At 47.9% G+C, this 205,470-nt stretch overlaps 7 protein-coding genes and 1 long non-coding RNA gene across 12 annotated transcripts; 3 read left to right on the plus strand and 5 right to left on the minus strand.

Moving 5' to 3' along the window:
- Positions 1–3,535: 3,535 nt before the first annotated feature.
- IL4I1 (interleukin 4 induced 1) lies at positions 3,536–33,882 on the minus strand. The gene is made up of 8 exons (XM_029584505.1): positions 33,865–33,882; positions 30,777–30,789; positions 29,290–29,504; positions 27,381–27,493; positions 26,272–26,473; positions 7,785–7,859; positions 5,659–5,795; positions 3,536–5,217 (listed from the first exon to the last, which is right to left on the minus strand). Exons 1-8 carry the CDS (start codon positions 33,880–33,882, stop codon positions 4,464–4,466), a joined length of 1,527 nt encoding a protein of 508 aa, XP_029440365.1. The 3' UTR covers positions 3,536–4,463.
- A 9,899-nt stretch (positions 33,883–43,781) lies between these two features.
- On the plus strand, positions 43,782–53,020 carry LOC115080485. Its single transcript, XR_003853570.1, has 2 exons — positions 43,782–44,055; positions 52,573–53,020. It is a non-coding gene; the product is annotated as an uncharacterized LOC115080485 (long non-coding RNA).
- LOC115080478 (CD9 antigen-like) lies at positions 46,749–48,882 on the plus strand. Its single transcript, XM_029584675.1, has one exon. The coding sequence runs from the start codon at positions 46,907–46,909 to the stop codon at positions 47,591–47,593; it is 687 nt and encodes a 228-aa protein (XP_029440535.1). The 5' UTR covers positions 46,749–46,906; the 3' UTR covers positions 47,594–48,882.
- Positions 53,021–58,409: 5,389 nt separating the features above from the next.
- Positions 58,410–70,178, minus strand: CHMP2A (charged multivesicular body protein 2A). 3 transcript variants are annotated; one of them, XM_029584677.1, is made up of 8 exons: positions 69,988–70,178; positions 65,109–65,148; positions 64,330–64,426; positions 63,975–64,157; positions 62,314–62,493; positions 61,573–61,703; positions 61,210–61,271; positions 58,410–60,445 (listed from the first exon to the last, which is right to left on the minus strand). In XM_029584677.1, the coding sequence occupies exons 4-8, from the start codon at positions 64,140–64,142 to the stop codon at positions 60,324–60,326; spliced, it is 663 nt and encodes a 220-aa protein (XP_029440537.1). In that variant the 5' UTR covers positions 64,143–64,157; positions 64,330–64,426; positions 65,109–65,148; positions 69,988–70,178; the 3' UTR covers positions 58,410–60,323. The 3 variants fall into 3 exon arrangements, with proteins under 3 accessions (XP_029440537.1, XP_029440538.1, XP_029440536.1); XM_029584678.1 differs by lacking the exon at positions 64,330–64,426 and having other exon boundaries at positions 63,975–64,165; XM_029584676.1 differs by lacking the exon at positions 64,330–64,426 and having other exon boundaries at positions 69,988–70,150.
- Positions 70,179–72,468: 2,290 nt separating this feature from the next.
- Positions 72,469–91,070, minus strand: UBE2M (ubiquitin conjugating enzyme E2 M). The gene is made up of 6 exons (XM_029584679.1): positions 90,715–91,070; positions 88,449–88,543; positions 82,273–82,311; positions 79,368–79,471; positions 74,845–74,908; positions 72,469–74,558 (listed from the first exon to the last, which is right to left on the minus strand). Exons 1-6 carry the CDS (start codon positions 90,821–90,823, stop codon positions 74,418–74,420), a joined length of 552 nt encoding a protein of 183 aa, XP_029440539.1. The 5' UTR covers positions 90,824–91,070; the 3' UTR covers positions 72,469–74,417.
- Positions 91,071–102,524: 11,454 nt separating this feature from the next.
- On the minus strand, positions 102,525–171,385 carry TRIM28 (tripartite motif containing 28). The gene is made up of 17 exons (XM_029584606.1): positions 170,875–171,385; positions 161,686–161,804; positions 151,613–151,745; positions 141,119–141,254; positions 140,658–140,774; positions 140,125–140,239; positions 139,863–140,009; positions 139,544–139,658; positions 135,431–135,582; positions 134,769–134,808; positions 131,063–131,105; positions 130,411–130,603; positions 130,026–130,321; positions 126,053–126,170; positions 120,094–120,168; positions 112,678–112,812; positions 102,525–104,188 (listed from the first exon to the last, which is right to left on the minus strand). Exons 1-17 carry the CDS (start codon positions 171,116–171,118, stop codon positions 103,967–103,969), a joined length of 2,400 nt encoding a protein of 799 aa, XP_029440466.1. The 5' UTR covers positions 171,119–171,385; the 3' UTR covers positions 102,525–103,966.
- Positions 171,386–177,006: 5,621 nt separating this feature from the next.
- Positions 177,007–185,266, minus strand: THAP7 (THAP domain containing 7). Of its 2 annotated transcripts, XM_029584656.1 has the most exons (5): positions 185,220–185,266; positions 182,666–182,745; positions 180,659–180,814; positions 178,787–178,918; positions 177,007–178,217 (listed from the first exon to the last, which is right to left on the minus strand). In XM_029584656.1, the coding sequence occupies exons 2-5, from the start codon at positions 182,743–182,745 to the stop codon at positions 177,563–177,565; spliced, it is 1,023 nt and encodes a 340-aa protein (XP_029440516.1). In that variant the 5' UTR covers positions 185,220–185,266; the 3' UTR covers positions 177,007–177,562. The 2 variants fall into 2 exon arrangements, with proteins under 2 accessions (XP_029440516.1, XP_029440515.1); XM_029584655.1 differs by lacking the exon at positions 185,220–185,266 and having other exon boundaries at positions 182,666–182,874.
- A 692-nt stretch (positions 185,267–185,958) lies between these two features.
- ZBTB45 (zinc finger and BTB domain containing 45) lies at positions 185,959–193,493 on the plus strand. 2 transcript variants are annotated; one of them, XM_029584618.1, is made up of 3 exons: positions 185,959–186,003; positions 189,752–191,379; positions 191,632–193,493. In XM_029584618.1, the coding sequence occupies exons 2-3, from the start codon at positions 189,825–189,827 to the stop codon at positions 191,883–191,885; spliced, it is 1,809 nt and encodes a 602-aa protein (XP_029440478.1). In that variant the 5' UTR covers positions 185,959–186,003; positions 189,752–189,824; the 3' UTR covers positions 191,886–193,493. The 2 variants fall into 2 exon arrangements, with proteins under 2 accessions (XP_029440478.1, XP_029440477.1); XM_029584617.1 differs by lacking the exon at positions 185,959–186,003 and adding an exon at positions 186,241–186,322.
- Positions 193,494–205,470: the final 11,977 nt, after the last annotated feature.

Below are 205,470 nucleotides of genomic sequence, written 5' to 3' on the forward strand. Positions count from 1 at the left end.
GTTTTTCAGGCGTAGAAATCCCCTGTGCTATCCGCCCTGAAGTGAAAGAGCCAAGTAGCAAGGACGATGGAGAAGTTTCTTCCCTGCTTGCTGGCCTTTTCACTTCAGGCTGGTTCCGACCTTACATGCCCACGAAAAAAAACTAAAACCTCATCCGAAGGTGCAAAGAATGACTTGCATGCAGGATCCAAGCAACAATCCTTTGAGCTCTAGTACGAACTGGTAGGGCAGACTCCCCTTACGCACACGGATGAAATCTCATGAATCATCAACAAATCATTTCTATTTTAATTCTGTAATTACTTTCTGCATTGCTTTTTTGGACCTCTTTACTGTTGGTCCTAATAATCAAGCCAATGCAATATCGGCGCCCGCTAAATGGGCGCTCCCGATTGAGCGCCCGTTCCCTTAAGGCACGCCGATCCGCCTCTCCTGGTAAAAAGGAGGCGCTGGGGGAAATTGTGCCCCTCCCTAGCGCCTTCTCGGCAGCGGGCGCCCAGGAGAGGTGGAGGCCAGGTTAGGAAAAGGGACGCTCAATTTGATGAGCGTCCCTTTTCCTAACCTGATCACCTGGTTCACGCACAAAAGAAAAAGTTCAAAAAGAGTGGGGCACGGGCGGGCTGAGTCTGTAACATGGAGTCTGCGTGTAAGTACTTCCATGCACGAGCACGCGCAGGGTTCCCCTACTGCGTAACTTGACTTCTGCTATGGATGGCTTGTGAGTAGTAAACTGATAAAAACTAGGCTGGTCAGCGGGGCTTTAATGGTCGGGGCTGATAGGGTAAAGTTATCAAGGGGGTTTAGGAGGTCCTCTCCTTTACTGGAGCAAACTGGGAATGAAGTGGGGAAACAGGTAATTGCGTCGGTGTGCGTATCTACTAACCCCCCCCCCCCCACACACACACACACACACACACACACACACACACGCAATCAAGGCAGCACGCACACGTCAATATAAAGTTGTGCACACTTTTATGTACGTTACACAATTTTATAGCAGACATGCGTACGTTATAAAATCGCAGCGTCCATGTGCGCGAGCTGGCACACGTGCACAGGTGTTAAAATTCACCTCTAAGGAAACGCATTCGTCTTCAAAAGAATGATAATCCAAAGCAATCGTCTCACCCGGAAACAAATGCACAATCCTCCCTGAAAATCCCCCCAGGTTTTTTGGTTCATCTCTTTTGGAAAATAAGGAGTGCTATTTGCAAAACAGTAGGCGCTAATTTCCAAAACAAATAAAGGAAAAAAAAAAAAGACCATATAATGAAAAATGAATGAGCTGAGAATGAATAAAATGAACCAAAATGGAGAAAAAAAAAACCAAAGCTAAACTTCCTTGTGCATCCCTGCTGCAGACTATAGCCTGAAATTTCAAAGCAGTTATATGCACAAAAGTCCCCTGTAAATATTTGCTGGTTTGCAAGGTCCATGCATGGACCTTAACTGGACAAAGTTCCTTCTCCCGAGCAGGTGTGCATATGTTTGGAAAGTGAGAGAATGCATGCAATTCTTTTCCTTACCTCCCCACCTCACCCCCTCAATAGTTGGTAACCCTAGCTAGAGGTGAGCTCTTGGACTTCAGGAGGAAGCTTGTTGAATGAAGAAAACCCAAACATGAGAGGTAGCTAACTGGAGACATAGGATGCACAACGCAGCCCAGTATGTGACATGGAGATAATGAGATGGTGCATCGAAGCAGGCAAGTACATAGAGAAGGAGAAGAAAGACCTTGAATACATCTGTGAGTGAACAAAAGGAACTTGAATAATGTTTGAACTTCATCGGGAATTATGATCAGCAATAGAAAAGAGGCGGAGTGAGGGCACTGGAGAGGAAGGCATGCTACAGACTGCTGGAGATGCTGGAATCCTGCATGGCAGAGCATTACCGATTCCGAACAGCCTGCCAGCCCATTATCAAGAATCGAAGAAGAGCAAGGAAGGGGCTACGCGAATCAAGCACAACAAAGTTCTGGAAAACACTTCACCAGATATGAAGAAATCAAAATGGAACCTATTAGCAAGCAATCACTAGAGGACCACAAAGTCCATTAAATGATCAATTCACAAAAACAAATGCCATTGCATCCACTTTGTTAAAGATATCTTTCAAGTTAGTTGCATGAATCAGATTTGACAGGAGTCAGGTGGCACTTTCTAGACTAAAAACTTAGCGAGGCATGAGCTTTTGAGGATAGAGTCCACTTCATCAGATGCATCTGACAAAGTGGACTCTGTCCTTGAAAGCTCATGCCTCAGTAAACTGGTCAGTCTATAAGGTGCCACCCGAATCCTGTCAACGGTGCTACACCAGAATAACAGGGCTACCCCTCTGAAGATTAATAACCAGATGCATTCATTTCTGGTGAAGTGTTTTCCAGAGGTCTGTGTAGCCCATATCCATGAGCAATGGTGAGAATGCATTCTCCTAACTCTATGAAACATGTGGCTAATAATGTAATCATTTTGTTGATTCCCTACACGAGTAACTTTCAGTACCTTGCAGCAACCTCCCCGTGTCTCTAATAGAGAAGATCATGAAAAGAACGGTTAATGCAGCAAAAAAAGGGATCATTAAACTGTAAACACTGAATCAGAAATAAATAACCCTACCGGCAGCTTTCTCTGGCAGCGTTTTGCATCACCACTGAAGGCGCATACAGTAGGTTAAGCATCTTATGGGTACATTTCCACCTCCCTCTGAGGAATCCTGACATCAACCGAGTCTCACTGAAGCCAATTAACGTTTACCCATGAGAGAGGACAGGGCAGCAGGTGGTTAATTCAATCACCGAGGGAGGGCGGCGGGTGCATCGGGCCCTACTGCTCGCATCCTCTCCCAAAAGAAAAGTCAGGTCCGGAAGGGCTCCAGAGAGTCGAGGAGATCTGATTGCACTTACAGAACTTTCCAAATGTTACCAAGATTTCATAAAAAGTGCCGGGGTTCGCAACAACTGTTTGCAGCATTGAGACCTTTCCAAGAAGCATCAGGCAGAAAGCAACAGAGATTGTTGCATCACCTTAAAAAGAGGCTTCTTTAATGGACACTCCTGCTCCCCACATGAACAGTAATATCGTGTCCGCCCTGCCCCAGGTCCCCAACACCTGCCCCCTTCTAGCATTCCTCAGGAAACGGAAGTGGTAAGGATCCTAAAGCTGGAGGTATGGATGAGCAGCTGCCATCATGCTTCTACGTCCAAGTTCAACACAAACGCTCACTTGTATATGCGTAAACATGTAACATACACATTCATTCAAACATGACACATAATGTAAACTCCAAAAAGTAGAAGGAGGAAAAGGGGAAGGGGAAAAATTCACAAGTACTTAACCCCCGATAGCCAAAAGAAATCCACCCCACAGTACCTCCTTGCCTGCAGGTTCATGGATTGCGACTGAATTTAAACAAAAGTTAACAGGGGAAAAGAAAAAAAAAACTCAGTTCTCATCCCTTAGCATATTGTACTCTAGAACATTATTTAAAACATTTTGCCCATAAAACTTGAGCAGTGTCTGTTTCCCTTAAGTGAGGTTTATTCATTGCACTTTCCTTTAGTCAGCAAACTCTGTCTTCATCGGTACGCAGTGTAACATGTACAATGCATAATGACAGAGAACCACAAACAGTAAACAATTATCGAACATCAGAGCTCTAAAAGTAGACCTTTTAAAAGGAAAAAAAAAAGCATTGCTCCTTTCAAGCCCCTTTCATAGTCCAGTAGACTATCTTGGGCCTCCCGTATTTTGTTCCCACCATGTGGAATTTGCCATTAGTGTTCATTTGCATTTTATGACATTAAGATGATTCTATTTTTTACTGCTTTAAGGATTAAGGTACAAATGGAAAGAAAAATGAACCTATATAAATTCCAAAAAAAAAAAAGGCTTTTGAATGAAGACACACAATGATCACCACTGCCAAAGGGGAGAAGATTCATAGAGGTTCTCTACTTTTATATATGTCTGCTCATTAGCCTGATTGAACTAATTAAATTATTACACTTTATAAAGGAAAACGTGGAGGAGGGTTGACTCAGAGCCCACATGACGTTATTGAGCATGCGGTAAAGGCTGAGAAACGCTGGTTAGCGGAACATGACACATGATAACATTTGTGATAGAAATAGTTACTGGCCTCGGAGACTTCAGAACTAAGGCCCAGAACCCAGAGCAGAGAGCTAGCCCTTTACAGACCGAATGAAAAATTGATCTCAGCAAGGCCTCACCCCATTTGGCCCCTACATTATACTCTCTACAGCAGCATCTCATGTGCAAAGGGTGACCATCTGGCCCCGTTTCTTCAGAACAAGCCCCCTGTTGTATGCATGGACTTGTAACTCGCAATGTCACATAAGAAAGTCAGGACAAGTCTGTGCAAGGACTGAAGCTAAAACGAGGGAGCTGCATCAGGCTGAACTGACAAATGAAAAGCTTAGAACCAGCTGGGGACCCTCCCTATGCTTTGTGGATGTTCCTTGCTGCTCTCAGAGCTGATTTCATGGATGTTTCCACCCAGCCATGAGGCAGGGCCGTATGCTCCCCAGCAAAGTGGACCCGTCCCTCACTTCGGAACAACTCAAGAGCAAAATCTTTTGTCTGGTAGGGCGTGAAGGCAGCAAATGCCCCCTGGCTGTGAGGGTCCAGGCTCCACTTCTTCACCAGTCCTGTCCCATCCCAAAGGGCCCGGACTCGGTCTCCGTGAATAAGAGCCAGGTCGTCCAGCGCCACCTGCAAGCAGTCCTGGTCGCTGAGCCCCAGGAAGAGCTTAGAGTCATCAGACCAGGTGTAGGAAGCTAAGAGCACCCCTCCGCTGGCATTTGGAAAGCTGTGGGTGGGGTAGTAGATAAGTCTGGAGGGGCGGTCAGTGATGGACTTCCCGCCCTGGATCCACTCATCCTCCCAGAAACGCTGATGGAAACCCAGGAAGATCTTGGTGGAACTGGAATAGTGAACAGAACGCAAGGCATGGGTCTTGGCTGGGGACAGCGGCGGGTGGAACTCAACCATGCAGGCTGCCTTGGCTGTGGTGGTGAGAAGGAGATGGTCTCCGCTGATGCTGAGAAGCTGGCCCTTATGGTGGTAGAAAAGTGTTACGTTCCTTGCCGTCTGCTCGATCCTCAGTGCTTGGGAGCGTAGCTGGACAGGGCCGTGCAGCTCCTGGTAGAAGGCCCGGGGGAGGCTGTCCATGCCACCCGCAATCTCGAAGTACCTGGCAGAGGAGGGCAAATGGGTTGACATCAAGCAGCAGCACTAGCAAGAAGATTCAGTATGTGGTGAATATGTAGAGAAAAGTTAATTTCCAGACAGCCGATCTATGTGGACAAAATATGTTTTGCCTGCTTTACATGGCTTTTTGAAAAATGGTTCTCCCATTTCATAAATATTTGTGTGCATGGACCCTGCAATCAGTAGCCATAAGAGGCTGTGATTTTAGAAATCAAGGAGAGCAAGATGGGAAGCATAAAGAGAGAGAGGCCAAGCATGTTCCCTGATGAGCTCAAGATGGAGACCGTGCATGATAGAGCCCTGATGAAAGCCATTGGGAAGGCATAACAAGCGAGGTCAGACAGAGGAGAGAAAACCCATTAAGCACATAATTAGTATTTCAAGAAAGAAATGGAAGCCAATGACTCTCCATGAGATTCTCTACCTAACATTATCTCTGATGTCATTTTGGATTCGCAGCATCTCTGTGAAAGAGATGAAAAAGAAGGTCTCTGCGTTCATCAGGTCTCCGATCATCCGAACCGCTTCCCGGCTCAGGTTTGACTCCTTCATGAAATATTCCTGGTCGAAAGAACATAAACAGAGAGCCATCAGGACCTGGTGTACAACTAGCTGAGCATAGCATTGAACTCAGAAAACCACAAACGTTCACCATGGGGTCAGCAGCCAGTGAGCTAACATCACTTCCATGCATGAGAGGAACTCATACATGGCTTATAAATCCTAGAATACTCTTCATACACATACATGCACAAGCGCACACACACTACCTAGCACCATAGAGAGACACTGGTGAAGTAAGAAAATGTTTCAAGATTATAGTTCTTAAATGCCAAGAAGCTGGAGATATTTCCCACCCCACTGTCTCGATTTTATTTACACTAAAGCCTCCGCTGTCAAGGAACAATCTACAACTGGAACTGGGCTCTACTGACCCAAGGCAGTGACAGACTTCCTCATGATATCCTGAAACAGGACAGGATCGTCCCTGTTCTCTCTGCTCCTCCCTAGTGGCAATTAAGGAACGCCAAAGCAAAAAGAGAAATTTGTCACTGCAGAAAATATCCTTTGTTGACAGGAGTTTCCTTGCAAAATGAAATAAAAAAGATATAGTTGCCCTGGAAAAAGTACAGAAAAGGATGATGAAAGTAATTAGTGGCATGTAACGGCTGCCCTATGAGGAAAGACTAAAGAGGTTAGGACTTTTCAGCTTGGAGATGAGACGGCTGAGGGGGGATATGATAGAGGTCTATAAAATAATGAGAAGTCTAGAACGGGTAAATGCGAATCGGTTATTTACTGAAATAATAGGACTGGGGGGCACACAATGTTAGCAAGTAGCACATTTAAAACAAATTGGAGAAAATTATTTTTCATTCAATGCACAATTAAGCTCTGGAATTCATTGCCAGAGGATGTGGTTAAGGCAGTTAGTGTAGCTGGGTTTAAAAAAAGGTTGGACAAGTGTCTGGAGAAGTCCATAAACTTTTATTAATCAAGTTGACTTAGGGAATAGCCACTGCTATTGCTGGCATTAGTAGCATGGGATCTTCTTAGTGTTTGGGTAATTGCCAGGTTCTTATGGCCTGGATTGGCCTCTGTTGGAAACAGAATGCTGGGCTTGATGGACCCTCGGTCTGACCCGGTATGGCAACTTCTTATGTTCTTATAAACCGCACTCGTCACAAAAGGTTTGAGGCAGCTAATGAATCAAACGTATAATAAAACAAAACCTCCTCTAGTGGTGAAAGAGAATTGCATCTGAGAAAAGATAACCAAGCTTCTATAGCTCAACTGAAAGGAAGCTTCCTTTTATCCAAGTTGCTACTAGACCAGAAACTTCCTGAGATGTTTCTTCACATAAATCAAATGGTGTCAGCCCAAAGAAGAGTCAAAAAAATAAAAAAAGAGAAGCCTGGTACATAAAATAAAATGCAGACAAAAATCTGCTGAAAAGTATCCATAATGTCCAATATTTAGGCCTAACAACTTGATGACGGTCCAGATCATTAGGACTGAAACACTGGCCATTATTGGCACATGTGCCATACAGTGAATTTTATTTCAAATGTCAGGTTTCTGCTCGCCTTCCAATGACATCACTTCCTGTTTTGGGATTTTGTGTGTTGACTTGCTGATTCAGAGCTCGTCTAAGATGCCTCTCAAAGACTGAGATATCACTCAGGACTAGGCAGCACACAAACCCAGAAATGCAGAGTTACTCTATTCCTAGAGGGAGACTTTTGAGCAGGTCCTGTTTTGGGTTTTTTTTTAACTCATATCACAGTGCCTTGTGGGATTTGTATTCTCTGCTTTTTTTCCATTTGACATAAAAATGGCAGGTCCCAGAATGCACCAGGAGAGAGTGTTAAAAAACAACCCCAGGACAGAGGAAGTGTCCATTCGGAACCTGGGTTCCCCCAACAGCTCTGCCCTCATGCCACCATTAAAAGAGGAAATACCCTGAGCAACCTGGACAGAATCTCTTGTGGTTATCTCTTAATATAGATACAGATATAAACAAGAATCATGAAGGAAGTTGACCATCACCATTACAGAATAGGAGTCATATTTCTCCAGAACTTTCTGGCAGCTGTAGTTAGAGACTTTCAGATCTTCTATAACCTGTAAACACAAAAAAGTCATTTTAGTGATCAAATCAGTAAAGAAAATTCAATCTGTGTATATGTGTGCGTACCTCAGAGGCAGGGAACCTCTCCCACAGTGATAAACTATTTCCAGAATCAGAACCTGGGGCAGTGTGTGCATGTATTTGGATCTTGTCTCGCACTCACATTTCCAGAATCAGAGCCTGGGGCAGTGTGTGCATGTATTTGGATCTTGTCTCGCACTCACATTTCCAGTATCAGAGCCTGGGGCAGTGTGTGCATGTATTTGGATCTTGTCTCGCACTCACATTTCCAGTATCAGAGCCTGGGGCAGTGTGTGCATGTATTTGGATCTTGTCTCGCACTCACATTTCCAGTATCAGAGCCTGGGGCAGTGTGTGCATGTATTTGGATCTTGTCTCGCACTCACATTTCCAGTATCAGAGCCTGGGGCAGTGTGTGCATGTATTTGGATCTTGTCTCGCACTCACATTTCCAGTATCAGAGCCTGGGGCAGTGTGTGCATGTATTTGGATCTTGTCTCGCACTCACATTTCCAGAATCAGAACCTGGGGCAGTGTGTGCATGTATTTGGATCTTGTCTCGCACTCACATTTCCAGTATCAGAGCCTGGGGCAGTGTGTGCATGTATTTGGATCTTGTCTCGCACTCACATTTCCAGTATCAGAGCCTGGGGCAGTGTGTGCATGTATTTGGATCTTGTCTCGCACTCACATTTCCAGTATCAGAGCCTGGGGCAGTGTGTGCATGTATTTGGATCTTGTCTCGCACTCACATTTCCAGTATCAGAGCCTGGGGCAGTGTGTGCATGTATTTGGATCTTGTCTCGCACTCACATTTCCAGTATCAGAGCCTGGGGCAGTGTGTGCATGTATTTGGATCTTGTCTCGCACTCACATTTCCAGTATCAGAGCCTGGGGCAGTGTGTGCATGTATTTGGATCTTGTCTCGCACTCACATTTCCAGAATCAGAACCTGGGGCAGTGTGTGCATGTATTTGGATCTTGTCTCGCACTCACATTTCCAGTATCAGAGCCTGGGGCAGTGTGTGCATGTATTTGGATCTTGTCTCGCACTCACATTTCCAGTATCAGAGCCTGGGGCAGTGTGTGCATGTATTTGGATCTTGTCTCGCACTCACATTTCCAGTATCAGAGCCTGGGGCAGTGTGTGCATGTATTTGGATCTTGTCTCGCACTCACATTTCCAGTATCAGAGCCTGGGGCAGTGTGTGCATGTATTTGGATCTTGTCTCGCACTCACATTTCCAGTATCAGAGCCTGGGGCAGTGTGTGCATGTATTTGGATCTTGTCTCGCACTCACATTTCCAGTATCAGAGCCTGGGGCAGTGTGTGCATGTATTTGGATCTTGTCTCGCACTCACATTTCCAGTATCAGAGCCTGGGGCAGTGTGTGCATGTATTTGGATCTTGTCTCGCACTCACATTTCCAGAATCAGAGCCTGGGGCAGTGTGTGCATGTATTTGGATCTTGTCTCGCACTCACATTTCCAGAATCAGAACCTGGGGCAGTGTGTGCATGTATTTGGATCTTGTCTCGCACTCACATTTCCAGAATCAGAACCTGGGGCAGTGTGTGCATGTATTTGGATCTTGTCTCGCACTCACATTTCCAGAATCAGAACCTGGGGCAGTGTGTGCATGTATTTGGATCTTGTCTCGCACTCACATTTCCAGAATCAGAACCTGGGGCAGTGTGTGCATGTATTTGGATCTTGTCTCGCACTCACATTTCCAGTATCAGAGCCTGGGGCAGTGTGTGCATGTATTTGGATCTTGTCTCGCACTCACATTTCCAGTATCAGAGCCTGGGGCAGTGTGTGCATGTATTTGGATCTTGTCTCGCACTCACATTTCCAGAATCAGAGCCTGGGGCAGTGTGTGCATGTATTTGGATCTTGTCTCGCACTCACATTTCCAGTATCAGAGCCTGGGCAGTGTGTGCATGTATTTGGATCTTGTCTCGCACTCACATTTCCAGTATCAGAGCCTGGGGCAGTGTGTGCATGTATTTGGATCTTGTCTCGCACTCACATTTCCAGAATCAGAGCCTGGGGCAGTGTGTGCATGTATTTGGATCTTGTCTCGCACTCACATTTCCAGAATCAGAACCTGGGGCAGTGTGTGCATGTATTTGGATCTTGTCTCGCACTCACATTTCCAGAATCAGAACCTGGGGCAGTGTGTGCATGTATTTGGATCTTGTCTCGCACTCACATTTCCAGAATCAGAACCTGGGGCAGTGTGTGCATGTATTTGGATCTTGTCTCGCACTCACATTTCCAGTATCAGAGCCTGGGGCAGTGTGTGCATGTATTTGGATCTTGTCTCGCACTCACATTTCCAGTATCAGAGCCTGGGGCAGTGTGTGCATGTATTTGGATCTTGTCTCGCACTCACATTTCCAGTATCAGAGCCTGGGGCAGTGTGTGCATGTATTTGGATCTTGTCTCGCACTCACATTTCCAGTATCAGAGCCTGGGGCAGTGTGGTGCATGTATTTGGATCTTGTCTCGCACTCACATTTCCAGTATCAGAGCCTGGGGCAGTGTGTGCATGTATTTGGATCTTGTCTCGCACTCACATTTCCAGTATCAGAGCCTGGGGCAGTGTGTGCATGTATTTGGATCTTGTCTCGCACTCACATTTCCAGTATCAGAGCCTGGGGCAGTGTGTGCATGTATTTGGATCTTGTCTCGCACTCACATTTCCAGTATCAGAGCCTGGGGCAGTGTGTGCATGTATTTGGATCTTGTCTCGCACTCACATTTCCAGTATCAGAGCCTGGGGCAGTGTGTGCATGTATTTGGATCTTGTCTCGCACTCACATTTCCAGTATCAGAGCCTGGGGCAGTGTGTGCATGTATTTGGATCTTGTCTCGCACTCACATTTCCAGTATCAGAGCCTGGGGCAGTGTGTGCATGTATTTGGATCTTGTCTCGCACTCACATTTCCAGTATCAGAGCCTGGGGCAGTGTGTGCATGTATTTGGATCTTGTCTCGCACTCACATTTCCAGTATCAGAGCCTGGGGCAGTGTGTGCATGTATTTGGATCTTGTCTCGCACTCACATTTCCAGTATCAGAGCCTGGGGCAGTGTGTGCATGTATTTGGATCTTGTCTCGCACTCACATTTCCAGTATCAGAGCCTGGGGCAGTGTGTGCATGTATTTGGATCTTGTCTCGCACTCACATTTCCAGTATCAGAGCCTGGGGCAGTGTGTGCATGTATTTGGATCTTGTCTCGCACTCACATTTCCAGTATCAGAGCCTGGGGCAGTGTGTGCATGTATTTGGATCTTGTCTCGCACTCACATTTCCAGTATCAGAGCCTGGGGCAGTGTGTGCATGTATTTGGATCTTGTCTCGCACTCACATTTCCAGTATCAGAGCCTGGGGCAGTGTGTGCATGTATTTGGATCTTGTCTCGCACTCACATTTCCAGAATCAGAACCTGGGGCAGTGTGTGCATGTATTTGGATCTTGTCTCGCACTCACATTTCCAGTATCAGAGCCTGGGGCAGTGTGTGCATGTATTTGGATCTTGTCTCGCACTCACATTTCCAGTATCAGAGCCTGGGGCAGTGTGTGCATGTATTTGGATCTTGTCTCGCACTCACATTTCCAGTATCAGAGCCTGGGGCAGTGTGTGCATGTATTTGGATCTTGTCTCGCACTCACATTTCCAGTATCAGAGCCTGGGGCAGTGTGTGCATGTATTTGGATCTTGTCTCGCACTCACATTTCCAGTATCAGAGCCTGGGGCAGTGTGTGCATGTATTTGGATCTTGTCTCGCACTCACATTTCCAGTATCAGAGCCTGGGGCAGTGTGTGCATGTATTTGGATCTTGTCTCGCACTCACATTTCCAGAATCAGAACCTGGGGCAGTGTGTGCATGTATTTGGATCTTGTCTCGCACTCACATTTCCAGTATCAGAGCCTGGGGCAGTGTGTGCATGTATTTGGATCTTGTCTCGCACTCACATTTCCAGTATCAGAGCCTGGGGCAGTGTGTGCATGTATTTGGATCTTGTCTCGCACTCACATTTCCAGTATCAGAGCCTGGGCAGTGGTGTGCATGTATTTGGATCTTGTCTCGCACTCACATTTCCAGTATCAGAGCCTGGGGCAGTGTGTGCATGTATTTGGATCTTGTCTCGCACTCACATTTCCAGTATCAGAGCCTGGGGCAGTGTGTGCATGTATTTGGATCTTGTCTCGCACTCACATTTCCAGTATCAGAGCCTGGGGCAGTGTGTGCATGTATTTGGATCTTGTCTCGCACTCACATTCACAGTATCAGAAGCCTGGGGCAGTGTGTGCATGTATTTGGATCTTGTCTCGCACTCACATTTCCAGAATCAGAGCCTGGGGCAGTGTGTGCATGTATTTGGATCTTGTCTCGCACTCACATTTCCAGAATCAGAACCTGGGGCAGTGTGTGCATGTATTTGGATCTTGTCTCGCACTCACATTTCCAGAATCAGAACCTGGGGCAGTGTGTGCATGTATTTGGATCTTGTCTCGCACTCACATTTCCAGAATCAGAACCTGGGGCAGTGTGTGCATGTATTTGGATCTTGTCTCGCACTCACATTTCCAGAATCAGAACCTGGGGCAGTGTGTGCATGTATTTGGATCTTGTCTCGCACTCACATTTCCAGTATCAGAGCCTGGGGCAGTGTGTGCATGTATTTGGATCTTGTCTCGCACTCACATTTCCAGTATCAGAGCCTGGGGCAGTGTGTGCATGTATTTGGATCTTGTTCTCGCACTCACATTTCCAGAATCAGAGCCTGGGGCAGTGTGTGCATGTATTTGGATCTTGTCTCGCACTCACATTTCCAGTATCAGAGCCTGGGGCAGTGTGTGCATGTATTTGGATCTTGTCTCGCACTCACATTTCCAGTATCAGAGCCTGGGGCAGTGTGGTGCATGTATTGGATCTTGTCTCGCACTCACATTTCCAGAATCAGAGCCTGGGGCAGTGTGTGCATGTATTTGGATCTTGTCTCGCACTCACATTTCCAGAATCAGAACCTGGGGCAGTGTGTGCATGTATTTGGATCTTGTCTCGCACTCACATTTCCAGAATTCAGAACCTGGGGGCAGTGTGTGCATGTATTTGGATCTTGTCTCGCACTCACATTTCCAGAATCAGAACCTGGGGCAGTGTGTGCATGTATTTGGGATCTTGTCTCGCATCACATTTCCAGTATCAGAGCCTGGGGCAGTGTGTGCATGTATTTGGATCTTGTCTCGCACTCACATTTCCAGTATCAGAGGCCTGGGGCAGTGTGTGCATGTATTTGGATCTTGTCTCGCACGGGGTCACATTCCAGTATCAGAGCCTGGGGCAGTGTGATGCATGTATTTGGATCTTGTCTCGCACTCACATTTCCAGTATCAGAGCCTGGGGCAGTGTGTGCATGTATTTGGATCTTGTCTCGCACTCACATTTCCAGTATCAGAGCCTGGGCAGTGTGTGCATGTATTTGGATCTTGTCTCGCACTCACATTTCCAGTATCAGAGCCTGGGGCAGTGTGTGCATGTATTTGGATCTTGTCTCGCACTCACATTTCCAGTATCAGAGCCTGGGGCAGTGTGTGCATGTATTTGGATCTTGTCCTCGCCACTCACATTTCCAGTATCAGAGCCTGGGGCAGTGTGTGCATGTATTTGGATCTTGTCTCGCACTCACATTTCCAGTATCAGAGCCTGGGGCAGTGTGTGCATGTATTTGGATCTTGTCTCGCACTCACATTTCCAGTATCAGAGCCTGGGGCAGTGTGTGCAGGTATTTGGATCTTGTCTCGCACTCACAATTTCCAGTATCAGAGCCTGGGGCAGTGTGTGCATGTATTTGGATCTTGTCTCGCACTCACATTTCCAGTATCAGAGCCTGGGGCAGTGTGTGCATGTATTTGGATCTTGTCTCGCACTCACATTTCCAGTATCAGAGCCTGGGGCAGTGTGTGCATGTATTTGGATCTTGTCTCGCACTCACATTTCCAGTATCAGAGCCTGGGGCAGTGTGTGCATGTATTTGGATCTTGTCTCGCACTCACATTTCCAGTATCAGAGCCTGGGGCAGTGTGTGCATGTATTTGGATCTTGTCTCGCACTCACAGTTTCCAGTATCAGAGCCTGGGGCAGTGTGTGCATGTATTTGGATCTTGTCTCGCACTCACATTTCCAGTATCAGAGCCTGGGGCAGTGTGTGCATGTATTTGGATCTTGTCTCGCACTCACATTTCCAGTATCAGAGCCTGGGGCAGTGTGTGCATGTATTTGGATCTTGTCTCGCACTCACATTTCCAGTAATCAGAAGCCTGGGGCAGTGTGTGCATGTATTTGGATCTTGTCTCGCACTCACATTTCCAGTATCAGAGCCTGGGGCAGTGTGTGCATGTATTTGGATCTTGTCTCGCACTCACATTTCCAGTATCAGAGCCTGGGGCAGTGTGTGCATGTATTTGGATCTTGTCTCGCACTCACATTTCCAGTATCAGAGCCTGGGGCAGTGTGTGCATGTATTTGGATCTTGTCTCGCACTCACATTTCCAGTATCAGAGCCTGGGGCAGTGTGTGCATGTATTTGGATCTTGTCTCGCACTCACATTTCCAGTATCAGAGCCTGGGGCAGTGTGTGCATGTATTTGGATCTTGTCTCGCACTCACATTTCCAGTATCAGAGCCTGGGGCAGTGTGTGCATGTATTTGGATCTTGTCTCGCACTCACATTTCCAGTAATCAGAAGCCTGGGGCAGTGTGTGCATGTATTTGGATCTTGTCTCGCACTCACATTTCCAGTATCAGAGCCTGGGGCAGTGTGTGCATGTATTTGGATCTTGTCTCGCACTCACATTTCCAGTATCAGAGCCTGGGGCAGTGTGTGCATGTATTTGGATCTTGTCTCGCACTCACATTTCCAGTATCAGAGCCTGGGGCAGTGTGTGCATGTATTTGGATCTTGTCTCGCACTCACATTTCCAGTATCAGAGCCTGGGGCAGTGTGTGCATGTATTTGGATCTTGTCTCGCACTCACATTTCCAGTATCAGAGCCTGGGGCAGTGTGTGCATGTATTTGGATCTTGTCTCGCACTCACATTTCCAGTATCAGAGCCTGGGGCAGTGTGTGCATGTATTGGATCTTGTCTCGCACTCACATTTTCCAGTATCAGAGCCTGGGGCAGTGTGTGCATGTATTTGGATCTTGTCTCGCACTCACATTTCCAGTATCAGAGCCTGGGGCAGTGTGTGCATGTATTTGGATCTTGTCTCGCACTCACATTTCCAGAATCAGAGCCTGGGGCAGTGTGTGCATGTATTTGGATCTTGTCTCGCACTCACATTTCCAGAATCAGAACCTGGGCAGTGTGTGCATGTATTTGGATCTTGTCTCGCACTCACATTTCCAGAATCAGAACCTGGGGCAGTGTGTGCATGTATTTGGATCTTGTCTCGCACTCACATTTCCAGAATCACGAACCTGGGGCCAGTGTGTGCATGTATTTGGATCTTGTCTCGCACTCACATTTCCAGTATCAGAACCTGGGGCAGTGTGTGTATGTATTTGGATCTTGTCTCGCACTCACATTTCCAGTATCAGAGCCTGGGGCAGTGTGTGCATGTATTTGGATCTTGTCTCGCACTCACATTTCCAGAATCAAGCCTGGGGCAGTGTGTGCATGTATTTGGATCTTGTCTCGCACTCACATTTCCAGTATCAGAGCCTGGGGCAGTGTGTGCATGTATTTGGATCTTGTCTCGCACTCACATTTCCAGTATCAGAGCCTGGGCAGTGTGTGCATGTATTTGGATCTTGTCTCGCACTCACATTTCCAGAATCAGAGCCTGGGGCAGTGTGTGCATGTATTTGGATCTTGTCTCGCACTCACATTTTCCAGAATCAGAACCTGGGGCAGTGTGTGCATGTATTGGATCTTGTCTCGCACTCACATTTCCAGAATCAGAACCTGGGGCAGTGTGTGCATGTATTTGGATCTTGTCTCGCACTCACATTTCCAGAATCAGAACCTGGGGCAGTGTGTGCATGTATTTGGATCTTGTCTCGCACTCACATTTCCAGTATCAGAGCCTGGGGCAGTGTGTGGCATGTATTTGGATCTTGTCTCGCACTCCACATTTCCAGTATCAGAGCCTGGGGCAGTGTGTGCATGTATTTGGATCTTGTCTCGCACTCACATTTCCAGTATCAGAGCCTGGGGCAGTGTGTGCATGTATTTGGATCTTGTCCTCGCACTCACATTTCAGTATCAGAGCCTGGGGCAGTGTGGTGCATGTATTTGGATCTTGTCTCGCACTCACATTTCCAGTATCAGAGCCTGGGGCAGTGTGTGCATGTATTTGGATCTTGTCTCGCACTCACATTTCCAGTATCAGAGCCTGGGGCAGTGTGTGCATGTATTTGGATCTTGTCTCGCACTCACATTTCCAGTATCAGAGCCTGGGGCAGTGTGTGCATGTATTTGGATCTTGTCTCGCACTCACATTTCCAGTATCAGAGCCTGGGGCAGTGTGTGCATGTATTTGGATCTTGTCTCGCACTCACATTTCCAGTATCAGAGCCTGGGGCAGTGTGTGCATGTATTTGGATCTTGTCTCGCACTCACATTTCCAGTATCAGAGCCTGGGGCAGTGTGTGCATGTATTTGGATCTTGTCTCGCACTCACATTTCCAGTATCAGAGCCTGGGGCAGTGCGTGCATGTATTTGGATCTTGTCTCGCACTCACATTTCCAGTATCAGCCTGGGGCAGTGTGTGCATGTATTTGGATCTCTCGCACTCACATTTCCAGTATCAGAGCCTGGGGCAGTGGTGCATGTATTTGGATCTTGTCTCGCACTCACAGTTCCAGTATCAGAGCCTGGGGCAGTGTGTGCATGTATTTGGATCTTGTTCGCACTCACATTTCCAGTATCAGAGCCTGGGGCAGTGTGTGCATGTATTTGGATCTTGTCTCGCACTCACATTCCAGTATCAGAGCCTGGGCAGTTGTGATGTATTTGGATCTTGTCTCGCACTCACATTTCCAGTACAGAGCCTGGGGCAGTGTGCATGTATTTTGGATCTTTGTCTCGCACTCACATTTCCAGTATCAGAGCCTGGGGCAGTGTGTGCATGTATTTGGATCTTGTCTCGCACTCCATTTCAGTATCAGAGCCTGGGGCAGTGGTGCATGTATTTGGATCTTGTCTCGCACTCACATTTCCAGTATCAAGCTGGGGCAGTGTGTGCATGTATTTGGATCTTGTCTCGCACCACATTTCCAGTATCAGAGAGCCTGGGGCAGTGGTGCATGTATTTGGATCTTGTCTCGCACTCACATTTCCAGTATCAGAGCCGGGGCAGTGTGTGCATGTATTTGGATCTTGTCTCGCACTCACATTTCCAGTATCAGAGCCTGGGGCAGTGTGTGCATGTATTGGATCTTGTCTCGCACTCACATTCCAGTATCAGAGCCTGGGGCAGTGTGTGCATGTATTTGGATCTTGTCTCGCACTCACATTTCCAGTATCAGAGCCTGGGGCAGTGTGTGCATGTATTTGGATCTTGTCTCGCACTCCACATTTCCAGTATCAGAGCCCTGGGGCAGTGTGTGCATGTATTTGGATCTTGTCTCGCACTCACATTCCCAGTATCAGAGCCTGGGGCAGTGTGTGCATGTATTTGGATCTTGTCTCGCACTCACATTTCCAGTATCAGAGCCTGGGGCAGTGTGTGCATGTATTTGGATCTTGTCTCGCACTCACATTTCCAGTAATCAGAGCCTGGGGCAGTGTGTGCATGTATTTGGATCTATGTCTCGTCTCGCACTCACATTTCCAGTATCAGAGCCTGGGGCAGTGTGTGCATGTATTGGATCTTGTCTCTCACTCACATTTCCAGTATCAAGCCTGGGGCAGTGTGTGCATGTATTTGGATCTTGTCTCGCACATTTCCAGAATCAGAGCCTGGGGCAGTGTGTGCATGTATTGGATCTTGTCTCGCACTCACATTTCCAGTATCAGAGCCTGGGGCAGTGTGTGCATGTATTTGGATCTTGTCTCGCACTCACATTTCCAGTATCAGAGCCTGGGGCAGTGTGTGCATGTATTTGGATTGTCTCGCAACACATTTCCAGTATCAGAGCCTGGGGCAGTGTGTGCATGTATTTGGATCTTGTCTCGCACTCACATTTCCAGTATCAGAGCCTGGGGCAGTGTGTGCATGTATTTGGATCTTGTCTCGCACTCACATTTCCAGTATCAGAGCCTGGGGCAGTGTGTGCATGATTTGGATCTTGTCTCGCACTCACATTTCCAGTATCAGAGCCTGGGGCAGTGTGTGCATGTATTTGGATCTTGTCTCGCACTCACATTTCCAGTATCAGAGCCTGGGGCAGTGTGTGCATGTATTTGGATCTTGTCTCGCACTCACATTTCCAGTATCAGAGCCTGGGCAGTGTGTGCATGTATTTGGATCTTGTCTCGCACTCACATTTCCAGTATCAGAGCCTGGGGCAGTGTGTGCATGTATTTGGATCTTGTCTCGCACTCACATTTCCAGTAATCAGAACCTGGGGCAGTGTGTGCATGTATTTGGATCTTGTCTCGCACTCACATTTCCAGTATCAGAGCCTGGGGCAGTGTGTGCATGTATTTGGATCTTGTCTCGCACTCACATTTCCAGTATCAGAGCCTGGGGCATGTGGTGCATGTATTTGGATCTTGTCTCGCACTCACATTTCCAGTATCAGAGCCTGGGGCAGTGTGTGCATGTATTTGGATCTTGTCTCGCACTCACATTTCCAGTATCAGAGCCTGGGGCAGTGTGTGCATGTATTTGGGGATCTTGTCTCGCCACTCACATTTCCAGTAATCAGACCTTGGGGCAGTGTGTGCATGTATTTGGATCTTGTCTCGCACTCACATTTCCAGTATCAGAGCCTGGGGCAGTGTGTGCATGTATTTGGATCTTGTCTCGCACTAACATTTCCAGTATCAGAGCCTGGGGCAGTGTGTGCATGTATTTGGATCTTGTCTCGCACTCACATTTCCAGTAATCAGCGCCTGGGGCAGTGGTGCATGTATTTGGATCTTGTCTCGCACTCACATTTCCAGTATCAGAGCCTGGGCAGTGTGTGCATGTATTTGGATCTTGTCTCGCACTCACATTTCCAGTATCAAGAGCCTGGGGCAAGTGTGTGCATGTATTTGGATCTTGGTCTCGCACTCACATTTCCAGTAATCAGAGCCTGGGGCAGTGTGTGCATGTATTTGGATCTTGTCTCGCACTCACATTTCCAGTATCAGAGCCTGGGGCAGTGTGTGCATGTATTTGGATCTTGTCTCGCACTCACATTTCCAGAATCAGAGCCTGGGGCAGTGTGTGCATGTATTTGGATCTTGTCTCGCACTCACATTTCCAGAATCAGAGACCTGGGGCAGTGTGTGCATGTATTTGGATCTTGTCTCGCACTCACATTTCCAGAATCAGAACCTGGGGCAGTGTGTGCATGTATTTGGATCTTGTCTCGCACTCACATTTCCAGAATCAGAACCTGGGGCAGTGTGTGCATGTATTTGGATCTTGTCTCGCACTCACATTTCCAGAATCAGAACCTGGGGCAGTGTGTGCATGTATTTGGATCTTGTCTCGCACTCACATTTCCAGTAATCAGAGCCTGGGGCAGTGTGTGCATGTATTTGGATCTTGTCTCGCACTCACATTTCCAGTATCAGAGCCTGGGGCAGTGTGTGCATGTATTTGGATCTTGTCTCGCACTCACATTTCCAGTATCAGAGCCTGGGGCAGTGTGTGCATGTATTTGGATCTTGTCTCGCACTCACATTTCCAGTATCAGAGCCTGGGGCAGTGTGTGCATGTATTTGGATTCTTGTCTCGCACTCACATTTCCAGTATCAGAGCCTGGGGCAGTGTGTGCATGTATTTGGATCTTGTCTCGCACTCACATTTCCAGATATCAGAGCCTGGGGCAGTGTGTGCATGTATTTGGATCTTGTCTCGCACTCACATTTCCAGAATCAGAAGCCTGGGGGCAGTGTGTGCATGTATTTGGATCTTGTCTCGCACTCACATTTCCAGAATCAGAACCTGGGGCAGTGTGTGCATGTATTTGGATCTTGTCTCGCACTCACATTTCCAGAATCAGAACCTGGGGCAGTGTGTGCATGTATTTGGATCTTGTCTCGCACTCACATTTCCAGTATCAGAGCCTGGGGCAGTGTGTGCATGTATTTGGATCTTGTCTCGCACTCACATTTCCAGTATCAGAGCCTGGGGCAGTGTGTGCATGTATTTGGATCTTGTCTCGCACTCACATTTCCAGTATCAGAGCCTGGGGCAGTGTGTGCATGTATTTGGATCTTGTCTCGCACTCACATTTCCAGTATCAGAGCCTGGGGCAGTGTGTGCATGTATTGGATCTTGTCTCGCACTCACATTTCCAGTATCAGAGCCTGGGGCAGTGTGTGCATGTATTTGGATCTTGTCTCGCACTCACATTTCCAGTATCAGAGCCTGGGGCAGTGTGTGCATGTATTTGGATCTTGTCTCGCACTCACATTTCCAGTATCAGAGCCTGGGGCAGTGTGTGCATGTATTTGGATCTTGTCTCGCACTCACATTTCCAGTATCAGAGCCTGGGGCAGTGTGTGCATGTATTTGGATCTTGTCTCGCACTCACATTTCCAGTATCAGAGCCTGGGGCAGTGTGTGCATGTATTTGGATCTTGTCTCGCACTCACATTTCCAGTATCAGAGCCTGGGGCAGTGTGTGCATGTATTTGGATCTTGTCTCGCACTCACATTTCCAGTATCAGAGCCTGGGGCAGTGTGTGCATGTATTTGGATCTTGTCTCGCACTCACATTTCCAGTATCAGAGCCTGGGGCAGTGTGTGCATGTATTTGGATCTTGTCTCGCACTCACATTTCCAGTATCAGAGCCTGGGGCAGTGTGTGCATGTATTTGGATCTTGTCTCGCACTCACATTTCCAGTATCAGAGCCTGGGGCAGTGTGTGCATGTATTTGGATCTTGTCTCGCACTCACATTTCCAGTATCAGAGCCTGGGGCAGTGTGTGCATGTATTTGGATCTTGTCTCGCACTCACATTTCCAGTATCAGAGCCTGGGCAGTGTGTGCATGTATTTGGATCTTGTCTCGCACTCACATTTCCAGTATCAGAGCCTGGGGCAGTGTGTGCATGTATTTGGATCTTGTCTCGCACTCACATTTCCAGTATCAGAGCCTGGGGCAGTGTGTGCATGTATTTGGATCTTGTCTCGCACTCACATTTCCAGTATCAGAGCCTGGGGCAGTGTGTGCATGTATTTGGATCTTGTCTCGCACTCACATTTCCAGTATCAGAGCCTGGGGCAGTGTGTGCATGTATTTGGATCTTGTCTCGCACTCACATTTCCAGTATCAGAGCCTGGGGCAGTGTGTGCATGTATTTGGATCTTGTCTCGCACTCACATTTCCAGTATCAGAGCCTGGGGCAGTGTGTGCATGTATTTGGATCTTGTCTCGCACTCACATTTCCAGTATCAGAGCCTGGGGCAGTGTGTGCATGTATTTGGATCTTGTCTCGCACTCACATTTCCAGTATCAGAGCCTGGGGCAGTGTGTGCATGTATTTGGATCTTGTCTCGCACTCACATTTCCAGTATCAGAGCCTGGGGCAGTGTGTGCATGTATTTGGATCTTGTCTCGCACTCACATTTCCAGAATCAGAACCTGGGGCAGTGTGTGCATGTATTTGGATCTTGTCTCGCACTCACATTTCCAGTATCAGAGCCTGGGGCAGTGTGTGCATGTATTTGGATCTTGTCTCGCACTCACATTTCCAGTATCAGAGCCTGGGCAGTGTGTGCATGTATTTGGATCTTGTCTCGCACTCACATTTCCAGTATCAGAGCCTGGGGCAGTGTGTGCATGTATTTGGATCTTGTCTCGCACTCACATTTCCAGTATCAGAGCCTGGGGCAGTGTGTGCATGTATTTGGATCTTGTCTCGCACTCACATTTCCAGTATCAGAGCCTGGGGCAGTGTGTGCATGTATTTGGATCTTGTCTCGCACTCACATTTCCAGAATCAGAGCCTGGGGCAGTGTGTGCATGTATTTGGATCTTGTCTCGCACTCACATTTCCAGTATCAGAGCCTGGGGCAGTGTGTGCATGTATTTGGATCTTGTCTCGCACTCACATTTCCAGTATCAGAGCCTGGGGCAGTGTGTGCATGTATTTGGATCTTGTCTCGCACTCACATTCCAGTATCAGAGCCTGGGGCAGTGTGTGCATGTATTTGGATCTTGTCTCGCACTCACATTTCCAGTATCAGAGCCTGGGGCAGTGTGTGCATGTATTTGGATCTTGTCTCGCACTCACATTTCCAGTATCAGAGCCTGGGGCAGTGTGTGCATGTATTTGGATCTTGTCTCGCACTCACATTTCCAGTATCAGAGCCTGGGGCAGTGTGTGCATGTATTTGGATCTTGTCTCGCACTCACATTTCCAGTATCAGAGCCTGGGGCAGTGTGTGCATGTATTTGGATCTTGTCTCGCACTCACATTTCCAGTATCAGAGCCTGGGGCAGTGTGTGCATGTATTTGGATCTTGTCTCGCACTCACATTTCCAGTATCAGAGCCTGGGGCAGTGTGTGCATGTATTTGGATCTTGTCTCGCACTCACATTTCCAGAATCAGAACCTGGGGCAGTGTGTGCATGTATTTGGATCTTGTCTCGCACTCACATTTCCAGTATCAGAGCCTGGGGCAGTGTGTGCATGTATTTGGATCTTGTCTCGCACTCACATTTCCAGTATCAGAGCCTGGGGCAGTGTGTGCATGTATTTGGATCTTGTCTCGCACTCACATTTCCAGTATCAGAGCCTGGGGCAGTGTGTGCATGTATTTGGATCTTGTCTCGCACTCACATTTCCAGTATCAGAGCCTGGGGCAGTGTGTGCATGTATTTGGATCTTGTCTCGCACTCACATTTCCAGTATCAGAGCCTGGGCAGTGTGTGCATGTATTTGGATCTTGTCTCGCACTCACATTTCCAGTATCAGAGCCTGGGGCAGTGTGTGCATGTATTTGGATCTTGTCTCGCACTCACATTTCCAGTATCAGAGCCTGGGGCAGTGTGTGCATGTATTTGGATCTTGTCTCGCACTCACATTTCCAGTATCAGAGCCTGGGGCAGTGTGTGCATGTATTTGGATCTTGTCTCGCACTCACATTTCCAGTATCAGAGCCTGGGGCAGTGTGTGCATGTATTTGGATCTTGTCTCGCACTCACATTTCCAGTATCAGAGCCTGGGGCAGTGTGTGCATGTATTTGGATCTTGTCTCGCACTCACATTTCCAGTATCAGAGCCTGGGGCAGTGTGTGCATGTATTTGGATCTTGTCTCGCACTCACATTTCCAGAATCAGAACCTGGGGCAGTGTGTGCATGTATTTGGATCTTGTCTCGCACTCACATTTCCAGTATCAGAGCCTGGGGCAGTGTGTGCATGTATTTGGATCTTGTTTCGCACTCACATTTCCAGTATCAGAGCCTGGGGCAGTGTGTGCATGTATTTGGATCTTGTCTCGCACTCACATTTCCAGTATCAGAGCCTGGGGCAGTGTGTGCATGTATTTGGATCTTGTCTCGCACTCACATTTCCAGTATCAGAGCCTGGGGCAGTGTGTGCATGTATTTGGATCTTGTCTCGCACTCACATTTCCAGTATCAGAGCCTGGGGCAGTGTGTGCATGTATTTGGATCTTGTCTCGCACTCACATTTCCAGTATCAGAGCCTGGGGCAGTGTGTGCATGTATTTGGATCTTGTCTCGCACTCACATTTCCAGTATCAGAGCCTGGGGCAGTGTGTGCATGTATTTGGATCTTGTCTCGCACTCACATTTCCAGTATCAGAGCCTGGGGCAGTGTGTGCATGTATTTGGATCTTGTCTCGCACTCACATTTCCAGTATCAGAGCCTGGGGCAGTGTGTGCATGTATTTGGATCTTGTCTCGCACTCACATTTCCAGAATCAGAGCCTGGGGCAGTGTGTGCATGTATTTGGATCTTGTCTCGCACTCACATTTCCAGTATCAGAGCCTGGGGCAGTGTGTGCATGTATTTGGATCTTGTCTCGCACTCACATTTCCAGAATCAGAACCTGGGGCAGTGTGTGCATGTATTTGGATCTTGTCTCGCACTCACATTTCCAGTATCAGAGCCTGGGGCAGTGTGTGCATGTATTTGGATCTTGTCTCGCACTCACATTTCCAGAATCAGAGCCTGGGGCAGTGTGTGCATGTATTTGGATCTTGTCTCGCACTCACATTTCCAGAATCAGAGCCTGGGGCAGTGTGTGCATGTATTTGGATCTTGTCTCGCACTCACATTTCCAGTATCAGAGCCTGGGGCAGTGTGTGCATGTATTTGGATCTTGTCTCGCACTCACATTTCCAGTATCAGAGCCTGGGGCAGTGTGTGCATGTATTTGGATCTTGTCTCGCACTCACATTTCCAGTATCAGAGCCTGGGGCAGTGTGTGCATGTATTTGGATCTTGTCTCGCACTCACATTTCCAGTATCAGAGCCTGGGGCAGTGTGTGCATGTATTTGGATCTTGTCTCGCACTCACATTTCCAGTATCAGAGCCTGGGGCAGTGTGTGCATGTATTTGGATCTTGTCTCGCACTCACATTTCCAGTATCAGAGCCTGGGACAGTGTGTGCATGTATTTGGATCTTGTCTCGCACTCACATTTCCAGTATCAGAGCCTGGGGCAGTGTGTGCATGTATTTGGATCTTGTCTCGCACTCACATTTCCAGTATCAGAGCCTGGGGCAGTGTGTGCATGTATTTGGATCTTGTCTCGCACTCACATTTCCAGAATCAGAGCCTGGGGCAGTGTGTGCATGTATTTGGATCTTGTCTCGCACTCACATTTCCAGAATCAGAACCTGGGGCAGTGTGTGCATGTATTTGGATCTTGTCTCGCACTCACATTTCCAGAATCAGAACCTGGGGCAGTGTGTGCATGTATTTGGATCTTGTCTCGCACTCACATTTCCAGAATCAGAGCCTGGGGCAGTGTGTGCATGTATTTGGATCTTGTCTCGCACTCACATTTCCAGTATCAGAGCCTGGGGCAGTGTGTGCATGTATTTGGATCTTGTCTCGCACTCACATTTCCAGTATCAGAGCCTGGGGCAGTGTGTGCATGTATTTGGATCTTGTCTCGCACTCACATTTCCAGTATCAGAGCCTGGGGCAGTGTGTGCATGTATTTGGATCTTGTCTCGCACTCACATTTCCAGTATCAGAGCCTGGGGCAGTGTGTGCATGTATTTGGATCTTGTCTCGCACTCACATTTCCAGTATCAGAGCCTGGGGCAGTGTGTGCATGTATTTGGATCTTGTCTCGCACTCACATTTCCAGTATCAGAGCCTGGGGCAGTGTGTGCATGTATTTGGATCTTGTCTCGCACTCACATTTCCAGTATCAGAGCCTGGGGCAGTGTGTGCATGTATTTGGATCTTGTCTCGCACTCACATTTCCAGTATCAGAGCCTGGGGCAGTGTGTGCATGTATTTGGATCTTGTCTCGCACTCACATTTCCAGAATCAGAGCCTGGGGCAGTGTGTGCATGTATTTGGATCTTGTCTCGCACTCACATTTCCAGTATCAGAGCCTGGGGCAGTGTGTGCATGTATTTGGATCTTGTCTCGCACTCACATTTCCAGAATCAGAACCTGGGGCAGTGTGTGCATGTATTTGGATCTTGTCTCGCACTCACATTTCCAGAATCAGAGCCTGGGGCAGTGTGTGCATGTATTTGGATCTTGTCTCGCACTCACATTTCCAGTATCGGAGCCTGGGGCAGTGTGTGCATGTATTTGGATCTTGTCTCGCACTCACATTTCCAGTATCGGAGCCTGGGGCAGTGTGTGCATGTATTTGGATCTTGTCTCGCACTCACATTTCCAGTATCGGAGCCTGGGGCAGTGTGTGCATGTATTTGGATCTTGTCTCGCACTCACATTTCCAGTATCGGAGCCTGGGGCAGTGTGTGCATGTATTTGGATCTTGTCTCGCACTCACATTTCCAGTATCAGAGCCTGGGGCAGTGTGTGCATGTATTTGGATCTTGTCTCGCACTCACATTTCCAGTATCAGAGCCTGGGGCAGTGTGTCTGCACACCTTAGAGACAGGGAGCTTCTCTCTCACATACTGACTGGGCACAGTCAGCTGGGGCTCTCTCATAACCTTGGTCTCTGTGAGGTGACCAGCAGTTCGTAACCTGATAAACAAATGTTACCCAAACCATTTTCTGGGGACAGTACCTTGGCCAGGGACTCCTGGAAGAGCCGATCGGCACTCTTTCCTCTTTCTCTGGCACTGACTTTGTACTGCAACACGTCTGGGTTATCACGCACGGCATAGGTTCTCTCCAGAACCCCATTCACCGCATACCACGTGTTCAGGTTGTACTCGATAAATTCAGAGCGTTGAAGACCAAGCTTTTTAACGTAGGTCTGAACTATCCTGGGAAATAAGCAGAGTGTTAGGCAATATGCATGCAAAGGAAGAGGAAGTGTCCAAATGGACACTTCCTCTTCCTCTGTCCTGGCAGTGTTGTTAAACCTCAGGCAGAAGATTTAAATTAATAAAGCCAAGAGAAATACTTATTCAAATTTATAAACAGTTTGGAATGACCTTGGCAAACACGTCTGGCATATAGATTTTGTACCGGCAAGACAACGGAGAATGCAAGTAGAGTAGAGATTGGGCATGAAGCAATCAATACAGGATTCCCGACCCATTGCTCTAGGCCCCTCCCATGAAGTGTAAAGCTTTCATGATAACAATGGCGTGCAGTAGTAAATAGAATGTTGGGTGCCAGCCAATCAGAATACAGGATTCTAGTCCCCACACCCTCCATCCTTGAAGTTTGGAACCAGTAATGTGCTTGATGCAAGTTATCACCAAAGACTCTTCTCCCCATCTTGTGCTGCAGGTCATCGAAACTCACCCACCCAGGTCCAGCGTCCCAGATCCAGTGCATGGAAACTTTGTAGAGCTGCCTACTGGTTCTGTTTTCCAAGATAAAGCTAATCCACATTCCTAGTTTTGCTTCCTGCTAGTCAAATACCACTACGACTGCTTCAACATGCTGCTGCAAGACTTTTAACAGGAGCTAAGAAGTATGATCATATCTCACCAATATTAATGGAACTACACTGACTACCTATCCAGTCACTAATACACTGTAAAGTATTAACAATAATACTCAACATCAGAAACCCTAGTCCCAGCCGTGGCCAACTCCAGTTGCTCTGGTCTACATGACCAGAGCAACTGTAAATTTGAGCTGCTTTAGAGTCCCCTCTCTCTCACTTGAAAGGAGAGCATAGCAGCTGCAAGGGAATCTTCCAGACCCCGAAGGACTTACCGGTGGAAACTAGGCAGCCGCATGGCCCCCAGCTCCACGTGCCACCCGGCGCTCTCGTTGCGGAAAGTCCGCATCCTCCCGCCGACACGGTTGCTTGCTTCCAACAGATAGATCTGTGAGAGGGGGGGGAAAAAGAAAGCCTTCCTTTAAAATGCGCCACCGCAGGTCATCTTCAGAGAGGCAGTATGGAAATCGGGTGGGTGAAGCGGAGATGCCCAAGGAGAAAAACAAGGGACGTGGGCAGCGGGGGGGGGGGGGGGGGGGAAGAAGAGCTCATGTGCCACGGCACTTTCCCACTGGTCCTCGTGACGGTCCGAGACAAGGCATCACAGCCTGCAGAGAACCCAGCCAAACCTTTCCACCTGATGAGCACCACCACCTGGCTCCGTTCTCTTTGATGATGGCCGATGTTTACTCAACATCATTGGTGGTCAGTGGACCTGCTATTCCCGCACCTTGGAAGCTACCACATATTTCGGTCTAACGATGCAACAAGAAGGGTTGCAGCTGGTAAATAATGCTTCAGCGGAGGTAAACCACCCTGTCCGAGGACCTCCCCCCCCCCCCGAGGGACCGATGCAATGTCCTGTGCGGTAAAACGGGCGCGCGCATTGAGCGCCCGTTTCCCTTAACACGCACGCAGCCACCTCTCCTGAGCGCCCGATGCAGCACTAAAATGCGCTGCTGCGGTAACAAGGACGCGCTAGGGAGGAACTTGCGCGTTCCTAGCGCTTGAACGCATCGGGCGCCCAGGAGACGTGGCTGTTTGCCGCGGGCGCTTAAGGCCATTGCTGCGAGCCGTCTTGTTTCCGGCGGGTCTTGGCTAGACGACCACCTTTTCCACTCAGGCAGCAAAAGACGTTTTTAGCCATGAGCAGTGTGGCCCTCAGGCTGGCAGGATTCGATTTTCTGTCTTCTCCACCGGAGCCGGAGTCTGCAGTCGTAGGCTCCGCAGATCAACTGGGCCTTGCCGTGGTAAATACCTCTGGGTAAAGGCCGTGCGGAATGACTTAACACCAGCTCCGGGACTAGCGTTACGTTTGACGAGAGTGGGTTGGGTGCCGGGGGATTTTCTGCACTGGGGGGTAATGGCTAATAGAAGTTACGTGTGATAAGTGCTGTTGGCTATGCATTCGTTTGGACACGCTAATGCCCTTACTCAATCGGGTGTTAGTCTAGCGCGTCCAAAACGCGCTTCCAACTGCGCATTGACCTGTGCACTAGGCTGGGTGCCCTTTATTGCATCAGCTCCCAAGAGTGGCCACAGTTCGCCCAGAAAACAGGAACTCTTTAGGCGCGTCCAGGTCAGAGGAGCTTGCGTGCATGACGTTTCCAAAAGTGCAGGCGCTATTGGACCCTCCCCCCCAAATAAAAGAACAGGCCGGAGGTTGAAGTGTGTACAGTTTACCCAATTTCTTTTTTTATAGAAAAAGTAACTGTGGGATTGATTCCTTGAAAATTTGGGGAAATTAAGCAGGTTAGAAGCACCTTCTATACCCTTATTCCGACCCCATGCTGCCACCCAAAATATTCTTTCATTTTCCCCTAGGGAAAATCAACATGTATTATCTTCCTGCGCATTGAGTTTGGAGATTTGTTACTGATATTGAGACTGCCCAGCAATCAATAAAGCATAATATCCAAGTGAGGGAAAACGTCACAGCAACCAACGTTTCCTGCTGCTCTCCCGGGGCCCCCTCGGGTTATGCAAGCTAAGCTTCCGCACAGGGCTGATCAAGTGTCTTGCCCAAGATCACCAGGCAGGCCTTCCGGGATTGGGAAGGAGAAGGTGGGGAACAAGAACCAGAGCAAGGCCGTGAACAACCCCAGCAACCAGCTCACTCCTGCTCTCCTACGGGCCACGCAGCTCTGCTGCCTGGAGAGAAGGAGCTGTCCACCTTCACCTCACCTCGTGGCCAGCGTCCTGCAGAACTTTGGCTGCTGTAAGCCCAGCGATGCCAGCTCCAACAATCACCACCCGCTTGGGTTTGGTTGTGCGCCCCAGACCGTGAGCCGCGATGCCCAGCAGCTCCTTGTAGTCGGGATCCTGAAAGCATCGATCGAGTGGATCGTCCGAGGCATCCGAAGGAAAGAGGGCCAGAATCAGAGAGCTGAGGGCAATCCCTGATGGAAGAAAGAGAGACTGTAACGGCCTGACTAACTTCCACCTTCCTTTGTCCTATGGCACAGCTGTGTGTGTGTGAGTGAGAGAGAGGGAGAGAGAGATGGGTGGTGCTGCAGGGCACCTCAGTACTGGAATAGCAGAGGGTGCTGCAGGCCGGGAGTGAGGTGCATTGGCAGAACTGTGTGGAGCATCTCAGTACTGGAATAGCAGAGGGGACCACTTGGCAGAAGTGGAATTCATTGATAGCTGTGTGGGAGCAGGAGGATTTCTCAGTCCTAGAAGAGCAGCTGTAGGGAAGGAGTGAGGTGCATTGGCAGAGCTGTGTGTGAGGGTCTCAGCACTGGAATAGCAGGGGGTGCTGCAGGGCAGGAGTGAGGTGCATTGGTAGAGCTGTGTGTGAGGGTCTCAGTACTGGAATAGCAGGGGGTGCTGCAGGACAGGAGTGAGGTGCATTGGCAGAGCTGTGTGTGAGGGTCTCAGTACTGGAATAGCAGGGGGTGCTGCAGGACAGGAGTGAGGTGCATTGGTAGAGCTGTGTGTGAGGGTCTCAGTACTGGAATAGCAGGGGGTGCTGCAGGGCAGGAGTGAGGTGCATTGGCAGAGCTGTGTGTGAGGGTCTCAGTACTGGAACAGCAGGGGGTGCTGCAGGGCAGGAGTGAGGTGCATTGGCAGAGCTGTGGTTGTGTGAGGGTCTCAGTACTGGAATAGCAGGGGGTGCTGCAGGACAGGAGTGAGGTGCATTGGTAGAGCTGTGTGTGAGGGTCTCAGTACTGGAATAGCAGGAGGTGCTGCAGAGCAGGAGTGAGGTGCATTGGTAGAGCTGTGTGTGAGGGTCTCAGTACTGGAATAGCAGGGGCTGCTGCAGGGCAGGAGTGAGCTGCATTGGCAGAGCTGTGTGTCAGGGTCTCAGTACTGGAATAGCAGGGGGTGCTGCAGGGCAGGAGTGAGGTGCATTGGCAGAGCTGTGTGTGAGGGTCTCAGGACTGGAATAGCAGGAGGTGCTGCAGGGCAGGAGTGAGGTGCATTGGGAGAGCTGTGGTTGTGTGAGGGTCTCAGTACTGGAATATCAGGACTGGGGTGCCCTGGCAAGGGATGTATGGATGTATGTGTGTGTGTCTGGTGAGGGGGGCGCATCCTGCTTTAATCTCTACTAGATGTGTAAGAGAAACCTCCACAATGTCACCAAGGAGCTTCGCAACCAAAACGTACAGTGCAGTTTCATTTTCTCCCCCTCTCTCGATCTTCCTGTTGACAGATCTCTGGCAGCTCACCCAGGCACAAATCCTGCCACAAAAAAAAAAGGAACACAGAAAAGGCTCTCAGCATGTGTGTGTGGGGGGGGGGGGGGGGAGCTCTTTTCATGCCACGTTCCGTGGGCACGTCGGGCTGCCGCTGGCCCGTCCCAGTCTTGGGTTTCTAACCACACTGCTATCTTTGGACTTCCCTAGAGCAGGGGCTCCCAGCCAGTGCACTTTCAGAACCCATACAGGCGAGCCACGGAAAAGCCACCACTGCTCCTGGACCCCAGGGGTGGCCCTTAAACGAGCGCCTTTCTGAGAACATCTGTCATCGTGCACAGCTTCTTCTTTCTAGCGACGGCTTGAAAAATCTGAGCCGGAAGGCGGACCCTGTATCCAGTGCAATACCAGAGAAATAGAAACCAAAAGGGTTTCCCCCCTCTGCTGGGCAGCATACAGAAGGCATGGAAGATGCACATTTCCCAAAGCTGCCAGAGAAGGTCAAAGACTTGCCACAAAAGAATGAAATGAAAGCTGACCAGTGATTAGAGAGACTTTCTACAAGCTGTAACTTTACTATTGTTATTTTGTCGTGTCTTCTCTTCTAATCATGCTTTGTGTTTCTTGGGGATCGCTTGTAAAATTGCCAATAAAGTTATCGGCATCTAAATGACAGCTCAAGACTTGGCAGAGCCATGCACTGACCTGGGATCCCAAGTTGAAGACCTGCTGACCTTAGGCTGGGCCCCTCACACCAGGCCAGGTCTCTCCACACCCTCTAAACCCACACACACACACCCCTAGCTCCTCCTCTATATCACACCACTACCCACTATAAGGTGCATTTTTAGACCCGCGCGTGGGCGTGCACGTGTGCGCAGTTCCCGGCACATGCACATGGAGGCGCTGATTTTCTAACATGCGTGCATGCACGTGCACACCCAGTTTGATATCGCTGCACACATGTGTGTGCGAGTTCTGACTCGTGCATGCAAGTGGGGAGATTTTGGGCCAAGCGGGCGGCAACGCGATAGGGCCTTTCCCCCAGTCCCCTCCCAGTCTGCTCCAATAAAGGAGAAAACTGGGAGGGAACTTCCTAAGCCCCTACCTTCCCTGCCTGCCTTTTCCCCTATCCTCCCCGACCCTTAAAACCCTTCCATTTATTGTTTCACAATTTCCCTGCTCTCCCGAGCAGTAGTAAGTTGCACAAGCCGGCTGGCTGCCAGCATGTGCTTCAGCGGGACAGCGCCTAATGGCACTGTCCCAGCCCACCCACGCCCTGCCCCTGGATCGCCCCGGCCCACCCCTTTATACTTTGCCGGCTGTTCTACCGGGAGATACGCGTGTAGCTGCAGGCCTTTGAAAATGGCCACGCGCGTATCTCCCAATATTGGCACACACTGGCCTTTTAAAATTAGGCCATATGTCTACTACCTCCTAAGCTCATCCTTCAAGAATGGCCCCCACCGCCTAACCTCATTCACTCTCTTCTAACCCATCTACCTCCCCAACCACTAATTCATTTCTCACCCACTTATCTAATCTCTCACCCCCCCCCCCCCACTATCATCTTCCCCTACCTACCTAACCCCCCACCCACCTTGTTTTGCCCCACTTACTTATGTGCTCCTCTCTAACTCACTATCCTACCCCAGCTGATGAGTGAGGGTTAGGTGGATGGAGTAGGTGAATGATGGGTTGGTGGAGTTGCCTGATCCTGGGACATAGCACCTATGGCTAGGTGCTATGGCTTATTGGTAGCTGTTACTGGAATGTAGTGATACCCTGGAGTGGTGATGATAACACCATATTCAACAATGCATATATATCAACCACTATATGGTTGTGTATATACATTGTGTATGTGTGGTGAGGAATATAGTGGTTGATATATATGCATTGTTGAATATGGTGTTATCATCAGAAATATGTGTGTATTACAATGTTAAACATGTATTCAATTGTTATAAAATGTAATTTAATAACATGTTCATGTGAGATGTATAATAAAGTATATGAAGATTCTTGAATTGTGATATATACTGAAAATTCATGGTTACATTTTTTGGGATTCCCTAAAATGTGTTGGACCTCATATACTTAAACCATCATATCCCCAAATTATGGCCCATGGTGGCTCACAATAAGATTAAAACAAAAATATTGACACATAAACGCTACCAAATCCCCTACAATAGTTACCAACAAATACCATAAAATTAAAATATACAATTACATAAACAATCAGAAAATCAAAACCATATATAGAGAGAGAGAACTTAATAATAAATGATTGTATCTAACTCTCCAACTTTCAGATGGCCAAATGCAAAGAATGTTTCCAAATGAAAGCTTTGGACATTGCAAACCTACATTTCTTAGTCTAATAAAGTTACTAGTTCTTGGTTAGGTTTCTTTTGCCATATTGTAAGTGGGGTAAGCACTTCAAACTTTTCATTAAAAAAAAAAACCAAACAGAATTCCTAGTGACATCATAGAATCTAGACGGGCGAGGTTTTTAAGAACGTACGGCAAGTTTTATACGTGAATTCGTTCTTTTCTAGCTGTAGCACATGACACACTTACTTTCTTGATCTTTCTTGTCTACTTTGAATGTCCAAACACCACAAAGACTGGTGTTTAGGGGCATTTGGAACCACTTCTCGGATCTGTTTAGAAATTCCCGTCTATTAAAACAGAAGTGCCCCAAGATTTAGAAAGGGAATTTATGGTCTGTGGCAGGCAAGAGACTTTAGCTGTCATCTGGGATTTCACCCTGACTCTGGGTCAGAAAGAAAAGTTGAGGTACCATTTTGTCGCTAAAGTTTGAAGCCTCAGCACAGCATTGTGTAACTAAATTAACAAGACGCCTGGTACTGAAGGATATCTTCCGGTGTCATGTGGGTGTGCCAAAGAGGCAATTGCTTTCCACAGTCTGAAGTCGAAACTTTTTGCATCAGGGATAGGAGATGAGCAAAACTACTCAAGGTCATAGAAAAACACACAATGTAAACTGGCTCCTTCAACTTGGCAACACAAAATTAAAAATTCACGAAAACTCTTTGATTTTGCCATTTTCTTTGTCCATAGTGTTTAGTGGGCAAATCAAGATTAAAGTTACCTTTTCAGGACCCCTCATGTCCCCTTTTGAAAGAAAAAGTCAAAATGCCAGAGAACACTTGGAGAGAAACCAAGATGGCGCCCTGAGCGGGAGCACTGGCGTTAGCTCCGGACCACAGATTTTCTGAAAATAAGCAACAAGCGCAAATACCTCAAAGATGCCTCACAAAAGGAAGGGCAAGGTCCGGGTCTATCCACCCGACCAGGACACTGCTGCCGGACAACGTTTGATTTCAGAGTTCGCCGTGGTCACATCGGAATTGAGGGCGGTTAGCCCTATTGGAGAGTCGGCGGAAGGAGAGCTGTACTCTCCCGGGGAAACATCACTAAGCCCTCCGGACCCTAGAACGCCGGCACGAGCTTTGCCCCCAACGGTCGCTGGAGAAGCTGATTTGCAAACCGAGGAGGTTCGATGCAATCAGCTGAGTGGATCAGAAGGCGCCCGGACGGCTGGAGAGTCAGGAGGGATCCTGCAACCCCGTGCAGCTGAGACGCCAGGGAGAGTAGAGGAAATGGCGGCGGCTGTCCCCAGTACATCGGGAGAGCTGGAGAAGAGCATTGGACACGGGGTAAGAAAATCGCTCACCCAGCAATTTACTAAACCGGCGATAATAACCCTAGACAATATCTGGGATCTCATGACGAGGATGTCTACTAAGCTAGACAATCAGTCCTTACAACTTGATGAAATTTCAGCCAAAGTGGGGACACTTGAAAAAGACACGAGTCAGAAATTTATAGAACAAGATAATTCCATAAAACAAATAAATGAAGAAATAAAAAGCCTCCAAGCTACAAACGCTTCAATTGTAGCAGAAAGAATTTCAACATTAAGGAGGTTGGAGTCCATAGAAAATCATATGAGACACTTGAACTTGAGACTTTTGAATTTCCCGATTTTAATGGGAGAAATCCCACTTTTTTCATTTAAGAAATATGTAATGGAAGCTTTAAAAATCCCTCAGCAAGAGATTCCACCAGTTAAGAAATTGTTCTTTCTACCAAAGAAAACTAGCACTCCTTCAGTTGTTCCCCAACAAGGGCCAGATTTGCAAAATCTGACCGATTACCTTGAAAATTCTAATGTAGAAATAATAGATCGTGCAGTTCTCTTTGTTTCTTTCTTTGATGAAAATGCTATTTCTAAGATTATGAGGAATTATTTCAAAAATATCACTGAATTGTTTTGTGGGGGTCTTATTCGAATTTACCCAGACTTGGCAAAGTCTACGCAACAGCGTAGAAAAGAATTTCTCCAGATGAGACCTGAGACCCTAGCATTGGGGGGTAGTTTTAAGCTACGCTACCCATGTAAATGCATCATAAAACTGGCCAGGAATACATATATCTTTTTTATACCAGATCAACTGAAGGCCTTCTTGTCTGGCAGGAGAATCCCCGATGAGAATATAGGGACGATAGAGAATTAGATGTGACAAGGGCACCTTATTGTATTTGATTTCCTTGTAAACTCCTTTAAATATTTCCTTTCTCTCCATATTTCCTATGAAACAAGAGTGTTCTAAATATTATGTTATTTTTGGATGTTAAAAGCCTGCAGAGGAACAAGACTCTACAGACAGACTATTTGTTATCTTCTGTATCTCTGTTTTTTCTGATACAAATTTTATTTGTATATTTGTTAAAAGATTATAAATAAAGAATAAAAAAAAAAAAAAATGCCAGAGAACTGAGAAATTGCAGCATATTCCACCTTTTAGGCGCTGAAATTCTCCTCTTGCATTCCATAGTGGAGGATTTTGGGCACAAATTTTGTGGCATGTTTGGGGGGGGGGGGGGGGGGATTCAGCAGGGAATATGGGGTCGAAGGTGACTTGCACTTCCCTGAGGTTCCTTGCATTGTTTTAACCTAATGCAGATCACAGCTGCTCTTCCTTGATTGGTGTTGATAAGAACTTTTGAGTTTCCCTCACCCTAGAGATTGGTGTTCTCCTTCATTCTGGTTTTTTTTACTTTTCATTCTTCTGTTCTCATGTTTCCTGCTTCTTGTATTTTTTTTCTCCTGTTGTTTTACATTTCTATGTAATAACGCCTTCTCTCCTATCTATCTATCTATGTATATATTAGGGATATGCAGCTATATTTTTTTTTCAGTTTGGTTAATTTCATTTGTATTCGGGGTGGTTTTTGCCTGAATTGTATTTCATGGCATTATTTTGACTTTTAGGAGTTTGTTTTTTTTTGTTTGTTTCTTCAAAATAGCACGATACTGTTTACAAATAGCATGCACTATTCCAGATTGCATGTGCTTTTGCAAATAGTGTGCACTGTTTTCCAAAAATGAAAACCCTCCAAAACTGGGGGTAAAATGAATGAAAATGAAAATTGCCATTTTGGTTCAGGTTACCATTTGTTTTGAAATAAAGGCACATCCCTAATATACATATATACAGATCTAGCTGGCTAGCTAGTAGATAGATATATAGATAGATATACAAACCTCCCATATCCCATCCAATCCATCCTGTTTTTCATAGCACATATTATCTGTTATTTATATCACGCTTTTCCAACTGGAGAGTTCACAGCATGTTAGGGCTACATTGGGCATAGAGAGGCTGAATGGGTACATAGTGGATGCTGGTATGGCAGTTAAGAAACAGCAGGGTGCTCTGTTTAATTAAGTGCTAGTCAACTGGAAGGAGTTTTGAATAATGAAAGAAACTGGAGCAGATCTGAGCAGATGAGTTTAAAACAGGGATCATGCATCTTAGTTTTGCAACATGGGGTATGTATGGGGAAGGGGGGAACAGGGAAGGAACACGTCATTCTTTAAAGATATTTCAATCCCATGCCTTTGGATCTAAGTTTAAGCAGCAGCAATCAGGAAACCACACTTACTTTTCCCCGGGCTCTGTTCTGGTGGCCGGCGATGTACGGCTGCCACCTGCCAGCCTGGCTCGGATCTTTTGCTAGACAGAAGCTGCAGATGCATGCTTTCCTTGGGGCGTCTGCCTCTTCTTTTATAGACTCTGCTGGGACCTCTGCCTTACTCAAAATGAAACCAAATCTGAGTATTCTCTAGAACCCTGTGAGTAACCACAGATAAAGTCATCGAACAATGATATCAACCCTGGGATTTTCCCACTGCAAGCAGATGAATTCCAGGCAACCATATACAATTCAAACAGGCTAATTTTAAATCGAGCATGCATGCACCCATACAAGTGCATATCCGTGGGCGAGCGGAGTTCAGCTGGAATTTTAAAACATGCATGCGCTTGTGCATATATGATTTAAAATATGCCTACCATGCATAAGTGGGCTCCTAATTTTAAGAGGCTGCAGAAGCAAACGCACTTCACGTATCTCCCATAGGACTTTGGTGGCTTTAAAATAGTAGCATACATAACAACATAGTAATGACTGCAGCATAGGACCAGATGGCCCATCCAGTCTGCCCAGCAAGCTTCTTATGGTAGTATCTGCCACTCCATGCAGGATACTCCCTTGTCTGGGATACTGGTACGCAGACATAAGGGAGAAAGCACAGGACTGCTTCGACGGCCAAGTCCTACAGGAAACGAAGAAAGCGTGCATGGGGGTAACTTGCTGGTGCGGTGGTTACTACCCTAAACCTTGATACTGTTGATGCAACGCCAACATTGCTGTCTGCTTCAGCAGCAGGGGAAAAGGGGAATTGGATTTAGACAGCAACTATCAAGAGCCCCAGCTTTTACGGTCTGCGGAACTGATGAGTAAGGGGGTAGCTAGAATAGTGCATTGTGCAATGGTTACTACCCTTAATAGAAGCACGGGATTACTACCCAATAAGCCTTGATGCTTTTGATGCCACTGCAACATTGTTCTCTGCTTCGAAGGAGGAGGGTGGGGGCTGAAAGGAAAGAGGAATTTGGATTCAGAGGCGACCAACACGAGCCCTGACTTTATTACAGTCTGGGGCACTGATACTCAGATATTAAGGGGAAAAAACAACACAGGACTGCTTCTAGGGCCAAGTCCATAAGCGAAGCAGGGCAAGCAGCACTGACCGATGCATGGGGGTAACCTGCACGGCGCGGCAGACATTAGCAGGGGAAGCTTGCTGGGCAGACTGCACGGACCATCGTAGTAACTGCCACTCTGTGGTAAGGGTAGTAATCTTTACAATCAATCAAAACTAAGCTACTGTCAAGCCCATAAATTACTGCTAGCAACACTTTTACTGGATAAGGAGCCTTCTTGCTAATTCAGACGGTGCTGCTTGGGGTTCTTTGCTTTGGATAACACGAGTTTGTAAGCGGATTTTCAAAAATGCCCGTGCGAGGGACATTCCCCGTTTTTCCAGTTAATCCACCAGTTTGCCCAGTCGATCTCGAGGTCATCCAGACCCCTCTGGTTCTTCATTCTGCAGGGCCTCTCAGTTGACCCGGACCCCCCTCACCCTGTCGTGTGAGCCCTAAAAACATGAGAGCTGCAGACTTGCTCCTCCATCAGGAGCGGCGGTAAAGTTACGCAGCTTAACAAGCCGCCGCGCGCTGCGACCTCCGGTTTTAAATAGCCGAGCGTTGCAGAATGTGAATTCAGAAATGATTTGAAATCTCCATCCCGATTATGCAGTGGCTAATGTCATCCCCCTATACGCACCCAGTTCAAACTCCCCGCGGACCGATCCAGTCCTGATTTTTACCCCATTGCTTTCCGCTTTTCTTCTGGACGTTGGAACTACATCTCTGTGCATGCAATTCGGATCAGCCTCTACCTGAGTCTTCGCCTGGGTTATCGAGTGCGCCCTCCAACCTTTGCGTCTTTGTGTCTGACCTGGGAGTTTGGCTGCGTGGTCCTCTTCACTACTACTCCTACCATTTGCCCCCAAATCTTTCCATACCCTCTGCACCCATCATTTACAGGCGAACAGTGCAAAGGCATGAAAGGTGGGGGTTCGCTTTCCTGCTAAGTCCCTCAAACAATGTCTTTTACAGGCACAGATTAAGGAGCAGGAGACCTCAGCACCTGCAGCTGGAGCTCCCCTGTTCCTGAGTCTACGAAATGTCATTAGCAACAGGAGGTGACCCCTCTCGCTGAAGGCTGCTGAGATCATCCTTCTTTTGGATGAGGTGTTGGACTGAAGGAGGGGCTTTTAGCTGCAGAAATGACAATGAAACCAGCAGGAGGGGTCACAGGGCAAGAAGGGAAGTCCTAGAGCTGGCATAAACCTGCATACCCCCCCCCCGGTTCCATTCATTCCCCTCATCCCACCATCTACCGAGCACCATGTGAACTTCCCAGCAGCTTAACCCTCCTGGCCTCCCACTCAGATCGTAAGCCCTCTGGGCTTGTGGCTTGATTCTGTGTACAGTGGAAAGGCTCCCATTCAGATCGTAAGCCCTCTGGGCGTGTGGCTTTATTCTGTGTACAGTGGGAAGGCTCCCATTCAGATCGTAAGCCCTCTGGGCGTGTGGCTTTATTCTGTGTACAGTGGGAAGGCTCCCACTCAGATCGTAAGCCCTCTGGGCTTGTGGCTTTATTCTGTGTACAGTGGGAAGGCTCCCACTCAGATCGTAAGCCCTCTGGGCGTGTGGCTTTATTCTGTGTACAGTGGAAAGGCTCCCACTCAGATCGTAAGCCCTCTGGGCGTGTGGCTTTATTCTGTGTACAGTGGGAAGGCTCCCACTCAGATCGTAAGCCCTCTGGGCTTGTGGCTTTATTCTGTGTACAGTGGGAAGGCTCCCACTCAGATCGTAAGCCCTCTGGGCTTGTGGCTTTATTCTGTGTACAGTGGGAAGGCTCCCATTCAGATCGTAAGCCCTCTGGGCTTGTGGCTTTATTCTGTGTACAGTGGGAAGGCTCCCACTCAGATCGTAAGCCCTCTGGGCTTGTGGCTTTATTCTGTGTACAGTGGGAAGGCTCCCACTCAGATCGTAAGCCCTCTGGGCTTGTGGCTTGATTCTGTGTACAGTGGGAAGGCTCGCTATAAGCACACACACACATCCCCAGATAAATGAAGTCGTGCAGTCCCCTTTGGGGTGCAGAATTGGTGTCTGCTGTTTGAAGCCAGTTCAGCAGGAAAGACTGCGCTCCCGACCACGGGCTGGCTGTAAGAAAGGACAGATGTGTTTGTTTGGGGGGCATTTTTATTTTCTTTGAGAGAATGTCATCTAAACGCACGTTTAAACACGAAGAAGGCTCGTATTCCGCGTCACTTGGCCAGATATGTTCTGACTTTTCCAGCTCAGTGTCGCATTTTAAATATTTTTGGCCACAGTCAGCGACTGCCACTTAAGCTGTTAAGTAGCGGGAGGGGAATGGGCGTAACGGGGAGGAACCTATCCGGCTAACTCTGGTGGCCCTGTTGACCTGTCCTATAGTCAGCCAAAGACGCTTATCCAGCCAAATTTAAGACAGCTGGATATAACCAGTGGTGCGGCTGTGCTGAATATGGACCTCAGAAAGCGATAAGGGAATAAAGACTGAAGCTGCTTGTCTCCGATCAGCAAACACGTCCTGTTTTTTTGTGGCCACGCGCACACACGCAGACACACGCAGACACATGCACGTATGCACACGTGTCTACAAAGCAATGCAGACTTCAAGCATGCATGAGACAGGCAGAAAGGGGGGAACGTGAAGACCACAGATCGCCAACAGAGTAAGGATTTCATTCAGTGTACAATTTCTATGCTGCTTTTCGTGGCTGGTCAGACACTTCAAAGTGGATCACAGGGGTTAGGCCAGCTGAAACGTATTACATGCACAGAGAAGTCCAGCCGGGCGAGCTGGGATTATATACACACATGTACACACACCATTCGCACAGAGAAGCATTTACAGACGCGCGTATGTGCACCCACAAAGAGGGCGGCGGCTTCAACTGCCCCAGCAGTGAACTGAGGAGTGAAACGAGGGGGGGGCTGCCGGAGAGTCTGAGTCAGCTGCCGTCTGCTCGGGAAATGGAAACTGGAAGCAGCTTGCCAAGAAAACACAGGAGGAGGAACTGGAAACTGCCACCTCCTGTGTCCCCTCCCCCCCCCCCCCTTCTCCCAAGCGTGGGTGGTTTTTTTGGCTTCCAAGTTAAAAAAAAAAAATGCTGCCGTGCTGCTGGTGCTAATCCAACCCCTTTGCTCAAAGGTTGCTGTCTGCCCCAGATATAAGTGCAGATGTTTCCTCGCTGTCTCTCAGACACAGGGCACTGTTTGTTGGCCCTGAGACATTCGGGGGTGACTTTTCCTTGCCGGGTTTAGGATGCCTCTTTCTCCTCCTCTGAAATCACTGTTCAGCTGTCTGTGCTGTCTTTAAGCTTTGGGTGTTTAAGGGTTGCTGCCACTATCTCCCCACCCCTGCCATCGCGCTCCAGTTGTTTGTGCTGTATTCATACGTTAGGTGTCTCCTCCCCTGAGATCTCTCTTCAGCTTTCAATGCTGTATTCAGACTTTGGGTGTCTCACGGTGATAGCGTCTCCTCCTCTGGGTCTCTCTTCAGCAGGTCATGCTCCAGCTGTCTCCTACCCCAGGGTGGTCTCTGCAGCCGTCTGTGCTGTATTCATACCTTGGAGCTTCTTAATCACTAATGAGCAGGCCTGGTCGAATTTATTAATCGGGGTTTCCAAGCCAGCTCAGTTCTAAGAAGTTATCCCCTTCTCAGCTGCAGCCGTGTCCTCTGGGCTATGAGATACCCAACTGCCCTGAGGCAATGTTTCCTAATCAGAAGCAGCTCCTCTTGGCACAGACCCTGCAAAATGAATCATGTAGTTCGCTGCTGCTGCTGCTGCTGCCTCTCTCCATTTGGCAAGCTGGCTCCTTCCTTAAGGCTATTCCGTGCTCATGCTTTTGGGGTCTCTTGCTTGCTCTTCCCCTGAAGTCTCTTTTCACCTTGTTTGTGCTGTAGATTGCAGATTTTGGTTGCATCAGGGCACTGCTGTCCCCTCCCCTGAGGTCTCGCTGCAGTCGTTTGTGCTGTAGTTTCCCTGTCCCTTCCCCACCAAGTCTCTTTTCAGATCTTTGTAATGTAGTCATAGCTCGGGCATATTTATTGCCCAGTGTCTAAGCCTACTATCATTTGCAGGATTGCAGTGAATGGCTTTTAATTGAACTAGCAATGTATGTCTTGGCTAGCAATGGGAATACTCTCTCTCTCTCTCTACATATCCTGACCTGAGGTAGAGAGCATTCCCTCCCAAACGTTAGTCAATAAATACAAATGTCAGTCCAGTGAAAAGGTGTCACCTTATATATTTTGGGGATTTTGTTTTCGTTTTTTTTATCTTTTATTTATTTTTTTTTTTTTGTATCCTATGATTTGATCGGAATTTGCAAGGCGCATTGGGTTCTACGAAGTCAATCGCAGCGTTTCCTGTTTCCTGGCGCAGCTGGAATTTCTGGGCTATTAGAGACCCAGAGAAGTATTTCCTAAAGAGAAGGGGGGAAAACCCCAACCTGCCAATTTTCCCAGTACGATGTAAAGAATCCCACAGCTTCTGAATGGAAGAAGTGGGATTGGGGGGGTTGTTTTGGGTTGTTTTTTAGCACAGTGGCGGCTAGGCCCCACTGCGCCAAACAAGTGGTTTAAAAACACTTAAGGCAACCGGTAAGGGAGGGGAGGAGGGGGGTAAAAAAATGACTGCGAGGATAATTACTGCTGTTAAAAAAACAAAAATTTAATTATGGCGGCTGAAAACCTTTTGCACGCCAGTTATCAGCCCTGCCTGGCTGACACGGGGCCCTGCTAGGCTGAAATCAAATGCTGTTGAGGGGAGGCTGATCCTTTTGTGGAGGAATAAACAAAGTACAAAGTCAGACAGGTTATGTGATCTATGACAGTGGGTCTCAAACCTGGGCTACCCCCAGCCCAGCCCGGGTGGGTTTTCACCTTGAGTCGGCCTAGATCCGTCCTCCAGAAGGATAGAGACAGTGGAGGCGGTCCGGAGAAGGCAGTGTGGGGTCTGCATCAGAAGCTTGAGAGCTGCCGTGAAGAAAGCTTGACAGAGAGAGAGATCGAAACAAGCCTTCTCCACAGCAGCGGCGTTCAAACCTCGGGTCAGGACCCAGCGTCCCCTGCACTGCCTCAATCTTTTTATTTTTTTTTTTATGTGCCAGAGCTTGGCTTTTTTCCTGCCCCCGAGACCCCCGGTGCCAGTGAAGGATTTGGGTAGCTCCTGTCCCGCTATGCAGGCCTCCAAGCCATGGGGGCCCGGCGCCCTCACACCGCAGGGAAGGCTGTGACTTGTGAGCGCAGACCTAGTCTGAAAGGGCTGGCAGGGGTGGAGTTGGAACAGTGGCAGCTCAGGACCCATAACCAGGCCCAGATGTAGGGCATAGGCTGCGTAGGCCAATGCCTAAGCTGCCACATTTTGAAGCCATCCAGATTTCCAAGGCCGAAAAAGGATCCTGCTCCTGCTTGTTTTAGGGCAAAGCTTCAAAGGGGCACTGCCATGGCACTTTGCCCATGGGCACCAATATCTTAAATTCAGCCATGTGCATAACTCCTGCACTATTTATTCTCACAACCTTTTGTGAGAAGCACAGAAATATGCTCAGCACTTTCAGAGAACTGGCCACGCAGGAGAGCAGAGCCAAAGGGCAGGAGTAAGGGAGGGATGGGGGATCAGTGGTGCTAGAGTGAACAGGGAGACAGTGTGATTGTGGTGGTGGGGGACAGGATGAGAAAAGGCAAGCTATGTGGGGGGGGGTGGGAGCAGGCTACAAACTGTACGCGAGGGGGACAGTGAGCAGTGGGGAGGACTGTGGGGATGAGAGAGTGAGAAATGGAGGCTGGAGAAGGGTAGGAATGTGCAACGAACAAGATTGCTGGGGTGGAGCAAGGAACCAATTCCCTCTCATGCTAATTTCAGCAGCCCCTATCGTGGGCAATCAGCAGGTTTCTGCAGCAGGCTAGGTTGCATAGCTGTGCGTTATCTCTGCTCAACTTATTACATATCTGAACCAGCCAAGGTCTCCCCCTCCCTCCCTTCACCTTGCCTCCAGCCAAAGTGACAGAAAACTTCTCTCAGTCCAGAGGACAGGAGGCATGTGAGACGCACACAGGCACACCCAACCAGCAAGAGAGGGAAGAAGGGGAATAGAGAGAAGGGGAGGCAGCCACACAGAGTCAGACAGGAAGACACCCACGACATGTCCGACAGCCCAAGCGAGAGAACCAGGCAGGATCCCAAGGGGCACGGTCCTGCTGAGGCCGAGACCGCCTGTGTGGAAATTAAAGCAGCCATGGAGAAATGGTGAGTGCTCCATCCCCCTCCCATCCAATGCCCTTTGAACTATTCTGGCAGGTTAGAGCTGCAGGCCTCCCGAGGGTAAGAGAAGAGAGAGTAGCGAGGAAACGCACAAGGAGCCAGCAGTGGCCTGGGGTTGTGAGGGTTCATGGAGCAGCCTGGGGGTTAGGATATACCAGACTACCTGGGTGTGATGATTGTAGAGGAAAGAACTTTCTGTCGGAAGCCAACTAGAGCTAAAATGAGCTCTTCTACTCTATCCAAGACTCCCTGGTCTATAGTGCTTAATGAGCTGGTCTACCATGTTCAAAGCTCTCTAGTCTATGGCACTTTATGAAGAGCTGTTATAGTTTCTCCAAATAGTGGATTGTAGCCCACAATTTGATTGGCCCACTTCAGCATGAATTTAACATTTGCAACCCTCTTATCAGCAACAGTAGCTTGTGTGTATTTCTGTGTGTAAAGATACACATACTTTTTCAACCACTGTGTAATTGCAGACTATGATAAATAGTCTCATAAATATCATTGGTTAAAGTTCACTAGAAATTTCTGCAGGGACTGGGCAGTTACTTTGATAAGAGACGGAGGTTAGGGCTAGCCTGTGGTGGAGGGGCGTGATCCAATGCAATTCCATAGGTGGACGCACTTTTACGGGAGGTTTGCTGTGCACTTAGGCCATAATTGTGAGCAGAAGGCAGGAGCAAACTAACTTGTGTAATCAAAATAAAACCATTGAATGTTTACTTCAAGATTCCACGTTAAGCTGCCATACAGAATCCAGTTAAGCTGGAGGAAGCCATCTTGTTTACCTATGATGCCATTGATCACATACACTATGTTTCCTCTCTGTAACCCAGTGAGGATGATACACAAGCAAGAACGAAGCGTGAAAGGCCAATTGTTCAGTGGGCTTACTCTTGCGTGAGACCCAATGGATGTCATCTTTGTCTTCACGGATCCCTCCATATCTGGGTGGATTGTATATTTAAACTCTTGCATTAGATGCCTTTTTTGAGGGTAGGGGAGTGGTGCTAATTGCATACTATCACAACCCCAACAGACAGTAGTCACTCCACTTTTTACCTTGAGATTGGTTGGTAGCATGAAAATGTCCTTCCACCAGGTGCCATGATCTGTCTTTCCTAGCCCACAAAATGGATACCTCTCCTAGTTGATCACAAGCTCTGTTCCTTAGATATAAAATAGTATTTATTTATTTTAGTGGTATATCTTTTTCTATAAGGAGCCTGTGTTTAATTGGATATAGAAGCTGAGGAGTTCTGGCATGAAGGACCGAGAGGGCTAGGGTCAATTAATAGCTCCATGTTTCCAAACATGTTTGTAAACAGTTTGATTGGCAATTTCTTCTGTTTTAATATTCCATGTACCCTACTTCCAACTATCCACTACACTCATGTCATGGCTCTCCTTTTCACCTGGGATTCAGGCAAAAACTAGGCGTTTGCCTTAATCTGGCTTTCCTGGTCCAGAAGCTTAAAATAAATGAATGATGTCAAAAACGGGTTGAGCCCATCCCGGCTTTGCTCTTGTGGAGGTCTATGGACTTGCAGTTCAAATTATTCTGATGGAAAGTGGGAGCTACAAGTCCCAGGGGATGCCATGGGTGCAAAGTCAGCACAGGCTCAGCCTGTCCCCAGGACTGCCAGGAACCCCGAGGGACGGATCAGTTTTTGGGGTGGGAGGTGCAAGACCACAACCGGATTAGCCTCTAAGGAATCTCTCGGCACCCGTCCAGCTGTTTCTTCTTGTTCTTCACCTGCAGCGTGGGGATTAAGATGCAGGAATCTGTTCTGGGTAAGAAATCAGCTCTGAGTAATCCGGGATCTCATCTCCCCACTTGCTGCAGGCCCCTGCAGGACTCCAGGCGTAGGAATATCTCCTCACCGCAGGTCAACCCAGTCTGGAATTTGACCTGTTGTGGATTTGTCGTTCTGATTTTTCCCCTTCAGTTACCTAGGGAAAAACAGATCTATTTTAGATGGACCCTACTGCAGCTGCCTGGTGGTGTAGGAGCAGTCATTTACAATAATTTAGTCCTGAAAAGGGAATTTAAGAAAAGAACTGTAATAACATGACAACAAATAAAAAATGAGATATATTGCACAGGGAGAATTAGACATTCAACTTAAAATATAATCTGGAGGGAGAGGAGCTGAACAGAGCGCAGCATTCAGGCATCCACCGAGCCAGTAAACACCGCTCCATAGTGCTCTGCTTGGAGGTGGGAACGCACCAGCACCCAGAACAGGGCTTCCCAATCCATGCCTGTCCAAGAGCTGCCTCTTGCCCTTCTAGATGACCATCTTCGCGACAGCCAGGAAGAGATTGACCACAAGTTTAGTTTTACAGAACCTTCTCAACAGGAGAAATGTTGATGGTCATTTGATAATGAATCTGTAAATACTTTTTTTCCCTCGGAATCCTATATGTAGTATTTTAATTCCTATATTTTATGATTTGGGCTTTTGTACTGAAATAAAAGCATTTTCAAAGGCAAAGCCTCTCCGACTTTCTAGCTCTCAGTTCAATCCTGACACGCTGCCAAAGTATGGCTTCAACGTCCCAGCGAGCTGAACTCTCGGGGCCTGGGAGAAAACAAAACTCAGAGGGGTCTTTTCTATTTCTCACATCTGTAAAAAAAAAAAAGAAAAAGCTGCGTGTGCAAAAGAGCCAGATGTGGAGAAGCAGAGCAGCGCTTTCCTGCCTCTTCTGTGGAAAAGCCTTCGAGAAAGGGATCTCCCGGGACGGAAAAGGGGGAGATTTTGTGGAAAGCTAAGAAGGGACATTTGCAGAAAGGAAAATATCCCTCTCGCCCCCCTACAACATCACCAGCATGGCTGTCCGAGGAGGAATCGCATGCATCCGAATGTTCCTGATGGTCTTTAATTCCCTCCTGTGTCTCTGCGGACTGATGCTCCTGATTTTTGGCTTCTGGCTGTGTATCGACAGCTGGCAGATGGAAGACTCGGAGCTGGAGCCAAGCAGCACCTCCTTTTCCTTTGGCCTCGCCGTGTTTTTCCTGATGGCGGTCGGGGCATTCGTGATGTTCCTGGGGGCCGTAGGGTGCTTTGGTGCGGGCCTCGAAGCGCTGAACGTGCTGGAAATGTACTTCGCCCTCCTGCTGAGTGCCCTGGTGGTCGAGCTAATCGTGGCCGTGGTGAGCATCGTCGAGCAGGACTGGGTGGTGGCCACGCTGCAGGATCTGCACGCCCACGTCTACATCAAGTTTCTGAAGACAGAGAAGACGTCGCTGGGATTGACCCTGATGGTGCTTCACCACGCATTGGACTGCTGTGGCTCCAGGGGGCTCGTGGATCAGCTCGTCGCACACACCTGCCCCGCCCGGTCGGGGCTGGCGGTTTTTACGCTGCAGTCCTGCTCCTCCACCATCACCGCCCTCTTCGAGCAGCAGGGTCACGTCGTCTACGCGGCGTGGATTGGGCTGATCATGGTGACCATCCTGGCCATGGTCTTCTCTGTGGTGCTCTGGGCCAGGATCCGCCGGAGTGGGAAGCGCTAGAATGCCGAGCCCCCTCCCCCCCCCCACCATTGTCATGGCTCTCACCTGGCAGAGGCCACGCCAGCAGCAGCACATCCCACCGTTTGTCCAACCCGTACCCATGCTCGCATGGCAAACCTCACCCCTTTTTTTTTTTTTTACTACTGTGTTTCCATCTTCAAGGTCACAGTCACAAAATACGGTGCCCCTTGGCAGGTTTGTTGACCACTTTGTCAGATTTTGTGCTACTTTGCATTTGTCTTCTGAGACCAAGACAACCCCAGAATTGGCAGAGGAAGGAGACTGGCACCAGCTAGAAAGTTTGGGACCTGGAGTGGATTCCCAGGCCGCTGTAATTTCTAACCATAGCTCATGCTCCAGGACAAAGCTGGGAGCTCTACTCTGTGACTTTGAATTCTTAGAAATAACATTGTATTATTAACCTTACCTAGTCCAGATTTGGAGAGCGTCTGTCTGTGGTCTGCATATATTAGCAAGGTGAAAAGTGGCCCTTGGATCCTTTTCTGCCATCAGATTTTCAGGGCCATTTAACTAGCTAAATGGCCCCATTTGAATATCTGGCTGCAATTAGCAGCTGAGATAGCACCGGCTAACTCTATATCCAGCTAGCGAGGGGGCAACACCTGTCCAGCTGGGTAAGCACCGATATTCAGTGTTATCTGGCCGAATAGGTATAGGGCTGCTATTTGGTTGTCCTGCAAGTAGCCGAGTATGTTCAGTGCTGCAGCTGCATCCCTGAATACCTCCGCTAACCCAGGCAGCCGCATAAGAGCTGAATGTCGGGCCCTGCTAGGATGCATCTTCTGTGCAGGGAGCTGGAGTAGTCTGGCATGTTTGGATTTCCCGGTAGGCAGCGTTTTGCTATTCTCACGCCTATTGGGATACTGGTAGTTCTACCCCGGTGCCCTCTTCTTTTCTCTTCTCCTCCCCTTGTACCTCTCTGTCCTCCCTTCCTCAAGCCCAGCCTCTGCTTTCCTCCACCTATTCCTCAGGTGCTCCAGTTGCAAAGCGTAAACATGAGGAACATTCTCACTGTGCCCCTCCCCCCAGAACTCAATCCCACTACTGACCCTCATCAGACTCCTACCACCACCTTCTCCCCCTGGCCCTTGTACTCACCTAGCATCCCGGCCAGGATTTGCTTATCCCGCCTACTATTTTTGTCTCTACGCCACCCAAGATTTGGGGGCCAGCACCACACACACACCTCACTGCATTGTCGGTAAACTCCATGTGTTAATAAAAGAGCTTTAGCTAAATCTCGAGCTTTCGGTCCTGATTTCTGAACTGCACTGGGGCAGGTCACCATGACTTCCTCCTCTTTCAGCTGCTGCCCGCTGCCGGGGCTCTCTTGCCAGACCTGTGCGGGTTATCCCAGCCGATGGCTCTTATCGCTTCCCTGCCCTGCATAGGAAGATGATCAGGAGCTTCTTCTAGCAAGTTCAACACAGGAAATGTAATTTTGCTTTTTTTTTTTCATTCTACTTTTTGGGAACTTTTACCCTTTGTTTCCGGTATGTCCTTCCCCTCCCTTTGTGTCTCTGCTTTTCTCATTATCCTGTCCCCTGTGTGTCTCTGATCTTCCCTATATATCCCCCCCCACTGTGTGTTTCTGATCTTCTCTTTCCCCTTCTCTCCCATGTGTCTCTTCCTTCTGTTTCTACCTTCCTTCCCTGTATATCGCTCTTCCCCCTCTCCCTCATGTCTGCTCTTCTCTCCCCATTCCCTTGTGTGTTTCCTCTCTCCCTTCCTTGTCTCTGCTCTTCTCCCTCCCTCCCGCCCTGTATTTCTCTCATGTGTCTTTGTGCATTCTCCCCTCCACTCTCTCCCTGTGTGTCTTTTTTCTCTCTCTCTCTCCCTCCCCTGTGTGTCTCTCTTCCCCTCTCCCCTGCATTTCTGTCTGCACACTTCTCTCTCCCTTCCTTCCTTGTATATAACTGATCTTCTGTCTCCTCTCACTCCCTGTGTTTTATTTTTCAATGCTGCCCCTGTGCCCCAGATAAGAGGCTGAAACTGAGCAGTCTAGGAGTGAGATGTAAATGGAGTTCATTATGAAAAAGGGAAGGTGAGAAGTAGATTATGCCAGTTCTAGTCAATACTTTTGAGAGTGATATTGCAGCATGGTTAGAAGTTTGTCTTTTAGTGAACGACACTAAGATCTACCACAGAGTGGACACTCCTGAAGAAGTAATCAGAATGAGAAGTGATTTACGAAAATCTGTGGAAGCTCCGCAGCCCTGGCCGATTTAATGGGGGCAGGGTGACGCAGGAAGGTAGGCCCATCCCCAGACTGGGTTATGTTTGTGGTAGAAGTGGCAGTCAAGGAGCCTGGGAAAGCCCTGGCTGGGCAGGCCTGGGCCCCGGTTTCAATTGCAGAGGGCAAGAGGGCATTTATAGGGCCATGGGAAGTCCTTTTTTAAAAAAAAATCTGTTCTTTTTTGTTTTGTTTTGGGAGGAGTTTTTTTGTAGTTTTTTTTGGGGTTTTTTTCGGTTCAGCAAACAAACCGAATTGGAAAAAAAACATTAAACAAACTGAAAACTTTTTTAAAAGCCCCCAAAATTTAAAAAAAAATGAAAATTTTGGGGCTGTACATCCTTACTTTTTATTTTATTTACCAAACTTTTTATACCGGTATTTGGAGCAAGCCAGTTTACAATAAATACAATTAACTAAAATTCTACTACAGTCAGATAAATAATATAAAACTATTGACCAGATCGATGCTGTCGATTGATGGAGGTGGGGCACAGTCTGGAAAGGCCATGGGAACCTAGGAAATAGGATGTGCAGATCAGATCCCCAGTGGTGTTGGTGGCTGCATGGATTACTGTGGGACCCTGTGGTATAAAATGGGAGTGGTAGGGTGTTATACATTGTATGCATACTCGGCCACCCAGGAGGGCGCAGTACAATTTAATTAGCCACCTTTCCAAATGCCAGGTTAAGGAAAGTTACAAATTCAGGTACAGTTAGTAGGTCCCTGCCCCAGAGGTCTGGTTTGTACGTGAGGCAACGGAAGATAAAGTGACTTGCTCAAGGTTACAAGAAGAGTGACTGCAAGAAGCAGGAATTGAGCCCTGGTTCTTAAACCTGCTGTGACAGCCACTGGGCCACTCCTCCTCTCCATACAAACACATAATACTCACCGCCCCTCCCCATGCCCAGTGTGCTCATGTTACACTCCCTATACTTACAAACCTCTGCCCCAACGCACAATCACCACCTGCCCAGTACTCTCATTTCCACACTGCCCTCCTCGGAGATCTCTCCCCATAAACCCCTGCCTAGTGCTCTCAACCCTCTCTCCCCCTACCCAATGCTCTTACCTGACATTCTCTCTACTCCGTGCTCTCACGCCACTCCACTCCTGCCCAAGTCTCTCACTCAACAATCCTACCCAGGGCTCTCACCCTCCAAACCTCTCAGCCCAGTGTTCTCACTCCCCACTGCCCAGGGCTTTCATTCCACTCTTCCCTGCTGTGCTCGGCTGAGCACACGACTCTGCAGGTGCTTGGATATGCATCTTGGATGCATCCAAAACACACGTCCAAATAAGCATGAGGCTAATAGTGCTCATCACATGTAAGCTCATGTTGATGAGGCTATTTAGCTAGTACTCCCGATATTTGTACTGGGTGAAGAGACAAAAGCAGACACCGTCCTCGGAACATTTCATGGAAACGTAATAATGGTCTGTTCTGGAATCAGACCGTCTTGCTTTGCAAACTGAAATTGTCTTTGGAAAACATCTTTAGGCTGCCACAAGAGACTCGCATGCCCGGTTAAGGCGCTCCAGCGGGGTTTGAAGTTTGCCATCTTCCCAACCCTCAGCACTCCAAGCCCCTGGGCTGATTCCTTATACCTCGCTTGAGCTTACTTCATTGAAACCCTCCCATCATCATTTTTTCCACCCTCCCCATCCGGGTTGTCAAGGCAAACCAGAGTAGATTTCCCGCACCTAGAAATTTCTAACCACATGTCATGATGCCACGCCACAAAGACTTGACACGCTAAAATGGAGCGTTTATCCTGTTGGACTCTATGCCATCATGGACATAAAGCGCCACACCTCCTCCCGAGTGCTCCTCTCTGTCATTGCGATATAATTTGTACCCCGGTATAGCACTGTCCCATTGGTTATCCTCTTTCCACCATGTCTCTGAGATGCCAATTAAGTCTATGTCATCATTCACTGCTATACATTCTAATTCTCCCATCTTACTTCTTAGACTTCTGGCATTAGCATACAAACATTTCAAAGTGTGTTTTTTGTTTGTATTAGCATTCTGCTTTTTAATTGATAGGGATAAGTTAGACTTTTTTAACTTCTGTTTATTCTCTGCCTTACTATTAAAAGCACAAACACACTAAATAATATTCCCCAATAGTTAACTTCGCCCCACTACTTTTGAAAAAGAAAATTTTCCAAGCAAAACTTACTGATTCCTTTCAGCCACCAGCAAGGTGATCCTCTCCTCTCAGTGCTCCCACTGGCTTGTCTGCGTATTTCCTCCTACTCCTTCAGCCAGCCTTCTTGCTCAGAAGCCGTCTCTCTTCAGATTATCCCTAGATCTGTGTCAGCGCCTCCTGTGGCTCTCGCTCCGCAAAGTTATTAAGGGTGGCTACTTCTCCAGTAAAACTGGCTATGATTACATCGGAGCAGAGGAAAAGGGGATAGTGTCAGAGAGGCAGGCCTTAAAGGTGAAGGGAAAGCACAAAGCCCAGGGTTAATTAAAGCAAATATTTCTCACTGTCACATGTGAACAATTATTTGTCATGTAACAGGATAGGCAGCACATGGTTAGAGGGAATTAAAAATCCCTTTATCAAATAATGTCTAATCTAGGGAGGTTAGATGAACTGATGAAGGTGGAATGAGGGCTACAGCCGAGGTCTGCAATGTTCCCCCCACCTCCTCCACTCTGCCTGGTTTAAGCAGCGTCTTCTCTTAACTCTAACCCCACCCCTTCTTTTGCAGTGTGACGGAAAAGGGTGAAAAAAGCTGCCAGGAAGCCATCGAGGCCTACCAAGCCTGCCTGAAGTCCCTGGGGATCAAAGAATGACAGCAAGCCTCTCCCCCCTCCCCTCGGTGAGCCATTCCGTGACAGCAAGTGCCCTGTCTATCTGTTCTGCACCTCCCAAGTCCTCGTTGGGGGGGGGCGGGCGTTTGCCAGATACTTTCAAACCAATGGGACAGGCCAAGCTTGTCCATGACCATCCACAGCCATCTGGTAACCCTGTCCAGCTCCTCAGATTCCTACAGGTGGCCTTCGTCAACTCCGAAATGGCAGAACAAAAAATATCTTCTTGCTCTCAAACAAAAAAACAGCCCCACGCATGCTATCAGTGGCTCGTGATATACCTGTCTAAAAATACCTAATAAAATTATTCTCTGACTTGGGGAAAATAAAAATGATCATGGCCTATATTTGGGGGGAAACCCCCCACTGAGCCTCATTACCTGTGCTATAATGTGGACATTTCCAGCAATTGGAGACTCTATGGGGGTAGTACAGGGATAGGCAACTCCAGCCCTAGAATGCCACAGCCAGGACTGGACATGAAGATATCCATAAAATATATATATATATGCATGAGGCACATTTGCATGCACTGTCTCCATTGTAAGCAAATGTGCCTCATGCGTATTCATCGTGGAGGTCCTGGAAGGCAGGACCTCTTTGCAGAAACTCAGGCCCTACAGGGTGGGTCCATGAGGCACTAGAGGAAGGCACCATCCACGGCGGCCGGGGCTCCAACTCAGCAGCCTCTGGGAGAAGGCAGGACCTGTTCCCTGAAGGAGTTCAGATGGGCAGTGGGGTACAGAAGACCGGGCCGGGAAACTGCCGCACCAGCCAGGTCATTTCTAGCGGGAAGAGAGAGCCGAGCACGGTCTCACGTTGGCAACTAGACAAGCAGGACTGCAGCGGCCTGGTGGGAAGGGTAAGAGCAGTCCAACCGTTCCTATGACTTCAGTCAAGGGGCAGGAGAGAAATGCGATGGGTTTTGTTCCCTTTGCTTAGTGAAATTCCAGCGAGCTGGGTGGGGTGGGGTGGGGTGGGGGGGTTTCTATATTTTTATAGATCTGTACTATTGCTTTACTTGCTTTTTCTTTTCAAACAGCCAGTGGGTGGAGATGTTTATGCAGAGACGATGAGTGGGATGCTCTTAGGTCTTGCGGCCTCTGCTGCCACCCGCTGGCGAATCCCAATGCTGGCACATCGAACGGGGAAAAGAGTTACATAAGAATCACGGCTCAAGAGAGCCCGAATATCTTACAAACAGTGTCCAAAACCCACTTCAGGGTTTTATTTGTGGCAGGCAAAGCAGAGGGTTTGGTTTACCTAGCTTTACTATTTGAAAAACATCTTTTGTACGCTTGAGAGAAATGTGGAAGTGTCGAAACCAATAGCATAGTATGGAAAAGGAGCTGGAGCAGCAGTCCGATTATTCAGGATGGAGGGCTGCCCGAGGGGAATAAAGGGCTGGATTGCAGGGCATGAATGGAGCATCGCTGAGTGCAACTCCTCCATGAACTCCCACAGCCCTCATCTCCCACCAAAATGTTCTTGGGCAGAGTCAGCGCCACTAAATCAAAGCAAAACACGTCCCTCCTTCTAGACTTCTCTACTATTCGCACCATGTCCCACCTCAACCCAATTCTCTCCTCCCACTTCTAGCAAGAGCCATTCCCTTGCCTTCTGCCCTCTCCGTTCCATATTCCTTATACTTTCCATGCACCCTCCCTCACGTTCTCCCTCTTAGGCTGCTTCCCCGCTTCTCTTCTCTCTTCCAGGTCAGTTTATCACACAGGGCATTTGCCCTCAGTTCTCCATGTTCCCGTCATTCTTGGTTCCTCTCCCTGCTGGAACCATTTCCCCATGCATGGCAGTGAGGGGTATGGGAAATCACACCCTGTACTCTGAAGGGCAGCAGCCGGGATCTTTTGGCCTTTTTCCCCGCTGTAGAAATGATGATACCACACAAGCATGAACTAGGAGCGATGGTTGCTCTGCCAGGGATGTCAAAACCAGCTGTTGAAATAAAACTATTTTATGATGGTCTGCTATTCTTTATGAGCCAAGATAACGCCATGTCCCACTCGCTTAGGCTTCGTTTGGCATACTCCAACACCAGAGATGCAGGCCTGTTTTTCTATGAGAAACTGAACTTTACTGTCATAGAGACAATGGGTCTAAACAGCCTCAGCTCCCTAGGGAGCCTAGACTGCCAGCACAACTCCCCTCAACCCAACTTGACCCACCCATTTACACTAAGACCACGGTTCCCACACCTATCCTGGAGGATCCCCAGCCACTCACGTTAGCAGGATATCCACCAGGAATATGCATGAGACGTTTGCATGCACTGCCTCCATCGCATGCCCATTTTATCATTGCAGATATCCTGAAAACCGGACTGGAAGGGGGGGAAAGGTGGTCTCCAGGGCAGGTTGGGGAACCTCTGCATGAAGACCAGCAGAACTACACATTCTATCCAAAAACAGGGCTGGAGCAGTTGCCCTGGACTGATGTAGCAACCCAAAGGGATCCTAATCTTCAGCTTAGCACCACTGACCAGTCTCTAAAGGCTGGCACTGAACCCCCTTAAACCTCTTGTATAACCCCATCTAGATGAAGAAGGGCACCAAGATAGAAAATGACGCATAAAAACCAGCCCTGCTGGTAGCAATGCATAGACAAAGGAGACAACAGCGACCAAGACGAATGTACATGGTTTGGTAGACCTGAAAAAAAAAAAAGGATGAGGCTGTACCTGTAATTAAAAAACTGTAATTTCTTTATTTTGTAAATATTCTCATTAAACACAGCCCTGCTGCTTTTCAGAAGCTCCTTATGGACAGCTGTCATTCCTCCTGTATCCCAAAGAGTCCTTCAATGTCGGCCAATGCAGTTCTATCTTCCCCTCCCTTCTACTGATTGACGTATTTCCTTAGCTTCTGCCACAGCTGATCCATGCTCTGTCCCAGGAGCATTCCAGCTCTCCTGTACATCCAGCCTCCCTTCACCAGGAGAGCCTGCCCTTCTCCTGTAGGTTCATGCTCCTTCCAAAGAGGATTTCCCCATCTCTTCTCTTTCATGCTCCTTACAGGCGTATTTTCTCATGTTGAGCTCAGTTTATCATTTCCCCTATCATTCTTTTCTCTCCACCCCAGGCTCAGTCACTCGCTCTGGCTGACTAGGACAGGAAAATCCTAATATGGGCTCCAAAAAGTGCTCCCCCAGGACCGGAGGCCCATGCTCCTCTGTCTACAAAGGACCATACACAGCTAGGGAGGTGTGGATGCTCCTCCAACAATATCTAAAGCATGTGTTACAATAAAACGCTGCTTTACCACCATTGGATGATGGTTATTGGGACAAGATGGCTTCAGGGCACCTGAGTAGCTAGCTTGTTTATTTATTTATTTATTTATTGGTCCATATTCAGATACAGGCCGGCTAGCAAAGTGACCCAGATAAATTGATCTGGCTAAGTTTGGAGATATTTTTCAAGAGTGAAACCATACTATTGAATATAGCCGGCTATCTTAAAAGTTATCCGGTTAACTATAGCCAGCTACTTTATGGACAGCACGGTGGCCTGACCAGACTTAGCCAGCTATCATCCAGCGAACTATGAATATTGGAATTAGCTGCCTAACTCAACTCCTCCCAGTTACAGGCCGGGAACACTCCTAACTTATCCAGCTAAATTCTTATTAACAGCCTAGAATTGAGCTAGATAAGTACCCAAATATTCATTTAACTAACTTCTGAGTTAGCCAACTAAATGCTTTCGAATATGGACCTCTTAATTATTACAAAATGTATATGCCACCCAGTAAAAAGTTCTCAGTGGCTTCCAACTATCACATTCATAAAATCATAAACAGATGCAGATAGAGAATAAATCTATATACACATTGCCAGTTCAGTGAGGTCTTGACTTTGTTGCAAAGATCTTAATAAAGACCTGGAGTCCCCAATTTTCTATAAGAAATCAAGGTGCACGTTCATAGATGCGACCTTTAAAAGCTTTACCACAGACAACTCTGGCTAGGTTGCCACTTCTGCCCAGGTCAACCAAACTAGCTAATCCAGCTCGGATGGTACCCACTGCATGTTATTTCCTTAGGGGAAATGAATGGAAAATAAAATCAGAATGACACACCCATGCATGAAGTGGAGCAAAAGCAGGACTGGATCAACCTGTTCTGTTGACCCAGCCTGAGGGGGCAACCAAAGCAACTGGGATCAGCAGCTCAATGGTAAGCAGTCTCTCAAGGCCGACTCTGACCCCCAACAATCATGCAGTCCCCATCCCCATGAGGAAAGGGCAAGAGTGGCTTTTTTGTTTACTTATTTGTATGCTTTTTATATACCGAAGTTTGGTGCAGGCCTTCACTCCAGTTTACAGGTATAACAGTTTACATGAACAGGAAAACTGTAACTATAACAGCTAAGTTTTAGAGGTTTAACAGTGATGTAATGTATCACATTGAATATATTTTACAAGCGAAAAACAACTGGCTTATGTGGAATGGGGCTGGGCTTCTCCAAAGACAGCAGGCCAAAGTCAGCCATAACCAGAGCAAGAATTCTCCCTGCACTGAGGCCCTACCTCCCACCGTTGATGGCTGCTTCTCTCTTGGTGCCGATGCACTCCACAGAGAAAACGGGCCTCTTCCTGCCTAGTGCGCTCTGCACCAAGATAACCGGTCATGCTAGATGGCACAGACTGGAAGAACGGATAACTTAGCACCATGGCACCTTGCCGTCATGCCCTATAAGGCAATGCCAGCTGCACCAAAGAGATCCTCACTGAGGAGATTGAAGGCAGCCGCCCAGCATTCATCAGCACCGAGGGAGCCTGCGCTGGAGGGAGCCTTCGCATCATGTAGATGCTTCTGTCGGCACCTCGTCCCGCACCGCAGGCTTCCATGCCGAGCTTGAGCCTTCGGGTTGTGGGGGATGCACGAGTTGGCAACAAGGGAGAGGGGGGCGGCGAGAGAAGCAGATTTCCAGCCTGATCTCAGATTCTTCTTATGGGACCAGAAATCCAGAGAGGCCTCACTCCTGGAGGAGTGGCTGCAATGCCCACCAGGGTGCTGGGGCTTCAGGGCCACGAACAAGGTCATCTTGGATTTTGACTTTTCCAATTTGATATTTTGTTTTTAAAGGTAGGACTTAAATGTCCTTGAAAAAAAAAAAAAAAAAAGGAATTATTTGAAAAATGGAAAAAAAAAAAATAGAGAGGAGACATCCAGCCATGTGGTAGCTGGGATGAACTGACAGCTGTTCACGCATGCTCTGAAACATTTCTGAGCTCTGACAGCTGGGTCCCTGTTGGCACCGTTGGATGACATCACCCACTGGCTGTGGACGATTTAATGCTGCTTGACGACAGAGAGCAAGATGGCGCATGATTCATAACCACCAGTCCCAAGGGCAGCAATTTCATTTCATTTATTTATTTATAGAAACAGAGAAATGTCAGCAGAAAAGGACGCAAGTGCTCATCCAGCCTGCCCAGCAAGCTTATGGTATCATCTGCTGGGCTGTACAGGTCACCCCCATCCTTATCAGTTTCCCAGACCGACTTGTTGGTCGCTGTCTGAGTGCAATTCCCCGTTGCTGCCAGAGCGGCACACATCATATAATACAAACAGTAATAAAAATTAAATTAAAAAATTTTAAAAATTAAATCCTTCACCTTGCCCATCATTGTGCCCCCCCCCCCCCCCTCCACAACCACCCGACCTTATTAACTCCACTAGTACCCAATGTGTAGACAAACGAGATAAGAGACCAATACAAATCTACATGGTTTATTAAACCAGAAGAAAAAAAAATTACACATAAATTACAGATACAGTTCCAAAAGTTTCTTTTTAATCTTCATAAAATATCAAACACTCAGGATCATCTTATATACTGTACATAAAGCTTTACTGAAAGACACACAGGAAGTGTGTGCAGTGCAGAATCTATTATCTTCCCCCTAAAAATACCAGCAGACTTCGTTAATTGTGTGCAGCCTCCATAACGCCCGTCCACCAGCCCAAAAACCAAAGTCACCAGCTCCTGCCAGGAGTGGACTGCCTCAGTTACCCACTCGTTCAAACCCAGAACCAGCAGGCCCCCCTCACAACCGTGCAGCCTGAATAACTCTCCCCCCCCCCCCGAAACAGCCACCAGGTCCCAGTGTCCTGTGCAGCCTCAGCACCTCCAGGTCTCTCCAGTGCTGCGGAGCATTATTAAAACCTCCTTCATCCCAGACACAGCCAGCAGACCCCTCTGATACACTACAACCTCAATCACAATCACCAGGCCCCTTCCCGCCATGCATCTATCGCTTTCCCACTAGTAACTAAAGCACATCTGCTATAATCAGTTCCTAAAATAAGGTGGAAAACAGTCATTTTATTTACAAACCAAGAGTAATATGATAGAACTCCAAGCCATGCCTTCAATGACCCCCTCTCCCCCCCCCCAAAAAAAAGATGCCTAGACTGTGGTATGGAGAAGTGGAAGATGAGGGGAGAGGGATAACAGAGGGAGAAAAGGCACTGACCCCTGAAATCCAGGGTCACCAGTTTAACACAACCCCCTCCCATGGGTGACAGGACAGCACGACCCTACCCACAAGCTGCCAGCCGGCCTGAACTAACACAGCCCTGGTCTTACCCCTGCTGCCTCTATGGCCTTGGAGTTTGTTTTTTCATCTCCATACCAGCAGTCACCCTCCTCAGTCTTCAGCAACCTCAGATATTTCTATAAGGACTCCTGAAGCTTTTCACACCGCCACCTGGGGGTGACGGCGGCAGCGGTAGAAATCTTTGCATCTATGACGGGGAGAGGCAGCGTATGTGCTCTTAACAGTCAAACCAGCAGGGAGGGAAGGTGGGGCACTCAGGGAAGTGACCTTCCTGCCAAGGATTAACTTAACACCCAAGGGCACCCGCGCTAACCAGAGCTCAGCAGCAGCAAATGGTGGCGAACGAAGAGCAGTCCATGGGCCGTCGAGAGAAACGCAGGGGCCTCGACCGCGTCCACCTGCTCAGGAAGACACACAGAAGGGCAGAAAACAGACAGATGGACTGGGGGTGCTCCTTGGACTATAAACAAAGAAATGAAGGCCTAAAGAAGCAGCAGCACAGCTATGAAAGAGGCAAGCTGGTCAATTTCAGGGATACTGTCTTCACATGTTTAAGTTTGCAGGCAGCAGGGCCGCTTCAGACCCTTGTGTTGTTGCCACATTTCTCATGTGGCAACAACCGTAGTGCTGTAATAGTGTCATACACTGTGTTCTAAAAAAAAAATACATATCCTGAAACTGGAGGCAGTCAGGGAGAAAAGGCTCAGCCTGGGGAGAACGCATCCTATGCCGTCTAAAACCTGCAACAGGGAAGAGTGCGGGATGCGAAGGGGAGTAGTCCCCTCACTCGGCTAATCATAGGCGAGAGAACTCATCCCCCAGACATGCCCAGGAAGGGAACAGCTGCAAAAGAACAGGGGGGTGGGGGCGAGGCAATGACTGACGACGGGCCCCCCCCCGCCAGGCAGTCAGAGCGGGCATGCAGCTTCATCTGTAGCTTTTAATTGCAGGGTAGGCATCCGGGCAGGTCTTCTCCCCCCTCCCCCCCCCGTTATTCTGCAAATGGAAAAAGTTAGAAACCACGGCAAGGGCGGAGGATCGGGACGGCGGCACGAGACACGGGTTCCTCTAGTCCCTGCGGAGGTTGTTGAGCCTTGCTTCCAGGTCGGCATCCGCATCGGCCAGGGCGGCCGCCTGTTCCGCCTGCTTCCCCGATGCCACGCTCAGTGACCCACCGGTGGACGGGAGATCTGGGGGGAGAGAGAGAGATGGTGGGGGGATATGTTAGTACATACAGGCTTTTACATATCTGCCCAACGTCCAGTGTGCAGGGCAGCTTCCAAGACTACCACTTCTCCTTCCTAGCAAAAAGTCCTTTCCCAAGTTAGAAGGAAGCAGCTGTGTCCATCCAGGGGATGAGGCTGGTAGGGAAGAGAGATTTCGGGCGATTCGCCTTGAAACCCTATCTGAATATTGGCTTGGATACCCCACTGCAGTAACATATGGGCAGCGCAGCCATCAAACATCTAGCGAAAAGCTGGGCAGCTACGCCACCCAATTGCTTCGGCTGTCCGTTTAACTCTTGAAAAATCCTTTACTTTTATTCAATGCCTCACAAAACAACAAACAAATAAAAAAATCTAGTCTTGGGTTTAGATCTGATTGTTTGCCCACCCCGGGAGATTTCGCTGTTACCCAGTTTCCAGTGCTCCTCCTGTTGGCAGCTCGGGATCCGTTCACAAACTCTAAGCCCTCCACAGGAACAGCACCTGCAAGAGACGGCGCTCCGCTCCCCCCCCCCCCCCCCCCCGGTACCGAGCCGAGAGGTAGGAACATGAAATGCAGCCGTGGCCCTATCGCTGCCGGGCTCAGTCCGTATCTGGGTGCTTGCAGCTAGACTTCTGCAGTTTTGGACTTGCCTTCCTTTTCCCTGGCTCTGTACCAGGACCCACCTACAGGCTGAACGGGGGTGGGGACAAGCATACCCAACCTGCTGCCGAGTGTGCATACTTACTGGACAATTCGTCGGACACCGTGAGGCCCAGCTCGTCCAGCACCTGAGAAACAACAGCGTCGCTGCAGAGAGACGGGGAAGGGGGAAAGGGATGAGACCAACGACGGCTGCCGCAGCACCTGCCAAAGCCCCGTGCCCTGCTAGACAACGGCTAACGGGAGTCTAGATCACCAGCCAACCAAAAGACGTCCCTCAATCCAAAGAGTTGCATAGTAATTAGGAGGAGGAACATTCAGTTCTGGAAGAGGACTAAGTAAGAGCAGAAGCCATTCTACAGTCCTAACATCACCCAAAGGGATGGCTCCCCCTGCCCTTACACGTCCACTGCTACCTCTGCCCTTCCTTCTCAGAGCAAACACACACCTCTCCTCCTCGTCATCCTCATCCCCCATGGCGTCATCAATGGCATCGTTCATCATCTCCTCCTTCATGTCCATGATCTCGGACTGTTTCTCAAACTCCATCATAATCTTCTGGATCTGGGGCAGCTTCAGCTGGAAGAGAAGCAGAGCAGATACCGCCATCCCGTAGCCTTAACCCTATACTCAGACACCATAGGCAAGTCAAATCCCTACAACACAGTGATAGAGATGGGAAGAGTGGTGGGGTTTGGAAAAGGATAACACAGGAGCTAGGAGTCCGGGGAGCTTGGGTGGACAAATGGATGGGCAGTTGGAACGCTGGCTGAAGAGTATTTGACTGGAGAATGGGTAGGAAGGACAATTATATGGGTGGATGGACAGTAATGTCTGGCAGCCGATTTGGAGGAAGGGAAAACAGATGGATGGAAGTTATAGGAAGAATGTGTAGTTCAGCGTTACACTGTTCACAAAATAAATATCTGGCCAACTTCAAAACAGCCATTCCTTCCAAATGCCTGTCACACATTGTAGTACAGTTTGACTCCACTGATTTCCTGTGGGTGAATGGAAAGCCAGAAAGAGAGGCAATAGGTAGGGAAGGAGATTAGATGGGTAGCAAGAGAACATGAAGACGGGAAGAGCGGACAGGTGGCTATATGGGCAGCAGAAAGCTCAGTTTTGCAGAAGGGGAGTTGGGTGGACAGCTAGGTAGAACATAAGATAAAACCTGCCCCCGCCATACTTGTCTATTCATGGTCGCCATGGCCTTGGTGACTCCCTTCATAGCCTGGGCCATTGAGTTGTTGGACTTCAGCGTCTGGATCTTGAGCGAAACGGCCTGAATGTTTGCTCTCATCATGATAAACTTCTTCACGTAGCGCCGGGTGCGCACCAGGTCCTTGGCCATAATCTTCACGGCATCCTGGGGAAAGGAAGCAGAGTGGCGATGCTTCACTTGCTCCCGAACAAGGGTCCCCCACTGAAAGTCTGCTCCTGCCTTCTCCCGCCCTGCTGCCACCTCTTCGCCCGTCATATTTCCATTCCCCTCCGCCCTCTTCTTTGCTAGATATTTCCCTCAGCTTTTGATACCATAAAGCCTTAGGAACAACAGGGTCTACTTTAGCTTGCTTCTGATTCTACCTTTCACAATGCTTTCAGCGGGTGAGAATCAAGGACGAGACCTCATCTCGGCACCCTAATCAGACAGGCTCAAGCCTTGTCAGTGGCCCTTTTTAATGCATCTCTGCTGTCTCCTGCTCCCCCACTGGGGTCCACTGTAAATTATACATGGACAGCAGACGACTGTTCTTCCCTTTAAAATTTCATCTGACCCTTAACCACTCAATTTGCAACCCTATGCCTCAACATCACCAAAACCGAAATCACTGTCCTCTCTCGTCTGCCTTCCGATAACCCTCCCTCTGCGTTTACATTTGATGGTCACCTCATCCAGATTGCCAATAAAGTTTGTAACGATCGGTAAAATATTTGATCCTGCCCTTTCAATGCCGAGCTACGTCACTGAAGACCACTTTCTCAACCCAAATGACTTCCGACCCGTTCTTCAACCACTCAGCCTCAGGACTTCATGACTACAACTATCTAGATGGGGTCTCCCAGCTAAATACTTTTCTGAACCATGCACCTGATTCCCAAGGCAGTTGCCCGAGCGTTGACAGGTGCCAGACTACCCCCTTTCTTCAGTCACTGCGTTGGCTCTCCCCGGATTTCTGCTACATTAAAAACCTACCCTGACACACACACATACCTTCCGCCCGTCCAGTCAGAAGCTCCTCGATTTGTCGGAGGCCTGCGAGAGCTTTTTCCACAGCAGGCCCTCTTATTTTGAACTCCTGAAAGAACCCTTTGCACCACACTTTTTTTTTTTTCCTTTTCCTGCACTTATCTGCAGACTCTGCAACAACTAATCTGTTTTGCATCTTGAACATGGTTCAGCAGATTTCTATCTTGCTCTATTGTCTCATTTTGGTTTAATGTTTTTTTTTTTCTTTTTGTGTGTTGTACCCTGTCCCAAGCTACTGGAGGGCACAGACAAATCTCTCATCCCCTTTGACATCAGCCACAATTTTCCTCTCTGTTTCCATCCTGCACCCTCCCTTTTTCTCTTCCCCCAGGCTCTATGGACCCCACCTGTCACCTTTCGCTGCTTCTCCCTTCTCTATAGTTTTTACCATCTACCTCCTTTCAGCCCACCTCTTCCTGCCTTGCTTTCCTTTATTATCTCATCTCAGCATCTCCCGACCCCACCTTCTCTCCCATGTCCCCATATTCCTTTTTCCTTCCTCCTATCCCTTAACCTCCAACACGTACTTCCCCTTCTCTTCTCCCTCCCTTGCTCCCCACCTCTGCCCATTATTAACCCTCCTTCTCCCCAGCTCTCACCATCTGCCCCTGCTTGGCCATTTTCTTTATATCTGCAATGATTTTCTTCTCCTGCTGCTCCAGTTTCTGTCTCTCTCGGTCCAGATCCCTCATGGCTCGATTTAAGGCCCGCTGGTTCTGTCTCAGCATCTCCTCGGGGGTTTTCCGGCGCCCGAACAGGAACTCCATCCTGACTGGTGCTATCTGAAAAGCTCCCAGGTTAAACGTGGGAGAGGAAAGCAGAGTTAGAGGCCGAGGGCGTGGATTCTCTCCACCTCAGCACTTCCACAGTTTTTATTTTCCCCCCTGATCTCTTCCCCTGCTAGCCTCACTTCTTGAATTTGCAGGAAACGAAAGCCTTGGCCAACAGATGTACCTTTCAAAGTGGGGCAGGCAAGTGGACTTGCAGGCTTTTTATGTTTTGGCAGAGTCCTTAAATTCAACCTTAATAATCAGACTCCTGGTCTTCTAGGCTGGGACAAAAAGCAAAGCAGATGTGTGACCACAGGGCTTTTTCTTCTTCTTTGCAACACAAATTTCCACATTCGCTATGTGAATTTCCACGTAATACGTGCACCACTGAACATTAAGAGATAGGTTTTCCTTACAGGAAATTAGGCAAGAGACCGGAGTCTGCCGGTGACCCCTGACAGGGCTCAGTGACATTATAACGCACTTTGACGTCCCTGAGATTTCAACTGAACCAAAACTGGCTGGTTTCCCTATACGGATTGTAAGGGTCCATGAAAAGTATGAGCTAGGATTTACCAGGCACTCTAGTATCTGAGGCTCAAATATGAATGAAATTGGATGAATGGTTTCAGAGTTATCAGGTTGGGGGGGGACGGACACAGACAAATACAGACACAAGGCCAATTTTTCTTTATATTCAAACCAAAAAATAGGGACCCAAATCCATTCATATTCAGCCTGCTCTGCGATATGCCATCCCTGTATGCATTTACAGCACGTACTCATGAGAGGAATCAGTCTTCTCGCAAAATGAACTAGTGAACAACTAACTTTGCTTAACCCGAGCACCCCCAAGATGACATAGGAGCACTTTAAACATTTCCCCAGTCTACTAGCTCTGAATTATGACCGCTACACCTGACCCCAGAGGTGCAAATGCCTAAGTCTATATTCAAGGCTTACCTGCTCACTTCCACGAGATCCAACACCTGTCCCCCAAATTCTGTAACAGAAAAAGTAAAGGTGGGTCAGGGTGACTAGCGACCAGAAAACCACGAGGTAGGGTGAGCTACAAATTCTAATAAGCTCTTTTCGTTTATTTCGGGACCTCAAAGAGTGTATACACGTGGAAAAGTATGTAAACCGGCAGTCCTTTCAGATTACAATGCACGATATGCCACACCCATACCCAAATCTATTCTTGTGTTCATCCGTGCAACGTCCAAGTCAATGCCAGAGTCATGACACCAGCACGTCCAAGCCAAGCCCTTGCCGCTCAGAGTACAGGAGCGAACACAGATGCAGTGGCCGGAGCAAAACATACAGCTCCTGTCCTATCCCACTACTCTGGAGGGGAGGGCCTTGATGCAGGTGGGGCAGTGCCTGGAGAGCGCTTATCTTGCTCAGGTGGTGGGAGGAAAGTGGAGCAGCCAGAACGTGGAGGGAAAGACTCCTCCCCCACTGCACTTCAGAACCAGTTTGGACAAGGTGTCTTAACGTGCAGACCTGAAACTTTTTATGTTAAAAGAAACAGCAGCAGGGAAAAGTGGCATTTAATGCAAAATGTTTACAAGCTACTTTGAGATCAAAGCCCCTATCAACGTTGTTTACAATAAAGTCATAACCTCCATTACTGGTCATATATTCAAAACAACTCAAGCCAGTACCCTGGTGGTACAGCAAACACATTGTCATGCAGTGATTGCAAACAATTCAAAGAACACAGTATCTCAAATATTATCAAATGATAGCCTAGCATACACACAATATAGTGCCAAAATCTCAAAGGATATATTGAACTGCAAGCTCCAGTAAATTATTGCTTGTGGATATAGACATAGATATACACACACATACACACAAGAAACAGGAGACCTACAGATGATGAAAGCCAAGAAGTGGGTGGAGAGGACACATAACAGCATGGTTAACCTGTTGGCAGACATGCTAACACCTGGCTACCAACTGGCCAAAGGTCTCCCTCACAGTTCTTAGCGAAGCATTGCATGAGACTACGTGAACTCTGTTAATATGTGGGATATTTTTAGTTCTATTATTTGATGCATTTCAAGTTGAGTCCTTTCTGGTCACCTTTTCCTTCAGACCAGAATTGTGCCCCATCTTGGGTGAATTTCTTATTCAAGAAGGCAGGTAAATAAAGCCAAATAAATGCATAAATAAATTACAGTGAATTACACTGTCCATTGGGCACTAGTAACATTTCTTTCCCTGCCCCAATTTATTGGGGCAGGGAAAGAAATGTACTACATATCATCCACAGTGCTACAAGATATATGCAGGGCTGTGCAAATACACACATTTTATTTAGAATCTTTTAATATACCGATACTCAAGACAAATATCTTATCGTACCGGTTTACAGCAAAAAACAAGGGAAAACCAACGATATATGAGAAAGTTACAAAAAACAGGGTGTTGAATTCAAGGACAACTAAGAGAGGAAAGTAAAATTAACCTAGACAGTCCCATCTCTGAAGAGCTTACAAACTATTCAAGACAGACAAACAGGACAAATAAGAGACTTTGGGAATAATAGGTAGTGTGTTATCTTCTCTATTTCTTTGGCTGCCTGAGGCATGTCCAGTGCAATAAAGTGTGCTCAGCCTAGCACACAGGTTAACACACAGTCGAATGCACTAGACTATCACCCAATGCAATAAGGGGATCTCTGCATCGCTAATAGCGCTCATCGCATGTAAAAGCCATGTAGATGAGTCTATTAGCTACTACCCCAATGCAAAAAATCCCCATGTTCCCAATGCACACTTTGTAACATGGCAAATTTAACGCCGGCCCTAGAGCTGGTGTAAAATCTCGCCGTGCGTCAAGGGTTCAACTAAAAAACAAAAAAATACTGCTTTTCTGTTGTTCCACTCTCAATGAGGGGGCGTACAATATACGTGCTCCAGGCCATGGATATTGCGTGCATATACATTGTGCCAGTGAATTACCTGCAGCGTATTGAGCATCGTTTTCCTAACCCCGTACAGCCATATCTCCTGGTCGTCTGAATCTTTTGAGGGCTAGGGACATACTTTTTAGTGCAGCAGCACATTAGTATATCACATCGCACGCCCAGGAGAGGTGGATGTGCGTGCATTGAAAGAAAAAAAAAAACAGGCGCCCAGTTTGGAAGCATGTTTTTACGCATGTGACACTGCACCAGCCCCTTAGCCATTACCGCAGGGACCTCTACTACGGAAGCGTCAAAGAGTACAAGGGCAGAAGTGCCCATTCCCCAAAGGCAGAACTCAGGGGTAGCCTGTTCTACATCCCACATCCCTTCAGCACTTTAAAGGGGAGGATCCCGACACAGCCAGTCTCTCTGAAGGTGGAGCTAGACATTTGGGTATCCAAAAGATACTTTATGCATGATTTTAGGAATTGAAAATATATTAAAAGTTTTATGCAAGTGTTGTAAACAGTTATGATGGAATCCACCGAATGATGGTAAATACACAGAAACTTGTAAATAAATAAATAAGATAAATATTTATTTATCACCTTTTCTATACCGACATTAAAATACACATCATATCGGTTTACATTTTAACGTAAAAATGGTGGAAAATTACAATAAACAGGGAAAGGGGGAACGGGGCAACTGATAAATACAAAAGGACGCACAGAGGCGAAATTTAGCAAAATGAAAAATGAAAACTAAAGAGAATACAGTATGCAAAAAGTAAAACATATCTACAAATATACAAGCAGTAGTTAAGTGGCTACATGGAGTCATCAGAGAGCAATTGAGAGGTGTCAAGGAGCGACGGGAGGAGTAAGAGGTGCCGGGGAGGTGTATAGTAGTCAAACGAGGAAAATTAATCAGGGAAAGCCTGGTGAAAGAGCCAGGTTTTTAGCATTTTTCTTAACTTAAGAGGGCATGGCTCCAAACGAAGGTTAAGGGGTAGAGTGTTCCAGTGCATGGGGCCAGCAATCGACAGGGCACGGTCCCTGGTGGCTGTCAGACGAGCCTTTTTAAGTGGAGGGACTTGTAAGGTGTATTTGCGGTTCGCTCAGGAGGGGCGGGAAGAATGAGTAAGTTGTAAGGGTTCACTGAGCCACAAGGAGTTATGGTTGTGGATGGCTTTGTGAATGATAGTTAGCGTTTTGAACAGAATGCAGTATGTGATGTGGAGCCAGTGTAGGTCCTTGAGGATGGGGGTTATATGGTCTGATTTACGAGCATTGCTTATCATCCTTGCCATTGCATTTTGTAAAATCTGGAGAGGTTTGATGTTAGAGAGAGGAAGGCCCAGGTACAAGGAGTTGCAGTAATCGAGCTTGGAGGTTAAAGTGGCTTGGATAACTGCTTTGAGGTCTTGTGTGTGGAGAAGGGACTTGAGCTTCTTTAATGACCATAAGTTTATAGAAACCTCCTTTAATGACAGAGGAAATATGTTTTTTTAGGTTCAGGTGCGTGTCCACAAAGACACCTAGGTTCCGTACAGGGTGGTGAGAAGTAATAAATAATAAATAAATAGAATCCTTCACAAATCCCTTACCATCATTCATAAAACCATTCACCACCAGGTCCCCATCGACCTGCAACTCCCACTCAGACTCCACACCTCTTCAAGACCTATCAGGGAAGCCTACAAAGGATCCCTGCACAACCCTTCTACCAAATCCACCCATCTGTCAACCACTAGAGAACGGGCCTTCTTGACAGCAGGACCAGCCATCTGGAATGCTATCCCCCCCCCCTCCGATCTCAGACAGGAACCCTGCTTGTTGACATTCAGGAAAAAACTTAAGACCTGGCTGTTTCAACAAGCCTTCCCCTAACCCAGGCCTACATCAGCTATGCCACAGACCATTTACTAAGGCCTTCTGTTCAGCGCACGCCATCTCAGACACTATAACTGATTTGTTATAGTTACCGAGTTACCTTTCTACTTCTGGCTTCTTCACCTTCCGAGTTCCATTACCCTTGTTTTATTGTAACTTTTTGCCTCTTCTTCTATGTTAAGGTTAATGTTATAACCCCCGGTTCCTTGTAAACCGATATTTATTTTTATTTATTTATTTGCGTCTTTTCTATACCGGCATTCATGGTTAGAAACCACATCATGCCGGTTTACATGTAACAAGGGGTGAGAACAGAGAACGGAACATAAACAAGTGCAAGGAGATCAAAAGTTACATTACAACAAGGGTCTTAAACTTGGAGGAGAGATAAGAATAAGAGAGCCGAACTGTAAGGATTACATTATTTACATTATATACATTATACTGTGAAGTCTCTTGTATAATTTACTATCTCTTATAAAATTGATATGATCTGTATCATGATATGATCTGTATCATGAATGTCGGTATAAAAAAAGTACTAAATAAATAAGATGCCAGAAAGTGATAACCGGGACACCACAGACGATAATGATCTGTACAACACAGTCAAGGAGGCAATAAAACTTGATCCCCCGCACCAGAGGAAGCTCATCACACGATAAGCCACTCAAAAGAAGCCATAAAACTCTAGCGGGTGCCAAAGCTCTATCCACCACCCTCACTTCAACCCTGGGTTTCTACCCCACCAAGCCCCCAATCTCTTCTCTCTCTCCCCCCTCCTCCGTCCATTTACTCTCGGCTCTTTCCCCTATCCTGCTCCTCCTCCACTCCCTTTTTTTGGGTGTCGCCCTATCTCCCCATCCCCAGTTCTTTCTCTCTTCCCTATCCCCTCAATCTCCGCGCTCCCTGCTCCCACTCCAGATATATCTTTCCCCTCTTCTTAGTCTCCGTTTTCCCTTCTCCCGCTTCAAATCTCTCTCTACACTGAGTTTCCGGTCGGTCGGTCTCTCTCCGGTTTGTTTCCTACCTTTCTCCGACCGTCGCTTCCTGTTTCTCTCTCTCGAGACGTCACCCCCATCCGAAAGCCTAGGAAGGGGTGGAGCTTGGCGACGCTGACCGTATCACTCGCAGGCTCGCGTCATTTCCTGTCTAAACAGATTAACTTTCTGGCACGTGACTTCCTCGCGAACAACCAGCATGAACCCCCACCTCCTCGCCCAATCGCCTGGCGAGCTACTGAGCAGATTGACCTGTTTTGCATGACGTCACCGAAAGCCGACGTCCCCTCCCCGCCATCTCTATTGTTAGAACCATCCAATGCACGTGACTCGGGAGTTTCTTTTGTAAGGTGCGGGGAAAAAAAAATTCTTTTCCGTCCACCTGACGCGGAAATAACCTACTGCTATGTGGGGAAGACATCTTTTTGTGACGTCACCGCAGCCTCCCGTGCGCTGGTCAAACTGCTGCTAGGTGACGAGGGCGTCATGCTTGGGAGACACACAGTGAGAGGGTGTTAGCCCCCCTAAAGCTTTTTTTTTTTTTTTTTATTGCAAAGGTATAGGGATGGGCATGGGAGAAATGAGGCAAGGAGGCACTAGCAGACAGGAAGCTATAATCCTAAAAAAAATCTGCCAGCCATTCGCAACCCTAATAAGAGAGCACTCTACCTGAGTTCTTTCCCCAAAAAATTTAGTCTAAAAAGCAATGTATAGGAGACCCCACCAAAGTCACCAGCATGCAGGGGTAGGATTTAAACAGTCATCTCGAGGGACAGCTCCCATACGTCGTGCATGTTATGGGACTAGTGAGAATTGGGTTTACCCGAATCACAGGTTCTCTAACTAATACACACGCTGTGCACTGGCAGCCACCCACCCTGATTCACTCCTCCTTTAGCCTTATTCCAGGAGCATGACAAACACAACGCAATAGCACACCTACAGGACTAGTTCCATGTGAGGTGGAGCAAGGGTGGGCAAGTCTGGTCCTTGAGGGCAATCAACCTCTGCTAAGTCCTAACAGAACACAGAAGGCGTCACGTTTTCAGCATTTCCTCACTAAATAGAAATGTCAGATTTGCATAAAGTGGAGGTACTGCTTGCAAATCTTTCTCCCTATTCATTGTGGATATCCTCAAAACCTGAGTGGGTTAAGAACCACTGCCCTTCTGAATATACATGCTGCATGCACACTGCATCTTAGTGTAGGCAAATGTGTCACACATTAATCATTGGTAGGGCAATACCAGTGTGTGGTCCTCCAGTCCCAGTGACCTTACCTAGTAGAGGTAGACACGTCTAGGGCTAGCACACCACAATCAAGTTTAGTTGTCAGAATATCCAAACTGAATACAGATTATGTATATTTGTATAAACCACTTTATCCTCAGGTACAAAATTAGATTGTACCTAACTGTAATCCACTTTGAAGTACTGAAAAGCAGAATACAAAAAATCTATAATAAATAAAAATTGTACATAAATCTCAATATTCAGTGAGGATATCCTGAAAACCTAGTCAGAACTCCCAAACCAGAGCTGCCTGCCCTGTTACACCCCTCCCCTTAGATGGCTCAAAAAACCTCACCACCAAGTAGACAGAACTTTCCCAGTTTAGCCAGGTGACCCCAAAGGCAATCAGGTTGTCAGGATAGCCATAATGAATAAAATGTATTTGCAAACAATGGAGACCTAGTATATGCAAATTTATAGCATGCATTTTTTTTTTATGGCTATGCTTGAAAACTCAGGGGGGGGGGCATCAGAACAGGTTTGGAAACCCAGAAGCTAGAGCACGGGTAGTTAGTTCCAGTCCTCAAGAGTCACAAACAGGCCTGGCTTTGGAGGATGTCCATAATAAAAATATGAGATATATTTGCACACAGTGGAAATCTCTCTCCTGCATATTCTTGGTAGATATCCTGAAAAACAGACCTGTTTGTGGCTCTTGAGGACCACAATTAGCCACCCGTACACTACAGGGTTACGATTGCTTGATGCACAGTCCCCGTACTGCTCACTGATCAATAGGGATTGCTACTATAGTGCCAGCTATCTTTCCCTTCTAGGGACTGCACATGCCACTTCTGTGACTATGGTAGACCAAGGCGTAGTAGCCCTCGTGGAGGATGGGGAGAGGAGGAGAAAAAAAAGACACCTCCCCTCCTTCTCTGTTGAGTCAGTCTGCATGGGCTGTGATGCTTTCCTGTTTTAATTTTCATGCAGGTGGGTATACAACAACACAAGTATACAGTCCCTTCTCTTCCCCAATCCTTACTTTTAAAGAGACTGCAGCAGCAGGACCAGGGGAATTTTGGCCACAGACAATAGAGCAGTATGCTGGCTCCCACATAATTCGCACACGGGTACACAACCCCTCATTTCACCAGTTCTGGCAAATGCCTGTGCAAGGGGTCACACAGGGTGCTACTGCTGCAAGAAAGCTCAGTATTCTAGAATTGGAGGGGCAGGAGTACCGAGACGCAAAAAGACCACACACCACACCAGAGTCCAGACGGTGACGATGTTCCCTCTTTAATAACCCAACATTGAGAGAAGTACAGTGAATTTGCCTTCCGAGAACCCTGCCCTCCCTACATAATTAAAAAAAAAAACCACTCCAAACAAGTAATGTAATGTTCATCACCAGGAACTGTGTGATTCAGGGTTACTTACAATTTATTCTTCTTTAAAACCAGACACATTGGTACACGTTGACTCTAAAACAAAACAAAAAAAAGGGCACAAGCCAAGTCTCTCTCCCTGTCTCTTCTGGGGCATGTCTGGCACAGACAGGAGGGAAAGACAAGGGCGTGAGGCAAGCTGTCCAGCAGGCAAGCTGGCTGGCTAGTGAGGACGGCCATAGACAGCATCCGCAGTGAGAAAAGCCACCTCCCCCTTCTCTGCACTCCAGATCCCCTGCTTCCCCCTCTGGTAGGGTCAAGCTGCTCCCAGTGTAGCCTTTACTACTCTCCGCGTCGCCCGTGCACCACCTGGAGTCGGTCATTAATAAATATGTGCGTACTTAACCCGAACCTGGGTGACCAGCAAAATTATGAGAGGTGCAGAAGAGGACAAAAGGTATGAAGGGGATTTGGGGTGGGGGACAGGCAGGGACTGAAAACAAGCTCCAAGCCTGCAGCAGCCCACAAATTCAGGGGGAAATGCGGAAGGAACCAAGGCTGATTCCTCACCAGGCTGCCAGAGCACTCGGGGGGGGGGGGGGGGGGGGGGGTGTCAGAGGTACAGGCCGCATGGATTCCCTCATTTTCAGGAGCCAATCTCTGCTGGGCAGAAAAGCTAGGGTATAGGTAGAAGAGGGTCTGGGTTGCAGGGATGGGGGAACACAAGGAAGCAGCAAAGACAACCATATAAAAATGGGCATGGGGGAGGCACAGGAAGAATTACCACCATGCCCAGCCAGAGGCCCCCCCCCCCCCTACTAGTGTTACCCACCCAAAGCTGCTAGTCCTTGGCAAAGGCTCTGCCAGTAATAAAAGGGACTAGCACTGCCTAGCGGCACCATGCATTCACAAAATATGACTACTAGAAACAAGCAACACTAAAACATGTGCGTTTGGAAGGACAGCAGAAGTAGCTTTGTTCCTCCGCTGAGCCGGCTTCTGTCACAAAGGCTATGCAAGTCACTTTCGCATCCAAATCAAAGCCAGGAGCAGAAAGGAGCTGCTGCTCTCACTCAGTAAGCAAGAGGGGACATACTTTTTTTTTTCCATAAGGTACTGGAGCACTATTAGGCAGAACTAGACAGCTGTTGGCAGGACTGGTACTGGAAGAAAAGATTTCTTCCTTGCTTGGACCTGGTACCTTATTTCAGCCTTGACCCCGTACCTGCTAAATTAAATCTGGTTAGGACGAGAGCCAGGAATGGCCAGAAACAGAGTCAGAGACCCTCTCGAAACATATTCACCCACTTATCCCTCCCCCTACTCACGCGGGGGGCAGGGACTAGGTTTTCAGCGGTGACAGGGAAATGAAAAAAATTCATGTTTCAAGGCAGGCTGAGCCTATTTCTTCTCTGGCGTGATTCAGCAAAAATTCCAGGAAGCCATTATGCAGGTTGAGGGCAGAGGGGGGAAGTCAACATTTAACAATGCCTCCCCCTTGAAAGAAAAAATCCCAACTGCCTTAAATAAAAAAAACCCCTCCAAAGTCGAAGGGAATGCACTCGATGGGTGAAAACAATGAAACAAGGGGAGGGCGAGACAATCGGAGGGAGCATTTCCAGACATGCTGAGGAAAGCAGAGCTGCCCCTGGGCACCCCTTTCCCCACAAAGGCAGACAGGAGGCAGTCTGGGCAGTAGGGTCCCTGCAGTCTCTGAGGCAGGGAGTAGGGGAATCCGATGAGTGAGTGGGTGGGTGTACGAGGGAGGCAAGGGAAGGGGGGGGGGTGTTGCTGCAGGGTCTCCCACGCTCCGGGGGTGGGGGCTCCACTCAGTTCTATTTTAGGCAGCGCTCAAAGTAGGTGGATCCGATGTAGCCGCCCCGCATCGAGCGCTGGACGTTCTGCTCAAACAAACGCCTGTTGTTCTGCAGGACCTCGGCCGCCTCCTTGTTCAACGGGTCCTCAGGATTTGGCTCCTACAAGTTCAGAGAGAGGGATGAGTTGGGAAGGGTAGAAGAAAAAGAGAGACAGATGAGGCTGAGGAGGAGGAGGAAGGGGTCAGCACAATAATCCATTTCAGTCTCTCCCAGGCATAGTCAGTCACCTCCCTCTGCTAACAATCTGTACTCAAGGGAGCTATCGCTACAAGAAGGGTAATCTACCTGTGACACATTTTCAAGTCCTCCCCCAATCCCCTCCGTACATCTGTCTTCTCCCCGAGAACTTCATACAACACCCCCCCCCCCCATCACCGATACTCACCAAAAACAGATACTGGAGACCATAAATTATAGAATTTATTGTGAGCACGGGCTTCCAGTCCTCTCTGTGAATTAGAGCACACACAAAAAAGCAGCATGAAACCAGTACGGCTTGTGTCATCTCCCTAGGAGGATGCACCATGCACCCCACCACCCCTTCTGTAAAGAAAGATTTCCTGACTTCCAGTCTGATTTTACTCCTTTACCTAGAACTTCCTGTCCACTGAAAAGAAAAAAAACAAAACAAGTGTACATTTGTTTCTTCTGCTTTATAATTCTGAAGTATATAATGTCTCCATCTGGATATAAGCATTTTTGGGCCTTAAGTCTCAGACAAATGGCTTTAGTAGCATCTCTGGACCACCTCTAATCTGTCTCTATCCTTTCGGAGGTTCGGCCTCCAGAATTGAACATAGTATTCCAGATGGGGTCTCACCAATGACTTGGACATTCTATGACCGAAAAAGCACTTGCTTTCAGCTTGTCCATCATGAGCGAGGACTAGCAGGCAGACAAACCCACTTCTGCTGGTGCCAAGTCTTGCCTCCAGAGAAGGGATGGATGGCAGCCGTGCCTCACCCCCTTTCCTGCTATTTCTCGCCTCCCGCTCTTACTCTTCCGGCCTGCAGTGGGGAAGCCACCTCTGCTGTGGGGGCCAAGCCAAGAGCAGAAGAGCTTTGACTGGTGCTATGGGGTGGACTAACCTTCCTTGCCCCACTGTGGCGTCAAGGAAAGTTGGCGCCTCCCATGGAGGTCCAACTAGCAAACAAAGGATAGCTCTTAAAAGGGCAATGCTACAAGAGAAAGGGGGTGGAGCCTGCAATGGGGCAACAGAGCTATGTCTGAAGGGAGTCACCGCAGCTGGGCCATGCCTCTGCAAATAGGAGGCCAGAGGAAGGGAAGAAACTGAGGGTAAAGTGGGCTGAAAGAAAGCAAAGCAGCTTGTGGGGTTTGCATTGGCAGACTATAAGGAGGGAAGAAGCTTGTTGGGGTGAAGCATAAAACACACTTAAGTTGCTACACAAATCTAGACTTGCTTCTCCCGACGTACCCTAGCACTCTTTCGGCTCTGGCTTCTGCCTCATTGCTCCATTTCACTACCTTCAGATAAGAAAATTATTCCTTACCTGCTAATTTTCGTTCCTGTAGTACCACGGATCAGTCCAGATGGTGGGTTATGACCCCGTCCAGCAGATGGAGTCAGACAAAGCTTCGGAGGGTGCTGCCTTATCCTCTGCCACTCTTCAGTAATAAGAATATCAAAGCAGTAGACACAGAGAAGGATGGATCAAGGAAACCAGACCCGTGTAACTTTGAACAGGGTTTATGGAAAACACACAAACTGCCGCCCGGTGACCCTGGATCAAAGTCTTCGCTCGAATAAGCCAGTCGTCCAGATATGGGTGAACCAGAATTCCCTCTCGTCGGAGAGCTGCCGCTACCACCACCATTACCTTTGTGAACATTCAGGGGGTGGGGGGGGGGGGGGGGGGGCGGTCGCCAGGCCAAAAGGTAGAGCTTGGAACTGAAAATGCTGACCTAGAATCTTGAATCACAGGAAACGCTGATGCGCTTTGAGGATGGGAATGTGAAGGTAAGCCTCCATCAGATCCAGGGAGGCCAGGAATTCCCCCTGATGGACTGTAGCAATCACAGAGCGCAAGGTCTCCATCCTGAAGTGAGGGTCCTTGAGCGACTTGTTGACCAACTTGAGATCCAAAATTGGGTGGAAGGATTCCTCCTTCTTGGGGACCACAAAGTAGACTGAATAATGGCCGGAGCCCACTTCCGTGGGGCGCACTGGGATGATTGCCCCAAGAGCTAGGAGTCTGTCGAGACTATCGTACAAATGAGCTGCTTTTGGGGTGGCCCGCAGGGAAAGAAGAGGAATCTGTCCCTTGGGGAGGGGGGGGGAGAAAATCGAGCAAAGTCCAATGCGTAGCCGTGCCTTAGAATATCTAGGACCCACTGATCTGACGTGATCCGGACCCACTCCTCGTAGAAAAGAGATCCGTCCCCCAATCCTGGGAGTCGGGGAGTAGGCCAGTCTGGCATCATTGGGAAGACTTAGAGGATGCCCCTTGTGCCATCCCGTCCCTTGCCGGTCTGCAGCCTCGAAAGGAACGGGACCAAGACTGAGACCAGGAAGAGGGCGTCCGAGGTGTCGCCTGTCTTGTGGTGCGGAAGCGGCGTTGACCGCGGAACCGGCTTCTGGGGGCATTGAACGATCTAGTAGTTCGCGGCCGATCTTCCGGGAGCCTATGTACAGTGTTCTCTCTGAGAGACTTGATAATCTGGTCCAGATCGTCCCCAAAAAGGAATTTCCCTTTAAAAGGAAGAGATCCCAACTGTGTCATGGAAGAGGAATCTGCCGACCAGTTGCGGAGCCAGAGAAGACGTCGGGCCGAGACTGCCGATACCATTGATCTGGCCAGAACGAGGAGGTCATACAGGGCATCTGCTCCGTAGGCAATGACTGCCTCCAAACGGTCAGCCTGACGTGCTTCCTCCGGTGGTAGCTCTTGTGAAGTGAGGAGCTGCTGCACCCAGCGAAGTCCCGCTCTTTGCGCCAGCAAGCTACAGATGGTCGCCCGGACTCCCAGCTCGGAAACCTTAAACACTCTTGAGATAGACCTCTAGCTTCCTGTCTTGCAGATCCCAAAGCGCTATGCCTCCCGTCACCGGAATGGTTGTTCGTTTCGTGACTGCCAAAACTGCGGAGTCGACCTTCAGGACCTTAAGCAACTCGAGAAAGTCCTCAGGGAGTGGGTATAGTTTTTCCATTGCCCTGCTGAGGGAGGCTTCGGGCGAATCCCATTCCCTAGCCAACAGCTGGAGAAAAGTCGGATGGGTAGGAAAGGCCCTGGTTGGAGGGCTGTGAAGCAAGCAGGGGATCATCCAGGTCAGGGTCTGGCACCAAATCCACACTCCCCCCCCCCCCCCCACAGGGGGGAGAGCCAGATGCACTCTGGAGGACCCCCGGGGCCCCTACTCCCTGGGGGACTCCCACGGGAGGAGGATCAGCCGTCCTGCAAACTTTGGGAGGCGGAGACCCAGGAGCGGGATCCAGAGGCTGGGACATCCTGGCCAGATAGGCATTGTGCATGAGAAGCATAAAGTCTGTGGAAAACAGAGGTGGGCCTGAGGAAGGCAAAACAGAGGAATCCCCAGAAGGTAGAACAGGCACCAGCGGCGGAACCGGTGTTAGAACTGGCGGTAAAAGCGTAGAAATATCGTCAGATTCATCTTCTGGGGGAGCTGGGGCTGCCGGCTCTGCATCCAAAATGGCCACCGTTCCTGCACTCAGCAGGATTGGGGCCTGCCTCTGCCTATGAAAGCGCGCTTGGATGCGCTAAACTGAACAACCCGCCGGCTGCGAGGTGCCCTCCCCCCCAGGGAGGCACCTCGTGCAGATCCCCTCGCGGGAGAGCCTTGAACCGGGCTCCCCGCAGGCTGAACATCGGAAAGCCCTCGGCATGACCGGAAGGAGGGGAGGGGAGCCGCGAGAAAATGACAGGCAGTGCCGCGGGATGAGGGAAAGAACCTCCGCTTACTAAATCACACTGACCCTAAGAGCTCCACAGGCGTCGCAGAGGAATGTGACTTCTCGGGGCTGCGGGTTGGAACGCGGCAGGGGGGGGAGAGGTTGAAACCTCCAATATGCACCCTCCAGAAGAGCTGTATTGGAAATGAAAGCTGAAAAAAAAAAAAAAGTACACAGAACTTACCCCGCACAGCTCAATGGGGAAAGGAGACAGGCAGAGAGAGAGATAAATTGCAAGTTAAATCAGTAAAGTCTTTTTTTTTTTTCTCTAAAAAACTTGATCCATCAAAAGAAGCTTAAGAGTAGAAAGGGAAGAAAACAAGTACTCTAACAATGTAGTGGGGAATCCGAGGTTCCCCTGCTCCTATCTGCTGGAATCAGAAAGATACTGAAGAGTGGCAGAGGGTGCACTGGCTTATAAGGCAGCACCCTCAGCAGCTTTGTCTGACGCCATCTGCTGGACGGGGGACATAACCCACCGTCTGGACTGATCTGGGTACGTACAGGGAACATTAGCTATGATCACCTCAACATCTCTCTCCAGTTTGGTGCACATCATTGTCACCTCCCATCACGCATGGCCCCCGCAAGTTTCTGCAACCCAAACTGAGCCCAGATTTCTTGAGGGGCACAGTCTTACACCTCTACCAGCTGCTGGAGTCAGTTACTCTGTCTCCATCTGCTGGTAGAGGAACAACACTTGTGTGATCTGGTCTGGTGGGACAAAGGAATAACAGTTACTGCGATACAAAATGACCAGCCCAAACCTAGGCCCTGCCCAATTAATGCCAGTATGGCTGCCTTCTTCCACCCAACTGGGCTTCCTCAAAACCATGCCTTCAGATTCCAAAGTCATCACCTTCCTGCTGCTAAACAGGCCAAAACGAATGTGCACAGGACAGAGCACTGCACTCAGGCCTGCTGTAGGATTATTCCTTTCCCCTCCACCCATCTCCTGCTGCTGGCCCAATATCTCTTACCTGAGGATATTAAGGCAGACGTTGCCCTCCAGATCTATATTTGGGTGATACACCATCGTCTCGCATTTCACCTTCGGGGGGTCATGCGGATAACCCTGCCCCACCTGCAAGGGCACAAAAGCCAATGCTGTCAGCATGCAGAAACTGACAGGAGCTCCCCACCCATGAGGCCGGCAAAAGCCCCTGACAAAGTAATGCCCCCATTCCAAGGCATTCCCACCGCTAAGACAACCCGCTGTCGACCTAGTTCTGGACCGGCCTTCTGGCTCCTCTGCTTAAGGGCATCAAGATGGCCCCGGCTGTCACCCAAGAGTGACACTCAGTTGCTGGGCTCGAGAGTGTGCTTGTACCCATGTTCCTGGGGTGGCCCCCTGTGTCTCTGCCACTCAACCACAGGGGACTGACCCTGTGATGGCTGGCCTAGATGGAAAGCAGAAATCATGCCAGGCACGCAGCAATGAGCCACCAGTTGAGGTCGCCTCCAACTGAGCTGGAACCCCCAAAAAGGTAGAAGGAAATAGCAAGGCTACAAACATGGAAAGCCAACCACGCTCTAGGAAGCTGGGGAGAGCCCCATAGAGAGGCCAGGTCGAAAATAGTGTCTGCTGGGCAGATGGAGAGCAATCGAACCTTAGCATTCATTGGGCCTGCTTTGGACCCCTGTGCCTTTTATCACAGTTCAGCACTTGAGAAACGGAGGAGGGATGGAAAACGGTAAACAGTCATTTCAGCCTTAGCACTTTGTCTCCATATATTAAACTTTTCTGCGGGAACAAGCAGGAGTGAGTCAGGTCCAGGTGAGCTTTGGTGCTTCCCTCAGTCCAGATACCCGACATCCCGCTGATTACCCGTGGAGGATTAAGTACCCTTGCCTTCCTTTATCATTGAAATGTTAACCATTAACATCTTGGTTGCTTACTTATACCACTAAAAACAGACAAACAGCCTTCAACCGGGGTGGGGAGGTGCGGCAGCACCGGTTTTGCCAATTGGATGGCATGACAACTTCCAAAAAAGTCTGTGAGACCAGACAGCTGTTAATACTACAGGGCTCTCCCTATTACAACTGGGCAATCTGAGGCTTAGGGACAGGCGTGTAAAAACCTTTCATAAGCTAAACATTCTCAGGCACCAGAGAATACAAAAATTCATAACACTTTTTTTTTTTATATTCCCCCCTTCTGTTCAGCTTCTCTCCCCCCCCGCCCAGGCAGCCAATGTTTTTTTTTTTTACCAGCATGGTGCCCATGTGCACGCCCAGGGCTTCTGCTGCTCTTTTTGGCCCGGCTCCCCATTTGTCCCCTTCTCCAGCAGCTTATGCTTTCTGCCGCCCCGGGACTGCCACTGCTGCTGGTGGAGATCAGGTGTCTGGGGGTTTTTTGTTTTTTTAATTTATTTAAAAACATTTGTCATCTGCACACATTACAGGAAATGTTATAGCTGTACATAGGGTGACAAAGTGATTTGCCAGAGATCTCACACACAATCGCTGGCAGAGCCAGGGATTAGAACCCAAGAACCTCAACTCTAAATCAATTTTTCTCCCCATAACGCACGACAATGGCAGAACAGCTTAGTGTGATCCAGAAACAGACAACACACTCGTGGCGTACACAAGTATCCTCTATGTATGGAAACATCTAAGTTTCTTTATACCGGACCTTCAATTCGCCAGCAAACTGAGTTGCTGGGAAGCTACACTTCCACCCCTCCTCTTGGTAGTCAACACCACACAAAATACAGGGCAAAATGAGCCAGGGAGTTTAGCGCATTCTGTTAGCTTTTGGAAACATGTACCCAGTATATCCAGCTCGGTGGTTCTGAGTTACGATATGGGCCAATCTTACAAGCACCAACCCGTTCCTCCTACCCAGTAAGTCAGCGAGGAGAAAGACGACAGCAATGCTACTTGTCCCTTCACTGTCAAAACCAAGGTTGCCACCTGATGTCACAAGAGCAGGCTGACCCAGTCCTAGTCTCGCCCCATTGCATGCTGGGAGCTGCAGTTCCTATTTTCTCCCCATTTTCAATGGGGAGAAAATAGGAACTGCAGCTCCCAGCATGCAATGCTGGGAGCTGCAGTTCCTATTTTCCTATCTGGCCAAGAAAACCAGAAGTGCAGCGCCATGCACATGAGGGGGTGAAGCCAGCCAGCAAACCTAGTCACTTCTATTCACCTGCAGGAGCAGAAAAAGGCAGAGGGCACAGAAGTGGGAGGGGGGAAAACATTCAGTGCCTTTTCAGTCCCAGGCAACATGGCAGGAACCTTCCAGAGGTCATCTAACCCACCTCCTGCCTCCATCCAAGCTGCATCCCCAGCACACAGCTCCATACATGGCGACAAAACATCCACATGCACCTTGATTTGTCAGTCATATACATCCTGCATCCTATCAACTGCAGAAGGCAGCTCTCTCTGGTACAATGCGAGCATTAGCAGTGAATCTGAGAGACTGCGACCCTGGTTTAGGAAGGAATTTGCAAAACAAACCTCCCTGGAGACACTGCCCCCAGGAGGAAGTGTTTCTTTTTCTTAATGTCGTACCCTCAACTCCCCCTGCTGTAATTTACGCCTAGAACTTCGTTTCCTTTCCTCGGCAGAGATAGGGAATGATGATCTCCCTTCCCCTTTACAGCCCCTCGCTGTGTATTTGGAGACCATCAGGTCATGCCCCAGTTCCCTCTTCTCTAGGCTAAATAATGCCCCTACCCCCAAGTCCTTCAGTACTCACAGGTCATACACCCCCAGTCTTCCTTTCTGCTCATCTAACTAACTTCATAAGCCATTGCAAAATTATACCCCAAAGCACAAAGGGGAAACTGAGGATGCGTAGGAAGAGGGGAACACTAGGAGTGGGGTCATTCCAGTCTGCTCCGCGCTCCAAAGAGCGGGTCTGAAACCTACCTTAAAACTGAAGACAAACTTGCCCGCTTTATAGAAGCCCTGCGAAGAGAAAACAGAGAGAAGGTCAGACATAAGCCCAAACCGTCCCCAGATGACGGCAGATCCCGCGCCGGGCGAACCAGAGAGAGCAAGCAGTCGGTTACCATAACACTGCCAAGAGAGGACAGCCCAGCTGAGGGGATGAGAGAATGGAGGAGGACATTGCTCATAAAATATGCTCAGGACAAACCTCTGAACTGAGAGGGCATTACCCAGAGGCTGCCTATCTAGGAACCCCCCTGTTAAGATGGAAACGGTCACCAAGATGCAGAGTCCATGCATACAATCCCCAGTAAAGGCGGGGAGCAGGGATTGACAGTTTTAGCCATCAAAAGGGGGTGGCCTCTAAATACAGGATCAATCGTAACTTTCACCACACACAGTCGGAGGCCTTGTTTGTGGTTCTGCTCTATATTAGGTGTTTCTTTCACACGGCATCACAGGGTGGCCATTCCTTCCTGGTTCTCGTAAATATTCCTAACATCTTCACCCTGTGATGGCTTTGCTTAGTTTTACTGTAATAAACCCAGAGATTCATCAGGCACTGTGCACTAGGACCCCCACCATAAAGTTAAAACAGTGTCAATGGGAAAGCAGGAGAAATGGTATGATCTTACCCGGGGACAGTGACTACACAAGTATGCCCAGCAGTCAGTTTAGAAGATGACGACTTTTGGATGCTGTGACTTGAGCTGGTGCTGGAGCCATAGACAGACAGATACTGTCATTCCTCTGAGGCGGTGGGCTCTCATCCTAGAGGGGAGGAGTTCTGTGTCCCTGTGCCCATCCCCACTAACATATGAGATAACAAAGATCAATTGGTCCAGTCTGCCCAGTTATTGCACTTCAAGAGCATAGCCCAACTGCCTGCCACAGAAGCTTGGGCTGCTTGTAGACCATCACTTCTTATTGAGGTCAGTGTTTTGCTTTCTTCCTCATTGATTCTCTGCCACCCTGCACAAACGAGCCAACAAGATCCCGCGCTTAAGCCAACACCCAATCTCCTTTTCTCCCTCCCGCCACCCTAGGGCTCACTACCAAGATTCAGAATAATGCAAACACCTACTGAGGCTCTTACCTGAAGGGCACAGTTCCATCTCTAGGTTTCTCTGGCTGAGTCCTGAACTTAACAGGACAAACCATTTTGAATTCTGATCTCCAAGTCCTTCAGAACCGGACACAGACTGATCTGTACAACCTCCTGCGGGTTATGCCTCCCCTTATATAGTGCATTGGTCACTGCATTATTGCACTCTTTTCCAAACTTAAGATCAGACACCATCACCCCAAGATTTCTCTCCTGGCTGGTGCACATCAGTTTCTCATACACTCCTCACCCCCCCCCCCCCAAAAAAAAAAAAATCATCATGTACTGCTCCCCAAATACCTGACATGGCATCATTTGGCATTAAATCTCAACAGGCAAATACCCGAGTACATTTCAGCTCTGAGATCACTTCTCATCCTCGTCTACTCACTCAGGGGTGTCCACCATATCATCTGCGACAATACAAACCTTTCCTTCTAACCCTTCTACAATAATCGGGAGCCAAACCGGCCCCAGGGGCACTCCACTAGTCACCACTCCCTTTCTCAGAGTGAATTCCATTACCACCCCCCTCCGTCATCACTCGGTCCACTGCTTTCCAAGCCAGGCCAGCACCTTTGCCCGCCCCCCTTCAAGCTGCTCAGTTTATTTATGAGCCTAATGTAAGACAGTATCAAAAGCCCTTCTCTAGTCACCCGGACCAAGAAACCGATCAGATCTGTTTGATTGGTTCTCCGCCGCACCACCCGTCAGTAAAGTCTTAGCTCGGGGTTTCCACCACCTGGGTCAGGCAGACCAGCCTCCTCTCCATTACCACGTCCATTACCGGTCCCCGCTCCTGTCTGCGCAGATCCACTGCTCCAAGGCGTTGCCCACTTGCAGTCTTACCGCTTTCTAGCTGCTCCCTTTCTCCTCCACCACCGCCTTCAGTCACAGCAGGGAACAAAATGGGGTTACCTCTTCTGCTTTCTACGCGCCACCACCCACAGAGTCCTCACCTCCTCCCTCAGTCTTAAAATCCCAGTCCTGCACTCTCTCCTGAATGAAGTCATCCCCTCACTTTATTTTACTGATTTACAGTCACAATAAAACCACGCAAATAAGGATACAAGCAGCAAGAGTGCTCTTCTCGTCTGCTCGCACCTTTGCCATCTTCGCCAGACACGCTTTCCTCCCCCGAGATCCTTCGCACTTTCTGAATCCTCCGCTTTTTCCCACCTCCTTGGAAATCTCTTGCTTTACCCTCTCTTCCTCCACCATTTTAGCATAGCTCTCCGTTACACAAAGCACCTTTCCACTCTGCCGCTGCCCTGCAAAAGGCACTCCCACCCTTTTAACTCAGCTGGGACGCCGGGAGTGCAGGACTTTGACTTCTGTGACACCCCCCCCAATTTAGAAACACGACAGCAGGAAAAACAACCAAAAAAAAAAGCATATAGCCCATCTAAGTCTGCTCAGCTGTCCCCCTCTGAGATCCTGTGCTTATTGCACGCTTTCTTGAAGTCAGTCACTGTCCTGCTTTCCACCGCCTCAACCAGGGAGGCTGTTCTCTGCACTCGCCACCTTTTATTTATTTATAAAGGTTCAGGAATGGCCTTCCAAGCCTTACAATAAGCCTTTCCAAAGCCATGTACAGCTACAGTAAACAAATTAAGCAGTGCAATAAAATCTAACCATCAATTGACTGAAAACAATGTTGGACTACAGAAGCTTCAGCTTCAAGTCTTAAAAGCTCTAGGTTGGGCTCGGAGCTCATCAGCCAGGACTTTAGTTTACGGCAAAAAAAATGCATTAAGCAAGTTTCTTCCCTGATCAAAAGATTTCCTTCGCGTCTATCCCCTTTCACCCTTATCCCAGAGCCTCCTTTCTGTTGATTTTTGGAAGTATTTAGATGTCTATCATATCTCCCCTATCTATCCGGCCTTTCCTCTAACTCACCGACCTACCTGCACAATGTGTAAGCACCAGATCCAGTACCGGCCCTCCCTGGTGGATTCCATTACCGTTTGCCTCAGGAGCACCCTTTGAAGGGAGTCCACTATCCATCTCCTAACTAATTCTGCAGATAAGAAGCCCCAATCCAGTGTCATCAAATTACAATCCTCGATCAGTAGCGAGAACCTCCCCCCTTCACCGAAATCTTATGTATGTCTCTGACAAGATCGTTGTCCAACTCTTCTTTCTGTGCTAAGAGGTCGGTAGGTCATGTCAAGGGAAATGCTATGGCCCCTTTACAAGGCAACTGATAGTAGTATTAAAAGCAACAGAAAAGTTACTATTTATTTATTTTTAATGTAAGTACTACCATTCCCCCTTTTCTGCCTACTCTGTTGTTCCTGAACATGCCATAGCCTGTTAAAGCTATTTCCCAGTCATGGAACTCATTGAACCATCTTTCTGTGACCGACACAATATCTAGCTCTTTCTTGGCCACTAGGACTTGCAAGTCTGGAATTTGATTACCCAAACTACGGGCATTTAGGCTCATCACCTTCCAGATATTCCTCCTTCCTGCCTCTCCTTGTATTATGTATTTCCGATTTTCACTCACAATTTTGTGGTGGTGGGGGGGCACAGCCCTATTTCATTAACATCTGTCTGCCATCTTCTTCCCACACCCCCCCCCCCAATCTACTTCAAACTCTTGTCAACGTACAACCTGAACTGTTCAGATAGGATCATAGGACCCAGTCTCAGACAGATGCAGCCATCCCTATGGTACAATCTTGTACCTTTCTATGTATCACCCAAGCTGCCAAGATGTCAAAAACTCTTACCACAAGTTCTTCAGCCATATAGTGAAGATCCTGCTGCGACACTGCTTCCCCTTCTACACACAATACCTCTGAAAATGCTACAGTGCTTGCCTGCAACCATTGCCCAATTTCTTGAATGCCTCGTATTACACAGCTCTGGCTCTTAGCCAGATAATGTAGGCCCAACTGGGCTAGGTCATCAACCCCCCTGTCACTTCTGCTGATTTGTATCCCTGTTGGCAATGCCTCTCAGGTCACTGTGTTGGAATGTATTTAGTTCACTAGTACTAACTATTTTGAGCTACTGAGGTTTCCATATTTGTATTACAATTTTTATTATGTTTTCATATTTAACCTGTGTCAAATACTCATCGTTCTAAATATGCTTAGAACATATGGCTAAAACATTTGAATTTTAAAGAAACATCACAAAATATAACATGTAATAAAAATCGGGTTAACAATTTATCAGATCCCTACAACCTGAAAACTAACATCAACATTTAAAACTAAGAAAAAGCTTGCTAGAAACTTACAGCTTTCAACTTTCATTGAAAACAATTCCTATCGACCTGAATTTCATAGAGCTCCACAGGGAAAGCATCTCACAACTTATGTCCTAAAGACAGGCATCTTTAATAGATGGGATCAGCTGTCCGCAGAAAAAGTTCACACACAATAGTAATTTGTGTGCTTTCTCTTGTGCTATGTTTTTAGGCCTGCTGGAATTCCAGTTTTAAATGTATGTCTGTATATTGTAACCTGCCTAGAATTACACGTAGGCAGGATCTAACAGGTCAGTCAAGTATTGGACACCGTTGCATTTAAGGGCTTAAAGTGTGCTCTCTAATACCGGCAATAAGTGCAGTTCTTGTAATTCTGGGGAAATAGGTCTCGGAGCACAAGGAATCAGGAGCAGGGCGAGGGGGTGGGGAGTATTTTGGACTGGCACTTTGGGGAAGCAACAAATCGACAGAGGTCAAAATGAAAGAGGGACTAAGGTGCAAAAGTCCTCGCTGGCCAAAATGTATTGAAGCTGGAATCCCAACGGAGGTTACAGACAATGAACACTCATATGTACATGACAAAGACGAAGACCAACATAAAATACTAAAAAGGATAAAATCACTAAACATGGGTTTAAGAATATTAACTGCTGAAATCACATCAATTATCTCAACCATCTGCAAATAAGCTCCTCCTTAACCAAGTCAGCAGGAACCATGTTTGTTTGTTTAAACAATTTAACCAAAAGCTTGCACCAACCATGATTTCAGAAGCTTGTGGAAATGCAAGAGATCATCAACATACCTAGCTTTTCACGGGAGCTCAATTCCACAGCTTTGGAGCAGCGACAGAAGATCCCAGAAACACAGAGAAGGGCCTAACTGAGAGGAGCGTAGCAGCCTCAAAGGGGAGACATCAGTAATCCCTTCAGAAAGGGAAGTGCGGGCCATATTATGCAGAATCTTAAAGATGGCTCGAATCTTGAGCCGAAGCAGCAGGCAGACATGGTTGGACATCTTAAGACCTCAAACCAGCCTAGCGCTTGTGGTCTGAATAAGTTGTAGACGTTTCAGCAGTTTTATTGGTACACCCCCCCAAAAAAAAAAAATATACATATATAATCGCACTAGTCAGTCCTGGATACCACCAAGAACTGAACCACCAAATTCAATTCCTACAAACAAAAAAGTAATCTTGTGGATAACTTGCAAGTAATATGCGGTCTGCTCTGTGTGCACCTATTTGCTTCTTGCTTCGGTGCTGACAGCTATATTTTACTTCTCTTGCATAAAGAAAACCTCCCTGGCTTCTTTGCTTTTCTTTAGAAGGCATTCTCTTATTTGAAGAAACTCAAGTTATGCCACAAATATAGAACAACGCTGGCTAGCCAAGGATTCTGGTAGGCATTTCTCTCTCTCTTCCCTCCCCATATCTGCCCCCAACCTAGCACCATTCAGTCCTTGAGATGACAGCGTCCACTGTGTCCATCCATACCTAAAAGTGACCACCTTTGTATCCCATGAGTAATTCAGTACTAAAGGTGATAAACTGTATCTACCCTCGCCACTGTCTTGTCAGTAATTCCACTCCCATCTTTCCCTCTCTGGTAACAAGGAGGCATGCTGTACGTGTTTTTATGAGTGCGAGGTACAGGAGGAAAGGCGTCAGAATAGAGGTAAAGGCAGCAGTTATCCTCTTGGATCAACCTTATTTCTCTTTGATCATCTTCTTGTCCCAGCCAGGGGTCTCCCAAACCGCAACCCTGCCCTTCCCAGCAGAGCAGCAAAGGCTCAGCTTGTCAGCTGATAGGCGCATGCCACACTCACCTCATCAGGGCAGATGACTAGTTTGAAATTAAGGAGGTCATCGTGGTCGGAGAAGTCTATTTCACATGTTTTCGGCAAATTCAACTCATTAATGTCTGGGGGGAAAAAAAAAAATTACGCCAACAAAAAAGTGAGTGTCTATCCATGCCCTGCATGTTTGCACATGAAAATGATCAGAAGTTATTCTCACACTGCTCTACGAAAGGTGATGTCCCCTCAAACCCTCCAGTTCCCTCCTTGGGACGGGGCACTCAGGTAACTGCACCATGAAGCACCAGGTACAAGGACCACCTGGCCAAAATTTTTTATTTATTTTTTTTTTTTTTACACAAAATGCTTCCTAGAAAGCTTTTACGACAAAAGCACACAAATAGATTTGCTTGCATTAGAGGATGTGCATGGAAATCTCTCTCATTCATATTCATTGTGAATATCCTAAAAATCAGAACTGTTTGTAGGCTCTAGAGCAGTGGTCCCCAACCATGTCCTGGGGGCCCATCAGCCAGTCGGGTTTTCAGGACATCCGCAATGAATATGCATGAGAGAAAATTTGGATGCACTGCCTCCATAACATGCACATTTTCTCTCAAGCATATTCATTGCGGATATCCTGAAAACCCAACTGGCTGGTAGGCCCCCAGGACAGGGTTGGGGAACACTACTCTAAAGAACTGGCGTTGGCCATGCCCAATTTAGTGGGTTACAGTTGGGTTTAGGCAGATTTAACTGTGGCCTGGTTTGGGGGTGCATGAGCCAAGTTGCAGGTCAAGGTGTGCTATGGGGATAGAGATGAAAGGGACAGTGGAGCTGTGGAGAGACAAGTAAAAACAGGGATCAAACAGGGTTTGCAGCATTGTAATAGGAAGGGAAAATGGACAGACTGGATGTGCCCAGAGGAATTACCAAATTCTCTTGTTTGTATAAGCTTAGATCAAGGGTAAGCAACACCGGTGCTAGAGTGCTATGAACAGGTTTGGTTTTTAGGACATCTACAATGAATACACATGAAGTATATTTGCATACAATGGAGGCAGGGCATACAAATATACCGTATGCATATTTATTGTGGATATCCAGAAACGCAGACCGTTTGGGGCCTTCCAGGAGCAACACTTCCTACCTCTAATTTAGGTTATGGATGCCAGACAGGTGCCATATTTCTGAACAAAGCTTTTCAAGAGAAAGGGCAAAATTAATTTAAGAGACTTCAAAAATGAAAAATTTAAGTTGTGATTGAGAAAGTGGTGAAACAGGAGTCAGGGTCTGAGAAGGGTTTCAGGACGACAGCTAGGGTGAGCTGCAGGGGCCCTGGCTATGACAGGCCTTAGTGTATACTACAGCAGGATTTAAGGAAGATGGAGAAGATACAGCTGGGCTGAGGGTCCATGGCCAGAGGGTGGCAGTAAGGCCACAATCAGGCTTAGGAATCATGGGCAGGAGGGCAAGGACACATCTGTGTTTAAGGATCATGGCTAGGGGGGAGGAGGCAGGGGGTTTGGGTGGCAGCAGCAAAGCGGCAGATGTCTTAGAGGCCATGGCCTGTGGGGGAGGGAGCAGGAGAGGACACAGCTGGGCTTAGGGGCAATGGCGACTAAGGCTAGATATGTTTAGAGGCCATGGCAGGGTGTGTGGTGGAGAGAGCTAGGCTTAGGGACCATGCCTGGGGGCAGGTAGAGGTGGGCTTGGAGGCCAGGGTTGGGTGTGGGGCGAGGTAGAGGTGGGTTTGGAGGCCAGGGCTGGGTGTGGGGTGGGCATGGAGGCCAGGGCTGGGTGTGGGAGCAGGTAGAGGTGGGCTTGGAGGCCAGGGCTGGGTGTGGGAGCAGGTAGAGGTGGGCTTGGAGGCCAGGGCTGGGTGTGGGGCGGGTAGAAGTGGGATTGGAGACGATGGCTGGGTGTGGGGCGGGCTTGGAGGCCAGGGCTGGGTGTGAGGTGAGGTGGGCTTGGAGGCCAGGGCTGGGTGTGAGGTGAGGTGGGCTTGGAGGCCAGGGCTGGGTGTGAGGTGAGGTGGGCTTGGAGGCCAGGGCTGGGTGTGAGGTGAGGTGGGCTTGGAGGCCAGGGCTGGGTGTGGGGAGGGTAGAGGTGGGATTGGAGACGATGGCTGGGTGTGGGGAAAACAGAGCTGGGCTTAGAAAGGCTATGGCTAAGGATGGCAAGGACTGAAAAAAAAAATTTGGGGGGACGGGCGGGGCGCAAGCCTGGTTGTAAGCGTTATAACAGTCGGGTGGGGGAAGGTGGGTATTTTTGGGGGGGCTGGGTTGGGAGTTACCTTTCTGTATGCGGAGCTGGGCGGCAGACGCTTTCTTACTGCTGCCCTTGGTGCCCCCAGCCGACTCCTCGTCCTTCTTCTGCTGCTTGAGCGAGAATAGCTTGATCATCTTTCCCCGGGGGGAGGCCTGGAGCCGCGGCGGAGGCCTGCGCCCCCCGCTTCTGCTTCTCTGTCGCTCCCTTAGGGCGTGGGGACCGTCGGTCTCTGGGCTCGGTACCGGGAGGAGGAGAAGGGGTCGGATTGTTTCCGGGCCGGAACTTTCTTTCTTTTTTTTTTTTCTCCTCCTTTCCCTCCCAAGCTGCAGCCAAAGCGCGTCCTAGTCCCGGCCCCGGCTTCGCCCGCAACAAAGATGGCCGCCCGCGCCTTCTAGGCCAGGCCACGCCCACTTCCGGTCGGGTGTCCATCTTGGAGTTGGCAAAAGTGCCCGCCTACTGTGGCCTAGGCCCGTGCTTCATACACCACCAGTGCTTTCTGAAGTACTGCTGCTGCCCCTCACAAGGCATCCCTTATTCCAGTCCTGTTACTCTCCTTTTAAGCCCTGTCCTCACTCAACAACCCTTCCTGAGGTACTGAAAACAGATCTCAGAAGCCAGCCCTTACTCCAGCACTGTTTGATTAGATTTATTGCATTGCTCAGTTGCCACATCGACTCTCTAAGCAAAGAGCAGCAGAATAAACTCTCCTCTGGCACCCCTAGCTCTTAGCACTGTGACTGTCCTCACCCAGTGTTAGTTCTCAGACCTATAACTGTCTTCATCCACCTTTACAGAAATACATTTACTATTTTATATGATCCCCAGCATTCAACCAAAGATGAGAGCACCAAAGAAGAGTGTGAGTAATTCTGTTGGTTGCTCTCTCTTAATGGCCCACTGGTCTTAGAAAATGCAATCGGAGATACATTAATTTCATCAAGGGATATGCATTTCTTTAATTTTCCACTAGAACTCCCTGTTGGACAGACACCCGCAGAAACTCCCTGCGGATAAATGTTTCAGACACTAGCCATTATGGCGGGATGGGGATGAGGCTGGTGGGGGAAACAGAAGTCATCAATATGCCCTTTTATCTAGATTATCACAACAGGTGTTCTGAGAATAGCCAGGAGGGAGTTACCAATCCTGGAGTTTACTAGCAACACTTGAAGCATCGGCATGTTACTGGGGTAGATCCTTCAAGGGGGCAGGGATGTGGAAGTGGAGGATGAGAGAGTTGTTGGGTATTTGCCAGGTTCTTATGGCCTGGATTGGCCACTGTTGGAAACAGGATGCTGGGCTTGATGGACCCTTGGTCTGAGCCAGTATGTCATGTTCTTATGTTCTTAACAAAGATCTTTAGTTTTAGGGCATTTTGCAATTAGTTCGATCCTAAGAAACATCAGCGGCCTTATGAACTTCTTGTAAGATAGTAATGATGGCAGAAAAGGACCAAATGGTTCATCCAGTCTGCCCAGCAAGCTTCTTCTAGTAGTATCTGCTGCCCCATGCAGGTTATCCCCATGTTTCTCTTAAGGGTAGTAACTGCTAATTTGAGCAGGTATTTCCAAACCTTATGATAAGGATAGTGATATTTACAATCAAAATCAAGCAACTGTCAAATACATAAAAAATTATCGCTAGCAACATTTTTACTTGGTTATAAACCTTCTTGAAAATTCAGACAATGCTGCTTGACATGCTTTTGGACTTGCCTGAAGAAGCAGTCCTGTGCTTTTATTTCTTCTGTCTCCAATATCAGTATCTAGACCCTAAAAGTCAGGACAGATATTGGTTGTCGTCTGAATCCAATAGACCTCAGTAAAACACTCTTTAGAACACAAGAATTGCCACCCTTGGTCCACATCACCCAGTACCCTCTCTTTGACATTAGCAAGCAGTGGGCACTTAGAAACAGGATGGGTGTGGGATTATCCATCTGCAATTATGGTTTCAGGGTGCACTTCCCATGGTGATTTCCTTGACTAGTATCTAGTCCTATACTTATTATTACGACTTGGTAGAACATAGTCCATACCTGGAGTTTTGTGTGGGTAGGACTATGCAGTAAGGATTTGCACTGAGACTTTTCAAAGGAAAGCGTTAGATCTTCCTAGAAATGGAAGCTAAAGGAGAGTGGCTAGATATTCCCAGGGAGGGAGTAGAAGAAAAGATTCCGCTGGAAATCTCTACAAAGATTCTATTAGTGAGCCTGTTGCAAACTTTTGTTGAGAGATCGTGTTTAGGAATTCTGCTGCGGAGAGAATGTAACCTTCAGTGCAGATAGGGAATGGAAATCCTTGCCCCGTGATGGAGACTCTGGCACGAACATCTGATGATGCCATGTGCATCAAGCTCATCAAAGTATTGAATCAGCTGGATGCCGGCAGAGTAAATTCCATGCATGCCAAATCAATCCAGCATAGCACGCTGATAGGAAAGAGCAGAAGAGGCCAGAGCATTACAATGGCAGGTAGAAGAAAACAGCTTGGTCGAAGTAACAGAATGGATTGGTTCCTTTAAGCGAGCAAAACTTTTTAATTTGATTTTCAATGCATAATGGTGTTGTACCAGTACACTGGAAAGTTTATAGATCGAAAATGACTTTGCATTGAGCAACACTGAAAGGGTGCTGGTTTGAACATTCAAGGAGGAGAGGAGCAGGGTAATGGGCAAGAAACACAGTCTGAACTATTGCTCATTTGGATATAGAAAACCATTAGCCATATTTACTACAGGGGCTGCAAATACATTCTTAATCCATCCTGAGATAGTTGCCTTTGAGGCAGGCTCCCCCTTATGTGCACCACTGAATAACACAATCTATCAGACTTACAAAATTCACTTGTTATCTTTAAATATTCTCTTAGACCTCTCCTGACATCTCAGAACTGTAAAGATTGCAGGCCCCTCCAATCCTTCTCATCAAACATTGGTCTTATAATGCACAAATGTAAATGGAATGCTGAAGCTACTTTATGTAAGAAGGAAGGAATTGGTCTCCGCATTACAGAATCCTTACTAAACCTTAGAAAGGGAGCCTTGCAAGACAAAGATTGCAACTCCAAAATGGGTCATGCTGAGATAATTGACGATAAAAACAGTTTTCAACCTCAAGACCTTCAGTCACTTGTTGTAATGTCTCATTAGGAAGGCTTGCTAATGCACTCACTACGAAATTCAACAATATCCTAGGTCTCGATGTAGGATTAAGACATTTTAACTCCTTGTCAAAAAAAAAAAAAAGACACCTCCTTGTGAGATGATGTAGATGTCCCCTTAACCTTTTAGATCCCGCTCATTGAAGGACTTATTTCCTGATGCCCCTTTTTACATATCTTAGTTAACTAGACCCAAATATGGTATAAAACAATTTTCAAGGAAATCGGACTATGGGTTTTTGAGAAAAACGCATGTCCACTAGTGGAACGTTGGGATCTTCAGGAGTCAAAAAGTACTTTTTCAAAAATTCTTTATTTTAGGTAATTCTTGTAACATTTCTTTATTTTAGGTAATTCTTGTAACATACTGCAATACTACAGCTGATATCATACATAAGAATGAAAATTAGTCAAAAAAATCAAGCATGATAATCTGGAAAACATTTTTCATGTAAACGTTTACCACAAAATTTACACCACTTTTTAGTATTTTTGGAGCAGACAGCACATCGGCCTTGGGAAGTTGTGGACAAGAAGTGAGGCTGTGATGCCTTTACATCAGCACTTATGGATGCTGTAGGACCTCCTTTCCGGATGCGGTAGCTTGAAAGGCCACATTTCATTGCTACGGTAGATACTTCACGTAGGAAGTCCAAGTGGCTCATTGCTTCTTTTCCAAGCAGATGGCAGTGAATTTTCCAAGCTGCCACAACAGCCATGTGGTAAAATCACAATATCAGCTTCTGTAGCTTCAGAATCGCCCAAAACTTGTTCAACTGCTTCTTCAACAGTCAAGTACTTCTGAGTTTTCATTGTATTCCAAATTAGGAAATGAACAGGACCGTCGCGGAGCTAGTCTCGCTCGCGCGGCCCGAAAAGAGGACGGCGTCTCGGAGCTAGTCTCGCTCGTGCGGAGCTAGTCTTGCGCGGCCCGAGAAGAGGACGGCGTCTCGGAGCTAGTCTCGCGGGGCCCGAGAAGAGGACGGCGTCTCGGAGCTAGTCTCGCTCGTGCGGAGCTAGTCTCGCGGGGCCCGAGAAGAAGACGCTGTCGCGGAGCTAGTCTCCCGCGGCCCGAGAAGAGGACCTTGCTCAGTCCTTGCATCCTGAGATGGAGGCCCAGGAGACAGTAAGATTCCTCATATGGTGTATGGGAGTGATAAGCCTGTGTGTATGTATGTTTGAGAGAGAGAGAGAGCATGGGAGTGAAGCCTGTGTATGTGCTTGAGAGACAGCATGAGAATGAGAAGTCTGTGTGTATGTTTATGCATGAGAGAGAGCATGGGATTATATGTAATTTACCATTTTTTAAAATATTTGTGAATCGTTTTTTGCATTTTATTCATTTTTCAAAAATGTGTATATTTTGAACCACAAAGATCCCAACGTTCCACATGTGGAACATGCAAACATAAATTGGTGCTGATCAATTTGTATCTTACCTACAAAAGAAAGATTTATGCCAACATGATCAGAAAACCCTTGGGAACTTGAATATATCACACTAGTCCTTTATTGACACTCAGTATCATACCAAAAGGTGAAAAGGTCAAACTATGTCAAAACTTCAGTTTTTGACCTACTTTGCATATTCATATCTTTAAGAGTATTCATCTAGGAACATCACATTTTTGGATTTAGACTGTTCAAGTTCTATACTCTCAAGCTAAATGGTTGAAAATTTGATTTTCTTTAGGTTTGGAGTAATTAAAATCATTTAAAAAAATGTTCCACTTGTGGAACGTTGGGATCTAAAAGGTTAATCAAGGACTCATTGCACCCTGTACCCTTCTGTAATATCAGAATCTCTCTTAGTTGGGACACCATAATGAACAGCTAATCTGTACAATATGTTGCAAAAATTCATCATACCCTCATAATGTTTTAGAACTTAACTTTATTCTAGTAACTGACAGTTTGTATCCCTTCTTGGCTAGTCTTGCCCTCTCAAGAAGCATGCTGTAAGTGAGAATGGAGATGTTTCCCATTAGCAGCGGTCCCTGGTGAAGGACACTCCCTACACCTTGAAAATGCAATGGTTGACTGCTTAGATCAGCATACCATGGTCTTCACGGCCAGTCTGATGCTACTAGGACCTTATATACCTACTCCTTTACAAGCTTCTTTATTACACGGCCTATTAACAGCCAAGGTTGTAAAAAAAAAAAAATACAAAAAGCAACATTTCCCTTGGCCACTTCTGTATCAGTATATCTATTGCCTCACTGCCATAAACCTTTTGTTGGCTAAAGAACCTTCTTGCCTTAGCATTCTGGTGGATTACCATTAGAACTATTGGTGAGTCACCCCATTTTGTATTACCTGCTTGAGCACCCAATGGCCTAGCTCCTGATTCTATCATATTTCGGCCCAGAACAGCTGCTAACACATGCTCCTGCCCTGCAACATGTATTAGTGAAAGCTGTAGTAGATGCTCCTCTCATCGTGCAAATAGTTTCTGCTTCTTCCGAAGCTCTTTTGCTCCTGATTGCCCTGTGTTTATGTAGGCTGTTACATCATACTTTTCTGCTCTTCACATTGTTGGCTAAAATGGAGCAAGGATAACCAATTTATAGAGCCCATGCTCTATCTCCTTGCTCAACGCTGAGTGTAATGATCCTGGCAAAGGGCACCCAACTCTCTCATAACAGGCATTCATTGATTTTTAAATTTCCAATATGGAACCACCACTGCTATAACCGTCTGTACATGTAAGGAGTTTGTCCCCCAAAATAAAATGTTACCATTGTTTTCAAGTGAAACTTTTTTTTTTTTTTTTTTTTTTTAAAGAACGATGCCTGTAAATATATTCTATCATCATAGAATTTTTCACACCCAATGCAGGCAAAAAAACTTCTGAACAAATCAAAGGCTTGTTACAGCAGTTTTCCAAAACCCATTTCCATGAGTAAGGTGCTGTGCATAAACATGTAAATGCTTTTGAAAAAGGGGACCCTAGCATTAATCAGTTGTATTTGTGAGTCCAACCAAAGAAAAACCATGCAAACAATTCTGAATTCAGAAAGAGAGCAAAATAAGATTGCTGGCCCCATCTTTTAATAGAAATGCAGCCGTCAGTATTTATAGTTTATTTTATTTCTCTGCTAGGTCTAGCAGAATCAGATACCTGCCTTTTCTTACTGACAAAATGACATGAGATTCCAATTGAAAAAAAAAGTATAATGTAAGCATTTATTCACCTAGACGAAGTACAGAATTAGTCTGTAAGGGCCAATCTCTCCCCTCCCCCCCCTTAATAACTTGTGAAATTTCAAAGCATAATACTTTAACATCCGCACACTTGCTTTTGAAATGGAGCAGGACATCACATTCTTATCTTTATTAATTTTAGTGTTGTCAGTACAGCACTTGTCTTTGCTGGTGATATACAGGGTGGGGGGGGGGGGAACCCATGAATGGGTGGGGGAAACCAACATTAGGGCATAAACATTTTGCATGACATTCAAGGTCTAGTAGGCTCTAGCAATATGGATCCACTCTATAAAACATTCATGCTAGCTTTTCTGGCACCCTCTCCAAAAGCTAAAAATTTGACTTCTGCTCAGGAAGCCTCTGTGGTTTTAATTCATTTGGACTCAGGAGTAGTCTTTCAAGTATCCCATCAAATGAACTCTTTGCAAGACATTTTGTGGAAATACAATTTGGAACAAGAACCAGCAGCCTAATGCAGAGTCATAGAAGCCTTCTAACTCCTAACAGGCTAGAGATCTTGAAGAACTAGCAAATCCATTCACCTTGTCAGAATAAGCAGCTGTGGATTCAAGCTAAGCCATCAAAAAGCTGATACTTTCTGCTTAATAAGGCTCTTGCCACACTACTAGTGCAGGTGCCATGCACACCAATAGTTGAAGGAAAAAATGTGAAAAATTTCCTTACATGCAGTGCCTCCTTCCACAGGGATAAATGATTTTCCTGCACAGTGGAGAAAATCTAGAATGAATCTTGTCTTCTGAAAGAGACATTACTTTACCTCTAAGGTTAAAAGAGCCAACCTTGAGCAGATTCTTCTCATGGAACCTTAATTTCCAGCTCCTTAAGGACACAGAGTCAGGGCCACAATTCTTCCCCATTGGAAAAGAAGAACCAACAGTTGGGGCTTGACCCTGCCCCTCATCCAGCTCCTATCCCACTGAAGAATACACTTCTGGAGGGTCATTATTGGAGGCTCCTTGTCCTTCGATTCAACCAAAGCTTCATCTACAGCAACTGAACGTGCACTCTTACACAGGGCGCACTGAATTCTGGTCGCACCACTGACCCGCAAAAGTTTGGACCTCTTGCTTGGCTATGGACTCTATGGGACCCTCTTGCCTAGAAAGGAGACCTTTTTCGGCACCACAAAGTAAACAGAATTCCTTCCCTGACCATACTTCTCCAGAAGGCCAGGAAGTGTCCTTTAGGGCGAGCAGCCTTTGCAGTGACCCAAACACTGCCTCCTGCCTGATGCAAGAGACCACGTGGGACTCCACAAAGGCCTCCCGAGACAGGCACAAAAAATCTAGAGCATAGCCCTCTCATATCACCTCCAGCACCCAACAGTCTGAGGTAATCTTTTCCCACTTCATAGAAGCTGGACAATCTGCCTCCTACAGCTTGTGAGGAGAGGGGACCGCTGGCTTCATTGGGCTGATTTTCCGTTCCCAGTGCCCTGCCCAACGCTCTCTCTGCCCGATCTACGTACTCCACAAAATGGAGAGATTACTTACCTGATAATCTCGTTTTCCTTAGTGTAGGCAGATGGACTCATTACAAATGGGTATAGTGTGCTCGTGCTAGCAGTTTGAGACGGATCTGACGTCAGCACATGGTACATATACCCCTGCAGGAAGTGCAGCAACTCAGTAATTTCCGTCTCCAAAGCAGTTTGGAGCTACCTTACACTCGCTGAGCGGTTTTTCCAAATTATAACGACTAAATTCTTAGAAGAAATCCTACCTGAAGACGAGCCCCGCACTCCTGCGGTGATACCCTCGGGTCCCTCCCCTGTTGAGTTTCCTGAGGTGATTTCCATGGTCCCTCGGAGGTAAGCGCCTCGGTCGGGTGGCCGGATCGTGGCAGGGACCTAGCCCCCGAGTGAGAAGGGCTCGGGCGCGGCTTAGAGGCAGCGGGTGCACTTCCTCGAGCGCGGCGGTGACGGTACTTACCCTCTTCCCCCCGCAGCCGGAGACCGCCCGGGTCGCAGCCAGGAAGCGCCGAAGATCAGGTAAGGCGTACATCTTTACTTTACTGGTCTTCGAAGAGCAAGGATTAGCAGGGTCTGCACAATCGGAAGCTGGCTGCTGCTCTCTATGTGAGAGTCAAAAGCCAGAAGCAGGGTCCAGCTGGGGGGCTGTTTGTGGCTTTTGTTTCCAGGTCTGACGAGACTGTGCCTTGAGAAATGGTCTCTTAGAACGGGATCTGGCTAGTGGCGGGTAGGACTTCTTCGGTCTGAAGAATGACTTTTTAGAGTCCTTCCGGAAAGGCTGCTTGGTAGGATAGTCCTAAGGTATCAGAGAGCTGTCTTAGAGTCTCATGAGGATCCTTTAGTTCAGCCACTGTCTTTTGAATCTGCTTGCTAAAGAGATTGTCCCCTACGCAGGGGAGGTCGGACAATCTGTCCTGGACCTCAGGGCGAAGGTCTGAAGACTTGAGCCAGGCCCATCGTCTTGCTGAAAGAGCAGCTGCAGATACTCTGGTTGCAGTGTCAAAGATGTCATAACATGATCTGATCTGTTTGCCTGCCTCAAAACCTTTGTTAACTAGGGTTTGAAGTTGTTCTTGAAGTGACTGAGGCATGGAATCTGACAAGTCTTGAATCTGCTTAAAAATGACCCTATTAAATTGGGTCATATAAAGCTGATAAGCGGCAATTCGGGAGATCAGCATTGATCCTTGGAAGACTCGGCAACCAATGGCATCTAAAAACTTCTGTTCCTTGCCAAGGGGAAAGGAAGTGTGAGGTTTTGACCTTTTTGCTCTTTTTTGTGCAGATTCAACCACCACACATCGTCCTATTCAGTCTAATTGGAAGGGAACCAATTCAGACATTTCCTTTACAAAATTTATGAAAGAGGTCTTCTGGAGGAGAACGCTTTCTACTCTCAGTGGGTGAAGGTGGTGATGGCAAATCATCAGTGACTGGTAAGGAGTCATCAGTCCAGTTATCATAAGGATCAGCACCTGTCCCTCTAGGAACTAGAGGGGGATGGGGTAGTTGGATACCTGAAGGTCCCAGTCTAGGCTCCAAAGGCATCAAAGGAATAACCAGAGGCACTGATGAAGGTATCAAAGACCCCGGCATCGACGGATGGCTCGGCACTGATGGAATCGGTGGGGACGGCCGTATCCGCCTCGATGGCTGAGGCAAAACTCCCGATGAAGGGATACGGAACGATGTTTCTCCTCCTGAGAGTAAGTGGGGAAGGCACCGGAGCCATCGGTGACCTGGGGTCCATCGGTGGAAAAGCAGCCATAAGCGCTTCCATCCTGGAGAGCAGCGGTGCCAATGCTGCTGGAATCAGGTCGATGGTCAGTTCCGCAATCAGTACCGGTATCGGAGGAATCTGGAGTCGTTGCATCGCTTTGTCGATGGCCTGAACCATCCGGTCCAGTTCTTCTCGGAGACCTGGAGCAAGCAGCCCCGGCTCCAGATCAGAAGATTGAGGCAGAAGCAAAGCCGGAGGGACCACCGTTAAAGACGGAGTCGCGGCTCCCGATGCCCTGTCGGGCGAGGGTTGCCTCAGTGACCCGGTCGCCGAAAAGGTCGGTGCCTTCTCTGGGCAGGGTTTTTTCAACAGCGGCTTGGACGATGGCGAGGTCGATTTTGCTCCCTCGATGGTCCGAGTCTTACGGTGCCAATGGCGATGTTTCTCCCTACGATCCCCTCAGTCCTGAGAGGGATTAGATGGTGTCGAAGGCAGAGAAGTCGATGCTGGCATGAAGTTGACAGTGCCGGTTCAGACTACGTCGATGCAATGGACGAAGTTGGGGTTTGAGCACGGAAGAGAAGTTCCATCTTCTCCATTCTGGCCTTGCAACCTTTTGGTGTCATAAGGGCACATTTGGTGCAGGTCAAGACATCGTGCTCTTGTCCAAGACACATTACACAGACTTTATGGGGGTCTGTAATGGACATGGTGCGAGTACAGTCCGGGCACAGACAAAACCCCGACACCATGGCCAAAGAAAAAAATCGAGCCGCGGTACGGTCGACAGCCAGTAGGCTGTGAGGGCCAAACTAGACAGTAATCGACGGAAAACAGGTAAAAACTTACTGGAGTACCGCGGTCTGAAAAATGTTAAAGGAGGGACCCCTGTGGCGAAACTTTTAGCAATTCCGTGAGGAAAATTCCTGTCAGGAATCTCTGCAGAGCTCCTTAACCGCGAGGCTACTGCTGCGCGGAAAAAAAGACTAAAGGGGGACCCCTGCTGGCTGCAGGGTTAGTGCCATGCTGGGCATGCCCAGTAGGGGCAAGTCAAAGTTCTGGAAACTGACAGAAGTTTTCCGTGATTGGGCTCCATCCTGTGATGTCACCCATATGTGAGGACTACCATCCTGCTTGTCCTGTGAGAAAATGAGTGACGACTTAACAGTCTGGCTAGGGGACAAGAGTGAGGACATTTTACGCTTATGGTTGGGCTAGGAGGGAGAAAAGCTTTTTTTTTTTTTAAACTCATGGCTGGTTGGCTGGGAAGGAGGAAGTGATCTTGGAAGACAATTGATGGCGGGAGGGGAACTTTTTTTTTTTTTTTTTTTTTTTTTTTTTTTTTTAAACTGAGCTGATGGATGGGGAGGGTGAGAAAGGAAGGGCCTTATTAAATTATGGCTGGCTGGGAGAGGGGACATTTTATTTTATTTAAATCAAAGCAACTTTGTTGTAGAAAATGTAATTCGATCGCTATTTTTCTAAAGTGACATGACCCAACTGTAGGGCTGATCCATGAAATTCAAGAGCTATGTGCCCCCCCTTCTCTGTGCCCAGAAAATCCAGCTGAAAAATTCCCCCATACTGCAAGAGGAAGGCCCTCAATCCTTCTGTCTTGGCAGATTGAAGCAGCTCTCAGCCGCTTACCACTGCTCTTAGGCTGTTTCCCCTTTTCTAAGTTAAAGGGAAATTTCCCCACAAAAGAAAGCCAAAGAAATTATTTTCCTGAATGCCAGGCATGCCCCAGATCGGCTCAGAGGGGAGGAAGAAGATAGGGAAAGAGGGAGCCAACCCCACCAGCTACCAGCCTCTCCAAGAGGTGGGTCCAATACAAACCAGGGCCACTAACCCCCTGCTTGGCTCTACTCTACCAAAGTGATAGCTGAAGAACAGGATCCAACACCCCTGGGAGCTATTTTTGTTGACTGCAGGCTAGAGATCCCTACAATCTGCTTAAGGAAAAATACTTGGGACACTGCAAGTGTACTGTAATTTAAGTACCAAGTGTACTGTACAGTAAAGCTTTTGTTCTGTCTCCATCTGCTGGTAGGAAAGAAAAAAGTGAACTGGTCTGGTGGATGTAAGGTGATTGGAAGAGTAAAAGATGGTTTTATTCGATGCAATAACTTATTGTTCATTGCTTAGGACCATGGTATTGGCAGTATAAAAATATAATACACCAGGAAGAGATTTACACACTGAACTCTGGCAACACCAATTTTGCTCAATGGAAACACTTAAAAGCCTGCAAGACTGTTTTAAGATTCAAATTTTTATTTTTAAAAGAAACTGACTACACACTAGATTCAAGAGTTAAATTTCAAGAAACATGAAAGCAGCATTCTAAAAATATACAAGCAAGCATATAGTCAAGATGTAACTTGTAAAAAAAGAACACTACTTGGAGGAGAAAAGCTTTCACCAATTTAGATACAGGAGTCTGAAAAATACAAGAGTCTGAAAGAAACTTATTTTTAATACAAAACCATAAAAAGGGGACTGGGGGCAGAAAATAAACCCTAAAGCCTTCAAAGAAATGTTCACTGCTGTTACAAAACATAGCACATGTAACCAAAGGGAATTTATGGGGTAGCAGCAGGGAAGCTAGTACGCAAGGAAAAGAGCTGCACAGTAAGAGGCAAGCAGCTAAAGTAGTTTAACTGCTGCCACCTTCAAGGACTAAGAAGAGCAGAGGCTTATTTTCCTCCAGGTGACAGCAGATTCTAGCCCCTTGACACTGGGCCAATTGCAATCCAACCATCTTGTTTCAGTATGAAGGGGGGTGGGTACTGAGAATCCTAATTTTTTGCAGGAAGCAAGGTACTGAACGCAAGTACAAAAAAAAAATAGGCAGTTTTCACATCAGGAGATGCAGATCGTGCATCCGGGAGATGAGATACCCAGTGTTGAGCAAGGCAAATCAATTACTTCTCTCAGCCAAGCTGCTGAGCAAGCGATTAATACCAGGAGCATATGAGGAAGAATAAAAAAAAAAGGAGGCCAAGGTAATGCCAATCCACAGCCAAAAAAGGTTGGATTTTTCAGGATATCTGCAACGAACTGTTCAGATATACTTGTATTCTTTTTATCTAAAAATTCACACTAGTTGGTATCCTGAAAACCAAAACACTTAGTGGCTCTCAAAGAACACAGTTGCCTGTCCCTGAGCTAGGCATCCTGACCTAACAGGCAGCAAAGAGGAGGGCTACATGCTGCTCCAAGGCATGAGAAATATGGAAGGCACAGTCTCAGGGCAACACTGCAACTAGTAAGGAACTCTAATCCATTTAACTAGTTTGGAGGACTGGAAAGGATGCTCTCCAAGAGAAGTTGGATGAAGCTAGCAGAGGTTTGGGTGGGAGGGGGTGCATACTGGATTTCTCTTTGCAGTGAAGATAGTAGATGCCTGCTTTTTTCCAAATTGGTCAAGTTGATCCTGTAAACAAGTTACAGCATCCCTGCGAAGAGAGATCAAAGATCTGAATACATTTCTTGTGCAGGATTATCTATGACCAAAATAGGATTAACCATTTGTAGATACAATGCTTCATCTGATTCGGAGTCAACAAGGAAACGATCATTCAAGTTATGGCGAGGTATAGGGGTGAGACTAGAATATGCCACTGAAGTATGGCGCGTGTTCTGGTCCTGTTGTGGTTTCCGAAGGGAAGAGAAAGCTTTCTGGGGTCAGGACTCATTCCTCCTCCATGCTGTTCTTAACCGCAGGGATGGCACTCTCGCTGGTTGTGCTGACTGGGGTACTCCTCTGAGTCAGGCCACTACTTTCACTGTGCTGCTCTTCCTCAGGCATCACCTCTCCCAAGATACAGGAGAACTTTCTGTCACCGAACTGCACACTGAGCTTGGTCTCAAAGAATGCCTGAAGTCCAATGATTGATTGCACCACCTCTTTATCCTGTTATCCAAGAGCAAGAATACATGCATCAAGAACAAGGCCATAAAGCAGACTGCATGCACATGTTAAGAACCAAAGTCACCTGCCCTTACCCCAGCTAGCTCCCACATTCTTGTTAAGCAGCCAATCATCCTACTGCTACTACACAATCTCCAGGGAGCCCAGATATAACCAAAGAAGTCATTGCAACTTCATTCCTGGTCACTTGGTTATGCGCAATGCAGCACGTTAAAGCAGCAGGTTTATAGAACATAGAAGTGACAGCAGAAGACGACCAAACGGCCCATCCAGTCTGCCCAGCAAGCTTTCACACCTATTTTTTTTCATACTTATCTGTTACTCTCACCGCTGAGGTCAGGGCCCTTATTTGTAACTTTTTGGTTCCAATTCCCTTCCACCCCCACCATCGATGCAGACAGCAGTGCTGGAGCTGCATCTAAGTGAAGTATCTAGCTAATTGGTTTGGGGTAGTAACTGCCATAATAAGCAAGCTACTCCCATGCTTGTTTACTCTGCCTGTGCAATTCAGTTTCTCTGGAAATCTGCTGGAAGGTGAAATTAGTTCTTAACTGGTCAATTACTTTCCTTGAGTCCAGTCAGACCAGTCTAGACGAATGGGTTATGCCCAACTAGCAGATGGAGATTGAACAGGCTTGCTGACATCACCCCTTGTATGTAAACATGCTGACCTCAGCCCATCACTATTACCTGTAGCAAGCTAACTAGATATTTTAGACCTATACAGATTAAACAAATCTTCCCATTCTAGGTTTTTTTTTTATTTTTAAAAACCAGAGGGCTTCCAAAACCCTACAGAGGAAACAAGAGAAAAATCTGTAAGGAGTATTTACGCTACGCAATATACTCACCTGCTTATTTCAATATCAATACTGATAATCAAAGAACTAAAGAGTGAAAGAATAAACAACATGCAATGATATATCACCTTGAATACTGTGTACAATTCTGGTCGCCGCATCTCAAAAAAGATATAGTTGCGATGGAGAAGGTACAGAGAAGGGCAATCAAAATGATAAAGGGGATGGAACAGCTCCCCTATGAGGAAAGACTAAAGAGGCTAGGGCTGTTCAGCTTGGAGAAGAGACAGCTGAGGGGGGGATATGATCGAGGTCTTGAACAAGTAGATGTGAATTGGTTATTTACACTTTTGAATAATAGAAGGACTAGGGGGCATTCCATGAAGTTAGCAAGTAGCACATTTAAGACTAATCAGAGAAAATTCTTTTTCACTCAACGCACAATAAAGCTCTGGAATTTGTTGCCAGAGGATGTGGTTAGTGCAATTAGTGTAGCTGGGTTCTAACAAGGTTTGGATAAGTTCTTGGAGGAGAAGTCCATTAACTGCTATTAATAAAGTTTACTTAGGGAATAGCCACTGCTATTAATTGCATCTGTAACATGGGATCTTTAGTGTTTGGGTAACTGCCAGGTTCTTGTGGCCTGGTTTGGCCTCTGTTGGAAACAGGATGCTGGCCTTGATGGACCCTTGGTCAGACCCAGCATGGCAATTTCTTATATTCTGGAAAAGAGAAAATAGGTTCCTACCTAATAGTTTTCGTTCCTGTACCACCACGGATCAGTCCAGACTCTTGGGTTTTGCCCCCCCCAGCAGATGGAGACAGAAGTTTACCAACAAACTCCGCCTTATCTAGGCTGGTGCCACCTACAGTCTGGCAGTATTACTTAATGTCAAAGCAGGATGGATCAAAAAAACCCAACTATATACAGTAACCTAACAACTTTAAACTGGCTCATTAACCCCCAAATGGGTACAGAACCCATGCGACTTGGAAAAAACTCGATTGATCTGCCGAAAAAAGAAAACAGACTGAAAAACAGAGTGGACTCTCCATTACCTTCAAGTGCCAAATGGGCGGGACTCTGGACTGATCCGTGGTACTACAGGAACAAAAGTTATCAGGTAAGAACTAATTTTCTTTTCCCTGTACATACCCGGATCAGTCCAGACTCCTGCGATGTACCAGAGCTTCACTTACTTGGGATGGGATGCGGAGAGGCCCGCTCTCAGCACACCTTCTCCAAATCCTCCTGCCCCCGGTGCCTGAACATCCAACTGGTAATGTCTGGAGAAGGTATGTAATGACTTCCATGTAGCCACTCTGCAAATTTCCTTTGGAGAAATCTGTTGACATTCCACCCAGGAGGCAGCTTGAGAATAAGTAGAATGAGCCTGAAGACCCACCAGCACAGGCCGACCGCCCAATAAATAAGCAGAATTTATGGTCTCTTTCAGCCAACGAGCTATCGTAGTCTTAGAAGCCATGTTACCCCCCTTCTTGGCCCACTCCAGAGCACAAAGATGATCGAGACCCAAAAACAGTTGGTAATCTCCAGGTAGCATAGCAAAGCCCTATGAACATCCAGCTTCTGTAGATCCTTACAAAAGGGATCCGATCTATCCAGATCGGAGAAGAACGGAAGCTCCACCGACTGATTTAAATGGAAGGATGACACCACCTTGGGAAGAAAAGAAGGAACCGCTCGCAGGGAAACTCCAGAATCCGAAATTCTCAAAAAAGGGCTCCCTACACGACAAGGCCTGAATCTCCGACAGCCTGCGCGCAGACACAATCACCACCACAAACACCACTTTCAATGTGAGGTCCTTCAAGGTTTCCCTTTGCAAAGGTTCAAAGGGCATCGTACACAAGGCTTTAAGAAGCAAGTTCAGATTCCAAGAAGGACATGGCTGTCTCATCGGCGGACGCAAATGCTTCGTGCCCCCGAAGAAAACGAGTGACATCAGCATGTACGCCACCGTTGTCGCATTGTCCGAGAAGACTCACATCATTCTGCCCTGAATCCAGGGAAGAAACACCTGCAGGGCCAGACGTACAGCCCTGGTCTCGAGCTGGTTTATGGACCAAGATTTTTCCATCGCTGACCAGAGCCCTTGGGCAGACCTGTCTGCACACACCGCCATCCAACCCGAGAGGCTGGCATCGGTGGAGCTTATCAGCCAAATTCGGAGTGTCCAAATCCACCCCCCGTTCCAGATTGTCCAGTGACAGCCACCATGACAGACTGGCTTTGGATTCTGGAAGTAGAGGCATTGGAAGATGGCCTCTTGCACTCTACCCATCCTGAATACATACCAGTCCCCTGGGTCAGACCACTCACTGATCTCCACCACCCTCTCGATGAAAGAAAGCCCTACTTCTAACCCCTCCCAACATACATTCCACTTTAGATCATGCACTCCCGAGGTCCTCAGCGAACATCTAACAAAAGAACTTCTTAACCTAGATGTCTCAAACCCCAACATCACAGAATCGGTAGCCAACAAATTATGCCCTTTGTCAACCAATAAAACCAACCCGACACCGAACAGGAAAGTGGTTCTCCAATGAACTCCAGAAACTTAAACAAAACCTTAGACGTAAGGAGAACAATTGGCGCAAGGCCCCCTGCCCTAGCACACTAGCTGCCTACAAATCAGCCCTTCTACAGGAACTCCACTCTATGAACTAAAAGATTTCTATGCTCACAGAATTCATGACCTCGAATTAGACGCCAAAGCCCTAGTCTCCTATGTATCCGATCTCACAAAAACCTCAACCTTGCCCATTCCAGATGACCAAGCACAAGCTAAGGCCAACGAACTTGCAACCTTCTTCCAGAGCAAAATCTCCAACCTTCTAACACTCTTGCCCTCCAGCTCTTCCTCAATTCCTACCTCCATCCCTTCTTCCTCAAGCACCGGAGCATTATTTGAATCATTTGATCCAACATCCGCCCTAGAGATTGAATCCATAATAAAGAGAATGAAACCCTCGACCCACCCCTATGACTAAATCCCAACTAAACTGCTCTTATTTGGTGCCAGACACCATCTCCAAACATCTCGCAGACATCATAAACTGCTCGCTTTCACAAGGAATCTTCCCAGATGCTCTAAAACTAGCCACACTCAAACCCCTGCTTAAGAAACCGAACCTAGACCCCAGGGAACCTAACAACTTCTGCCCCATCTCCAATCTGCCTTTTGTTGCTAAGATGATGGAAAAACTAGTCAATACCCAACTATCAGACTACCTCAAAGACCATAAAATACTTCATCCAACGCAATATGGATTCCGCAAATCGCTAAGCACAGAAACCCTCCTCATTTCACTCACAGACTACCTCATCATGGGCTTGGACACTAGACACTCCTACCTACTAGCTTTTCTGGACATCTCAGTGGCGTTCGACACAGTGAACCACTCCATTCTCCTAAATAGTCTAGCCGACATCGGAATAAAAGGAACAGCCTTCAGATGGTTCGAATCCTTCCTCAGTGACAGAGGATACAAAGTCAAAATCAACAATAAAGAGTCCCCACGCATCAGTTCCCCACGAGGAGTACCTCAGGGCTCCTCCCTGTCCCCCACCCTTTTTAATATCTACCTTCTCCTCTGCCAGTTGCTTACTAAACTAAAACTTAAACACTACCTCTACGCAAACGACGTGCAAATCCTGATTCCTATAACAGAATCCCTTTGTTCTGAAGTCTTCTAAGACTGAACTTCTTATATCTCCCAACCACAGCAATAACCTTCAACCGACCCACAACAATACCCTGGTCAGCCAAGCAAGAGATCTCGGAGTTATAATTGATAACCAGCTAAATCTAAAGAAGTTCAACCACACAACCAAGGACTGTTTCTACAAGCTACAGGTACTAAAAGACTCAAACCGCTACTGTACTTTCATGACTTCAGAACAGTCCTCCAAGCCATTATATTTTCTAAGTTAGACTACTGCAATTCTATTCTACTAGGTCTCCCTGCCTCTTCCACCAAACCTCTGCAGATGCTTCAAAACACAGCTGCCAGAATCTTAAATTCCAACAGAAGAGATCACATCACGCCCATCCTCAAAAATCTGCATTGGCTACCCATAAGCTTTAGAATCCTACACAACACACTCACCATCATTCACAAAAGCATTCACAAACAGATCCCCATCGATCTTCGATGCCCACTCACTATCCACACCTCATCGAGACCTATCAGAGAAGCCTACAGGGGATCACTACGCGCCCTCCCAACCAAATCCACCATTCATGCAGCCACCATTCATGCAGCCACCAGCCACCATTCATGCAGCCACCAGCCACCAGCGGGGCCTACCATCTGGAATGCCATGCCCCCTGATCTAAGACAAAGAACCCTGTCTATTAACGTTCAGAAAAAAAAACTTAAGACTTGGCTGTTTCAACAAGCCCTCCCTTAATTCAGGCCCATCTCAATTATAATCTCATACCAATGCCCTTTATCTAATGCTCTCCTTCACATTTTTAAAATGATTTGTTTTTGCTATAACTATCGAGTTATCTTCTGCTATTGGCTCCTCTTCCTCCAGGTTCCAGTACCCCTGTTTTATTGTAACTTTGCCTTCCTCTGTTTTGGTTAATGTTATTCCCCTTTGTTCCTTGTAAACCAATCTGATGAGATCTGTATCATGAATGTCGGTATAAAAAAAGCATTAAATAAATAAATAAGATGGAACTGCTCCGACACCGGGCTCCAGCGAGACAAAAGCGCACGCTGTAAAGGTCTTAAGTGAGCGAACGCCCAAGGAACCAAGCGCAAAGTTGAAGCCATGGAGCCCAGGACCCCGAAGATGCCACACTGTGGGATTGTTCCTTCGAAGAAGGGAATGTATTTGTTCCTGCTTGCCCAGCAAGGTATAGAAGTGTGCTCTGAGATAAATCAACTTCTGAGTGGGTTCCAAGTGACTCTTCTGCACATTGAGAACCCAACCTAGGGATCTCAATGTGAACATCACCATGTGCACGGATACTCTCACAGTCCTCCCAAGACTTCACGCGAATCAACCAGTCGTCCAGGAACGGGTGGACCAAGATTCCCTCCTGACAAAGGAAGGCCACCACCACCATTCAACCTTGGTGAACGAGTGAGGAGCTGTTGCAAGACCAAATGTGAGGGCTCGAAATTGGAAGTGTTGTCCCACAACCTTGAACCGCAGAAACCTCGGGTGATTCAGCCGGATCTGAATGTGTAAATACGCCACTGAGGTCCAGAGAAGCAAGAAATTCTCCTTTTCGAACCACGGCCATCACTGTCCTCAGGGTTTCCATACGAAAGCGAGGAACCAGAAGGCAACAGTTCACCTTCTGCAGATAGAGGATGGGCCGAAATGTGCCCTCCTTCTTGGGGACCACAAAGTACAAGGAGTACAGACCTCGTCCCCGTTGAGCATCCAGAACTGGGACAATAGCTGTGAGCTCGAGAATTCATTGTAGAGTCACCTAGACCGCCTCTCACTTGACACGTGAGGCCACTCGGGACTCCACAAAAACCTCCCGGACCGGGCGCAAGAACTCCAGTGCACACCCGTCTTTGATCACTTCTAAGACCCAGCAGTCTGATGTAATTCTTGCCCATTCCATGTAAAAGTTGGATAATCTGCCTCAGACAGCTTAGATGATGGAATGGGTGCTCGTGGCTTCATTGGGGGGTTTTGTTTTTTTATTATTATTACTTCCTGCCCCAAGATGTTCCGAATCTCTTCCGGGCTGGCGACCCCCTTGATAGGACTGCTGGCGCCCCGAAGCAGGTTTAGAAGCAGGAGTTGCGGAGTATCTACCCGCTCTGAAGCGGCGAGAGTCCCGAAACCTAGCTCGTGGAGGGAAGACTGATCCGGGAACGTACAGGGAACGCCTCTCTGTACCAGCTGCCCCGAGGAAAACTGTGTCTCAGGGGCAGCGGGTCAGATAGCAGCCACAGGGGGAGAGGTCGGCACCATCGACTTGCATCCCAGAGAGGAAATAACCTGTCAAAAGGAAATAAAAACAAACTTACCCCAACAACAGAGATGGGAGGGGTGGGGAGAGCTGCAAATAGTACTGCCTGCAAGCTATAGAATGCTCCCACTAAAACAGGAGCGGAGGCTACAGGAAAGCTCTCCAAATAATTGCCTCAGAAAATGCAAAGTTTGTTTTTTTTTAAATTAGACTTGATCCATCCAAAAGAAAGGAAAGCGGAGGAAAATAGAGAAAATTTCTAAAATAGCTTTCTAGTCATCTCAGTGGGGAACGAAAGCCACCACTGTCATATATGTTGGAGTCAAGAGAATACTGAGGATTAGTAGAGTGTGCACTACCTTATAAAGGAAGCATCCTTCAAAGTTCTATCTGACTCCATCTGCTGGAAGGGGGAGATAACCCACTGTCTGGACTGATCCTGGTACGTTCAGGGAACAGTAGTTCTTCTAGTTTTTCTGTCTTTTTGCCTTTTCTATTTGGTTGGATCAAGTTGTATTTAAAAAAAAACAACCTGTTACTAAGGTCTCTGTGCCGCGGCACTCAGAAGCTTGCAGGCAGAACATTTTCCCTTGTTTATACCACTTGCATCTGCTGGAGTCAGAGGAATACTGGAGGGATGCAGAGGGTGCACCTGCTTGCATAGGGGCGCCTCTTGGGGCTAAACGTTTTGGAGGCCTGGCTCGGGGTCCTGAGGGCATCAGGGACTCTGAGGAACCTTCCCCACCAGGTAAGCAGAGCCCCTCCCGCGAAAGCCGGACAGAGGAATCCCCACAAGCTAGGTACAGAGGAGATCGTGGCATGGCCCCGAGGTGGGAGAGGAGCAGCAAATGAAATGAGCTGAACTGCCGGGGCTGAAGGAGCGGAAGCACAGAATGAACTGTGCACGTTCCTATCTCTCTCTCTAAAGCTGCAAAATTAAATAGGTAAGGGAGGAGCTCTCTCCTGAACCTGCCTGATAATACTGTTTTGTTTTTTTTTTAAACCCAGATAAGGGACAAAAACAGCCCTGTCAGCAGCTTCACATTCAAAGCATCCCAGTGAAGGGAGACAAGTATAAGGAGAGAGAGAAAGGCTGAACAGGGGGAGTGACTGGCACCACCCATCCACCCTGCAGCAGAGGACCACTGGGAATAGGGAGCCAAGGCTATATAAAACAAGGAGCCAAGCCCCTGTAGGCCCCTGCAAGAGTAAGGAGACAGGAACAGTCTCCTGTAGAGAGGATCCACAGAGTTCACACCACCAAAAACTTTTTTTTTAAATTAGTAACACAAATACTTGCTTGATCCAAAACATGATAGACACACAGAAGGAAAAAATCCCCAAGAGGGACAAAAAGAAGACGGAACCACAGGGTGAGCTGTTCCACCTGCTGGAGACAGACAAATACTGAAGGTCTACAGGGTAGGCTCTGTCTTCATATAGGATACCCTTTCAGTTTTGGTTTGTCTCCACCTGCTGGACAGGAGGCTCAACCCATGTTCTGGACTGATCTGGGTACGTACAGGGAACAAGAGAATTCCTGCTCTATTTGTGAAATGTATGCATCACAGGTGGTGTCCTGTCTAGACATTCCTGCAAATCTGGGAAGGAGGCAGGCACTAAGTACTTTACTTGCTGATTCAAAAGCACTCACAATCCACCAGTTGATTCACAGAATAAAAGGCACACATCTCACCTCAGCAAGCCTGCTGAAGTTTGTGAACATTGTCCAAACATCTCTCACAAAGTCATCTGGGGAGCAGTATGATGGGTCTACCTTCCCCTGCAGCTTCGCTCGGATCAGTGTGAGGTCAATGGGGCTCTTGTTGTCCTGGAGATAGGGAAGAGCATTAGCATCTTCTGCTGGCCAAAAACTAAAAGCAGCCCAAATTCCAGAAAAAATAGATTCTTCCACTACAATGCATTACATTCAGCAGACCATGGATTATTCATATTCTATGCTTATATTGCTATGCAGAAAGATCTATTGTTTAACCATATGCAGCTGTTCTGTGGCTTTCAGCTCAGGTCTATTAAAGTATGCTGGTTAACACTAGCCCAACTGCCCCCTCTTTAGCTATACAGTTTTCATGCAGATGAGTTGCTTACCTGTAACAGGTGTTCGCCGAGGACAGCAGGATGTTAGTCCTCACAGATGGGCGACATCAAATGGAGCCCCGACACGGAACACTTTTGTCAAAGTTTCTAGAACTTTGACTAGCACACTGAGCATACCCAGGAAGCCACCAACCCCGTGGCCACATGGGGTTCCCCCTTCAGTATCGTTCCATAGCAGAAAAGTGCAAGCGAAAAACAAAAACAAACCGTAGGCAAACCCAACTCCGCAGGGTGGCGAGCAAGTTTCGTAAGGACTAACATCCTGCTGTCCTGAGAGAACACCTGTTACAGGTAAGCAACTCTGCTTTCTCCCAGGACAAGCAAGATGGTAGTCCTCACAGATGGGTGAATACAAGCTGCAGGCTGCTCCCGCAACACACTGGGCCAGACACCCAATAACATGGAACAAGCACAACAGGGTGCTGTTGGCAACAACGGGGGGCAGCCTGAACCTCAGATGGGCCCTAGGTAGGGAGAGTTGGGTTCTTACACTGGAAACATATTACGGAGGTCAGACTGGCCAAAGACACTATCCTGTCGACAGTCTTTATCAGACAGTAATGGGCTGCGAAGGTAGCTCCACGTCTCGGCCTTGCAGATTTCGGCAATAGGGACTGCCCGGAAGTGTGCTACTGACGCTGCCATGGCCCTCACTGAGTGTGCTTTCACTCGGCCCTTGAGCGGAAGGCCTGCATGCTGGTAGCAGAAAGCAATACAGTCCCCCAACCAATTAGACAGGGTCCGCTTGCCCACTGCAACTCCCAAGTCTATTTTTGTCAAAGGAGACAGAGTTGAGTGGACTGCCTGTGGGCTGCAGTGCGCTCTAAATAGAAGGCAAGAGCACGCTTGCAGTCCAAGGTATGCAAAGCCCGCTCACCTGGATGAGAGAGTGGTCTTGGGAAAAAAGGTGGGCAACACGATCGACTGATTCAGGTGAAAGTCAGTCACCACCTTAGGCAGGAACTTAGGGTGAGTGCACAGCACCACCCTGTCGTGGAAGAACCTTGTGTAAGGCGGACAGGTCACCAGGCCCTGCAGCTCACCGAATGATTCTGAGAAGTAACCGCTACAAGGAAGATGACCTGCCAGGTGAGGTGTTTGAACTCGGAGCGCAGGGGCTCAAAATGGAGGCTGCATGAGCCACGCCAACACTATGTTGAGATCCAGGCCACAACAGGAGGATGTAGTGGAGGCTTCAGTTGAAGTAAACCTCTCATGAAGCGCCCTACACTAAGGGCTGCACAGAGATAGGAGCCTGTGCCCCCGTTTGTTCACGTACCACATGGCCACTTGGTTGCCAGTCTGTATCAAGCGACCTGTTGGACAGGCAGTCCTGGAATGCGTAGAGTGCATACCGCATTGCCCAGAGTTCCAGGAAGTATATCTGGTAGCTCGCCTTGGCTTTCAACCACACCCCTTGTGTGTGGAGGCCATTGACAGCGGCCCCACAGCCTAGGTTGAAGGCATCCATGGTCAAGATTACTTGAGCAGCCGGGGGGCTGAAAGGGAAGTCCCTTGCTCAAGTTGATTCTCGAACCCACCAGGCAAGGGAGAGCTGGAGTGGTTTGATTATCTGGACCAGTACAGAGTTTGAGAGGCTTGGTGCCATTGAGACTGCAGGGTCCATTGCGTAACCCTCATGGCTAGGTGGGCCATTGGGGTGACATGCACAGACGCTGCCATGTAACCCAGCAACTTCAGGAGTAGGTGGGCCAAGGCCATCCACCGGCTATGAATGGATCTGGCCAGCCCGGCCAGGGTGGCTGTGTGTTCGCTGGGCAGGAACACCTTGGCCACCGTGGTGTCCAGGTCTGCTCTGATGAAGTTCAGTCGCTGGGACAGAGGCAGCTGGGATTTTGGGTAGTTTATGAGGAATCCCAGTGACTGGAGGAGGCTCAACGTTATGGTCAGGGACTGAAGAACTTTCAAAAGAACTCCTGATGAGCCAATTCATCCAGATATGGGAACATGCACCCCCCCGGTCTGGCGCAAATGTGCTCCCACCACTGCAGCGTTAGTCACACTAGGCCTCAAACTCTCCAGATCCTCATGTACGCCAGGGACGTCAAGAATTTATGCGCGCGGAGCAAGGTGAGGATTACGCCTGCCAAATATCCATGCTTCTTCAGGTGAGCCCTCTCAAGGACTAGACCGTAAGACAAAAGTCTGGTCCTCATGGAGGATCAGCCCTTGGAGGTGGTCTTTGTGCGGGGGGAGCTCTGCACCAGAAGCCTCCACAGGTCTGCACACCACAGGCGTTTGGGCCAGTCCGGGGCCACCAAGAGGACTAGTCCTCTGTGCATTCAATTTTGCGTATGACCTTGCCCAGCAGAGACCACGGAGGGCAGGCATACAAGTAGGACATCCTCTGGCCAAGTCTGAACCAGGGCGTCGATTCCTTGGGAGTGCTGATTTCTTCTGTGACTAAAATATTAGGGAATCTTTGTACTGAGGGATGTGGCCATCGGGTCAATGGATGGAAGGCCCCAGCAATCTATGAGTTTGAAGGCTCTTGGCAGACAGCGTTCATTCTCCTGGATCCAGACTCTCCCTACTGAGTAAGTCTGCCCTGACATTGTCTTGTCCCGCTATGTGGGAGGCCGAAATCCCTTGCAGATTTAGTTACGCCCATTCCATAAGGTGGTCTATCTCCACAGGCACTTGGTGGCTTTTGGTCCCTCCATGGTGGTTGATATAAGCATTGTCCGACATCACACAGACTATTTGGCCCCAGAACCTGTGGCTGAAGTGTAGACACGCTAATCTGACCGCTCTGGTCTCTGGTGGTTTGTGTTCCCTCTTCCTTGGTCTATCAGCCCTGTGTTGTCAATTCCTGACAGAGGGATCCCCATCCTTGGAGGCTTGCATCTGTTGTGAGGACTAGCCAGTTTGGTGGGGACAGGCTTACCCCTTTGCTTAGGTTCGCTTCCTGTAACCACTATTGGAGCTGAGAACATACTTCCATCGGTAGGTGGAGGTGAATTGAGTCATCTTGAGATAGTAGGTTCCAACATGACAGCAGGGAGTGTTGGAGTGGTCTCATGTGTGCCCTCACCCACGGCACTACCTCCAGTGTTGACATAATCAGGCAGAGGACCTGGAGATAGCTCCATGCCCTGGGGAATAGAAGAACATAAGAAATTGCCATACTGGGTCAGACCATGGGTCCATCAAGCCCAGCATCCTGTTTCCAACAGTGGCCAATCCAGGCTAAAAGTATCTGGCAAGTACCCAAAAACTAAGTATATCCCACGCTACTGATGCTAGTAATAGCAGTGGCTATTTTCTAAGTAAACTTGATTAGTAGCAGATAATGGACTTCTCCTCCAAGAACTTATCCAAACCTTTTTTAAACCCAGCTACACTAACTGCACTAACCACATCCCCTGGCAACAAATTCCAGAGTTAATTGTATGTTGAGTGAAAAATAATTCTCAGATTAGTTTTAAATGTGCTACATACTAACTTCATGGAGTGCCTCCTAGTCCTATTATCCGAAAGAGTAAATAACAGTGGATTGTGTTAGCAAGTTGGCATATCAGCTTCCTTACCCTCGAGGGAGGGAGGAAGGCTTTGCTTTGGTTGGTGTCGAACCAGACTCCCAGGTATTCCAAGGATTAGGAAGGCTTGAGACTGCTCTTGTCCATGTTCACGACCCAACAGAGTTCCTGGAGTAGAGACATGACCATGCTGGTCACCTGGAGACTCTGACAACTTTGCCCAGATCAGCCAATCATATAAGTAAGGGTGTACCAGGATCCCTTCTTTCCTTAGTGCCGCCGCTATGACCACCATAATTTTGGAGAACGTTTGGGGGGACAGTTGCCAGGCCGAAAGGCAACGCCCGGGCGGCAGAGTACCGCAAAGCGCAGAAGACGCTGGTGGTTGTGACGGCTTGGGATACGAAGGTAGGCCTCAGAGGTCCAGGGATGGCAAGAACTCTCCTGGCTGAACGGCCATAGTGACAGAGCGAAGAGTTTCCATGCGGAAGTGGGTTATCTGCAGATGACTGTTGATGCTCTTGAGGTCCAGGATGGGGAGAAAAGACCCCTCCTTCTTGGGAATGATGAAATAGATGGAATAATGCCCCGTATTTTCCTGGGGTGTGGGCACTGGGGTTATAGCCCTCAAAACAGAGAAGCCTTACAAGCGTGGATTCTACTGCCAGTCTTTTGTGTTGGGAGTGGCAAGGTGACATCATGAATGTGACCCGGGGGATGCTGCGAAATTCTAGGACGTATCCTTTTCATATGATGTCCAGAAAATAATTGTCCGACGTGATCTCGACCCACCTCCAATAGAAGAGGGATAGCCAGCCCCCCCATCTCCTTGACCTGTGGATGGGTTGGCCCTGCTTCATTGTACAGTTCGGGCCGAACCGGAGCCTGAGCAGGTTCCTCTTTTTGGTTGTCTGTTCCAAAAGGGCTGGGATCTTACCAAAGTTCGAGAAGTGTGGAATGGCAGGTTTCTGTAGGGCCGAAAGCACTGGGAGTCCCTAGCCCAACTCCTCCTGGGTGAAGGGCCTTGTGACCTTCTTCCTATCTTCCAGTAGCTGAGGTACCGGAGATTCTCCCCATTTACTGGCAAGCTTTTCTAACTCACGTCTGAATAGAAGGGATCCCTTAAAGGGCATGTTTGTGAGATTTGCTTTAGAGGTCGCGACCGCTGACCAATTTCGCAGCCATAGCTCTTCTGGCCACCATTACTGAGGCAACTCCTCTGGCAGAGTTGCGTACTAGGTCAGAGCTTGCATCTAGGAAGGCTGTGGCGGGTTCCACTGCCTCCCTGGTAGGAACCCCAGAGCTATCAGCCTCTCTCTCGAGAGAAGCAGACATGAACAGGTCACCAGGGCACAACAGGAGGCCATATGCAGTGTCATTGCCGTCACGTCAAAGGCTTGCTTAAGGATGGACTCCAACCTCCTGTTGTATGCATCCTTCAAGGCCGCTTCTCCCTCTACTGGGATAGCTGTCCGCTTCGAGACGGCGCAGACCATGGCGTCCACTTTTGGGAAGCACAGGTGTTCCTTGGCAGCCGGGTCCAGGGTCTCTAAGGCTCAACCTTTAAAACTGGCCTCCGGGGCATCCCACTCCAGGTTAATCAACTCCTGGATGGCTTCCAGCATTGGGAAATAGTAAGAGGATTTCCGTAGACACCCCAAGATGGGGTTCCTTTTTGGTTCTGACTGAACCCGCGCCAGACACTCCCAGAGTCAAGGGTCTGGAGACTAAGGCCGGCAATTCATCTCTGTGGAAGAACCTTAACATGGTCCGGTAAGGTTCCAGGCTGGTGGGATTTCCCCGTCCTCCAATGAGTCTCTGTGGTGTCTGGGTCCTTGTGAGAGGATGCCTTTGGTGAGACGAGGCATGTCCCGAGGTAAGCTGGTAGGGCTGGGGGGACGAGGCCCTCCCAGCTGGGGCTCAGAACGGGTAGAGGCAGCAGCAGACTGCGCCTGGACAAAGGCTTGAAGGCCCTGAAAGAATTCCAACCAAGAAAAGGTCGCTGGGTCCATACCTAGCCAAGGGAGAACTGGGGTAGGGGCCGCTGAACTGTCCTCTCCTGGGGACAACACAGGCCCGGGGTTGATTAGGTCCAGGGCACTACCAGAGATTATGGCCGACCCGTCTTCAGACAGGGAGGAGCCGTACCTGGAGAAGCTCTAGGAGTCCAACCTCCAGTCCTCCTCACAGTGCTGAGACAGAACTGATTCAAGATCAGACTGTGCGGCCCTAATATGGCAGGTGGCACAAAGGGAGCAGCGCTTGTGCTTAACTGCCGGAGCCATCGTTCCTGCAACTTGTACATTCAGTCGGATAGCGCCTGAGCTCAAGTGCGCACAGTTCTGTCCTGACCCGTGAAAGTAGGGCAACAGGTTGTGAGCGGGTGCTTGCACGCTGTTATGTGCTCAGTTTTGCGCTCAGCCGAGTGTTCCGTGGAGTGCTCAGTTATGCGCACAATTAAGCGTCCAGGAGCACGCTCAGCTATGTGTGGAGTGCGTGTACCTCAGGGCACGGTAGGCACCTAGGACTGAGTGCCCCTCCGGGCGCGAAAGGCTCATACCTCCAAGCGCGTTAGGCACACAGGCACTTTAGGTCCCCCGGAACGCACGTAACTCCGTACGATAGCCACTAAGGGCACAGCTATGTGCATAGTTGGTGCACAGCAGGGCCGGGCTGTACCACGTGTACTGACGGACGGTGGGGGAAGATGGCGCAGCAAAAATCCGTGCACAAGATGGCGCCTACCATGTGGCATGCCTACCGAACCTGGAGCTCATCAGGGGGCCACTCAACCCACTCAGAAGCCCCCTTCCCCTGGCGGGATCGGGGACGTCATCGGTACTGCTCACCAAGCAAAGAGACCATAGGAGACTTCCCGAAGTCCTTCCTCGTCTCTGGATTAGAGTTCTTCCTTGCTTACCTGAGTTCAGCGCTTACCTGCAGAGTCCAGAGACCGTCTCCGGCTGCGGGAGGAAAGGGCATAGGCCGTCACTGCAAAGCTCAGCATCCTGCAAGAACCGGCTACCGGACCAAGGCTCACCTCTGAGGGATCTCTGAAATCGCCTCAGGAATTCTCAACTGGGGGAGGGACCATTAGGTATCACCACAGGAGAGCAGGGCTCGATATTGCTCCAATTTAAAAGGTAAATTTTCAGATTCTAAGGAGTATTGTGTTCCTGATAGGGGAGACAGTCCACATCTGCTAGGAGACAGATACTGAATGGCTGAGGTCACTGCAGGGGTATACCTAGCTTTGAAATCTGACTCAGTCTCCATCTGCTAGCAGGTGTCCAACTGGTTACATACTAGGAAAGTCCTGATTATTTCCAGGAATAACTGAACACACAGAACACTAAATACACAAGGACAGGAAAGAAATCCAGACTAATTGCACATGTCCCAACTCCTATGAAGTTAGGGTTGCTCAGTCCTATATATAGTCCTTTCCCCCTTACTACAGATTTAGTGAATACTGAGCACAAAGCAGTACTCACAGAAGATGAGGATAGCCTCTGGAAAGGCCGACAGGGTTCATAACACAGCAGCTCCAGTAATAAGCGCTCACATTTCTGGAAGAGAGTGCAGAGAAAGACAGCTGATCATTTGCTCTCATACAGCGACATCAGAGTCTCAATACCATGAACAAAGTATGATGGGTAATTCAGTTACAGATCTTAGCCCAAGACCGACCTACTATATGCAGAGGAGTAAAGCCTGGGGACTTAACAGGTATGGGTTGCACAGGAAAATTAGTTCTTACCTGATAATTTTCGTTCCTGTAGTACCACGGATCAGTCCAGACCATGGGTTAAGCCCCCGTTCCAGCAGGTGGAGACAAACCAAAGTTCTGAAGGGTAGCCCATATAAGGACAGAACCCACCCTGGAACCCTTTTATATACCGGCATTTTTACGAATGCCGGTATATAAAAGTTATAAATAAATAAATAAACCCTCAGTATAACCATTGTCAAAGCAGAAAGTACAAGATCAAGCAAGTAACAGGATAACTAGTAATTTAATTTAAACCAACAAAATAACAGAAACAGCTGAACTGTGTAACTAAACGCTCTTGTATATCTCATCGTAACGATGCTTCCGGTGCCTATCAGTAAATTCCAGGAAGAAGATGCAGGGATCAAAAAAGAAAATCCTATAAGGAAAAATTCAAAAAATGACAGGAAGAAAATTTGAGCAGACAGAAGAAGAAGAATGGGCGGGCGTCTGGACTGATCCGTGGTACTATAGGAACGAAAATTATCAGGTAAGAACTAATTATCCTTTCCCTGTACGTACCCGGATCAGTCCAGACCATGGGATGTGCCAAAGCTTCCCTACAAAGGGTGGGACCCAGACAGTCCCGCTCAAAGCACTTGCCGATCAAAGGACCCAAAAACTGGAGCCTGAACATCGAGACGGTAGTGACGAGCAAAGGTATGAAGGGATTTCCATGTAGCCGCCCTACATATTTCTTGCGGTGACACCGAATGAGACTCCGCCCAAGAAATCGCTTGAGAACGTAAAGAATGAGCTTTTAGGCCCTCAGGAACTGCTCGGCCCTTGCAAATGTAGGGCAAAGAAATCGCCTCTTTCAACCAGCGAGTGATCGTAGCCTTAGAAGCTTGCTTCCCCCTGTTGGGTCCACTCCACAGGACAAAAAGATGATCGGAAACCCGAAAATCATTAGTGACCTCAAGATAATGCAATAAGACTCGTTTGACATCAAGACGACAAAGATCACTATTACCAGACGCCGCGATATCCTCTGGTGAAAAAGAAGGAAGTTTAAACTCCACGAGGGACAAATAGACCGGACAGGCGGTTTCAAGTGCTTAGCGCCCTGAGAAAACGAACAACATCCGGATGAGAGGAGACTGCCCGACCTTCGATGGTGCCCAGGAGGGAACCAAGAGCCGAAACCTGAACTCGAAGGGAGCTAACCGAAAGACCCTTGGAGAGACCACGCTGAAGAAAAGTGAGAATCACCGCAACCGAAGGCAAACGTGCTGAAACACCCAACTCCTCGCAGACGTTTTCAAAAACCTTCCAGACTGACGTAGGTAAGCGATGTTGACTGTTTGCGAGCCCTGAGGAGTGTGGCAATAACTTCATCCCTATATCCTCTGCATCTCAAACTTCTCCGTTCAAAAGCCATGCTGCTAGACAGAAGTGATCCGCCTGATCGAAAAATACGGGACCCTGCCGCAGAAGATGGGACAGGTGACCGAGACGAAGAGATCCGTCCGCGAACCACAGCCGTCGGGGCCATTCGGGGGCCACGAGAATGACCGGTCCGCGATGAAGTTCTATCCTCCGTAGAATCTTCCCCACTAGCGGCCATGGTGGGAACACGTAGAGAAGTACGTTGGGGGGCCAGGAAAGGGCCAGCGCATCCACCCCTTCCGAACAATGCTCCCTCCACCGGCTGAAGAACCGGGAAGCCTTAGCGTTGGAAAGCGTCGCCATGAGGTCCAGGTGAGGGGGACCCCACCTGTGCACGATTAGGTCCATCGCCTCGTCTGACAACTCCCATTCGCCAGGGTAGAGATGTTGTCAACTGATAAGGTCTGCTTGAATATTCTCCTTGCCTGCTATGTGGGAGACCACCAGGTGATCCAAGTGCCTCTCTGCCCTCTAGTGCCATTAGACGACTTCGAGTCCGCCCCTGTCGATTTATGTAAGCCACCGTGGTGAAGTTGTCGGATAGAACCCGGACAGCTTTGTGTCGAATCAGAGGAAGAAAGAATTTGAGAGCCAGGTGAACCGCTTGGGCTTCTAAACGATTGATGTGCCACCAAGACTGGGAGGGGGACCAGAAACCTTGAGTCGTTTGAGATTGGCAGACGGCCCCTCAACCAGAGAGGCTGGCATCTGTTGTCACAATGACCCAAGAGGGAGTCAGAAGAGGCATCCCCTTAGAAGGTGTGCCGGGGAGAACCACCATTGTATACTGGCAATGGTAGAGTCAGAGAGAGGGAGAATCTCTTGGTACAGTTCGGACATCTGTTTCCAACGGGATAACAATGCTTTCTGTAAAGGACGCATGTGAGCAAACGCCCAGGGGACGAGATCGATCGTGGAAGCCATGGTCCCTAAAACTTGCAGGTAATCCCACACCGTGGGAAGTGGTAGGGAGACGAAAGTGTTCAACTGATTGATCAGGTTGAGAGTCCGCGAGTCCGAAAGAAAAACTTTCCCGACCCGAGTATTGAAGAGAGCTCCCAGGAATTCCAGCTCTTGTGAGGGCCAAAGATTGCTTTTGGAGTAGTTGATTATCCAGCTGAGGGATATGAGTAGGGCTAAAACTCTGTTTATCGCGAACGTGCAGAGGGCAGCGGACTAGCCCCTTACCAACCAATCGTCTAGATGAGGATGGACTAAGATTCCTTCTCATCGGAGAGCTGCCGCAACGACTACCATGATCTTGGTGAAGGTGCGGGGAGCGGTGGCGAGACCGAAGGGAAGTGCCCGAAACTGGAAGTGCTGGTCTAGGATCCGGAAGCGAAGGAATCTTTGATGTTCCCGGATTGGGATGTGAAGATAAGCCTCTGACAGATCGAGGGAAGCGAGGAACTCGCTGGGACGGACCGCCACAATCACCACACGCAGGGTTTCCATCTTGAAACAGAGAACCTTCAGGGCCCGATTGACCCTTTTGAGATCCAGGATGGGGCGAAAAGAATTGTCCTTTTTGGGAACAATGAAGTAAATTGAATACTGGCCGGCGCCCTGTTCTTGCAGCGGTACCGGAAGAATCGCCTCCAACTCCTGAAGTCTCAAGAGGGTGTGACAGACCGCAGGCCGCTTGGAATGGCCACAAGGGGACACTATATATAGAACCGGCAGGTCCCTGGAAAACTAACGCGTAGCCGTGTTCTATCACCTCGAGGACCCAGAGATCGGAAGTGATTTTGGCCCACTCCTCGAGAAACAGAGAAAGACGCCCACCTAAGTTTTGTTCGGAGGAATGGACCGGCCGAATCTCATTGGGGAGCTGACTTAGTGGTCGTGTGTTGCTGATAGCCATCCCGGAAACCTCGACAGCCACGAAAGGAATGGGACCAAGACTGGGACCTGGACACACCCCCCCTGGGGAAGGAGCCACGAGACCTATTGCCGTAACGGCGGTTCCCCCTGAAATGAGTGCGAGTTGGGAAGAAAGACTTCGACTGTTTGGGACGGTCCTCTGGTAGCTTGTGGACCTTGTTCTCACCCAAGGATTTGATAAGCTGCTCTAGGTCCTCACCAAAAAGCAACTTGCCCTTGAAAGGAAGAGTGCCCAATTGAGCTTTCGAAGAAGCATCAGCTGAACAATTACGTAGCCAGAGAAGACGTCTGGCCGAGACCGCAGAAACCATAGCCTTCGCCTGGACACAAAGCAAGTCAGAGGGCATCCGCACCATAGGCTATAGCTCCCTCTCCAAACGCTCAGCCTGCTGTATCTCTGCAAACGGGAGGTCCTGTGTGCTGAGTAACTGTTGCAACCACCTAAGGCTTGCCCGCTGCATGAGACTGCTGCAAATAGTCGCCCGGACTCCAAGCGCTAAAACCTCAAAAATGCGTTTCAAATAAAATTCAAGCTTACGGTCTTGCACACCCCGTAATGCAGTAGCGCCCACCACAGGGATGGTGGTATGTTTAGTCACCGCGGTGACAGAAGAATCTACTTTAGGAATCTTTAACATGTCCAGACAGTCCTCAGGTAGCGGGTATAGCTTATCCATAGCCCTACCAACTCAAAGCCCCGCCTCTGGGGACTCCCATTCCCTGAGGAGAAGCAGGCGGTGCATTGGATGAAACAGGAAAGTACGTGGTAATGCCCTGAGTCCCGCCAGGACAGAGTCCGCGTTTGGTGTCATCGCTGCCGCCACAGAATCATCTGGTGGGGCATCAATTCCCAATTCTTGGAGAACGAAAGGAATAAGGGGCTCCAGTTCCTCCCGCTGAAATAAGCGCAGGACATGGGGATCGTCACACTCCAGCGGGGGGGGGGGGGCACCCGGGACCACACGAACCCTAACCAGGCCCTGAGGGTCCGGAACCACATCAGGTGACGGCACAGGAGGCGGGTTCGGAGGAAGGGGGAACAACTGGGGGGGGGGGGGGGGGTGTCTACCTCCCTCTGTAAGCTGGCCAAGTAAGATTCATGCAATAAAAGGACAAATTCTGATGAAAAACAGGTCCAGGCCGAATTTTTTGGTGGGGGGAGGGGCGGTCCGAGCGAACCGGGCTCAAATCGGGGGGGGGGGGGGGAAATCTGGTCCCCAGCTCCCGGAGAAGCAGGAAGTGTTTCATCAGAAACGCCCCAAAAAGGCCGCTGCTGACGCACGTTCCAAGACGGGAACGGCTTAGAAACACGGTGGGGAGCCCTTCCCCGAGGTCTAAAAGCTGGCGGTCTGGAAGAGGACCTTCACCCCCCGAAATACACCTGGAGCATATCCCTTCACGGGAGAGTCGGGAGGCAGACTCTCCACAAGCTAAACAAAAAGGTGGCCGCGGCATTGAGCAGGAAAGCGGCTGTAAAGCTATTTGAAAACAGCTGAGCAGGGAGCCCCTGAGGAGATTGGCGGGAGATTGAACCCCGCTCCCTCCTCACAAAATCAAACTGCTGCCTTTTTTTTTTTTTTTTTAATTTAAACAAAGACAAGTAAAAAATATATTCTGTGAAAGCTTGGGAAAACAAAAACAGTTTATTCACATTAATAATTCATTGCATTCACAGAGGCAGGGGTATAATCATCCTCCCTGAAGCTCCACCGAAGTATGGGCATCTCGGGGCACGGCAGCAGATACAAAACGTGGGGAGAGGGACTGGCACCACCAGTATCACCCACACTAGGTCACCGGGAAGGGAACCTAGGCTGACAAATCAAGGGGCAAAGCCCCCCTAGGAACCCCAAGAGCGAGGGAGACAGAACTATCTGCCCTGTCACAGTCAGAGAAAAAAAAATTTTTTTTAATTTAAAAATTAAGTAAATTAAAAGAGTACTTGCATGAGCTTGCCCCAGAGAAAGAAGAGGAAAGAAAACACAGAGGGCAAGCTAAACAGGGAACCAAAGAGTGAGCTGTTCCACCTGCTGGAGACAGACGAATACGGAGGGTTCCGTCCTTATATGGGCTACCCTTAGAACTTTGGGCTGTCTCCACCTGCTGGAACGGGGGCGCAACCCATGGTCTGGACTGATCCGGGTACGTACAGGGAACGTAGCTTTGCTACCCCTGGCACAGCAAGCTGCTCACTCCAGTCCGGCTGTTTTCTCCTACTTGGACTTCAGGACCATAAATCATTCACCACTACCCAGTGGTTTCCCCCTTCCCAACTCATTCTACCTAATCATTGTGATGAATCCCCCAGCTGAGGGGAATTGAGGGGGGGGGGCAGGGCACAAGGATTCCCTCTAGTACCTCAGTCTACCACTGTTTTTCAGGCAGGTGATGCCCACTTTTATACATACCTTTTGCAAAGATGGAGACAGCTTCTCAGAGCTGGAGTCTGCTTGTAGCATGGCACCAGTACTGCTTGGCAGCTCTGGGATTGGTAAATCCTGGCAGAGCAAACACTTCCATTCTGTGCTATGGAACCAGGAAGAAAAAAAAAAATGTGTTTCAATAAATGTGCACCAGTCAAAGTCCCTACTTCATCACGGCTTCCTTCTCCAGTGTGCGAAGCAGCACTCAGAAGACAACAGGCACTGCCCTACACTTGGGTTCCAACAAAACCAAAGTATAGTATTTCTACACATTCACAAGTTATCCACTTTACTTAAGAAAAAATGAGTTCATAGTACACAAGGCAGAGTATTCTAGCTCATGTTGGCCTGGAAGGAAAGCAAGTTCTTTTACGGTAAACGGGGTTCTCCATAGACAGCAGGATGAATTAGCCATGACATGTGGGTAATGTCACCCAATGGCACTGAACGGACCCTTCTCTCCTAGATCTGCAGGTTTTCCACGACAGTGATGCTCTACACTCACCCTAAGTTTCTGCCAAGAGTCATTTCAGCCTTTCATCTGAATCAAGCCATTATCGTGCCCATATTCTTTCCAAGACCTCATGCACATGAAGGGGAGGTCTGCCATTCTCATTCTCAGATAACATGTCACGACTGTAAGAGTCGTGACATGTTATCTGAAGTCAAGTCAACCATGTTATCAAGCTTCTTAACGTTCTATCTCTTAGCAGACTGAGAATGGCTATTGCCAAGCACCCACTTACCAACTGACTAGCAGACTGTATCACACATTGCTATGGTCTGTTTACAGATCAATTTCTAGGCTGACCACTATTCCAGATCAAGGGTTATGGCTACCTCAGTGACTCATCTAAGAGCTGTCCATTGAAGACATCTAAAAAGCTGCAACCTGGTCATCGGTTCACACGTTCATGACCCATTACCGTCTGAACAATTGAAGACTTGACTAACTCCGGGCAAGCAGCTTTGTGCAACCTGATCACCAGTAGTCCACGCTCTGGGAGTAGGAGTCATCTGGTTTGCTTTTTCAGTAAGTGCTTCATGCGGCACTTAGCTTGGGACTTCCCATGTGCCATAACTAATTCAGCCCTGCTTGTCTACAGAAAAAGCCAGTTTGTTTGCTGTAAATGGAGTTCTCTGTAGACAGGATGAATTAGCTATGCTTATTGCTCACCTTCCTCCCTGGAGAGTGAACTACCTAGCTAAGCTCTGCAATCGAAGGGCTTATGAAGCAGAATGTGTGTGGGAACTCCCGCACATACTCGGAGCAAAATCTGTATGATATGATGAAGCTCACAGACTTCTAGCTGATGTTATGGCAACTAGGAACATTACTTTTCCAGGTGAGGAATTTTAAGGAAGCAGATTGTTCATTAGGCGGTTTCATTACTTGTGTCAATGCTACAGTGAGATCCTATGTCACCAGTAGCTTGGCAACAGAGGTCTTGAATTCCACAAGCCTTTCAAGAACTTCAACACTAAAGGATGCATGGAGATTGGTTTGCCATCTATTTGAATGTGGTAAGCTGCAATGGCACTGAGATGCACTTTGACCGATTATGTACTAAGACCTGAGGAGGAAGGAGATAATAAGTACTGAAGTTAACTTGTTTGGTGTGCAGGCAAACTGGTTCAGGGAACTTGACACCAAGATGAAAATCTCATTTAAAACCATAAGTTCTAGTTGAAAGCTTCCTTGCTGAAATCACAATATCCTCGACTTCCTTGGACAATGACAGCAATGAGACTAGTGAGCGCTCAACATCCATGCCAAATTGAGGGAGGGAAGGTTTGGGATGACATGAGAAAGTAAACTTTTTTTTTTACTGCCTTCTTCTGAAGACTAAATCAGCCTTATATCCTTCAAGCTCCCTACCTCTACCATAAACTAACTCCTGCAACACAAGAGACTTCCTTCTCCCTCCTGCTACTCTGTCTCCAGTTACCGAAGATCTTTGCCCTGGGGCTCACGTTTGAGATGCAACAATTGTAAGTAGAATCTACCTATACAATAAATAATTTCAAACTTAAAGAATCTTTGTCTTGAGGACTGATTGGAAAGAAAGTTTATCTGCCTGGATGGCATCCAACGGCGCCGGACCCACCTCAGAGAGGCACGCTCCCCAGGCGCCCTCAGACCGTGGCATCCTTCGAAGTCGGCACCCAGCACCCAAGGGGACCGCAGGAGACAGAAGAGGGGCAGAGTGCCCCGAAGAACACCAGAGCAGCCCTGCCTCCTCGGACGGGAGCCCCCCCCCCCCCCAGGTGACTACATCCAACAGCGCCAGACCCACCTAATAGAGAGGTGCGCTCCCCAGGCATCACGCACCGAAGGGGCACTCCCCTTTGTGCTCCACTTCGTGTAAACCGTAATGCAGACCCCAAACCCAAAAAAATCTACTGCTACGCTCCACAAGAAATGGCAAACACTCAACCCCCTGACTACATCCACCTCAAGTCCCACAGAAAAGATCAAACCACGGATAACCCACAAAAGGAAACAAGGATCAAAGCACAGAAAACCCACAGAAAAAGAAGAAAAAAAAAGAAATACTGTAAGTACCAACAATCAAACATCACTCACATCAACACTAAAACCTACAGCAGTTACAAGAAAATTTGTTCTTTACCTGATAATTTTTGTTCCTGTAGTACCATGGATCAGTCCAGACTAGCACTATCATTCCTTCTATTCAACGCACAATCCATAGTAAAGAAAATACCAGTCATTGCCGACCTACTTGATCACAAACCAGACTTCATAGCCATCACGGAAACATGGATAATAAACACTGACCCAGTCTTAATCAACCAAATCAATAACCCCATCTACAGAAAGTTTTCAATCCCCCGACCTAAAAAGAAAGGAGGCGGCCTAATGCTAATAAAAAAAAAAAAAACAAACCTACAGATGAAACTACTCCCAACCAACACCCACCCACCACTGGAAATTGCTCTATTCGACTCACCTCTACTACAGATCTGACTGGATCGGAACTGCTCATCACTAATAGAATTCTTCTTGTCCAAACTAACCATCAAACCCATCATCTTAGGAGACTAACATACACGTTGACAAAATTCCCCACTCCCCCACATGCAATGCAATAACAGACGCCCTATCAACCCTAGAACTAAGTCAAATCATCAAAGGCCCAATGCACAAAGCAGGTCACACTAGACCTCATCTTCATCAATATTGATACATGGGCTAATTACCACACATATCACCAATATCCCATGGTCTGACCACTCTCTAATCCTCGCCAACCTGTCTTCCAACTGTAAACTTAACAGAAAAAAAGCCCACCTAGATCCTTCTCCTACCAGTCACCCTTCAACATAGAGATACTTCAAGATAATCTACAAACAGAACTAACAAACAGACATAACAGAAAACGCCACCTCATCCTGGCTCAACATCACTAAAACAATAGCAGACAAGATAAACCCCACGATAAAGAAAACAATAAAAAATCCTAAACACCAGAACCAATGGTACAACAACAACATCAGATCAGCCAAATGCGAACTCCAAAAAATAAAAAACGAAACGGCCTGGAGGAACAAAACTACACTACTGAACGCCTACCGATCACACTTAGCATACTACAAAAAGCTTATCCACAACGCAAAAAAAGACCTCTACTCAAAAAAAAGTAAACAAATTCCAACACAACCCAAGAATGTTCTTCAATATCGCCTAACCAAATCCTCCAATGACCAGACATCACCAACCTCCCAAGCAACGACTTTGCAGACTTCAACGAAAAAAATCAAACACCTCATAAACAACCTCAACACGCAAGACCCAAAAATACAAATCAACCGTACACCAAGCTGGCCCAACTTTGATTCAGCATCACTGGAAGGCTGAGAATTCAAATCTCTGTCCAATAAAAAGTGTACACCTTGTTTGCAAGTGTTCTATGCTTCCTTCAGTCTTGCACTATACCTGTAAGGCTCAGTCACAATGGGAAGATGGCAGTCTGCATGGAATCGTGTTGCGCAGTGGTTACAAGCCAGCAGGTCCCCGTCTTTCTGGCACACTTTACAGCTCACGGCACCAGACACCCCCGCCGATAGCACAGTGGCTAGCTCCAGGCTGGCAGCTTCACTGGTGGCACCAACACTGGGAGAACTGGACACAGAAGCCATACTTTCGGTGGCTGGCTCCTGCACAAGCAGAAGGGGTTTTGTCTCGCAGGATTCATCCGCAGGTGGCATTATCATAGTCTCCATGGCCTCCTCCTAACGGAAAGAACATAAAATATAGTAAAACAAGCATAGTTTTCCACTTGCTCCCCCATCTTCCCCAGCTTCTACCCAACATCCCTCACCTTCACCATAGCCTCTTCTGGAAGGTTCCCTCGTTCTATGACTATCAAGCTGAAATCCTCAGTTGTGGTCCCAGGGAAGACTTTAAAAACAGGAGGCTGGCTGTCTGGTGTCAGGTCCACATCCAAGCGCTCCAAGCTGACACGGGGAACCTTCTTCAAAATATCATTCACATCCCCATCAGAGCTACGAGCCCTATAATACAATAAACATTTGTATACCACATTCAAGATAAATGCAGACACAATGGACAGTTCTTACTCCTTGGCTTTAATGATTTAGCCAAGACAGAAAATAAAACAAAAAATAAGTGGCTATGAGTTAAAACAATGTAGATATGATTGGAAAGAATACAATCAGGTGGTTTGTAAGTGGAAGTAAGGAATTTAATTAAGATTGCAAGGAATGAGGCCTCTTAAAGAAGGGATGGGTTAGTAAGATGGCTGGCTCTTAAGATCCTGTAACAAGAAGGGGGGGGGGGGGGGGGGGGGGGGGAGTGAGCAAGCTCTTAGCATCAAGGACAGACCAAGGATCCAGTAAATGTTATACTAGAAGTTTGTGGTAAATTTAATATATGAATTGATTAGCATTTTAGTGTTGTGGAAGCTCTAACTTGAGTAATTTTCCCAGTATCCTTGCACACAACTGTTTTACCTTTTCATTCCTGACACATTCGGATCATAGCCAGATGCTCCTTCTGTCAGAGAAAGGACAGGTTTTAGGCACAAAAAAGAAACCAAAACAAAAAAAGCCTCCACATCAGCTACATTAATAAAAAGCAAGATTATCAAACTGAAGCCTACCTAATGACAATTCCAGAATGGTATGAAAGTGCATGTAATTTCCATAAAAATCAGGGATCATGGCAAGGAAGGGGGATTGATTCCTATGGCTTTTCACTCAACCACCACCAGCGCTGTATGCCATAAGGAAAGGTCAGGTGCACTTCCACCCACACCTCTTCAGGCCCAGGTAAGTCATTGCCCCCATCAACCCGACAATGTTTAGATCAGGACCCTCTTCACAGCTCCAACACCGGCAAGCTCTCTGTTTTCCCAATAAGTACCTCAAAATCAGTCGGCAGAATGCAACTGTCCCATAAATTGTCTAGAAAAAAAGAGCTTCTTTACTTTGATATGGTGCCCTGCTTTTTGGCAGGACTATTTTTGAGTTGAACAGATGAATGAAGGGTCAACACAAAGGTGAAAAAACAGAAAAAGGAAGAGAACACAGACTAGGTTTAGTTTGTTTGGGTAGGAGAGGGAGAAAACAGATGGACAAGGGTGGGATAATTTGATTACTTGGTTCAAATATCTCCACTGGTCCCACCTGCTCATCCAATCCCCCTACACACTTAGCCCAGGCTCTGTCTTCAAAACCTATACTCAACACCATTGGAAGGGAATAGAAGCCTACACAATTATGCTCTTATTCATGTCAAACAGCACTGCTAAACCACTTTAGCCAGCCTGTAAGTGGAAAAAAAATACCTTCTTGGTGGGGATGAAGAGTAGACTTGCCTCAATTTTTAGCATGATAGGAAAACTGGTTCTTACCTAATTTTTGTTCCTGTAATTACACAGATCAGTCCAGATGACTGGGTTTATGCATCCCTACCAGCAGATGGAGGCAGAGAACAAAAACTTTGAGGCACTGCTACTTAACCAACCAAGAGTGCCACCTACAATCACTCAGCATTGACCTGTACCCAAGCCAAGATAAACTTCAAAATCCCTACTAGGGCGAACTGGGGAAAAAAAACCCCAAACAGGGCTGAAACCCTCCCTCTGTGCTGGATCTTCCTGTCACCTCCAGCCACTCAAAAACTTGTGTGCAATCAAAGCAGCTTAGAAAATCTTGTACAATGATCAGCAGGAAGAGTCTTTCGGCAGTGACAGGGAGGGTCCCTGGACTGATCTGCGGGATTATAGGAATGAAAATTAATAGATCAGTCCAGAGAAGTGGGATGTACCAAAGCACCCCTAAATTGGGCGGAAACCCGAAAAGATCTGCTCGCAGCACACTCTCAAAGGACACATCCTCCAGCGCCCGCATATCCAAATGTCTGGTGAAAGTATGAAGAGAGGACCACACTGCTGCCCTACAAATCTGAGGCGAGAGCAACTGACACTTCGCCCAAGAGGTCGCTTGCGCCCTTGTAGAGTGCGCTTTCAGACCCACCAGAATCTTGCGTCCCTTACAGATATACACAGAACAAATTGTCTCCTTTAGCCAACAAGCAATCGTGGCCTTGGATGCCTTATCACCTTTCAATGTGCCCCCGAATAGCACAAAAAGATGGTCCAACCGCCGGAAAGGATTAGTGACCTCCAGATACCGCAGAATAAACTGGTGCACATCTAAAAGATGCAATTCCCTTTCCTGCAGGGAATCCTTGGACAAATTCTGGAAAGCCAGAAACTCCAACTGATTAACATGAAAATCAGACACCACCTTCAGCAAAAAGGAGGGAACAGTTTTCAACGTGACCACCTCATTAGAAATTCACAAGAAAGGATCCCTACACGATAGAGCCTGAAGCTCCGAAATCCTACAGGCTGAACAAATAGCCGCCAAAAATACCATCTTCAGCTTAAGATCCTTCAACATCGCCCTTTTCAAAGGCTCAAAAGGCACCTCACAGAACTCGCAAAACCAAATTCAGGTTCCATTCTGGACACAGCTTTCCCATCGACAGTCACAAATGTTTCACCACATCAGGGTGAGAGGGGCAAGGGGCAGGATAGGACTTTGGCCTAAGGGAACCCAAAGCTGCAACCTGAACACTGAGTGTTATAGGCCAGACCCTGCGACAAACCCTCCTGCAAGAAGGCCAAAACTTGCGGAATGTTCACCTGCAAAGGATCCAGCCACCTTGGCAGGCACCAGGCCTTAAAGGCCCTCCAGACCCTGACATACGCTAAAGACATAGCCGGCCTCCAGGCCTGGAGCAGGGTAGCAATAACTGGCTCTGAATATCCTTTCAGTCGGAGGCGCCCCCTCAAAAGCCAAGCCGCGAGATAAAACAGCCTCCCGATCCTAAAATATGGGTCCTTGTCGCAGCAAACGTGGCAGGAGGTTCAGTCCAAGAGAACCCTCTTTTGCGAGATGTACCAGATCCGCAAACCACAGACGTCTTGGCCACTCCAGAGCCACTGGCCCCGTGTGGGACTCAATCTGTTGCAACATTCGCCCGACCAATGGGCACAGGGGAAATATAGTGCCTGCTCACCTTCTTTGCTGTCCAGCGACGGGTTCTGAAACTGTCTGGTTGGGGTGAGTGATCTGGGCTCCCCGGTATCACCCCCAGCTGGGCTGCCCAACAGGCAACTGTAGGGCCCTCGACCCTTAGCCACAGCAGCCTGCAGAACCAAGGGGGATGGTCCCCTCAGGACCTGCCAACCCCCTGGGAGGCTAAGACCTGGAGCCGTTCGCACTCCTGAAAGACTTCACTAACTTGTTTTTGGTTTTTTTTTTAAACAAAACTTAATTCAGCTAAAACAAACACTAAGAACTAATTCTACCCCTATTTTTAAGTTTGTTTTTTTTTTAAATCAGGTCAGACAGTGGTGCCCCCGGACCATCTGCTGGAGACAGAGTAATACTGACCGACTGTGGGTAGCACCCTGGTATATATGGCAGAGCCAGTCAAATCTTGCCGTCTCCATCTGCTGGTGCAGAGGCAAAACCCAGGAGTCTGGACTGATCCGGTACGTACAGGGAATACATTTGATATTTTAAGTTCTCTATGAGAACATTTGAGGGAACCTTCTTCCAGATGCAGAACAATTCGCCATGTCATGTTTGGAGCCCAGGCAGTGAAGCTAGATCATGCAAACCTAGGCTGGATATCTTTTGCCTGTATTTAAAAAGAGCTTGAAAGACTTCTCTGATTTCAAGCTTTTCTCCAACATTGTTTTACCTGCCCCATCTGCTGGAGACAGAGAAAGACTGAGGGGCTGTGGGTGGCACCTTACTATATGTAGGGAGCCCGACAAGTTTTACTCTGTCTCAATCTGCTAGTGCGGAGTCACAATCCAGGTGTCTGGACTGATCCGGGTACGTACAGGGAACATTGTTTTAGTTAAGAAATAAGGCAGCAGCTTAACAAAAAAAAAAAAAAAAAAATTCTAACAAAAATACCACACAGCAGCAATTGAGTATGCGCACATTTTTTTTCTTGCTTTGGTGGAAGAAAGGACTGAGGAGGCTAGCGTAGCAAGAGCTGCGCAGGAATTCTCACACATGCTCAGAAAGACTTCTAGGCCTTTGAGCTCTAGAATACTGTGTGTGCTGTCCAGTGACATTCACTTGGTGTGGTTGGATTGGTCCTGCTTGACCATGGAGAAAACAGACTTACCCCCAAAGGAAAGGCTGGAGCTCTCTGTGAAATCCATGGCCTGCAAAAACAAAACAACAAAAAAAAAAAGGTATATAAGTGTGCACTGCCCGGAATGGATAGAACTTATAACAAAAGTGTTTAACTAAGAAAAGCATGGAAAACAGAACTGATTAACAAATAGGCATGCATGGAATTGAATACAATTTTTCAGTACCTAGAGCATTCCCTCACCACAAGCAAGCTGAGCATTTTTAAATAATTCAGATTTACTTGGGCAAAACCAGTTTATTTTTCCCCCTCCCAACTGGTTAAGGCAGCAACTATGCTCAACTTCAGATATTTTCCCTATTGTAAGAACAATGAATAGGACAAATGGACACAGCATGTCCTATGGTCAAGTGAGTGTGCTGCTGCTGCTGCTCCTCCCTTGGCAGTCAGTAAGAGAAATGTCCAAGGACCCGCCTGGTCACCATTAACCTGTGGAGAGAACATCAGATGCCCCACGATGGGTAACTGGTTCATCTGTAGAATGCTACCTTTCTGCACCAAATGCATGGGCTGAATAAAGTGGCTGGCAATGGCAGGACTGCTGTACCAGCAGGGAATTCCAGGTTATGGGGAATAGCAGCCCTGGGCTGGTTTTGTTCCATTGGGTTAACACTGATAAGAGGTGCAAATACCTGAGGGATGGTGGTAGGGGTCTTGGCACCCAAAGCTGTGGAGTTCATATTCTGTGACTTCTGGTTCATGGACGGAAAGCTTGAGGCAGACTGGAGAGCGGATGAGCCAGAGAGATTCTGGAGAACACCTGCTTTCTCCAAAACTATTTTACCTATTAAAAGGGCAGAGGAAAGTTAATAACGTGATCTCAACCAGATTTCCTCATCTATGGGCATTTTTTTCTCTAACAAGACTATATAATATGAAATTTAGTTTTACCTGCTAATTTCCTTTCCTTGAGTCCTGCCAGACCAGTCCAGACAAATGGGTTATATTCTCCTACTGGCAGATGGAGGAAAAGAAAATTGGTTCTTACCTGATAGTTTTCGTTCCTGTACCACCACGGATCAGTCCAGACTCCTGGGTTTTGGCCCCCCCCTCTAGCAGATGGAGACAGAAGTTTACAAACCAAAACTCCACCTATATCTAGGCTGGTGCCACCTACAGTCTGGCAGTATTTACTTAATGTCAAAGCAGAAAAAAATTCAACCAAACATTTGCAACCAACCATAATTCCGACAAAAAAGCAAAAAACTAACAGTGACACCGGCCTAGAAAATCCCCCCCAAATGGGAAGAGAACCTGTGTCGTCGATAACAGGAAAAATACAGCGGATCAGTCTGACAAAGTTGAGGAGACACACACAATACGGGCCTCTCCCGTTGCCAACAGTATGCCTGGGCGGGAGTTTTGGTTTGTAAACTTCTGTCTCCACCTGCTAGAGGGGGGGCAAAATCCAGGAGTCTGGACTGATCCGGGTACGTACAGGGAACATCTGGTTTGCTGTATCACCCTATATAGGGATGCATACTTACCTCAGCCAAATAATATTTCTATAACAATCTCATAACAAAACTTCTCCCCAAACCCCCATTAACCAGACGGGTCCACAGGGACAGAGAGACAGCAGCAGTCCCCAAACAAGAAGCCCAACAGGACTTCGAAACTGCAAGATATAAAGCTATATACACAAATACCTTCAGCAATACATAGTAATGACGGAAAAACCATACGCGAGGCTTTGTTCCCAATCGAGGATGACAGCATCCTGAGCTAGGCAGAGGTCGCTTATCAGAACGGAGCAAAATTGATTTAGTATTGTGTAATGCAAATAGGTCCACTGACGGTAGACCCCCATAAGCTGAAGTATGTCAGCCACTGATTGCGGTATGGTTCATTCATCTAGTTGAAGAACTGCGGAAGCGTTGGAGATGCCTGGCAGATAGGTGGCATGTAGAAAAGCTCAATTTCTTTCTGCCCATTTCTAGAGTTTTAGGACTTCCTGGCCGAGGCCAAGAGCCCATTCCTCCTTGCTTGATGACGTAAAACATGGCAACCTGGTTAGTTTGAATCAGGATGCTCTTTTCCCCAAAAGAGATTCGTGAAAGTTGAACGTGCGTATTAGATTGCTCTCCACTCTACTTGATCACTCTGATAGCTTTCTTAAAATGCCACAATGTCTTGCGTTCTAACAGTCTGTGTGCTTCCCACCCTTTGCATGAGGCAGCTGTTGCCAGTACCACTTGACAGGGAGTGAGCAAAGCAGGGCTTTTCTTGGAAATTTAGGGCTTAGCCACCATCGCAACTTCCATTTCAGTCACTTTTATTTGAACTGGAGACAAAAGCAGTTAGTTGATCCGACTGATAATTAGACCCCACTAGAGGTAGAGAATAAAGATGGGTCAGCGGGATCACATGGATGGCCACTGCCATGTAACAACTACAGGGACCTTCTAGCAGACAAGTGTAAAGAAGAGAGCAGATTGCAGATGGGTGACATCATGGCACTGATTCGACTGTAAAGCAGGCATGCCCTTTCCTGCAAGGGGTTTATCCAGGCCCCGATGAACTTGAGACTGAGTGGGGCTCCATGCTCGATTTCTTGAAGTTGATCTGAAATACTGCGCAGGTGGCTTACCACTGAGCTCAAGAACAGAGCAGTCTTGTGATGAGTCAATCATCCAAGTATGGGAAGATATATTCCCTGGTGACAGATGAGCTGCCACTACAAGGCACTTCGTAAAGATTCCTGGGGCTGATAAAAGGCCAAATGAGAGTATGTTGTACTGGAAGTGGGAAGAACCCATCTGGAAAGAGGTAGCGCCAATACAAAAGGTGGATGGGTACGTATGCATGCATCCATCTGCTGGACAGGAGGCTCAACCTATTGTCTGGCCTGATCTGGGTACGTACAGGGAACGGAGTTATAGCCTTCAGGTTGAGTAGTCTTGTCAGAGTGGATTCCACTGCCAGTCTCTTGATGTGGGAATGGCAGGGTGATGTGATATAAATTTGTCCCGAGGGATGCTGCGAAACTCCAGAGAGTAACCTTCTCGAATGATGTTTAGTACCCATTTGTCAGACATGATTTCGACCCATTGTTGGTAGAAGAGGGAAAGTAGACCCCCTATTTCCTTTTCCTGTGGCTGGGTCGGCCCATTCTCATTGGGGAGCTCGGTTCGAGCCTGCCCCCGGACCTGTTCCTCTATTGGTTTGTCAATAACGAAAGGACTGGAACCTTCTGGAGGGACGAGGTACTTTGAACGAGTTCCTGTAGGGCTGAAAGCGTTGGGAGCCTCTGCCCCCTAGTTCTTCTGAGGGAGGGCGCTGGGATCTTTTCCCCGTCTTCCGGTAGCCGAGGCACTGGAGATTCTCCCCACTTGCTGGCTAACTTCTCTAATTCGCTTTCGAACAGGAGAGATCCCTTAAAGGGTATTCTCTTGTGAGATTCACCTTAGAAGTCGTGTCTGCAGACCAGTTCCGCAACCATAACTGCCTTCTGGCCGCCACTACCGAGGCTATTCCTCTGGCTGAGGTACGCACCAGGTCTGAGCTTGCATCCGTCAGGAAGGCTGCGGCAGGTTCAATCGCTTCTTCGCAATGAAGACACAGGCAGGACTCCAGTTCAGGCTGTGCAAAGGGAGTGCCTTCTGAGCTTCTTTGCCGCCAGTGCCGTTGCCTCTGTGTATAGAAGCACAGGTAATGTGCTTCGATATGCATGCTGTTATGCGCGCATGTAGGTTTGCGTGCAGCTATGTTAGCGGCGCGCTAGTTGGGCCTGCCCCACGCGTACAAACAGCCGAGGAGGGAAGATGGCGCAGAGGGTCTCCAAGGCTGCTCAACCCAATCAGTGCTCCCTTTTAGCTCACCCGATGAAAAACTGAGTCTGTACGCACTCCGAGCCCCAGAGACCGGAGACCTTAAGTTCGTTTCCTGCTTACAGGAGTGGTCTCCAGCTGTGGGGGGGGGGAGAGAGCTTAACCTTCACCACCGCACGTGGTTATGCACCCGCTGCCTTTCAGTTGCTCTAGCAGCTAATTCCATGCCGGGAGCCAGCTACCGGACCAAGGCTCACCTCTGAGGGATATCGACAATCACCTCAGGAATTCTCAACTGGGGAAGGGACCCTTAGGTATCAATGCAGGAGAGCAGGGCTCGATCCTTGTTAAAGGTAAAAAATTTCTTCTCTGCAATTTCGCTAACACTGAGCTAGTGTGTGGGATAGTGTCCGCATCTGCTAGGAGACAAGAGATACTGAGGTCACTGCAGGGGTATATCTAGGGTGACGTCAGCTTTGAAATCTGACTCAGTCTCCCATCTGCTAGCAAGGGAGCACATAACCCATTGGTCCTGAGTCCATCTGGCTATACGCTAGGAAAAAATTAATTCCTCTCTGGCAATGACGGTGTTCGACTGAGGGAGGCATGTATCTAAATTCTCTCAAAACATTCTCATCTAATTCTGGCGCACCAAGTGAATGGCCCACATGAGTGTCATTTTTCTCAGGCAATGCAGTCTCAGCAATTCAGAAACCTTGAAGAAAGCCTTGCCTTGTGGTGCTAAAGACCACTTCTTATTTTCATGTAATTTGTTTAATGCTGGAAAACTACCAAATTTTACTCTACTTTTCACCATCTGAACAAAAACTTCTAAAATATTCCATACGATTTCCATTTTCCAAACTGCTTGACATCTACCAGAATTAACAGTGGTAGCCAAGTCACTGCAATGCCTTTTAAGCATCCTCTTATAACCTAACTTGCCATTTCTTCCAAGATCCACTTGTCACTCACCAAAGCTCTCTGCATGCTTTGTCCAGACATCAGAGTCCCACTGAAACTTTATATCCCCTAGGGCTTCAACCGGGTCTACAATCATCTTCAGAGCACGGTGCAGCTGGAAGTAGATCTGAATAGTCAAGAAGGAAAATGGATGAGTAGCTGAAGGAAAAAAAAAAACATATCCCGTACTTTGCCTAAGGACGAAGGTCCCAAAAGCACCAGAAGATTGCAGCAGCTACTAACTTGCTTTGTCCATGACTTCACATCTGTGAGTGTCCCCTGGTTTTGTGCATTGCAATCAAAGGGCTAAGAGGTATTTGAAAGGACTCACCAGCTTCTTTGAAAGCAGCAGAGCTGTATTATTGTCACTTTCTAGGGCCCATGAGGCGAAGCGGAGAATGTGTTCCTGGTGTCGCTGGAGTTTGGTCATGGCCCAGTGCTGCCTTTCCAATTTTTCTTGCTGTCCCTCAGTTACTTTCTGTGAAGTTAAACACCCACATCTTAAGAGCTAGCAATGAGTGCAGTCACAGAAAACATTCTTAGAGTGCCTGGAGGGTGGTGTTGATCAGTTCAGAAGCATGCAAAGAACTTACTTGGACATCGTTCACAAGCAGCTTGCCACGTTTGTTCAGTTCCTTCATGATCTGCAGAATAGCCATCTTAATATCCACCTGCACTTTCTTCTGCACCTCTGCCACCTGACGGATTCTGCAAAGGAAGCCAGCAACACACAAAGTAAAGACTACCATCAAGAAACAGAGCTGATGTTCAACTACACTACCCAAACACTAGAGATGTTCTTACTGTTAAAGGACTTTCAATTAAAGCTCAACCATTACAAATGACTACACTGGTTCCTTCACTCCTCAACTTTCTTTATTCACACCTGGAGAGCGATCATTCCCCTTCTATAACTCTACATCAATGGTCACACAGATGGGGCATTTTATGTTCCTCTCATCTGAAGTGAAAAAATGGGACACACCAACCACATCAGTGTTTAACTTTAACCATCACCTCTTCATTCCCCATGAAAACCAGTACAGCCCAAGTACAATCAACCAAATTCACTCCTACTGCATGTTCCCCGGAAAGTAGGGAATCTAGCACCCTCCAATTTACATACGAGGCTCGAACATCCTTTGTCGTCTTCTGTAGAGTGGTGTGCTTCTCCCCCAAGCGCTTCACCAGAGCTGCCAGTATTTTCCTCTGATTCCTCACTGCATCATCCAGGAATTGATATCTGAAACATGCAGAGTAGCAGCCATGACTCAGTTCAGTGTGCACAGACTGCAAAATAACCATGTTCTCTCATCAAGATGTGTGTAACTACCCCACCCATGATACTTCCAGTCTACCATATGAAAACCAGAATAAAAATAAAAGTTGTTTAAAATAATTTACCTAGAATACACATGGCTGACCAGATTGCTCAACTGTAAGGGGACAGAATGCTTATATGGGTATACACATTCTTGGACATGCTATTTGGGAGGAGGTCACTGATGTAGGTACAGCACAGAAAGATGTTCCTAGACACACTGTTCAAGTATAATATGATGGTGGCAGCATGCAGCGCAAGCTTACTGGTGATCCTTGTGTGCTTGCAGCTGGCAGTCCCGGCATGTCAGCGTATCACATGTGTCACAGAACAGCAGCAAGGGTTCATGCTTGTGGAGTGGACAGAAAACCGAACGCTCTCCCTCCTTTGATTTTGAGGCACCTGAAAAAGAAAAGCAAAAAACAGCTCAGGTTAAAATTTTGCTCACACCTCAACCAGCTTTCCCAGCATTTAAAAGACAATTGGTTTCACTCCCCTCTGGTGCAAAAAGGACATAAGAACAAAAGAAACTGCCATACTGGGTCAGACCTCAAGCCCAGTATCCTGTTTTTAACAGTGGCAAACAAATAAGTGACCAGGGGATTCTGATCTTCACTGATAAAAGCTTCAAGAAAGTAGAAACAGACTGAGAAATCCAATACACTAATGTGGATTGTTCTTGGTAAGTAAAAGCTTTAGACCCAGGGTGAAATCCCAGGCCCTTCCTACCCTTTACAAAAGGCCTGCAGTCCTTTAAAAAAAATTTCTACACATGACACAGTGCAAAGATCCATTGCCTTAGTAGGGAAAGCCCCTTCTGATATAACTTCCATGGGAATTGGCAGGGGGTGCATCAGGAAAGACTCATCACCTCCCCCCAGGAAGAGCTATGGTCACACTGTAGTTCATGAAGTCCCTAGAGGGACAAATTCCCCTGCAGACACATCCCCTTGAGCCTCTACACATTTGGGGCTAATCACCCTCATGACTGGCAGAGCAGATGTACAGCTTTTTCCCACGCTGTTCTTCCAACACCATCTCTTGCCTGCATGCACCTCAGCCATATTATTGCACTCCACATGGTTCCTGCCTTGTGCTTTTCCTGCCACAGCACTCTGGCAGACTCAAAAATAGCAGCACCTTGGTCCCCAACACACAATGCAGCCAGACACAGTCCCTTATCCCTGGCCTGTGCACAATTTAAAAAAAAAAATTTTTTTTTTTTTTTAAAAAGAATATGCCATACTGAGTCAGACCAAGGGTCCATCAAGCCCAGCATCCTGTTTCCAATAGAGGCCAAACCAGGCCATAAGAACCTGGCAATTACCCAAACACTAAGAAGATCCCATGCTACCAATGCAATAAATAGCAATGGCTATTACCTAAGTAAATTTGATTAATAGCAGGTAATGGACTTCTCCTCCAAGAACTTATCCAAACCTTTTTTGAACCCAGCTACACTAACTGCACCAACCACATCCTCTGGCAACAAATTCAAGAGTTTAATTGTGCTTTGAGTATAAAAGAACTTTCTCCAATTAGTTTTAAATGTGCCATGTGCTACCTTCATGGAATGCCCCCTTGCCTATTATCCGAAAGAGTAAACATATTCACATCTACCCGTTCTAGACCTCTCATGATTTTAAACACCTCTATCATATCCCCCCTCAGCTGTCTTCTCCAAGCTGAACAGCCCTAACCTCTTCAGCCTTTTCTCACAGGGGAGCTGTTCCATGCCCCTTATTTTGGTTGCCCCGCTCTGTACCTTCTCCATTGCAATTATCTTTTTTGAGATGCGGCGACCAGAATTGTACACAGTATTCAAAGGTGCGGTCTCACCATGGAGCGATATAGAGGCATTATGACATTTTCCGTTTTATTCACCATTCCCTTTCTAATAATTCCCAACATTCTGTTTGATTTTTTGACTGCTGCAGCACACTGAACCGACGATTTCAAAGTATTATCCACTATGACGCCTAGATCTCTTTCTTGGGTAGTAGCACCTAATATGGAACCCAACATTGTGTAATTATAGCATGGGTTATTTTTCCCTATATGCATCACCTTGCACTTATCCACATTAAATTTCATCTGCCATTTTGATGCCCAATTTTCCAGTCTCACAAGGTCTTCCTGCAATTTATCACAACCCGCTTGTGATTTAACTACTCTGAACAATGTTGTATCTGCAAATTTGATTCTTGTATTTCTTTCCGGATCATTTATAAACATACAAGCCGTTAAGCCCGTCACAACGGGCTACATTACATTTTTGTTTTCGGTCCATTTTCGAACACAGCACCCTCCTACACTTTTTCTCCCTCATTCCCCCTTCCCCTCAGTCACTCACCCCCTTCCCACCCCTCAGTCTTACTCACTCTGTCTCCCACTGCCTCCTTCCCCTCACTCTCACCTCCCTCCCCTCAGTCACTCCCCACCCTCTCTCAATCCCATCCCCTCTCCCTCAGCCCTCCTCCACTCCCTGTTTCTCTGCTCCACAACTTCTTACCCTTCCACTTACTCACATCCCTGTCTCACCTCTCCCTCATTCTCCCTCTCAGTCCCTCCCTCCCTACTGGCCGCCGCCGCTCCTCGTCATTCGCCGCCGCCCGCTGCCACCGCCACCCGACGCCATGTTTTTTTTTTTCTGACGCTGGCTGAGACAGACGTCCTTGCCCGCACATGCACAGTAGAGCTGCGCTCTACTGCGCATTTGCGGACCGGTCATGGCCCATTTATAAGGTAGATTGAAAAGTAAGGGTCCCAATACAGATCCCCGAGGCACTCCACTGCCCACTCCTTCCACTGAGAAAATTGCCCATTTAATCCTACTCTGTTTCCTCTTTTAGCCAGTTTGCAATCCATGAAAGGACATCGCCACCTATCCCATGACTTTTTACTTTTCCTAGAAGCCTCTCATGAGGAACTTTGTCAAACGCCTTCTGAAAATCCAAGTATACTATATCTACCGGTTCACCTTTATCCACATGTTTATTAACTCCTTCAAAAAAGTGAAGCAGATTTGTGAGGCAAGACTTGCCTTGGGTAAAGCCATGCTGGCTTTGTTCTATTAAACCATGTTTTTCTATATGTTCTGTGATTTTGATGTTTAGAACACTTTCCACTATTTTCCTGGCACTGAAGTCAGGCTAACCGGTCTGTAGTTTCCCAGATCGCCTCTGGAGAGAAAAATTAGTTCTTACCTGTTAATTTTCGTTCCTGTAGTACCACGGATCAGTCCAGACCGTGGGCTGAGCCTCCTTTCCAGCAGGTGGAGACAAACTGAAAGGGTATCCTATATGAGGACGGAGCCTATCCTGTAACCCTTCAGTATAACCATTGTCAAAGCAGAAAACAACAAAACCAGAATAGGATCAAGCAAGTAACCATAAAGCTCAAGTGGAGCAACTGTAGAACAATGTAAGAAACATGGTATGACTAACAGCTCTTGCATATACTTGGCACTTTAACCACCAAGGCTTCCGGTGTAATTGCTCAGTATTCTTGCTAAGAAGGAAGTATCCAAATCTGCGAATCTGCAAGAACAAGCTTCGAGAGGACAGAAAAGAAAGATAAACAGGGAAGGGCGTCTGGACTGATCCGTGGTACTACAGGAACGAAAATTAACAGGTAAGAACTATTTTTCTTTTCCCTGTACGTACCCGGAGCAATCCAGACCGTGGGATGTACCAAACCTTCCCTATCCTGGGTGGGACACAGTCCCGCTCGAAGCACTTGCCGCCCAAAGGAATCAAAAACTGGCGCTTGCACATCCAGACGGTAGTGTCGAGCAAAGTATGCAGGGACGTCCATGTGGTGGCCCTGCAAATCTCTTGCAGAGAGACAGATTGGCTCTCCGCCCAGGAAGTAGCCTGAGAACGTAGCGAATGAGCCTTTAGGCCCTCCGGAATCACCCGACCTTGGCAGAGATAAGCCGAGGCAATGGCCTTCTTCAACCATCGTGCAATAGTGGTCTTAGAAGACGGTTTGCCCCAATTGGGACCACTCCAGAGGACAAAATGATGGTCCGAGACCCAAAAGTCATTGGTGACCTGAAGATACCTGAGGAGAACTCGTTTGACACCCAGTTTACGAAGGTTGCCTCCAGCGGTACCTGCAATCTCCTCCGGAGAAAAACACTGGTAGCTCTACCGACTGGTTGACATGGAAGGTGAACACAACCTTCAGCAAGGAGGGCACAGTCTTGAGAGAAACACCTGAATCGGAGAAGCGCAAAAAAGGTTCCCGACAGGACAATGCTTGAATCTCAGAGACCCGCCGAGCGGAGGCGATAGAAACAAGGAAAATTGCCTTGAGCATGAGGTCCTTTACCATAGCCGAACGGAGCAGAACAGAGGGCCCAGAGGACCAGATTAAGACTCCGACGGGCAAGTATTGCAAGAGGGCGGACACAGGTGTTTGACTCCCTTCAAGAACCGAATCACATCCAGATGGCCCGCTAAAGGATGACCCTCGACCCGTCCGAGGAGAGAGCCGAAACTTGCACGTGCAGGGACCTGAAGGAGAGGCCCTTGGAGAGACCCTTCTGAAGAAAGGAAAGGACCAACGAGACCGGGGCGGAGCGCACTGAGACACCAGACTCCTCACAAACAAACAGTCTCAAAGACCTTCCAAACACGCACGTAGGCTAGAGAAGTCGACTGCTTCCGGGCTCGAAGCAAGGTGGAGATAACCTCCTCCTTGTAGCCCTTACGCCTCAGGTGTCGCCGTTCAAAAGCCAGGCCGCTAGACAAAAATGATCGGCCTGGTCGAAAAATATGGGCCCCTGCCGAAGTAGAAGAGGAAGATGGCCTAGCCGCAGAGGTCCGTCCGTCGCCAGGATGACAAGATCCGCGAACCATGGCCTGAGAGGCCATTCGGGTGCCACCAGAACCACTGGCCCTCTGGAGTTCTATTCTTCTGAGAATTTTTCCCCACCAGAGGCCACGGAGGAAACACGTACAGAAGGATGTCCATGGGCCAAGGGAGAGCCAGAGCATCCATGCCCTCCGAGCCGTGCTCCCTCCAGTGGCTGAAGAACTGATTGGCCTTGGCATTGCGAATGGTCGCCATTAAGTCTAGGTGAGGGGGACCCCACCTGCCGACAATCAGATCCAAGGCGGCGTCCGGAGTTCCCACTCTCCCGGATCGAGCGATTGGCGACTGAGAAAATCGGCCTGGACATTCTCCTTGCCTGCGATGTGGGAGGCCGCCAGGCATTCTGCCCAGGCGAAGAGACGGCTGGCTTCTAGGGCCACCAGGCGACTGCGAGTGCCCCCCTGACGATTGATGTAAAACACTGTGGTGGAATTGTTGGACAGCACTCTCACTGCCTTGCCGCGTATGAAGGCAGGAACTCCTGCAGAGCCAGACGAACCGCCCAGGCCTCCAACCGATTGATGTGCCAGCGAGTCTGAATCTGCGACAAGATCCCTTGTGTGGACCGGGACAGACAGACCGCACCCCAGCCTGAGAGACTGGCGTCCGTGGTTACTATCATCCACTGAGGAGCTTGAAGGGGCATTCCCCAGAGAAGATGGGGAAGCGAAAGCCACCACTGCAAGTCAGCGACGGTAGAGGCCGAAAGAGGGAGGACTATGTGGAACTGTTCCGACACCGGCTGCCAACGGGATAGCAAAGCTTTCTGTAACGGTCGCATATGAGCCAAGGCCCAGGGGACTAGGTCGATGGTGGAAGCCATGGACCCTAAGACCTGCAAGTAGTCCCAGGCCGTTGGAAGAGGCAGTGAAATGAGATTCCGAATCTGGTTGATCAACTTGAAGGCTCAGGCACGAGGCAAGAAGACCTTGCCCACACAAGTGTCTAAGTGGGCTCCCAGGAACTCTAACTCCTGGGAGGGCTGAAGATTGCTCTTGGAAAAATTCACTATCCACCCGAGAGACGCGAGGAGGGCTCATACCTGATCCACCGCCTGTTTGCAAAGAGCCTCCTACTTGGCCCGTACAAGCCAGTCGTCCAGATAAGGGTGTACTAGGATACCTTCCCGGCGAAGGGCCGCCACCACCACCATGACCTTGATGAAGGTGTGAGGCGCGGTCACGAGTCGGAAAGGCAGTGCCCGAAACTGGAAATCCCGGTTGAGGATGTGGAAGCGAAGATACTTCTGGTAATCGCGGTGAATCGGGATATGGAAGTACGCCTCTGTCAAACGAGCAAGGCAAGGAACTCTCCAGGGCGAACCGCCACGATGACCGCTCGCAAGGCTTCTATGCGAAAATGTGGGATCTTGAGGGCCTGGTTGACCCTTCTGAGGTCTAAGATCGGCCGAAAAGCCCCGTCCTTCTTGGGAACCACGAAGTAAATAGAATACTGGCCTGAACTAAGCTCCTTTTCCGGAACCGGGACCACTGCGCCCAGAATCAGTAGTCTGGCGAGGGTTTGCTCTACCGCTTCCCGTTTGAGATGCCTGCATGGAGAGAATAGAAAGAGATCCGATAGATCGCGAACAAGCTCTAAGGCGTAACTGTCTTGGACAATGTCGAGGACCTACTGGTCCGACGTGATTTGGCCCATTCCTCGAAAAAAAGGGAAAGGCGGCCGCCCAGAAACGGGACTGAACTTCATTGTGTGGCAGGCTTAGGGGCGGAGCACGTGGGCTGGCCCTCGCAAAAGGAGCGACGCCCATGAAAGGGCTGCGACAGAGAAGAATAACCCCTGGAGGAGCCACCCCGTCCGCGTGGTGTATGCCATCTCTGTCCCCGGAAACGAGGACGGGAGGGAGTAAAGTAAAGCAGCGTGATTGTTTCGGACAGTCCTCCAGAAGCTTATGAACCTTATTTTCCTCCAAGGAATCAATAAGCTTTTCAAGGTCCTCTCCGAAAAACAACTTACCTTTGAAGGGCAAAGTGCTTAGCCGCACCTTGGAGGACGGGTCAGCCGACCGATTGCGCAACCAGGAGTCATCTAGCGGACACTGCCGAGGCCATCGCCTTCACCTGGACGCGGAAGAGGTCGTAGAGCGCATCAGCCCCATATGCGATGACTGCTTCCAGACATTCGGCCTGCACCGCCCTCTGCAGATGGGAGGTCCTGGGTGCAGAGTAATTGTTGAACCCACCTGAGACCTGCCCGCAGCATGAGATTGCTGCAGATAGTCGCACCCCCAGAGCCAGGACTTCAAAGATGCATTTCATTTGTGCCTCGAGCTTGCGGTCCTGTCCGTCCTTCAAAGCCATCGATCCCTCCACAGGGATCGTGGTGTGCTTGGTGACCGCGGAGACCGAGGAGTCCACAGCGGGAATTTTCAACATTTCCAAACGTTCCTCCGGGAGGGGGTAGAACTTGTCCATAGCACGCCCCACCCGGAGTCCCGCTTCGGGAGCCTCCCATTCACGCAGGAGCAGCAGCTTACGCATGGGATGAAATGGAAAAGCACCTGCCTGAGCCCTGAGTCCCGCCAGGACCGGGTCCATATTTTTGGGCAAGGAGGCCGTAAGGGTATCTGCAGGGGGCCCCCTCCAGCCCAAATTCCTGGAGGACAAAGGGGATGAGGGGCTCCAACTCCTCCCTTTGAAACATGCGGAGGACCCTGGGATCGTTCCCCTCCAGGAACGGGAGGGTGCTCGCTGAATCAGACGTGAGGTCAGGATCCAGAAGAACCGGGGCCATCGGGGGGGGGGGGGGGGGGGGGGGGGGGGGGCTGCCATCTCCGGGACCACCTGAACCCGAAGCAACCCAGGAGAGGGACCTTCCTCTTCCTGCAGCCTAGCTAAATAAGATTTGTGCAGGAAGAGGACAAAATCCGAAGAAAAAATGGGAGCTGCAGAAAAACCCAAGATGGCCGCCATTCCCAGGCTTTGCCGACCCGGGAACGGCCTGGCCATGCACTGGGGATTCAATCCCCGGGCTAAATTTGCCTGTCCTGCCGAGGAGGGGGCCTTCCTCACCAGGCAGGCTGAGCAGAGCCCCTCCCTAGGCAGCCAGAGGGTGGGGAGACCAGAACTGGCCACCAGCCTCGTTCCCCACACCTGGAAGCACTCACGGACTCGGGCTATGCTCCGCACAAGGGGCGAAGCCCCCCTGAGTCCGGCAAGAGCCAGGAGACAGGACCGTCTCCGGCACAGAAAAAAGAAAAACTCCTATATTTTTTTTACAGAGAGAAAGCCAATCAAGATCCTAAGAAATAAGTACTTGCTTGATCCAAAGAAAGGAAGAGAAGGCTGACTAGCCTAATTCAGGAGATCAAAGGGTGAGCTGATCACCTGCTGGAGACAAATACTGAAGGGTTACAGGATAGGCTGTCCTCATATAGGATACCCTTCCAGTTTTAGTCTGTCTCCACCTGCTGGAAAGTAGGCTTAACCCACGGTCTGGACTGATCCAGGTACGTACAGGGAACCCTTTTTAAATATTGGGGTTACATTTGCTATCCTCCAGTCTTCAGCTACAATGGATGATTTTAATGATAAGTTACAAATTTTTTCTAATAGGTCTGAAATGTCATTTTTTAGTTCCTTCAGAACTCTGGGGTGTATACCATCCGGTCCAGGTGATTTACTACTCTTCAGTTTGTCAATCAGCTCTACCACATTTTCTAGGTTCACCATGATTTGATTCAATCCCTCTGAATCATTACCCATGAAAACCTTCTCCAGTACAGGTACCTCCCCAACATCCTCTTCAGTAAACACCGAAGCTAAGAAATCATTTAATCTTTCCGCAATGGCCTTTATCTTCACTAAGTGCCCCTTTAACCCCTTGATCATCTAACGGTCCAACTGACTCCCTCACAGGCTTTCTGCTTCAGATATATTTTAAAGTTTTTACTGTGAGTTTTTGCCTCTACGGACAACTTCTTTTCAAATTCTCTCTTAGCCTGTCTTATCAATGTCTTACATTTAACTTGCCAACATTTATGCATTATCCTATTTTCTTCTGTTGGATCCTTCTTCCAATTTTTGAATGAAGATCTTTTGGCTAAAATAGCTTCTTTCACCTCCCCTTTTAACCATGCCGGTAATCGTTTTGCCTTCTTTCCACCTTTCTTAATGTGTGGAATACATCTGGACTGTGCTTCTAGAATGGTTTTTTTTTTTTTTTTTTTTTAACAATGACCACGCATCTTGCACACTTTATTTTTGTAGCTGCTCCTTTCAGTTTTTTTCTAACTATTTTTCTCATTTTATCAAAGTTTCCCTTTTGAAAGTTTAGCACAAGAGCCGTGGATCTGCATACTGTTCCTCTTCCAGTCATTAATTCAAATTTGATCATATTATGATCACTATTGCCAAGCAGCCCCACCACTGTTACCTCTCACCAAATCCTGTGCTCCACTGAGAATTAGATCTAAAATTGCTCCCTCTCGTCTGTTCCTGAACCAATTGCTCCATAAAGCTATCATTTATTCCATCCAGGAACATTATCCCTCTAGCGTGTCCAAATGATACATTTACCCAGTCAATATTGGGGTAATTGAAGTCTCCCATTATTACCACACTACCAATTTGGTTAGCTTCCCTAATTTCTCTTAGCATTTCACTGTCCCGTCTCACCATCTTGACCAGGTGGACAGTAGTATACTCCTATCGCTATAGTCTTCCCCGACACCCAAGGGATTTCTACCCATAAAGATTCAATTTTGCATTTAGTCTCATGTAGGATGTTTATCCTGTTGGACTCTATGCCATCCTAGACATAAAGCGCTACACCGCCTCCCGGGCGCTGCTCTGTCATTGCAATATAATTTGTACCCCAGTATAGCACTGTCCCATTGGTTGTCCACCTTTCACCATGTCTCTGAGATGCCAATTAAATCTATGTCATCATTCACTGCTATACATTCTAATTATCCCATCTTACTTCTTAGACTTGTTTTTTGTTTGTATTTTCATTCTGCTTTTTAATTGATAGGGATAAGTTAGAATTTTTTTTAGCTCAGGTGAGTTTTTAGTTACAGGCACTTGGACTACTTTTCTTATTAATGGAACCTCACTGTTGGGATGCCCTAATTCTAATGCATCATTAGTATCCTTTGAAGATACCTCTCTATGAACCATGCGCTGCTGAGCGACTGTCTGCTTTCCCCTTTGTTCTTGTTTAAAAGCTGCTCTCTCCCCTTTTTAAAGGTTAGCACCAAGGGAGCAGCTGTAGCAGAGACAGTGGTGAGTAGCCAGGAGCCCCTGGTCGTCAGACACCAAACTGTGGCGGGCGAAACCCTGACAGGAATATCCAATTCCCCAGATATCCGGCTTCTACTGAGAGATGGCCCACAAAGGTACCTAACACCTCAGGAAGCAACCGTAAACAAAAAAAAATTTAATTCAAGCTAAGTAAAAAATATAACTAAAGACTGCAGGTGTGCATCTGTACCACCCGCTGGAGTCAGAAATACTGAGGGACTGCAGGTGGCCCCCTCGCTATGTAGCAGTGCCCAAAGTTCTAATTGTTCTCTGACCCCACCTGCTGGTGGGAATGCACAACCCACTTTTCTGGACTGATCTGGATATGTTCAGAAAAAGGACATTAGCAAATCGCACTCCCATCTCCACCTGCTGGTTGGAGTGCACAAACCTACTGGTGTGGACTGGCTTGCCCAGATGAAAAGGAAAACATTTCAACCCTGAAGATGCAGGATTAGAACCCAAAAGACCCCAAATCCCCTTTTCTCCTCTGACAACATTCTAATGCACCCTGATGTGGAAGAATATATCTATAGCTAGATTTCTATTTTAACACTCCACTCTAGTAGGGATAAAGAATGGTAGTATCTAGAAAGGGGAGAAGGAGCCAAGTCTTACCTGTGATTCTCACTGTGTGGTCCTTGGTATATTTCACTCTCTGGTGGGCCTCCACGCAAGTTTCACAGAGCCACTCTGTGCATTCAATACAATAACTGGTAGCCACAGCATTATCTTCACAGCTGGTACACCTCTGGAAAGAAAAGAATGGGCCAGTCTAGGTAATGTCCATCACCTTAATATCTAGAAAAGTGATTCAATGCAAGCTAACCAGAGGACTCCATGACACTTGCCTGAGAAAAGGCTGCAAAAACCCTAACAGAACAGATTTTTATTTTTGTGTCATTTTTGACACAAAAATAGACAATGTCACTACACCACACCATAACTGAATATGGAGAACTTACTTAACTGATAATTTCATTTTCCTTCGTGTAGACAGATTGACTCAGGACAGCAGCTGGAGACGGAGCAGATTTCAATCTGACATCAGCCCTAGTACATATACCCCAGCAGAAGTGCTGTTCTCCAGTATTCTCCTCGAAAAGCATTGCGGATATACGTGTGACTGATTAATTTGAATAACCAAGTTATAAAGTTAATCAAGTTGATTAACTGCCTGTAGGACGAGGTGCTTGATAAGTGTTTTCTGTATAGGTTGAAGCGCTGTGAACCTCTGCCCCTGGAAGATCGGGGAAGGGTCGCTGGTTTCTCTTATTCCTGTCCTCCGATAGCTGCGGCAGTGGGGACTCGCCCCATTTGTTAGCAAGTGGGGACTCGTCCCATTTGTTAGCAAGTTTCTCTAGTTCGCTTCCGAACAGGAGGGATCCCTTGAAGGGCATCCTTGAGAGTCATTTTGGAAGACTAGTCAGCAGACCAGCTTCGGAGCCAGACTTGCCTCCTGGCTGCCACGGCTGATGACACACCTCTAGCTGCGGTGCGCACCAGATCGGAAGCAGCATCCACGAGGAATGATACTGCTGGTTCTATGGCTTCCCCCAGGAGTGTTGCTCCTGGTCTGTGATAGGTAGGCACATGTCACCACGGCGCAGCAGGCCGCTATCTGTAGGAACATGGCGGAGACGTCAAAGGACTGTGAGGATGGATTCCAGACGTCTGTCTTGCGCATCTTTGAGTGCTGCACCTCCCTCCACTGGGAGGGTAGTGCACTTCGAGGCCACGCAGACCATGGCATCCACTTTAGGGCATGTCAGAAGGTCTTTGGCTGCCGGGTCCAGAGGGTAAATGGCTGCCAGAGCCCTTCCCCCTTTGAATGTAGACTCTGGGGCAATCCATTCCAGGTCAATTAAGCTGTTGGACGGCTTGTAAAAGAGGGAAATGGCGAGAGGTCTGACGGAGTCCCTCTAGCAGGGGATTCGTCTTAGGTTCCCCCGAGGCACTTGTGCCCGGGATAGCAAGCTCCTTCAGGCTGTGGGTGACCAGGTCTGGAAGCTCATCCTTTGTGAAGAAGTGCCTCATGGTCCGGTGAGGCTCTGTCCCAGGGAGTTCCCCCTCCTCCAGGGGCTCTGAGTCCTCCTCAGAGTTGTCCGTGTCCCTGTAGGTGAGGCGTCTGGGCAGTGGATTCACTTCTCTGGGCCTAAAGGTCCTCTGGTGGAGGCTGTGGCCGTGTTATCGGAGGCTCCGTCTGCATGTGAACGAAGGTGTGCAGGCCTTTGAAGAATTCCACCCAGGAGATAGACGCTGGGTCCAAGCCAGGAGGCGCTGTGTCCCTGGGGGGTCCCGTTTGAGGGAGGGTCCCGCTGGGGTTCGCTAGATCCGGGGTACTTATTGAGGAGCCAGAACCCAGTCCCGGCTGGATTCCCCAGGGCCTCCTCGCACTGGATACACAGGGCATTGGCCTCTTCATGCTGGGCAGAGGCCCTGAGACTTGAGCTCCTTTTCCGGTGGTGCCATGGATGTAGGCACGTAAAACCTGTTATGCACTCCGGTGCAAAGATGTGCACGTAGATTATGGGCGCGCTGGTGTGCGTACAAATCGCAGTTATGCGCCCGGCACAGTATGCGCGTGTTAAGCGCGTATCTTGTGCGCATGGTACTTGAGCGTGCGACGTTGTGCGCACAAGTAATTTGTGTGCACGGACCGAGACGGCGGACAGGGCCAAAATGGAGAAGGCGACCATGCGGACAATATGGCAACCACCTCGGAGGGTCTCCAGTGGGAGGACCCTTGGATCTAACTGGGGTCTAGCCCTGCTAGGGCGGATCAACCCGGTGGCACTGGTCCTGGCTGGCGACCTGTGCGACTCCTCGAGCTTCGGAGACCGGAGTCTTTAAAGATTTCTACCTTACCTTGTCTCGGCGCTTCCCGGTTTTGTTCTGGGCGGTCTCCGGCTGCGGGGGGAGAGGGGAAATACCTTCACCACCGTGCTCGAGGTTGCACCTGCTGCCTCTGTCGCACCTGAAATCAGGGGCTAGGTCGCGCAGAGGGTCGGCAGCCGGACCGAGGCTTACCTCCGAGGGATCGCGGAAATCACCTCGGGAATTCTCAACTGGGAGAGGGACCAGAGGGTGTCACTGCAGGAGAGCGGGGCTCGTCTGTAGAGGTAAGATTTCTTCTTCTTTTGGGTTTTCTCCGGTAAATTAACTCTTAACGCTGTGAGAGCCTGCAGGTAGTCCCTAACTGATATGAAGACGGAAAATACTGAAGAGCTGCACTTCCTGCAGGGGTATATGTACTAGGGCTGACGTCAGATTGAAATCTGATCCGTCTCCAACTGGAGTACACTATACCCATTGGTCCTGAGTCCATCTGCTACACACTAGGAAATTTCCTTTTACAATTCTGCTAATTCAGTTCAAACACATTTTTACACCACCTACTAGTGAATGGAAAGGACATTTTTTCTGTGACATCACCACTAGTCAAAAGCCAATATACTTATATCATAACAATGGAAGCAAACACTCCCAAAAAGAAAAAAAAGAAAACCCCCTCCAGGAGACTGGAAAATTGGGCATCCAAATGGCAGATGAAATTTAATGTGGATAAGTGCAAGGTGATGCATATAGGGAAAAATAACCCATGCTATAATTACACAATTAGGAGCTACCACCCAGGAAAAAGATCTAAGCATCATAGTGGATAACACATTGAAATCGTCGGCTCAGTGTGCTGCGGCAGTCAAAAAAGCAAACAGAATGTTGGGAATTATTAGAAAGGGAATGGTGAATAAAACGGAAAATGTCATAATTGTAACTGTACCTTCTGCCACAGTTTGATGTATCTACTGCACTCCTGTTTTATGTAAACCAGCAAGATGTGTTTTTCATGATTGCCGGTATATAAAAACCTTAAATAAATAAATAAAATAATGCCTCTGTATCGCTCCATGGTGAGACCGCACTTTGAATACTGTGTACAATTCTGGTCACTGCATCTCAAAAAAGATATAGTTGCGATGGAGAAGGTACAGAGAAGGGCGACCAAAATGATGAAGGGAATGAAACAGCTCCCCTATGAGGAAAGACTAAAAAGGTTAGGACTTTTCAGCTTGGAGAAGAGACGGCTGAGTGGGGATATGATAGAGGTGTTTAAAATCATGAGAGGTCTAGAATGAGTTAATGCGAATCAGTTATTTACTCTTTCGGATAATAGAAAGACTAGGGGGCACTCCATGAAGTTAGCATGTGGCATATTTAAGACTAATCAGAGAAAATTCTCTCACTCAACGCACAATTAAGTTCTGGAATTTGTTGCCAGAGGATGTGGTTAGTGCAGTTAGTGTAGCTGTGTTTAAAAAAGGATTAGAAAAGTTATTGGAGGAGAAGCCCAATATCTGCTATTAAGTTGACTTAGAAAATAGCCACTGCTATTACTAGCAACAGTAACATGGAATAGATTTGGGTACTTGCCAGGTTCTTATGGCCTGGATTGGCCACTGTTGGAAACAGGATGCTGGGCTTGAGGGACCCTTGGTCTGACCCATTATGGCATGTTCTTATGTTATGTTCTTATAACTCCCTCTCAGCTGAGAATACAAGGGGAAGAAATAAAGGAGTTAAGGACAATACTCTGGGTTTCCCACAGGAAAGCGCATGTGCTTACCTATAAGCAGTGTTCTCCAAGCACAGCAGGATGTTAGTCCTCACATGTGGTAACATCCTCCGATGGAGCCCAGCATAGAAAACTTATCAGTTTCTAGAAGTTTTGACCAGCACACTGAGCATGCCCAGCATGCCGCTATCCACATTAAGTCCCCCTTCAGTCTCGTAACAGAAAAAAATAAGAGCAAAAAAATAAAACAAACTGGAAGGCAAACAACTCTGTGGGGAGACGGGCGGGATTCCTGAGGACTAATATCCTGCTGTCCTAGGAAAATACCTGTTACAGGTAAGCAACTGCGCTTTCCAATGAGGATGATAGTCCTCACATGTTGGTGAATACCAAGCTCCAGTCTGTCTCTGCTAACAGGGAAAATCAACAGCAGCCGAACAATGTGTCAACGGGCACAACAACCGCGGTGCTGTGGGTTGCTAGGGGACCGTTTCCCACAAGAAGCACAAACAGAAGAGTTGGGTTCAGGTCTGGAACAGGTTGTACAGGATAGATTGACCGAAGGCACTGTCCTGATGCCCATACTTGTCCAAGCAGCAATGAGCCACAAACGTGTGAAGAGAACTCCAGGTTGCGGCTCGGCAGATCAAGTCAATGGGGACTGCACGCAAATGAGCCACCGATGTCGCCATAGCCCGCACAGAGTAAGCCTTTACTCTGCTGACTTATAAAATAAACTGTCAAGTCTCTCAGAGGCTGCTATCCAGCAGGACAAGGTACTGTTGGTGACTACTATACCGTCTATTAGGGTCATAAAATACAAAGCTTAGAAGTCTGGCAATGCAGCAGAGTTCTTTTGTTATAGTAAGCTAAGGTCCTTTCACAATCCAAAGTATAAAGGCTTTTCTCTCCTTCATGTGCACGTGGCCTGGGAAAGAAGGTAGACAGAACTATGACTATGATAGTTGTGCAAAGCATGCCGAAGAATTTCATGTACAATCATTGCAAAAGAAATGGTCTTAGAGGGAACAAATTACTTCCTCCTGAAAACTTACAGTGACTAGACAAACCTGGGATTCCTTGATGAGGCAGGTGTGCCGCTACCACTGCAAGGTATTTCATAAAGGCTCTCAACTGCCAATAGGCCAAAACAGGCGTACTTTGCATTGGTAGTGCAAAGAATCTACTTGGAACTGAAAAAAGCACCAATGGGAAGGGTGGATGGGTCTCCAACATTTAGATCCAGGGCACATATCCATTCAGGAGAATAGTGCCGAGGGAATTCATTTTAACTTTCTCTTGGAGAAAATGTCTGTTCAAATGTCAAGTCTGGAATGGGCCTCAATCCTTATTGGGGATAAGGAAATATTGGTAGTAGACGCACTATACCTATCACTCATCACAGAAGTGATTGGACTTCTAGGCGAAGCTGCAGCAAGTGAGATGGATCTGAACTGAGGAGCACATAATGTGGTAGGCATAGTAGCCAGGAGAAAAGCAACCAGTAGCAATACTGCACGATTGAGGACCCAGAGATCCTTGGTTATCGGATGCCACATTTCTAGGAAAGTCCGGATTCTTCCCCATACCGAAACAAAAGGGCCAAGCATTGTTCAGAGGGATCAAAAATTGGACTCAGGTTTGGGTTGGGCCTGCTGCATGGATTTTGGTTGACATTCACTGTGGAGGTCTGGCCAGAATACATGGTTGATGGTACAGTTGAAAAGATCAATAATGCCATCTGTGGAAGTATGATCACTTGTAAGTGGACTGAAAGTCTGCCGGCTCCGATAGCATATCTATGTAACCCTTATTGGGGCGTTTTAAGTCCTGAGGGCACACAGGTGAACTTCTTGTAGCCACCACTGGAGCTGAGAACATACTTCCATCGGTAGATGGAGGCAAATCGTGTAATCTTGAGACAGTGGGTTCCAACGTGACAGCAGGGAGCGTTGGAATGGCCGCATGTGTGCCCTTGTCCACAGTACCACCTGGCAGAGGACCTGAGATAGCCCACCACCCTGGGTCATATTGTGTTAGTCAATCGAAGCACTTGGCACATCAGCTTCCTTATCCTCGAGGGAAGGAGGAAGACTTTGTCCTGCTTAACGTTGAACCGGACTCCCAGCTACTCTAAGGACTGGAGGGCTTGAGGCTGCTCTTGTCCATGTTCACAACCCAACCAAGTTCCTGTAGCAGGGACATGGCCCTGCTGATCACCTGGAGGCTCTCTTCCAATGACTTTGCCTGGATCAGCCAGTATTTTATGGATGCACCGGGATGCCTTCTTTCCTCAAGTGCCGCCACCATGACCACCATAATTTTGGAGAATGTTCTAGGGACAGTTGCCAGGCTGAAGAGCAGTGTGATGGTTTGGTTGATGAGGAAAGTCAAAACCACTCTGGGTAAGAATGAGGGGGTGTGTCCATAACCACTTTGTCGTGATGAAATTCAAGGTATGGTGAATAGTGAACCAAAGCCTGCAACTCGCTGACTATTCTTGTGAAAGTCAGGGCAAACAAAAACAGTACCTTCCATGTGAGATCTCATATGGCTACTTTTCAGAGGCTTGGGGAGGGGGGGGGGGGGGAGCATGAGCTGTTCCAACACCAGATTGAGGTCCAACAGAATGGGTGGTTGGATTCTGGAAGGCCACTGAAGAGATGATAGGCTACAATAGCACTGACGTGGATCCGCACTGAAGCAGTCGCTAGTCCCGCTTGATACAGGGAAGGGAGATGCTCCAGCAGCTCTGGTGAGCAGGAAAAGGGGTTCAAGCCCTTGCCACTGCACCAGGCCGAGTACCTGAGCCACGTGCCCTCCAGGCAATGGATTGTAGCCACCAAGCTGTTCTGTAGAGCTGCAGGTTGCGGGTGCCACTACCAACCAGTTGTCGAGGTAAGGAAATAGTTGGATTCCCTGCTACCGCTTAACACTTTGTAAAAGACTCTTGGAGCAGACGAGACAAAGGGGAACACCTTATACTGGAAGTGACACTTGCAGACCAGAAAGCACAGGCACCACCAAGAGGAAATATGCATCAGGATGTGAGAGCATGCATCTCTGAGGTCCAGTGAATGTATCCAATCTCTGGGTCATAGAAAGGGAAGGATGGTCTTGAGACGTCATCTTGAACTTCTCCCTTTTTAGGAATTTGTTGAGAACTTGTAAGTCCAAGATCAGATGGAGCCCACCTCCCCGATATTTTGGGAATGAGAAAGTATTAGGAATAGAATCCCTGGTTCAACTGACTGCTGGAAACATGCTGGATAGAACTTTGTTGGAGCAATTTGGTTACTTCCTCTTGCAGCCAGCGTTGGTCTCTAAGGTAAGCTGATGCAGCTGCACCCTGTGGGGGAGACTTGGGATTTTCTTGAAGTTCAATGGGTATCCCTCTCTGATAATGTTTAGCACCCAACGATCGGAGGTGATTACCTCCCAAGAATGATAGAAAAGGGTAACTCTGCCCCCTACTTTCAGCTGTAAGAGTGGCCCAAATACCTCTAAAAACCCCGCTGAGGTTTTGTTTTGTTATCTGGGGCAGACATGGTCACCTCTGGTTCCGTTGCCTGTTACAACCTTGTTGCTGTTGTAACTGTGGCTGGGTTTGCGGATAAGCCGGGGGATGGTAGGATGAATATGGCCTGTATGACCACCGCTGGTAATGGGCCTCTGTAGGTTGGGTAATATTTCTTGCATGAGGACTGTTGGTCGGTGGGAGACACCAGGGACAAGACTGCTATGCTCTGCTTTCAACTGGGCTATAGTTTTGCGCAACTGGTCTCCAAACAGGTTGTCCAGGAGACACAGGAGGCGCTAGCCTGAAGCCACACCATCCTCCGAGCCACTATGGCCCCTGCTGTAGTCCGGGCGGACGTCTCAAAGGCTTCATATTGTGCCCAACAGGTGTCTTAGACCCTCCTCCGGGTTGTGAAACTGCTTTGGTGGGGCTTCATCCAACAAAGCGTGGCGAAGTGGGGTTTCAGCAACTTCAGGCTTTTGTACAGGTACTGTGTAACGTAGAATTGGTGCTGCTGAACCTATGTTCAGCATACCCACCTGGAATACTCTTTGGCTGAAGTTGTCTAGGTACTTTCAGTCATCCCTGGAGAAGTATTCCAACGGAGGCGTGATCTTTTTTGGCTGTCTTCATGGCCACCTCGACCACAGGTGTGCGGGAGTTGGACCATACTATAGAATGGAGACCGTCTCATCAGGAATTTGAGGTGTTTTCAGTCAGGTCGCTGACCGGAAGAGGGGATTCCCAAGCTTTCGTCATGACCAAGACTAGCACCACATGGAATGGCAAAGCGGTCGGCTTGGCCGGCGCATCAAATCTTCAGAATCCCCAGCACGCGGGTCTGGTACCTTCTGTGTTTCAATGTTAAGTGCCCACCGTTTCCACAAGTTTTGAATAGGAGAGGTCTTCCGGTGGAGAGGAACCCAGCGAAGTAGTTGGTGAGAACTGCAGGGAAACATCCGTTTGCAGAGTGTGCTGAGGGGCCAGGCCACAAGGCAGAAGTTGACTATTGTTACCTTGCTGAGTCAAAGTTGGTCTGCCTCCTACCTTGTCAGAGGAGAGGAACTAGGTTAAGATTCTGGAAGTTTGCAAGACTGCCTATGAAGTCAGGTCCCCTCTGCCGTGACGAAATTAACCATTCACCGAGGAATTCCCTGGGGGCAGTGCTGCCAGCGGAATGTCTAAGTCAGGACCTCTGGGCCGGACTTGCGACCACTCCGTTGTGGTAGACATGTCTGTTTCGGAGGGGTTCCTGCAATTGTGAAGACTTCTTCTGGATATTAAGGACAAAGAGGAGACTCGCTCTGAGGATTCAGAGGAGCCGGTGGACATGAACTCTGATGCCGGCTCTACATAAGAAAACCCGAGCACCAAATCATTAGGGGTGAAGACCACCTGTGGGTCCAGAGAAAGAAGAGACTCTGGGAGGTCTTCCCAGTCGAGGGATGGAAGGCAAATGGTTCCCGATGACTCGAACAGTTTTTGCATGAAGGTCTTAGACATTACATGCCCCTGCGTCAGCTTCTGTGTCGAGGAGCCATCCCGCATCGAGCCAGACTATGCTTGGCGATGTGTCGATGTGCCGAGCAGCGATGCCTCCTTCCACTTCGGATTTGATGCGTGCGTTGCTTCATGGTTTGCATCACGTCGGTGTGGAGCGGCACTCTCACCGGCTGCAAAGGCTCTAAGCCAGATGACAATTTCCCCGCGGGTTGAGGCAGCACATCTCCAGAGACTCCATGCATTTGGGAGGCTTGGAGGCGCCGACGTATGGAGGGGTACAAGCCCACCTGCCCATGCTGCTTGTTCAGAGGTCCCAAGGAGGAGGCCCTTTTTGGGTTTTTTTTTTAGGGCATTCTGTGAATGGCCCCAGAGAAGAGCAGATAGGTGCTCCAAGTAGGGGGCATAAGACCACGAGTTTTCCTCTTGCAGCTGGGCGATCTTGGTGGCGTGTTGGGGCTGGTGGCCATGCAGCAACAGTCCCTGCAGGAAGCTTGACTGTGCTCTGGGCCCAGGCACAAGTAACAATAATTATGCACGTCTGTAACTGACACTCTTTCTGCACTGGCAGATGGTCCGGGAGTCATTTCCGAAGATAAAATTTGTACTCCGAGGAGAGAAAAAAAAGCTCCGCATTCAACACACTGAGGCGAAAGATGGAGCTGTACTGGAAAGGAGCAAAGCTCTGTCATCTTTAAGAAGATCCACCTGGCTGCCCCGGAGGAATGTCCCGGACAGCATGGCTAATTCAGCCTGTTTATCTGCCGGGGGGGGGGGGGGCGCGCATATTCCATAGCACAACAGCTACTATTAAGGCTCAGCGTGCACACTTACAAGCTGAAGAGGTGCACTCTATGGGGAACACGAAAAATGACTGCTAACAAGAGAAATGAAGGTATAATTCCTAGAACAGTATAAAAACTACCAAAACTCACCTCAGAATGGCCAAGCATGGTGGCTCTGTCTAGTGACCTACTGTCTCTTCAAGATCATTCATAGCTGAGTCTGACTCTGGTAATCATGACCCTAAATGATCCCTAAATCTGGTAAGATGCCCCTAAATTACAGAGAAATATACATAATTTTGTGTACCCTTACCTTGCTGGATTCCTTTTGGGGATCACTCACCCCTGCAGTGGTGCTCTCCCTCAGAAAATAATTCTCCACAATATCCTTCTGAAAACATTGATGCTTACACACTGGGCAATGAACTGAAGCTGTAAAGACCAAATGAGCAATGTGTTAGAAACCAGCTCAAAGATGTTTTGGCCTCATTTAAGACACCATAATCTGCCAAATCTGTTTGATACAATTTCCAAGGGTCCCATACTCCTACTGTATATCAGCTTAGCTGTCTTGGGAACAACCATTTTGCTCAACAAAAAGCATTGTAGGACTGGCTCAGGTCACAAAGTAGGACATACTGATCATTAAAAGTGGCTTCAGAATAGATATTTTTTATGCTCTCTAGTTTTACCATTATAGTTTCACTTTTTTTTTTTTATATATATATAAAGATCTAGGGGTACATTAGGGCCAAATCCAGTTTTTTTAATTATTTCTGAAGTAACTCCAATGGTTTATGCTAATATTTCAATTGTAAGATTTCACTTTCATTTCTTACTGAATTTCTGCTTAACTTCCAGATTTTTTTCCCAATTGATCCCCCATATATAGATTTATGACATTTGATATGTTGCCTTTCCCCCCCAAAGTTGATCTCAAGATTTGAATGTATTCTGTTTTTCTTTAATTTTCTCTTAATTGGGAATTTTCTGTACATTTTCTCTTTCAACAAGATTGCTTGTATAAAATATTCGCAAAATAAAAGGTATTAAAAAGAGGCATTTGATAAAGACCAAAGAGCCCAATGGAATTACTGATTTCATTAACAGTAGGCATGGTGAGTAGGAGCATTTAAAAAGTCGCAAAATTGCTTACCTTGTAATAGGTGTTATCCCAGGACAGCAGGATGTAGTCCTCACATATGGGTGATGTCACTGACTGAGCCCTATCACGGGAAACTTTCTGTCAAAGTTTCTAGAAACTTTTTACTGGCACACTGAGGCCACTGATCATGCTCAGCATGCCATAATTCCCTGATCCACAGGGGTCTCCCTTCAGACTCGTTTGTAGCAATAAGCTTTAGCCAAAAATAAAATAAAACGTATCAGACCCAACGCCAAGGGGAGGCAGGTGGGTTTCGTGATGACTACATCCTGCTGTCCTGGGATAACACCTATTACAAGGTAAGCAATTTTGCTTTATCCCAGGACAAGCAGGATGCTAGTCCTCACATATGGGTGAGAGTCATCCTGGTATTGAACCAACAGTGCACAACTAGTGCAACAGGCACAACAACTGGTGTACTGTTGGGAAAAATGATGCAGCCTGAAATCACAGCAGGTTGGATGCGGAAGGAGTTGGGATTATACTGGAAACAAGTTAAGGCAGATTGTCTGTAGGCTGAATCCTGTCTTCCTTCCTTGTCCAGGCAGTAGTGAGCTGCAACGGTGTGAAGAGAACTCCATGTTGCGGCTTTACATATATCTGCTATTGGCACTGAACGATAGTGTGCTACTGAAGCTGACATCGCTCTCACTGAATGCGCCTTTGCTCGCCCTTGGAGAGGAAGGTCTGCTTTTGCATAGCAGAACTCTATACACTCTGCTAGCCAGCTGGAGAGAGTTTGTTTGCCCACTGCTTTACCTGGTTTGTTTTTATCAAAAGAAACAAAGAGCTGGGTGGATTTTCTGTGGACTGCAGTGCGATCTAGGTAATATGCAAGCGCACGCTTACAAGTCCAAGGGGTGTAAAGTACTTTCACCCTGGTGAGAGTGAGGTTTTGGAAAGAATGTGGGCAAGACTATGGATGATTCAAGTGGAATTCAGTAACTGCCTTGGGAAGGAATTTAGGGTGTGTACGGAGTACCACTCATGTAAAACTTTTGTATAGGGTGAGTATGTGACAAGTGCTTGTAACTCACTAACCCTTCTAGCAGATGTAATAGCTATGAGGAATAGAGATGTCCATGTTAAAAACTTAAGATCACAGGAGGACATGGGTTCAAAAGGAGAACACATGAGCCTCGTAAGCACCACATTAAGGTCCCATTCAGTGACCAGTGGTCGTATAGGGGGTTTAAGATTAATTAAACCTCTCATAAATCTAACAAATCAGTGCATCCCCTACTGCATCATGGTACGCTGAGATTGTACTGAGATGTACTCTTACTGACGAGGTCTGGAGACCAGACTCTGAAAGGTTCCAGAGATAGTCTAATAAAAACGTTATGGGGCAGGAAAAAGGGTCAATACTTTTCTGTGCACACCACGTGGTGAATCTTTTTCACTTTGAACTGTCCTTTTTTCGTGTGGAAGGTTTATGTGAAGCTACAAGCACTTGAGAGACATTAGTTGAAAGATTGAGTGATTGTAAGATCAAGCTTTCAACATCCAGGCTGTTGGAGATAGGGACTCAAGGTTGGGATGGCGCAACCGGCCCTGATCCTGAGTTATGAGAATGGGTGCTGTGCCCAGGCGAATTGGTTCTCTGATAGAGAGATCGAGGAGTATGGGAAACCATACTTGTCAAGGCCAATACGGGGCTATGAGTATCATGGACCCCTTGTCCTGTTGTAGTGGTATCAGGGGATACGTGTATAGAAGACCTGAATTCCAGGGGTGAGCAAAGGCGTCCTGGGCTAACTGGTTTCTCTGCTTGTGCAGGGAGCAGAATCTGTTCACTTTGTGATTCAGTTCGGATGCAAAGAGGTCTACTGTTGGTTGACCCCAACGCTGAAATATCATGGTCGCTACTAAGGGATCCAGGGACAACTCGTGAGGTTGGAACTGACGACTGAGGCGGTCTGCAACTACGTTGTGAATGCGTTCCAGATAAGTGGCCCGGAGAAACATGGAACGAGTCAGGGCCCAGTCCCAAATTTGTGCTGCTTCTTGACAAAGGAGATACGAGCCTGTACCTCTTTGCTTGTTCAGTTACCACATGGCTACTGTGTTGTCTGTCTGTATTAGGACAGTTTTGTGGAAAAGGCAGCCCTTGAACGCATGCAGCACATAATGTATAGCTCGAAGCTCTAGGAAATTGATTTGAAACGTTGCTTCGAATTTCATCCAAGTACCTCGAGTTTGGAGATGTCCTGTGTGTGCTCCCCACCCTAAGGTGGATGCATCTGTAGTTAAAGTTACTTGTGGAACTGGTTGTTGGAAAGGTAGGCCTGTGAGTAAGTTGTCTATGTTCGTCCACCAGAGGAGTGAGGAACATAGTTGAGTTACTTGAATTGGAGAGGACAGTGGTTGAATGGCTTGTATCCACTGCGCTCTCAATGTCCATTGAGTGATCCTCATGGCTAACCTGGCCATAGGAGTGACGAACTGTGGAGGCCATGTGATCCAGGAGAGTTAGCAATTGATGGGCTGTCGCATGTGTGTGTGCGTAGAGATTCTGCTAATGAGGAGAGTGTTTGTGCACTGTCTTTTGGAAGGAAAGCATTTGACGTTATGGTGTTTAAATCTGCTCCGATGAATTGCAACAGGCAAGATGGTATGAAATGGGATTTCTGGTACTTGATTAGGAATTCCAAATAATGGGAGTAGATTTATTGTGAACTTAAGACAAGGAGCTCTCAACTCTCGTCTGGCTTCTGATGAGCCAGTCGTCCAGGTAGGGAAAACCGTGTACACTTTCCTTGTGTAACTGGGCCGCTGCCACCACTAGGCACTTTGTGAACACTCGAGGTGCTGAGGCAAGTCTCAACGGTAGAACTCTGTACTGGAAATGTTGAGGAATCGCAGATACTTCTATGAGGAGGGAATATTGGAATGTGAGCATAAGCGTCTTGAAGATCCAGAGAACAGAGCCAATCTCCTTTTTGAAGTAGAGGCAGCATGGTGCCTAATGATACCATTCTGAATTTTTCTTTCCGTAGAAATTTGTTGAGTTTCCAGAGGTCTAATATGGGATGTAGGTGTTGCGCCCGTCGCTGCTCGATGCCCTCACTCCACCCTCTTTACCGAATCCCTCCGGGTCTGATGGACGGTTAGCTGCCGCGGCATCTCCTTGCTGTCTCCCTCCGGCATCCCCGGTCCGGCACGACACTGCAGATCCGCCATGTTGCCTGATGACGTAGGGCGCGCATGTTCCGTTATGATGTACCAGCAAGGGCGTGAACCTCGGGGGCGTCCCCTGGGATGACGTCATCCACTTCCAATATAAAAGGTCTCAGTATTCGCTAACTAATTGAGTTAGCAAGGATTCGTCCAAGCTACTCCGCCTACTCGGACTTACCAGGGGTACCCGCTCCTCGGGGGCCTCACTCTCTTTTCTTTATTTTAGATTGCAGATAGAAACCGGTACTCGCTCCTCGAGGGCTCATGTTCCTGAACACTCTGAAGATTCTCTACTGCCTGGAAGCTATCACAGATGCAGACATTTGTGATTTACCATCGCTCTCTCAGAGCTTCCCCTGGAACCAGGTACTCGCTCTGAGGGCCTAACCCTTTCCAGCTACTGAGCTTCCTTAAGACCATATGTGAGTTATCATCCAGTTCTGGCTATGAACACAGCATACCCTATCTATAGCTTCTCTACAGCTCAGCCACCCTGGGATCGCTGTTCCAGTACCTGAGGGACTTCAGCCCTGCCGGGCATATCAGCTCACTACTGCCACCTGCCTGTGTCTGTCTCCATACCCAAGCCTAGCCAGTGGTCCCTCTCAGGATATCCTCCTGAGGGCGCAGTCATCTGCCATCGGCCCAAGGATCCACCTATCTACATTCCTCTACAGCAGAGTGTCCTCTTCTAAGCACTCCGCTGGTAACAGATGGCTACTCCTTCCCCATCAGGAGTCTTCAGCTACAGATTCATAACAGATTGCTACTCCACAGTCTATACTTTAAGAGTTTAACTACTCCTTCCACAGGAGCCAGTTCATAAAATGGCCTTTTGGAATCTTTCCTTGGAGGTCTACATGTAGAAGGCTGGGATTCTGGCGGAACAGAGAAAAGCCAACGTAGAGTTTCCGAGTGCTCTTTCAGTTGTGAGACTGCCTCACGTACCTCGTCTCCAAAGAGATTATCTCCTGTACAAGGAATATCCGCGAGCTTTTCTTGTATTTCTGACCTTAGGTCTGAGGCCTTCAGCTAGGCCCATCTGTGACCACTAATGCCTGTAGCAGCCATCCTGGATAAAGTTTCAAAGCTATCATAGGCTGCTCTAACTTCATGTTTTCCAGGTTCCAGGCCTTTATAAATGATGTTATTGAAGTAATACTGGAACTGTTGAGGAAGAGATTCAGATAATTCTTGGAGTTGTTTCCACAGATTACGTTGGTACTGCGTCATATAAAGTTAGTAGGACGCAGTTCTGGAAACTAGCAATGAGCCTTGGAACATCTTTCTGCCAATGGTATCCAAAAATATGTGTTCTTTTCCAGGATTAGATTAATGTGGTTTAATCCTCAGATTTCTTTTGGGCCAACTCTACTACCACCAATTGGTGAGGTAGTTGGGGCTTCTGAAAGCCTGGAATGTGCTGTACCAAATAGGTGGCATCAGTCCATTTATTTACAGGTGGTATGGTACAAGGGTGTTCCCATAACCTGTGCTGTAATTCCACAAGGACTTCATGTACTGGTATTGCCAGGACTTTTTGGTGGGTCCACGAATTGCAAGACTTCCAGCGTTTTTTGTCTGGTATCTTCTACAGATACTAATTGGAATCGGATGATATCAGCCATCTCTTTAGAAAAGGAGAGATCCTCGGGGTGGGGAGGGGGACTTCTTCCTTCCCTCTGAAGGCAAGGGATCCGATAGGACATCCTCAGATGAAGTATCGGTATCTCCATCACCCCAAGTGTCTGAGGAAGGTGGACGCGGAAGGGGTCGATGGAAGATGGATCGATGGTATTGAGGGCATCGAAGTTTTTTTTTTAATCGGTGGTCTTGATGGAAATAATGGAGAAAAAGGAGGTTTGGGATGAGAGATTCCCGATGGACCTGGTATGGGTTCAGGCATCGGTAGATTTTTCATTATCTCTTCCCCTGTAGGTTGTGGCATCGGAGTATCTAATGGCTGCACCGGAATGGCACCGATAAGAGTATCCAATTTAGCCAGTATTTGTGCCAACAACGACATATCTGGCATCGTTGATGGAGTCGGAGCTGGCGATGGACTGTGACTAATGGAATCGGCATCGAAGGTGAAATCGCCACCGGCGCTGGCATCGAAGGCATCTCTCGGAGCGCATCTCGAACTGCCTGGCGGATATAACCGTCCAGTTCCGCCCTTATAGCTGATGAAGTCAAAGCAGCTATAGGGGGAGGCAGTGAAGGCAAAACCGGCCGCTCCACAGGTTCCTGTGGAGGCACGGTTCCCAATACAGATATCGGTGGGGATCGCCTAGGAGTCGCAGGTCTCGAGGGCATTGACTCCTCCCTCCAAGGTTTCTTAGGAGTTGGTTCGATGGGTATAGAGGGAACTCCAGGCATCGTGTCTGAATCTGGATCCAGAGGTCTTCGATGTCAATGCCCTTTGTTTCGATGGTCGAAGTAGACTTTATAGACTACCAGAAGGGGGTCGGTGATGGTCGGTCACCCGCTTCGTCCGGACGATGTCGTTTTTAGAACTACTTTTTTTTAACCGCTCCAGCCGGAGACGATTGTGTTGAAGTCAAAGGCGACGGCATCAGCTGAAGATGAAAAAGATGCATTTTTTAAACCCGGTAGCCATGTCTAAGGCCAGACAGCCGTCAACGACCTTCTAACTGGATTTTAACGCTAACGGAATCGACAGAAAAATTTAATTCACTCACCGGAGATGAAAAAGAGGGAAAACCCTACGGTGGGATAACTTTTTCTGAAAATTTTTTTTAACTTTTTCTAGAGTGAATTTACCACACAAGGCTCCTTATCCGTGAGGCTAACAGCAGCACGGAAAAAAGAAGACTGAAGGGAGACCCCTGTGGATCAGGGAATTATGGCATGCTGAGCATGCTCAGTGGCCTCAGTGTGCCAGTCAAAAGTTTCTAGAAACTTTGACAGAAAGTTTTCTGAGATAGGGCTCAATCAGTGACGTCACCCATATGTGAGGACTAGCATCCTGCTTGTCCTGGGATAATAGTGGTTTAAATGCAGAGAAGATAAATATGAGAATCAATGATCAATATTACCAGCCAAAATTAATAGGAGCCAAGAATAAAAACAAGATTTTTTGGAGCTTCTACTTCCTTTTATATTAAGTTTTTCTTTTCTAAGGATCCCAACTTTCTCCTTCCAACCTCTCCCATACTTCCACCCTTTTTCCAAGCCCTAGCTACTACTGGCAGCAGGCATAGAATTTTAGGCATCCAGGAACAACTGAAGCAAGATAACTTCCCCACACAGGCGGGCATGACCACTACCATCACTCTGGAGAACAGTGTGGCAAGGCCCAATAGAAAGGCTTTGAACCGAACATGAAAAACTGAAGAAAGCCATGGTGATGTTCTCTGATGGGTGTTAAGAAAGCAAACCTCATATTTAAGAATGATAGAAAAAAACTCATCTGACAGAATGAAGAATTTCCATGCAGAATTGGGAAACTATGAGGCACCTGTAATGTGGAGAATCAGCTGGAAGGATTCATTCATTTTGTAAACCACAAAATAAAATGCTATAACAACCCTGAGAGGTAGGCCAGCACTGGGACTACTATTTTCAGCCACTGAAATCTCTCTAGAGTAACCCCTTTACTGCTACCTTCTGGGTAACTCGCAGGCTGACAAAGTTCTTGATGAGAGAAATAGTGAATTCCAGGGCATATGGAGAATTCCTTGGTCTGACATACAGGGGTACATCTGGGGCACTAAATACTTGGTGCCATGGCAATCTGGATTCTGTCAAACCCTTAATTTCTATTTCAGATAGTCACAATATAGTTAGCCAGTTTCCAATGATGCACAACCTTTTATATTGGAAAAGATACTGAAAGCACTCCCAATATGCAAAAAGGTGACGACTGCACGATTTCAGTTCAAGACAGAAATGACATTTCACCCAGTTAAGTCTAGTTTCCCTACAGTTCTTATAGATTTATAAGCTATCTAGATCTAGTCAATTTTATTATTGTTTATTGCATTTAGTTGTATAGTTTAAAAACACGTTTTTTTCAATTAATATTGAGGTTTTGTGCATACTACAAAAGCACAGGATCGGTAAACTTGAATACATCTTACAATTTTGTGCACGGCTGACAAGCCTGCACCAAAAACACACATGCAAGATCAGAACTCTACAAAATGTTACACAGTTTTAAAACGTTTGCAACTTTTAAGCAAGTACATTTCTAGGCATCCAAGTGCTCATCAAGCTGAAAGGCCAGTAGTGCCCATTAAAAAAAAAAAAAAAAGACTAACTAATCAATAAGGGAGCTGGAAGCACTAGAGGGGAAACATTCACAAAACCTCGTGGTAATGCCGGGTGTGGAGGCGGCCATCTTTCCCCATCAGGGACTACATAACACCAGTTCTTGAAGTAGGCTAAGGCCTGTAGCACGTTGGGGGAGATCCCTTCGCCCACGGGGGTACTCGAATGAGAACACCACTTCCCCCTATTACTACACAGAGCAAATCTACACATGATTGCACTGCTTTTTTCTCTCTAACTCGGGAGGCATAAGTTACCCGGTCTAGGAATAAAAGTCATTGGAAAACACAAGAGGAAAAAGAGAATAAAGCGCTAATCAGTCTTCAAATCCAATCTCGGCTGCGCAAGGAGACAGCCAGGGCCATGCAGTCAGCGCCACGAGGCGGGACTCAAAGCAGATCAACGTAGGCCTCTTCCAATCTACCGAGGGACTTTCAGAGCCATAGAAACCCCTCTCCACCCAGAAACTTTTCCCACGTTCCCCGGTCCATATAACCCCCCTGCCCGGTTCTAATAGATTAGAAACCTGGTGACTTTCGAAGCTACAAGAATTTCACCAAAGGGGAGAATCAAGGATTGAATCCAAGAAAAACGGGTTGGAGGGGGTGGCCTAGGTAAGTCAGATCTAGGAGCCGGCAGGCCCAGGGATCGCCGAAGCACCAAGGCTCCCCGTCTCCCACCCAACCACCAGCGGAACCCCGGGGCGCCGATCTCCCCTTCCCTCTCAGATCCTTAAGTCGGGGGGAAGTCCCGTACTCTTCGTTCATCCTCCTGAACAGGGTGGAAAGGACACCTTCACTAATCAATTCCCACAATCCCCTCCCTACCCTTTCGCACCGGCGGTTCCCGCTCCCTTCCCCTTACCTGCGTCGCCCGCAGCGGCCTGCGCCTCTGGATGGAGGCAGGCCTGGCACACGGAGTGCAGGCAAGGCAGCAGCAGAGGCTCGCGTTCGGCTCTCAGGCGCGTCTTGCACACGCCGCAGTTCTCCAGCGCCTCCAGATTCTCAGGGGTCACGACGGCGCTGTACCCGCTGCTACTCCCTCCTCCACCGCCACCGGCGGCGCTTTTCCTAGCTGTGGGCGTTGCTGGCGCCGTTGGTGCCGCCATATTTTTTCTGTTTTATTTTATTTCTAAGCCTTTCACAGTCCTCGCCAAGCAGCAACGGGCAGGAGCGCCGCGAGCGTGTCTTCTCACACCGCGCCTGCGTGCAAACGTGTCGCGCCAACCGCCGCTTTGTTCTCGCGCCCGCCTAGATTAAAAAAAAAAAAATCAACAGCAAAACCCCACTTATTTCAACGCTTCGTGCATGCGCGATGACGTACACCTCGCGGGCACTTTCTCGAGTCCTAGCAACTCCCACGCCTTTTTTTTTTTTCAATGGCCGCGCGCAGTCTTCCCGCCACTAACGGCCTGCGCTCCTGCGAAGAGAAAAAAAAAAAAAAGGTATGGCGAGCGCGCGGCGCATGCGTAAGAGGAGGCCGGGTAAGAAAGGGCGGAAGCCCATGTAAATTCGTTCCTCCTCCTTCCTGATTTAAGGGGGAGAAAGTCCCGCTGCTGGAGTTAGTTTATTACGGAGTACAACAACGTAGCAACTGTGAAAGCGCCGCAGGCTTATGCTATTATTTTTGGAAATTGTTTATAGAAAATTGATGATTGGCTAAGTGTCCTTTCTGTTTCTTGGTTGTTCCTTTGTGGAGGGAGGGGGGTTAGTATTGGATGTCAGCGTTACTTGGGATCTCTCCGCTCTACATGTGGGTTATTCGTTTGCACTGTGCAACAGATGCAGCATTATATGTACGTATACTTAAAAGTGGAGGATTAGCCAACTGGTTAGAACAGTAGGTTATAACCCACGTAAATGAGGGTTCAAATCCCACTTCCATTCCTTCTAAGCCCCCCCCTCCCCCGGTCACTTTTCACTCATCTTTGGTTCAGGTACCAATATTAAGTTTGTTTGTTTATTTATTTAGAGTTTTTCTATACCGGCATTCGTGATTAAAAATCACTTCATGCCGGTTTACATATAACAGGGGGTATGAACACAGAAACGGAACATTGACAAGTGCAAAGAGTTCTTAAAGTTACATTACAACAGGGATCGTTGTAAAGTTGATTCCCATATGCTGATTGGCAGACAGTAGTTAGTTTGCAAGCAGCTAATGCCCAGGGATAAATAGCTTTTCCACAGTCACGTCGATCTGGTTACAATAGTTTATGCACTTTTTCTCCACACACTTATCCAACCCTTTTTTAAACCCAGCTATGCTTTACTTTGTATGTTCTAGATCAGTAATTCAAACTTCATTTGTCATGCTACATCTATTGCATCATATTAAACCCCTATCAAAAACCAATGACTTCCGCTCAGCTTTAGAATCAGGGATGTTTACGAAGCAATAAGGAGATCAGTATATCCAAAAGGAGCATCCAAACTCACGCATAGCGCTCATCACATGTTACCGTAATTCCACATCAAGGAGGCTATTACCCCCATGATACAATAAATTACCGCTGGCCCAACACATCCTTATTTGTCAGCCGCAAAGCTGGTGTTAAATATTTCAAGGGCTCACAAATAAATAAATAAGTGTGTGCTTTCTATGGTACTTCCTGCTTACTGGGTCATTCTGGGTGGCACACGTCTTCGTAAACTATTTATACCACTGTAGGAGGGTCGGGGGCAGTTTTACAAGCACAGGCAGACGTACAAACAGCATTGTACACATCACTGCAAATTTGATGTGATTGGGAATGAAGAAAGGTACACAAAGATGAGATTTCTACAGCCCATCCACATCGCCTCAGCTTTATAGTCTGTTCCACTCACTTGAAGATCCTCTGTGGTTGTGCCATGTTTTCTTGAATTCTATAACTATCCCAGCACCCACCCCCCAAGGGAAGTTGCTCCATATATCCATCATCTTTCCTGTAAAGAAATATTTCCTTAGTTAACTTAAGAATCTACTCCTTTTCCCCTCCTTCCCACTGAGAGAGGTCTGGTTCTTGTGCATTTATTCCTTGGAGCTATGTAAATGTCTCCATCATATTCTCCTGTCCTCCAGGGCATACAGTATGGGTTCCGTAAAGGGCACAGTACCGAACCCCTCTTATCCTCGTTTGATACATAATCCAAGGCGTTGATGCTAACACTGATTACATCTTAGTCCTATTAGCTATATCAGCCACATTCCACTCATATAGGCTCCTCATATAGGCTCTAGCTCATTCAGTCTTGCTCTCAAGACTTCAGGTTTAACAGACAAGCCTAAATTGGTTTCAGTCTTTTCTAACTGACCGCTCCTACCAAATAAACGGAGGCCCTTGTGTCTCGGACTGGTACATAAACTTCCTCGGGTGTATCGCAAGGTTCCTCTCTTTCTGCCACACTCTTCAATATTTACCTGATACTTTTATGTCTACTCCTGGGGGAATTCTGCTCACAAAAACTGAGAATTCTGCAAACTTTATATTGGTCAAAATAACACAATTTACATGACAGTCTAAGTAATTACGTTTTAAATCATTACAGAAAAAGTTATTAAAGGTGCAGAATTGTAAATATTTTGAGCAGAATTCCCCTAGAAATTCACTGTAAGAGTGTCCCTTCCACATACATACACCCTCTTACAGGCTCCCTCACTCTCTCACACACACACACACACACACACACACAGGGCCCTCTCTCTTGCATATACACCCACACAAGATCCCTTTCTCTTTCACACATACATCCTCACACAGCCCTTCACACATACACAATCCCTTCACACAGGCTGGCACCCTCACATACACACGATCTCCCAATCTCTCTCACACATACACGCTCCTTCACAATCTCCTCATATAGGCTTCCTCTCTCTGAAACCCACACTCAAGCATCCCCCTCACCCACCCTCTCTTACCTCCCCCATGCTCTCTCACACCCTCCTGCTGTCACCCTCCCCTCATATACTGAAACCCACACTCAAGCATCCCCCCACTCCCCCTATTACCAACCAAGCTGTCTCACCCTCCCCCACACCCCCTTCTCCTCATATAGGCTCCCTCTCTGAAACCCACATTCAAGCATCCCCCCACCCACCCTCTCTTACCTCCCATGCTCTCTCTCACACCCTCCCCACCCCCAATCTTACCAACCATGCTCTCTGTCACCCTCCCCTCTCACACACACATTCTCTCTCACCGGCATTTCCCCCCCCCCCCCCCCCCCCCCCCCCCAATGCTCTCACACACATTCTCTCTCACCGGCATGCCGCGGGCGCGCTCCGTTCGCGGCGAAAAGGGAAGGCCCCCCCATGTGCCGCGAATGGCGTGGCAGGCCTTCATCTTCGCCGCAAACAGAGCACGGCACACGGGGGCCTTTCCTTTTTGCCGTGAACGGAGCGTGTGCCGCGTGACGCGCTCCGTTCGCAGCATGCCGGGGTCTCCTCTGCTATTTTCTGCGCAGAATTTGGCAATTCTGCGTTCCACAGTAGTGCAGAATTCCGCCAGGAGTATATGTCACTTACTAAACAATTCAGGTGTTCAATTCAAGATATACGCAAACATCCAGTTTTTCATTCCTTACTCTTCATCATGGCCTAATACCCTGCCTACAGTATGTTTGCACATCAAAACAATTAATAGCTGGCTCTCACATAACCATCTCACTCAATACCTCAAAAACCATATCCACCATATCTCAACCTGCTTGTAGCCCTCTGACTCACCTTAATCTAGATGGTACTTCAATTACCATAGTGTCTAAAGTGCGAAACTTAGGAATTATATTAGACTCCAGTTTAGCCATGTCTCACCACATTTCTACAATAATAAAAAAATTCCTTTTTCAAACTTCAAATGCTGAAACGTCTCCATCCTTTTTTTTTTACCTAGACGTCCGCACAATATTACAATCCCTAGTTTTCAGTGGACTTGACTACTGTAATGCCCTTCTAATTGGACTACATGACAATGTCATACGCACCTTACAACTAATCAGAATTCCACAGCTCTTGTTCTGACTGGGATCTCTCGTAGGGATCATATATCCCCAATCTTGTATTCCTTACATTGGTTACCAATTCGTTTTAGACTTGGATATAAAATCCTCTCTATCATACACAATTTGATACATAACGACTCTTCTACATGGTTATGCACCCAACAGGAATCTACGTTCAATGCATAACTTACTGCGAATCCCTACAAGTCGTGTTGCAGGATTGGATAGCACCAGAAGGCACCTTTTTCAGGAGCTGGCCCACTAATCTGGACTGCTATTCCTGATAATTTAAGGCAGATCACCAATCATAAAGAGCTCTTAAAAAACAAAAAACAAACCTCAAAACCTTCTTTTTGTCAAATGCATTTAATGTTGCATCACCCTCCTAAGATAGCTAATGTAGACCCCCTTTCAGCACTTAAATGTACACCAGCTGCCTCTTCACATTACTATACCCATTTGATTTCCTTGGCACAGCGATTTCTTTTTTGTAATGATATATCTGACCGACTAGTACCTGGATCCTGAAAACAGCATTAACGTTATATTTTCTTGCATTACATTTTGTATTCCTCTACGTTAAATCCCCCAATAACCCTATGTTGTATCTTCTCCATCATAATTCTATATGGTATCTCGTCCCCCTCTTTACCCTTTATTATATTATCATATATCCAGAACTATTATCTTTATCATGTCCCGTTGACATCTCCTCCCCCTCATTACCCTTACTATATACTACGATTCATGTATTGCATTAAGTTCCTTGAAAACAGATATGATATACCTACGAATACCAGTATATAAAAGCTTTCAAATAAATAAATAAATACCTATGGTCATTTTTTTGTTTTTATGTTCTTGATCTTTTATGTTTTTATCATGTATGATTTTTTTTAACCTGTAAACTGTTTTGACCAACAAATTTTATAAAAGCAGTATATAAGCAGTTTTAAATAAATAAATTTGAGACCTGGTGGAAGGAGGATAACCAATGGGACAGTGCTGTATCAGGTGGAAATTATATTGTAATGATAGGGAGGGCCATTTTATGTCTGGGATGGCATAGAGTCCAATAGGATAAGGATCCAGCAAAAGACTAAATGCACAGTAGAATGTATATGGGTAGAAATCCCATGTGTGTTGGGGAAAAGTATAGCAATAGGTGTATGCTACTATCCACCTGGCCAAAATGATAAGATGGATGAAAGGAAGCTAAGAGAAATCAGGGAAGCTAATCATTTTAGCAGTGAAATAATAATGGGAGATTTCAATGACCCCAATGTTGATTGGGAAATGTAACATCAAGACATACTAGAGATGTAAAGTTCCTGGCTGGAAAAAAAACAGCTGCTTCATGGAGCAATTGGTTCAGGGACAAGAGAGAGAGCTATTTTAGATCTAATTCTTAGCAGCATGCAGGATTTGGTGAGAGGTAATGGTGGTGGAGACAAAGTGCCACCCACCCACCAGGCTGATCCTCCCTATCATCACGATATAATTTTGTAGCCCGATAAAGCACTGTCCCATTAGTTATCTCTGAGATGCCAATTATGTCTATCACATCATTTACTGCTATACCCCAACTCTCCCATCTTACGTTTTAGACTTCTGGCATTGGCATACAGACATTTCAAAGAGGGGTTTTTGTTTGCATTAACAACCTGCTTAGACCAATTCAGTCTATGTGGAGAAATCAGGAATAAGATCCTTAGCAGTAAGGAAGTGAGGTACAAAGACAAGATAAGGTCAAGCTGGAAAGGAACACGGGCAGAGATAAGATGGGCCTGTAGGTCGCTGTCTGCCACCAAGTTGTTTCTAGTAATTTCCCAGGAGAAATAAAGCCCTGGAAGTATTTGAAAGCTCCCTCAACTTTGTAACTATCAAGGCTACTTCAATTGCTGCGTTGCTTTATTGTTCATCACCAGAGCATAAGGAACAGAGGAGTGAAAATGGCAGCTCAGTAACCCCTCCTCCCCCTCCCCACAACAAAACAGGAGTAGGCACTACAAAAGTAGCACATTCAGTTTATTTAAAAAATAAGGAGTGTATAATAAATAAAACCAGGGTCATAGGAGAAGCAGGAGTAAGAACAGGACTGAAAAACATGAACATCTGGAGCAAACCAAGCAGTACAAGCTTGAAGGAAAAGGCTATGTTTTGCAGGGGAATGTTTGAAGACCTCCCCTGCCGTTGCGTAGCAGTTGGCGTCAGTCCAGCTTTTCCTGCACGCTGAAGCAGCAGCACACAAACAAGAAAGAAAGCCCAACATGTCTGAACAAGGCTCTGCGCGATGTCTGCAGTGAACTGAAAAGCATCTAGCGTCTTGTGCTTCTCGCCGAGACGTAACTGTTGCTTTTGACAAAGGTGAGAGGAATTGAGGCCTCGACTCTTCTTGGAAAGGAACAGGGACCTCAGGGCCCATCTTCTACCATCTTATATCTTGTTGAAATTGGCAACATTCATTCAGTTAGTGTCCTCTCTGTCAAAACACCACGAAAGAGCCGATGCGACATCAGGTCAGAACTGGAGAAGTCTCTCTACAAAGGAGTTAACTCTGCCAGGCATCAGAGCGCCGTCACTTCAGAAGAGCAGGGGGACACGTAGTCGTTGATGAGCTCGAGCGCGAAGACCTGCAGGTGCTCCTTCAGCCGCTCCCGGACGTCAGTCTGGCCCCGCTTCTCCCGGGCCCGCTCCTGCTGCAGGGCATAGAAGCGCAGGCGGAGCCGCTGCTCTCGACGCTTGCAGGCCTGCAGCTGCCGCTGGGCCTTATCCAGGGCGTCCAGGGCTGCCTCAGCTCGTCGCTTCCACAGCAGCGCACTCCCCACGTGGTAGCTATGCTCGCTCTGAATGTAGGACCCCGGGGGCGGGGGCAGGCGCAGCATGTAGGTGGAAGGGGAGACGGGCCGCTGCGAGCGAGTTGCCGACGCAGCCTCGCTTTCCGCTGCTGGCGGTGGCTCTATGACGCAGTCCAAAGGGGGCCCGGCCTCTTGCCCGTTCTCGAGCGTAGTACTGGGGTGAGTGGCTGGCTCTACTGCTGTGGCTTCAGAGCCTTCAGCAGGCGCAGTATTGCCAAAAATGCGTTCACAGTCTTCGCAGAGGTTGTGTAAGTGGGAGATGTCAGTTGTACGGGGCGAGGCTCCCATGACGGCCTTGCCTCCGATGAATGCAGTGCTTGCGGGATCTGGGAGCTCGGGCATTTGCACTTGGAGCACGGCAGGTCTGTGAAAAACAATGCACAAAGACTGATCAGAAGTCATTTAATGCCCTTTCCGTTTCCCTCAATGCTCTCGCTCCTCACGTTTTGCCCGGCTGACTCATCAGATAGCCATTGGGCACAGCCTCTTTCCTGTTTCTTGCTCATCTGGCTCTCATCAATGATGGGGGCAGAAGCATGAGAAGCAACAAAAGCCTTGTGTTGTCACCAAATGGAAGAGGAGAACCAGAGCTGCACGCAGCGTCTAGGGATGGTGAAGGGACCCGGCTGCCAACCTGGCGGAGGAGGGTGCAGAGGCTGGAAAGTACCAGGTCAGTCCGATGCCCACCCCCTCAGAGGGGCCAGGACAAGGGGTACTGCAGCGGTCCCTTGCCTCACAAGCCCATAAGCTCTGTGCTGATCCCCTCCCTCCCCCGAGCAGGCAGGCCCACAAGCACTGCACTAGTGCCCTGCCATTCAGCACTGTGCCATGTTCTGCTCCCCACTGAAGAGGCAGGGCCAGGAGCACTGCCATTTTAATGCAGAGTGGCTAGAGCTGAGAGTCAGGCGGCTATAACCCTGCACAGCCATTCACCTTTTCCTTGTCCTGACTGCTCGGGCATCCTCCAGCACCAGATTCTGGGTTCTGGCCTTGGCTGCTGTCCGGGGCTTAACAAATGCATCAAAGATGGTGGGGACGGCAGTTTCCTTCAGTCTGTGATAGCCACTGTCAAAATAAAATAAAATAAAGAGTAGGCCGCCTGAGCCAGCTTTCCTTTCACAGAGCCCTTCCTGTATTAATGTGCCCTAAACATGAGAAAACACCAAGGTGGGGGGGGGGGGGGGCGATTTCACTGGCTCTCAGCCGGACTCCATATCCCTCCGATTCTCTCACTGTTCACCTGTGCAACGAGGGGGCCCCAAATCCAGAGCAAGCCCCCCCCCCCCCCCGAAACCTTTGTAAATGAAGCTGCCGTCTGTTAAATGGAGACAGAGCCGCTCCCTCCCCTCCGAAAACACACACACGCCCCCCCCCCACACCATACACACACACACACACACACACGTCCCTCCCTGCCATGCCTACTTTTTTTTTTATTTAACACAATTAAATATAACTGCACTTATTGACAACCTGGCTGTCCTTTGGCTGCTTGGCCCCTGAAACCTTAACGGAGGATCCCTCCCCTCCGAAGCACAACCTGTGCAGAGAGAGAGAGAGGGAATTGAATCAGGCTGACCAAGGCCTGCAGGCCTTAGAGGCCTCCATGTGAGACTTCTCCACCATGAGGCCCGCTCCCATGCGCACCGCCGCAAGCTAGACTGCACCACATGGCTGCCCGACCGAGCCGCCGAGACACTAACAGCAGCGGTGCACAGGAAACTTTCCGCCAGCACAATCAACTCCCACTCCCCTACCGACCCCGGCAGCCCCGGAGGTCGACCGCCCTGGCACTATCGTCCTGCGTCGCTACTCTTTTTTTTAAACTTAAACGACAAGCAAACAAAAGGGATACTTCCCTGAGAAAGACAGCAGGGGACAGGAAGGGACTTCAGGGTACAAAGAGGGAGCCAGTCTGCTGGCTAGCAGGGACCCCGGAGGTAGCGGGCCACAACAGCCAGGAGTATCCAAGCCCCTCGTTCGCCCGGCTCAACCTGAGGGCTGGCCCCACCAAGGAACCTGACACCTCGGGGAGCAGATCCAAATCTCCAAAACTCCAGAATCGGTCAGGACTGCAGGTTTTACACCTCTACCATCTGCTGGAGATAGAGAAATACTGAGGGACTGCAGGCGGCGCTCTCGTATATGTGGCAGTGCCTCAAAGGTTTTGTTCTCTGACTCCACCTGCTGGTGGGGATGCATAAAACCACTTGTCTGGACCGATGGGTATGTTCAGGAATGGAGTTTGTTTAAATTGTTACACAAGGGATTTCCATTATTTTTTTAAATAATTGCTGTTTCATTGGTAAACTTCTCAAATACCGGCACAGAAGCTGGTCGGCGATGACACACTAAGGGCCGGGGCAGCTGGACTGGTCAAGAGGTCCACTATATGTAACTGCTTTGTTCCTATGTCCTAGGGAGAAAGGGCTTCTGATGAAAGTAAATCCCATAGCTTTTCACTAGCTTGACGAAGAGCTGGAAGCCAAAATTTTCAAGTGAATGTTAACTTTGGTTTATGGGAGTTGTGGCTAAAAGTTGGTATAGATTGCTGAAACAGGAATCCAGGACCAAGGCCATCACGGACCTTTAACCCGCTTGCTAACGTCATTAGATCAGAAGCTGGTATTCGAGATGGCCACACGAAAAATCCCCTCTCTTGACCACGGGTAGTGTCATGAACTGGATGAGCGAACGGGCGGGTGGGCTCTGCTCTTATCTTGTATGATTCACCTGTTAAAATGCGACCGCACCAACACGGGACGCACACAAAGCGAGACACAGGTCGAGTTTAGTGACCCTCACCTGAGACCCACCACCTCAAAGCAGATCTTCTCAAAGTGCTTCGAACAGAAGTAGACGTACTCCGAGGAGGGGTCCCACACGCCTTCCCCGCTCGGGTCCGTCCGGCGACAGTTCTCAAGCCAGGCGATGCGACGTGGGTTGTCCTTCTTTGGCAACCTGCCAAATAAAAAAAAAAAAAAAAAAAATCACAAGAAAAACAGGAAAGGCCCCACCAGAAGCCCTGACCAATGGAATGCTCTTCTGCAATGGATGGACAACCATGACCCTGCAGCAAATTCCTCTCTCTGTATGGAGCTGGACTGATCTTCTAACATGTAATGCACTTCTACACGCAAGCTGCACCGATATCCCCTGCAGGAACGTGCACGGGCGAGACAAGCCAGTCCCGGAGTTACCCTGTCACATGCATGGTGATGCAATGCCAGTTGGGCTCCCTAAGAAAAGCAGGATGATTCCATCACCTTGCATGCAATGGGCGTAAAAGCCAGGGCTGGCTCAGCTTGCTTCCCTAGACATGGCACGCCATGTCTACGGATATGGAGCATTTCTGATGTCCCTTCACTTATTTCTCTCTTTACAATGCTTTTAAGCCACCAAGCACAGCCATGGCTATTCGAAGCAACCTACAAAATCACATAAACATAATAAGCAAACCAAACACAACAAACCACACTTAAAAATAACAGCATAACATTTAAAAAAGTAAATGCAAGTACAAATAACACATTTCAACCTCTTTTAGAAAAGCTTTAGGTCAGTGATCCTATGACTATCAGATGGTAAATTATTCCACATAGTGGGATCAATAATAGAAAAAGCTCGTTGGAAAGCAAACTTTAACCAGGACGAGGAAATGCACGTCCAGGTAAGTACTCTTGTACTTAATGTGCTTCCATATGCAGAGCAGCTTTGATGACCCTGCAGGAGCGCACTTCAATACCCAGAGCTTGGCCAATGTCCCTTCAGAACACGTGACAGCATCAGAAGTCAAGCTTCCACACGACGAGAACCTGATTCACCCATTGCACGAGCATGGGAAAAGGACCTTGATGAATCGAGCCTGTGTTGGCAATCTTCCAGCAGCACAGCGAACTGCAGAGTTAGGCACATCCTTTCAAGCCAACCTGATTTTCAAACCTATGGTCCGTGCACCAGTTGACTTTAAAAATCAGCCTGCTGTGCATGTAACTTTAGCAAAAGTGGGGGAAAAGATCTGCGTATAAACGGTATGCAGATTACGCGCACAACTGTTTTAATATTCAGGTTACGTGCGAGTAACAAACTGCAGTGGTCATGTTAGTCCATTTGGACCTGCAGAATTAAGGGCCAAACAAGTTGCAGGCAATATCTTTTTATTGGAGTAACTCCAGACATCCATGACTAAGCTTTTGAGAGAGTTAGCTTCTCAAGGGGAGGGCAGATGCTAGAGGGGATGAGATTGTAAAACTTTACAGTTGTAAGCCAAGAATTAAGGACAAGAATCAATCATAGGTTCAACAGAAAACATTACAGAGAAGACACTGACAGCTCAATAGGTGAATACCCCTCAAAGGAAGATCATTCCCCCTTAACAACCTCACAATCAAGGTGGGGTGGACGACTTTAGGACTGCAGAAGAAAGGAATCACCTACAATTTGTTTGTTCACCCTTAATTCTACGGGTTACATGCATAAGCTCTTGAAGGCCGCCCCTTGCTCCCAGATATGTGGCATAAGTTATGGATGCATATTGAAACTAGGAGCACATTTTTAGGCAGCTGAAATTCTACAATCAAACGTATGCACGCCTCACCCAACATGCCTAAGCTTTTGAAAATGTACCCTTGGAAGGGTCTTTAAACCAATGGCGTTTCCGGTACTGGCCAGAGGCTCCAGCGATTATTTACATTAAGAGTCTCCGTGTCAGTCGGCAGAAGGGACACTGGAAGGCAAGTGGGAGACATGGAGGAGGCCCAGTCTCGACGCGGCTGTGAGGTGGGGGACCCCCGGGGGGGGCTCGCCGCTTACCTGTGGAAGGAAATGCCACGGTTTCTCGTCTCGCGGGTGTCGCGGGTCGTGCAGCCAATCGCCGAGCAGTGGCGCGGCATCTGCAAGCAAGGGAGAGGTGAGAAAAGCGGTTTGCATCCCCAAGTCATATCTAAAGTGCGGCAACGGCTCTCTCAGCCCACGGAGCTTACAAGGGTTTCGGGGGCTGAAGGTGCAGGGAAAGACTAAAGTTATGGCTTGCTCCCCCCCCCCCCCCCCCCCTTCTCTCCAGAACCCACTCTCCTCTTCGGGGTTCCTCCCAGCGCGATCTCTGGGGAGTTCTCACCTCCCTCCTACGCTCTTTGATGTTCCCTACTGTACGCAGCACTGTACACAAGAGACAGGCCCTTCTCTGTAGAGTAAAGGATCTATTCTAATCTAATCTAATGGTCTGGGGTAGGGGTGGTTAACTCCAGTCCTTGAGTCACAAAACAGGCCAGGTTTTCAGGATATCAACAACGAATATGCATGAAATAGATTTGTATAAGGGTGAAAGGGGATAGACTCAGGAGTAATCTTAGGAAATATTTCTTTACAGAGAAGGTAGTGGATGCAAGGAACAGTTTCCCAGTGGAGATGGTGGAGACAAAAATAGTATCTGAATCCAAGAAAGCATGGGATAAATACAGGGGATTCTCTGAGGGAGTAACCGGAATTGTAAAGCTAAATTAGATGGGTGGATGGGGAGAGTAGATAGGTCATAGGGTCTTTTTCTACAATCAAGTTTATATGTTCCAATATGAGCAAAGAATTGTGGTTGCAGGTTAGTTGACTTGGAGATGTAGAATTAAAGGTCAACAATCAAGTTATAGGCAATACCTTTTTACTGGACTAACAATTCATCTGTGACTAACTTTTAAGAGTCACATTGCTTCATCAAGTCGGGGAAGAAATAGTGGTCACCTCGCTCTTAGGCTGCCTGCATATGCCATGACAGCTAAGGAAAGGGGAATACCAGAGGTGATGAGGCAGTAGCATTTTAACCCCTGCCCTTTGTATGGACTGGTTACCTACCATTTGATTTAGATGGAATGTAATGTAAATGCAGTTGGAGTATGCCTTTCGGCTGAACTTGCAGAATATCCACAATGCATATGCATGAGATAAGACTTACATGGCTTACCTCCCTCATATGCTAATCTAGGTCATGGATATTTATTTATTATTTATTTATTTAACGTCTCTTATATACCGATAGCCGTTTGCACATCGTATCGGTTCACAAAGAACAAAAAACTTATGGGCAGCGCCCTTACAAATAACAATACAAATAACCGGGGGAGGAGGCAATGCAAATTAATAGGTCAATAAATAGGGAGAAACTATAAATATAACATACATAAAACTATATACAAAGCATCAGTCGTCATCAAATACGTCAAGGCATAAATCGGTGGTCGTGGGCATTCTTGGTCGAAGTCGTGGAGCATACTTAATCGTAGGTTGCTGAATAATTATGAATTGGATGGTGTCAGGGGGTAGGCTTGCTGGAAAAGCCAGGTTTTCAATTTTTTTTTTAACTTGGGGGTGTAGGACTCCATGCGTATGTCATAGGGCAATGAGTTCCATACTGTGGGTCCGGCAAGGGAGAAGGCTCTGCTTATGGTGGAGGATAGTTTGAGAGATTTGATGGGTTGTGTGCGTAAGGTTCCTTGCAGGGCAGGGCGGGTGGGTCTGTTGGAGGTACGTGGGAGAAGGGGGGGGGTTGATCCAATTGAGATTGGATATTTATTGTGTATATCCTGTTTGTGGCTCTTGAGGACAAACATTGACCACCCAAGACCTTTGCCCTGCTTGCCCACCCGTTGCAAAGGCCCTGGATAAGAACATAAGAAATTGCCATGCTGGGTCAGACCAGGATCTACCTTACTGGTTAAAAAAAAAAAAAAGGAAGCCAATTGCTTGCTTGATGCGGCGGTTACCACCCTTAACCATTAAGCCTTATGCTCAACTTTGATGCAACTGCAACATTACTATCTGCATCGATGGCAGGAAACTTGAATCAAACAGTTACCAACAAGGGCCCTGAAACTGGTGGTTGGTGAAACAGATACGTGTGGGAGCTTGCTGGGCAGACTGGATGGGCCAATTGGTCTTTTTCTGCTGTCTTTTCTATGTTTCAATTGTCAACACCATGGCCAGTTCTAGATTACCCCTTCCCCTGTGTATCTTTGACACGTGTGGTTTGTTTGTTTCTAGAGAAAATATCGCTATCAGCGCAGTAGATCTAAAGGAAGGAACTAAAAAAACAGGACCTGGTTGTCTTTTTAACAGAGTGAAGTGGCAATACTACCGTGTTTCTCCGACAATAAACCCTACTCCAAAAATAAACCCTAGCTTTTAAGTGGACGCGCGGTTCCACCCCAAGACGAGCCAGACACCCCCCAAGACTTACCGAAAGTCCCGGGGGGGTGTCGAAACCCGGGGAGGGCAGACGGGAGGTTGTAACAAAATAAAACAAAAAAACCCCCAAACCCAACCCTTCAAATTTACTTCATTACACCACTCCCACCCTCCCGACCCCCCCAAAACTTGCCGAAATTCCCTGGTGGTCCAGCGGGGGTCCCGGGAGCGATCTCCCGCTCTCAGGCCGTCGGCTGCCAGTAATCAAAATGGCGCCGATGGCCCTTTGCCCTTTCCATGTGACAGGCTATCGGTGCCATTGGCCGGCCGCTGTCACATGGTAGGAGCAATGGACGGCCCATCCATTGCTCCTACCATGTGACAGCGGCCGGCCAATGGCACCGATAGCCTGTCACATGGAAAGGGCAAAGGACCATTGGCCGGCCTCTGTCACATGGTAGGGACAATGGACGAATGGACGGACCATTGCTCCTACCATGTGACAGCGGCCGGCCAATGGCACCGATAGTGTGTCACATGGAAAGGGCAAAGGACCATTGGCCGGCCTCTGTCACATGGTAGGGGCAATGGACGAATGGATGGCCCATTGCTCCTACCATGTGACAGAGACCGGCCAATAGCCCCGATAGCCTGTCACATGGAAGGGCAAAGGACCATTGGCCGGTCTCTGTCACATGGTGGGAGCAATGGGCCGTCCATTGCTCATACCATGTGACAGAGGCCGGCCAATGGCACCGATAGCCTGTCACATGGAAAGGGCAAAGGACCATTGGCCGTCCTCTGTCACATGGTAGGAACAATGGACGGCCCATTGCTCCTACCATGTGACAGAGGCCGGCCAATGGCACCGATAGCTGTCATATGGAAAGGGCAAAGGGCCATCGGCGCCATTTTAATTACTGGCAGCCGACGGCCCGAGAGTGGGAGATCGCTCCTGGGACCCCCAGGGAATTTCGGCAAGTTTTGGGGGGGTCGGGAGGGTGCGTAATGAAGTAGATTTGAAGGGTTGGGGGTGGGTTTGGGTTATAAGATCTCTCTTATTTTCGAAGAAACACGGTAAGTCATCTTTATGACTGTGGCTTGATTACGCCGCTTTAAGAAATCGGGGCGGGGAGGGAGATACCATGGTAACCAGGCGCAGGCTCCGCCCCTCGTCCCGGACCGGCGCTGCCCGCCTAAGCTCTGCGCGCTGACGTCGCGCGCCGGCGAGCCTGCGGGGAGATGAGTGAGAGAGAAAAAGAAGAGGGGACCGAGAACCGGGGAGGGAGCGCGTAGGTGAGAGTGACAGGAGTTCGCAACGCGCGACAGGCCCCGAGTATGCGAGGTTGAGGGTGGCGCGCGCGGGCGCGCGCTGGTTGACAGCACTGAGGGGCGCGGGGCCTGAGGGGGTGGGCGCGGGGTGTGAGGGTTACAGGTGGCCAGTGGTGTGTACAGCGTGTGATAGCGCTCCAAGTGGAGGGTGTGAGAATTACAGTGGAGTGCACGGGGTTTGAGAGTGATGGGGGTGTGCAGGATGTGACAGTGACGATGGCACTAAGGACTGATGGGGATGGGTGACAGGGGCATGTGGTGTGTGACAATAACAACTCAGGGCATGAGGGTGATCGGCTTCTGACATCGGGGCTTACCCTACTGGATATGGGGGTAGATCTCCTGCGAGTGAGGAGTGGAAAGGAGGGGGGAGGCCCTCCAAGATTGACAACCTGTTGTGGGGGGTGCCCTGACCTGACCATCTGTCACTGGCCTTCCTGCTGTACTGCTGATGTCTCTGGCAGGCAGGCCTCAGCAGCTCCTGTCCCACCAGTGCTCTCGAGACATAGTACCGCTGCCCGATATCATGTTCTGTGGTGGCCTAGGGTCATCACCACCATTAATCTCCCCTTCCCTCCCTCCAAGGATGGTCCAGTCTGACAGTGACGGAGAGGCATATGCATCGCATATCTTAGGCAGGTACATAATGTGACAGTGTGATCAGGGCATGTGACAGGGATAGGGATGCACAGTCAGTACGAGGAATGGTGCTGATGGTGCATGGCCTATGACGATGATGGAGATGCACAGCGTGTGAGAGTGATGGTGTTGCATGGCATGTGACAGTGACTGGACCATGTGAAACTCGACAGTGAGGAGGACCTGCAGCAGTGGCTAGAGAGCATGGTGCATTGGCAGTGATGTGAGTGGTGAGAGGGGGTGTGTGGCCTGCATCGGTGAGTGCATCATGTAGAGTGTGACAGTGAGGGGAGCAGATGCATTAAGTGAGATTGTGACATTGGCGGGAGGGTATAGCTTCACGCTTTGATAACAATGTACACATATAGAGGCCAATATTCAAATAAGTTGATCTCCTTAATTTAGGCCCCTAAGTTTTCAGCTGAAAATTCACCTGAATTTAGAACCTAAAATGTAGCTTCTAAATTTAGGCCTTCTATTCATTTACCTAGATTAAAGACTATAAATTAGGTGCCTAGTAATGAAAAGCAGTCCTAAACTCCTAACTTTGTTTCCCTGCCCTTGCTCCAGCACTGTAGCCACCCACTATTTAGGGGCCCAGCCCTAATAAATTTTCAAAAGAACCAATATAGGCGCATTGACCTCATGCTGAGAGCACGGGACTGTCTGGGTGTGCGTATGAGAGAGCACAAGATGCAGGTGTGAGGCTCCGTGCTGGCCCTGCGTCTGCTGTTCTTCAGTCCCTTCTTCTGTCAGAGTTAAAGCCACTGATAGCTAGAGAGCCGTGTGGCGACAGCAAGCTGCCAACTCTTCTCTTAAACTCTTTTTAGCGTTTGGTGCTGTCACTACTCTATGTAGAACCCTTGCGTGCTCTAGGAATGAATCACACTAAATGTCATTTCCTTTTGCGTTACGCCAGTAGAATCACACATGCTCTCTTTCGTCATGATATGTGATCTATCCATGCGGTTGATTTGCTAAATATTCTTTGAGATGAAAGCCTTGTGCTGTTATCTGGTCATTGCCAGACAGTTATGACGTTCCGTCCACATGCAGACTTGCCCATCGCTGGTCTGCTGAGCTTTTTGAGACCTCATGGGTCCCTTGTTCTGCTGTGACAGAGTTGCCTGCAGAGGGTGTTGAAAAGTACTAGAAGAGGTCGCTTGGCCTGCAAAGAAGCCAGGTTCCTCCAGGACCCATATGGCTTCTAAAACTATGGATGAAGCTGCAGAGACTTCTCTGCAGTCCGGCAGCCCCCATGCATAGAACCACAGGGACGCTGCCATGGATTCTGTGGCTGAAACTGCAAGGACATCACCAAAGGTTGGGGCTACAGGGACAGTGCAGCAAGCAGCAGGTCGGCAGCTTTCTGAAGGGACCAGGGAAAGGCAGCTCTGTGGACAGAGGCACAGGGACATTGCAGCAGGAAGACGACTGTGTGGCTGGAGCCACAGGGATGGCACCATAGGAAGTCAGCTCTGTGCATGGATTTGCAGGGACATGGCCTCAGTACTGCTGTTCTGTATATACAGTACTTATGTGTTAGTGCTTTAGTTTAAAAACTATGTTTGCTTGTTTATGTAACCTTTGCTCTGACTGGTTAAGGGTGTGAAACTGAGGGAGTTCTGACTTTACTGTGAGAGAATTCCCTGATTTTTAGACAGCAGCGCATAGCTAAGGCTGCAGCTCCTATTATTATGAGACCCCACTAAGGTTGCCAACTTGCAGACTAGTTAAAAAGCAGCCACATGCCTTTCCCTGCCCTCCCATTAGCAATAGCCCCTCTTCCCCAGCCTCTCTAACCAACTCTCCCTCCCTCTCCTTTGTCCTGGGGCTGGGCTGAGGCTGGATCTTGCTAGAAGCAGCAGCGTGTAAAGATGGCAGGGCCAGGAACTGAATCGGTGCCTGGACCTCCAGGGCCTGAATTCCGTACAGGAGGTGGGCCCTGGGAGCAAAGGAGCACACACGCTGGTTCAATTTTTTGCCCCAGCATCTTTATACCTTGCTACTGCCAAGCACGGTCAGGATTGGTCCTGTTTAAGTAAGACAGGGCCCATGGAGCAGGGGAGAGGAAAGGAGAGGCCGGGACTCTCTGGCTCTCACATTGACTGGTTTAAAGGTCCTCCAGGCTTCTCCTGGAATTCTGGCTGCTTGGCAACCCTAGACAACACACAAAGCAGTGTCTTGTCACTTGGTTCAATTGAGTATTCAAAGCAGATCTTAATCCCTCTGTGACACAGTTCATTGTCTCTCTTTCAACCTCTAGTAAGAGGTCGATTCTTAAAGTTGAACAAGAGTTTAGTCAGCGTGATCTGGGGCAGAATTTTTGGGTTTTTTTTAAAGAGAGCTGCTGTTTCCAACATTTTAGCTTCTTATGGAGGTAATGTGTCCCAATGGGTTAAGCTTAGCGATGATTACAACGTTTACTTCCAGAAATATTCTTTAAAAATCCACAGTACTACGCTGCTTGGCAAGCAATATTAGAGCTGTTGGTTGCTTGGCTCGGCCTATGTCCAGTACGCGGGGGGGGGGGGCAGGCAGGCAGGCACATTACAGAGAGTACAATCGAGGGATGGAGATCAGAAGTAGATTATGCGGGTGGTTTATGCTGGATTGGCACACAGATTACAGAGGATGGATATTGGGGTTCTTTGCTACCTAAGCAGTGTTAAGAACAGTGATTGGTCAAGCAGGATACAAGATGGCTGTTGCCTAGATAAAATGCTTACAGTCATTTTTATTCCTGTTTTCTAGAAAGCAGTGTCAAGCTTGCTGCCTCAGGAGCCTACCCCCAGCCTGGGGCTGTGCCTACAACGGCAGAAGAACCATGTCTGAAGCCGTGCATTACATCCACCTGCAGAACTTCAGCAAGTCTCTCCTGGAGACCCTGAACGCCCAGCGTCTGGGAGGCCACTTCTGTGATGTCACTGTTCACATCCACGATGCCACGCTGCGGGCTCACCGCTGTGTGCTAGCTGCTGGCAGCCCCTTCTTCCACGACAAGCTGCTGCTGGGCTACTCTGAGATCGAAGTGCCCCCTGTAGTGCCTACTCAGGTGGTTCAGCAGCTGGTGGAGTTTATGTACAGCGGCTCCTTGGTGGTGGCCCAGTCAGAGGCCCTACAGATCCTCACTGCTGCCAGCATCCTCCAGATCAAGACTGTCATTGACGAGTGCACGCAGATCATATCGCAGAGCCGGGCCACCAAGAACCTGGCGTCCAGCACCTGTGTGCTCTCCTCCAGCAGGTCTTCTGCCAACAAAGCCCAGGAGCCACAGAAGGAAGCCGAGGGCTCATCTGCTGCATCCCTGCGAGACTCAGGCAGCGCCCCGACTGCCTCCAGGTCCAGTGAGCTGGAGAACGATGCCCCGAAGGTGCTCTGTGCCTCTGAGGTCCGCTACAAGTTGAGGGACCTGCTTTCCTCCCAGCAAAGGCAGCTGGTGGAGGTGAGGGAACGGCTTCTGGCGGAAGGTGAAGTGGCAGGGGATGGGGAAGGCATGGTGTCCGCTTACCTACTGCAGTCGGAGGCTCCCCAGAGCTGCCATAGCCGCAAACAGCGCCAGCCCGTCAGGCTCCAGCTGACTGACCCCCTGCCGGTCATCATCAAGGATGAGGAGGAGGAGGAGGAAGAAGAGGAGGAGGAGGAGCAGAAGGGAGGTGACAGGGAGAAGCAGGGCTGCTACAGTGAGTGTGGAGGGCCCCCCTTCTCTAGCTGTGATGAGAGTGAGAAAATCCATGGGCCTGACAGTAGCCTGGGCCAGACCCGTAACCCCGCGGCCAGCAGGAAGGACAGCAGCGGGCAGCTAGAGTTCACCCCAGAAGGGCAGGACTTTTTCACCAATCAGGATGTCTTCTCCGAGACATTTATCCCCCCCTGGCAGAGTGAGGAGAACCTTCAGCAAGGCACCCGGGAGATGGCGCTGGAGGGCGAGGAGAAGTTCCATGCAGATTGCAGCCTGGAGGCCCCGGGCCTTCGGAACCTGACGGCCGTCGCTGGTGGCGATTTCAAACCCGCCCCCGCCGCCACCTTCAGCTCCCGCGTCGCCGAGACCAGGGTCATTCCCTTCGTCGCGCCTGGCGTCCAGCGTGAGCTCAAGATCACTGCCGCCGCCGGAGGCCCGTCCAGCATCTTCCAGTTTCACCTGACTCACACCAGCCAGAACCAGAGCCAGGCAGGCCAGACTTTCTATAGCGTGCAGCCGGAGAACGCGGCGGGGGTGGTCCAGATGAGCTCCAATCTAGTGGCGGTGGGCTCCCTGCAGAATGACCCAGCCCAGCGACCCGGGCCTTCCCGCAGCTCTGAGCCCTCCTACGAGTGCACTCACTGTCAGAAGACCTTCAGCTCCAGGAAGAACTACACCAAGCACATGTTCATCCACTCAGGTAAGCGGCCAGCTCTGCATAAAAGAAACTCCTTCCCAAAGCTGAGGGCAGGTGGGGATAATCATTTCCAAAGCAGATTCTCCAACGTGTGTGTGTGTGGGGGGGGGGGGGGAGTCTGCATTGCTGCTACCTGTACTGTGGATAAATGACCGATTGCCATTTGTAGAACATCTTTAAAAGGTACAAAAATCACAATGGAGGAAAAAAAGAAGTGTTTATGGGGATTGTTTGGTTTTTTTGTATGCTCTCTAGGAGAGAAGCCTCACCAGTGCAGCATCTGCTGGCGCTCTTTTTCCCTGCGAGATTACCTGCTGAAGCACATGGTGACGCACACAGGGGTCCGGGCCTTCCAGTGCTCCATCTGCTGCAAGCGCTTCACGCAGAAGAGCTCGCTCAACGTCCACATGCGCACCCACCGGCCCGAACGCTTTCAGTGCTGCATCTGCAACAAGTACTTCTCCCACCGCACGCTGCTGGAGAGGCACATTGCCACGCACACGGCGTGAGGGGCTCCCTTGGACTGAGAGGAAAAAAAAAAAAAAAAGAGTCAAGCTGCTGGGGGGAGGGGCTCAGAGGCCTGGCAGCTGCACCGCCTCTTCTGAAAACCGCCAGTGGCGGGGAGACGAGTGGGTCTGGCAGAGAAGACTTAAACCCTACTCCCAGGGTGGTTCAGCTTATCTCACACGTACAAAAGACAAACTCATAGCCGTCTTAGCCTTCCATACTGCTCCGCCATGTTTTAAGATAAATGTTTAAACTGCCACTCTCCCTCCCCCAGTTGCATGAAGTTGTTCCCACGGTGGCTGTGATAATACACACATTCGAGTAATGCTGCTCTTCAGCGCTAGACTGCATGACAATTTGATCTGCTGTATTTCTGCTTCTCTCACACACACACCTCTTTGTGCAACACCTTGCCCCAGGGATACACTACAAAACGCTGTGCCTGGGGCTTGCTTTATTACAGGTAGGCAGCTCTCGCTGTTGCATTTCTAGGCTGAGCAGAGTCTTCGCTGCTGCCACAGCTGTGTGCGCCGCCCTGCTGCCCGTTTTACTGGTGAACATACAAAAGCTAGCCGAAGAGACTTGTCCCTTTTCCTTGTCCTCCTGGGATGTGCCTCCCAAAAGGAGCCCTTTACGCTCTCTTTTTTACTCTGCAGCAATTGAAGAGAGGCGGGTGACGAACCCGCAAGCTGCCTCTCGCGGGTGGGCTGCCTCGCCACCTCTTTTCAGAAGCTCCCCCCCCTCTCTGCCTGGGAGTTTCACTTTCTTACATGCACACTCCTTGTGCAGCCCCTCTGTGTAATAATATCGAAGGAAGAGGGCTTCTCTCCTTCCACCACCCCTTAAGATCTTGGGGCTGGCCCACCACAGCTTGACTTTTGGCTCTCTCTCTGCTAGAATTCTGGTCCCGGTATCTGTCGCCCGCGCGGAGGAAACATGAGTTGACCAAGGCTTACAAGTGGGGGAGGGGGCTGGCCCATGAAAGCCTGCAACGGTGCTTGCACGGTAGTTCCAGCTTTCTTCAGTTCATTTTTCTTGGCTGAGACTTGGGTTGGTTTTCTTCCCGTGGGCCCATAGATTGCTGAGATGTGCCCTTGGTTTGGCTTCAGTTCTTCTGGCTGTTGTGCCAGAACCCCCTATTAGTGGCCTGCTTAGGTTTTTAGCATTTCAGTTTTTATCTTATTTTTTTTGTTCTTGTTATTATTATTATTATAATTCAGACAATAGAACCAAAGATATATATCTTCCCAAATGCAGATTTTAAATCCTTTTGAAGTTCCAAGAGAGGGAAAGTTGAGAGTTTAGGAGCTATAGGGTTTTGCAAAGCTGCCACTGAAGGAAGAGGTTGTTAGTTATCAGAAATTCTCCAGCTCTGGGCCCAGATTACCACAGACCGGTGGCTATTCCTTAGAGTTTGCCTGTCTGAACTCAGACGTTTTTATGGTTTCTCTTTATCTTCCCTTTCTGTGCAAGAGGCGTTTTGGGTTGCGCTCACTCACCTGCAAGCCATTGGAGCAGTAGTTTCCATGCCTCTGGCACAATGGAATCAGTGTCTGTATTCCATCTATTAAGTGGGTTTCAAAAAAAAAAAAAAAACCACACCCTATTTTGATGAGGGTTCCTCACTTCAGAATAGGGGTCTCACCTTTCAATTATACAGACCTCTAGATCTGCTTTAATAGAGCCACTGGGTGGCTCAGAGACTAAACTCTTGCCTGAGTGGGTTATGCACCTTGGGCAGCAGATGGAGACAGAGCAAAAGCTGATGTCACGGCCATATAGTCCCACCTCGACATCAGCCCACCAGTATTCTCTGGAATAGCCAAACTGTGGACAAAACTGATTGTACCTAAACATTACTATTAACAATCCACCATTCAGGCTTCCCAACCAACAAAAACACTGAGCTCAGCGAAAAGAAGGAACATATCTAGTACACTAAGGGCTAGAGAATCCATTTACGAGTTTTCACTGAAGGGCAGGAATCATTCTCTGCATAACTCGTCCAAAGAAAGGCTAACCTCAAATGTAAACATCGGCAGCCGAGGGCGGGGCTGAGATTGGCCTGGCCTTACTAGAGGAAAGGAAATCATCAAGTAGTAATGTCCTCCTGCCTCAAGCGTTTGGGCAGATCAGTCTTCAGGAGTGGGATGTACCAAAGCTAATCTCAAAAAGGGGGAGGCTGCCAGCAGTCCAATCAATAACGCCTATGCAAATACAGCATCCTCCCTAGCCCTAACATCCAAACGGAAATGCTTGAAGAAGGTGTGCAAAGATGATCACGTCATCGCTCGGCAAATTTCAGTAGGCGACAAATGAAGCTCCGCCCTTGATATCACCTGAACCTTCATGGAGTGCGGTTTAATCTGTTTCAGCAAGGGAACCTCAGCCACATAGGCTGCTGTAATGACCTCCTTAAGCCAGCTGGCTAGCGTTGCCCGTGTCACTGGTGCTCAGTTTACCTCAGCCATGGAGCACAAACAGACTCTCAGACTTCTGAACAGCTTTAGTCATCTCCAAGTACCACAGTAAACAACGCTTGACGTCCAAGGATCACAAAAGACTGTACTCGGCTTCATCTGTCCCTGTCCAAGGCAGGCAGGGAAATGGACTGATTCAAATGAAACTCCAAAACCACTTTTGGCAAAAAAGGAGGGCAGAGTCAGAGAGAGAAAAGGCTCATGGCAGGAAGGAGCCTGCAGCTCAGAGTCCCGACATGCCAAACAGTTTTTCCTCGTAGCAGTCTTCAAGGTAAGCAGCTGCAAGGAAAGAGTCTGCAGCGGTCAGTCGGGACGACAAGAATTCAAGGAGCAAGTGATGGTTCCACAGAGGCACCAGAAGCTGCAACGATGCTAACTCCCTGCAAGAAAACGGGAAGACAAAGGCCCACCACAAGCCAGGGCTGCAACTTGAACCTTCAGTGCGTTAAGAGCCAAGCAAGCTGTTCTGTAAAAATTCCAAAATTAAAGGAACATCCATCTTGAGCGGTTGAGTACCTCGCGCCCAACACCAGGCCTCAAAAACCCAGCAAACTAACAGCCTGGAGAAGTAGAAAATTTCCAGGCCCGACCGAATGGAAATTACAGCAGGCGAATAACCCCGCTTTAACCACCAAACCGTAAAACGGAATTGACTCAGATCCTCGTGCGGAATGGGCTCCTGACGTAACAGATCTGTCTGAGACTGTATTCTGAGGGTAAAGTCTACCAGAAGTTTCTGGAGATCGGCATACCACGGACTTCGAGCCCAATCTGGAGCCACTAAAAAAGGCTGGTGTTGGAATGACTTGCAGTCTTCTGGACCAGCCTGCCTATCAAAGGCCAGCGTGGTCACGCCTGAATGAGAGCGTCTATGCCTATGGCTTTTGGGTCCCGCCTGCGACAAGCAGCTGTTGTGTTTGTGGCATAGTGTGGAGCCTTAGTCACAGTGGAGATGACTCCTCCCATGGGGAGGAGCCCTGTGGGGAACCACAGCGATAGGCTAAACTCAGATAGCAGACACTTGTAGGTAGAAAGCTTTATTGTACTGCTGTAGATAGATGGTATGAAGCAGGAAGGAAAGGCACTGAAGTCCGCAAGCTGCCAATACGTTCAGACAGTCTCAGATGTAGAAGCCTCACCCAGATGTTCAAGATAGATAGGAACCCGCAGTGTGGGCAAGGCCGAGCCTGGTGGGTGGAGTTGGAGCACCGGATCGTAGAAGTACTCACAGGAGCGTAGTGCAGACGTCTTCCTGGCAATGGAGATGGGGGGACCGAAGGTCCGTGGTGCAGCATACACAGACTGGTAAGCCCTCGAGGAGCGACTACCTGATAATCCAGAAGATCCTGAAATAGAGAGCGAGAGAGATCCCCGAGGAGCGGTTGTCTAGTTAGTAGAAACCCCGAAGGGTAGCGAGGTATCTAAGTGTGCAAGACTAGAAGATTGGGTGTCCATATGGCAGATGAAATAGAATATGGACACATGCAAGGTGATGCATATAGGGAAAATAACCCATGCTATCGCTATATGATGGTAGGTTCCATTTTAGGAGTTGTCACCCAGGAAAAAGATCAATGCATTATACTTGATATTGCATTGAAATTGTTGGCTCAGTGTCCTGTGGCGGTCAAAAAAAGCAAACAATGTTAGGAATTAGGAAGAGAATGTCATAATGCCTCTGCATCGCTCAATGGTTAAACCACACCTTGAATACTGTGTGCAGTTCTGGTCACTACATCTCAAAAAAGATATAGTTGCACTGGAGAAGGTACAGAGAAGGGCAACCAAAATGATAAAGAGGATGGAACAGCTCCCCTATGAGGAAAGGCTGAAGAGGTTAGGGCTGTTCAGCTTGGAGAAGAGGGGGGAAATGATAGAGGTCTACAAAATCATGAAAGGACTTGAATGGGTAAATATGAAATGGTTATTTACTCTTTCAGATAATACAAGGACTTGAAGTTAGCATGTAGCCCATTTAAAACAAATCAGAGAACATTGTTTTTCATTCAACGTACAATTAAGCTTTGGCATTCTTGCCAGAGGATATGGTTAAGGCAGCTAGCATAGCTGGGTTTAAAAAAAAAAAAGGTTTGGATAAGTTCCTAGAGGAGAAGTCCATAAACTGCTATCAATCAATATGGAATATCCACTGCTTGTTGCTGGCATTGGTAGCATGGGATCTATTTAATGTTTGGGTACTTGCCAGGTACTTTGAAGACAGGGTACTGGGCTTGATGGACCCTTGGTCTGACCCAGTATGGCATGTCTTATGGAGCCTCCTTTTTAAGTGATGGTGAAGGACAAATACCAACCTCTTAGGGTTGGAGAGTACATTGTCAAGCTTGTTTGGGGTTTTTTTTTTGCAGGAAACTTGGTCAGCTGGCCAGTCTGGTTGGTAACCAGAGCAGTTTGGTTGACAATCCTCAGTTTGGTGCTGGTTCTTCAAAAATCAAGCAGTCTGATTTTTGTTGGACATTACCCTCTAAATTCAAACCTAAGTTGGTACAAAAAGCTTTAGCCAGAAAAAAAAAATTCTATTTATAATGATCTGCACCAAAGGACTAACCACAATTTTCAATAAATCAACTGGTATGAACGGACTGAAAATAGCGAGTTCATTTCAAGAATTTGTTCCGACTGCAATGGCAGCCATCCATGGTAATCACCACTAGCAAAAAAGTCACGCCAAAAAAACAAAACAAAACTCTATATCGTTGAATGAAAAAAAATTCCAAAACGTGCAATTCCCGCCCCCACCCCAAAAATGATTTGCAATACAAAAATTCTTCTGACAGTCCAGCTTTAAGAGGTTCCAAGATCCCAAGTTTAAAGAAACCAGTTGATATTGTAGCATTAGTGTTTCATGTAAATACTGTGTTTGTTGTGAACACCCTCAGTTTCACCTTTGGCCCATTTTATCTTACTGTATTAGTTTCCAGTTTGGGTGGCATTTTGGACAGTGCCCTGGTGGTAGTGTATGATGCAGGAGAAGACACCAAGAGCTCAGGTGTAATTGAGGAGAGAAATACCTAAGAATACTATTGGCGTTTCACCTAACGGGGGTAGAAAGGACAGTTCAAGCGGACGGTCTCAGCTGCATCATTCCGGATCCTGGGCTTGTGGGAAGTGCCAGAAAGGGCTTTTCCATCCCATTGTGGTTTGAAGAGGGGAGCTGCTGTTGGTCCTAACAGCGTCCTACAAGAATGCAAGTGTAGAAAGATTCTACAGCAGAAGAAGAGAAAGAAGGTCATCCAACCTGGATGCCTTAGTGCAGACTTAGAGCAGCAACGACTGTTTTCCTTTGTGAGCTCCTGCAGAAGATCTCCGGGCGTTGAGGGGCGGTAGCTCTGGTAGTACCCGCTTGTTCAAGGTGGTCTGTTGAATGAGATTTCCTTCTCTTTACCTCGGAACTCAATCTCCTGAGGCAGGGATCCAAGTCAATTTTATCTTGTGGCCTGGCCCTTGAGAGGTCTCGTTTAAGCAAGAGAGCATATTCAAGAGATGGTGGATACCTTGTTGCCTTCTCGGAAAAGATCTACCTTCCTGGTATATATCAGGGTTTGGTGGACTTTTGATTGGTGCACTGCTAAGCAGGGTTTTCCTACAGGGAATTTGATATCTTCCATATGGCAGTTTTTTGTAAGGAGGTTGGATAAAGGTCTAGCTCAATTTCTTAAGAGTGCAAATAGTGGCAGTTGTGTTTCAGAAGTTTCTCATGCCTTGTGAGGAGTGAACCACAGACTGCCAGTAAAATAACTGCTTTTGTCTTGGAATTTGAACGTGGTGAAAGGGTTTTGAACTCTTTAAAGAAGTGGCTTTTGGCTGAGCTGCTCAGTTATGTGAGTTTATGAGCTGTAAACTCGTTGGTCTTTCAACGGAGATGGTACAGATTTGTACAAATTTGGTGTTCCTTCCGAAGAGGATTTGCTCTTTCATCTTAGTTGGATAGTGGATCTTCCTTCTGTAGGGAGTTGTGTTTGCTACTCTACTCCATGGGTGTGCAGTGGGTTCTATTGTGAACAGTTGTAGAGGATCACGTAAGAGGGTCATGGCTGATTTAAAGAAGTCATAAGTACAGCCTAGGTAGTTAGAGGACCACCACTCCCAAACAAGACAAGTGATTTCTTGGGTCAAGCTTTGGTTGGTTTCACCACTCTAAAGAGTGCCAACTTGGTCTTTCCTTGCATTCGTTTGTGATACTTTGTCTTGATGTTCGAACTATGGTCAAGAGCTTCAGAGCATGTTTGGCAGGGTCCTGCCCACTCGAGGTAGAGCTTGGCTGCATCCCTTGCATTTAGACTGGTCTGCTTGGATGAAGATGAATGGACTTTAAGACGTTTTGTATTGCAAATCACTTTTTTTTTTTTTTAGCTTGTCCTTCTGTGTCTGTGTTTTCTGAATGTTATTTTTCTCACCCTTGCTAACATACCTGACACACAAATGTTGCCATTTTAATAGTCCTTTATTGCTGTCCAGAGTTTTTCTGTACCTCTTTAATCCCCTATTCCTGACAAGATCTCTAACTTAATCATTCATATTCTTGAATTTGGACCTTCTGAAGTCTAGGACTTTTGTTCAAATACTAGGTAATTTTAAAAGGAGTTACATAAGTAAATGGAGCGTACTATCATAGCAATTTTAAGTAATTTACGTGCACTTACACATGACTACCCTATGGAGAATTCAATGTCATGTATTATAGCAATTTTCAAAAGCCCACTGCCATGCATTTACACATGTAAAACCCAATTGTAAGCATGCAAATGCTTTTAAAAATCAGACCCATAGGTTTTGATCCAGTGTTTTGCATCGTAACATCTTATGGTGAAACTCGTCCCCATGTTACTCCTTATAACCTCAGTGACACTGTCTCCCTTTGTAAATACCCAGCTCACAGGTGAGCTCCTCAACTAGTAGATCCTGCAGCTGGCACTCTCTAGTCTACCCCTTTTAAGTTTAAGGTCACCCTTAACTGTCCCTTTGGATGGCTTCTCTCATGTCCATATCTACCTCTTTCTTTTGTGATGGTGGTTTATGGATTGGACCCTTAGATTTCTTCAAGGCAACGTACTGCAACAATATCCTTTTTTTTAGCATTTTATTGGAAATGACCTTCATGTAAAGCGTGTGAGATGCAAAGTAGAAAAAGGAGCCTAGCAAGGGGGCCAGACAGCTTTTGCTATTGTTCTCCCAGATGGGTAGGATACATAATCCATTCCCGGGAGGCACGTTCGTGTGTGCTTTAACCTCATGCTACTAAATTGCCTGCATCATCTAGTCCAAGTGGCTAGCCATGCTGCCTCCTCTTCTAAATAGTTATCCCAATTTTTCATCTTATTATCCAACACATCTCATGACATCTGAAAGAGGCCTGTGAGGTCTTCATATACCAGAGCAACTATTTTTTTTATTTTTATTTTTTTTTTTTTAATGGCTCTTTGAAATGTGTCCTTACCTACAAACTACCTGGAGGAGCAAAAAAAAATACAGAGGTCTGTCCAAGAGGTGGCAGCACTGATTCACGAAGAGCGTGGCATTTGGCCATTTAACTGTCTGTAGTAGGGCTGGCTTGGTGGCCTTTGGCTGAGAGCTGTAGCTACAACAGCTGGGACTGGCTTGGGAATAGGATATAAAATAAGAAAGCCCATCTGTAGTGGTGAATAAAACGCTTATGGTGGTGTCATCCAACCAAGGCCAGTTTCAAGTCTACTGGAAGGGCAAGACGGAGGCACAGGCGGAGACGGCTGGATCAATAAGAGAAAAAAGAAAGTGGTCTGCTTGTGAGTCTCTCATAGTTACCCATCATTACGCCCCTTCACGCCAGTCTGTATGCCCAATCGCCCATTATTTATAAACGGCTACAAATCTTATTTTTGCAGGCTGCTGTGATTTCTTGTTGTGCTAATCTTCAGTTTCAAGAGTGATTCTGAGCTCGGAGGGGGCACTGGAAAGTGAGGTTAGAAAACACTAAACCATTTGAATTAAAACACAAAAAAAAAAAGGAATATTTTACATTGCACCTGCACCCACGGAGGACTGCAAGTGTCTTTACCAATGTAACCCTTCAGGGATAGGCAACTTCGGTCCTGGAGTGCCCCAGCCAGGTCAGATTGTCAGGACATCCACAAGGAATATGCACGAGAGATATTTGGATATGATAAGGCGGCGTATGCAAATGCCCCTCATGCACATTCATTATGGATAGCCTGAAAACCAGACATTTGTCAGTGAAAGGACAGCGAGTAAAAGTGGAGGGGATTCCTCAGGCTCTGCCAGTTCAGGAATAAGAGGAGGGGTCCGTGGCTTGATCCAACATCTTAGCTGGGGCCTAGAAGGAAGGTGGCAAATGAGTTCTCAGCCTGATCTGGGCTGCGCAGGCCGGGGGAAGGTGTTCTTGTGACATTTGTAGATTTTGCTTGGCTTGCTGTTTGACAGAAAGTGGAAGTAAATAAGGGAGCGAGGACTGTGCAGGAGGATAGTGAGAGGGGGCGTTGAGAGGACGGCCTATGGATGGGGTGGGTATGTTACGTACACACACCTGTCTGAAAAGCGTTATTCTGCTCGTTTATGTGTAGGCACACAGCCAGAGCGGAGGCAATGATGCATCCTGCGCGCGTGTATGTGCGCGCGCAGCAGCGTAATGAGGGAATTTGACAACAAGCGCATGTCCAGCCCATGACCAGGTTCCCCAGTCTAGATCCAGGTCCGCAAGACCCCAGCCCCCTGAATAACTTTATAAAACTACGTCCAGGCATTTATGAAGACTTGCACCTCCTCCCATAGCAGAAGTAACTTTGCGCTGAGATATACCTGGGCGCACGGCCAGGCGCGTAGTTACTCGCGTGCATATCTCTGGGCCCCATCCTGGATCGCCCATTCCCTGCCCCCATTTTTAATCCATTGTGAGATATCCGGGCCTCAGTAACCCTGTGTGTGCATGTGGGGGACGTACATGTGCAAGCTGCATGCCCAGCTCCTGCTTCCGGTGTGTGCCCGCCTTCACCATACCTTGTTTACGTTTATTCCAGATTCATTCATGTAAATCCAGATTAAAAAAAAACAAACAAACCTGAGAAGAAATAAAACGGTTGAGAATGTGATGCTATTTAAGTGTGCGAAGGTAAGTGACATGGTTAGGAGAAGGATGCCATGGGAATCCGCGGGCGCCGTGGCAAGGTGGAGAGAGAGTGCGATACCAGTGCCGTCTGAAGGCGCAGGGTGTTATTAGGAAGGAAGAGAAGAAAGAGACAGCACTAGGTCCTTGGGATAAGAATCGAGGCGGCCCACATTAGAATTCGATGTGCTAAAGTGAAAGCCCCATCCCGTGATCAATGACTTACAAAGGGGAATGTCTCTTAAGTGATGCCAGGTGGTCACCCAGCAGTTCAACTTCGGGGTCTTTCCTCAAGCGTTGTAGGCTCTCAAAGATGACTCCTAGCTTCCTCTTAAGCTCCATTCCATTTTACCTCTTATTCCTTCAACCCTCGAATTAAGAGGCCTTCCAGCTCTGTGCCTGGCCCCAGAACTCTAGTCCTCGCGGTGAAAGGCATCCAGCCCCAACGCTGTAGCCCTTTGCCCATCTCATTGAACCATCCTTTCCTCCCTCACGTCTCCATGACCGAACCCTTGCCTTTTAGCAGCTGTTAAACTTCAAAAGTGTTAATCTTCCTCTTTCTAAAGTAGAAGGAGAAAATAAATCTGCCCTTAGAACATAAACATGTGTATTTCCTCCTGTACGTCTCAAAGGAATGAAAGAAAGGCTGTAATTATCAGCAGGGCCCATCATTATCAGGCACTCACCTACTTATCATCTAATGACTTTAGAAAGGCACCTGGGTCCCACCCACTTTAATTACTGGATAACTAGAGAATTACAGGCATCAGCAAAACAACCTTCAGGCAGAGAAGATTTACAGTTATTGACTGTGGCAAGTTTCCCATTGCTCGCCAGATTTCAAACTTTGTCAGTAGTGTCTGCTTGTTTCCAAGTCCTTTCCTTTCTAGATCTGTGGGTGGGTGACCATTTTTGGGTCGTCTCATGGTTGCTTCTCCCTTGCAGGTCCTCCAGTGGTTTACGAGTTGGGATTGGCTTCCAGTCCTGGACCTGCTGGAAGTTAAATTCTGGCCTGCAGCACTGTCCCCTAGATTCATGGCTCCGCTTTGCTGCGTTATAAAAGTATATGCTGATGCCATCCAGCTCTTCTTGGATGGGAAGATGTGCAGTCCTCTTTGAATGGAGTGGCCAATTGTATGATGCAAATTAAGAGCTGGATGAAGCTACTTTTTTTCCCCCCAAATTTAAGGAACGTTAAAGAGGCCATGTGCCATCTCCCCTGATATTATAATAATTCCTTTTACAGATGACATCCGGGAGGATTCGGCCAGGACGTCTGAGGCTCAGACTAGTTCTGTTTTGCAGGCAGGCTTTTATAAACTGAGACTGCCGAGACAATTGAAGTATATCAGAGACAGGGAAGATTTCAGGATCATTCAGACTCTTATATTACCATCAATACACTGCTGTCCTGCTTTATAGACTTGGCCTGGCGAGGTTTCATTTGCGAGCCTTACAAGTGTTATTAAATTCCCCCTCTGCATATGCTATGGGTGTTGGAATGAGCGCAGGTAGACTATAACCCCTTTTCCCTCGTACACCTGCATGGGCTGCCGGTGACATTCAGACTGCTCATCTTAGTTTATAAAGCAGGGCCCATGTTAGCATGTGGCTCTTACATCTAAAAGGGACTTCTGTTCGAGATGACTTCTTTAAAGAGGTCCAGCGAACGGCCATTTTCCAAAATTGTTCCCAGAGCGTGGAATGATTTACCCAAGGAGATCCACTTATTACAGACTAGCAGAGTTTTTTTCAGACACAAGTGAAAGCTTGCCTAGCTCTAGGGTGCAGTGTGTGTTTATAATCTGGCAACATGTGTTTAGGGTTTTAGATTGTGTTTGCTGTTCAATTTATGTAAGTTTGGTTTATTGCATCCTGATTTGTGTCCACTGCTTAGAGCCATTGTTTCGAGTTAAGCCTCATACAAGAATTTAAAAATAAATTATTTTTTTTGTAACTTTCCTCTTCTCTAATTTTTTAATGTTTGATCTTTCTTTGGTTATTTTCCTGGTCTCTTTTCTCTAGAGCTCACCCTGTGGCTTTTGATCACTCTGTGTTGGCTCCACTGTGCTTTTATTAAATTTTTTTATCCTGTTCCACTTTCTCTTGTATTTTCTGTGCTTCCCACACAGTACTGATGAAAGCAGAGGCTTTGTGAAAGAGGGTGAGGAAATGAGACTTGAGTGTCTGATTCTTGCTGCTCCAGTGCAGAAAGCCCCAGCAGGTGACAGCCTTCTCCATGGATGGAGACTTTGTCCTGGGTTGACATCTGCATCTCATGCTGGTGTGGTTTACCCCCACCATGGACTTCAGAGAGACCCCTCACAGAAGATGTACGGACTGAGAAAACCTGTTTTTAGTTTGATTACCAAGGAAAAGGATCTGGGTAGATTAGTTGCTAATAACCTGGGAATGAGTGCACAAAACCAGACAGCAGAGGCCAGAGCGAGCTGAAGGTAGATATGAATATCTTCAGGTGATTTGTAATTTATGGTTATAGCACCAGATATGGCTCAACCGGAGTAGTTCATCATGGTTTGGGATGTTCTCCAGTGCCAGCTGCAAAATCTGAATCTTGCAAACTTGATGCATATACATTTTGCTTATGTGAAATACCTAAAAAAATTACTAATGGAAAAAAGAGGTGACAGCAGTGGGGAGTTTAAATAGGCCCATAATCCAGCAGCCTCAAACTGTATTTCATTAGATGCATAACTTTGCACATACAAAAAAAGTGGGTGTTCAGGAGGGCATTTTGGGGGATGTTTGACTTATCTGCATGCACACCCTTACACCAAGTTTAGAAATGCATAAGCAATGCAGCCTTCAAAGTCAACTCGCCCATGTTTGGTTGAAAGTCAGGTTGGTTTTCTGCATGCTTCACATTGCACATTTAACTCTGTTCTTAAATACATTAATAAGGCAACTTTTTTTTTTAATTCTTTATTTTAACAAAAATACAATCTTGAATAGTAACAAGTGGAATAGAAAAAACACAATATTCATTCCTCTGTTTTAGTCCATAGTAAAGGATCCAATTTAGTAATCATTACAATAAATCATTTGTTATTCTAAAAATAAGCAGTTTTACAAGCTGACTATATTTACTTATGGAACACACACTTAAATGAATGATTCAACTAATACCTTATCACTTAAAAAGTCAACTGGGAAGGAGAGAAACACACATGCAGTACCCCTGTGGTTGATACAACACTTACAGGGGTGTTTAAGAAGAAAGGTGGCTCTGACGAAACGCTACTTGGCCACGCCCTGTTGCTGATGTCATTGGGTGGAGATGCAGCGGAGGGCCCATAAACATCGGCCCAGTTGTGGCGTGTGCCGGCATGGTGCCGAAGGGGGATGCAGCTTTGTCCAGTTTTCTTTTGATATTTCTAAATAGTCTCCTCCATTAAATCTCCCTTCTCCTCCAAAGTAAAGGATCTAACTGCGAAAAGCAGTCCTGTGAGAATGGTCTGGCCCAATTTGTTTTCCTTTTCTATATCGTATGCTGCATTCTGTGCGAAAGAGAGGGTGGAACCTGCAAATGCCCCTGGAACCCCTAGAAAGGGTCCAATGGACTCCCATATACAGCGGACGCTAAGATCAGAGGAGGCGCAGGATGTGGGCGTAACCAAGGAAGACATCGTGGTCTCCCCACCGGACCTCTCTCTATCCCCGATCTATAGGGAACCTCCAGCCAATCTGGCGATTTCCAGAGCCCAAGCGCCACTGGACGTCACAGATCGAGAAGTTAGCCCAGCAGGGCCGGAGACCTTAGGAGCATCTGAATTAGTAAACCGAATAGGATCCCTTCGGGGATGGGCTGACTCACTGGTCATGGAAGGTGAAGAGCAGTTGGATCAAGCAAAGGTGGGGGGGGGGGGGGGAACAGCTTATTTACCCAAAATATTAGTTTCACAATTGGTTAAGCCACGTATAACAACTTTGGATGTGATTTGGGACGCAATCGCAAGTTTACATAAATCTAAT

Source organism: Rhinatrema bivittatum, chromosome 19, assembly GCF_901001135.1.
Source record: "Rhinatrema bivittatum chromosome 19, aRhiBiv1.1, whole genome shotgun sequence".
In the NCBI taxonomy this organism is placed as follows: Eukaryota; Metazoa; Chordata; class Amphibia; order Gymnophiona; family Rhinatrematidae; genus Rhinatrema; species Rhinatrema bivittatum.

Excerpts from the sequence above, each read along its gene's own strand:
- UBE2M (XM_029584679.1), bottom strand. The coding sequence starts at position 90,823 with ATGATCAAGCTATTCTCGCTCAAGCAGCAGAAGAAGGACGAGGAGTCG. Across the intron at positions 74,909-79,367 it reads GTCTGCCTTAATATCCTCAG|AGAGGACTGGAAGCCCGTGC; the intron begins GTAAGAGATATT and ends TCTAATTCACAG. Across the intron at positions 74,559-74,844 it reads GTCTCCAGTATCTGTTTTTG|GAGCCAAATCCTGAGGACCC; the intron begins GTGAGTATCGGT and ends CTGAACTTGTAG.
- THAP7 (XM_029584655.1), bottom strand. The coding sequence starts at position 182,793 with ATGACTTGGGGATGCAAACCGCTTTTCTCACCTCTCCCTTGCTTGCAG. Across the intron at positions 180,815-182,665 it reads CGTGGCATTTCCTTCCACAG|GTTGCCAAAGAAGGACAACC; the intron begins GTAAGCGGCGAG and ends TTTATTTGGCAG. Across the intron at positions 178,919-180,658 it reads TTTGAGGTGGTGGGTCTCAG|TGGCTATCACAGACTGAAGG; the intron begins GTGAGGGTCACT and ends TTATTTTGACAG.
- CHMP2A (XM_029584678.1), bottom strand. The coding sequence starts at position 64,142 with ATGGAGTTCCTGTTCGGGCGCCGGAAAACCCCCGAGGAGATGCTGAGA. Across the intron at positions 62,494-63,974 it reads TGGCCAAGCAGGGGCAGATG|GATGCCGTGAAGATTATGGC; the intron begins GTGAGAGCTGGG and ends TCCTTTCCCCAG. Across the intron at positions 61,272-61,572 it reads GAGGATGACGAGGAGGAGAG|CGACGCTGTTGTTTCTCAGG; the intron begins GTGTGTGTTTGC and ends GTCTCTCTGCAG.
- ZBTB45 (XM_029584618.1), top strand. The coding sequence starts at position 189,825 with ATGTCTGAAGCCGTGCATTACATCCACCTGCAGAACTTCAGCAAGTCT. Across the intron at positions 191,380-191,631 it reads GCACATGTTCATCCACTCAG|GAGAGAAGCCTCACCAGTGC; the intron begins GTAAGCGGCCAG and ends TATGCTCTCTAG.
- LOC115080478 (XM_029584675.1), top strand. The coding sequence starts at position 46,907 with ATGGCTGTCCGAGGAGGAATCGCATGCATCCGAATGTTCCTGATGGTC.
- IL4I1 (XM_029584505.1), bottom strand. Across the intron at positions 27,494-29,289 it reads TGCAGGACGCTGGCCACGAG|ATCTATCTGTTGGAAGCAAG; the intron begins GTGAGGTGAAGG and ends CCCCTCTCACAG. Across the intron at positions 26,474-27,380 it reads CGGCTGCCTAGTTTCCACCG|GATAGTTCAGACCTACGTTA; the intron begins GTAAGTCCTTCG and ends CTTATTTCCCAG.
- TRIM28 (XM_029584606.1), bottom strand. The coding sequence starts at position 171,118 with ATGGCGGCACCAACGGCGCCAGCAACGCCCACAGCTAGGAAAAGCGCC. Across the intron at positions 140,010-140,124 it reads TGCTTGTGAACGATGTCCAA|AAAGTAACTGAGGGACAGCA; the intron begins GTAAGTTCTTTG and ends TTAACTTCACAG. Across the intron at positions 135,583-139,543 it reads AAAGCATGCAGAGAGCTTTG|GTAAAATAGTTTTGGAGAAA; the intron begins GTGAGTGACAAG and ends CCCTTTTAATAG.